The sequence below is a fragment of the Pteronotus mesoamericanus genome, unplaced genomic scaffold (genome assembly GCF_021234165.1).
Source record: "Pteronotus mesoamericanus isolate MK-2021 breed Mesoamerican mustached bat unplaced genomic scaffold, CSHL_Meso_final scaffold_85, whole genome shotgun sequence".
Taxonomy (NCBI): domain Eukaryota; kingdom Metazoa; phylum Chordata; class Mammalia; order Chiroptera; family Mormoopidae; genus Pteronotus; species Pteronotus mesoamericanus.
The window spans coordinates 59,331,201-59,619,558 of record NW_026555329.1 but is presented as its reverse complement, the minus strand read 5'-3'; the positions used below and the strand labels follow the sequence as shown (position 1 = coordinate 59,619,558).

The following is a 288,358-nucleotide window of genomic DNA, read 5'->3' as shown; positions in this document are numbered from 1 at the left end:
AATTATATTCCATCCTTTTTCTTTACAACTAGAATTCCCAAAAGACATCATCTATATTCTCTACATGATCTAGCAATTTCTATCAAACACCGCAACAATTTTGCTTCTGTTTTTATTTGCTTATAATGTTACGGAACAAAAAGACCCATGGTTGGGAGGGTGCCCAGATGCTATTACCGAAACCATGACACCCTCCTCACATGGGACCCCTCGGTTGTGGGTCCTTTGCCCACCACCCTTGGAATTATGGCTCTGAATGGCAGGGTTTGGTGAAAAGGAAAGGAACTATTTATTCAAAATAGTTCTCCGTTTTACAGGTTTGATTAATGGCTAAATGTCACCCTTAAACCTCAAAATCACTTCAAAACAACTACCAGCACATACACTGTCCTGCTTTCCCCTCTTTGCCCAGTTAGGCCAGTCAGGTCAGTCAGGGGGACCGTCCTTCAGAAGAAAAAGAACAGAAGTCCAGGGCTCCCCTAGGCAGGCCTCTCACAGGTCTCAGCACCATCTACCGCGTCGCCCCGATCTCCAGCTCTTAATCCATAACCATGTGGCACCTTCTCCTGGCCCACTAGCAAGAGTCCTTTCTCCCCTCTTTCTTCCCCTGTGGTCTTCACACTGTTCCCCAGAGTCTGGGTCCCTTTCTCTCTCCTGCGGGACCCTGTCTCTCCTCTCTCTCTCAGTTACATTCTGTATTAAGTCTTTTAAACCTTCCTGATAAGCTTTGGTGATATACCAAATAATCCTCTTTGCAAACGAGGAATGAAGCTATCCTGTTATTGACATGCAAACTGACTCTCAATGGCCCTGCTCAAGGCTCCCATCCCCCATGGCAGCCCGCCCTGGGGTGGGGAGAATATATTTTTCTTGGACACCCAAATCTCTGGACCCCGTTACAAAATACCCTTTGACGGGAGGCTGTGCTCCGTTACAATAATTCCACACAAACACACTTTATTATTCTCTTATCATAAGCTATGGTAAATTTTGTAATTTCTATAAAACTTAAGACGTAATTCTACACACCATTTCTTTTGTTAAATCTGGGAAAAATACTATATACATGTGAACACACACACACACCCCTTCTATTTCTTTCCCTGCAGATTTTAGATTTTATGAAGTGCAGATACCTCTCAGAACCTGATGAAGGTAATGGATTATTTATTATTCTTACCATCAAATTTTGCAAATCTCTATGAGGTCATATTGCCTGTTGTCATTTCAAGAAGAATATATCATTTATACTCTATTATTCTACTCATATCTGAAACCACAAATATTCTAATGAATACCTTTTTTTTTCTATAATTTCCTAAGGAGTTACTGTGAATCTCTCTTTCACTATGGTTTTGATTTGTGTCACACCTGATATCCTTCACAACTGCCATTTAAAGATTTTATTTATTTTTAGAGAGAGGGAAATAGAAGGACAAAAAGAGGGAAAGAAACATGGATGTGGGAGAAAAACATCAATCTGTTGCCTCTCGTATGTGCCCCATCCAGGGGCAGAACCCACAACCCAGGCATGTGCTCTGATCAGGAACTGGACTGGCGACATTTAGCTTTTCAATACAATGCCCAACCAACTGAGCCACACCAGTCAGGATCACAATTTCCATTAAAAAAATTATTGTAGAGCTTTGATCATGCTAGAGATACTTTGTCTTTCAAAGTCATACGATTCTATTTGGAGAGGATCTGAGAAACATCCCCAAACTCTTCACTTCCATATTCAGGCTTAAACACATCACAAATGCATTCCAGATATTTGCTAACCTCTATCATTCACTCCTGCATGAATCAATGAAAGTGAATAGTGCTGAATGAACTGAATGTGTGTGTTGCCCCAAATTCACCTGTTGGAATCCTACCCTCCCTGTGTTATGGTATTAGAAGGTGGGGTCTTTGGGAGGTAACTGAGATTAGATGAGGTTATAAAGGTGGAGCCTCATGAATGGGATTAGTGCCTTTATGGGAGTCATGAGAGAGCTTGCTGCTTCTGCTCTGCTCTCTGCCACGTGAAGCTACAAGGAAAAGTCATCAGTCAGCAACCCAGAAGGCTGCCCTTGCCAGAACCTGACCATGTTGGCTCCTTAATCTCAAACTCCCAGACCCTAGAACTATGAGAAATAAATTTCTGTTGTTTATAAGTTATCCTGTTTATGGTATTTTACTATAGCAAAGTAGACCGATTAAGACACAAACTAAAGATTTGAATTTACAGCGTAAAAATAATTTATTTTTACTGCCTTCAACTTGATTCTGGTGGGTATGGCACATACCTATCTATGTGCATGTGCGCACAAGCATGCACGTATGTGTGCAACACACATACACATATCCCTAACTGAATTCTCTGAAGTTTTGTTGAAAGGTGAAGTGATCATTTCAAAAAAATAATTATTTGTAAGAAAGAATCGGTATATGTTATGTAAATTATTGAAGTAATTATTGTTAGGTTTATTTTCACACTCTATGAGCTCATACACATATATGTACATATGCACATATTCACACTATATTAACAATAGCATGTGGATTTAAACATATAATCTCATTTAGGTGAATAGTACATTTGGGTTTAGGAGTAAATATAAGATACATTAATCAATTTCCCTCTATTTAAAAAATTAAGACAATGCTAACATTTATAAATATTCTAGCTCAAATATAATTATTCAAAGTAAGTGGGAAAAATATATTCAATTTATATTTTGGCTTATATTTATTATCACTCTATCAATCATTGGTTAAGTAAGTTAAAAACTAGCAATACTAAGAATTGGTTAAATATTACTTTAGTCTTTTAGAAAAATTTGACATTGAAAAATATCTGATTTATAGCTGTAGATCATAGCTATAATTATTATTTAATACATACTACTGAGACAAATACAATGTGATTTATTAAATAAGATTTATTCTTAGTAAATAACAAATTAACAATGAACACTTCCAAGAGTTGAAAAACATGACATTAACAGTACTAAACACACAGCCTTTTAATTATCTTCAAACTCAAAGTTTTAATTATATAAAAATAAGAAGTCAGTTTTGTAACCTAAAAATATTTACTTATTAAAACTACATTAATACTGTCATAAACTATGCAAAAAGATAATGAGACATACATGAGCAATTATAGAACCACATGTCAGTCATGCCAGATCCCTGCGAGGGAATATCCAAAACAACCTCCTTCATCTGTGAGGACACAATAATTCTCGTTTGAACGTACACATTCATCTGCTTGTCCAGCACGGTCAACCCTCCATTGCTTGATGGTTTCCTTCTGCTATGAACGTGCATGTCTGCTTGTCTGCTTCTTAGAGCATTTTCCTTCCTCATCCACCAGCTCAGGAGGAGGACTGAGACCACACAGATGATATAACCATCCATTCTTTTGAAGGGGGACTGTTTCCTGGGAGCACTCTTCCATCATCATATTAGAACCAGATGAGTTTCCGTAACCTCTTTTGTTTTTCACATCTTACTGAGCCAGATTTTTGAAAAACAAAATATAAATTCAGCTGTCCCCCAGAAGAACCCTCTTACCAAAGATCACCTCCATGGGGACTCACTCCAGCTGTCCAGCACTTGTTCATTCAAGGTGTGAACCGTCCTGCTCCTAGTCCCCTGTCTCTGGAGTGAATTAGCTTATAATTATTTTTAAATTTATTCTTTTCATTATTATCAAATCTTTTATATCTTTCTGTTATTTTTATTTTACTAAAGTGTTTTTTAAGTTCTTCAGATAAGAATTATGTATATCAATCACATGACTATCTTATCTATAAAGTTGAGCAACTAACTGTACAGTGAAAAATGCAACCCAAAAATTTTATTGCTGCACTATCTGAAACTTACCCAAAAATTCAAAATAGACTTTTAGATCTTAAAATATTTAAATATAAAATATAGCTATGATACTGTGATTACTTCTTCAATTCTAATTAACTCAAGAAAGAGTTCAAATTTTTCAGCTTCTTGGGTTTACATTTGGGTAGAAAAAGGAAAAAGAAAAAAAGACTGTTAGGCCTAGCCAAGTAGCCTAGTTGGTTAGAGCATCATCCTGATACATCAAAATTCTGGGTTCAATCCCTAGTCAGGGCACATGCAAGAAACAACAAATCAATGAACAAATAAGTTGAACAACAAATCGATCTCTCTCTCTCTCTCTCTGAAAAAAAAAAATCAATAATTAACAAAAGGGAAAAAAAAACTGTTAGCTTTGAAAATACAGTATCCCTTAAAATAAAAATTCTGAATTTCAGTTTTGAACACTACTCAACACTGTATAAACAACACTACATGACTGGCATGAAACTGCATTCAAAGCTTTCATCTCTATCCTCCACCCCAACTCCCTTCCCAATTGGAACTAAGAAGGAAAAATGGGGCAATGAGGCTAATACTACTGAGTATAAAAATATTAAATAATTTTTCATCAGTGCAGATTGGCATTCAACCTTAGCAGAGCTGATAAAAGCATAGCTGGGGCAATGCCATGGGTTTTGAGGAGAAGTGACAGGATTACTTTCTTATTCAGCTACTTTTCCTTAAATTGCTCTTCTGACAGAGGGTAAAATAATCCTTTCAATTCTTCAGATTTGGGCTCATAACTATTTGCATACAGAGTGCTGCCCCAGGGAACCTGGAGAGTGTTTCCTAGCAGGCCCAGGCTGGGCTGGGGTTCCCCTCCTTCTCCCCAGGGAAACTCAGCTAATGCTGTCTATGCAGGGAACCCAATGACCAGGATCATTCAAGTCTGTGCTCACAACTGACTAGAATCAGTATATTTCTAGTACATGGATATGTTCATCCTAAAACAAGACGTGTCAGTAAATATGAGAAGAGGTGAGGAGGTGGCTCTCTCTCCCCAACAAGGGGTAGAGGAGGATTTCGGCACACTTGTCATCGGAGTTGCCTAGGTCGTCAGGAAGATGGGAGACAGGCCAGCGGTGAGGCCATGAGCACTATTACAGTGGCGTTCCCCTTACTGCTGTTATTTTATCCCACCCATCAGATTGCCAAAGTTTAGGCTCTTCCCCATCTCAATGCTCTTTATGTGCTCGGTTTTGTGCCTCTGTATATCCTCAAAGGAAATGCATGTTTAATGCATGTTCTACAGAATTTTCAAAAGCATAACTGATCTAACAATAAATATTTATCAAACCCATAAACATTCTTGAATTTATTTTTATCAGAAAATTTCTAGGTGTTTAGAAATGTAAAATCATAAAATATTGTGTTATGTATGCATTCCAAAAGAATTTAGATAAAATTACTACTCTTCACTATTTAGCTTTTCAAAGTGACAACCCTGAACAATATTCTATGCTGTAAAAGTATTCACTAGAAACATTGTCTTAAATTTTAACTCTCAATTATTATTATTTTTTTCTTGATAAAGTTGACCATGAAGGAGTTGGAAAACTTTTATTTGGATTATTACTGTTCTCTTTTATCTACTTTTGTCTGTGAAACACACTTTTTATTTATGTTATGTTTTCCATGCTCTTTATTCCTCAAGTCACCAAATTAAAGTGATTTCAATAGTCTGAAACAATTATGTCTCTATAACCTCCAAAGAAACCAGTAAATACTACATGTAAATTTAAAGTGGGATGCAGCCAAACTGTGAGACAAATAACAACCTTCAATATGACTTTCTAAACACCACAATTTGAAAAGGTCATATATGTAAAAGTCTTCAAATTCAGCATGTGAGATAATACATAATTTTACTGATAACGTTTTCAAATGTAGTCACTCATTTTCATGTACTTTTAAAATACTATAATGTTAATAAGCACAAATCATAATCAAATACTTGTTGCTGATATGTATATTATACTGTAGATTTTTCCCGATTAAGCAGTTAGGGAAAAAAGTCCCAAAGACAGCCTATACTCTTCAACATACTTAAGGAAGTGTTATAAATTAGAACAAAAAAGGTCTAACCTCACCTAACTCTATACTTGTAATAGGTAAAAGTAATTTTCTTATTAATTGTCAGGGTTGGGGGACGGTTTACATAAATATCCCACTGAGGACTGATCCCCTTCTCTTTCAGTATTCTATGTGTTAATTGCATTTATTTTTATCTTTTTACCAGAGCATAAATTAACTATATTGATGATGGTTCCTAATAAATTAAAACATATGATTTTATCCAACCATATGCCCTACAGAGTACCAGTGAGTTCTACTATAACTGTCCTTGTTGTTTACTGCATTAAGAAATAAGTTTTCTTTGGGTCCCTTAAGACCCTAGGGGCAGCATGTGCAGACCCAAGAAGATCTTTGATCTCTCTATTTCGTAGCACTTTCCTGGGTGAATATCCAGAGTTTGGGGTTTGGGCCTTCATATTGGTAAGTATGTACCCACTTTGAGGATCTTAATTCTGATTTCCTACTAGGCTCAGACCATTTGAATTGACTGGAATTACAGGGTTGCTCAGCAATACTTGAACACTCACTACCCACCAAATAATCCAGAAGTTTTTGCTGAGTCTCTTCAGAACAATTTTGAAATAAAATAATTTTGGAAGATAGTTTATGTTATCCAAGAGATTCAAAAGCCATACTTCTGGGTCTGGGAGTTCCTAACAGCTAAGGTGCAACTCTGGGGACTGGCACAATGTCTCATGTCGGGTACCCCTTGGGCCTGCTGTCTCCTCACAAATAAAAACTGATGTTTTAATAGCCACATGTCTGACTTAGGCACTGCAGTCATATATAACAGTGCAGAAATTATACTAGTTTACAGAATCTTCTCACTTCATCAAAATAGGCTCCATGAAGGCTACAAAAGTCCAACTGCCAAGATTATCAATACTTTTTTTTTCTGAGTGAACACTTGGAAGTAATATTCATGTGATAACTGAACCAAAGCTCCTGGCTTATTCTGGTTTTGTTTTGGGGCACTGGCAACGTTAATTTTTCCAAAAGAGCATGTTGTAACACCTTAATATTCCATAACACAAAAAAGCGACAGTAATGAATGTTGGCTAGCACGATATTTAATTGTTTGACAGTAAAACCAGTTCCATAGTTTTTTACAAAAGGTAAAACCAATGTGGACTGTAATTTCTTCAATTGTTGAATATATATATATATGGCATACAATGGTACAGGCAGGATAAGGACAAATGTAGAGTGATTTAATGAAGACAATTGTTATATAACTGAAAAGCACACAATAACATAAAACTGTGTTGATTTTTTATTGTTGTTCAATTACAGTTGTCCCCATTCCTCCCCATTACTCTCCCTTGCCCTGCCACACCCCCTCTCCCAGAGCCAATCCCCACCCTGTTGTCCACGTCCATGGGTCCTTTATACATGATCCTTGACTAGACTCTTCCCTGTTATCATTGCTGCCCACTCCCTGGTCACCATCAGTTTGTTCCTTATTTCCGTGTCTCTGGATCTATTTTGCCCATTTGTTTGTTTTGTTGATTAGGTTCCACTTATAGGTGAGATTATACGGTATTTGTCTTTTACCACCTGGCTTCTTTCACTTAGCATAATGCTGTCCAGTTCCATCCATGCTGTTGCAAATGGCAGAAGTTCCTTGTTTTTTTCTGCTGGGTAGTATTCCATTGTGTAAATGTACCACAGTTTTTTCATCCAACTCATTTACTTAGGCTGTTTCCAGCACTTGGCAATTGTAAATAACACTGTTATGAACATTGGGGTGCATAGGTTCTTTTGAGTTGGTGTTTCAGGATTCCAAGAAACCATGTTGATTTAATTCACTGTGCATTTAAATTGAACACATATAATTATCGAGACCCTAAAATGTATCTAAATAATGGCTCTATAACTGTATAATAATTAGCTCTATATTATAGATGAGAAATGAACAGAATTATTTCAGTTATGATGAAATAATTACATTTATGAATTGCATAAAATATTCCCATGTATAGTGTGCACCCACAATTTGGCCCAAACTTTCAGGAAAAATAATATTTCTTTTTAATTTTTTAATTCAATTTTTTATTTATTTATATTTAGAAACAAAACCGATCATCATATTTCAGGGTACTATTTTGCACACAGGTATCACTGCTTTCTAGAGTTACACTTTTAATGCATAAGCATAAATAAAAGAATTAAAAACATTTGTGTGGATATGGAATTAGTACTACTTATGTATGATGCACATCCTTATTTTTCCATAGAAAATTTGGGCAAAAAAGTGAGCATTATATGCAGCAAAATACAGTAATTTCTACAGAGTATTTAAAAAATATATACAATTTCATTTGAATTTGAAAAGGTGTCCTTGACTAATTTAAGTTGTTTATTAATATGAATTTATGTATTTTTTAAAAATAGTAGTTTATAATAATATTTAATGAACACTAGAGTATGATAATACTGTTGTACAAAACAAATATAATTTAATACACAAACAATAACTTAAGCAAATTAACTGACGTTAAATGCACAATTAGACAGATTGAGGTTTGCTTTACAGATATAAATTAGAATATTTGAAATATATGATTGAAAGAATAAGGGCAATTATAAATGACTTCCTTCACTCCTTTTTAATAAACACAGTAAACAATTCACTATTTAGAAAACAATTTATCCAAAATAATATTAGAATGATTTAGTAGGACATATTACAATGTTACTAAGGTAATGAAACAACATGATAAACAGGATAAAGTGGTACTAATAAAAACCATGCAATAAGCAGCAAACACAAAACTGCTTACATCTGTATTAGCCGCATAAATCACACAATTCACAAATTTTGTAGATACCAGCATGCTAAACTACAAGATAGTACTGCTGTCAAAACTCGTACTGTGTTATATTTAACATAGAAGCAGTATTGAACATAATGTAAGTCCAATAACACCTTTAAGATATACGGATTCAAATGCCATGGTAGTCTTTAAGAACAGGAAAAAGAAAAAGTTCTAAGAGAACTAACATTTTCCCTGTAAAAGCAGGAACACCCAAATGTTGGGTGAAGTAATTTTTGATGAAGTGGTTTTTGAAGGAATAACTAAGGAATGATTTATATAAGTTTTTACACTTTGTTTTTAAGAGGCATGTCATAGTGAAACATGAAATCAAATACCATCTTTTGCTAAAATCTCATTACAGTATAAAATGTGTTAAAGGTCTGAGACATTCATGGAGATTAAGTGATGTGTCCACACTAGTGTTTCATTAGTTCAGTAGTGTGCCTATTCTTTAAATAAATAGGAATTAAGTTATAATATTTATTATTTTGTACAAATGTGAATTACTACAAATGATACAAGAATGTTGTACTTTGTTTCAATATAGATTCAGTCTAAAAGAACCACTCAGAAGTCACTTCTGTAGGAAATAGACATTTGATTTATTTTTTCACATGCAGTAAGGAAAAGAAAAATTTAGAAAGTTTAAAATTTTGCTATAGTGTATAGAGTAAGAAAGAACATAATATAAATAACAGTAATTTTTTTGTAAACTATTAAGGAATATTTTTATTTACGGAAATTAGAGTCATATAATAAAACCTAGAGAGTAAAATCAGGTGAATGTATCCAATTCAATTCATATCCTAAAACACAGGATAGGATTAGAGGAGATTTTTATAAGCCATATTTCATCAATTCACATATGATGCTGACCAGCATGGTCAGTGCTGCACTGCTGAAGAAGTCGTCTTCCGGGTGGATCAGCGTGGGGACTTTGGTGAGGGATGACTTTCAGCAGAGGAGCAGGAGACGATACAGCTGAAACCATGGTCAGCTATTTGCTGCTCACCTTTTAATAATACTTAGAGCTCACATTCCATTTAAAAATAAACCTGATTTTGAAAAACAATGCTAAGTGAAAACGATCAGAAATATGGTTATACACAGACCATGAGACAGTTCATAAGAAATATTAAATAATGATATTGCCATCATGATAGTAGTAATATTCATTAGCCATCAATGTTTTTAACCTGAGAAATATTTTGGCAAGTTCCATAGTCTGTGGTTTAAAAAAAACATATAATGTAACATCTAATGATATGACATATATTCTTTAAATGAAAAATTCAACCAGTAAGAACATTATGAAGTTATTAATGAACAAGCTTTTAATGGATCAAAGTCCATGTTGTAGCATATTGACCACAAATGCAAGTCAATGCATGTCAGTTGTTCATACACACATAAAACTGAAACATGCTATTTTTAACATAATTTGTAAGCATTTATTCCCATGAAAAACTTGTAAAAGTTTTAGTGAGTAGCCTCATAATAAGGGTGACCAAAGAATATTTATATTGATATATATATGTATGTTTGAATATATTTATAAATGTGCATAGGTATGATGTACATGTGTGTACATATATACACATACATACATACTTACATTATATATAATTTCATTCTATTCCTTTAAAACTGCTTTTATTAACAAAGAAAGACTTGAATTGTGTAAATGTAGAAATCGTCAAATTATGAGTTAGCAGTATAGCAGTTCACTTAATTATTGCATATGCTTTGAGATCAAAAGATTTTCCCATAATACTCAGGAAAGATGTATGCAAATACATACAATTAGAACCATCTTTTTGTTTTGCTTTTGTTTATTAGTACTGGGAAATCAACTAAGAAGAAAGCACTTCCATTCCCCCAACCAAATTACAAAAACTGGACTAAACTGTATTTTTATTGCTATTCTATTACAATTGTCCCAATTTTCCCCTTTGCCCTCATCCTCCCATCCCACCCCCTGCTCCCACAGTCTATTCCCACACTGTTGTCCATGTCCATGGGTCATTCATACACGTCCTTTGACTAGTCCCTTCCCCTTCTTTCCACCATTATCCTCCTCCTACTTCCCTCCTGGTCACTGTCAGTCTGCTCCGTGTTTCCATGCCTGTGGTTCTATTTTGTTCTTTAGATTATTTTGTTCATTAGATTCCTCTTATAGATGAGATCATATGGTATCTGTTTTTCACCAACTGGCTAATTTCACTTAGTATAATATTCTCAGTTCTATCCATGCTGTCAGAAAGTAGAAGTTCCTTCTTTTTGCTGCACAGTATTCCATTGTGTAAATGTACCACAGTTTTTTCATCCACTCATTTACTGATGGACATTTAGGCTGTTTCCAGCACTTGGCACTTCTATGAACATAGGGGTGCCTAGGTTCTTTTAAATTGGTGTTTCAGGATTCTTAGGGTATATTCCCAGCAGCAGAATTGCAGGGTCAAAAGACAGTTACATTTTTAGTTTTTTTGAGGAAATGCCACACTGATTTTCACAGTGGCTGCACGAGTCTGCATTCCCACCAACAAAATATTGGCAATCTGGAGTCAGGAATGCATTAAAAAGATCATGTGCCATGATCAAGGGGGATTCATGTCAGGGATGCAAGGATAGTACTATAGTCACAAATCATAAAAAGTAATACACCGCATAAATAAAATGAAGGACAAAAATCTTATTATCATATCTATAGATGCTGAAAAAAAAATCTATGAAACCTAGCACCCATTTATGATAAAAACATTCCAGAAAGTGGGAATAGAGGAAATATACCTCAACATAATAAAAGCCATATAAGAGAAACCTACAGCCAACATTATACTTAATGAGCAAAAACTAAAATCTTTCCCCATAAGATCAGGAACAAGAAAGGGGTGTCTGCTTTCACCACTCTTATTGAACACAGTACTGGAGATTCTACTCACAGTGATCAGACAAGAAAAAGAAATAAAAGGCATCCAAATTAGGAAGGAGGAAGTAAAACTGTCATTATTCACAGGCAACCTTATAGAAAACTCTATAGCTTCCACCAAAACAAAACAAAACAAAACAAAAAACCAAAAAAAAACCCAACCCTACTCAACCTAAAAGTGAATTTGGCACAATATTGGTATACAAAGTCAATATTCAGAAATTGATGGTATTTTTATACACCAACAATGAAATACCAGAAAGAGAAACTAGGGGAAAAATCCTGTTTAGTATAGTAACAAAAAAATGAAGTACTTAGGAGTAAATTTAACCAAGGAGGTAAAAGGCCTGTACTTGGAAAACTATAGACCATGGACCTGGACAACATGGTGAGGATTGACTGTTGGAGCAGGGGTTGGGTTGGGTGGAGGAGAGCACAGGGGGAAAAGTTAGGACAACTGTAATAGAACAGTAGTAAAATATTTAATAAAAATGTTTAATAAAAAAGGAAAGTACAAAAAAATTGGAAGCATATACCATGTTCATGGATTGGAAGAATTAACATCATTAAAATATCTATTCTACCTAAGGCAATCTAAAGATTCAATGCAATTCTTATTAAAATACCAATAGCATATTTCACAGATTTAGCACATGTATTTAAAAAATTTATATGGAACAAAAAAGGACCCTGAATAGGCTCAGCAATCTTGAGAAAGAAGAACAAAGTAGGAGGGATCACAGTACCTGATATCAAACTATATTATAAGGCCACTGTAATCAAAACAGTCTGATACTGGCATAAGAACAGATAAATAGATCAACAGAACAGAACAGAGAGCCCAGAAATAAACCCAAGTCCCTAAGGTCAATAAATTTTTGGCAAAGGGGGCATGATCATACAATGTAGTGAAAACACCTCTTCTATAAGTGGCGTTGGGAGAACTGGTCTGGTACATGCAAAAAATGAAAATAGAAGCACCAACTTATACTATATACCAGAATAAACTCAAAATGGATAAAAGACTTAAATATAAGTCCTAGAGGAAAACACAGGCAAGATTAAAATATTTAAGATAAACTGTTGAGATGATTTATTTAAGTATTTGAAAGTACCTCTCATGATCCAAGCATCACATATATACTTACTACAAATGCTTTGGGGCTGACGAAGTAAATAAGCACCAATAATATTAGACATTCGTCCTTAGAAAACTTTTTCTTACTTGTCAATGAGACATATTTATATTTTATTACCACAAAACAGTTTATACAATGTTATGTTGAAAACCTATGAAGAAGTAGGCATTTTTTAGCTTAAAAAAACCTGATTTAGTTTTAGAATGTTTCATTTTAAACTAGAATTTATAAAATTCATAAATGAGTGTAAAAAATTTAAAATTAATATTTTACACAAATAAATGTAGCATTTGCAAGATGCAAAAACCAATATTTCTTTATCTTAACATATATTAGCCAGACAGTAATAGAATTATTATCTGCATATCATTATGAAATCAAAAATAGTATATTCCCACTGATTCCACAACTTTCTCAGTCCATAGTGTCTCTGTTCTGGTCAACTGGATTAAAAAGTTGGTACAAATTTTATCTATTTAGTCCATATGATATTCAACACCACGATAACAGGGACAGTTTTTGTTTAAAGGCGCGTTCCTAGAGCGTGTGGGACTCGAGCTGTCTGTATGCAGACTGCCGCGTCTGACTTGCGGTGGGGGTCTTCCGAGAGCCACACCCAGACGGGCTCTCCTCAGCTAAACCCTCGTCTATGGCCCCCACCTCCCTACCAAGGCAAAGTTTACTACTGGGATGCTCAGGTCACAGAAGGAATCTGTCCTTTATTTTCTTTAGTTCATGTGCGTGGGTCAGGAGGAAGAGCAGGTGGATCTCTCCTGCGGATGACCTGCCTCACGTCCTGAAAGTTCTCTCTCAATCACTTCACATGTGTTATTTGCAAAGTTGATGACAAAAAAAGGACTTTTAAGACCCTACAGTATTTTTCTTGTGCTGGTGTAGTATGATGGGAAAACAACACATGGTGGTGTCAGAGCACTGGGATTCCAGCCCCACCTCTCTCCACAACTGTGAGATCACAGCCAAGGAATTTAACTGCTCTGTGAATCCCTTTATTTGTTAAGAGAAGCCGCGCTGGTGATCTCTAGTTGCTAAGTTCTCCATATGTGTGTACGCTACACTGTTGTTGTTGGCAAAGTCACAGTCTCCTATAATTTAAAACATAAATAAGAACCTATTGTAGTTCACTCTTAGTTTTGGCCTAATTTAGGATAGCTTCTGCTTCCCCTCCTCCCCACTGGAAAACCTCATACAAAGCCTGAAGTAACTGACAGCAACAATATACTTCACTTGCAAGATCTTTCCTTGAAAATTAAACTATGACATTATCAATACAAGAAATGATTGATCCTATAGTTACGAGGTCTTGATAGCCATCTGTTAGAAACTCCTACTTGGTTTGGTGTCCCTCTAACTGCTGGTAAAGAATTGCAAACTTCTCAATCATAGTATCATAAACGACTGGAGGTCGCTCCCATGTAACAGGAAGGCTGGTGTAATTCTCTGGGTCACCTTGAACGTTTTCTGGTTCTAAACTACAAATTGCAGAGAGAAAAAAAATAGTTATTGATACAACTGTCAGCCTTTAGGATTTAACTAGTAAAACATATTCTATGAAAATTTCTGCTCTATTTTATTTCAATAGAAGGTAAAAAGTTGCACTTGCCCACTGTTGAGCTTTAGTTTGTATCCTGTGTGTGAAATACTTCTTCCTTCCCGCCTATGTCTATCTGTTCAGGCCCTACCTCCTCATTCAGGAAAGGGCTCAGTCAAATGCTCTGACCTCTGCTGAAGTGATCTGTGTCATTTTCAATGATCTGTTTTCTTTCACTACTGCTTTTGGATAAACTGTATGTTCTCTCACATTATTTTTTTCTGAAAAAGTCTTAACTTCCCTAGCAGATTATAAACATGAACACCATAGCTGTTTATTTCTAGATTGACTAGGACATTCTGCTGAATATTTAACATTAATTCATTTTTAGAAATAAATGAACAAATGACATCTACAAGTTTATTGTGCCTTTATTTCTCTTTTTAGGTACCTGAAAAATTTCTTTAACTCAGAATGAGAAGAATTTTAATTATAAAAGATAGTCTACTGGACTGTTTGTGCACAGAAAATTCTTGACATAATTTAAAATTTCCAACCTGAGAAAATCATAGGGGAACATGGAAAACTATCATTTCAGTATTTTTAGATCTGCTGACCAAAATCCCACTTTGGCATAATAAATTGATTGAGCAATTAATTTCAGGGAATTAGAAGATTGGTTTGTTTCATCTGAAAAAAAGATACTTTGAAAATCTTTCAGGAACTTAAAATAGAATTTAAGCCTATGCTGGGAATGGTGCCAAAAACTTAGTCCCAACTGAGAGTACTCTGATACTTCCTGAAATACATTCAGAACTGTGAGGATAAAATTATAAAATTTTATGATATTATGTAAATGAAGCAGAGTAATAAATGTGTATCTCTTCGTAGGTTAGATGGATTTGCAAAAGAGGGAGAGAAGTCACTAAAACCAAGGATTAATTAATATGCTCACAGAATCTGGGCTTTGTTTACCAGGGATTCAAAAGTTACAAAGCCACTGAATGACATCAGGCATAGGTCACTCAACTATTTCTGCTACAAAAACTATTTCAAGGTCCAATGAAAATATGCCTCAACAACATCAGAATGTCACCGAAAGACTTTTTCTCTACACTAACCTGTAAGCATCTGATGAGCACAGGAGAGCACCCACAACTAACAACTGGCCTATGAATTGAAACAAATTTTACATCAGTATTTAGTATTAGTAATTTTAGTAAGTGTGTGCTATGTTATCAATGGTATATGAATGAGTTAGAAAGATATAAATATGTATACTTTGTATAAATAAAAGCATGCATAACATGGGTTAAAGACAGGATTTATCATTGTAAAAACTGCATTATTTTATCTTTGGGTTGAGTGTTCCTTTGATAATAAGCAATTTTTTCATTATAAAAAACACATGAATTCAGAATTAGAAAATGTATTCTGTAATAATTTAGGTCCAGACTTTACTCTCTTTTGATACTTCTACTAATGTCCACTAGATGGCAGAAGATCATCAAATCGTCTCAAAATATATGTGAGCTACTCACAGAAAGTGTCATTGTAGGAACACGATTCTCAGTTTTGCTTATAATGATTTTCAAGTCCATTTTGTAAAGTTAAACGTGATTCTGAACAACATTATTAGTAGATTTTTCCCTCAAGAAAAATCCCAGGTTTTAGAGTGCGGGAATGACTTTAAAGTGAACTATTCTCCCCCTCCAAATGAAACTATCTTAAAATTCATTAAAGTTTTATGCATGCACACATAAAGATTATTTGAGAAAAATTTAAAATTATTAGCTGCAAAATACCCCAAACACTATTGACTAAATTGCACAAACTTCTTTGGTCAAATGTCAATTTTTATTTTGACTTAATAGTATAAATCAAAGATGGCTTCATATTTTAAGAATTAACATTAATATAAAGTAGGAGCCTAAAAAGAAAGCTATGTTTGTCATCAGGTTTCATTGCTTTGCTTTCTTATTTATAGCTCTGTAAGAGCTTATTGGTAGTTTTTAAAAGAGTTTTAACTTATATTTTAATTATAAATATATTTTTAAAACACTCCCTTCATTTATCAATAACTTAGTTTATAAACCTGAAGTTAAAACTTGAAATACAGGATTTTGGGGGGAAATTATATATATTTTAGAATATAATGAAGAGATAATCCTATACTTCTCTTTGTAATCTCTGATCTTGCCAAAATATTGCCCTTCATTAATGTAGGACTAGGTCTTTTAAATAATAACCTAGTTAATGCCATATACATTCACTACTTGGTGTTCAAGCAGAAAGCCGAATAATTACCATGAAATGCTATTTTATTTTCCAAGTTTTTCTTATATTTCTTTTTCCCTGTCTTTAAAAAATCATGTATTTAAACACAGAGAATAACGTACAGGTGCATGTGATTGGAAACGGGTCTAGTTTGTCTTCCTAAACAGATTGTAACTCACAGTGGGCAGCAACCACATTTGCAACTACTTCCTATTTCTGTACCCTATAGCATCTTGCTGACTGAAAATCTTCAAATTTGTGGAAACATAATATTTGTCCAGAATTTTGAACTTGTAAACCTTTTAGAAGAATGTTATTAAAAATTTACAATTAAAGCCAGAAAGACCAGGAAATTTACCTAGGTCTTGTGTTCATCTGTGTGGTGGCAGAACAAATATCACACTGCAGGGATATACATTTTTTTGTTTCAGTTTCTATACTTTTTAAAATAATTAAATTTATTGGGATGACTGGTTTCCAATGGGTTTGTCATATATGTCTTTTATTATATTGAAGTATAATCCCTCAATTACCACATTGCTGAGGTTTTTTTATGTTTTTTTTTTTTTTAATCATCAATGGGTGCTGAATTTACCAAATGCCTTTTGGTTTGTGAGATGATGCTCAGCGCACTGAGCAACACCTGTTAAGGCATAGTTCTTTCTTCGTGAGGTCTGCCTGTAGTGCTATGAACTTTCCTCTCAGGACTGCTTTTGCTCTGTCCCATAAATTTTGGGTTGTTGTGTGTTCATTTTCATTTTTTTCCTGGTAATTTTTGATTTCTTCCTTAATCTCATTGATAACATATTCATTATTTAATAACATCTATTCAGCATTCATGTGTTTGATGTTTTTGATTCTTTTCTTGAGGTTGATTTCTAGTTTTGCCATTGTGATCCAAGAAAGTGCTTGATATGATTTCAGTCTTCTTAAATTTGTTAAGACTTTTTTTGTGTCCTAACATGTGGTCTGTCTTTGAGAATGATCCATGGGCCTTTGAGAGCGATGTATATTCTGCTGCTTTGGGTGAAAATGTTCTGTAAATATCAATTAATGTCACTGTTTCCTTGTTAATTTTTTGCCTAGAAGATCATTCCATTGATGACAATGATTTGTTAAAATTCCCAGCTATGACTATTGCTATCGATCTCTTCCTTTAAGTTCACCAAGATTTTTTTTTTAATTGGGCACATATACAGGAACTGTCTGGAAAAAATCCAACCATTGTTAATATAAAAAGAATAGTTTGCATGATATCGATGTAACCTGGCAGCTAAGGAGAATTAACTGGAATTTGCATGCATGAACAATGATGACTTCACTGTACTAGTCAGTGGGGGTGGTAGATGCCAGTGAGTGAGCATTTGCACTATGTGGCTGTCACATTCAATATGACTGAGCAAGTAGAGCAACAAATCTGCATCACATTTTGCATTAAGCTTGAACATTCCTCCACAGAAACTGTTCTGATGGTTCAAAAGGCTGCAGTTATGGGCAACTGGTGATTGGCACCTTCATCATGACTATGTGCCTGCTCATACATCACATCTCATGCAGAGTTTTTTGGCAAACCTCAAATCACCTAGATAACTAAGCCCCACTACAGCCCAGATTTGGTGCCCTGTTACTCCTGGCTTTTCCCAAAACTAAAATCTACATTGGCTTTCTTTCTTTTTCTTTCTTTTTTTCTTTCCTTCCTTCCTTCCTTCCTTCCTTCCTTCCTTCCTTCCTTCCTTCCTTCTTTCCTTCTTTCTTTCTTTCTTTCCTTCTTTCTTTCTTTCTTTCTTTCTTTCTTTCTTTCTTTCTTTCTTTCTTTCTTTCTTTCTTTCTTTCTTTCTTTCTTTCTTTCTTTCTTTCTCTCTCTTTCTTTCTCCTTCCTTCCTTCCAAGATTTTATTTATTTATTGTTAGAGAGGGGAAGGGAGGGGAAATGAGAAGGAGAGAAATAACAATGTGTGGGTGTTTCTTGCATGCTCCCTATTTGGGACCTGCAACTTAAGCATGTGCCGTGATTGGTAATCAAACCGGAGACACTTTGGTTTGCAGGCTGGTACTCAACCCACTGAGCCACATCAGCCAGGGCTAAAAATCACCTTTAAAGGGAAGAGATTTCAGACCATAGATAAGACTCAGGAAAATACGATGAGGCAGCTGACGGCAGATTGGGAGAATTGTGTGAGGTCCAAATGTACCTACTTTGAAGGGGACTGAGGCATCATTCTATGTACAATGTTTCTTGTATCTTGTATCTTATTCAATAAATGTCTATATTTCTCATATTATGTGGCTGGATACCTTCTGAACATACTTCGTATGTTTGATCAATCTCTTTAATGTTATGTAGTAACCTTCTTTGATACCTTCTTTTAGCCTTCGTTTTGAAGTCTATTTTGTCTGATATAACTATTACAATGCCGGCTTTTTACAAAATTTCCATTTGCATGGAATAATTTCCTCCATCCCTTACTTTCAGCCTGTGGAAATCTTTTGTTCTAAGGAGGGTCTCTTGTAGACAGCATATATATGGGTCATGTTTTCTTATCCATTCAGCTACCCTATGTCCTTTGATTGGAGTATTTAACCCATTTACATTTAAGGTTTTTATAGATAGGTACTGATTTGTTTTCATTTTTTTATTGTACCTATATTTTTATTACTCTTTCTTTTTTCTTTTCTTTTTTTTTTTTTTTAGTCCTTTAACTTGTTTGCAATGCTGGTTTGGTGGTAATGAATTCCTTTAGCCTTTTTTTTTTTTTTTTTTTGGTCTGGGAAGCTACTTATCAGGCCTCCAATTTTAAATGATTGCATTGCTGGTAAGGTATTCTTGGTTGTTCTTAGTTTTCATCACTCTGAGTACTTTATGCCAATCTCTTCTGAGAAATCAACTGAAAGCCTTATGGGAACTCCCTTCTTAACTGACTGTCTCCTTCTTGTTGCATTTAAGATTTTTCTCTTTGTCTTAGCCCTTTGCCATTTTAATTATGATGTGTCTTAGTGTGGGTCTTTTTGGATTCATCTTGATTGGGACTCTCTGTGCTTCCTGGACTTGTGTGACTTTTTGATTCATTAGGTTAAGGAAGTTTTTAGCCATTACTTCTTATAGCAGGTTCTTTATCCTTTCTTTCAACTCCTTCTGTATGCTTATGAAGATGTTTTCATGTTTCATATTGTCCCAAACATTCCTTATATTATCCTCCTACTTTTTAATTCTTCCATCATATAGCTGTTCTAACTGGATAAGTTTTTTTACCTTGACATCTTATTTACAGATTTAATCCACTGCTTCATCCATCCTACTGATTATTACTTCCAGTGTATTCTTCATTTCAGATATGTTATTCTTCATTTATGCCTGGTTATTTTTCATGTTTCTATTTTTGTATGCTTTTGAGCATCCTTGTAACCATTACTTTGACCTCTGTATCTGATAAATTGCATACCTCCATTTTATTTAGCACTTTTTCTCCTGAATATTCCTCCTGTTCTTTCATTTGTGGACTATTTCTTTGCTCCCCCACTTTGGCTGTCTCTTTGTTTTTTTCTACATATTGAATAGAACTGCTATGGCCCTCAAGTTTGGTGGGGTGGTCTTCTGTAGTAGGTGCCTTATGGGGCCCAGTGGTGCAGACTCTTTGATCATCTGAGCTGTTTGTCTAGGAACAGAACCTGTGTGAGATTTGTGGGCCCTCCTATTGTAATTGGTTCTTGATTACTGTTGTATATTCATGGAGTAGCTCAGTCCTTAGGCTGGTTGATTGTGGAAGTTAACTCTGAGCATATCACGCAAATTGTTGTACAGGTGCTGACCAAACAAAACAAGACAAAAGTGCAAAGAGCTCAACAACAATTAAAAAAAAAAGAAACACCAAAAACACAGACAGCAGAAAGAATCAGAAAAGAAAAAAAGGCAAAAAACCATAAGGAGTCAAAAAACGTAATAAAAAGAAAATAGAAAAACAGATAATAAATGACAAGAAACAAAAAGAACTGGAGAGCAAAATAGAAAAACAAAATAATATAAAAGAAAGGACAAGCCCTGGCTGGTGTGGCTTAGTGGATTGAGCACTGGCCTGTGAATCAAAGGGTCACTGGTTCAATTTCCAGTTGGCACATGGCTGGGCTGAGGGGCAGGTCCCCAGTAGGAGGTATGTGAGAGGCAATCACACACTGTTATTTCTTTCCCTTTCTTTCTCCCTCCTTTCCCCTCATTCTAAAAATAAATAAAATCTTTTTTAAAAAGAAAAAACAAAAACACAAAATAAAGATAAGAAATTGTAGTAAAATTAATAATAAATATAAAAGGAGAAAAAATAATGTTGAATTGAAATAAAGAGTAGGACAGGAAAAAAGAAGGAAAAATAATAAAAAACAGAAAAGAGAGAAAAAATAGAATGCAAATAGGAAAGAGAGAGTAAGGAATATGAAAAGAAAAAAAAATAAAGTAGAAAAGAAAAAATAAAGCAAAGACTAAGGAGGAAAACAGTGTGGTTTGCTTTCACAGTTTGTTATGCCTGATGTGATCAGTTTCTGGATGTGCTGAATGTGGAGTTTCTTGAATCTTGCTCCAATGTTTTATGAAGTTAACTATTTGTTTTGCAGATCTAGAGGATCCTGAGACATTTTCTGTTGCAAGCCAATGTCAGGTGCTGTCCTCAGCAAGTTTTTCAAGGCAAGTTTCTAGTAAATAAATAGGTATGGCCTCCAGAGACCCGAGGTTGGGTCTGCCCTTGGGTCTCACATTTGGAATGCTCCTGCTCTGAGTTGTTGCCTTTTATCCACAGAAATCTGCTCAGCAAGAGTAGCCAGGACCTGGCAGGGGTGATTCACACAGACCTGATGCATTGTCTTCTCTCTGTAGGAGGCGAGGAGGGGCATTTCTCCTTCCTATGGCTGTGGCCCTGTGAGTTGAACTTGCTAGGGAGCTCAACTCTGCTTCTCTATATTGCAGCTGAAGTGCACAGACCCTGATGATCAGACACCTGGATAGACATCTGCCTGGGAGATGCAGTGGGAAAAACCCAGCTCTTTGTGTTCACTGGCACTTCCATGCCTCACATCCAAGCAGGAGGCGATCACATACATAAGACATCTCTCTGCATGGTCAGTGACTGCAGATCAGGACCAAAAGTCTCAGATCCAACCACTCTATGAATTGTAAAATTGTCACCCTCCCCATGCTATCTAATCAAGCAAAGAGGGTCAAATTTTTAATCGAGCATCACCACAAGCCATTGCTTGGACGGACTCAGTATATTTGCAAGTGGAGGGAGGGTTGCCACCCACATGCTCAATGTGGCAGAGAGCAGTCCTCTTCCACAAGCCTCAAGGCCCTGGTTCTGAGTCTCTGCCCAAAGTCTTTCTGGAGAACAGATGACCCTTTAAATTCACTGCTTGGTGTAGGGAGCAAGCCCTTCCACTGCCCTGAACTACAGCGTGCCATGGCCATACCCCTACCCTGCCCCCCGCAGTCACAGATCAAGGCTAACTTCCCTAGCTAATGTCTAAACAATGTGTAACGGTGGGGACCTATCCCTATGGAAACGGGGGAGGGGTTGCAAAGTTCCAAGGAACTTGCACGTGCTGCATCTGCAGTGCGACTGCCGGACAAGCATGCATTGTCCTGACAAGGACACTGACACAGTTACTTCCATTGGTAGGGCATTCTGGGGTAGCCTTTAGAAAGGAGCACGTAAAAATGCCACGATTTTTTCCTCCCCTCTTTTTGGGCTGCACAGGGCTGGAATTTGGGGCCACAGGACTTGAGGATCCCATGGTCCAGGATGGTTCCTTGAGCCCCTCTTCACATGATCCAGGGCCTGTCTGGAGTGCAGCAGTAATTGGGCCAGTAAGAGGGCTTGGGCAGGCCCTGGAAGCCAGTCTGGTGGTAAGTCCTGTTCCCTTCATGCTAGCATGTTGGAGAAGCCACGGTAACTGCCACAGCTGCTACCCACCACTCCTCCAGCAGGGGTCCAATCAGGGTGATTCCACAGTCACTGCCACTCTGCCTGCTCCAGCCCTGGCAAGCCATTGGACCCACTACCCCAAACAGAAGGATGAGGGCTTAGTAGACCAGCCACTGCTGGTCCAGGAAGCCACAGCAACACTGATGACTGGAGCTGTGCTCTGCAGGTCCTGCCCAGTCAAGCACAGAAATGCACTAGAGGGCAGTGGCCAGAAGAAGAGGACAGTGTGCATGAGCAGGATACCTGGAAGCAGACTCCAAAGGATGCCTGAATCCAGATAGTGACTGGAAACCAGCTAAACCGTCTACATTCCTTAAATGATCTGCCTTTGGGTGGGAGTAGAACCTCCTGCCACAATCTTGAACTGAGCTAGCAGAGAATGGCAGGGTGATTTTCTTCAGGTGTCTTAGAGGAAGTGGGCTTTGAGGAACTCGCCATTACTTCAAACTGTATATTCTTTGAATAAAAGATTTCCTTTCCTTTCCACCAAACTCTGTCTCCAGAGGTTTTGGCCTATGAAAGTGAACTGTAGGACCCCACTGGTTGTTTGGTTACAAATGAATTTGTTCCTTCTCTGGGATGTTGTGCTCAGGGACTCCCAAGTGGACAGACCCCCACTACTTCCCACCACCCAATGCTACTAAGGCTCCTCTTTCTGTATCTTGTTGTTCTGGTTTGGGGACCCCAGGAAAAAGGGGCTCCTCTGCCACAATATCCCCCAGCTTCCCAGTTGTAGCACCTGCCTGTGGGGGTTTACCCTGACCTTCTCTCTTCCCATCTTCTTCTGTGCTCCTGTTTATAAATGTCCAGATCAGCTACACTTCAACTGGTTTTTCAAGGTGAATACTTTCCAGTTTAGGTGCAAATCAAATCCAGGTCTAGTATCAAGTGGATGTAGCTTCCAGCTACTCTGCAGCCATATTGGAACCCTCCCCTGGTAATGTTTTCAATTTTTCCCTCAATTATTTTTGAACTAGTAATAATTTGTCTCATTTAATCCTCATAATAATTTCATAAAGCAGGAGCTACTATTATTATGCTAATTTCACAGAAGAGAACTGGAAGCTTAGGTAAAGAAAATGATGTGTACAATGTCATATCTTTAATAATTAAATGGTGAAGTCCATATTCAAACTTAGTCTATTTGACTCGGACTGTGTACTCTTGGGCACTAATTAGTTTTCATGTTTTATAAAGTTGAAACAACAACACAACATATACTACTTTATATTCTGTTTTTAAAAGCATTAATAACTTAGGATGATCTTTTTTTGTGTAAATCATACAAAGATTAGATTTTTATAAGTAAAATATTCCATCATAATGTATTTAATCATTTCATTTTGTTTTAACTTTTCATTTGTGTAAATAATTCTTTCTACATTTTTTAGCATATCTTTATTTATTCCTTACACTAAATTGTTATAAATTAAAATGGTGGATATTAAGAATGATATATTTAAAGTTCTTGATAAAAACAAGCAAACTGTTTCCCAGAAAGTCTACCAAATTATACTCTATCCAGACATGTAAGAAAATGTTTATTTCAACTCTACTCATTATTTATTATATTTATTTTGCAGATTATAAAACTGAAGAACTTTCTCATTTTATTTTGTGTTTCTTTGATGTCTAGTATATTGATCAAATTACCCCCTTTTTACTACCAAGATATGAAAAAAAATTTCATTCATTCATTTTGTTATTAACATTTATTGATTATGTATAGTTTAGCACTCTGGGTTACTAGATAGTGAAAAAACAAATTTGGGTGTTATTGTGTTAGTCTAGTGAGGAAAACAAATATTAATAAAATAAACTAAACATAACTATATAAATTATAAAATTTGTTAACAAATTAATAAAACTATATGCTAAATAAAATCTCAATGATTTATAAAATAAAATAGTAACCAGCAGAACTAACTTACCTTGAGGGGAAATTTTGTCCCTCTAAACTATGTTCTGATCCAACAGATGACATATTACATTCCCCCCAGTGAAAAGATATCTTGTTTGCTTTAAACGCCATTTCTGAAACACCTCCACTGAGATGGTAGTCATTAGTGAGATTAATTTCCACTACACACACACACACACACACACACATTACATCTAAATTTCTAAAAATCAGAATTATAAATTTTAAGTACATTTTTAAATTAAAGGTACATTAAGTAAGTTATTTATTTGATAAAATTTAAAGTATAAGTTGCCATTTTGGAAGCTGAAATTGTAACTGCACAATATACTTAATGTATCTTTTTTAAAATTTATAAATCATGTTTATTCTATTACAGTTGCCTCAATTTTTACCCCTTTACCTCCCTCCACCCATCTCACCCCCACCCCCTACTCCCACAGTCAATTCCCACTCTGTTGTCCATGTCCATGGGTCATTCATACATGTTCTTTGTCTAGTCCCTTCCCCTTCTTTCCACCATTGTCCTCTTTCCCCATCCCCTCTGCTCCAGTGAAAGTTACATGGAGTAACTTTCAGTCTGCTCCATGTTTCCATGCCTGTGGTTTATTTTGTTCATTAGTCTATTTTGTTGAATAGAGTCCACTTATAGGTGAGATTTCTATGATATTTGTCTTTCATCAACTGGCTTATTTCACTTAGCTTAATATTCTCCAGTTCCATCCATGTTGTTGCAAAAGGTAGGAGGTCCATCTCTCTCTCTTTCTTTTTCTTTCTTTTTTAAATGCAGATGGATTTTATCTGTTTTTTTAAGTGTCAAAGTTAATTATAAAATATTAAAAAATTTAAAACCATTATAAAGTCTCAGCAATTAAACCAACATGACATCAGCACAGAAATAATCAAGTAGATCAATGAAATATAATGAGCATTCTAGAAACAAATGTATATATCGGTCTAACAATGTAATATATGATTAAGTTGATATTTCAAATCAATGGGTAAAATAAGGCTTATTCAACAAATAAGTTGCATGGACAATAATTACTTGAAATAAAACAAATATAGAGTGCCATTTCACACATTATACAATAAATATTCAGGTGAGTTAAAAATCAATATGCAGAATCTAAGGAGTTTTGGGAGAAAATACAAAATTATATTTTTCTTACCCTGAAGTAACATATTCAAACCCAGGAGCTATAAAGTAAAAAGAAAATGACTATCTTAACATTTAAGACTGCACAGTAATACATGTATAAAAAAAAGTTAAAGGATAAGTAGTAGAATAGGAAAGAATTTGTCACACATCTAAAAAAGGGTTAATGGTTTGCTTTTTTTTTAGGGAAAAAAATTCTACAAACATTTAATCAAAAAATGGATAAAGAATACCAAAAAGTCACTTAAAGCTTTTTAAAAATAATAGAAATAGGCAAGAAATTACAAAAACAAGTTTAGTTTCAACAAATAATAAAGGAATAATTAAAATAAGACATCATTGTCACAATCTAATTAATAAGTATTAAAAAAATATTGATAATATCAAGTATTGGTAACTGTGAAAGGAACCGGGTATTCATAGACTCTTTTTCTTCATTTAATTAAAGTTGTCCCGTTAGCATATTTTGCAATGCTGGTTTGGTGGAGGTGTATTTTTTTAGCCTTCTTTTGTCTGGGAAACTCCTTATTTTGCCTTCCGTTTTAATTGAGAGCCTTGCTGGGTAGAGCAGCCTTGGTTGCAGGCTTTTGTTTTTCATGACTTGGAATATTTCTTGCCATTCCCTTCTGGCTTGCAGTGTTTCTGTTGAGAAGTCAGCTGCTAGCTATATCGGGGCTCCCTTATATGTTACTACCTCTTTCTCCCTTGCTGCCTTTAGGATTCTCTGTTTGTCTTTGATATTTGCAATTGTAATGAGGTGTCTTGGAGTGGGTCTCATTGCATTGCTCTTGAATGGGACCCCATGTGCTTCCTGGACTTGTGTGACTTTTTCTCTCCTCCAATTAGGGAAGTTTTCCATCATTACTTTTTCAAACAGGTTCTCTATCCCTTCTTCATCCTCTTCTCCTTCTGGTATCCCTATTATACGGATATTATTACGTTTCCAGTTGTCCTGCATTTCCCTCAGTGCCTCTTCATTTATTATTTTCATTTATTTATTTCATTTATTTGCTCTTTCTGGGAGCTTTTTTCTACCTTGATCTCCAGTTTACTGATTCAGTCCTTGGCTTCATCTAGCCTGTTTTTGATTCCTTCTACTGTGTTATTCAACTCAGAAATTGCATTCTTCATTTTCTCTTGTCTCTTATTGATAGTTTCTATGTCCTTTTTCATGCTGACATAGTTTGAAGTAACTTCCTCATAGTTTACCTGTAGATTTTTGTAGTTTTCTCTGAGATCACTGATCTCATTGAGCTTCCTTAGAACTGTTGTTTGGAACTCAATATCTGATAGTTTACTTGCCTCTATTTCATTTAGTTCTCTTTCTAGGGATTCTTCCTTTCCTTTCGAGTGGGGGATGTTTCTTTGTCTTCTCATTACTTGTGAGACTCTTCTTTTTTGCTTCTGATTCTTAAGTTGATCTGGTTTGATTTCCTGACTTTGTGGTGTGAATTTCTAGGTTGGAGACCGCTGTTTTTACTTTCTGGATCTGCCTCTGATGATGACAGATGTTGTCCCTCTCTAACCTTAGTCAGTCTGTTTGAGTAATCTCAAATAGTAATCTACTGTTTGTGTCTGTCTCCTTCAGCTGTTAATCTAGTCACTCTGCATTCAGCAGGCTGGCTTAGACAGCTCAGGGTGGGGCAGAGTCCCTCTTGGGGATGGGGTTATTGGGTCCTCTCTTGCTGCATCTGTTTAGGGGAGGAGTCAGCCCTGGGATCCCGCTGGCTACTCTCTCCATGCTCTCCCCAAAGCTTCCATCCAGAGTCTCTCTTCAAGTGTTTCCAGACCACTCTGCGCCTCCTTTAGCCAAGGATCTACTGTCTGTGGCTGCCACTCTGCACTCAGAAGGTGGCTTAGACAGCACTGAGTGCGGGGGAATCCCACCTGGGGCAGGACTATTGGGTCCTCCGACATTGGTGCTGCTCAGAGGGAGTGGTCTCAGCCTGAGAAAAATGGCTGCTGCCTCATGGGGGATGAGTCAGCACTGAGATCCTGCCAGCTACTCAGTTCTCTCTCCAAAGCCTCCTTCCCCAGTCCCTCCTCAGGTATATCCAGCCCACTTTTCCCCCACCTTTGCCAGAGACCAGGGTAAGTGGCTGCAAATAAAAATTTTGCCTTGGCCCTTTAAAAGGCTCTTTGCAACTCCAGCTGCCTGTCTCTGGCTGAGAGCAACACCACCGCTTTTCACAGCTGGCTGTTTTCTGTGTACTTTTGGGGCTCTGGTGCTGTGGGCTACAGATCCCCACTTTTTGTTTAGACCCCGCTCTTCTCAGGGGGATCCAATTGGCCGTTTCAATATCTTTCTGGTGCTGCCCCCTTTGGGCGCCCCCTTTGCCTTCTCAGGTCTGTACCTCACTCCTTACCAGCTAGATTGCACTAAAGCCGATTCTTCTGTCTCTGAAGTTACAAGGCTCCTCTCTCACTATTGTTCAGGTGTTTGTTCCAGGTGACTTCTCCACAATTTAGTTGTTATTCCAGGTTGTTCCTGGGAGGAAGTCAGTGTGTCTTCCACTCCTCTGCTATTTTGATTCCTCTCCACAATATACTTACTGTAGCTTAAGCCGTAAATGTAAACTAACCTGAATACCTTACATGCATTGAGATTTTTATAGCAGACGACATCCAGACAGTCCACCTGACCTGTTTGGTGTTCTCAGATGGTCGTTGCCTCAAACTCTCTTTCTCTGAAGCTGGTGAGATGATTGAGTGAAGGGAGAAGGAACAGAAAAGTGGAAAGAAGAAAAGTCACCTTTTGGCAGCGCTCCCCACCTTCTCATTTTCAGCTCATTTCTACTCCCCACCAGGCTGCTCTTCTGTCCCACAACTTTATTCCTCCACACATCACCCCAGGCTTCATTAAGCTCCAGAGCCTCGGTTACAGGCTGTGGCAAGAAAGGCGGAAACCCTTTTCCACTGAAGAGGTTTTAGACATATCTTGTTTGAACCCTCAGTGACAACCTTCAAAATGTTAAAACTCTCCTACTTTGAGTTCCATATCACATATTATCTGACTGTGTTTTAAGAGTCATTGGAAAATTAATGATTTTCTTGAGAACATAATGCAAGATTTTCATGCCTCTCAGTCAGACTTAAATAGCTTTTGTTCCATGAGGCAGAAACTACTGCTGGCATTAGGGACTGAGTCCAAGATACTGGGCAGACAACTAGAGATATAAATTTTCATTAATAATAAAAATAAAAACAACAACACAATAACATTAATGGTCAACATTTATTTATCACTTAGTATGTACCATGTATTACACAAAGTAATTTACATGAATTACACATTTGATTCTCACACAGCATAATAATCTGTACTTTACAGGTAAGGAAATTGAATCAGAGAGAGTAACCTGCTCAAGATTTCATATTGTACTTGAAAAGCCAGCAGTGAACTAAAAAAAAGTGGCTGTAAAGATCAAGTTCTGACTGCAGTCCATTGATAAAGTATAGCAGACAAGACATGCCTCACTGCTATGTTAACGGACCAATGCCAGTAGAAGTAAATTGTCAATATTTGGCATATGTTTTTATGAATCTAATTAATAATATAGTATAACACACATTGTTTTTTAAATTTTTTATTCAACATATATTTATGGAGTACCTAATGTGTATTAGGCACTGATGTAGAAAAATTCCTACCTTAATGGAATTTAAAACTAAATTGCTTCATTCAAATAATTATATTACCAAAATATGGAAAATAGAGAAAAATTTACTAATGAGAAACCTCCTAAACATAGCTACTATTATAATTTTGAATATTTTTTCTAATATTTTCCTATGAGTGTATCTGTTTTTACCTAACTTGATGATATACATACAATTTTGTTTAAAATATATCAGAAAAATAGTTATTCATTTTTGAAAACATATTTGTCTATCATTTACTAGAATTTTTGTGCTGTTATATTTTGCATGTTTAAAAAATAATCTCAAGATAAACACATAGGGAATGCTTCCTAAGAATCATATGTAATTTTAAACTTTTATGTAGAAGGGCTAGTAATCTCTTTCTTAAAATTCAATTATAGACAATTGTTTTTTCTTATCAAATTATTGAATATTATATGAAACAGGGCAGACAAGATCAAACTGTAATACCCAAGAAAAGGAAATCCTGACTAACTAAGTAATTAGCCAGTAATGGAATTATGAGATTACACTAACTGTATTTTACATTATATTTACTGCATCTCCTAGTGGAGGCATCTTTATTGTTAATTATTGGAGAACATGACATAACGACTTTGGTCATTTTGCTTTTTTGAACACATTTTCAAAATGTTGTCTAAATTTAAAATTTTCTATGCTCCATTTGGTTTCTTCTGTATATACTTTCCAGTTCGTAGTACATTATTTAGAGAGAAATCAATTGAAACTAATCCAAACACACTCTAGGTTCAATAAACATGCTAAGGTTACAAACAAAATGCAAACATTTTACCTATTTTGCAAACAGTGTTATGAATGAATTGTATACGGTTGATGTTGAGGAAAATTATAAACAAACACATCCTCTGTACCACCCCAGTCTATGTCATTTACTCCTTGTGATAAAACAATCAGTGAGGATGGAATTCCATACAAATTCTCATAATGTTTCAAAACTAACTTTCCATAACATAATCCAGGAAATAAATAATGATCAGTCATCTCATGAAACTGCCTGCAAAGCCAGGGAAAATTAGGTAGTTCATTTCCTAGTGAGGTATCTACCAAAATTGACAGGTGCTAAATATTTTATTTTAAAAAATTTAACTCTATTTCTAGAATACTTGAGTATCATATGCTTTCAGTATGCACAGTGATGCACATGCCAACTTCTAGGAACAGCTCCAGTGATTTGAGTAATACTATGTTAATTTCACTGCAAAGAATGTTGCTTGAGGATAGGAATACACTGCTGGTTTTATTAATATCAATGCAAGAGAAGCAGAGAGAGAAATTGCAGCATGAGTCAATAAGGCCCTTTGTATTGCTTAAATTTTTAATACAGTGAAATAAATTCCAAAACACTTAGAGTCTCATAGTTGTGGTTCACAGAAACATAAAAATTTAAGTACCTAGTAACAGTGCGTATGATTTATACACCTGTTATTCCCCCTAGTATTTAGTGATTATCTCTATTTGGACTCTACTTTGGTTTATCCAAACTGAAAAATTGATATCAACCCTGAAACCAGCTCCTCCCACGGTCTTTGTCATCCCTAAACTGAGAAGTCATCCTGACGTCTCCCTTTCCTCCTCAGCCAGCCCTTTGGGTCTACCTTCGGATCATGTCCCTCCTCAGACCATTCCTCATCCCCATTGTTACCACCCTCGCCCACCCCACTCTCATCATTGGCCTGTGTGTTGCTCTCCCACAAGCAGAGCCGTCATCACCTAGGAGATTGTTAGGAGAGTCAGGTCGTAGCCTCACTAAGTCAGAGTCTAATTATAGCACAACCCACAGGAGATTCGTATGCACATTAAATTTTGAGAAGTAGTACAGACAGATCTGGTTCCTTCTATCTGGTCTCCAGCTTTATCTTCTACCCCTTTCACAATTCTGTTCTCCATTTACACAGTAAGCAGGATTCTGCAATGACACTCAAAATTCCCACACTTTATGTGGCTAAGAACTACAAGTGACCCCAGGCTGACAAGCAGCAAGAACAAACAATAAGCCAGTCACAAAAAGACAAATACTGTATGATTTCATGTATGTGCAGTATATAAAATCATCAAGTTAATAGAGGCAGAAAGTAGGATGGTGGTTGTCAGGTGATGGGAGAAGGGAGAAAGGGGAAATAGTGTAATGGGTACAGAGTTTAAGATCAGCAAGTGAATACATTTTTAAGATGTTTCACAACAATGTGAGTATACTTAACACCACTGAACTGAACAAATGATTTAGAAGACAGTAAAATTTATGTTATGCATTTGTTCCACAATAGAAAAAATGACTAGGAAGGCAAAAACAAACAACAAAGAAAAAAATTTGGAGACCTGGACCTCAACCTTGACACCACAAAGAAGAGAATTCTGCCAACCACCTGCATAAACTTGAAACAGTGCCCTGCACTTCAAATGGCATCTTGATTTGAGACTCATGAGATGCAGAGCAGAGGATCCAGCTAAATGGTCCTTCTCTGACTCAGGACACATGGAAACTGTGAGATAATAAATACATGTTGTTTAAAGCCCAAAATCTGTAGTAATTTGTAATGCAGAAATCTAATACAATTGGTAGGTAAAGTAATTTTTTAAAATAATATCATATCATATCATCTGTCACTCCTTGGCTTGGTTCCTTCCATAACTTTTTTTTTCCTACAGTAAAATATAAATAAACACCTTACCATGGATGGCAGATGCTGAATAATATCACCACTCACATTCTCTCTGATCTCATTTCCTACCGCTCTGTGGTGATTACTATACTCTAGCCACACCTTCTCCTGTTCTGTGAGAATGGGAAGAAGCCTCAGGGCTTGGCACAAGCTGCCACCTCTTCCTGGAATGCCACCTGAAATGCTCTTCCTCAGACGTCCTCTCTCTCCCCTAGTCTCTGGCTGCAGTGAGGTCCCTGCTGAAAGCCATCTCATTAAGAAACGTTCCCTGGACATCCTGTACAAAGTGCACTTTCCTCCATTGGTCATTCTCAATTCCCTCTCCTTAATTTACTTTTGTTCTCCTAAGATATCAATTATGTGTATTTGTTTCCACACTCTAGAACATGGGACAAAGCACTGGCACATAGCAGGTGTTCAGTAAACATTTGTTGAATGACATACTGGATCAGACAAGTAAAGATTATGATGTCCTCTGTTTTATGAATTTGAATTTATCGAGATCTAACATAAAATACAAAAAAATTCTAAGCTCAACTGTAGGTCATATTTTATTCTTTGTTATATGACAATTTTGTTGAGTACTCCCTACTAAACCTCTGCTGAAGGATATTAAGAAGAACCTGTTGTCTAACCTAAAGTTGTCTGACATTTTATAGCTCAATTGTTCTGAGTAACAAGATTATGTTTGAAGTGAATCAAGTGATTACACTGATTGTGAACCTAGTTTAAAACACTTACTGGATTATGGTGGCAAGTACAGTACAGGAAACCTTCTTAATCTTTGTGATTAAAAGCAAAAATAAAAGAGGAAAAATAGGGAAACTATTTTTTATGAAAAGGTTGTAAAATAGAAAATGTCCGTGAAAAAAAATGTTTTGCAAAAAGTCTGTAAAAACAAAAGTCTACCACTAAGGTCTTTTTTGCAAAGGACTCTAGAAATGAAATTGTTTCAAATTGTCATAAGTAGAAAATCAAGAGAAATAAATGAATACAGGGTTAAAACTGTGCACAAAGATGAAACATAGATCAAAGAAACGTTAAATGTATTTTACCTCTCTAATAATGAAATATTAAATTAATCTTACACTTAAACATCATTTTCAGAATCACCAAATTAGTATTTTTAACAATACATTTTTAGGCACCCAGTATATCAAAAATATTATTTCAACAGTAATCAATACAAAAAATAGTTTTTTATATTGTCTTCAAAATATGATGTGTATTTGACAGCACATTTCAATTCAGACTACCCAGATTTCAAGTGTTCAAGAGCCATGAGTGGCTGTGGCTAGTGGTTACCATATTGGGCAACGCAGATATAGAGAATGAAAGGGGAGCTTCTGTTACTTTATTTTGTAAAATTTTTTTCCTTCCTAAATATTTTAGAATACTTAAACGGTGTTCAAGAGCCTGTCCAAGAACAAGAAGACGAGATGACCCTTGCAGGGACCATCTCTTTGCGGAAGGGCCGGGGCCGGTCTCCAGCCTATGTAGCCCTTCCACTTGGGCCCATGGGCGCTCAGTGAGTTCGAACCACGGAGGTGATGGTTGCGGGCTGCTACAGGGAGGCCACGCCTCCGGAGGATCAGGGACTGACACAGTCGTAGGGCCTCTTTTTGACATCACAACGCTATGCTTTGGGGGTTTCACTCTGGCGAGGCTCCAGACTAAGAGGACTCCCGTTGGTTAAAGATTTTCAATGGGAGAGCTGGGACTCCAGGAGGCAAGGACTAGGTTCCTGCTATGATAGCCACAGCTCCTTGCTTCCAGTCCTGTCCTCTGACCCAGGGAAAGCAGGTGAAAAACAGCGCAACAGGAAAATACCCGCAGTAGGGAAGCACCTGACACTTCCAAGGAGCACCAGCAAGGTGTTCCCGGTAGGCCCCTAACCTCTGCTGATGGGCTTGAGTTTGCCCTTAGGTGACTCAGAATCAGGACCACGGTCTCTGTCCAGACCCCTCCATCCCCCTCCTACTCCTAGCAGAGGAGGCTGAGAGAGGGTTTCCTAGGCAACCATTAAAGGTAGACTGTACACACAGGCCAGGGGCTAGAGAAGGTGTCCTGCCTGCTGTGGGAAGGCAAGGATTTGAGAAGTCGGAATGGACTCTGCTCTGTTTCCATTGATCATGAATCAATCTTCTCTCTGGGATATGGTGTCTGTCACCTGGTGGCCTTTGCTCCCCTCTGTCTAGTCCATCTCCAGCCACACATCAGGAGGAAGACAGGAGAGAAGCATAGTTGAAGTCAAAGAGCCTGGGAATGGTGCAATGGAGATAATACTGAGAGAAAGTGACGTGGCTTTCTCTAGGCCATCAGTGAGCGGAGCAAGGTGTAAGAGGAAAAGGAAAGGGACAGTGGCCCGGAGCCACCTGGGCAGCCTTTACTGCACTGATTACGGTACTGGGCAGAGAGAACCCAGTGCTTCTCCGCCAAACTTGACACTGCCCATCCCCAGCTGCACGGGCATTTGGCCCATCAATGATAATGGATGGATTCTGATCACTTTATACCCAAGGGAGGAAACAGTTTGATCATAGAGAGCTTCTAGTTTGTAGAAAAGAAATTTGATTTTCTCAGAATGACACCCTACCCAGCTCTCATGGCAGACAGAAACATTATTCTTGATGCACTTATTATTATTACCTGATTGGTCATGTACAGTGGGTATTTAATTTATACCATAAAAGACCTTGTGACATGACAATTAATTTAAACCATCCGACAAACTTTTATCAAACACCTTGTGTGTGCCAAACACTGTGATAAGTTCATGTTCCCTGTCTTCATTGAAGAGGTCACCTTGTAGGGAGGAAAGACCTACAAGCAACACAAGTGTGATAGGCTCCATATAAGGGTCATATATGCAGGCTTGATCCAGAGTCACAAGGAAGGGAATAATTACAATATGACCAAAGAGAAAGTCTTCACGTAGAAAGTCTTTTATTTAAATCTTTAAGGAGGTATGAAGTATACCATAAAGTAAGGGGAAAAAGACAAGTTAGAGAAACAGCATAGCCAAAGTATAGAACTATCCCAGCATGTTCAGGAGAAATATAGCTGTGGCCAAAGCTGGGCTGCTGTGGGTAGTTTGTGAATGTTGAGCCTGAGAGGTAAGCAAGAGTAAGAGCACATTGACCATGAAATCCTTCCAAAGGGTGTAGTGTGAGCAGTTTTACTTTTCAGGTGGCTGGCTATTACAGGCATGTTGAAGATAGGTTGGAGGAAGGTGGAACTATAGGGAGGGCATCCAGTTAAGGTGAAATGACAAGGGTCTGAACCAAGGAGGAAGCAATTGGAATGGAGAGGAGGAAAAAATCTGATACACATTTAAGAGGTATATGCAGAAAGGTTTGATGATGTGTTTACATTGGAGGAAGGGTAGAAGAGCGGTGGAGGGAAAGTCCCAGGTTTCTGAATTGGATGATTAGAAGGATGGTTCATGTACGAAGAGAAGACATACATTAGGACAAGCAGGCTGACTGAAAAACATAACAATTGCAGTTTTGAGCATACTGAACTTGAGATGCCTATGACACATTCAGATGGAGCTTTCCATCTGAGTAATCAGATTTGTTGGACAGGGAAGAAAAAGACAATTAGTAATTTTTCACCAATCTTTTCAGTCAAAAGATTATAACTTGGTATTTCTGACCAAGATAAAATTTATAGTTGCATTTAAATATTTGGAATATTTGTTCCAAAAATTAGTAATTTTGTCCAAAGATTAGTAACTTTTCATCAAGAAGAAAACAGTTGATCAGAAAAGTAGGTTTTAAATAATAATATCTTTATACATTTTGGATTTTAACCCCTTATCAGATATATCACTGGTGAATATGTTCTCCCATACAGTGGGTTCCCTTTTCATTTATTGATTGTTTCTTTTGATGTGCAGAAGGCTTTCAGCTTGATTAGTCCCATTTGTTTATTTTTTCCTGTGTTTAATTGTCTTAGGAGGCATACCAGTAAAAATATTGCTCCTGAATGAGTGTTTTAAAATAGCTGGAAAAAGACTGAGTAAATCTTCTACAGAAGAAAAAAAAATCCCACTTTTCTTGGAAACTGAGTAGTAAAGTGTGTCAAAATAAATATTTCCCAAGTATCATTGCCATTGAATCCCTCTCTTTATCTATATTTTATTCCCACATGAACATGGTATATTAATTTCTTTGCAACAGGCTAACACTAGAGCAGCAAATTAATCAAAGATGATATAAAATGTATAGTTCTATTTTGACTTTTTTTGATAAAAAATGACTAAGTAATCATCAACCCAATACTTTGCTCTTGGTTGATTGGTGGGTGCCTATGGTTTAACAGCCACCATCTGTGTATTGTCTCTTCTTAGTTTCTTAAAGACAGCTTCCTTAAGCACCCTATGCATGGAAGAGGTTGAAATCCCAAGCAGATCACAAAGGAGCTCTTTCTGGTTAGAAAGATAAAAATTCTAAGGTCCTAGTAAAATAAAAAAATAGTTGTGAAAGTATTTTATTCAGACATTGGACCTCAAATGCACCTCAAATTTTAAATTAGAATTAGCAAATTATATCATATACATATGCATACTCATGTGTCTACATAACCACATATTAATAAATACATGGTATTACAGAATAATATTTCAGCAATAAAAAATGGTCCATAACCTTAAATCAATACTACGCAGATGGTATCATATTAACATCACTTTTCTTGCCTTTGCACATCCTCTCCATCACTTTTTTGCCCATTTTCCCTCACCCTCCAGCAGTCCACTTTGGCCAGGATAAAGTGGAAGGGGCTGACTGCTGTAGTTGCTAGTAGCAACCAGAGTTCTTTTGTGGGTTCCAGACATGAGAAAGACCTTGTGGATAATAAAATCTCAAAGGAAGAAAACTTAAACAGTAGTCATAGTTTTTTCTACTTTCTAAGCAGAACTTTTTCTGGACTTCTAAGGAAAAAGTTACGCTCTGGTTCACAGGTCAAATTCAGCTTACCACCTGGCTTTGCAAATGAAAAGTTTTATTAGAACTTGTTCGTTTGTTGATTTATTGTCTATGACTTTCATTGCATGGCCCATAAAACCTAATGTATTTTCAATCTGGTCATTTACAAAAAAAAGTTTTCCAACCTTTATTCTAGACTATAGCTACCAAGATTCTGGGACCACCCCCAAGAACTCCTGTATCAGCTTTCCCAATGCAGCTGCCTCACTCCTGCATTCACCCTATAGATATTTATTCACTTCTGTCCAACAAGGATATTTACAGAAAGTAAAATTTTATTGTAAAGGCTCCCAGATACACAAAACACTGAATTTAAAAGCAACTGACTAGCAAGAAAAACAAAGTTTCTTTTGGGAGACTTAGTGGGATTAGCAATATTAATCCTTTCCTCCTTGTGATAAATTTCAGCATTACTGTTGGAATGTAGGCACATTAATTTATGCTGTATGACCAAGTAATAGCAAGTTAATTCCTAGCAGATAGTGGAAGCTCTACTTTACATTTAGCTCCAAGACTCCAAAGTCCCTTTCAACCCTGCGCCCTAGGATATTAATACTATACAGAGATGGGGATAAACTCTGAAACTAAAAACGCAAATTACTGATGGTTACAAATGGCCAAGTGAAAGAACTGATAGGATTTATGGGTTAGGAATCCAGTTCTGTGATATCACTCTTATGCTACCAGTTTCAAGAGGCCCAAACTTAACTCCTCTCACTGAGTCACCACTTAGGCCAGTGAAAAGCCAGAGCTCAGTGCAGGAGAGCAAGTCCATTCTTGGGGCTAAGGGAGTCATCAAGTGGTAGAAGTTGCTGAGGAAATAGGTCTGCAGAGTCGGCCTCCACGTTCTCTCCATCCTCACACACGGTGAAGGGAGAGGGGGTTTGAAACTAGGATTTATCTTCCTGTGTGTAGCCGCAGAACGGGTTCTTTTGCTGGTCCAAACCAAAATTCAAACCTGATCATGTTGGAAGGCATTTCTGCAGAGCAGCAGACAACATGTTATTCTGGGGTCACTCACCCAGGTGAGAAGCTTTACCTCTGGTCCAAAGGCAGGAAATGCATCTCTGTTTATAAGACCCAATATCACAAATCCATTCAAGGCTTTGGCGTATTCCTGGAATGAGAATTATTAAGCAGTATATTAAAAACTTCTCTTCAAAGAAAAAAATTTAAAGTCTTTTTGTAAAGAGACCTGTGTCTAGAAATTGTTTAGAAAACAGGCTGAAAGGTCAATTTGGATTGCATGTGTAGCTAAAACCTCCTTCATGTTCGAAACAAAATCAATAGTGTTACAACAATTCCAGTGGTTTATGTAAGAGATCTTGCGAAACGTGGGTTTTTACTTCTGTTTCTGGGTTCACTGAGTGGTATTTTCTGGCAGCATAACAGCAAATTTCCTTTTGCATCATATGCATTCAGTTCAGCAGAAACATTCAATAGAGCAGTTGTTCTTTCTCATAATGGAAGCAGGAGCTTGTAAGAAGAGCTCTGAAAAGCACAAAACCCAATCTAATGATTAAGAGCCACTGTTCTAATGTATGTAGAGAGCAGGAGAAAAAGGTAGATCAGAAAGATTTTTCTAAAATTTCATAACTCTGATAAAATCAGTCATGAGTTCTTCCTTGGCTATAGGATAAGACTGAAGTCTTTGTCATGTTATATAAAATGCATCCCAATATGCCCCCAACCTGACTCACTAATCATCTCCACCACTTACCATTCTGCAAACATGCTATGTTCTTCCAGAAACCTGGGTCTCTGAGCACACTGCCTTTCTGTCTGGAATGTACAAGCCACAATTCCTCACAGATGAAATGTTTATTCCTCCTGTAAGACACAGCTCAGCATACTTACTGAGTCCCCTGCATGAATGGGTATTCCCTTTTAGTCTGTATTCCTGTATCATTTTGTACATATCTCTGTTTTGGGACTGGGCACAAATTGTAATTGTCTATTCGGCTGCTGGATTGCAAGTATAGAAAGTGTGTGTGTGTGTGTGTGTGTGTGTGTGTGTGTGTGTGTCCTTTGTTATTAACATATAAAAGTTTCTGTAGCCATTGGATAGTTTACCATTTAATATGTGGTCAGCTAGTAATTTTCACATTTCTGAAAGGTTGTATCATTCACACTGTTAAAACATTAACAAGTTAAATAATTCACATTGATTTACTCTAATTCAATGTGAATTTACCTCAAAGAGGAGAAACGAGAAAACAACGCTCTGAGCTTGCTTCTAGAATCTGATAAATGCGAGATCCCTTCATTCAAGACATTAAATACTGAGACATTTCCAAGCTATTTCTTAATCTCAGAAATATATTTTTATGGTGAGCTCAAGAAATAAATTTATTGTATATATTCATTCATCAATAAGCATTTAGCAAATTGCTGTCATGTGTCAGACATGCACAGAGATGTAAAATGTAGTCTTCATCCACAAGGAAACTTCAGGCCTGTAGAAAGGTTAGCTAAGTCAAATGGAAACAAAATACCCGGTACATAGTAGGCAAAGCTACACGGCCACTGTTGACTACACTGTAGTGGAATGTTACAGGCGCTATGAAAGAGATAAACACAGAGCTATGGGAGCTCAGCGGAGGGGACACTCATATAGAAGTAGGGGAGGGGAGTCAGGGAGGAGTTAAAAAGATCCCATGGGAAGGTGATCTCAAGCTGAGTCTACAAGAATAATCAGGTGACAGGCAGGTACAGGAGAGAAACCACGATGTTGCTGTCGCTCATGAATGACAGTGTCTCTAATACTGGAATGAATGGGTTATGAAAGGTTGCTGACATTGCTCAGGATGGTGGCCCTAATGGGTATGAACACTGTGACATCTTCCATCCTTTAGGGTTTTGTCAGGTGGCTCTCAGCCACACACTTGAGCGTTTGGTTTAATTCTTAAGTCTCTTAAAAATTCTCTGTTTCTGGGTCTATAAGATTGTCAAGAGACTCTACATAAAAGTAATAGAACATCCTAATTTTTGTATGCCTTCCCCCTAAAAGTTACTACTTATAGTGTTTGAAAAAAATTGAAGAAACAGAATCAAGAAATGTGCCAGAGCTGGGGCTGGCTTGGCTTCAATTCAGACTAGATTTCTATTGTGCCTGAAGGCTTTGGAACATCATGCTTCCTTAGTTGATTAGTACAGGCATCACAGTTGAATCCTGCACAGTCTGGACATCACATTCATGACAGGACAGGTACCTGCCCTCCAGATGCCTAAGATCTACTTCAGGAGACAAGAAATATGTGCATATAATCTAACTAAAAATGCTGAAAGTAAATGCTAAATGCCAACAAATGCAACAGAGGCTTTAAAGAGTAAGAAATAGAGTGGTTGTCATCTCTTTGAGAGTAAACTGGTGTTTGTCATGGAGAGACGGGCAAACCAGAAGCCAGCCTCCATGTGCTGGCACCGTGGAAATGACCCCTGCTCTTATATTAACGTTCTCAGTTACTCCCTTTCACACACACATGCCTAACCCCACCGATGTTGCCTGTTCCCTTGTGCCCACCTCACCCAGGGAAAGGGACAAGAAATGTCCTACCTGACAGAATTGTGTTTTGAAATGATACGGTATGGAAAGCCTCACAGGCATGGGACAGTTTCTCCCTAAAAGCCTCCAAAAGAACCAACTCTGCCCAAATTTTGATTTCAGTCTTCTGACTTCTTGAATGGTAAGAAAATAAATTTCCGTTGTTTTAAGCCACCCAGTTTGTATTAATTTGCTATAAACACCCTAGAAGGCACTTTCACTGATTGTTTTGATCTGGTCATACTTGTAACTACTGTTTAGTGATTAATAATTGTGTAGTTGACATTTGTATTTATGCTTCTGCAACCTACACCTCATTTTGTGGTAAAAAGATTTTGCTTTGGGAAAAGTGATGCTGACTACATCTTCAGCTTTACGGACAAAAACAGAGGTCAAAGCTGATTGACACATTTTAACCCACTGACTTCAGGGGCTAATGAGAGAAAACTTACATTTTGGGCTATGAGGAAGATGCATTTTTTCATTCTCACTGGATTGGAGCCTAAGTAGTTGGAGATGCTACGACCATCCTGACACCATGAAAGCCTGGGATTGCAGCCACTACTTGAAAGAAGAGCTGGGAAATGAAAAGGGACCCAGTGAGGTCACTTGACCGCGCCCCCCCTCCCCCCAAAATCATTACACCTCTGCCTGCCTCCTCCCTGTTCATGAATCAAAATTCCCTTTTTGCTCAAGGCATTTTGAGTTTGCTCCTCCTAATATCTCCCAATCAAGGGTCCTGAGGAGATAGATTTCAGCCTGACATACTGTCTTAACTCTTTTGATTACTATAAATGAAGTGAACACATCACTTATATTAAAACAAGTCACAGGTTTCATCTAAAATACAGCCATTTACCTTACATCTAACTCAGTGTCTCCCACAACAAAATGTGAGCAGAATGTGAATGCCATAAACCTCATGTTTTGTACCATCTCTGTTAGGATAGCGTTCCTAATTTAATTCAGAGTAATAATGCATGGGACTAACTGCATCAAGAAACAAAACGCCCCCTGCCATGTTAACTGCCTGAGGAACATTGCAAAGGCACACTAGGGTTACAGCCCTCTGTTCCCCTTAGATTTGTCTGTGTTATTTGCATAATAAAAAGATCAAAGTTTTAAAAGACAGCAATAGTGGATTTGAAAAAAAAAACTACAGAAACTACCTTAATCAATATTCCACACTCAACCTGTTCCACTAATACAACAATTTACAAGGTCGTTATGCTCCCAAGCTTTATTTTTTTTTAACTCTTAATTATTTCAACTAAATTTGTTGGGAAGACACTGAATAACAAAATTATAGGTTTCAGCTACATAATTCTATAGCCCATAATCTGTACATCATATTGTGTGTCCACCACTATTTATCCCCCCATGCCCTCCTCCACCTTCCCCACCTTCTCCCCTGGCAAACACCACTCTGTTACCCATGACCATGAGCTCTCTCTCTCTCTCTCTCTCTTGTTTAACCTCTCCAGCCTTCCCTCCCAGCTCACTTCCACTTCAGTTGTCAGTCTGTTCTCTGTATCTATGAGCCTGTCTCTATTTTACTGTTAGTTCATTTTGTTCATTAGACTCCACATGAGTAAAATTATATTACTTGTTTCTCTGCCTTGCTTATTTCACTTAGCATAATGCTTTCTAGGACTATAATACTGTCACAATGTATAAGATTTCCTTCCTTTTTATGGCCAGAATGTATTTCATTGTGTAAATGTACCATGGTGGCTTTACCCACTCATCTTCTGATGGACACCTGGGCTGCTCCCAAATCTTGATTATTGTAAATAACACTGAAATGAACATAGGGGTGCAAATATTTTTTGAAATTAGTGTTTTGAGTTTCTTCAGATAAATTCCCAGAGGTAGAATCACTGAGTCTTTAAGGACTTCCATTTTTAATTGTTCTGGGTAACTCTATATTGTTTTCCCCTGTGGCTACACCCATCTGCATTCTAACCAACAGTACACAAGGCTTCCCATTTCTCCACATCCTTGTTAACATTTGTTGTTTGTTGGTTGACTAATGGTAGCCATTCTGACAGGTGTGAGAGGATATCTCATTGTGGCTTTAATTTGCATTTCTCTGATGATTAGTGACATTGAACATCTTTCATATGTCTATTGGTCATCAGTATGTCTTCCTTGGAGAAGTGTCTATGCAGGCCCTTTGCCCATTGTTTAATTGGATTGTTTGCTTTTTTGGTGTTTATTTTAAAAGCTCTTTATAAATTTTTACTGTTAGCCTCTTATCAGGTGTATCAGTGAGTATCTTCTCCCATTCACTGAGTTGTCTTTTAATTTTGTTGATGATTTTCTTTGCTGTGCAAAAGATTTTTATTTTGATGTAGACTCATTTTTTTTTGTTTGTTTGTTTCTCTTGTCCAAGGAGATATTTCAGGAAAAATATTGCTATAATAAATGTCCAAAATTTTACGGCCTATGTTTTGTTTTAAGATTTATATGCTTTTGAGTCTAACATTTAAGTCTTTAATCCATTTTGAGTTTGTTATTGTATATAGTGTAACAAAGTGGTCTAGTTTCTTTTTAAAACCTGTTTATTCTATTACAGCTGTCTCAATTTTCCCGCTTTGCCCTCCTCCACCCATCTCACCCCACGCCCCACTCCCACAGCCAATTCCCGCTCTGCTGTCCATGTTCATGAGTCATTCATACATGTTCTTTGTTTAGCCCCTTCTCCTTCTTTCCACCATTCTCCTCCTTCCTCATCCCCTCTGGTCACTTTAAGTCTGCTCCATGTTTCCTTGCTTGTGGTTTATTTTGTTTGTTAGTTTATTTTGTTGAAAGATTCCACTTGTAGGTAAGATCACATGGTATTTGTCTTTTACCGACTGGCTTATTTCGCTTAGCACAATATCCTCCAGTTCCATCAGTGTTGTCACAAAAAGTAGGGATTCCTTCTTTCTTTCTTTTCTTTTTAATGCAGATTGATTTTATTTATTTATTTTTAAATGTCAAAATCCATTATAAAATGTTTAAAAATTTAAAACCATTATAAAGTCTCAGCAATTAAAACATGATACCAGCACAGAAATAATCAAATAGATCAATGAAATAAAATGAGCATTCTAGAAACAAACATATATCTAGCAATTTAGTATATGATTAAGTTGATTTTTCAAATCGATGGGGAAAATAAGGCTTATTCAACAAATAAAGAGCATGGCCCACTATTACTTGAAATAAAACAAATATAGAGCCCTATTTCACACATTATACAAAAAACATTGAGGTGAGTTAAAATCAATATGTAAAATCTAAGGAGTTTTGGGAGAAAACTCAAAATAATATTTTTCTTACCCTGAAGTAACATATTCAAACCCAGAAGCTATAATGTAAAATATTAACAATATGCCTATATAAAACATTTAAGATTATACAGTAATATTCATATAAAAAAGTTAAAGGACAAGTAATGGAATAGGAAAATATTTGGAACACATCAATAAAAGGGTTAATAGTGTTTTTAGCAAAAAAATTCTACAAATATTTAATCAAAAAATGGATAAAGAATACCAAAAAGTCATTTAAAGCTTTTCTGAAAATAATAGAAATAGGCATGAAATATACAAAAACAGATTTAGTTTCAACAAATAATAAAGTAACAATTAAAATAACACATCATTGTCACAATCAGATTAATAAGTATTAAAAATATTGGTAATATCAAGTATTGGTGACCATGAAAGGAACTGGGTATTCATAGACTCTTTTTCTTGATCTTCTTAAAGCAGTCCCTTCAGCATACCTTGCAATGCTGGTTTGGTGGAGGTGTATTCTTTTTGCCTTCTTTTGTCTGAGAAACTCCTTACTTCGCCTTCAATTTTAATTGAGAGCCTTGCTGGATACAGCAGTCTTAGTTGCAGGCCTTTGCTTTACATTACCTGGAATATTTCTTGTCATTCCCTTCTGGCTTGCAGTGTTTCTGTTGAGAAGTCAGCTGCTAGCCATACCGGGGCTCTCTTATACGTTACTACCTCTTTCTCCCTTACTGCCTTTAGGATTCTCTGTTTGTCTTTGATATTTGCAATTTTAATGATGACGTGTCTTGGTGTGGGCCTCATTGGGTTCCTCTTGCATGGGACCCTGTATCCTTCCTGGACTTGTGTGACTTTTTCTCTCCTTCAATTAGGGAAGTTTTCCATCATTACTTTTTTCAAACAGGTTCTCTTTCCCTTGCTCCTCTTCTCCTTCTGGTATCTCTATTATGTGGATATTATTAAGTTTCAGGTTGTCCTGCATTTTCCTCAATGCCTCTTCATTCTTTTTGAGTACTTTTTCATTTTCTTGCTCTTTCTGGGAGCTTTTTTCTACTTCATCTTGTAGCTTGCTGATTCGATCCTCTACTTCATCTAGTCTGCTTTTGATTACTTCTACTGTGTTCTTCAGTTCAGAAACTGTATTCTTCATCTCCTCTTGCCTCTTATTGATAGTTTCTATGTAATGCTGATATAGTTTGCAGTAAGTTCCTGGTAGTTTCCCTGTAGTTTTTTGTAATTCTCTCTGAGCTCACTGAGCTTTATTAGAACCATTGTTTTGAACTTAATATCTGATAATTTATGTAACTCTATTTCATTTAGTTCTCTCTGTTGGGATTCCTCCTTTCCCTTTGACTGGGGGGTGTTTCTTTGTCTTCCCATTATTTGTGAGACTCTTTTTATTTTTTTTTTTGCTTTTGCTTCTTAAATTGATCTGTCTTGATTGCTTGACTTTGTGTTGTAAGCTTCTATGATAAGAGACCTCTATTTTTTCTTTCTGCCTCTGATAATGTCAGATATTGACCCTGTCTGACCTCAGGCAGTCTGTTTGAGACTTCCAGGAATCTACTTTCTGTGGCTGTCTCCTTTAGCTGTTAATCTAGTCATGCTGCACTCAGCAGTCAGGCCTAAGGCACCACAGGGTGTGCCAGAGTGCCTCCTGAGGGTAGGGTTATTGGGTCCTTTCACCATGCTGCTGCTGCTCAGGAGAGTGGTCTGCCTGGGCCAGATGGCTGTTGCCATATGGGTGGGGAGTCAGCACTGGGATCTCTCCAGCTACTCTCTCAGTTCTCTCCCCAAAGCCTCCTTCCTCAGTCTTTCCTCAGCCATCTCCAGCCCACTCTGCCCCTGCATTTTCTGGAGACAAGGGTAAGTGGCTGCAAACAAAAATTTATGTAGTGGTCCTTTAAATAGCTCTTTGTGTCTCTAGTTGCCCATCTCTTTCAGAGAGCAACCCTACCCCTTTTCACAGTTGGCTGTTATCTGTATACCTTTTGGGGTCTGGTGCTGTAGGCTGGAGATCCCCACTTATTGTTTAGACCCTGCTTATCTCAGGGGTATCCAACTGGCTGTTTCAGTATTCTTCTGGTGCAGCCGCCCATGGACTCCCTGCCCACCTTCTCAAATCTCTACCATACTTCTTACCAGTTAGGCTGTGCTAAAACTGATTCTTCTGTCTGTCTGAGGTTATGAGGTTCCTCTCTTGCTATTGTTCAGTTGTTTGTTCCAGGTGATTTCTCCACAATTTAGTTGTAATTCCAGGTAAACATGATTTTAAAAAATAAGATAGAATCTATTTAAAAAAATAAGGAGCTTATTAAACTTAAGTCTGTCTACACTCATTTCTATAACCTATGTTAATTCTATAGTTTATTTGTTTGAAAGCTAGGAAATTTTTAAAATATAATTTGCTACTATATTCTAGAAATTTATTAGTCAGAAATAAGTCACATGGTAGTCAGAAATAAATCACATGGTTCTTAAGTCTACAATGAAATCCATGTGAAGAAAACATGGAAAAGTAAGCTGAACAGTAATCGTTCCTTTAGAGAGATTGAAAGCTATTGAAGCAACTTGAAGGAAAAATTACTAAATAATTATTATCATTTGAAGTTAACTCAGTGTTTTATTTCTAGTGGCATATCATAAGGTTCATTAATAAGCACTGTCTTGTTTAATATTTCATTAAATAACTTGAATGAAGACAGATTTATCTATTTGGAAGAAAATAGGCATTTCTTCTGAACTGATAATGTTCACATGTAAAACCCACTCCCAGCAGAAACAGTAGCTCATTACTCACTGCTGTTGTGGGATGCTCTAAGTCCAACACTTATCACCCAACCAATGAGAACTGATTATAAGCTTTATTGTTAAACTAACAAGAAATATAAAACAGGAAATATTAAGACAATCATTTATTCAATGACCACTGTGTGCTTCTGGATGCCTTATAGACATCACTTTAACCCACTTGATAATCCATTTTTCAGAGATGAAAACTGAGGCTAGGTCACCCAGAAGCACATTTTAACCCAGGTGTACCTGACCTCAATATCCATGTATTTCTTTTATACCATATTTACACTCTTAATTGTGCTTATTTCTGGATCAATGTCTTAAGAGGGGTCATATTTGATGGGGTTCAGCATGCTTGAATGTGCCAGTTTTATTTGAAAATTGCATTAATCACATTTGTAGGCACCAGAGAGCAGTAGCAGCTCTGTTTTTTTCAAAAACATTTGTTTTAGTTCACAGACAACTTAATGACAACATTTACAGAAATTGAATTTCCTACAAAGGAGGGGGCATCAAGGTAAACTTGACTTTCAAGCAAACTTGAGAGCTAGGAAATCAGTCTCAAAGCTGTGTTTGCAGAACGAGCACAGCCCTGACTCGGTATTTGCTTAGCTGGCAGTAGCTTAAAAAGATAGGCTAACAGAGGTGACGGTGAAGCTCTGCCACATCATTCCCAGGTGCCACCATTATAGGAAAGTGTCCCATCACTCACAAAGGGAACAGAACTGAAAGAATCCACAATCACTGTCTCCAGAGATGTGGAAGGAAATCAAGTATTATTGGAAACAATTAGAAATTAGAAATAGAACCAGTGGCTGGAAATTACTGCAAGGATGTAGTGCAAGGAGACATGTCCTAATTCATAGGCCACTGCTTAAGTCACTGGAAAAGTTTAAGGCTTCAACTTTAGACAGAGGCCAGAGGTCCCCTGGCTCCCCTTTATGATTCTGTGAGTTAAGTAAGGCCTGCTCCACAGTCACAGGGGGATGGGGGACACGAACACAAAAGAGGCTTCTGGGTTGTGAGACAGACTGATGCACTTGAATTACTGAGTGAACAATACAGCATCTGGAAAATTCTTAGGCACAGACAAAGCATGGGAGTTCAGACAAAAGGATAGTGCATGGGGGCAGGAGTGGTCAGGGAGGGATGCATCCACAAGAGGGAACTTGAGCAGGACCTTGAAAAAAGTATCATTTTAGCAAAGAAAAACATCATGTTTTCTCTTGCTGTCTCCACAGAGTCAGGGCAATGCGTAGAAGCCTTTTTTTTTTTTTTTTTTTTTTTTTTACAAAAGGAGTTTAGGATGAAAGGGGAAAATTTCAACAAATTCATCTTCTGCTGCCTGAATATAAACTTGTGCTTTCCCTGAGCTCTCCTCACCATCAATTTCTTTAGGTCACTAATATTTGCTAGGGACTTATGACATGCCGGACAATGTGCTGTCAAGCGGAGTATAGTCTGTGTGACCTCATGGAGCTCTGAAGCAAGAACCCCGCAAGACTGGCGTTACTGTGTTTCTCTTCACAGAGCCCAAAGCCCGGGGAGATGAAAAGACCGTTCTAGCACCCCCAGACGGCCAGGGCAGAGCTAGAGCACAAAGCCCGGCCAACGGACACCGAATCCCTTGTTCTTTGGGTTGCTCTCTGCTGATCCTTTCATTGTCATCATCTTTATCACTTACATGGCCTCCTGGAAATAAGCATTTTGCCAAAATGAAGCAAAACTTTTTCCTGCATTAATATGTTAGGCCAGTGTCTTTTCCAGGACTGCAGAGGTGAAAGGGGCATCAGGCTGTGGCAGATAAAAGATACGTCCTTGGTAGAACATCAGGCTAAGTTTCTTGCCCAAATCTTCATGATTCGCAGAATTGGAGAACTCGATGGAATATCGATGCTCATTTTACACATCATTGGCCTTTGGTGACATGAGAGAAGTCACCTGTTGGACCAGAACTCGGGCATCCTGTTTCATATCCTGAAACATGTGAGAGTATCTTTCTAGCATCAAATTTAAATGTCTTGTCTGTCATATAGACTCTTAAGTGCAGCTGTGGTCCTCTGGTCACTAAGTCAGTTCTTTTCAAATTCAGCTGCACATTAGAATCACTTGGAGTGGTTTTTAAAGATCTCACAGCTCAGGTGAATCAGAAGCTCTGTGGACAGGGCCCAACACTAAGATTTTGTACTCTGCCTCAGTGATTCAATGTGCTGCAAGGCTGTGAGCCACGCTCTCCAGCCGAGGCTCAGAAGACCATGGCTGGCAACAACACTCACCTGGTTTCCAAAGAAACTTTCACTATTTTCTTTTGTGTATAAAATACATTTAGATTCACAAATACACTGAGAATTTATAATCCTCCTGCCCGAATAATGTTTTTAAGACACACATCTGATCACATGACTCATCTCTCCCTGCAGGGCCAGGACTAGGGTGAGGGGAGGGAAGTGCTTACATCACAAAATGTAAAGAGAATCCCCAGTCTAGTCACCTTTGTTCCCAAGTGCAAAGCTTTCCTTAGACTGAGAGAATAAACTGTGAAGGCAGCCTGACGTGACCTGAACACTGGCTGTGCCATCTGGAACGTCTTTAACTGTGGCTGTAAGCTAAGCTTCTCATGCCTGTTTTCTGCCCTATAAACCAGATGGGGTTGTTGTAAGAATCAAATGAAGTCGCTGCTTAGCAGTCGCGAGTGTCAGTGCACCTGCCCGGCTGGCAACTTCTTATCCTTCAAGGTCGAGCACATCTTCTTTTCTCTGTTAATTTTCTTCTCCCCACCTTCTCACCAAGGTCAAATCAACTGCCCTCTCATCTGTACCGTGTGATACTTCAGCACACTTTGGAACTGCCCTACAGGATAGTAGCTGTCATTCTAGTGTCTGTGTTTCCTGCTATAAGGCAATCAGTAAAGGGGGCAAGAAAGGCTCTGGAGTGGGTTAGTCCATGTTTGAACCCCATCAGAAATTGCTCGCCACAGGATGACCAGTATTTACACATGCAGAGAAGTTGAGAAGTGGGTTTTCCAAATGTGGAAGCTACTTTCAAGAAGAGGAAGAATGAGTACAGGTCATGCTGGGAACAGTGAGGAGACTCAATGGAACAGAAAATACACACTGGGAAACGTCAAAAGAGAAAAAGGATGGAGTGCAAGCAGCGTAGCCAGTATTAAAGGGCCTCGGTATCAGGGAGAAAGAGTCTGAACTTCCTCAGGCAGTTGCTGCAGGTTTGCCTCTAGAGCTGTGGTGGGAATCCTTCACCTTTCCATTCAGCAGGTAGGTGGCGGGCTGCATGATGTTCATCAGAACTCCCACTGGACTCCAACTGAACTTGTATCTCAAAGGATTGTCTGAATGTTCAGGGGCTGGAAGCCCACCACAGTAAGAAATGTAAGATTCAATCTGTAAAATAAGCAATCAATAAATCATGGAGGATTAACAATAAATGAGTGAGAATAATATATCTAAGTAATTAATTGAGTCTAATGACAGGCACAGGGTACACTTGCAACAGTTTTTCCTTTCTAAGGTGTTCCAAAATATGTCCTTAAAGACAAACACCATTGGATTAAACCAGAGTTACACTTTGTGTGCACTAATTTTTAAAAAAATCTTCTAGAGATTGCAACTATCATTTTGTTTAGTTAAAAATGTAACTATCAATTCAATTCTGATCAGTTAGTTCTTCCTGACTTTTGCATTCAAATTGTATGTTGTATTATAATTTTATTATATATTATATGTAATTTTATATATATTCATCAATATATGACATATAGTTAATACAATTATAATTCATTTGAATCTACATTTCATTATGTATTATATACATAAAGCCTAAAACATTTAATTTGATTCATATATTTACATGCCCCATAATTCCTTCTCATATATAAAAGACACTTCATGTAGCAACAGATGAATGATATTGTAAAGAATATTTTTCATTCTTAAAAGTCAGACCTTATTATAGAATCTTATGGCAGTCAAAAATCTTTTTATTCAACCAAAATATTGTAGTAGCATCTATTTCTCTAAAAATTTATTGGTAAGACTTGGCCATGGGTTTACAATGCATGTATTTCTGTAATCACAGAATTTTACTTGAAATTTCTGGTCAAAGTATGAGCTAGAATATAGCAACACCTTCAATCAAAATTATACAAAGTTTATTTCTGAACACAGAAACCTGGACCTTGGAATGGTTTCCTAAGCGGAACTTTGGGTGTCCATGGGGCTCACCGTGGCTCCCACTTCTTTGGCTTTATCTATTGTTTCCATTGCCAGCATATGATCAAGACCAGGGTCCAGTCCCAATTCACCAATGAGAGTGATGCCAGCATCTTCCACACTACAACAGGTGAAAAGAGGAGGAAGGAAAAGTTGGATATAAAATAAAAGTAATGCCGTGGAGCTTCCTGGTTGAAAATGACTGAAACTTACCTCTTTTCTAATTCCTTTAGCGCTGGTGTGATGTAGCTTGCTGTAACCATGTTAACTTTGCTTGTGACGCATGCCTTGGCCACAAGAGGATGCAATACATACGGCAGCAAGCTTTAAAGTACAGAGAGGAGCTAATCAGAACTTTCTTGTCCAATCCTACTTTTCAATGTAGCTTGAACTGCACTGAAGCTGAGACATTGCCCTGATTAATTTATCCTCTCAGAGATGATCGGTGAGTCCTTGAGGACTATACAGTAAGTGCACCCTGTTATCACATTTAAAACTTTCCACAATAACCTTTCCATTTTTCATCCTCAATCTTTTACACAAATCATGTGTGGGAACCAAAGAAGCTATTGTAACTCTCTGCTCCCAGCTTTTACTTTACCACCTCTGAACCTTCAGTGTCCCTGTGACTTCCGCGTGGAATGCTCCCTTCACCCTCCCACCCCAACCGAGGTCATATGCTCCTTAAAAAAGTGTCTGAACAGTTACCACCTCCAAGAAGCTTTCCAGATTTACCTGAAGACAGACTTTCTTCCTCTTCAAACATTCAGCTCTTTCTTTATAACATGTAATGAAATCTATCCCACCCATCCTTACATCTGTATGATTTCCTTGTCTGAGGCCAAACATTATTATTTGCTTAGGCTTGCATTATTTCCTTACCTACTAAAAGGTAAGATTGCTGTCCTTTCATCCTCCACATCACCAAAATAACTATCAGGGAGTAAATGAGGGAATAAATGAGGGAGGGAATAAAACTTAGTGGAGATGGCCTGTGTGCTACATTATAGAGTGAAGACTAGGAAGAGAAACTTCATTTTGCCTTCAGTTTTAAATGGTAGTCTTTCTGGTCAGAGTGGTCTTGGTTGCAGATCGTTGCTTTTCATTACTTTGAATATGCCATGCCAATCTTTTCTGGACTAAAGTATTGCTGTTGAAAAATCAGCTGACTGCATTATGGGGGCTTTTTTGTAGGTAACTATTTTTCTCTTGCTGCCTTTAAGATTCCTTCTCTCCCTTTAATCTTTGTCATTTTAATTATGATGTGTTTAGTGTGGGTCCTTAGGTTTGTGTTGATTTGGACTGTATGTGTTTTCTGCACAACAGTAGCAACAACAACAAAAGAAAAAAGAATCAGAAAATAGCAAAGACAAAAATAATAGTAAAAAAATGCAAGAAGACAAAAGGAAACTGTTATGAGAGGAAAGAGGGAAGAGAAATGATAAGAATAAGAAATAAAAAATTTTAAAAAACCAAAAAGAAGGAAAATAAAAAAGAAGAAAAAATAGAGTAAGAAAAGTAAGGAGAAAAATGAGATACAAAAAAGTAGAGAACAAAAAATAAAAATAGAAGAAAAAAATGAGAAAGCTATGAAAAAGATAAAATAACAAAAATAATGAAAGAGAACCAAGTGAAATTCATCTCTGCAGAGTTTAGTGCCTGACTATTGGGATCTTCCTTTGGATGCATCTCCAATGTTGTCTGAAGCTGGTGTAAGTCAGTGTCAGATGGCGTCCATATCTGGCCTTCAGCTGCTTATTTGAAACAACAAGTAATACACAGCCTGTGGCTGCTTCCACCAAGCTTGGCTGTGAACAGAAGGGGCCAAGCTGCACTCCAAGGTAGGCATTGTTCAGTACAGGGCCCAGGTGCAGGTCAGCAAATGTTCCAAGGTGCCACCTCCACCTCCCTCTATTTGCCAGCTGACTGTCAGACTTAGACAGTAACCAACTGTACATGGTTTCCGGTGGAGTCAGAAGGATGGAACCCGTAGATCTCCCATGAGGGTGAGGTGCTGTTCAGACTTCAGGGAAGACAGTGTGTGTGTTCTCCTGCCCCAGAGCCACATGTCTGAATCTGTTCCAGATGATCTCCCTGAACTTGGCATTGTGGAGCCCCTAGTAGGCAGATAGATGGGGCTTCTGCAGCCCAGAATTTGGATCTGCTGGAAACCAGGAGGGTGTGTAGACCCAGTGTTCCTACTGGCTCTCTCGTCAAGCAGAAGCACCCGTGTGCTTCCTAGGAAAGTGTAGAGAATGGCCACACACCGAAGTCTGTCTCTGGCACCCACCAAGTCTGCCTATGCTGCTCTCTCCTCAGCAGAGGTGAAGATGCAGGATGAAGAGAAAAAGACGCGGGGTGGAGCAAGCGGGATTGCAGAGGGTGGGGTGAGTAGTATCCCAAAAGGTGATGTAAGTGTTCTAACTGGTGTTGATTTCCCCGGAAGGGGCTTGCTTTTTTTCAAGGAAAATGACCACGGCCTTATCAGGGGATGACCCTGTGCAGGGACCCCACAGCTGCCCCACCATGCCCCCCTCCAGTTCTTCCCACTCCAGGCTCTTCTCGGGTGGCTCCAGTTTGCACCACCCTTCCCTCGCTGAAGCCTCCAGGTACTTACTGTAAATGAAACACTTTTCTTTGGCTTTTCAAGAAAAAGAGTTGCTTTGTCTCCAGCAGGCTCCTTCTCTCCCTGGCAGATAGAAACTCTTCTGCTCTTCACTGCTGGATGCTATGTGGGTGGCTGATCTTGGCTCTGGCCTCCATGTTGGGGAGCCAAGTCTGGGGTTCAGGCTTCACTTCTCTCAGGGGGAAGTTTCCACAGCTGAGCTATTCCTCTGAACCCTAAACTTGCCACCTGTGGGAGCTGCAACAGCCCCGTGTGTGACCCTGCCTTTCCTACCAGCCTTGGGATGGTTTCTGCCCATCCTTGGTTAAAAGTCCCTCTTCAGGTAGTCTTTGGTTGGTAATTCTGGGTGACTGTTCCCCCATTTAGTTTTAGTTCCAGTTTGGTTCTGGAAAGAGATGTGAGAAAGATCCTCCTACTGTGCCACTGTCTTGCAACTCCCTTAACATAGTTTTAATCTTTGAAATTCATAAATGTTTAAGTTATTTGAAAAATTAAATTAAATCAAAAGGGATTTAAAAGCCAAAATAAAATGTAATGGTAACACAACAATTAATCCAACTGGATATCACGTTGACAATGGAACCATACAAAAAAGTAATGCAAATAACTTTTATACAAAGCATTCCTTGTGAGATCTATTCTAAAAAAAGTGAAAGAAACACTAAATTCTATTTAATAGGTTTTCATTGAGATATAATTGACATACAACATTATTTTACTTTTAAGTGTACAACATGATTACTAGATGTTTGTGTATATGGTGAAATGATCACTATACTCTCTTACCGTTAATAACTTTATTATTTACTGTAATATTAGCATTGCAATTCCAAAATTATTGTATTCATATTTTGGGATAAAACAATGTACATTCATTTTATAAGAAATTAAAATTTTCACTGCTGAAGACAATTGATGCAAATATAAAGTTTTAAAGTAAAGAAAAACCTGCAATGTTAAATTTTAATTGGAAATATTGGCATTAATTTATGCTTAAATTATGTATGTGTTTGTGTTTGTCTACTTTTTTGCTCTGTCCACTAAAAGGGGCAAGAGCAACAATATCTCAGTAACATAAACACACCTAGCAGAAGATACCAGATCTTGGTTTTTATAAACTAAAAGAAATCTGGGTTCCTTGATGAAGTGGCTTATGGCAGGTGTGGGGCAGAAAAAGCAGAAGATGAAGCTAGGACAGTTTGTTTTTTTCGGGTGACCAGAAATCTCTGAGATGAAAGGATTCATGTCTGAGAGACATAGGAGCTGCTTTTCTTCCCTTGTTTTTTGTATTTTGGGGACGATAATATAACAGTGATTGAAGTAAACACAGTATACTAATCAGGTGGTAATCATAGAATAGTCTGTACCAACACTCTCACAGAAGATTAATGCATTAAAGGTTTCCTCCTTAACCAAGGAATGACCATGACCACAAGCAATTGGGCGAGCTTCAGCAGCTTATGTCAGAACCAGCAGAAATAATGCCTGCAAGCTCTGTTCCCAGATACCAGCACTGAAGCTTGGATGGAGTGATGAAACCACATGAGGAAGCACGCAGGAGATAACATTGAAACCACCCAATAGCAGAGCTAGAACCTGCACATTGCCAGAAATTCATTAGTTCCCCTCTTCCCACAGTCCCCTTTTATAAACTAACCAGGACACCTAAAATACTAAGATGGGCTTTGAGATGAGAGTCCCTTATCTTCTGGGTTGCTGGCACCTGAATAAACCACTTTCCTCCATCAGCACCTGCCTCTCAAGTATTTATTTTCAAAGTGGCAAGCGGCTGGACCTGTGTTTGGTTACAACAACACTGAAATAGCAGAGGGTATTCACTTCCAGATCTTCAAAAATAGAGACCATGTTTTATTTTATTTTTGCTTTTGCTGGAAAACATTCTTATTTTATTAATCTTTATGTCTCAATATATTATTAGTACTAAATACATACTTTGGTCAAAATGAATTTAAATTTCAACTGTCTGTTCTTCTCTTAAGATGACATATATGTACAAATAAGCATTACCTCTGAGTATAATACCTTATTTGGCTCTTATGAAAGTGTGAAAGGAGTAGAAAACATCAAAGCATATCAATGTCAAATAATGAGAAAACATATCTACATATCAGCCAATATCAAATTAAACCACGTATTTAATTATTGAGGAAACAGAGTGATAAGGTGACATACGATGAGGTCATACTGGCATTTAAAGAATGCATTGAAACTTACTGTTTCAGCAATCCTACCAGATATCTGTTCCCAAAAAACAGATGAGTTTTAAAAAAAAATGACATCAGTAAATAACAGATGAGTTAAATTTACTTTACTTTCTTGTACTTTATTCTCTGATTGTCTTGGCAGGAGTTAATGAAGTTAAGCATAAAAATTCGGACCCTGTCCCTAAGTCCAGTTGTGTGTTTAACCTAAAATTAACCCCTTTTCTTTGCAGAGTATTGATTAAGTAATAATTTAGCAGGGGATATTTAAGCGGATATTTTAAAAATGTTCAGGCCTGCAACATTTCATTGACCCTGATATTACTGCTATTATTACTGTAGCAATTAAACTCTAATACCACCTTTAAAATGACAACTACAAATTTATTTTCTTTCAGGTGAAATCTGAGCTAAAGACTTGATAGGACCCTTTGCAAAGGAGATCTATGGACCAATATTGAAGTGAATTATCTATACAACACAGAGCACAATAAAAACTTCACTGAGAATTCTATTTTCTTTTTATCTTCCTTGGTGAAACAGCTCTAAACATTTGTGCTTGCTACAGTGCTATTTTAAAATATAAAACATATGTTTTGATTAATCATTACAGTGGTGTTTTTGAAATGTATATCTTTATTTTCATATGAAAATATTTGGAAAAGGATATGCCAGTAATTAGCAGAGAACTTTAATAACTCTATCATGTATTTTTACATATGTGGAAGAGTGATGATGATTGTGCTATTTGTTAATTTATTGTACAATTGTTTTCCTACAAGAATATATTTTCTTATATTCAGCAGATGGAGTTTCATCTTTTTAGATAAAAAATGTTTCCTCACCACCATCAAAATACAATGGATCAAAGGAGATTATTACAAACAATTGTATGCCAACAAAGTGAAAAACCTAGAAGAAGTAGATAAATTTTTAGAAACATATACCCTTCCAACACTGAATCATGAAGAAATAGAAAATCTAAATAAACCAATTACAAGTTATGAAATTTAATCAGTAACTTAAAATTCCTCAAAAACAAAATACAGAACCAGATGGTTTCCTAGGTGAGTTCTGCCAAACATTTAAGAAGAGTTAATACCTGTCTTTCTCAAACTATTCCAAGTAATTAGAGAGGAAGGAATACTTCCAAATTCACAGGAATAGACTGAGTCCAGAAATAACCCTCGCATTTATGATCAATTGTCTTTTGAAAAGGGTGCTAAGGCAGTTTACTAGAGGAAAATAGTCTTTTCACCAAATGGTGCTGGAACAATTGGATAGCTACATGTGAAGTAATGAAGTTGAACCCTTACCTTGCAGTACACATAAAAATTAAGTCAAACTGAACCAAAAACCTGAATCTAAAAGTAAACACTATAAAACTTCTAGGAAAAATCATAGGTGTAAATCTTCATGACCTTGTTTTTATGGCAATAGTTTCTTCAATAAATGGCACCAACGCAAACAACAAAACAAAATAAATAGATACATTGAACATAATGAGAATTAAAAACGTTTGTGCTTCCAAGTATCAAAAAAGCAAAAAGACAATCTACAGAATGAGAGAAAAATGTTGCAAATCATACACCAAGTAAGGGAGGAATTTGTACTTAGAATACATAAAGAACTTCTATAACCTAATAAAAAGAGAAAGATCCCAATGTAAAGAAATGAACAAAGGATCTGAATTGACAGTTCCTCAAAAAGACAAACAAAAGAGCCAGTAAGCACATAAAATGATGCTCAACATCATTAGCTGCCAGAAAAATGCAAATCAAACTTACAGTGAGGTACCACTTCATAGTCACCAGGACAGTTATAATAAAAAAGATAATAATAGTGCTGCTGAGGATGTAGAGAAACTAGAACCTTCATAGACTGCTGGTGGGAATGTAAAATGGTACAGCTGCTTGGGAAAACAGTTTAGCAAAAAGGCTAAACCTAGTTACAATATTACCCAACAATTCCACTCTTAGTTATACACCCTAGAGAAAGGACAATATTTGTCCATGCAAAAATTTATAAACAAATGTTTGTAACAACATTATTCATAATAGCAAAAAGTGAAAACAATCCAAAGGTCAGTCAACTAATAAGTGCATAAGCAAGATGCAACATATTTTACAATAGAATATTATTTTGTAATAAAAAAGAAATGAAATGATACATGGTACATGGATGAACCTTGAAAACATTATGCTAAATCAAAGAAACCATACAGAAAAGACCACATATATTATTTCATTTGCAGAACTTGATTCCTCTCCTAATCTTGAAGAGTTCCCTGATGGAATGGGAACTAGAAAACTAGCACCTTAGGTGGGAGTGCAAACATGGTGAGATCTTGATATAATTAATTGGTTTGGGCTTTATGATAACATTAAAAAAGAGGATATTATTGAAGAGCTGGTCAAATGTCAACAGTAGAAAATGAAATATCAGTAAGCTTGAGTAAAGACAGATTTAATCAAACTCTACATCAACTTTCAGTAACAAGTTTTTCAGCAGAAATTTCAATAATAAAGATGGTGGTGGTAAGATTTGGAGCTGAATGGACAGGTTATAGTTATAAACATAGAAATCTATCAGGGGTCAGGAAACTTTGATACATATTGTAGTCTTTGAAGGCCAAAGGGTGTCACAACTGCTCATTTCTACCTTAGAAGTATGGACACAGCCATAGACAGTACATAAATAAGTGGACATGACTGTGTTCCCTTAAAACTCTATTTACACTTTTGGCAAAGATGGAGGCATCGGTAGATATACTTTGCTTCCTCACGCAACCAAAAGAAGGATCACAACCAATTTAAAAACAAAAACACAACCACAGCTACCAGAAAATTGAACTTTATGGAAGTCCAACAACCAAGGAGTTAAAGAAACATTCATCTACCCTGGTAGGAGGGGCAGAGATAGGCAGCCACAGTGGAGAGGACATGTGGCAAGGCAGCTGCTAGAGGACCAGGCAGGTGAGATGGGGCTGGCGGATGAGGTAGTCCCACATTCGCATTTGGATAAGCAAGGAGGAACAACTGGGGAGCAAGACAGACTGTGAAGCTCAGGGTTCCAGCATGGGAAACCAAAGTCTCAAGACCTCTGGCTGTAAAAACCTGTAGGGGTTGCGGCAGTGGAAGAAACTGCCAGTCTCACAGGAGAGTATATTGGAGGGGCCCACGGGGTCCTAAAATGTACACAAGCCTACCCACTCAGGAATCAAAACCAGGGCAACACCAAAAAAGGAGCAATTTGCTGGTAGGAAGCAGGCGAAGTGACTGAAGGTGAGAGACTAGCAAGCAGTGTTGTTCCCTCTCTGACCCTTCCCCTATGTACAGTGCCACAGCACAATGAAGTGGGTTGCTCTGCTCTGGCAAATACCTAAGGCTCTACCCCTTACATGTAACAGATGCGCTGAGACAAAGAATGGCCCAAATGAAAGAAGAGACCAAAACTCCAGGAAAAGAACTAAGCAACAAGGAGATAGCCAACCTATTAGATGTAGAGTTCAAAACACTGGTATTCAGGTGCTCACAGAAATGGTTGAGTATGAACACAAAATAAAGGAAGAAGTGAAGTCTATACAAAGTGAAATAAAGGTAAAATATACAGGGAACCAACACTGAGGGGAAGGAAACCAGGACTCAAGTCAATGATTTGGAACAAAAGGAATAAATAAACATTCAATCAGGAGAGAATAAAGAAATGAGAATTTAAAAAAATGAGGGGAAGCTTAGGAACTGCTGGGACCTTTAAACATTCCAACATCCAAATCATAGGGGTGCCAGAAGGAGAAGAGGAAGAGCAAGAAATTGAAAACTTATTTGAAAAAATAATGAAAGAAATCTTTGCCAATCTGGCAGAAGCAATAGACATACAAATCCAGGAATCTCAGAGAATCCCAAACAAATTGGATCCAAAGAGGAGCACACCAAGACACATTATAATGAAACTGCCAAAGATTAAAGATAAGGAGAGAATCTTAAAAGCAGCAAGAGTTCCCTATGAGGAAGTCCCATGAGGCTATTACATCATTTCTCAAACGAAACCTTATAGGCAAGAAGGGGTTGAAAAGAAGTATTAAAAGTCATGAAAAGCAAGTACTTACACCCAAGATTACTCTATTCAGTAAAGCTGTCATTTAGAATGGAAGAGCAGATAAAGTGCTTCACAGGTAAGGTAAAGTAGAAGAAATTCATCATCACCAAGTCCTTATTATATGAAATGTTACAGGGACTTATCTAAGGAAAAGAAGAAGATCAAAACTATGAATAGTAAAATGACAACAAACTAACAACTATCAACAACTGAACCTAAAACAACAACAACAAAAACAAACTAAGCAAACAACTAGAACAGGAACAGAATCACAGAAATGGCGATTAGATACAGGGTTATCAGCAGGGCGAGTGAAGGGAGAGAATGGGGGGAAAGGTACAGGGAATAAGAAGCATAATTGGTAGGTACAAAATAGATAGGGGGAGGTTAAGAATAATATAAGAAATGGAGAAGCCAAAGAACTTATATGTGCAACCCATGGATATGAATTAAGAGGGGGGTGGCTAGAGGGAGTGGGCATGCTGAGTGGAGGGGGATAAAGGGTAGAAAAAAGGTGGGACAACTGTAATATCATAATTAATAAAATATACTTTAAAAACACTTTATTTACAAAAACAGGTGATGGGCTTGGTTTTTGAGCCACAGTTTGTGAACCTTGGTGTAACCATTTTGGTAGACCTAATGTTTACATCTTCCATATCTTTATAGCTATTTCTGTCATTTTTATTGTCCTAGATCCTTGAGATAGTAGACCCTTGGCCTTTGAGAAACATTGTGATTGATTATACAATATGTTAGCCATTTCTTTCTACATAAACAAAAATAACAGTAATTCACAAGATAGTTATTATGCGATAATGTAGAGTAAGGCCTGATACCTAATAGATGTTCAAAAACGGCATTCTCTCTTTAGCAATAACATTTTTACATCTTTTCCTGAAGTTTATGTTAAAGTTAATAATATTTTAGCTTTGATATTCTTCCCAATATTTTAGATATTGTTGGAGAACTAAAACATTCATCCTATTCAAACAAACCATGGATGTATCTGTTCCACAATGAGAATCTTAAAATGGTTGTAGAGTAGAAAGAACCAAAATAATAATTTGGCCAGACCTCTTCTTACTGAAAAGAAAAAAATGTGTCTTAGGAATTTAAATTGCTTGCCTAAGGTGACAAGACTTAATATTGAAATTTGATAATTATTTAAAAACTCAAAATACTTGATAAAATTTAGGATGCACTCTAATTTATGAAACCTCTCTTACATGGGTTGTTAGGACCACCACAAGCTCATTTGATGTTTTTTAATAAAAAAAGCAACACCACCACACAAAAAAAGTGCTCCCACTGAGCTGTGCCCAAACTGCACATTGATGTGCAAAATAAATGACTTGATATAAGAAACTACACTTTTTTTTCTGTATCTATTTCATGTCTTCTTTTAAAATTTATTTATTTATTTTTTCAAATACATTTGTCTCTGCCTTCCCCCCACCACTTTCCCTTGCCCCCTCCCTCCTTCCCTCCCTCCCTCAACTCTTCCCCTTTGGTTGTATCCATGAGTCCTTGCTATATGATCCTTGACTTTCCCCTTCCCTTCCTTTTCCCCTGCCCCTCCCTTCCCTCTTGTCTCTGTTGGTTTCTTTTCCTTTCAGTGTTGCTGGTCATATTTTCCTTGCATCTTTGTATTGTTGATTAGTTTCCACTTATAGGTGACATCATATGGTATTTGTCTTTCGCCCCCTGGCTTATTTCGCTTAGCATAATGCTCTCCAGTTCCATCCATGCTGTCACGAAGTTTAGTAGTTCTTTTTTTCTTTCTGCTGCGTAGTATTCCATTGTGTAAATGTATCATCATTTTTTGATACAATAATCTGCTGATGGGCATATAGGTTGCTTCCAACACTTGGCTATTGTAAATTGTGCAACTATGAACATTGGGGTGCATAGGTTCTTTTGAATTGGCGTTTTGGTGTTCTTAGGGTATAGTCCCAGCAGGGGAATCACTGGATCAAAAGGCAGTTCCATTTTCAGCTTTTTGAGGAAATTTCACACTGCTTTCCACAATGGCTGCACCAAACTGCATTCCCACCAACAGTGGACCAGGGTTCCCTTTTCTCCACAGCCTCGCCAGCACCTGTTGTTTGTTGATCTGTTTATGATGGCCATTCTGACCGGTGTGACGTGGTACCTCATGGTGGTTTTGATCTGCATTTCTCTGATGGCTAGTGATGCTGAGCATCCTTTCAAATGTCTCTGGGCCCTCTGTGTCTCTTCCTTGGAAAAGCGTCTGCCCAGGTCCTTTGCCCATTTTCATTAGTGAATATATTTTCCCATAGGGTTGGCTCCCTTTTCATTTTGCTGATATTTTCTTTCTCCTTGTAGAAGCTTCTTATTTTGATGAGGTCCCACTTGTTTATTCTTTCCTTTATGCCCCTTGCTTTAGGAGACATATCAGTGAAAAAATTGCTGCGTGGGATATCTGAGAGTTTCCTGCCAATGTTCTCCTCTAGGACTTTGATGGTGTTGCGACTTCTATTTAAGTCTTTTATCCATCTTGAGTTTATTTTTGTGTATGGTGTCAGCAGATGACCCAATTTCAATTTTTTGCATGTAGCCGTCCAGCTCTCTCAACATCATTTGTTGAAGAGGCTATTATTGCTCCATTTTATGCTTCTGCCCCCTTTGTCAAATATTAGATGTCCATAGAGACCTGGGCTTATTTCTGGGCTTTCTATTCTGTTCCACTGGTCTATGGGTCTGTTCTTGTGCCAGTACCAGATTGTTTTGAGTACAGTGGCATTGTAGTATAATTTGATGTCCGGTATTGTGATCCCTCCTACTTTGTGTTTCTTTCTCAAAATTGCTGCGGCTATTCAGGGTCGTTTATTGTTCCATATAAATTTTTGAAATGTCTGTTCTATTTCTGTGAAATATGTCATTGTTATCTTAATAGGGATGTGCTGAATCTATAAATTGCTTTGGGTAGTATGGACATTTTGATGATATTAATTCTTCCAATCCATGAGCACGGTATATGCTTACATTTATTTGTGTCTTCCTTAATTTCTTTCTTCGGTGTTGTGTAGTTTTCTGAGTACATGTCTTTTACTTCCTTGGTTAAATTTATTCCTAGGTGCTTTATTTTTCTTCTTGCTATAGCAAATGGGATTTTTCCCCCTGATTTCTGATTTTGATATTTCATTATTGGTGTACAAAACTGCCTTTGATTTCTGAATATTGACTTTGTATCTCATTTTGCCAAATTCACTTATTAGGTCAAGTATTTTTTTGGTGGAGTCCATAGGTTTTTCTATGTACACTATCATGTCATCTGCAAAAAATGGCAGTTTTACTTCCTCCTTTCCAATTTGGATGCTTTTTATTTCTTTTTCTTACCAGTGTGGCTCTGGAAGTGTAGGACTTTCAATAGTATGTTGAATAAAAGTCGTGAAAGTGGACAACTTTGTCTTGTTCCCGATCTTAGTGGAAAAGTTTTTAGTTTTTGCCCGTTGAGTATGATGTTGTCTGTAGGTTTTATATATATGGCCTTTATAATGTTGAGGTATGCCTCCTTTACCTCTACTTTGCTAAGTGTTTTTATCATAAATGGATGCTGTACCTTATCAAATGCTTTTTTTGCATCAACTGATATGATTATGTGATTTTTGTCTTTCCTTTTGTTATGTGATGCATTACATTTATTGATTTGCAAATATTGAACCATCCTTGCACACTTGGGATGAATCCCAGTTAATCATGGTGGGTGATCTTTTAAACGTATTCCTGGATGCAGTTTGCAAATATTTTGTTGAGAATATTAGCATTTATGTTCGTCAACTATATTGGCCTATAGTTTTCTTTCTTTGTTGTGTCTTTATCTGGTTTTAGGATTAGGATGATGCTGACCTCATACATAAAGTTTGGGAGTCTTCATTCTTCTTGGATTTTTTGGAATAGTCTGAGAATAACGGGGGTAGCTTTTCCTTAAATGTTTTGTAAAATTCTCCTGTGAAACTGTCTGGTCCAGTGCTTTTGTGTGCTGGGAGTTTTTTGATTACTGCTTTAATTTTACCAGCTCTTATTGGTCTGTACAGGTTTTCTGCTTTTTCTTCATTCAGTGTTGGAAGGTATATTTTTCTAGAAATTTGTTCATTTCATCGAGGTTTTCAATGCTCTTGGCATATAATTATTCACAGTAATTTCTTACAATCCTTGGTATTTCTATGGCGTCATTTGTATTTTCTCCTCTTGCATTTCTGATAATATTTATTGGGGTCCTCTCCCTTCTTTTCTTGATGAGTCTGCTTAATGGCTTAGTGATTCTGTTTATCTTTTCAAAGAAAGCTCCTCGATTTGTCAATCATTTGAATTGTTCTTTTAGTCTTTATGTCATTCAGTTCTGCTCTGATCTTGATTGTTTCCTTCCTTCTACTCACTCAGGGCTTTGTTTGTTGTTGTTTCTCCAGTTCTTGGACCTCTAGGGATAGCTCGTTTGTTTGAAATGTTTCTATCTTTTTTAGTAGGCCTGTATTGCTATAAACTTCTCTCTCAGGACTGCCTTCGCTGTGTCCCATAGGTTCTGTACTGTTGTGTGTTAGTTTTCATTTGTTTCCAGAAACTTTTTGATTTCTTTTTTGATGTCATTATTGTCCCATTCGTTGTTTAATAGCATACTATTCAGTATCCATGAGTTTTAATGTTTTTTTGAGTTTTTTCCCTGGGGTTGGTTTCTAGTTTCAAGCTCTTGTGGTCCAAGAAAATGCTTATTATGTTTTTTATTCTCCTGAATTTGTTGAGGCTTGTTTTGTGTCCTATCATGTGGTCTATTTTTGAAAATATTCCATGTGCATTTGAAAAGAATGTGTATTTTGATTTTTTGGGATGAAAGGTTCTATGTATGTCAGTAAAGTCCATTTAGTCTAATACGTCATTCAGTTCCACAATATCTTTGTGGATATTTTGTTTGGAAGATCTATCTATTGTTGACAATGGGGTGTTAAAATCCCCTACTATCAGTGTGTTGCTGTCTATATCTTTCTTGAAGTCCTCCAAGATTTTCCTTATATATTTGGGTGTTCCCATGTTGAGTGAACATAGGTTTACAATGTTTATGTCTTATTGATGGAATCTTCGAGTATTATGAAGTGTTCTCCTGTGTCTTTTTATGGCCTTTGTTTTAAAATCTATTTTGTCTGATAGGAATATTGCTACCATGGCTTTTTTCCCCTGTTCATTTGCTTGGAATATTTTTTTCCACCTCTTTACTTTCAATCTGTGTAGATCCTTTATTCTGAGGTTGGTCTCCTGTAGACAGCATATATGTGGGTCACATCTTCTTATCCATTATGCTATCCTATGTTATTTAATCTATTTACATTTAAAGTTATTATTGATACGTACTTATTCATTTTTTCCCTTTGTACCTGTGTTCCTCTCTTTCTCACTCTTTTTCTTCATCTTTTTAAAGTAGTCCCTTTAACATATCTTCCAGTACTGGTTTGGTGGAGGTGCATTCTTTTAGCCTTCTTTTGTCTGGGAAACTCCTTATTTTGCCTTCCATTTTAATTGAGAGCCTTGTTGGGTAGAGCAGTCTTGGTTGCAGGCCTTTGCTTTACATTACCTGGAATATTTCTTGCCATTCCGTTCTGGCTTGTAGTGTTTCTGTTGAGAAGTCAGCTGCTAGCTGTACCGGGGCTCCCTTATATGTTACTACCTCTTTCTCCCTTGTTGACTTTAGGATTCTCTGTTTGTCTTTGATATTTGCCATTTTAATGATGCTGTGTCTTGGAGTGGACCTCATTTCATTCCTCTTGAATGGGACTCTCTTGCTCTCCGGACTTGTGTGATTTTTCTCTCCTCCAATTAGGGAAGTTTCCCATCACTAGTTTTTCAAACAGGGCCTCTATCCATTGCTCCTCTTCTTCTGATATCCCTATTATGCTGATATTATTACATTTCAGGTTGTCTTGCATTTCCCCAAATGCCTCTTTATTCTTACTGAGTCCTTTTTCATTTTCTTATGCTTTCTGGGAGGTTTTTCTACCTTGACCTCCAGCTTGTTGATTTGATCCTCTGCCTCATCAAGCCTGCTTTTGATTGCTTCTACTGTGTTCTTCAATTCAGAAATTGTGTTCTTCATTTCCTCTTGCCTCTTATTGAGAGTTTTTATGTCCTCTTTCATGCTGATATAGTTTGCAGTAAGTTCCTTGTAGTTTTCCATAGTTTTTTATAATTATCTCTGAGTTCACTGAGCTCATTAATCTTCCTTAGAACCATTGTTTTGAACTCAATATCTGATAGTTTACTTGCTTCTATTTCATTTAGTTCTCTTTGTGGGGATTCCTCGTTTCTGTTCAGTTGGGGAGTGTTTCTTTTTCTTCCCATTATTCATGAGACTCTTTTTTTTTTGCTTCTGCTTCTTAATTGATCTGTCTTGACTTCCTGATTTTGTGGTATGAACTTCTATGGTAGGAGACCTGTGAGATCCAGTGGTGCAATCTCCTGTATCTCCTGAACTTGATTCTCTTTGGATACCATTTATGGAATTTATGTTTGCTCTCTGGACCTAATTGGGTTTTGATTGTTGTTTGGTTGTTCTTTGGTGGGTCCTATCCTCCAGCTGGTTGACTGAGTATCACTCTGCCCACCATAGCAGATGTGGTTTATGCAGGTGCTGCCAGAAGAAAACCACAAAGCCCAGGAAACAAACACACATCCACATAAGTAACTCTCCTCTGCAATCCCACTCTCAACAGCAAATGAACCAGTATTAATAAGGCTGTAAAGAGATTAAGAGTATTATAAGAAAGGAGAATAAACTATTAGTATAAAATCTAATGACAATATACACAAACTTGATTGACTCAAATGAACATTAAAAAGCTATGCAGTAAAGAAAATATCACAAATCATGGAAAATACCTCAGTAGATTTCATTTTGATAGTCTCTAGTATTTACTGCTGTTTTTTCTTTCTGGATCTGCCTCTGATGATATTGAATGTTGACCCCATCTGACCTTAGGCAGTCTGTTTGAGACTTTTTGGAATCTATTGTCTGTGGCTCTCTCCTTCAGCTGTTAATCTAGTTATTCTGCACTCAGCAGTTAGGCTTAGGCATCCAAGGGCCAGGATAGAGTCCTTTCTGGGAACAGGCCTATTGTTTCCTTTCATGGTGCTGCTGCTCATGGGAATGGTCTGCCTGAGACAGATGGCTGCTGCCATATTGGGGAAGATGCAGCACTAGGATCCCTCCAGCTACTCTCTCAGTTCTCTCTGCAAAGCCTCCATCTCCAGTCTCTCCTCAATGTCTCTAGTTCAGTGGGAATATTTTGTCTCTGTTCCACACAGTCTCACTTGGGCTGTGTTGGGTAGCAACCCAGGGATCTATTTCAAGACAGCTTCTTCACATATGTGGCAATTTGTTTCTGTGTCTCAGATGGAAGCTCATCTGGGACAGTGGACTAGGACTTTGGTTTTTTCCACATAAGACTTCCCATGTGTGGGTTTTGTCACAGCATGGTGGTCCTGTGTAAGAGTGAACCTCCCAAGGGGACCAAGCAGAAGCTGAATATTATTGCCTTTTATGACTTAGTCTCAGAAATCACATAGCATCACTTTTACTGTAGTTAAATGTCCACCCAGATTCAAGAATGGAGACCATAGTCCCACTTCTCAAAGGGATGTCAGGGTCACTTGTGGAATGAAATTATTTTGGGGCTATTTTTGGAAAATACAATCTGCCACAGAAGGACCCTAGATAGAGGCATGTTGGTGGATAATGTGACTACACAGTAATGACACCAGTTCTCATTTTTTTTCCCTCATTGACCTTAATTATTTTCAAAGCATTTCAGTTTTTTCTCTAAGTGGGGCTTTGAACGATTTTGTGTATCACCATAAGCTTAGAACTGAACAGACCAGAGAGACAAAGTATGGGACATTTTTCATTTACTCTCTAAAAAGCTCACAAAGTGTGGTTTTAACTTCCTGCATCCATTAAAACATTTGAACTAAAGGTAGTATAAAAGACTTTAATATTTTTCATAGGAACCTTAATGCTATAGTTTTCAACACATAGCTTCATTCAACAAGTTAACAGCAAGGAAAAAATTGCTTGTATCCATTTATTTCTTTATTTGTATAATTTAAAATGGAGGCAACTTTCTGAGTATTGAAGCAAGATAATAAGAAATTGGAACACCATAAAAGTCCTAGAGAACATAGGTGGGAAATTCTCAGATATTCCATGCAGCAATATTTTCACTGATACAGACCTGACAGCATGGGACATAAAGATAAGAAAAAACAAATGGGACCTCATCAAAATAAAAATGCACAGTAAAAGAAAACATCAGTAAAATGAAAAGGGAACCAACTCTATGGGAAAATATATTTGCAAATGCTATCATGGACAAGGGTTTCATCTAAATATATAAAGAACTCATGCAACTGCACTCTAGGAAGACAAGCAACTCAATTAAGAAATGGGCAAAGAACTTGAACAGACACTTCTTCAAGGAGGACATACAGAGGGCCCAGAGACATATGAAAGGATGCTCAGCCTCACTAGCAATCAGAGAGATGCAAATGAAAACCACAATGAGATACCACTTCAAGCCAGTTCGAATGGCCATCATAACCATTATTGCCAGTGATGTTTAGATTCTTAAATCTGGTATAATGTGTTTTATTTACATGCCTCAACATTTAATACCACTTACTCATATGCCAATATTGTACTAATGAGAGAGACCTCTAATACCAGAACTTGGCAAGTAACAAGGGGATAATATTCCATCATTTATAATTTTATAATAACAAAAGTGTGTTTTGTTTATTATGACAAATGTGTGGGTTTTTCCACTTTCTCCAAAAAGTTAATTTTAATTTAATATATGCCTAGCATTTTTGATCCAAAGTACTACTTGTGAGTACAATTCAATTCTAGGAAAATGTTTAAAAACATACCTGCTCATAAAGAGATCCAATTTTCCAAGTTTTATATATTAGATTCATGGTCTAAGTCATTTGAAATGTAAGAAATAGAGACTTTTGAATCACAAATATGAAAATTAAGTAAGACTTATGGTATAATAGTAAGTAGAATATGTATGTATTAAATGTATTCATTTTATATGAAGCAGCTGCCATAAATTCTCAGAAGTACAATATAGGAACAAAGATAGAATTTATGGTTCTGGTGCATTTAACTAAATAGATGGACTAGGTTCATCTTTAATATTCTCATGAGGTTGCAAAACTGCTCTATATGATTTAAAATTAGAGATAAAGTCTGTATAGAACAGCTCCTTTTCAACTGGGCTAATTTGTAAAGGTGTTACTGAATAAACTAAGAATAGACATATTTTGTCAAAATTGATGTTTATTATATGTTGAGGAACACTACCCATGGAGTGTCTGGTTTTCTAGAACTATTAAAGAGAGTATTTTTGCTATTGGTAAAAATTAACTCATTCATAATTCATTCATTCTTAATTTATTCCCCTAAAATGCATTGAGTACTTTATTGTTCCAGGTACTATTCTATGTGTGGGCACACAGACATTAAAAAAAGAATAAAAATCCACCTCTGCATGGAGCTTATGTACTAATAGAGGAGAGAGACAAAACAACCAATATAAAACATATCAGGAAACATCATCTGCTACTGAGAAAATTCAAGCTGGAAAAGGAGATGAGGAGGTACTGGAGGCAAAGAGGGTGCAGAAAAGTGGGCTGACATTTAGCTGATACACACAGGACAGGGAGACAATTCACATCTCTTGTGATGATTGGGGCTAAATATTTTGAGTATCTTCCTTGGGAGGCAGGAGTGCTATTTCAGACAGGCTGATCTGGGAATGTTGCTCTGCGGAGGAGATTTCAGAAGAGGCCTCAACCCATGAATGGAACAATAGGACCTTAATATCTTGCCATTGAAAGTGTAAGCTGTATAACTCTTTTGGAAAGTGAGTTTTAAGAAATAAAAATGATAATATGATCTGCTCATCAAATGACAGAGAAATCAGTTGTAAGGAATAATCCTAAACATAGGAAAAGCTGTTTATGTAAAGAAATATTTGTCATAGTGTTGTAGGAAAAATTTAAAAATAACCTCAACAGCTAACATTGGGAGAATGATCACGAGAGCTGTGGTGTACACCTATGAGAGCGGGGTTTCTCCTCCTTGGGATGACCGACTGACTGTGTTGGACCCTTGTTTGCAGTGGGGGCTGTCCTAAGCAATGTAGAATGTTTAGCGGCATTTCTGGCTTCTGCCCAGCAGATACCAGTAGCAACACCCTCCTCACCCCAGTTATGATAATAAAAAATGTCCCCAAACATTGCCAAATGTCCCCTGTAGAGCAATACTGTTCCTGTTTGAAAACCACTATCCCAGATGGAATATTATCTAATGACAATGATAGGTTTATAAATTATATGTAATAAAAATGCCTATGTAACAATATAAAAATAGAATAAAAATACACTCGTTATGTAATAAAACAATGTGTGGATAAAAGCTGCAAATGTGATAAAACAATAAAAGAAATCTAAGTAATGGACATGAGTAATTGAGTAAGACTTACCTGACTTACTTGATATCATTTCTTTTCACCTCTCTCATAGTTGATTATTGTCTCTGAGTTAAGGGTTAAGAGATGAGGAATGATAGCTTATCTGATAGGAATTGTCTTTGTTACAGGTTTCAGGGTATATTAGAATTTGTCCATAAAATGCTTACTTATCATAAATGTTACTTGCATAATCACTTTCCCTTGGAAGAGTTTCTGCAAGACACATCACTAATGAATAACCATGAAGGAAAAAAATTCTTCCCCCCTCAAAGGACATTTATTCCTGGGACAAAGGCTAAGAAAAAATAGACTAATTAAGGTGGCATGTACTTCTGGTTTATATCAGCTTATGATTAGACTTTGTGGGTTATAGGGAAACAAAACTATAAAACAAAAGGACTAGGACTAGGTTAATGTAGCAATCAAGGAATCAGAATTAACCTTGTAGCCTTCCTCTCTGGGAGGGAGAGAAAGAAGCGCATGCGTTTTTTTTTTTCGGTACCCTGCAGACCAGTGCTCACCCATATTTTGTAATGTGTGACTCTCTACTATTTGTTTTTCCTATTTTAGACTTATTCATGACTATTGCTTTAAAAAGTAAGCTTTAAAACAGGAATTGCTTAATTTTGGTTTTATTTTACAGATTTAGTGAAAATCTCCTGATATAATGTTTGAGGTAGCTGGAGGCTCCCTGAATTGCTGCTAAAGAGCAGTGGTTCTCAAACTTGAACCTGCATTAGATTGCTGAACCCCAAACTGGAGATTCTGATATGGTAGATCTGGGATGGGAAATAAGGACTTGCATTTCTAACAGATTCTCAGATTTTTCTGATGTTGTTGGTCTGGGAACCATACTTTGAGAACCACTGGTTTAAACAAATCTTTTCCTGGCCTTCTGATACAGACGCTGAACAGGGCATTCTTGGGGATTGCTTCCCTCCTCAGCAGGCAGTGTTATATAACACTCCTGGCTGAGGCAGAGGAGTTTCCAGTATCAAAGTAGGCTCATTATCCATGACTCCCTGTTGTCCTGCACTTAGGCTCTACATGGCTCGTGGATCCTGACAATTTGCTTTAACACAGGGCTTCTTATCTTTTCTGTTCTGGGACTTATGACCTCCTGGTTCTTCTTTATTTACCTGGCTTCCATACCAGCTTAGCTTGTTCTTGCCTAGAAAATCTAACTTCTAGTTTGGTTCTCAACCAAAATTTCCCAACACTTTTTGGTACATGGTGCTTTTAGTTTTCAGTAACATTTTCATAGCCCTACTGAGCCACAGAAACACACAATGGTTCTATTTATTAAGTAATTATGTCCAAATAATTTAATGGTAATAGTTGTGGAGTATCAGTACATGTTACTGTGTTGTCTTCAAAAATGTAAAATTTTGTTAAATCCCTGTGTGGCTCAGTACAGTTTGGGAATCACAGTTCTGTACACTTTCCCATTCCATTTGCCGCTTTTATTTCTGTCTTCCCAGCAGGACCCATACCTACAATTCGCCATCAGCCAGCACAACATGCCACAGGCAAATGCAATTTGATAGCAACATTTATATTTATTTCAACACCTTGGATAAACCATTTGAACAATGTTGGGTAAGGTGTTATTTTCATAAAAACATCTTCTTTCAAAACAAATGTATTTCTATTTTCCATAAAAGTTAAAATTACATGCTGAAATAGTTAATCACTGAGATAACATGAAACGATACCAGGGGACTTACAGAGCAAGACCAGATAATGAACTATATCATTAAACTAAACAATTACACACGACTAGAAAATTGACTCAGTAGTAAAATATAAAAATCTAGAATTATAAATATAAATTTGGTCCATGGAGATACTAGAACAGTATTTACAGTAAGTATCAGATTATTTACTATTTTAGGTGAATACAGCAGTTGTAAAATGATGACTATCATAGGGAACAGCATTTTATTTACAATCTACTGTATTAAAAGTTATATTTCCAGCAAACCTGATGACTGCTACAAATATAGCTAAAAATTTGACACTAAAAACAAACATGTTCTCTGTAGTTGGAAATTTCTAGTACCTATAAATGGAAAATTTCTGTTAAAATCAATATTTAAAAAACTGCCATAATTCCATTCTTAGAAATACTATAAATTTAATCATTTTAGTTCAAACACAGTAAGTGAATTACAAGAAGTTTTGCACAAAGGCACACATTGTTAATTATATAAATTTGGCAGCAGAATCTTATGTCATGAAAAGTTATGGCCAGGTGATGGAAAAAAAAAAACAGATAACAGAAAAACTGAACTGATTTTCCGGTCTAATTTTAGAAAGAGGAAAACAATTCTCAGATATGGGTTTTTGTCTCTCCTGCCTGTGTTAGACTAAAGACTCTAAGCTCTCGGCTCTATTTCCGTCAGGCAATGCTGTGCCATTACTGTCCAGAGAGGTGGATGGATTCTCTTCCTGCCTTGTGCTCACGAGGCTGAGGACCGCTTTATAGAGGAACTGATACTGCTCCTAGGAAACAGAGAGTGGGAGGTTATAAACAGTAACTCAGTGAAGACATACATTTCTAAACAGAGGAATATTTTTAAATACACTTTGGCACTTTGTGGAAGGGCACTCTATGGGTTCTGTTATATTCAGCAGAGATATGCAATCAATATTAGTGTCTCCTGGTGATTAAATTTAAAGTAGTTTTTTAAATTACCCAACATTCATTGTCCTAGAAAATGGTCCACATACATTTGCTTATGATAAGTACTCCACCCTTATTCATTTACTTCATGGAGTCAGAAGGTGATATGACAGGTTCCATTACTGACTGACATCAACTTGTGTGTAAGCCTTTGGCACTAGGCACCTGTAACCCACTCACAATAAAAAATTACTTATTCTCCTTTCTCCAGTTGTTATGGAAACCATTGGGTTTGTGTATTTATGGGGAGGTCTCCCAAAGGACTGTACATTAGCTGAGGGACTCATGAAGAATGCACTTTTTTTTTTTACAAGATCCACTGTTTACCAGGTATTCTTTACACTCTACTTGCCTGTCTGCCTCCTATGCCCTGCTTTGAGCAAAGGTGAGCCAGCATGTGTCCTGCTGTGGTCTCAGAATAGAGAAGAATAAAGTAGTTTTTCTCTTACAGATGCCAATTTGGTCAGTGGGGGATGGGGGAAAGTAGCTGCAGAGAATGTGACTAACATTGTAGTGGAAAATCATCAGGACCACATGTGAACTGGTGCCTCACTGAATGCATTCATAAAATGGGTGAAAGTTCAACCCCTGGAAAGCAATTTCATACAGGACAAGCTTGATACAACTCAACTTACATTAATAAGATATTTAATAGAGGATCTTCTGAAGTGCAGGTATGCAAGGTTTACCTTGTCCTTTGGTCAGTGGGTTTGGGCTGGAGCTTGAAGGATGGGCCTTTTAAAAGCCCCCAATACATGCACAGACAAGGGAGCTGAAGGCAAGCATACCCTTCCATATCCCTATAAGTTTCTCCCATTGGCCCCTTTGCACTGTTTCCTACTATTTTTTCATCCATATTTCTACAATAATAAAAACTTCCAGATTATTTTCAGTGTTGAGACTTATTTCTCCAGATGCAATATGTCTCTTTTTTTGATTGTCCAAGTTTCCCTTTATTTTAAAAATTACCGTAGAATTAGCCATTTGTTAACTTAAGAAATTAAATTTCATTGAAGAAAAAGTAAAAACTTCAGAAGTTTAAGACTTTGAGGCTTGTTTTCTGATGGTTGTCTGAGCTAAGCAGAACTTGAACTTCAGGAAAATATTATTTTGTTGAATATGTCATAGTAGTTAGTGCTTCTACTAAGAATATTTGCAGAATTACAATAGGCCTTGTAAAAAGGTATACATGTGACTTAACATTTTTATCTATCAATTTTCTAGAAGATAAAATTTAATGTTTATTATTTATAGTTCCAGTCCTGTGGACTGTGGATAACATAACTTGTAATTCAGCTTGAAAACTACATTCCAATGCTTCAGTCAATGTGATTTTTTTTTCCTGATATATGATAAAACGATTTTGGTAGCCTCTAGGAAGTAAGTAGTTCTCTAACAGTGAAAAGTTTGGTTCACTGCTTTATTACTTACAATGTCAGCAAAGACTCCTGGCCTCATCAAATTAATCATCTTGGCTACCTGGTAAACATCCATGGAATTTTCTTTTTCTAGTTGGTGCATAAGGGTTGTCAGAGCACAGAAAGTTCCTGCTGTCACTCCTCCTTGCCTTGAAACAAAGGGAAGGGACAAAGACTCTGTTCAGATGCGTTAAACTTACACATTTGGAAGCCACAGAGTATGTAGCTTTGACAAATTTGCAGTAAGAACACTGAAATTTCTAATGAATTTCCTTCCTTTATTGTGCATAAAACTATGGTTTATAGTTTATAAAACACTCACAAATGTTCATTATATTCATAATGGGATACTTTATGGAAGATTAAGATTTACTTTTACTAGAAGCTGGCAATAAATTTGAATGATCTAAGGTCATAATATATGTTATATTATATGCATTACATATAATATGTATATAACATCTAATTCCAGCACATGCATTTTTTTATTGGCTTATAAGAGAAATTGAAAAGAACTGTTGGATAAAGATTTCTGTTTCTGGTAAATAAAAAAAATATCTATTTTATTCCTATCCCAAGAAGTCAATGGCTAAGAAATGTCTCTGGATAGCACCTGTAAAAATTCAAATGCTAAAGCTGAACCATCACCGAAAGTGTTCTCAGTTACAGTACAAAAGCACATTGCTGTGATCACACACCCATCTCCTGCCTTCAACAGGAGCTCCAAGAGAGGTGAAATAAAAAATTTCTGTGTCAATCTTGTCCATAAAAAGCAGATAATCCACCCTGACTGCATTACCACAATTGGTCCAAAGCAGTAAGTGAGTACAAAGACCATAGAAATATACGTACACCCAAAAGATGTTAAGGCATGAAATAATTTAAAGTGCGGGACTTACTCATCATGAACAATCATGGGTCCATCCCTACTGGCAGCTTCTTCTTTGATAATACTTAGAAGTTCAAAAGTTTTACTAGTGGGGCTATCTGGATTTGGCCATTTCGGACACTGAAAATGTCTTACTTCTAGTACATAATCATCCTATAAGAAGAAAGAAAAATTCATGCTTTTAACAGAATTATATTGGTTACTGAATAGAATTATTGAGGAAAATCAGGAATTAGAGGAAGGTAATCAAAGCAAATGGCAAGCAAGAATGAGCAACAGTAGTGTTAGCCTGGCCTCCATGGAAGGAAGTGCTCTGAGGCCACATCTATCATGTATAGATATCACTCTTTTTATTCTAATGATAAACCTTATTTATGAGAATATGATGCCAATTGAACTATGAAAGTACGTACCAAAAAAAATCTTGGGTATTAAAATTTATTTTAAAAATGGCATATAAATTTTCAAATACCAGCATTACTCAGTTTAATTAAGGGAAGACAGAGAGGGGAAGATGCTGGCAAAGAGGGTGGAGTTCTAGGTTCCAATCTGGTCCCAGTTCTGATTCTTGCTTAAGTGACCAAACAGCCTGTGTGACTTTTTAAGTCCCTTAAAAACAAGCAGCAGAACCTAGATTTTATATGGAAGCATAGAAGTCCAAAATAGCCGAGAGACTGCTAAAGAAGAAAAACAATATAAAGGATTATATCATTAGATATCAAGGATTCTAGTGTCCTATAAGAATAAGTAAGACTATAGTTTTGGCAGAGGGATGAACGAAGAAACCAATGGAATAAATAGAGACCCAGAAACAAGCCCATATGTATACAATATTAATTTGATTTATAGAAGAACTGGTATTGCTGATCAATAAAGGATGCTGAGACAGTGGTTATCCACATGGAAAACAATGAAATTGGATCCTTGTCTCACAAAACAGTAAAACATGTTAATTCCAGGTGCAGTTATAAAATATTAAGAAAAGGGAGTAAAAGGGAAAAAGTTTCAAGTTAACAAGGGATTTTTTTAAAGACATCAGATGATTTCCTTATAAAAATGGGGAAGGAAGCTTAACATATTCATATGGATTAAACATTAGAACTGTTATTCACAAAAGAAAGAAAGAAAGAAAGAAAGAAGAAAGGAAGAAAGAAAGAAAGAGAAAAATCACAACGAAAGAAGTCAAATCACAAACTGGAAAGGAGGTAACATATATAGTTGACAAAAGATTAGTATCCAGACTCTGAAAGGACTTCCAGTTAATCACTAAGAATATGGTAAATAACTTAATAGAACAATGGACAAAAATCATGAACAGAAACTTCACAAAGTGTGACGTAAAGATATCCAACATGATTTTTAAAAAGAGAAAGGCAAATTATATCCACCATGAGATGCCACATCATTCCCATTGTAACACTGGTGTGGAGGTGGAGATTCCAAATCATTTATGCACTCCTGATGGACAGGTGGATGGACTGGCAGACCATCTTTGGACAATATTGGCATTACTTAATGAAGTTGCAGAAAGTTGAAGAAGCTCAAGCCAATGACCCCACGGGGTAATTCCTAGACATTCTCAACAGAAAATTCTGCATGTGTTGAAAAATATTCATGGCCCTGGCTGGGTAGCTCAGTTGGTCAAAGCATTCCCCCAGGCTGGTTAGGAAAATGCTAAGGTTTCTGGTTGGATCCCCAGTCAGAGTACATACAGGAATATAATCTAGGAATACATAAATAAGTAGAACAAGAAATTGAGGTTTCTCTCCCTTCCTCTCTCTCCCTCTTTCTCTCCCTGCTTCTCCCCACTCTCTGATGCCCTTCCTTTCTCTTTAAAGCCCTTCCTTTCTCTCTAAAAATCAATACAAAGAAGAAAAATAAAAATATTTATAACAGTATTGCTTGCAATAGCAAAACAAAATAAACAAATACAAACAGGTAATAACCCAAATGTAGAATAAAAGTATATTTATCAACTGGAATGCTAAACAGTAGAATTAAATGAATTGGAACTGTGCTCAAAACATGGGTTATTCTCAGCAGCATCATATTGAAGAAAAGTGAACAACCTCTACAAAATATACAGAATATGATTTATATGAAGTTCAAAAAGATTCAAAACTAAAGAACACAATGTTAAAGAATACAAAGACAAAAGATCAAATTAGAGAGTAGACCAGGAGACAGATAAACAGGGTTTCAGAATGGCTGCTTCTGATGGGAAGAAAGGATGGAATGGCATGGGGGACTCGTGAGGGACTTCAAATGGAAAGGCTGTGTTATTTTCCTTGAATTCACTTACATTGTCATTTTTATACCTTGTACATATTTTATGGATATTCTTTTTAATCCATTCAATATTTAATAATTTAAAAACTCGTATAACAGATAAGTAAATAAAGGTATACAGCTCTTGATTTGGTAGCTTAACTGCAAACCTCTTGAACACTGAAACAAATTCTGGTCTCTGTAGTATTGACTCTCACTCCTCTACCAACCTCAAAACCTGTGATTATTTTTTGGTGAGTCGGGGGAGTGGGGAAGTGCCTGTAAATGCCTAAGCTATGAACCTGCTCACCTCAGTCTTTCCCTCTTCTTTTACTATTATTTTAGAAATTCTGCCTATCCCTATGTCTGACTCCTGAGTGATCAAAATATTCACAATAGCTAATTTACATATGGGAGACAAACGGAAGTGGGATCATGTTGGGAAATGCCCTGTCTGGTTTCAGGAACTGTAACCCCAGCAACAGGCTGGAGGGCCCAAAGGCTGGAAATAATCAGGGAGGCCTTGGAGAAACAGGCCCCTGAGGAGACATAACCTGTGCCCCCTGATAGAGGTGTAGCTCCTGCCTCTGTGCTTTGCTGTTGATAGTTGGTGATCCATGATGGGTAAGTTATCTCATGCAGAGATGACAACCTAAGACAGATCTTGATCTGATATTGGCAGCAGAAAAGAAATTGGGGGACATGGAGAAAGGGCAAAAAGGCCTGCACCCCTTGGCTCGGCTTGGACATGGCCGCAGTCCTCATTCTATCTGAATGAAGTCTCCTCGTCTCTTGGTGGCTCCCTCCCCATGCCTGGCTCAGGCTCGAAACAATATCAGAGTCAGTCCTAAACCAGATCTGGCGGTTCCTGGGGAAATCAGGCCTAAAAGTAAATTCTTTAAAGTGTGCTTTGTTCTTCCCTCAGAAGCTATAGCCAGCCCATGCTGGGAAGGAAATTTACATTATTCACAGACCCTAATCCTATGTCCTGAGGCACTCATGTTTATTATGCTCTCCTGTTTAGTTGTCTCTCTTGTTTACTAGTCTCCTCTTGGACCCATGTAAATCAGTGTGTTCCTGCCATTTGTTTACTTCAAAACATCACCCATTCTCTGTGAACATTAACATACTGATGTAATGAGATAACCTGTGCATTCCTGTTACCTAGCTCCACTGATAAACTTTTCAATAAAAACCTTTGAACAAAGGGACTCGGGGCCTTCTCCACTAGAGGGATGTGCCATGTCCCCTCTCCTGGCAAACAGGGAAGTGTTTGTGACTACTCGTGTTTATTCTCCCTATCCGTGACAAGCGCAGGACATGTTCTGCGGGATTCAGAGTCCCTGCTCCCATCTAAGCTGGCCCCGGATGGTAACCCTCAGATTCTGGAGCACCGCGCTTCCTGCAATGTGCTCTGTCCCTGACACCTGGATGAGCAGCGACCTGCAGTGGCACTCCCCCCACTCACTGCCATGTTGCAGGATCAATCATGAATGTTTATTTTCTGCATAATGCCATGAGAAAAATTGGCTTATTATCCAAGGCCAACATAGATATTAGACATGATCAGTAATCAGGAAAATGGGTATGACAGGATATGGGTATCTAATGATTGTTACTCTCATAATAAACTTTTTTTGTTTGTGTCATTTTATTTTTTATTTTCTTTAACTTTATTTTTATTGTTGACGTAATAAACTTTTATGGGAGAAGGGCATGAGAGACTACAGATCTGAATGTAGGGTGATTCTGAAGTGTTAATAAATAGTTACAGGTGGAAATTAGCACAGAATGTTAAAGAGCCCTCAGAAGTCTTAGGATTTTTCCGGATTCTGCCCTTCATTTTACAATAAGGAATGTAAGTCACTCCCAAGGCCACACTGCCCATCCAGACCATGATTAACATGTTTCTTTTAGGGGAGATTTTAATCTAGTAGGATACCACTCCATTGCAATGTTTACATTATTAATTTACTTGCATTATCAAATTTATATGTTTTGGTCATTCAAGAGACAAATGTATTTAAAAAGTAAATAAATTAAAAAAATAAAAAAAAATATTCTATAGAATAGTGAATCTTCTTACATACCATATATGGTGTACCAGTTTCAGAAATAGGGTATTGTAAAGTAAAGTATTTAAACCATTTAAAACATGATTTCTGATTGAGAAGGTATTTTGAGACTCTCATGTGCTTTATTCATGATTCCTAGTATCTTTTAGTATTTCTGTATAGCTATACAATAAATAATGTACTTTACTGTAATTATGTAAGTGTTGACATATAATTTAGAATAAGGGCTACAGATAATTGAGAGTTTAATAAAAATAATTGTAGTTCATTGTACTGCACATTTTCAAAGCACTTCTTCACTTATAAACTAGTACTTTGCTGGAGAGCAATGAATTAGTTCAGTAGGTATTATCTTTTCCATTTTACTTAGGGGTATCCAAGGTGAGCATTTGCATTATCACTTAAAAATTAGAATTGATTCCTTTTTTTTTTTTTTTTACTGCACTTACATTCAACTAAAATTCTATCAGGAACTGCTTGAAGTAAAAAGAGAAATCTCTGATTTCCTGTGTGTATAGGAGTCAGGAACCTTGTTGTTTAGTGATTACTAATTATTTAGGAATTCTATCAGATTTTGAAAATGAAAGTGACAAGTAAAATTTATTATTTAATCTGTCTCGATTTGTCAAAAATCAGATTCCTTGTTTTTATTGCTAGAAAAGATCCTTAAATGAGCATATATTTAACAAATTCTTAAGATGAAAATTTGTCACTTAAATTGTATCCATACCTGTGTTGCTTCTAAGATAAAATCTTGAATTAAAAGTTTTTCTTCATTAGACAGGCATTTGTGTTCTTCAGCCATAAGAGTGACCTTAAAGCTCTCACAATTTATAGGCTCATCTTTATTTGGCCAATAAACAAATTCATCTTCTGCCTGGAGAATTAAAAACAAAAGAAAACACTAAATTTTAATAAAATATCTTATTAAACAGGCTGTAACATGAAGTTAACTGGTTCCATAAAAATTCAACTCAAATTTTTCTTTGAATCACAAAATTTAGTCTTTCTTTTCTGGTTTATTTTTTTTAGGATATTTTATTGATTTTAGTATTACGATTGTCCCTTCTTCCTTCTCTTTATCACCCTGTGCCCAGTATACTCATTCCCTCCAGCATTTCCCACCCTTAGTTCATGTCCATGGGTTGGACATATAAGTTTCTTGGCTTCTCCATTTCCTATACTATTCCTAACCTCCCCCTTTCTATCTTGTACCTTCCAATTATGCTTCTTATTCCATGTAATTTCTCCCCCATTCTCCCCTCCCTGCTGATAACCCTCCATGTGCTCTCCATTTCTGTGATCTGTTCCTGTTCTAGTTGTTTGCTTAGTTTTTGATGTTGTTTTTTAGGTTCAGTTGTTGATAATTGTGAGTTTTCATTTTATTGTTCATAGTTTTGATCTTCTTCTTTTCCTTAGATAAGTCCCTGTAACATTTCATATAATAAGGGCTTGGCGATGATGAACTCCTTTAATTTGACCTTATCTGGGAAGCACTTTATCTGTCCTTCCATTCTAAATGATAGCTTTGCTGGATAGAGTAATCTTGGATGTAGGTCTTTGCTTTTTATGACTTTGAATACTTCTTTCCAGCCCCTTGTCTGTAAGGTTTCTTTTCAGAACTCAGCTTACAGTCTTATGGGAACTCCTGTGCAGGTAACTCTCTCTTTTCCTCTTGCTCCTTTTAAGATTCTCTCCTTATCTTTAATCTTTGGCAATTTCATTATGATGTGTCTTGGCATGTTCCTCTTTGGGAGTCTCTGACCTTCCTGGACTTGTATGTCTATTTCCTTCACCAGATTGGGGAAGTTTTTTTTTCAATATTTTTTCAAATAAGTTTTAAATTTCTTGCTCTTCCTCTTCTCATTTGGCACGCCTATGATTCAGATGTTGGAATGTTTAAAGTTGTTCTAGAGGTTCCTCAGCCTCTTCTCATTTATTTTAATTCTTGTTTCTTTATTCTGTTCCAGCTCAATTCTTATTTTTTCCTTTGTTCCAAATCATTGATTTGAGTCTTGGTTTTCTTCTCTTCACTGTTGGTTCCCTGAATATTTTCCTTTATTTCACTTTGTATAGCCTTTGTTTCTTCCTTTATTTTGCAGCCATACTCAATCATTTCTCTGATCATCCTGATTACAGGTGTTTAGAACTCTCCATCTGATAGGTTGGCTATCTCCTCGTTGCTTAGTTATTTTTCTGGAGTTTTGACCTATTCTTTCATTTGGGCCATATTTCTTTTTCTCAATGCACCTGTTATGTTGTAAGGGGCAGAGCCTTAGGCATTTGCCATGTGGGGCAACCCACTTCGCTGGTTGTGGTGCTGTATGTAGGGGAGGTGTCAGAGAGGGAACAATGCTGCTTGCTTGGCTCTTGCCACACTTTCGGTCACTTCCCCTGACCCCCAAGTGAATTGCATCCTTCAAGGTGCTGTCCTGGTGCTTATTCCTGTGTGCATGGGTTTGTGTATATTCTATGATCCACTGGGTACCTCCAATGGTCTCTGCTGTGAGACTGGAAGTTTCTCCCACCATCACAACCCCCACATATTTTTACAGCCTGAGATTTTGAGGCTTTATTTTCCCATGCTGGAACCATGGATTGCATGGTCTGTCTCACTCTCTCGTTGTTTCTTGCGGTTTATCCACATGCAAATGTGGGATTGCCTAGTCTGCCAGCTGCTGCCTTGCCACATGTCCTCTCCACCCTGGTTTTTCTTTAATTCCTTGGTTGTCAGTTTCCCATATGGTTTGATTTTCTGGAAGTTCTCGTTGCTTTTTGTATTTAAATTCATTGTTATCCTTCTTTAGGTTGTGCCAGGAAGTTAAGCCTATCTACCTATGCCTCCATCTTAGCCAGAATTTTATGAATTACAACATTTAGCTTAAAATATTGTCTTAAACCAGATTGATCTAAAGAATAAAACTTAAGTACCTAAACTATTGTATTATTTTGCTTTCTTAGTTTATCAACAATAAAGATTAGTTGTGACTATAATCGACAACAGGGTAGAGAAAAGTTTTAAGAGCTCAGCAATTTGTAGTATCATTTGGAATGGTCAGCATAACGTTATGGACAAGAAATTAATCTCTAGGTATATATGCAAAGCCTAAATGAAATATTATTTTGATTTCATTTTTGGGGTTCTACAAATATACATGAAAAGGAGAAAGGGATTTCCATTATTTTTTTGACACTAAAAATGTCCTTCTGATATGAGGAATTCAGTTTATTCTAACTTGGTTTTTTATAGATCTTCTTAAAGTGAAGGAATCTCTTAATATCCTGTTAGGTTTTATTAAAAAAATTAGAAGCATATGGCTCGACTTCACTCATGATTGTGATTCTAATTTTCTTAGGTAGTATCACAAAATACTTAAAATTAAAGTAATTTTAAACTATCCTTATTTAAAATTGTTGTTTAACAATTTCAGACTGGATTGCATAACCAAACCCAACCCAATAGCAGTCAAGGTGATATTACAATGACAGTAGTTTATTAGTTGACAAATATTATTTGTTTGTTTACTAGACTTCTGACCATTGTGACCTGGTATTTCCCCCGTGAGGAAAGTACTGAAAGTAACCTGAGGGACTTACCATGTTTTGACCATCAGGAAGCATAACCACCAGCTGGGCATTATGGTCCCAGATCATCCTCCAGAAATCTTTGATGGTGTGGAGAAGAGGATGCTGGGTGATGATAAACTCATTGCTCTGATAATAACCCTACGGAATCAAAGAAAAGATAGCTAGAAACCTGCATATGACTTTAAATATTCAGAAAACATTTATCAGCTTATGGTAGTCTTTTTGAAAATATATTTTATTGATTATGCTATTTAGGTTTCTCCCTTTCCCACCCTCCACTCGGTACTCTCATTCCCTCCAGCAATACCCCCCCTCCACTTAGTTCATGTCCAGGGATCATACATGTAAGCTCTTTGGCTACTCCATTTCCTATACTGTTCTTAACATCCTCCTGTCTATTTTGTACCTACCAATTTGTGCTTCTTAATCCCTGCACCTTTTCCCCCATTCTCCCACTTCCTTGTCCCAACTGATAATTCTCCAAATGCTCTCCATGTCTATGATTCTGTTCCTGATTTGCTTGTTTTCTTAGTTTGTTCTTTGGATTCAATTATTGATAGTTGTAATTCTATTGCCATTTAACATTCATCGTTTTTGTCTTCTTTTTCTATATAACTCCCCTTTAGAATTTTATATAATAATATCTTGGTGATGATGAACTTCTTTAGTTTTACCTTGTGTGGGAAGCATTTTATCTACCCTTCCATTCTAAATGATAGCTTCACTGTATAGAGTAGTCTACATTGTAGGGTCTTGCTTTTCATCACTTTGAATACTTCTTATCAGTCTCTTCTACCTTGAAAAGTTTCTTTTGAGAAATTAGCTGACCATCTTATGGGAACTCCTTTGCAGGTAACTCTCCTTTTCTCTTGCTCCTTTTAAGATTCTCTCTTTGTCTTTAACCTTTGGCATTTTAATTATGATGTGTCTTAGTGTGGTCCTGTTTGGGTTCATCTTGTGTGAGACTCTCTTTCCTTCCTGGACTTGTATGTCTATTTCCTTCACCCAATTAGTGAAGTTTTCTTTAATTATTTTTCAAATAACTTTTCAATTTCTTGCTCTTCCTCTTCTTCTGGCACACCTATCATTCAGACATTGTTGGTACCTTTAAAGATGTCCCAGAGGCTCTTTACCTATCTTCCATTTTTTCAATTCTTCTTTCTTCTTGCTGTTTTGATTGAATGATTTTTTTCTTCCTTGTGTTCCAAATCATTGATTTCATTCTTGGCTTCTTCCCTTCCACTGCTGGTTCCCTGTAGATTTTTCTTTATTTCACTTAATGTAACCTTCATTTTTTTCCCTTGGTGCTTTTTATGCTTTTGATGTACCCAATGAGTTTTTAACACTCCATCTGGTAGGTTGCTTGTCTCCATTTCACTTAGTTCTTTTTCTGGAGTTTTGTTCTGTTCTTTCATATGGACCATATTTGTTTGTCTCCTCATTTTGGCAGCTTCCCTGTGTTTATGTGATTTAGGTAGGGCTGCTCTCTTTCTCAGTAGCATGGCCCATATGGATGAATGTGGCTTCTTTAAATCCTTGTAGGTCAGACTTTCATACAACACAATTTTCTGACAATTCTGAGTGATATTTGTTTTATAGTCTAGTTGTAATTTTTGCTATAGTGTGAGGAAGTAAAGCATGTTTACCTATACCTCCATCTTGGCTGGAAGGCCATGGCAGTCTTTTTATTTGCACACCATGTGACTGGTAATATGATACTCTAGTTAATGTTTAGGGGCATTTCCTTTATGTCAGATATAGCACTAACATTCTTCCCCTTAAGTTAGTTATTCCTCCCAGCAGTACCATGGGGTAGAAAATGTGATATCCATTTTACAGACGATAAGTGGAGGTATAAGCAGTTAAGTGTTGTGGCCATATTTACACAGCTTTCAGTGCTACGAGCAGACTTATCAAAATGGCTTGTGGACCCTGTCTCCTACACTCGGTAGGTGGCAATCTGGAGGAGAGTTATATTTCTCACTTTCCAAGAGTCCCGATGGCAGAGTGCCAAATTTCACACCTCTGGCAGCAGGACACTGTTGGTGTTCAGACAGCCTGTCTTTGATGTGTGAGTGTATGTTTTATGTCTATTCATCGTCCCTGAAAGGCATTTGGTTCCTGAACGCACTTATTTGCAGGTGTCTCCAGTCCCATCATGCATAAAAGCCCCAAGCAATGCTGTGATCTGTGGCTGCTGTGGGCCATGGGCCTGACGTCATCAGACCTGACTTCTGTCCTCCAGCGCTGCTGCCCACGTCCACAGCTACTGAGTCAGGCAGCTCACTCTGGTTTCTGTTCTGGTAACACAAGCTGGCAGGCTATCCCCCCAGTGACCTCTCTGACTTACCATGATATAGGAGGCATTAATGTAGTCTGTGCCTTCCCCACTCAGGGATGAAATGCCAACCCTTGACCTTTCCACTGCAACAGAGAACATCCATGGTAAACAAACATGGTCATAGTGCCACACTGCCTCCCTCCCCCTACAATTTGCAAAAAACAGCTGTGTTTCTCAGGCTGAGTATCTGTGATTTTTAAGCTAATTTTACTATGTATTTTGCAGTTTTAGGTGAGACTTCAGGGGTTGAGAGTCCTTTTTGAAACTCACATTGTCTGGCATAATTACTAAAATACGAGTATATTGCTTTTGTCCTAAAATGTACAAATATTATCAAATTACTTAAAAGTCTTCCATTGTAAAAGAAAAAAAGTTCTTTTCTTCAATATTCAACATAGCCTACCAGGAATGATAGAAGAAGTTCTGTTCTTTTCCCTGTTGCATTGCTTCAGTGCTGTAGAATAGTCACTCTGTTGAATATTTGATTGACTCAGGAGCTGAGAAAGAAATCAAGGAAAAATACAGATTATTTCATTAAAGTCACACACACACACACACACACACACACACACACACACACACACACTCATATACACCTACCACCTGACCAAGGTAAGATATTGAGTATAAATATATCTGACTCTGTTCAATAATTCCTTGAACTAAACTTTGTTTTAGGGAACTCCCTGGCACATTTATGTTTTATACCAGGAAAGATGAAAGAAGCAGAGAACACTTGCTGTCTAGCTTGACTTCCAGCTTTGGGAAGATCTTCCTTGTGGCCTCCTCTGTGCACTCCCCATTTATCCCACTTAAATCTGGTACAGTTAGGAGAAAACTGCATGCTTTGTGTGTGCACATAATGGATTTTATTCATTTTTTAGTACTTTCTATTTACCTATTCCTCGATTACTGAATGTTCAGCTTATTTCCAACGTTTTGCTATGTCAAACTTTGTAGCAATGTATATCCCATCTATGTTTCTGTATGTGTACACATGTGAGGGCTCTTACAGAGAATTAAGTTTTGACAGTCTGACAGTTGAAATAATGCTATATCATGGTTTCCATCTGCATTTCATTAATTATTGTGAGATGGGGAATTTTAGTGTCATCAGCAATTTCCATTTCAGCTTTGATGAATGCCTTTTCATATTTCTACTTCACTGTCATTTATTGAATTGTAGGGGGGTTTTATGACCTTTTTTTGTTGTTATTGTTAACTTAATTTTTGGTCATTGCTATTGAGATACATATTTGAAAAAACAGGATTCCTGTCTTTGGAAAACTCATAATAGGTGAAAATATCAACATATTATGGCAAATTATATAAGGAGAAATAGAGGGTATGAGGTATGAGGTATATATAGACACATGAGTAATTCAGTGTACTCATGTTGGGTGAGGTGACATGCTTTCTACGTTATAAGGTAGGTATTTGTAAATTTTGTTTAAGGTAAAGACTGAGGTGTACACACTGGTACAATAGCAGCCAAGATGGGCTGGGCTAAAGTATAGTAACAAGCAATCCCTATTCTCAATAGCTTAAAACAATGAAGGTTTATTTCATGTTCATATACTTGTTCATGATGGCTGCTCTAGGACTCTCTTCTGCATCCCCATGTTCATCATGGAATTCCGGGTAACAGAGTATTCACCACCTGGAATGTTGCTGAGGACTGTGTCAGAAGGAAAAGGAGGCATGGCAAACTGTGTACAGCTCTGGAGGCTTCACTTAGGTATAACATATTAACATGTGCCCACTTTTTCCCCCTTTTTTTGTCCCTTCTGCCCTGTACCTCCCTCTGCCCTCTATCTCCCTCCCTCCAGCATTCCCCTCCCTTAGTTCATGTCCATTGGTCATACATGTAAGTTTTCTGGCTTCTCCATTTCCTATACTATTCTTAACCGCCCTCTGTCTATCTTGTACCTTCCAATTATGCTTCTTATTCTCTGCACCTTTTCCCCAATTCTCTCCCTCTCCCTCTCCTTTGATGACTCTCTATGTGATCTCCATTTCTGTGACTCTGTTCCTGTTTTAGTTGTTTGCTTAGTTTTTGGTTTTTTAAGGTTCAGTTGTTGCTAGTTGTGAGTTTGTTGTCATTTTACTGTTCATAGCTTCTGATCTTTTTCTTAGATAAGTCCCTGTAACATTCCACATAATAAAGTCTTGGTGATGATGAATTCCTTCATCTTTACCTTATCTGGGAATCACTTTATCTGCTCTTCCATTCTAAATGATAGCTTTGCTGGATAGCGTAATCTTGGATGTAGGTCCTTGCCTTTCATGACTTTGAATACTTCTTTCCTGCCCCTTCTTGCCTGTAAGGTTTCTTTGAGAAATCATCTGACAGTCTTAAGGGAACTCTTTTGTAGTTAACTCTCTCCTTTTCTCATTTTAAGATTCTCTCCTTATCTTTAATCTTTGGCAATTTCCTTATGATATATCCTGGTGTTTCTTCCTGGGTCCAACTTCTTTGGGACTCTCTGAGCATCCTGGACTTACATGTCTAATTCCTTCACCAGACTGGGGAAGTTTTCCTCATTATTTTTTCAAATAAGTTTTCAATTTTTTGCTCTTCCTCTTCTCCTTCTGGCACCCCTATGATTTGGATGTTGGAATGTTTAAAGTTATCCCAGAGGTTCCTCAGCCTCTTCTCCTCATTTTTTTTTTTGAATCCTTGTTTCTTCATTCTGTTTCAGTTGGATGTTTATTTCTTCTTTTATTTCCAAATTGTTGATTTGAGTCCTGGTTTTCTTCCCTTCACTGTTGCTTCCCTAAATATTTTCCTTTATTTCACTTTGCATAGCCTTCATTTCTTCCTTTATTTTGTAACCATACTCAATCATTTCTGTGAGCATCCTGATTATCAATGTTTGAACTCTGCATCTAACAGTTTGGCTATATCTTTGTTGCTTAGTTTTTTCCTGGAGTTCTGATCTTCTTTGATTTGGGCCATATTTCTTGGTTCGTGATGCACCAATCTGGATGAATGTTTCTTCTTTAACTCCTTGGTTGTTGGACTTCCATGCAGTTTAATTTTCTGGCAGTTCTTGGGTTTTGTTTTTAAATTGGTTGTTATCCTTCTTTTGGTTGTACAAGGAAGCAAAGCTCATATACTTACACCTCCATGTTGGCAGGAAACTAGGTATTTATATCTTCAATGTAAATCTATAGTCTGTTGCAAATTACTTCATTCTCTTTAATCACACAGACATTTACACCTAGTTTAAGTTGTTCCTTAAGATTTTTGTAAATTTTGTTTTTGTTTAAAAGTCCTTCTCTGCCCTGAAGGGCTTTGAAGATATTTTCCTGTAGTAGTTATAAAACTTTGTTTTCACTCTAAGGTACATACAGTCCATATTGAATAATTTTAGTGTTTCAGGTGCAGTAGGGACCTAATTTTACTTGTTTTCACATTGGAATTGTCCCAATATTATTTATTAATAAGTTCATCTTTTCCTATTCATTTGTAACATCATATCAATCACATAATTTCCACATGGGCATGGTTTCTCTTGATTATTTGTTTTTAAATATTAATAATTATATCTGCATAATGTCTTCTATATGCAGTACAATAAATTTCAATTCCTTATTTTTCAGTATTGCTTTGGGTTTTTTGGTTCTTTTTTTCTATGTTAATTTTAAAATCACTACCAAATACAAAGCCTGGCATGTGATAGGTATCTAATAAGTATTTGGTGAATAAGTAGACATGCAATGTATTTCAAAAAATTTTTATGAACCAAGTTGAGTAAATTCCTTTTCTTACATTTAAGAAAAAGTGTTCACATACACAGAAACACTCCTACATTTTCTTAGTTATCATGTTAACAGGAAACAGAGTCAAATGTTGTTGGGGACCACCTTGTATGATATCAGGAATTGTAGCCCCTAGTGAACTAGACCTTGAAAAAGGCCTTGTATGTTTCGGCCAGAAAACTGGAAATGCTGGGTGGCAGACAGGGCCTGATACTGGCACTGAGGGCACCCTTGGAAATCTGGCCTAAAGAATGCATTGTATTTACTGAAGCTTGCTCTGTTTCGCACTGCCCTGATAAGGAAAAATCAAGTGTTTAGTCTCAAACCAGGAGAAAAGATTCCTGAGCCCCTGAACCTTGGCTTAATAATCATCAGGTGTCAGTATATCTGACAGACCCTAACCCGAGGCTGATCTATGTATTCCTCTTATTGCTATTTATACCTCTCTGATGGGGACGGATAAGCTTTGCATATATGCTGTATATTCCTGAAAATATCATTCCCAGTAAAAGCCATTTCAGAGAAGGGCTCAGGGAATTCCCCACTAGAGGGAATTGCCACCCCCTTTTCTTGGCAGGCAGTTGGTGTCTGGAACAACTCATTATTTCATCCATGGTGAACTGGGGATCTTTGCAGGATGGGGCACCCACAAAATGTGTCTCTTTTTCATTGGAGTCTCACATCATAATTGATATTTGCATTTGATCTTGGGTTATCCAATGTAAGACATGTCAATTCTCTTATGTAATTGTGTGGAGGGTATATCATATTTAAATGGGAACTCTGTTGAAGATGGGCAATACACATTCATTTTTCAATATAGGGAAAAGCTATCCTAACAGCCCAATGTTAATATTTTATATTCCCTTATTATCTTTTCTGGGCCATACTATACATTTCTACTTTCCTTAAAGTGATCCTTTATGACTCACATAAGAATGGCTGAGTAAAACATTTTATGTTTTCCTGACTGCAGCTTCTAAGTTCAGCATTCTCCCCTGGTCTTTCTCTTACTCCTCCAAAATGCAAAGGGTGCTGACTAGGGTGGCAAAAAGTCAGAAACAGTTAATAGTCACAACATCCTCTTTGTTGTAGGCTGGGGAAAAAAAGAGAAAAAACTGATATCTCGAGGTTTGTTAACTAATTCTCCTGGATTTTTCCAAAGTCTTCCTAATTCTCCCTAGATATTCCTTCTTCGTATATTGGCCCTGTTTCTCTAGAAATCCTGGAAAGTAAGAGGTTAGTGCAGAAATAACATGGAGCCTCTGGCAGCCACGACTCTGCAAATGCCCCTCCTCAGCAGGCAGGCCTGGTCACATCTGCTATCTGAATTCTTTGCTGACTGATTTCTGGAAGTTGGGTTGCAGCAGGAATGCTATTGAACAAAATACTCCCCTCTCCCTAGTTCATTGCCTTGTGCCAGGGTGAGTGGGAGAAACAGGGCTGAAGAAGCTCTTGTTGTGGTGTAGCCTATTCTAGTTCAGGCGCTTCAAGTGAGGTAGATTTTTTCTAAAGAGCAGCATGAACAGCCTGAGCCACAGCACTCATGCTTGAGTGGTCTGGGTTTTTCAAAGTAAAAAGAGCACTTGTACAGTCTGTATTATAAGTTCTGTCTGTTCATTCTGTTAGGCTCTGTGCCCTCCTTGCCCAGACCAAGTCTGCATTTACAACTTAGTCTAGGGTTTCTGAGAACATTTCTTCTTACCAGTCAAAATTTAGGCTCTCCTTGAAATTTACCACGTGGCTTGGCCTCATTGTCTGTTGTAAAGAACAGTACAAGCCAACGTGCCAACAGTGCTCTCAACCCATCCACACGGCCTTGGCGACTCAAATGCGAAGATGCAGGCAGACTCAATTCTGCAGTGAAACCCACGAGGCTTCTTAGAAGACTCACCTTGAATTGTTTCTCGAGCTTTGTTTTGCCTGTGGGTCCAGGAATGAGGAGTGCATTGACATAGGCGTGAATGTGACTGTCTGGCACTTCAGTCTCCTTACTAAGTATGGCCTCAACCAGTGCATCATGAATGAAGACATACTGTTCCTGGCAAAACAAAGACAGTAAGGAATATTACTTCAGGTTTTTCTAGTGTGTATTTAGATATAAAAACAGTGCCTTCCATTGACACACAAAATTAGTTTTACGAAGGGGAGAGAGAAACCCATGAAAGATTGCTTATCAGGCCTGGCAAGAAGTCAGGTGGAGGAAAGGAAGCAGAACAGTTTTTCCTAAGTCTTTTCTCTTTATTTCTGGTGGACTGACATTTGTGGGAAGGAGGCAGGAAGGTTTAGGAGGCAAAACAATGCCTTTCTGACCATACTTCAACCTGAGGTGCACATCCACATTGTGCTTGAGGACTTCCAGACGTTTATGCCTCTGATGGGTCTTCCCCTCTGCTCATTCCAGTTCTCCTTTTAGCCAGTCTGTAAAATTTAGCTCGACTATTTGTATAGTTTTTAATAGTTATCTTCTCTTTTACCCACAGGACTCTTCTCTGATCTTATGCAGCTAGAATATCATTTCCTTCATCGAATGAAATGTGGTTTGGCTTTAGTCAGTCATATATTTCTGATTGCTTTCATGCTGCATCTATAATTTTCAATTTACATTCATTTTTATTTAGACATAGTGAAAACAAATACTGATATATAGACTTTGTCCTGTGTCACAGATGAGTAAAAGATATGGGGCAAAAAAGAAAGAGAATTTCAGCATAACTCATTCTTTTTTAAAAACAAAAAGGAATCCATTCATTCACTATGTGCAGGAAAATCTTCAGGATTTTGCTAGCAGAAAGAAGTGTTGATTGAACTTACCCATTTTCTGAATATTCTCAGTCACTGGTGTTATCTTAAAGATATTCTCCATTTGGTCACAAAATAAACAAATTTAGCTGGCCGACTCATGACTTACAGGGAATTATCTGTTATGGGTTGAATTATATCCTCCAGATGATCTGTTGAAGCCCTTAACCACCATTCTCTCAGAATGTGATCTTATTTGTAAATAGAGTCATTGCAGAGAGAATTAGTTAGAATGAGTAGTGACTAGTGTCCTTATAAGAGGAAAATTTGGACACAGACACAGAGGGAAGACAGCCATTTGAAGACAAAGGAGACTAAAATGATGCTGATCCACCCTAGCACCGCATGGGGCTCCAGAAGCGTGAAGAGATAATAAAAAATAGATCTTTCTCTAGAGGTTTCAGAGGCAGCAGGACCCTGCCAACGCCTTGATTTTGCACTTTTTCTGTCCCCTAGAACTATGAGACAATACATATCTGTTGTTTAAACCATCTGGTTTGAAGTACTTTATTATGGTAGCCCTATCAGACTAATTCACCTGGTAATACAAAGTCTGCTCTATCCAACTTTAACATTTTAATGACTTTTTCAACCCTTAGATAAATAAAATTATCTTTTTTATCATACCTCAGTTTGCACCAAATAATTTCTTTGTGAACGAATGTGTTTTAGGAAGCCAAATACATTGACTGTGCCTTCATGTTGAATTTGCTGCAACATACTGTCTAGCACAATATATGTGCCTGTTCTTCCAACTCCAGCACTAAAGAGAGCACAAAGAAAAAACTATTACAATGTCAAGTATAGAATAAATTTGAAAATAGGTCACAACTAGCTGTCTCATAAATTAATTTATTTTCTCAAGCAAATGAGCCCTGTAAGAAATAATTAGCAATCCCAAACCATAAGCAGTTTAGTTGTTAAGCATAATGCTTCATATAGCAAAACTTTTCTGTTTAAAAATGTTTTTGCTACCTGTCAAACTGCAAAACAATCTGACTATTTCTATTGGGGAATTTTTATTTTCAATAATTATATTTATTATTCATTTTATATTATACAGTGAAAATATTATTTATCAGAGGATAGAAAATAGACAATAGCTTTAGAAAAATCAAAGCAGCAGCTTCATCAAATTCTGAAAGAAAAAGGTCTCTGGGTCTGTGTTGTCAGGTAGACATGTTTGTAAAGCATTCTGCATTCATGGGAAAAATAATTTGATAAGGCTTGCAGTGGAAAATATCATTTCAGTGAGATCGTGAGGTAAAAAGAATAACTTCAGTCATTTCTAAAGGGCCATTATCTACTGACTTCTTCAAAGACTCTACCAAAGGGACATAATTCATAGACAGGGATTCTTTTCAGAGGCTCTGACAAGTACAAAGTGCTAGAGTGGAAAATAAGTGCCTGCTCTGCACAATACCCTGTTCCTTCTCCATTTGCTCAGAAACAATTCCTGACCTTCAGGGCTAGTTTTCTTGCATCTTCCTGTTTCTCTCAGCTTATCTTCAGGCTAACAGATTAAAAAACTCAAGATAGGTCTCAAATTTTGTTTGATGATAACTCCTGAGATAAGTAATTAGAATATGTCAGATAAACTGTATATCAAAGGATAATACCTCCTTCTACAAAAACAGATACTGCTTTACAAAAACACTAAACATAGAAATGAATTTGATTTTTGTGGTCATAAAACTTAGCAATGAGTCAACACCTAGTAAACATTTACTGCTACTTTTATGTTAACTGAAAAATATTACCTGAAACCTTCAAAATTATTTCATCTTTTTCTGGTATATCATTGTTTCTTATCATCCACCTACCCTTGGAAATTCAAATACTTGGGCAAGAATTAGTTGTTAGCATATTCAGTAATTAGAAAGAACTCAGGAAAATGAGAAAGGGTTTTAGATCCCAGGTAATGTTATGTTTTTAAACAACATAAAAGCATTTTGTCAAAGTCCTTATACTCTGTGTGCTTTGTTTTCTCTAATGTAAACTGGCACAATAACTCTACAAAGACTGTTAAGTCCCAGGAACAGGAATTGTTTCTCAACCATTTTTATCCCATGCCAATATGCAGGTTGGGAAAAAGTAGGTTCACCATCGTTCATATGGAAAAATAATACAATAATTCATAAATAATAATACAAGAATAAGCTCTCTGTTTTGCATGCTCACAACAGTAAACCTACTTTTGTCGACCCCTGTATTGCAACAAATGTTTAATGACAAAACATTGTACTGCCTGCTTCACATACTTAGTAAGTTGAAACCCAATTAAACAATCAAATAAGATAAACATCATAAAAATACCTGGTGCTCTGAAACAGAGCAAATTCTGAGTCTGTCATATGCATTTCCTAGTGATTAATACTTAAGAAAACAAGCATGTAATATCATTCTCCTCATGAAACCACTTCATGATATCATTCCCATTTTGGCAAAATCTTGGTTCCATTGCTTCCCTTGTTACTTGTATAAGCAATTCCATGCATTAGAAACCTGTCTGTGAAACTCACCTACAGTGGACAACAACAGGCCCCACTGCATAGCGCTTGGCAAGGGCCGCCTTTCTGACAAAGCTCAGCACAGGCAGCGAGTACTCTGGCACTCCCATGTCAGGCCACTGTGTGTAGTGGTACTGCGTGACCACTCGCCCATTGGGTCTTCCTTTTTGGGAGCCCTGAAAGAGACCACATGGCTAATAACAGGAATATAGACACAAAAATACATGGAGGTCTTAAACAGGAACTTAGAATTCAGAGCACAATGAAGCAAAAATGTACATTCACTTGTGATGGTTCATTTCATGTGTCAACTTGGCCAGGCTGTCATGGCCGGTGATTGGTCAAACACCAGTCATACCAGATGTTGCTCTCAAGGTACTTAACCCAGTATACTTTGAGTAAAGCAGATTATGTTCCAAATATGAGTGAGTCTCATCCAATTAGCTTAAGGCCTTAAGAGGAAACTGAGGTTTCTGGGAGAGGAGGGAATTCTCCTCAAGTCTCTAACACAGAAACTCTGCCTTAATTTCCAGCCTGGGGTCAGTGAATCTCAGTCTCTCTCAGCCTCTCTCAGGCTGTCTCTCTATCTTTCTTCCTTTCCCTTCCCCATACCCTCCCTCACTAATACATCATTGTTCTATTTTTTTTCCCTTTCCTTCAAGCTTCACTAATTTTAGCTGAATATGCAGTTCTTAAAAGGGCAGGAATTTTTGTTCATGTATCACATCCACTGCAACCATTGGCGCCATGACCAATCTAGCTCTAAAGCCACAGCTGGCATTTAGGGACTTGGAAGGATCCTGTGGGATTGATGTGTGACTATGATAAGAACTCTTAGTGCCTTTAATTATATGTTTTTACCCTATGTTGGTTATACCATCCACTCACTTGAAAATGGCCCAGATGTGTTACTCGAATGAGGGTGTCTATTGTTTGTGGACTTACCTTTTTTATCTTTGTGTTTCTTAGAGTAAAATTCCTCACAGTATAATAAGCAAGGATTTGAAGACTCTTCTGAGTGACCAGAAAGTTTCCATACTCTTCACTACCATCAGCAGGCCAGTATTGGTCACATTTTCTCTGCAAAAGGGAAAGTAAAGATGTTATTTCTGTATCCAAATGCATTATGTTAGAATAGTCCCTGAAATTTGTGAAGGTCTGAGACTGTGACGGGAATGGCCTCTCTCACTCTTGTCAATATTTCTTTCCTTTCTAAGTAATTGCAGATTGCCTGTAGAGGAGACCAGGGACAGAATCACAGAAGTGAGAGGGACTTGAAACGATCTGGACCAAACTTCCCCCTTTCAGATGTGAAAAGTGTGGTCAGATGTATTGAGTCTCTATAGAGCCAGCACTGGAAGACAGCTCTTCTGAATGAAAATCACTCTCACTCTACATTGCTTTGCAATGAGCCCCATTCACTTTTCTCACAGTATGAAGGATGCATTTCAATAGCAGATAACTTGACTTATAGTGAAACTTTTGACCTATAATGTTAACACTTTTTCTTTAGCTGTCATACTTACTAGAAAGCAATCCTGATGAGTTCTCACAACTTTTTCTGCTTCCTATGCTGATTTTATTAAGGGCAATTTAAAGCACCTCTGATCATTACTTTGGGGATGTCAAAATAGATTACCCACACACCCTTCCTTTCTCCACGAGGTTTGTTATCATGACGATGACTTCCACATTATGCTCCCATATCATTCTCCAAAAGTCTTCGGCTGTCGATTTCAGTGGACCCTGGGCAGCAATGTAAGCTTTTGGTCTGTTGTAACCCTGAAGAAACAAATGGATAAACATTTCTTACTAACTGATTGATATGCTATTTTTAACCATCTAAGACTTAAGTTTTTAAAGTCAGCATATTTTTTTCTATTAAACCATAAAAGTAAACTTGCAAAGCTGGAAAGACTTGATAATACTAACAAATACAGCTACTCTTCTTTAACATAAGTTTTTGTAGAAAAAAAGGTGCACAATTCTTTATACCTTTAGCCCAAGTACATTTCATCCAAGTCTATGCACTATGCTTAATATCTGGTCCCTAACTGTGCTGTTTTGAAACACGGTTCAGGCAGTGGGGCTCAATTGTCTACAATAGGGAACCTCTGGTATTGCCTCCTTACCCTCTCCTTGGTGGAACTGAGCACCACATTAGCTGCATTTATGATTACTAGCTGTCCTTCACATAGCATCCATGGCTGGCCGAGACGTTTTACAAACATTGATCCTAATCCGCAAGCTATATGTAAAATGGAAGCATCACACTGATTTGCAGATGAGGAAACTGATGCTCAGAGGAGTTAGGTGGGGCTTTCCGAGCTCTCACAGCTAGCCAGTGGTGGAGCTGGGACTCAAAGGCACTTCTGACGCCCCGGTCCCTGTTTGATGTGACATACATATTACCTTCTCTGGAAGCATGAAGTGGTTGCCTAGAACAAACCCACTGTGTACTTATATTTGGTGTTCACTTCTTTGAAATCAGCGTCCCACAGAGAATAAAACTGAAGACTGCAAGACTGAGAGGTCACTGTCAGGAAAATAACTGAGTTTCACTAACATTCAATTGACCACAGTGAAAAACCAGTAAGTCAGTGGTCTGCAGCCCCTGGAGTGTTCTAATATGCTCTACAAAGCTGGGTATCCCAAGGGATGCACGAGCTTATAAAGGCTGATAGCTACTTTAGCAGTCATCACTTTTAGCCAGTACCACCTTGGAAATTTTTCAGTCAGGATTTATTGATCCTCTGCTATCTACACAGCATGTACCAGGGACTCTGGGGCAAGCAATGGTCCAGCTTCTCATATTGAAGAGGTTATAAACATCTCTAAATATACCTATATTTCTATCATTTATCTATCTATCTATCTATCCATCATCATCATCATCATCATCTATCTATCTATCTATCATCTATTCTACCTTGAAGATACATCCTCAGTCTAAATTCCTCTCTCATCTAGAAGATAAACCAAATGCATGAGCTTGGCTATTATTTAATCAGAAATCCCTTAGACATGGGATCTCTCTCCACTGATTTGTATTTCTTATTATCTACCATATAACATGCATTAAATACCAGTATATGCTTGACACAGTGGTATAATAAATTCTTAGTATAATTTCCATAATATTTTAGTTAAATCATGCTTACATCAACATAATTGGCATTGATGTAATCAGTCAGTTTGCCATCTTTTTCAGCAAGTTGTGCAAGCTTAACCCTACTGTGATCATCTGTAATAAAAAAAAGAAAATATTTCATTATAGCACAGGCTACTTTTCAGCATAAAGGTCCTTTATATATATGTAATAATTTATCAAGTATAATTAAAATCAATGCAAATATAATTTACTTCAGTAGGCTTTTTGAGGTAGAGATGACAAACATAAAGATAAAATAACAAGAGCTTCTGTCTTCAAGAGGTTTTCTAACATAGAATGTGAGGAAAGACAAATACACAGAAAAGAATGCTCAGGTGTCAAGAGAGAGGTGCAAAGTAGTAGGGCAGCATGAAGGGTGAATCTGTATTGGTTTGGGATGATAATGTATGTTTTTGCTGAGACTGAACTTGAACTTGCCATCTTAGCTGGGAGTCTAAAGGTGGATCCTGGGGCTGTGAACAGCAGAGAGCCCTGGCAGGAGAGCAGTGATGGGCATCTCAAAGAGCTGAGGAGGGGTAGCACGGTATATGCTCTGCAGACAAAGCTGATGGAGCTAAGGAAGCAGAGGGGACCTAGGAAGTTTCTGTTAATGGTTACAGCAAACAATTCTTCCAAGAAAAGAACTTCAAAGAGAAACTATGTCAAAGGTGGACAGATGAAAAGTTACCCAACAACAGACATGGATCCTGCCCTGACAGCATAGGGGATGGAAACTGTGGTAACTTGCACGCTGTGTACTGTGGTAATTAAAATATGTTGAAATGAAGGGTTGGGGTTAACTTAAGTTTTACAGAAAAACTATTTATTTGGAGGAACTACAGAATAAAAAAGGAAAATGTTATAGGAAGGAAACAGTAGTTTCATGAGGCAGACTCTTTGTTCTTTTCAAAGATGAAGACATGAGTACAGACCAAACCATGACAAGTTAAAGAGATATTCAGGGATATTAATGCTTCTGTGACAATAGCCACTCATAAAGGTGCAGGGATAATGCAGAAATTACGTATGGCAATGGAACAAGGGGTGTGAGGCCAGGCTTACCTAATTTTCCATTTTGGTTTTAATATATTTTGATGAATGTTACTGCGTAAGTTTTCTGGGTTGTTTTTCATCACCTCTAAAATTGGGCTATTACTACTTATCCTGACAGCTTGTTTCACGTTTAAACAAAATAATGTCTTTACAATGCCAGGCACGTAAGATGTTTTTAACAAATGATCATCTCCATTCTCTTCTTAGTTACCTGTGGGTACTTTTTTTTTTTTTACTGTTGTTCAAGTACAGCTGTCTCCAGTTTCCCCCCACCTCCCACCCTTAATCCTACCCACATTTGGCTTTGTCCATGGGTCCTTTATATGTGCATTTGGACTACCCTTCCTCTTTGTTCCTTCTTATTCCCCTCTACCCTCCCCTCTGTTCACTTCAGTTTGTTCTTTATTTCACTGTCTCTGGTTCTATTTTGCTTGCTTGTTTGTTTTGTTGATTAGGTTCCACTTTATCAGAAACAGAAATCAGGAAAAAATACCATTTGCAATAGCAAAAGAAAAATAAAATACCTAGGAATAAACCTAAACAACAAGGTAAAACACCTGTATCCAGAAAACTACACAACACTGAAGAAAGAAATTAAGGAAGTCACAATAAATGGAAGCATATACCATGTTCATGGACTAGAAGTATTTTTTATTCAGTTTAACAGCTTCACCCTCTCCAAGAAGCAGATGAGTTTTTATGCTGTGTAGGATAGGTACTTCAGTTGAGGAAGATAAACATGAAGTTCAACCTTCTACTAAAAAAATAAATATTGGCATAAGCCCTGTGGAAAGGAAGGCAGCACCTAACCAAAGTAGAAAATGTGTTAATAAAAGGGAGGAGCGTGCACCTTAATTGGCTTCCAGAATCTAGAATGGAATCAGAATTTAAATAACCAAGCTGGTAATACCATGTTCATATGAATCTAGGGAGGCTCATAAATATATATAAAAAGTAATGTAAGTAGAAGTTTCAGGAAGAGGAAATTAAGATGGACTGTAAGAGATGGGGAAAATATAAATGAAAACAAGAGGGAAGAGATGTAAACAAGAGGTGATATACACAATTGTTGAGTTATCATTCTGTACACATGAAACAAATATAATGTATGTCAATTATACGTCAATGAAAAAAGATGGTGATTTCATAGGAAAAAAAAACATATAAACTTGCATTAAGGAAAAGAGCCAGATAGCTGCTCATTAAAAAGAAAAAAGATAGACACAGCTAAGAAAATAAAGGGAAAGGAGGAATCCAACTAACCCTTTTTAAGACCCCAGGGGAAAGGCAAGAGAGGGAGGAAATGGTGGAAGGAAAAAATAAAGCCTAAAGAAAATATTACTTGGTTAACAGTTTCATATAATAATAAGTAGATCACAAGTGCAAATAGGACAATGGAATATAAATAAGGACAGAAACCATTAAGAACTGTATGGGAAAACATATTTGACAATTATACCTCAGACAAGGGTTTGATCTCCAAAATATAAAAAGAACTATGAATCAACACCAGTAAGACAATCAATCCAATTAAAAAATGGGCAAAGGACCTGAACAGACACTTCTCCAAGGAGGACATACAGGGGGCATATAGATGTATGAAAGACTACTGAACATCACTAGCCATCAGAAAGACACAAATTAAAACCACAATGAGATACCACTTCACATCAGTCAGAATGGACATAACTAACAAATCAACAAGCAACAAATGCTGTTAAGGATGTGGAGAAAAGGGAACCATTGTGCACTGTTGGTGGGAATGAAGACTGGAGCAGCCACTGTGGAAAACAAGATGGAATTTCCCCATAAAACGAAAGATGGACCTGCCTTTTGATCAAGTAACCCCACTGCTGGGATTATACCCCAAGAATCCTGAAACATCCATTCAAAAGAACCTGTGCACCCCAATGTTCATAGCAGCATCATTTACAATAGCTAATTGCTGGAAACAGGCTAAGTGCCCATCAGTGAATGAGTGGATCCAAAAACTGGTATATTTACACAGTGGAAAACTACACAGCAGAAAGAAACCTACCCTTCTCAACAGCATGGATGGAACTGGAGAGTACTACGCTAAGTGAAATAAGCCAGGGAGGGAATGACAAATACCATATGATATCACCTATAATTGGACCTAATGAACAAAACAAATAAGCAAAATAGAATCAGAGACATGGAAATAAGGAATGAACTGACAGTGACCAGAGGGGAGGAGGAGAGGGATAACGGGGGAAAGAAGGAGAAGGGGCTAGTCAAGGAATATGTGTAAAGGACCCATGGTAATGGACAAGAGGGTGTGGACTGACTGAGGCAGTGGAGGTTGGGTGGGGCAGAGGAGAGCAATGGGGGAAAATTGGGACAACTGTCACTGAACAACAATAAAAAACATAAAATAAAATAAAGGAAACGGATGAAATAATTTCAAGTCCATGGGACTTGAAGAAAGGGATAGATTAAAATTTAGTTTGTTTTATTTAAAAGAAACAGCTGTCATTAATTACAGAATATATTTAAACTGGGGTGACACATGTGATGTTATCCAACATAAATCCTATTCCCTGACATAAAGGTCCTGAAACAGCTACAATGAGTCTGCTCTCAGGAGACTTCAGGACATAGTTTAAAGGCATAGCAATGACAATGATAACAAAGTCAGAGCTGAGTTAAGGATGTACTTACAGGCAACAATATTTATATACCGGTTCTTGTGCTTATTGTCTGGGTGATTGGAGCTGTCTGCTGTAATACCTAAATCAACAGTACAGCTCTGCACTTCCTGTAAAGAAATTGCACGTATAACATTTTAACACATATCCTTTCAAATAAAATGCCTTAAAATATAATGAAGACAAAACAAACAAAATAGTCTACCCAAAAATTTTTACATGTTACAACTATTTCTTGGCTAAAAGAAAATGCAGTGAAATAATGCCTTACCTGGTAAAACTCTTTCAGTGTCTAATGAGGGAATGAATGCCAAAAAAGTAAAGAAATCAAATTCCACAGCACACGACAAATGAGAAAAAAAAGTGTTCATATTAGGTTTACAATGGAAAACTATGATCATGCAATAAATATACTTGTCAAATACTAACAAAACAGAATGTCTCAAACAGATACATGCAAATCAAAAATTCAAACAATTTTGGAACTTTAAAATTATGTAAAATGAAAAATAAACATTTTTAAAAAGGACAGGGGGATAATAATACAATGAATTTTTTAAAATGTAGGTGAGAAAAACCATATATTTGATGACACATTTTATCATATTAGTCAGATTTGCTAATATCCCAATATAATGTAATTTGATCACTGTAGCACTACTTGAAACTCTGAAATAGTGATACATAGTTTTGTTCATTTTGAGTAATTTTAAAGAATAAACTAATTCCTATTAGGTGGCTTGTAACAGATTTAGGGCTGACAAATGTTAAAAATCTCCAAAAACTTTTCAATCATACATTCTAGTTCATTTTGAATAAAAATTCAGATAGCATTACTTTCTATATACTTAATTAGTATACCTTTTTAAATTTAAATTTTAATGGGTATGGAAAAGTAAGTTTTGGGAATTATCTTTCAACATGAACTAAAATCTTTTTAGATTTTTTTTAAGTGTATAAATTTGGAACTCACAGTTACTTACTGTTAAAATAATAACATGAAAGCCTTATAATTTTTGAGGAAGTACATAACCCAAATATGAATCTGATTCATTAACAAATGGCTCAGCCTCTTTCCCAATAAGCTTTTGAGGACATTTTTCTTTATTGCGCCAAGTCATCTGATTCTAGATTTAAATGCTGTTTAATATATGAGACACTTAAAAGGTATAGTATTATTTGTTAAGATAATTTATTATTATTATTATTTATTCTATTACAGTTTTCTCAATTTTTCCCCCTTTGCCCCCTCCACACAACCCGCCCCCAACAATGAAAAGTTTTCTTCACTCAGGCTGTGAGTTCAAAGCAACAGAATTAAGAAAACACGTTTTGAGTTTATTTTATTAATTTCATTATTACAATAGCTTGATAATATTCAAATTGATCTTATAGTTGCAAAAGCTATAAATTTGCTTTTGCACAAAGGTTATCAGCAATTTTATTATAAATTGTCTATTTTTCCTTGTGGTTTTTAATATTTGGGAAATTAGACCTATCCTTGACACATTCTCCCACTTTCAATTACAATTTCATTCAATATGAACCTGATAGGCTTTATAAGTTAACATCATGCTACTCAGTAACCTCTCCTAAGGTGAGAAAAATTAATTTGATGTTTTAAATATGTAATTCTTACCAGTATTCTACTGGACTTAGTCATTATCTCATGCTGCTTTTCTTATTGAATATAGCTACAACTTAGCTTTCTTTTGAGATTAAATGAACAATTTTTGATTCAGAAAAATCATATCACATTTCATTTCTATTTCCTGATATTTCTAAAAGCTTTCAAATCTATGCCATCTTCCTTCCCTAAACATACCTTGGTTGGTGTGACTCCTGGGGAGCGGTTGCTGGGAGCTATGGAAAGGTAGAACACCCTCTGATCAGGATCAGAGCTCAAAGTGCTTCAAAGAGGGGGTCCAAGAGTACTTGGGGACTCGGGGGGGGGGCAGACAGAAAAGCAATGTGATACTTCCTAGAGGGGAGGGCTTGGGGAGGGGGGCTGAAGATCCCTAGCTTGCTGGAATGGAAAGGACATGAGCTTTAAAATCACAGACATAGGTTTGATCCCAGCCCTGCTCTTCATTAGTTGTTATTAAACTCTGTAGAAGTTGATTTCATCAGTAATATGAATAGAAATAAAAAGAAAAAACTTCCAGAGTTGGGTGAAGATTAAATGTAGAATCACCTAGTACAATAAATTACCTTATTTTGAAAAATCTGCTAAACTGATAGTTTAGTGGGCATATTTCTCTGTCTTACGTAAGAGTATTTTAAGGGATATTACTAGAAAAATTTTCACATATTGTACAATTTAATTTTTTTTTAGAAAAGTATATTTTCTTAAGAAGAAGATGAGATTTTACTTTGTGTAAATTTATTACACCTGTATAATAAATGTTTCTCTATTTACACTGGTACAATATTTATAATTAAGTTTCTATGTACTTTGAAAAGGATGACATTTTGTAGTTTAGTGTAAATTATATAATTTAGAAATTTAAAGGAATCAGTGTCACTAATGCAGATTATTTTTAAAAAGAATCCTGAAGTTATTGATTTTATGGACCGGTATTGACAATGTTTTTAAATTTTTCCACTAGTACAGCAGGGCTTTTTAAAATGGAAAACCAATTTTCTAAATAATATAACCATAACACATCTCAAATACATAAGTGATTATGGAACAAATATTCTCACAAGAAATGAAAATGATCTCAATGTCATAATGTCAAGAAATAATCTACTGCTGAATCTTTTACATTTGCTATTTTCCACATTACTTAAAATAGATATAGTAAAATCATACCTCAAATTCTTCAGTAAACCCACTACTTGCATGTAAGTCTGCAACATGCTTTGGAAAGTGCTTTATTGGAATTGCTCCGACATCATCTAAGGGAATAAAAAAAATGAGGTTGGAAAGGATAATTCAACATAAATGAATGTGCTCCTCATTTATGAAGATTTATTAGTTCCTTCTTCTGAAACAACTTCAAAGTTTAATTACCCTTATAATCCAAATATCCAATTTTCTTTGTATTTAATATCAATCATAATCTGCATTTTAGAATTCTGATTTGACCAGGAATCTCTTTTCTGTCCCTACTCTAAAGAGAAAAGAGTTAATTTTCAATATTAAATTATAAATACCACCAAAGCTTCACTTTTTATCAGTGAACTGCATTGCTTTATGGGTGACTCTCTAACATGAGTAGGAGTTGCATGTAAATTCTAGAAAAAAATGCAGAAATAATAAGCTATCAATTTTACCATGGAACAACATGATATATAGGACAATTTCAGTTTTATAAAAGTGTATAATGTCTTATAGTTAAATAGTCTGATTTTTATAGTTGAAAACATTTTTCCCTTGCTTTATAAATAATAGAGAACATTTATATATAGATTATTCATTGAAAATTATGTCCAAAACATTTGAGACTTTGAATATTTCAAGAATTTTAACTTGAAAATATGCTACATAAACAAAGTCATTGGACTTGTTAATTAAGTGTGAAGAGGCCAAATTATTTCAACTGGCTCTATTTTTATTCCTGTAAAGACTTTCTCAGATTAAACATATTACTAGTTCACAGTATACGATTTCACAGGTGATTTTTATGACAAGGAAACATCAAACCCGTTTCACTAGAAACAGTTATTTAAATCAACAGATGCTCAGCATCTATGCCATTTAATATTTTAAGCTTCAGTTACCAAGAATTTGTTGATTAAAAAAAATTAGAATCCATCTGTTCTCTCTCTTAGATGTCGGTACCTGAATACTAAAATTGAATTAGCTAGTTAAGCTTAAGAAAGATTAGACAAAGATGCAATTTCACCTTCATACCTACAGAAAGATCTTGCCTGAATGTAGCTTTTATAAATAGATAGCAAACCAGAAATAATTTGTCATGTCAAAATCATTGGTTCTTCTACTATAGGTCCTTCTACCCACCCATACTGTACAGGTAACCTCTTTGCACAAGCAAATTGACTACTTTTTTTTTTTATAGTTAGGTTGTTTTGGTGATTTCTTTAATGAATTGGTCTCAAGTGAGTGAGACCAACGTATCTGTTTATTCTCTGATTTGACGTGAAAATGTGCACATTTGGGGGATTAGGAGTACATTTCTGAGAACTGCAGGTGAAAAGAGCAGATGTCCTTGATCATTATTCTGAAAAGCAGAACAAAGATTTTGGATTTCCTGAACCAGGTCCTGATTTGGGATTATTTTATATATTGTTAATAATAACTTATGTTGCACTTTGGATAATATGATGGTTAACTTGCATTCCAGTGTTGATGGAGTGCGTAGAAGAGGTATGTTTGAAAGTGAAAGGACTCAAAATACAATAGATAACAGAGCTATCAGTCTCAAAATTCCTAATACATTATTAAAGACATAGATTGATGAAAGATGAAAAGAACCAGACATTTCTGATACCTATGTCCATTGAAAATTACAAAGAAAATGGTTTTCTCTTTTTTTCTTCTTCTTTTTTAAATAATGAAATTTCAGAAGATACTATCAGGTAAAATTTGGGTATTTAGCAATAACACATGTAGTACAAAAAAAATTTTAAAAGGGGCTTCAGTAAAATGGTCGGATGGATGATTTTTTCTTGTTCTCCCTGATTTGGTGACCCTTTATATCCTTATCTAATCCTCTATCCATGCCTCTTCCATAGGTCACCCATTTCTGGACAACTTTTTTGTTACCACTTTCATTCTGGAATGTTATACAATGTTAATTAAATAAGCATATCTGAACTCAGTCATAGTGATCTCTAGGGTCAATGGGTGTCTTAATCAAAATGACACTGGCTAATTCTTGCATATTGTTAACCAGGTTAGTTCTGATAAAAAGTAGTTGATGTTTTTTCTAATATAGTTAAGAAACTTTTTTGCACATAAAATCAAATGATCAGATAGGAACAAAACTTTATCCTGACTTTTGTAATCTTGTCCTACCCACCCTACTGCATTGATTTAGTCTGTTTTTGTTGTTTAAGTTTCCATTTAAGTAGCTGAAATGACCAAAACTCAGCATAATTAACTAATATGTTACTACTATAAATGTTTTTTCTTTAACATATTACATCTGAAAATTATAAATTATTTTTCCACATCAAGTGTGTGGTTAAGAATCTTCATAATTTCTGAGAACAATTTACACACCTGGGTGACTGATACATGCTGTAATGTATATTTTGGGTAACACGAATATTTACTAAAGTATATTATAGCCATTTGCAAAGTATTTCAATAAGGACAAACCTTCCAACATTTTGTTTCACACTCAACATCTACCAGCTACTCATGGTCACAGGATAAGTATTACCTGAAATTGGAAAAATAGGGGATGGAGGTGTGGATATTACTCGAGGGGAAGTACTGTCCTCCAAATAAAAGTGTGCTGTCTGGAAGCATTTCCTGGAAAGAAAAGAAAGCAATTTATACTTCTAGATATCACAGATAATAAGATAACTTCTGATCTTCTTTAAAATTATGACATAAATTTTCAGAAACAAACATTAAGTTCAAATCTGTATCTATTTTATAAAATGCAAAGTAATAAAGAAATTTATGGCCTCCAAATTAATCCCAGTTCTACCTGTGCCAAATGCAGAAGAGCAAGCAAATAGATATCAGACATGCTGAAGGCAGAGATGGTACCTGAAATTCTGGTTGGTGCCAAGCAATGCTTTGCTGAGATAGAACAGTTCAACTCCCTAGTCAGTCTTTCACTCTGGCTGTATACCAGCACCCTGCAACCTTGGACAGGACCGCAGTGGGAAAGAAAGTATGTCCAAAGCTATTTTCATTCAATATTTCTGTGACCAGGCCCTTCTAAGCATACACAGCTGCTACAAAAAGGCAGCAAGCTATGATCATGTAGAAATGAAATTCCCACAGTAACATTTTGATAAGAAAAACAGGCACCTTTATTCTGTATGATAATGCACTAATGACAAAAGAAATAATAAGCATATATTTTGTAATATATTTGTTTTCTGCTTATTACGTTTTTTAAGAAGATGGGACCATGTCTTTTGATTTATGTAGACCCAACAGGAGTACAATAGGTGTTAAATGTTGAGTGATGAGATGGATTTTCAGGAGCAAGTAAACCCATCAATCGTAAGTTATCTACAACTGTATTCTTGACTCTCTTGTCCACCTGAGCCTCAAATGAAGTAACTTAAAAATCTCAAAACATTTGGGAGGAGTGCGTGTGTGTGTGTGTGTGTGTGTGTGTGTGTGTGTGTGTAATATATAGACAGAGAAAGGTGAATGAATGGATGGATGAGTGGATGGATGGACAAATAGATAGAGGAAGTATCTGAGAGAATAGGGAGAAGGCAGCATATCAAAATAGAAAAGGTAAAACAAAGCACATTGGTATTGAATTCTAACATGCTGCTAATGTTCACTATAGTAACTGAGTAAATACCAACTCTACTTTTTCCAGCTTTGTAATTGGATATTCTTTGGCTTTAAAAAATCAGTGGTCTGATAATGATGCTTGCATTAACTAGTGAAAAAAGAACCTGATAAATCATACCAAAAAGCTTGAAAGTGTGAGAAATTAAAAGTGCAGGATAAATTCTGGTGGAAGGGTATCCGTATGTTGCAGGTATACTATATAGGACAGTCCCACCTAGGAAGTGACTTTCTACTTAAAAGGCAGCATGGTACTTGCTGGAAGGCTGCTATTCTGGGTTGTTAGCTCCACTCATTTAAATTTAAGATGAAGAGAGAATTTGAAATGCTTTTCTCTCCCCCTTTTACCCCCAGCCAAAACAATGTGTCTATGGACAGTTCTTTTTTACATGGCTTTTGATGGAGTGTTTTGTTGAATATACCTTTGGTACTTGTTTAGATTCTAACTACTAAAAAAACTCTAAAAACTTTACCCTTTGTCTTTAAAAAGAACTTTTTGGAAATATTCCTTATTGAAATAATTTTGCATTAGAAAGTTACAATTTGGCTCATGTAACCATACCTTAAAACACCTGGAAAATTATTTCAAGGCATATTATTGAATGTATGAAAAGATTCAATATCTATAGTCCATCTGTTCTGTATAAGCAGTGAATGTCTTCACGTCTATGTGCTAAGTGTTGATAACTATGTCTCCTGCTAATTATCACTCAGCCATGATGAAAAAAGTGCTGACTGTTTTAAACTTGTAGACACAGGTCCTATCAATCAACATTAAACTGATTATTTAATTTACACCTTTTCATCACAGTAAGCATTTAGAATTGAAAGCCTGGGGTGTGTAATTATTATTCCATTTTTTAGATCCATATACAAATATGAAACAATATTTGTCATGATATATTCATGCCAAAAACCCTAAAAGAGGTCTGATTGAAATCTTTACGATGATCTAGTGAGCCTTCTCTCCGAATGGCAAAAATAGAAAAGTAATTCCTAGGTGGGTCAGTGACATTCCCAAGGCCATACAGCAAATGCCAGGGTTAACTGGGCAAGGGACCCAGATTTTATCACCTCTAATTTGTCTTGTCTTCCTGCTACAACATGCTTTCTCTCAAGGTTTACTCAGAACATAGGGAGACACCTTGAGTTAGGTAAATTAGACAAAAGAGAGGATTTATCATAGCATTATGAGGTTATAGTTTTTCCTAAAGATTAGGCTAGAAAAAATTTTAAATATGTAAACTTGGAAACACTTATAAGTGCCATGTTACCATTAGGACTCTTGTTGGTATGACTTTTAAACCTTTCCACAGGCTGCCATTTCCAGGAAGGCCTAAAATGTTTCCAGATTGGCTAGTGAAATCATTTTGTTTACAAAGGCATCTACACTGGAATTTGGATAATTCACACAAATCTTGAAGAATGCACTAACAATGGTATTTTGTAATTTAGCAAATGATAGCCCTACTGTATTACTGATATCAAAAGTCACATTTCAAAGTGATTTAATCTCAAGTGGTGTGAGTTAAGACAAATATATTAAGTTTTGAAATGAGTAAGAGTGACAAATCTTATCAAAATATTTGATAGTTAGATATAAAATATATATAAAAGCATCAGAGTGCTAATGTATTCAAGATACATAAAGTACTATTTGTGAGAAAAGAGAAATATCTTACTGCTAATGGTTAAATTATATTGTCAAATTTGCAATTTTATCTTTTTTTCCTCTGCATAATACAGATAGAATGGTTCACTAATAGAAAATAAAAAAACTCCAAAATTTAATTTTCCATGAAATATCAAATCATATGGAAGAAGAGTCATTTTCAAATTTGTAGAAAATAAATTTAAAATATTAAGTAACAGGTTAGAAGACTCACTGTAATTATTTCAATGTTATAACTATAAATCACCTGACATCTCTGCTGGAAGTTTATTCTAACACTGTTTAATATGAAGTAGAAATTGGTCCTGTTTTCCATCTTATTTTGAGTTTGTTTAACCCTGATTCCTGCTAACTTCAAAAATTGATCTGGCAGAGAAAATTAGATAGATATAAACTAGTTATCTAAATAAATGTGATGCCAATGTTGGTAAGAAGGTGGGTTAACAAGTCCAGTGGGAAGAAATGCAACATGAAAGCAAACATTTATGAATTCTATATGTGTTCTTGGGACTGTTGAGGATGAAATCTGTGAAAAGAGTCATTGGCAACTACAGAATTACTGAAGGAAGCTTCTTTCTTTGCATCATGTTATGGACAAAATAAACACCTAACCCATGTAGGATAACAAAAGCATGATCTGCTCTCCATAGTCTGCAGTCTATTCTGTTCTGTAGAGGAAGTCAGGTAGGAAAGACAGTTGGCCATGAAAACATCCTGCCTTAGCCAACGAATGTACAACCACCTTCAGCAACATGCTCTAGGTCTCACGGTCTCAGACACACTCAGCTCATCCTGCGTCCCAGTCTTCCCTCCTGCCTGGAAAGCCCTTCTCCTTCATCTGCACTTTCTGAATTCCACCCAGCCTGAGCACTACATTTTACATTTACCCTGTCTCTTCTGGCCTACCAAGATCACTTGGTCTCTTTTACCTTTATATTTTTATCTCTTTTAGAACATTTTTAGCTTTAGAGATTTGACTGCCATGCATCTGTATTTTACAATATTTTAGATACTTTTCATGAAAAATTATTTCTCCTCAAAAAGCATAAATATCTTAAAAGAAGTGACTGTCATTCTTTCATCCATTTTAAAATATTTTCCCATAGTAGTTAACATAGACCTGGGTACATTGAAAACAGTCATTTCACACAGTAAATATTTTGAATGAAATGAGAGAACACATTTTGGGATAACACATAAAGAGTGGTGATATGTACTTATAGAAAGATGTTGCTAACCAAAAAGTAGTTAATTTTAGATCTTTTGAACAAAATTCTCTTTTAAAACAGAAGTATAAGGTACTAAGCTATGCTCTTTCTTAGTTTACAGATATGATTCTTTATATTATCAAAAAGTGATTGTTTTGCAACAGATCCAGTCATAATACTTATACTATTTACATTGTATCCCTATTAAACTTACTAATTTACTGTGTGTTCATCTTGCTGTAGGATGGGAAGCTTATGAGAGGTGCAATTTTCCTTGTCTTTTAAAGATTTTAGTAGATGATTGATGAGAGTGAAGCTAAATTTCATCCTCAAGGCAAAGTATAATAAATTTTAAAATCCCTTGTATCTTAATATAGTCATTAACTTTATTTTCTAATTATATTTATATTTGAGTTGCTTGATATTTAGCTGTGTAGATGGGGTATTATTTTTTGTTATTAGTATGCAATTGATATGCCTTATACAAAATTCTGTTACTAAAAAACAATTTTTACTATATCAATAATTATATTTTCCTGCCCCAATTTGCTGGCTGTTGTTGGAGCATCGTTCTGTATACCACAAAAGGTTGTGGGTTTGATTCCCAGTCAGGGCACATATGTGGGTTATGGATTCAATCCCCAGTTGGGGCACATACAGGAGGCAACTGATTTATATTTCTCTTTCCCTCCCTTTCTCTCTAAAAATTAATAAACATATCCTCGGATAAGTATTAAAGAAAATCATGTTTTCCTAAATGATAACTTTTGAAATTATAACAGTGGGAGCATTGAATCTGAGAAGCTTAGATTCATGTTAAATATTATGACAAGATTTGAATGTTAATTAGATTAATATGAAAGTGCAACTGTCAAAACACTGTATTATATTAACTGAAGCCAAAGGTACTCCATTTTACCTTTAATTGTTTGACTTAAGTGTGAAGAACAATCAAATCTTTCATTATTATGTCTCTGGATTAAAAAAATTCACCTATTCATAGTTACCTGGATATATTAATGGGAGCTCTCAAGTAAAAGGAATTTTTAAAAAAGATTTTATTTATTTATTTTTAAAGAGGGGAAGGGAGGGATAGAAACATTACTGTGTGGTTGCATTTTGTGTACCCCCTGCTGGGGACCTGGCCTGCAACCCAGCCACACGGCCTTACACTGAGAATCGAACTGGTGACCCTTATGGTTTGCAGGCCGGTGCTCAATCCACTGAGCCACACTAGCTAGGGTTCAAGTAAAAGGAATTTTGAATATGCTTTGAGGAACTTTCAGGAAAAAAACAGGCAAAAATCTGAGCTTTACAAAATACATTCCCAAAACAAACAATTGACTTACCTCCAGTAGATGAGAATACCCACAAGAACCACTAGACAGATAAACGTCAGGGCGGACACAATCGCGAGGGGTATAACTGCCTTCTTCTCAGACTCCAGCCCCTCAGCTAGACCAATACGAGACTCATGGCTACTATTACTGGCCTCTGTGTTGGAGAAAATGGAGAGAGTTGATATTTAAACTTCAAGTTACAACATTTTTCAACCAAACAACTGCAATCTTCATCTCTGTTGCCTACCTTTAAAATTTTGACTCTATGATGCAAAGAATGTCTGTGATTATAAGCCAATTTAAGTAAAACAAAATTTAAAAATAAGGCAGGCCATCAGAGCCAAAGACTTAGAACATCCTAACAGAGATTCGCATCCAGGTAGGGGAGCTGTGGCAAGAAATGAACATAACGCTGACTTGAAAAGATTGCTAAAAGGGAAATGGAAGTATTAAAATAAGAAAACTACCCAGTGTTTAAATAAAACAATCAGGAAAACAGAGCTACTTACTGAATCACCATATAAAATCTTGATATTTCAAACTTTTTAAAGGAATTATTTTTACTCCTGCAATCAGGTAAATAATTAGGAGCAGTTAATAATTTCATTGAAAGACAATCTTAGGATAACCCTTCTTATATTAAGATAACCCTTAATTAAGATAACCAGCACACTACTTAAAATTTAAATGTAGGATGCATTATGCTAAATAAGCCATTCAGAGAAATACAAATACCACATGCTTTCACTCATATGTGGAATTTAATGAACAAACTAAACTAACAAGCAAGATAGAGACAGACTCATAGATAGAGAGCAGGTTGACAGCTCTGGGGTGGGGGCAGGGGATAGATTGAGCAAAAAAGGAAAAAGAACTCACGGACATGGACCCAGTGCGGTGATAGCAGAGGGGAGAGGCTGGGTAGAGGTGGAAGAGGAGATCAGGGGATAAATGGTGATGGATGAAAATATAATAAAAAATGAACCATTAAAAATAAAAACAAAAAATAAATGTAGCATGCTTTTAAAATGTTATTTTAAATGTTATCAACTGTTTTTCTCTATCAAAAATAAAAACACTACTGCATGTGAATTGAAGGACTATCTAGATCTAAGAAATTCTTTTCAAATATGCAAATATAAATTATGAAAAAGGCTAAATTCTCTCTTTGGGTTCATTTTAAAAAATTACAAATGACTACTTTTTGTGACCAAGCAGATGTGTTATTTTTCTAGCACTTTCAAAATCACTTTTTCTGGAGCTCTCCTTCCCAGTTGTTAAGAGTTTCACAGCCGCAGGGTGTCAGTGGCCAGCCACCATCTTCTTCTCTGCGGCGGTGTGTGCGGTGAGGAATGAAGGGGCCTGAACAGTAGAACTGTTCTACCACAATGATGCTGACACCACTACCTGTCTACCTGGAGTTTTGAAAGAACTACATTTAAATTCTGTGTGAGAGTCTACATTGCTTCCTACACAAATGGCACATTTGGTGCTATTGTACTAAGTAAATTACTATCAGTGACCTGAGACAAAGGGATTCAACTGAATTTTAAACATTTTGAGAGTCACATAAATTCATAAACAGAGTATTAAAACATATCTAATGCAGAGAACTTAAGATTTAAAACAGTAGCTTCCGTCTGTAACTGTACGATGCAAAAAGGGCCAATAATTTAATCTACTTATCTGGGTCAAAGGCCTGTAAATGACACCCAAATTTCTCAAAATACTTGTTCTTTAACTATGGAAGCATTAGTTAGAAAAATGTAGAATTCAAAGATGTGCCTAAAAAACCATATAACTGAAAAGTGGAAATAGTCTAAGTCAACTGAGACCTGACCTGTAATTAATATTCTTGCAAGAGTAGCCTGAGTTTATTTTCTATCTTGTTTATCATGTGCTCTGATAATTACATATTATGGTGAGGTTCATTTAGAAAACTAATTAGTTTGATGGTGAATGCATTGAAAATTTCTTTATAAAATTTACAAAAGCACCTTGTTTTATACATAATTGTCTTCACATATCTTCTCCTGTAACCATCGTTATCTAAATAGAAAGTCTGTGGGGAATAAATGAAATCATCCATTTAGCAAAGTCCTAGGTACCTTGTAACTAATATCATCATCTGTATCAGTCATTCTTGAATTGCAGTCCCCAGAATAGTGACATTGGCATCACCTGGAACTTGTTAAAAATGCAAACTTTGGGCTTGTCCCACTCAACCAAAGTTACTGAATCAGAAACTCAGTGAGGCCTTGGCCAGGTAGTTCAGTGGGTTGGAGCATCATCCCCATACACCAAGCTTGTGGCTTAGATACCTGGTCAGGGCACATACAAGATTCAACAATGAATGCATAAATAAGTAAAATGAGTCGATGCTTCTCCCTCTCCCTTCCTCTCTCTCTAAAAATCAATAAAAAATTTTTTAAAACAGAAAATCTGTGGGTAAGACCCAGAAATCTGCTTTAACAAGTCCTCCAGGTGATTCTGGTTCACATTCAAGTTTGAGAAAAAATGGTGTACATTAATTTACATACAAAGTGAGCTTACGTAATTACACAGGTCTTCAATGGCTACAAATATTCATAACAATATGTAATGTATATATAAGATACATAAATGTCTCATTTTAGATGTGCATACATATATGTCTGATCATATATGTGCTATAGAACATAATATATGTAACAAATTGCCATGTATACCATATACACACACTATCCATACACTTGTGCACACATATGGTCTTGTATACAGACTTTCCCTTAAGTTTACTGGGATGTTTAATATTAAAATAAACCAGAGACATGGAAATAAAGAACAAACTGACAGTGACCAGAGAGGAGGGGTGAGAGAGAAAATGGGGGAAAGAAGGGGAAGGGTCAAGTCAAGGAACATGTATAAAGGACTTGCAGACAAAGACAACAGGGGGAAGGATTGAATGTGGGAGGCAGGGCAGGGGATAGTATTGGGGGAAAATGGGGACAACTGTAATTGGACAACAATAAAAAATTAAAATAAAATAAAATTTTAAAATCTGGAAAAAATAAAATAAACCCTTCAATTAAGAAGACAGAATGATCAGTCCACAGTAATTACATAATATGAAACCTAGGCATTTTATTCAAGATGGGATACTCTATGAATATGTACACAATCAACCGACTGTTTTGTATATTATAATGACAACTAGTATTGATTTTTATATCCATTAGTTAAGTCTAAAACATTTATTTTTATATGTCTCATTACTATATATGAGTTAAGTAAATGATAAGAATCTACTAATAGACAATTAGAAAATAAAGAACTAAGATTAATATTTTAAAGTATATTTTCAGAATAAAACAGTATAATTTCGGTATTACAAATTAAGTATTATATACATATTTTAATGTTTACAATCTTGAAAGCCTAGTCCTAAGACATAGACACCAAAAACCCAGGCTTCCAGTTTCAGTTTTGTATTAACTCCCTAACTGACCTGGATCAAGTAGTTTAGTAACTTTGTGTCTCAATGTATGCAGTTATATATTGCAGACACTAACATTTGGCTTACCTATGTTATTTGATGAACATGTCTTATAAATTATTCTGTATTTTAGAAATATATAATCAAATTATAAGTTTCAGAATTATTCTATATACATTTGATAAAGTGGCCTATGCAATTATTTGATGACATACGACATATATTTTTACAGATATAAAATTAAAAACAGGCCATAGCTTCCCTAATCTTCTTTTACCTTATTTAATTCATAAATTAAGTTGCTTGATGATGTTGAATGTAATATTCATGTTGTTCTCTCCTCATCAGTGGGAGAAATGATTTAATTATTAATTATCATCTTAATAATTATTAATTATCTTAATAATTAAATCATGTAAGATTTATTGAAGAGAAATTGCTAAACTTTAGTCAATAATTCTAGATTTGGTATTTTTCTATATATATATATAGTCTCCCTATAAAACTATAATCTAGCAAGAACATCTCACTAATGTCACTACCCAGTAAGATAGAAAAATAGGTGGATTCCTAATATTTCCCTTTAAAAGACATCTCATAAAACATTTTTTATAAAGTACTATGATTGTAATGAATATATATATGTATATATAAAATTACCAGTGAACATGGTGACCTATGGGTTCATTATGTATTCTCACACAAATTTTAAATTTTTAAACTAGAACGCAGTGTTAAATAGTATCAAGTCAGAATACTTAGGACAATTTCTCTATTAAAATGTACAAACTTTTACTTGTTACTGAACAAAAAATCTACAATTAATTCAAGGGAAAGAAATCACAAAAGAAAGAAAATATCCTAATAAGATTAGTGTCTATGTTTTGAATTATAAATATTCACTTTTATGCAATAATAGTGCAAGATGTTACTTTAGCCTGTCCTTTAACTTACTGTTAAGATATAAATATTTTCATTTTAATCTTAAAATGCCTTAAAATTTCACTTTAAAAAATTATAAAGTTCTTACAATCAATTTGATGAAATTATCTAGTATTTCATATGCTTAATGCTATTGAATTTCCCTTTTCTTTTTTTTTGGCATTTAAAGCAAACATCTGTATTATATATGCTGTCAGTAATGTGCTCTAGGAAACATCTGGCCATTAAACTAATTTGCATAAAATACACTAATAAATTAAATTCCTTTCTATAGAAAATGTTCTAGTATTTTACATCTTGTCATATAATACCGATCCATACACTGCATATTAATGCCCATTATTTAACTTCTTAGAAAGGTGTATGAGTACAAAGCACACTGTTTTGTTAGTTTACACTGCCCTCTTTAGGCAGCACTAAAGTAATAAAGCACAATTTTTAAAAATTAAAATCTTGTTTAAAAGAAATCTTACCATTAATTCTCCAAACTTAGTAATATAACTATTTTTAAAAGCTTCCCAAGCTACGCAGTACAAATTATGTAATTCCTTTTCATGGGGCAGAGTAAAAAGAGGTGCTTATATCATATAACTCTCAGAATTTATAATTCATTTTATAATTTAATAGAATTAGCTTATAACTTATTTTAGAACATGAGTAAACATGAAAATCAAAATCATCTAAAAGAAGCACACTTCAATCTTTCATTTAAAAAGCAGTATACTAAAAATGTACTAACTACATGTAATTGCTCCCACATATAACAGGCATTTTGTAGAATATGAAAAATTGACAATAAATAAATATCACTTTATCTATTTTGCAGAGAGTTAAAGACCACCGCAAACAGAACAGAAAAGACTCATAGATTCTGAGAACAAACTGATGACTAACAAGAAGAGAGGGAGAGAGAGGTGGATGGGAAAGGTGGAGGGGAATAAGTGGGACAGCCTTCCATTTATAAAATAAATGAAGCATGGGGATATAGCGTACAACATAGGGAATAGAGTCGATAATATTGTAATTACTTTGCACAGTGAAAAATGGTTAATAGACTTGCCATCGTCATCACATTGTAAGGTAAATAAATGTCAAATCACTATGTTGTACACCTGAAACATACAATACAGTATGTCAACAATACTTTAATAAAAAACCAACAAAAAACAATTGATTATTCATTTGAAATAATGAATAAAATCATACTTTAAAATGTAACATGATTTTATGTCTTGATTAAAAAATTAATGTGCCATTTTACCAAATTTCTATCTTTTCATGATTTTTAAATTTTTTGAGAAATAAGATCATCACACTTCAGTCTATTCTTTGATCCATAACTAACCTGCCTGTGAAATGTTGAACACTTCTGAGTGCCTGCCTGTAACAGTTGGTGTGGAGGACTGTGGGGACCCAGGAGTTGTTTCTGAGTCACCTGCTTCCAGCAACCCGTCAACATCTCTTTCATTAACATCTGGAAAACTGAAATCTGTGGAAGTCTCGTTATCATTAAGGCTATCTGAGGTACTTGGCCCTGATCCACTCTCTTCATCACTTGTAAGGACTGCCCATGCTTTAGATTCTGGGGGGAAAGCAAGCAGGACATCGCCAGTCTGAACGTCACTGTCCCGTGTTCCATCATTGTGCTTTCGGGGGAGCACCTTGTTTAATGGTGATTTATGAGGGCTTCTGTCCGTATCAGCCTGACTTTCTGAGGGCACATCTGTGACTTTATTTTCTTCTTCGGATTTCTCAGACAGTGAATATGAGATTGTGTTATCCTGATCCACAAGACTGTTTCTCTGGGGGTCTGAAACATTCATTACCTTTTCCTGGGATTCTTTATAGGAGAAGCATGATGTACACTTGTTTACAGATAAACCATCTCTATCTAGGTCACCATCATCGTCATCATCATCATCATCATCATCATCATCAGTATCACCATTGTCACCACCACCCACTAACTCAGCATCAGATCTGTCACTATGAGTCAGCTCAGAAGTTGTTTTAGGAGGAAACAGCAACTTGGTTGCGGTAACAGAGCCATCTTTGCTGGGAGGAAGAGCTGTAATGGAATCATACACATTTCCTAAAAGAATAGAATGATCAGCAAGTGTATCAAGAACAACTGTTGGAATACCAGCCAGCACCTCCTCAATAATGAAGCCCTTGGTGGAAGTGAAAGCTTCATCAGAATACACAAGCTCATTTTTAGGTGTATTTGGAGGTCCATCCACAGATAAAGCAGGAGTAGCAAATGCCTGCCCTCCTTTTGGGGGAAAGGCATAGTTAACCTCCAAACTAGCAGTTTGGAAAAACTTATCACTACTGAACAATGAAGGCCTCACTTGCTGGGAACCTTTACTTTTAAGCAAAAATGGTTCAAAATATTTCTTATTTACATAAGAAATGGTTAAACCTTGAAGTGAAGCAACAGGCATATAAGAAGCAGGTGAACCATCAAAAACTGGTGCAGGTGTAGAGTGCAGAGTGTTTTCACTTGAAGCAGATTTTGCTGCCATGGGATGCAATATTGTAGGACTAATTCGATCAACCTTGGGGGTTTCAACCAATACTGGATCGCTAGGTACAGCTGGAAGAGCAGTTTTAAGCAATGTGTCAACATCAGAAGACTGAAAGGAAGGGCGCAGCAATAACAATTCAGTGTTAAAAGAAGCTGAGGCCTCATAAAATAAGAGTTGAGTTGAAGGAGATAACATTTCACAAGAGGCAGGGCCAGAGGATGCTGACTCTGAGTTTATGCTAAGTGCATGAATAAGAGAAGTATCACCAGATGCTCGCAATAGTGAGTGTGGAGGTTCAACTGAAAAGTTATTTTCTGGAACTCGACTAATCTCACGATTAAAAACCTCATTGGCCGTATAAGCAAGAGAACCTGGAGGAATATCCTTTGCATTAGGAATGGAAACAGGGGCTCCTTGTAAAGATGCATTCAACCCATTTACATTATTGTACAGGTCGGGCATGGCTGTGCTTTCAGAATGGTAACCCATCTCACTGAAAGAAGGAATGTGCAGTTCAGTCTGATTTCCATCTCTTATGTCACGTTGGGAAAGTGGCTTATGATCATCACCCAACACAGGTGTGGGATATGTAAATTCTGCTACAGAAACAGGTGAAGAAATGTTAAGGACTGTGAGACCACCTGTGTCAGGTAAAAGAAATTCACTATCAGAGGAGGTTCCAGACCACTCCCCATCACCAGAGAGGCCATGAGTGGGCTGCAGCGATGAGGTGGCTGGCGTTATTAATGAAGGCCAAGGCATCGGTATGTGGCTAGGGCTGCTAAATAAGGAACCCTGATGAGACACATTGACAGAATCATGCACAGGTACTGCAGAACTGTAAGAAACAGTGAAGAGATGTTGAGAGACCAGGTTATTAGATAGTGCATAAGAAGGTTCAGGCCCGGAAGAACATGCATGTGCCATGACATCACTGCTGGATGGCTCAACTTGAGAAAGCACACGTGCTCTATGAAGGACACCAACTTCACTACCACCAAATTCCAGTGTCTCTGAAGCAGCATGAGTCGTGGTCTGATGTGACACCACCTCAGAATATTGAGCGAGGCTGGGCTCTAATCGTAAATCACCCCCAGCCACTGGCAGAGAAGCATGCAGGGACACCTTATCACTCTCCACAGCAGAAGTAACTTGTGGAAGGATTTGAGAAACTGTATACAGATGGCGAAATAATTCACTACTGAAGGAAGCAGAGGAAAATGGGAGCAGAGGTGCACCATCATAGGAAGACAGGATGGATTCAAATGACACATCGACACTGGGAAATACAGGCGTAGCATGCAAGGCCGAATCACTACTTGAAGCGGCAGCAGGAGTGTTGAGGATCTGACTGTCAAGCAACAAAGGGGTGACTAGAGGAAAGACTTCACTACTGGAGGAAGGCTGAAGAGGTGTCTCACCATTGTATACTGGTTGAGTTGTCTGTGAGTGTACCACGTTGACAGTGGGGACCGAGCTGTGCTGTCTGGAGGATGGAGTAAAAGCATGAGGTGTTACCTCAGTTGGGAAGTAGGCAAAGGAAGAATAATGTGGCATTTCCATATCTGTGGCTGAGGGACCCTGTGACACCTGTGGGCCTGGAGAAGAGGACTCAGTTGTCTTCTCAGATCCATCACTGTGTATCTCGGTGTGATTGGTCTGGAGAAAGTCCTCTCCACCTGATCCAACATCGGGCTGTGTCCTCACATCTGTAGTGTCAGGAAACCACATTCTTCCATCAATCGAAGGATCCTTTAGAGAGTCTTCTGAACCTGATGAGGCTGAATCTTCTGAAGCATTTCTCATAGATTCTCGTGTGAGGACATCGTATGTGATTGCTTCTGGGTTTTCTGAAGAAAATACATACCCGTGGGATATGGTCTCAGAGATGAAAGGCCCAGCAGTAGTTGTGGGACTGGAGCCTGAAGAATCGTCACCTCCCGTATCGAGCTTAAAGTTGGTCAATAAACTCTCTTCCTCACTGATATCAGTAGATACCTCTGGAGATTCCTTTACAGAAACTGGGCTTAGTGATTCCACAGTCCCAGACAAGTTCACCTGTGGAAATCTGAGAACAGCTTTAGAGGCTGTAGTGCCTTCCAGAGTGTGAGGTGGCAGTTTGGTCACAGTCTGTGAGATCAAAGAAACACCTTTTTTGGGGGCTAATTCAGTGACTGGTTGGGAAGTGGCATCTAAAGATGTGTTGGGAATATCACCCTTTCCAGAGAATTCACTTCCTCTTGTTGGTGATCGGTTAGTCTTGGCCTCATTGTATTGAGTCCCTACGTGATTGTAGTTTGTTGTGGTGGAAACCTGAGGTTCCTTTCTCCTTATTTGGTTTGTGGCACTTTCTCTACCAGGATTCACAATAGTGTCTTCTTCAATGTCTTTTCCATCTTCTTCTTCCTTTGAAAAGGAAACAAGATTTAATGGAACATAAGGAAATTAGAGAAAAACAAAATATTGATAATATCTTATACTGCATTATAATGCTAATCTTCATAAAGCGTCATTCCATAGACGCCATGCCTGTTTCCTATAAACCTTTACCATCCATCCTCTAGAGAATAAGCCTAATGAATACATCCCATTTATGGCTGCCTTTATTTTAATTTTATGAAATGAAGTAATTAAATTAATAGATACCACATCTTTGAATGGAAGACACATTGTAGCTGTATTTAGTTACTGAGAGTCTTATTTAACATGTTATTTTCTTGTTTTTGTGTCTCTCTTCAGTTCATCTGACAACAAGCTAAAAGCTAACTAGTAATTAGCTTATTATAATAGGAAGTGGCAAAGAAAAAACTTATTTCAAAGACAGAAGTAGTGTGTGGTCCCATTTTTGTATATATTTAGATTAAATGACAATTTTTAAGCCATCCTAAGAGGTTTTTATTTTTTGTTTTAAATACTTTCCACTTATAGCTTAGGCAGACATTTTAGAGACAACTTGTCAAAATATATTTCAAGTACTAGTTATTTGTGTTCCTGTTAAAAACACAATCTAGGTGACCCAGCCTTTCATGAATACTTCATCACCATAATGGCCCAGGAATGAGCTGGCTAGAGGTCAACTAAGACCCATACTTTCTGGTACTGATTTGCCTTTTGGGACTTTGGAGGCAGGCAAAGTGGCAATAATAAAATAAGAAAATAATAAAATTTTATACAAAAAAAAATAAAAAAAAAAAAAGAAAGAAGAAAAAAAAAAAATTAAAAAAGGAAGGGAATGGAGGGAAGGATAAAAAAAAAAGAAAAAAAAAAAATTAAAAGAAAAAAAAAAAAAAGGGGGGGGGTAAAAAAACTGTTCAAAGGAAATTATAAAAATTATTTTTAATAGAGGGAGGGGGGGGGGGAAGGGGGGGGGGGGGGGGGGGGGGGGGGGGGGGGGGGGGGGGGGGGGGGGGAAAGAGGGGGGGAAAAAAAAAAAAAAAAAAAAAAAAAAAAAAAAAAAAAAAAAAAAAAAAAAAAAAAAGAAAAAAAAAAAAAAAAAAGGGGGGGGGGGGGGGGGGGGGGGGGGGGGGAAAGGGAAGAAAAGAAGGGGGTTTTATAATATGTCTAATTATGTATTTAGAAAACTAAATTGCCATAGGTATCAAGGTATGATATTTTTAGTCCATATGGGGCATGCCTTTGTAAGAAGATTTATTTATTTTTAGACAAAGGTGAAGGGAGAGAGAGAGGAAGAGAAACATCAGTTGGTTGCCTCTTGTACACACCCCAATCAGATACACAACCCATAACCCAGGTACACAACCCATAATCCAGGCATGTGCCTGACCAGGAATAGAACCAGTGACCTTTTGCTTTGTGGGATGACGCCTAACCAACTGAACCACACTGCTCAGGGCAATATGGGACATGATTTTGTCAGTTTACTAGCCTGTCATCTATTAAGTCTCTTAGGGCCACATCCCTTAAAATAAGAAAAAAGTGACCTAATACAAATTAATCAGTAGAACTTGACCTATACCAATAGATATAATCTAAGTCTTAAACCATGTGTGCTCATAATCATGTGTCTCTTACACATGAAAAACTGGATTATATAAATCAAGTTTCAAGGTTAATTATCTAGAGCTTAAATATTTCATTTGTTTATAATAAAATCCTGATTTAATCTGTAAACTCCAAAACTTCATAAAATGGTAAATAATATTTACTATTTTACTAAATATTTTCTACTATTTACTAAAAATATAGTCAATTACTTGACTTGTTCTCAAGGAAAATTTCTTGGTGCCACGAATTTCCTCTTTCCCCAGAAGTTCTCAAAAATTTGTTTTATAATCTGATGGGAAGTTTTGGTGAGGATCAATGTTAAGCTTAGCAATATGACTTCTGAACTCTTCCCCATTTTTGAAAATATGGATTTATGCCTAGTTTTCTGGTATCACTCCACACCCTTACCCTCTTATCAAGACACTTTCAAACTTCTTTCTCCTCTATTCCAACCTTCATTTTTCTCTCCTCTCCCCTCATTTTAAGCAAATGACCTCACTATTAACAGAGAAAATGGAAGCCATAGGCAAAAACACACCTCCTCTTAAAATTAAAACATCAAAAACAGGGACCAACCAACTTGACCCACTCATCTGGTTGCAATTGAAGAGCTGTTGTTTCACTGCCTTTCTACTTTTTACATCTGTGTTTTAAACACACTCTTTATCATATTCTCAGGAACTGAACACAACTGAGTATTTCCCTCTATTTTGTGTTTTCAATTTTGTTTCTCAAATGGATCATTCTTAGCTTAACAGAAATAAATCTCTTATTTAAAAGAAACATAAGGAAAAATCTCTCATTCAGCTTCTAGTTGTTATTCCTCCCCTTCACAACTATAGTTCTCAAAAGATATCATCTATACTCTTTACATAATCTAACAATTTCTATCAAATCCCATAACAATATTGATTCTCTTTTTCTTTGCTTATATTCTATACACAAACACACTTTATTATCTTCCTACCATTTCAATAAGATTTTTCTAAAAACATAATGCCACACAACTTTTCTTCTGTTAAATGGGAAGAAAATATTATACACACATGAACACACACACACACACACACACACACACACACCCTCTATTTCTTTTGTAGTAGAATTTAGACTTTATGAAGTTTAAATATGTCTTGGAATCTGATGAAGGTAATGCATCATTACTTAATCCTACCCATCAAATCTTGCAAATCTCTATGAGGTCATATTGCCTCTTGTCGACATTTCAAGAATATTTCTCCCATGCTCTATGGTTATTCTATATATATCTGAAACCATAAATATTTTAATGAATATATTTCCTATAAATTCTTTTGGAGTTATTGTGAATCTCTCTTCCACTATATGGTTTTGGTCTGTGTCACTCCTTTTTAAAAACAAATTATTACACTTGATCTTAGCCAAAAGGCCGAGAAGCGATTGGATCAAAAAATTATGGTACATATACACAATGGAATACTACGCAGCAGAAAGAAAAAGAAGAACTACTAAACTTCGCAACAGCATGGATGGAACTGGAGAGCATTATGCTAAGTGAAATAAACCAGGGGGCGAAAGACAAATACCATATGGTCTCACCTATGAGTGGAACCTAACCAACAATACAAAGATGCAAGGAAAATAAGACCAGCAACACTGAAAGGAAATCAACAGAGACAAGAGCGAAGGAGGGAGCGGGGGCAGGGAAAAGGAAGGGAAGGGGAAAGTCAAGGAACATATAGCAAGGACTCATGGACAAAACCAAATGAGAAGAGCTGAGGGAGGGAAGGAGGGACTGGGCAAGGAAAATTTTTGGGGGGTAGGCAGAGACAAATGTATTTGAAAAAATAAATAACATAAAAAAAAAACAAAAAAAATCCCCAAATTATCGTAGAGCCTTGATCAAGCTAGAGATACTTTGTCTTTCAAAGTCATACAATTCTATTTGGAGAGGATCTGAGAAATATCCCCAAACTCTTCACTTCCATATTCAGGCTTAAACCCATCACAAATGCATGCCAGGTATTTGCCAACCTCTTTCATTCACTCCTGCATGAATCAGTGAAAGTGAATACCACTATGAACCGAATGTCTGTATCCCCCCAAATTCACCTGTTGGAATCCTACCCTTCCGGTGTGATGGTTTTAGGAGGTAGGGTCTTTGGGATGTAACTGAGATTAGATGAGGTTATAAGAGTGGAGCTTCATGAATGGGATTAGTGCCTTTATAGGAGTCATGAGAGAGCTTGCTGCTTCTGCTCTGCTCTCTGCCATGTGAAGCTACAAGGAAAAGTCATCAGTCAGCAACCCAGAAAAAGGCCCTGACCAGAACCTGACCGTATTAGCGCCTTAATTTCAGACTCCCAGACCTTAGAACTGTAAGAAATAAATTTCTGTTGTTTATAAGCTATCCTGTTTTATGGTATTTTACTATAGCAAAATAGACAATTAAGACACAAACTAAAGATTTGAATTTACAGTGTAAAAATAATTATTTTCCTTCCTTTGATTTTGGTGATAATTTATAGGTACATACATATCGATGGGCATGTGCACACAAGCATGCCAACACTCACACACAAGAAGAATTCTGTGAACTCTTTTTGAAAGGCAAACTAGTTTTTTTGGTAAAATAATCCTTTGTAAGAAAGAATTGCTATAAGTTATGTAAACTATTGAGGTAATTATATATGTAAAAACATGACCTAAATGCTATTTATTACAAGAAAATAGCATCAGTTATCACACTTTATGAGCTTATACACATATATGTACACAAGGACACATTCACACTTCATTAGCAATAGTGCATGAATTTAAACATATAATCTCAGTTTAGATGAATAGTACCTTTGGGTTTAGGATTAAATACAAGATACATTAGTCAATTTGTCTCTATTTAAAAAATTAAGACAGTGTTAAAATTCATAAATATTCTTTTTTAATTTTTAAAGATTTTATTTATTTTTAGAGAGATGGAAGGGAGGGAGAAAGAGAGGGAGAGATCAATATGTGGTTGCTTCTCACGCGCCCCCTACTGGGGACCTGGCCTGAAACCTAGGCATGTGACCTGATTGGGAATCCAACCAGCAACTCTGGTTTGCAGGCAGGCACTCAATCCACTGAGCCACACCAGCCAGGGCTTTCATAAATATTCTTAACTATCCCTTTACTTGAAGAACATTATGCTGGCAGCAGACACATCATCTGAATAGTCCAAAACAAATATTCTAATTAAGTGGGCAAAAATATATTCAATTTATTATTTTGGATTTTGTTTATCATCAATCTACCAATCATTGGTTAAGCTAATTACAAATAAACTGTATCAGTATTAAGATTGGTTAAAAATTATGTTAGTTTTTTAGAAAAATTTGACTAAAAAATTTCTGATTTATATCTACAGTATAAATCTATACTTATTTTTAAATTCATTTTTTATTATCACCAACACTTTTGTATCTATTATTTTATTATACTAATTAAAGTTTCTTCTAATTTCTTCAGATAGCAATTATGTATTTCAATCACATGGCTATCTAGAAATCTCATCACTAACCCTACAATGAATAATGCAACCCAAACTTTTAGTAACACAATATCTGAAACTTAACCAAAAATCCAAAATAAACTTTTAAATCTCAGAACATTTGAATATGAACTATAGCTATGATACCTTGATTATTTCTTCAGTTCCAATTAATTCAGGAAAAAGGTCAAGTTCTAAAAAATCAAAAATACAATATTTAAAATTTATATTCAGCAAATTCAGTCTTGTGGATATACCTTTGGTTGGAAAAAGGGAAAAAAAGACTGTTAGCTTTGAAAATACAAAATCTTTCAAAATAAAACATTTGAGTATCACTTTTGAACACTACTGAACACTACACAACAGAACATTCCATAAACTGGCATGAAATTGCATCCAAAGCTTTCATTTCTATCTTCCACTCCAAGTCCCTTCCCAAAAAGGGAGGCAGTGAAGCTAATATTACGAGTATTTAAAAAATCAAATAAGTTTTCATCAGTGCAGATTTGCTTTCTCTTAAGCAGAGTTGATAAAAGCATAGCTGGGGCAACGCCAGGGATTTCGAGGAGAAGTGACAGGATTACTTTCTTATTCAGCTACGATTCCTTAAATTGCTCTTCTGACAGAGGGTCAAATAATCCTTTCAATTCTTCAGATTTGGGCTCATAACTATTTGCATACAGAGTGCTGCCCCAGGGAACCTGGAGAGTGTTTCCTAGCAGGCCCAGGCTGGGCTGGGGTTCCCTTCCTTCTCCCCAGGGAAACTCAGCTAATGCTGTCTATACAGAGAACCCAATGACCAGGATCATTCAAGTCTGTGCTCACAACTGACTAGAATCAGTATATTTCTAGTACATGGATATGTTCATCCTAAAACAAGACGTGTCAGTAAATAAGAGAAGAGGTGAGGAGGTGGCTCTCTCTCCCCAACAAGGGGTAGAGGAGGATTTCTGCACACTTGTCATCGGAGCTGCCTAGGTCGTCAGGAAGATGGGAGACAGGCCAGCGGTGAGGCCATGAGCACTATTACAGTGGCGTTCCCCTTACTGCTGTTATTTTATCCCACCCATCAGATTGCCAAAGTTTAGGCTCTTCCCCATCTCAATGCTCTTTATGTTCTCTGTTTTGTGTCTCTGTATATCCTCAAAGGAAATGCATTGTTCTATAGAATTTTCAAAAGCATAACCAATCTAATAATAAATATTTATCAAACCCATAAACATTCTTGAATTTATTTTTATGAGAAAGTTTCTAATTGTTCAGAAATGTAAAATTATAAAATATAGTGATATGTACAAATTCCAAAAGAATTTAGATAAAATTACTACTCTTCACTATTTAGCTATTCAAAGTTACTTACCCTGAACAATTTTCTATGCTGTAAAAATGAAAGAATTCACTGAAAACAATCTCAGTATCTCAGTCTTGAATTTTAAATCTCAATTATTATTTTTTCCTAGATAAAACTGATCGTGAAGTCGTTTGCAAACTTTTATTTGGATTATTACTGTTCTCCTTTTTCAATTGTTGTCTCTACAAAACTTTTTTCCCCAACATGTTTTTCATGCTCTTTATTCCTCAGATTACCAAATTAAAGTGACTTCAATAGTCTGGAACAATTGTGTCTCCATAACCTCCAAGGAAACCAGGAAATTCTATATGTGAATTTAAAAGTGGGATGCAGCAAAACCTGAGAGAGACAAATAACAACCTTGAATATGACTTTTTAAACACCACAATTTGAAAAGGTCATATATGTAAAAGTCTTCAAATTCAGCTTGTGAGACAATACATAAATTTTACTGGTAATGCTTTCAAATGTGATCATTCCTTTTCATGTACTTTTCAAAATACTCATGTTAATAAGCACAAAACATAATCAAATACTTGTTGCTGATATGTATATTATACTGTAGATTTTTCCTTGTTAAGCAGCTAGGGAAAAAGTCTCAAAGACAGCCTATACTCTTCAACAGGCTTAAGAAAGTGTTATAAATTAGAACAAAAAAGGTCTAACCTCACCTAACTCTATACTTGTAATGGGTAAAGGTAATTTTCTTATTAATTGTCAGGGTTGGGGGAGGGTTTACATAAAGATCCCATTGAGGACTGATCCCCTTCTCTTCCAGTATTCTATGTGTTAATTGCGTTTATTTTTATCTTTTTACCAGAGCATAAATTAACTATATTGATGATGGTTCCTAATAAATTAAAACATATGATTTTATGCAAACATATGCCCTACAGAGTACCAGTGAGTTCTACTATAACTGTCCTTGCTGTTTACTGCATTAAGAAATAAGGAGTTTTCTTTGGGTCCCTTTAGACCCTAGGGGCAGCATGTGCAGACCCAAGAAGATCTTTGGTCTTTTGCAGCACTTTCCTGAGTGAATACCCCAAGTTTGAGCCTTCATAACGGTAAGCATATCCCCACTTTGAAGGATGGTAATTCTGGTTTCCTAATAGATTCAGATCACTTGAATTGACTGAAACTGTAGGGCTGTCCAGCAACACTTCAATACTCCCTCTAACCCAGAAGCCTTTTGCTAAGTCTCTTCAGAACAATTTTGAAATGAAATAGTTTTGGTAGGTAGTGTCTATCATCCTAGAGATGAGGAAGTTACTTTTGGGTCTGAGACTTCAGAGCAGCCAAGGTCAAACTCTGGAGATTGACACAAGATCTCATATTGGCTACCCTTTGGCCTGCTGTTTCCTTATAAATAGTTCTTGATGTTTTAGTAGCCACTGGTCTGACTCAGGCACTACAATTATATATCATAGTGCAAGAGTTATAGTATTTTACAAAGCCTTCTAATGTCATCAAAATGGGCTCCATGAAGGCTACGAAAGCCCAGCTGTCAAGACTGTCAATACCTGTTTTTTTGAGTGAACACTTGGAATTCATATTCGTGTAATAACTGAACAAAAGCTCTTGGCTCATTTTGGTTTTGTTTTGGGGCACTTTTAATGCTAATTTTTCTAAAAGAGCATGTTGGTAATACATTAATATTCCATAACACAATAAAACAACACTAATGTAGGTTGGCTAGCAAGACTTATTTAATTGTTTGAAGGTAAGCCAAGTTTCACAGTGCAAAAGGTAAAAGCAATGTCGACTGCAATCTTTTCAAACTGTGATTATGTATATTATATATTAACACCCATGGCATAAGATAGTACAGGCAGGATAAGGACAAATGTTGAGTGATTTAACAAAGACAATTGTTATATAACTGAAAAACACACAATAGCAGAAAATTGTGCTGATTTAATTCATTGTGCATTTAAACTGAAGGCATAATTATCAAGTCCCTAAAACATATACCTAAATAATGTCTTTATAACTGTATAATAATTGGCTCTACATTATAGAGAAGAAATAAATACAACTATATCAGTTAAATGAAATATATTTATGAATTATTTATTCATAAATTTAATTTTCTACGAAGTATTTGAAAAGAATGTACTTTCTGTTCAACATTAAAAAGGTTTCTTTGACAAATCTTAATTGTTTATGAATGTGAATTTATGCATTCATTTTAAAATAGCAGTTCATAACATGTAATGAACTGTTATATATGATGATACTGTTATACACAAAAATATAATTCAATGCACAATGAATAACTTAATAAATGCACAATTTGGATGATTGAGGTTTCCTTCACAGATATTGATTAGAATATTTGAAATCTATGAATGAAAGAATAAGAGCAATTATAAATGACCTCTTTGCAATTCTTTTTAACAAAAGCATTAAACAGTACAACACTTAGAAAACAGTATATCCAAAACAATAATAGAGTAATATAACAGAACATATAACAATGTTACCAAGGTAATGAAAAAATTTGACAAATGAGATGAAATGGTACTGATAGAAACCATGAAATAAGCAGCAGTCATATCTACTTACATCTATACTAGCCACATAAATCACAAAATTCACAAACTTGTAGGTATCATCAAACTCAACCACTAGAGACTACTGCTGACAAGACTTGTACTGTGTTATGTTTACTGTAGAAACAATATTTAATGTGATGTAAGTTCAACAATAAATCAAAAACATATGAATTAAAATGCTTTTGCATTCTTTAAGATCAGAAGGAATTAGTTGTAACAGAAATAATATTTTCTCTATTAAAAAAAACAGGAAGACCTAACTTTAGGTAAATTGACTTTTGAGGACGTAGTTTTTGAAAGAATAATTAAGGAATAATTTATTTAAGATTTTAACCCTTGGCTTTGCAGAGGAATATCATAGTGAAACATCAAATCAAATACCGTATTTCTCTAATAGCATCGTTACATCAAATCAAATACTATCTTTTGCTAACACATCATCACAGTATAAAATATCTTAAATAATTGAGACATTCATTGAGATTAAATTGTGTCCACACTAGCATCTCATTAGTTCTTAGTGTCCTGACCCTTTAAATAAATACAAAACAAGTTATAATATTCATTATTTTGTACAAGTGTAAAAGTGCTACAAATGATACAAGAATGCTGTACTTTGTGCCAATACAGATTCAGTCTAAAAGGATCACTCAGAAATTACTTCTGTAGAAAATAGACATTGATCTATTTTTTTCATATGCAATAAGTTTCTCAAAAAAAGAAGAAAAAACTTGGAAAGTTTAAAATTTTGCTATAGTGGATAGAGTAAGAAAGGACATAATATAAATAGCTAACAATGATTACTTTTTGTAAACTACTAGGGAATTGTTTTATTTACAGACATTAGAGTCATATAATGAAACCTACATAGAAAAATCAAGTGAGTGAATTCAATTTATATCCTAAAACATACGATAGGATTAGAGGAGATTTTTATAAGCCATATTTAATCAATTCACATATGATGCTGACCAGCATGGTCAGTGCTGCACTGCTGAAGAAGTCGTCTTTTGGGTGGATCAGCGAGGGGACTTTGGTGAGGGATGACTTTCAGCAGAGGAGCAGGAGACGGTACAGCTGAAACCATGGTCAGCTATTTGCTGCTCACCTTTTAATAATACTTAGAGCTCACATTCCATTTAAAAATAAACCTGATTTTGAAAAACAATGCTAAGTGAAAACGATCAGAAAGATGGTTATACCCAGACCATGAGGCAGGTCATAACAAATATTAAATAATGATATTGCCATCAGGATAGTAATATTCATTAACTTGTTTCAATGTTTCAGTTTTGGAAATATCTTGGCAAGCTCTGTAGCCTGCGGTTTAAAAAATACATAATGTAACATATAATGCTCTGACATATATTCTTTAAGTGAAAAATTCAACTAGTAAGAACACTATGATGAAGTAATTAATGAACAAGCTCTTAATGGATCAAAGTTCATGCTGTAGTATATGGACAACAAAGAAAAGTCAATGCACATCAGTTGTCCATCCACACATAAAACTGAAACATACTATACTTAATATAATTTGCAACCATTCATTTCCATTAAAAACTTGTACAAATTCAGTGAGTAGCCTCATGATAGGGAAGACCAAAGAAATTTACATTCATGTATGTATATATGTATGTTTGAATATACTTATGAATATGCATATGTATGATGTTCATGTGTATATATACACATATACATATATAAATACAAATATAATTCCATTGAATTACTTTAAAACTGCTTTTACTAACAAAGACTAATTTAATCGTGTAACGGTATAATAGTCAAATTATGACAGTTTGCAATTAATTTAATTATTGAATATGTTCTGAGATCAAAAGATTTTCCTGTAATACTCAGACAAGATGCATGCAAATAAATAGAATTAGAACCAATTTTTTGTTTTGCTTTTATGAAGCTGTACTGGGAAATCAACTAAGAGGAAAGCACTCTCACCCTCAAACCAAATTACAAAATGTGGATAAAAATATTTAAGATAGATATTAGAATATATGAGAGGCTTTGTATAAATATTTTGAAGTATTTCACATGATCCTAGCATTATGTACATACTTACTACAAAATGCTTTGTGTGCTGAAAAAGGAAATAAACACAAATGAAATCAAATCTTCAGTATTCAAAGTTTAAATGTTTATATAGCTATTTTCTTTGATGACCATCAGAGACATTACATAAGATTTTGCTGTTCTTATTTTACAAATAGAAAAGTTCCATATTCAGAAAAAATTTACTGATTGTCCTGTCCCAGACCTGCTGAATGAAAAAATAATTTCCATGTTTCACAAAATTAGTGTGACCCAGACTAAAAAGAAAATCATTTTGCCTTCTGGGCAAAAGGAGATAAAATCAGACTGAGAGTACTGTGCATCCAGTAACTAAACTAGTATCATTGATTTAGATAATACAAAGGCATATTAGGTGGGCACTTACCAAGGTCATTGGAAGGCATGTCAACAATCAGCTGGTCACTGTATTTTCCATATAAGCCATTAGTGCATATGGCTACTATCTGAAGAACATAACTCATATTGGGTAGTAAGTTACTGAGAATAGCACCCTAAAAGAAAGTCATCAATAATTTTACAACTGTGTTATTTTCAAGTAGTACTATCATACTAGACATTTTGTCTTTAGAAAACATTTTCTCATTTGTCAATAAAATATATATTTTCTTTGGTTAATAAAATATAAACCAAAGAAAAAGTTTAGTTAATGTTAAGTTGAAAACCTACTTAAAAACTAGGCATTTTTAGCATTAAAAATCTGATTTAGTTTTAGAACATTTCATTTTTAACTAGAACTCTTAAAATATATAAATGAGCATCAAAAATGCAAATTAATATTTTAACAAATGAACATGTAGCATTTGCAAGAAGCAAGATACAAAAACACAATGAAAAATTAACTTTTCTTTATCTTAACAATATATAAGCCAGTCAGTAATAAAATTGTTGCCTGCATATTATTATAAAATGAAAAATAGCATATTCCCATTAATTCTAAAACTTTCCAAATTCATAGTGTTTCTGTTCTAGTTAACTGAATTAAAAAGTTGGTACAAATTTTATCTATTTAGTCCATATGATATTCAACACCATGATAACAGGAACAGTTTTTGTTTAAAGGCATGTTCCTAGGGCATGTGGGACTCTAGCTGTCTGTATGCAGACTGCCGCGTCTGACTTGTGGTGGGGGTCTTCCGAGACCCTCACCCAGATGGGCTTTTCTCAGCTAAACCCCAGTCTATGGCCCCCACCTCCCTACCAAGGCAAAGTTTACTACTGGGATGCTCAGGTCACAGAAGGAATCTATCCTTTATTTTCTTTAGTTCATGTGCGTGGGTTGGGAGGAAGTGTAGGTGGATCTCTCGCCTGACATCCTGAAAGTTCTCTCTCAATTACTTCACATGTGCTACTTGCAAATTTGATGAATAAAAAAAGGACTTTCAAGGCCCGTAGAGTATTTTTCGTTTTTCTTGTGCTGGTGTAGTATGATGGGGAAACAACACATGGTGGTGTCAGAGCACTGGGATTCCAGGCCCCCTGGAGAGACTGGTGCTAAGTCTAAAGTAACTGACAGCAGCAGTATACAATCACTTGTAAGATCTTTCCTTGAAAATTAAACTATGACATTATCAATACAAGAAATGATTGATCTTATAGTTACCAGATCTTGATAGCCATCTGTTAAAAACTCCTGCTTGGTTTGGTCTTCTCCCTCTAACTGCTGGTAAAGAACTGCAAACTTCTCGATCATGGTATCATAAACGACGCGAGGTCGCTCCCATGTAACAAGAAGGCTGGTGTAATTCTCTGGGTCAGCTTGAACATTTTCTGGTTCTGAACTACAAACTGCAGAGAGAAAAAATACAGTAATAGAGTCACCTGTCAACCTCTAGAATTTAAACATATTCTATGAAAATGCAAAACATATTCTATGAAAACTTCTGCTGTATTTTATTTTAATAGAATGTCAAAAGTTACACTTGCCCACTGTGGAACTTTTGGTTTATGCCACTTCCTGCATGTGAAATACTTCTTCCTTCCCACCTATCTCTATCTGTTCAAGCTTTCTCATTTAGGAAAGGGCTCAGTCAAATGCTCTGACCTCTGCTGAAGTGATCTGTGTCATTTTCAACAGGCTGTTTTGTTTCACTACTGCTTTTGGATAAATTGTATGTTCTCTTATATTATTTTTTTTTCTGAAAAGGTCTTAACTCCTCTAGCAGATTATAAACATAAACACCATAGCTGTTTATTTCTAGATTGACTAGAACGCTGTGTTGAATATTTGGCATTAATTCATTTTTAGAAATAAATGAACAAAGGACATCTACAAGTTTATTGTGTTTTATTTCTTTTGTTAGGTACCTCAAAATTTTGTTTAGCTTAGGATGAGGAGAATTTTAATTATAAAAGATGGCCTACTACTGGACTCTTCACAGAAAATTCTTGACATAATTTAAAATTTCCAACCAGAGAAAACCTTATGGGAACAAGTAAAACTATCATTTCAGTATTTTTTAGATCTGCTGACCAAAATCCCACCTTGGCATAATAAATTGATTAAGCAGTTAATTTCAGGGAATTAGAAGATTGGTTTGTTTCATCTGAAAAAATGATATTTTGAAAATCTTTCAGGGACTTAACATAGAATTTAAGCCTATGCTGGGAATGGTGCCAAAAACTTAGTCCCAACTGAAAGAGTACTCTGATACTTCCTGAAATACATTCATAACTGTGAGGAAAAAATTATAAAATTTTATGATATTATATAAATGAAGCAAAATAATAAATATATCTTCTCATGGGTCAGATGGATTTGCAAAAAAGGGGGAGAGAAAGCTCACTAAAACCAAGGATTAATTAATATGCTCACAGAATCTGGGCTTTGTTTGCCAGGGATTACAAAGTTACAAAGCCACTGAATGACATCATGCATAGGTCACTCAACTGTCACTGCTACAAAAACTATTTCAAGGTCCAATGAAAATATGCCTCAACAGCATCAGAATGTCACCAAAAGACTTATCTCTACACTAGCCTGTAGTTTATCTCATGAGCAGAGGAGGGCACCCAAAACTAACATTTGGCCAATGAATTGAAACAAATTTTACACACAGTATTTAGCATTAAAAATTTTAGTAAATGTATGCTATGCTAGCAATGGTATATGGACTATATATATTATAAATAAATGCATGTATACCTTTATGAGTTAGAAACAGGATTGATCACTATAAACTATGGTGCCTTTTTTGGTTTATCAAAGAATTAGGGTAGGCTGAATCTTTGAAAATGAAAGGACAATTCTGCCATTATAAAAAAAAGAATTTGGAATAAGAAAATGTATTCTAATTATGTCCACACTATATCATCTTTACTTTTATCTAGTGACTCTTCTATTAATGTCCACTAGATGACAGAACACCATCAAATCATCGGAAATATATGTGAGCTATACTCAGAAACTGCTATTGTAGGAACATGATTCCTCAGTTTTGCTTGTAATGATTCACAAGGCCATTTTGAAAGGTTAAAAGTGATTCTGGACAATACCATTTCTAGATTTTTGTCCTTGAAAAACCAATCCCAGGTTTTAGAGTGTGGAAATGATTTAAAGTGAACTATTCTCTTCCCCTCAAATAAATGTATTAAAAAATGTATTAAAGTTTTATGCATGCACACAAAACACGCAAAAATTGCTGGAAATATAAAATTATTAGCTGCAAAATACCCCAATGTCTACTGCCTAAATAGCATAAACTTCTTCAGTCAGATGTTGATGCTTATCTCAACAATAGAAAATCAAAGTTGCTTCATTTTTTTAAAAAATCAGAATTAATATAAAGTTGGATTCTCAAAATTAATATATTTTAAATTACATTTTACTGCCTTGCTTTCTTATATATAAATCTCTAACACCTTACTGGTAATTTTTAAAATAGTTTTCATTTTTATTTTAATTATAAATGTATTTTAAAAAAACACTCTGTTTATTGATAATAACAGTAATAGGTTATAAAGCTACAGCTAAATCTTGCATTTTACATACTGGAATACAAGATTTGATGGGAAAAATACATACTTTGGAATGTATTAAAAAGATAATCTTGTACTTCTGTTTGTAGTCTATGATCTTGCCAAGGGTTGCCCTTCTATCAGGTAAGACTGGATCTTTTAAATAACAATCTAGTTAATTCTATATGCATACACTACATGATATTCAAACATAAAGCAGGTTAATTATCATAAAATAAGTTATTAATTTGCACTAAATTTTCCAGGTTTTCCCTATATTTCTAATTGATTTTAGTTTATCTTGTTAGAAGGACATACATTCTACAAAGCACATCATCTGGATTTAAAATCAAGAAGTTTTCCAGATCAACACACATTCAGACACCAAACACAAGCTATCAAATTAATATAATAAAATAGTAATAAAATGTAATTGACTTGATTATGGAAAGTTCAGAACTATGTTGAGGTCCCATTTCCTCTGCAGGACTGAATTCACTCTCTGATTTTTTTTCCCCACAGGCTACGTTTGACCTGCGTCCTAGTTAATGGTTCTTCAAGGAATGCAGGCCAAGAATGAGAATCTGGTTTCTGCAAATCCTTGACTATGAGCCAGGCTGTGACAAGCCTGTGATCCATATCAAGTCACGTAGAGTACAAGCGCTTTGGTACAAAGGCAAAGAATCCTCACATATATAGAATGAACATGTAGTCTCTTTTTTAGGGTGTAATAAATGCTCACTTAAAAACTTACTTTTAACATTGAATTTTTTTAAATTTATTTTTTTAAATACATTTGTCTCTGCCTTCCCCTCACCACTTTCCCTTGTCCCCTCCTCCCTCCCTCCCTCAATCCTTCCCGTTTGGTTTTGTCCATGAGACCTTGCTATATAACATTCAATTTTCAACCACTTGGTTGCTGGCTCTCTTGACATAAAAATTTCTGATTCTAAGAAGCTTGTTCATATGAAAGCCTCTAACCTTTATATCTAGTAAGCTATACAATATAAGGGATGTTTAAGTTTCTAAGTCATAGACTCCATTCATAGAGGAATAAAAATAAACCTGTAAAAAATATACCATTTAAACCAAATTAGGTTGCACTTTCCAAAACTACATATTTTCTCACTAAAAGTTGTAAAAGCTTCACAGAAAGTCATTTATCCTTTAATTATTTATATAAACTTATATAAAGTGTTCATACTTCATATGTAGGGGTGTGCATGACTTGGAAAAGAAGTATGAAAGATTAATAAGCAAAGCACAAGGTGTCACAAGGAAACAGTAAAAATAGTGGAAAAAGAAAAGGGAGAGGCAAAGTATAAATGAGGAGAACATTTCAACTCTTTGGCTTGACAAATCTCTCACGTAACTATGAAAGCTGATGCAGATGGTCAATGGGAGATATGGGTCTCCTGCTTTGCCTCTCCATATCCCCACAAGGGAAGAAGGGGAGTCTGCCCTGCAGAAGAATGTCTTAGCTCCATGGATCATGAGTAAAAACAAAAACACGGAATGGTGATTCTTGGAAAGTGGCAGAGAAAATGTCACAATTGCCTAAGCTGTCACTAGGCTTCACCCATTTACTTTCCACTAACTTGAAGTTTGGTGCAGTTTAACACAACCCACTACAAAGTACTTTGCACACTGATAAATCCACCACATCTTTTTTTTCCCATTTCCCCTCATTTTACTAATTTTATTAAATGTTCCACTTATGCACATTTTACTTTTTTTTATTGTTGTTCAGTTACATTTGTCCTAATTTTTTCCTTGTAGCTCTCCCCTGCCCCGCCTTCCCCCTCTCCCACAGTCAATCCCCACCCCATTGTCCATGTCCATGGGTCCTTTATACATGTTCTTTGACTTGACCTTTCCCCCTCTTTCCGCTGCTACCTCTCTCACCCCTCCTCTCTGGTTACTGTCAGTTTGTTCTTTATTTCCATGTCTTTGGTTCTATTTTGCTTGCTTGTTTGTTTTGTTCATTAAATTCCACATACAAATGAGATCATATGGTATTTGTCTTTCATTTCACTTAGCATTATACTCTCCAGCTCCATCCATGCTGTTGTGAAGGGTAGGAGTTCCTTCTTTCTTTTTGCTGTGTAGTATTCCACTGTGTAAATGTACCAGTTTTTCAATCCACTCTTTTACTGATGGGTGCTTAGGTTGTTTCCAGTACTTGGCTATTGTAAACTGTGCTGCTACAAACATTGGGGTGCATAGGTTCTTTTGAGATGGTGTTTTAGGATTCTTAGGGTATAATCCCAGTAGTGGAATTACTGGATCAAAAGGCAGTTCCACATTTAGTTTTCTGAGGAAATTCCACACTGCTTTCCACAGTGGCTGCACCAGTCTGCATTCCCACCAACAGTGGACTAGGGTTCCCTTTTCTCCACAACCTCACCAGCACTTGTTTTTTGTTGATTTGCTAATGTTGGCCATTCTGACTGGTGTGAGGTGGTATCTCAGTGTGGTTTTAATTTGCATTTCTTTTCTCATATGTCTAGTGACGTTGAACATCCTTTCATATGTCTATGGGCCCTCAGCATGTCCTCACTGGAGGAGTGTCTGCTCAGGTCCTTTGCCCATTTTTTTAGTTGGATTGTTTGTCTTTCTGGAGAGGAATCATGTGAGTTTTTTATATATTTTGGAGATCAAACCCTTGTCCAAGGTATCACTGGAAAATATGTTTTCCCTTAGGCTGTTTCCAGCACTTGACTATTGTAAGTCATGTTGCTGTGAACTTTGGGGTTTACAGTTTTTAAAAATAATAACTGAAAATAATCCATCACTGTTTTGTACCTCAAATGGTTGCATCATTCACTTTAGAGAAAGAGCCAAAAAGAATCTTGCAAAAGAAGTCTTTCAAATTGTACCTAATTCAGTCGATCTATTCTAGGGGTACACAGTAAATTTGTCAACAGATTGATTTGTAATATATAATCATCTAACAAGTAAATAACCTTCATGCAACTTCTTTTTATATAGTTAGAGCATAGTGTTAATGTATATATGACATTAATGAATGCTATTTACAATTACTGACCTTCAAGAAGGTGAGTCTGCTGATGTATAATTCATCGTGACATTTTCAGGAATTTATTAAAAATATTCCATAGCTCAAATACAACATTGAGGGATAAAGACCCTCTAATGCTATTCTTCTTTGAAAAGCATTTTATATTTTATTTTTTAAAGCTTTCATTAAATATATTACAATGCTATTAAATGAGATTTGAAGTGCATTTATAATTCTATCTAACTAACAAAGGTCTTAAACACATAACATTTGAAAAGCACCACATACTGGCTGTGATAGCTTGCCCCTCATACATAGACATATGTATGCATATACACACATATCTACACAAGTGTATATACCCACACCCATTACAGTATTAGTAGCTATAAGTCTGGAGCGCATTATGTTCAAAAGACTGTTCTATCTTGTAAACCTTAGTTCATTTAAACCTTACAACAACCTAAAAAAGGGCATTTATCTCTCATTGTATAGGTGAAGAAAGTGAGGATTTGATAAATTATGTAAATTGAAAATATTTATAAAATGAGTAAGTATTGGTGCTGGGGTTTGAAACCAAAAAGCCTGCTGGGCTTTAAAGCTCATGCCTTTTCCCATAGTGCTTCATGAGGCTCCTGCTTAAGTGGGAAGTCTTGCTATTGGACTAGGAGGGCAGTGGGAAAACACCTGGCACCTGGAAGATATGGAACAAAGTTGAACTTCACCTACTTTACACTCACTCTCTAGCTGTATGGTTATTCACACTGGTACTTACTATCTATAAAAGACAGCTTATACTAACTCCTTCAATATCCAATGGTTCTACTAAATTCTGTGATTCTCAGAGAAGCCAGAGTGCATTCCATGATGCTGGAAAGGCATGTCTTTCTAATAAATGGCAGCTCTGCATAAAAATGTAAATAGAGGACTAAAGTTCTGATAAAACAAATTCATGCACAAACACTTTCTGTGTTTCTGCTATGAACAAAAGTGAATACAGCTTGAATACAGACCTCACATGGTTTCTGCAATTATTTGCAATGTAGTTTCACAAATATATTTTTCTACAATGAGAAAAGAATTTTGACAATTATCATGTCAACTCTTCTCTATTGGTCAAAATGAGGATGTTAGATATTTATCATGCTTAAATACATAAATTTAGCCTGAATATTCAAACTGAGAAGCTGGTTAAGTAAGTTATGACTATATCATGGAAAACTACATAAAGAAGGGGTATTAACAATATGTTTATATGACTGTATAAAACAAAATCAATAAACAGGTATATATAGTGCCATTTAATTTCTGTAAGAAATAATAATATATTTTTAATTTACAAAAAAGATCTGGAAGGATATTCACCAAAATCTTCATAGCAGTTATATCTCTGGTTGGTGACATTATAGAAAATGTTTATTTTCTTCTGCATGCTTATCTATATTCTTTACTTTTAAAAAATGTTCATGTAATAAAACTTACTGGTGAGAAATGCCCTGTCTAGTTTCAGGAACTGTAGCCCCACCAACAGGCAAGAGGGCCCCAAGGCTGGAAATAATCAAGGAGGCCTTGGGAAAACAGCCACTGAGGAGACAAAATCTGTCTCCCTGGCAGGGGCTGCACCCCTGCCTCCCTCACATCACCCTGCTTGGCCCTGGGAGATGGCTGGTAGTCAATGAGGGTAAGATCCCTCAATGGAAGGGACAACCTTAGACAGGCACAGCTGAGGCCATCAGGGGAAAAACTTGGGGGATATGGAGGAAGGGCTAGAAGACCCGCACCCCTCGGCTTGGTTTAGATATGGCCAGGGTACTAATTCTAACCCAAAGAAATCTCCTTATTTACAAGTTGTCTTGCCCTTCTCCCCACCTGGCTCAGGCTTGAAATAGTACTGGAGACAGCCCTAAACTGGATCTGGCAGTTGCCAGGGGAAATCAGGCCTAGAATCAAATTCTCCAATGCTTGCTTTGTTTCTCCCTCAAAAGCTATGATAGCCAGCTCAGGCTGGGAAGGAAATTTACATTATTTACAGACCCGAACCCTAAACCCTTTGGCGTTCTTATGCTTACTACACTCTCATGTTTACTTGTATCTTCTCAGACCCATGTAAATTGGTGTGTTCCTGCCATTTGTTTTCTTCAAAACATCACCTGTTCTCTGTAAACAGATCACCTGTACATTCTTATTACCTAGCCCCACTGATAACCCTTTCAATAAAAGCTTTTGGACAAAGGGGCTCAGGGCCTCCTCCACTAGAGGGAAGAGCCATGCCCCTCTCCTGGCAGACAGAGTGCGATGACTCATGTTTATTCCCCCATCCATGACAACCCCAGGATGGGCTCTGCGGGATCAGAGCCCACGCTCCCACCTCAGCTGGCCCCAGAAAGTGACCCTCAGATCCAGGAGCCTAAGCATCCCTGCAACAACTTATTTTCAGATTAAATTTAATGAAAAATAAATATTGAACATAAATGCAAACCTCAATTTTTATTCTCAAATTCAGTTGAAGAAAGTAGAAAAGAGATAATGTATCTATTAAGAAAAACCATCAAAGGAATATGCACAGGATGAATTATAATAAGTGCTTGTTGAATGCTTATACTCATGATGTAACAAGCAAAACTTCAGTTGTTCTGGTTTTTGAAAAAGCTAATACCGTATTTGAAAAGTTTCATGTCATTAAGGTCATTGGTTTTTATCATAAAATTATATAAGCAGAAATGATGTTCCCTTATAAATATAAAGCACAGTAGAGAGAGTTTTGGAAGTTTTTAAAATCAAGAAAACCTGGGTTCAGAGACTGAGTCCTTCATAGTTCTGTGAACTTGGACATAGTTAATATCACCCTTTAAATTGTAAAATGGAAATAAGGCCAATGTGTGGCTGAACATATTGATTTATGCAATGCATGACAGCTATTACCGTTTTTGTTAAGATTACTTTTGGATTTGTCACTCAACTATGGAAACAACAATGTTCATATTAAATCATAATGACATATGAATAGACACACTGAATGGTGCAATAGACAGCCATTATGTATAACCTGCCATATTTGCATTATATAGAAATGGATTCTTTTCATCATTTGGTAAATGTCTAGTGAATGAGAGCTGCACTTTAGCTCAGCAATAGAGATAAAGAGGTGAAAAACTTAGTTACTTCCTTCATGGGACTCAGAAGCAGGTGGGGGAGAAAAATTAGTAAGTAGGCAATTATCGTTCTATGTCAATTGCTATGATGTCTGGATGCAGAGAACATAGGCACACCTGGGCACATCACACAACTGAGATGGGCATCACTATCTTGTACTCTATGGGCACAGCACCTTTACCAGACCACAGCCAGGCTTGGTGGGGGCTGAGAGAGAGTAAAAGTGGCTCTCCATTGGATTCAATGACCTACTGAGTCTTGGAGAATGAGGACAGCAATTAATAAAGACAGCAAAGGAGAATATGCTACAGACAGGTAAAAGTGTGTGTAAGAGCAACCTGGGAGATGTGGTCTGCCCTCCTCAGAGATCCCACAGAGTTCAGTGTGAAAGAAGGAAGCAAGCTGGGGAGGAGAACACACTGAGAATAACTAGTTAGTAATACACAGGAAATGTTAAATAAAATATAACAGATAAAAGTACATGATGAGGAGACTGGCCCGATATGCCAAGGTGGTTTTGATTGCCAGTCAGCTCACATACAAAAATCAACCAACAAATGCATAAATAAGTAAAACAACAACAAATCAATGTCTGTCTGTCTGTCTGCCTGTCTCTCACACTCTCTCCCTCCTTTCATCTCTCTCCCTCTCATATCAAAAAATAATAAATTTATTTTAAAAAGGACATGACAGAAAAATCACATTTATTTAATTTGGTATTTGGTCATATGCATTTTAGAAGAGGAGCTTATTAAATCCAGTTTCTTTATTCTAATCAATTGTCTATTATTTACCAGACAGGATGTTATAGTATTTAGTGTTGCTAGTAGAAATACAATTAAATTTCCTCACTTTGCAGCAATTTAATTCAAAACTTAACATTAACATTACGTGCAGCTATTCATCACTCCTGTCTTGTGCTTTATTTTTTTATGGTTCAAAGGTAAACATTGCTCAAAAATATCCCATTAAAACATGCTATTTTAATGCTTAAACTTCAAAAGCAGATGATTATTAAATTAATATTATACATGGACAAAACTCATTGTAGGCTGAGATCAAAGAAGACGATGTACTTGGAAGCGTTTAAGTCCCCAAAGCAAAGGCCACTTCAACTCTTTCTTTCATGAATCGGTCCATTCAAAGGGCAAAATGAAAAGGACATGTCAGTAGATGCAACTGATTGTGTCCTCTGGCATTTTCAAAGGCTCCTGACTGCTGTGCCAGCTTCAAAAGACACAGAATTTACTGCAGAGATGCTTCCCCTGTGTCTGCGCCATTGCCTGACAAGGACAAAGTTACTGCCCCCCCCCCCAAAAAAAGAAGGCAAGGCTCACTTGAGAAAAAGACTCACTTTGTATTCATTAATTATTAAGCACATTTGGTTTCAATCCCTACTAGGTGCTAGCTCTTCTTTGGGAACTGCTAACACAAAGATGAACACTTTAAAACACAATTTATGGTGACAGGAGATCTGACTGAGATTATGTGCTGGTGGGCACATAATGCAATATACAGATAATGTTATCATAGAAATGTACTCTTAAAACCTGTATGGTCTTATTTACCATTGTTGACCCAATAAATTTAATTAATAAATAGTTGTTGAAATAAATGACTTCTCTGCCTCAAAAACAAAGAAAAAACCTCAAACCATATCCCAAGGATCAGCTCAAATGGGGTTCTCTCATTGAGGTGGCCTGATCACTTCAACCAGACGTGATCTCCTCAAGCTCTCAACAACTTGGTCCCTCGTTCATTTCTCTTTTATAGCTCTTAGCACAGGCAAATGCCATAAATGAATTGGGGCGTGTGTATGTGGCTTTGCCATTTATTAGTGTGTGTTTTAGAAAAATCACTTCCTTACCGAATCTCAGTGTTTCTCATCTACAAAATGGGGTTAATCATGTGATTGAAAACAGATATTTTAAGTTGCCATTTTATGATTGTGGTGACTGAGATTAAGAGAAGCTAAATAGTTTGTCTAAAGCTACAAACTGAATAACATCAACGTATTTCTAAAAATGTATGTCTCATATGTTTTCCATTGTAGCACAATGATCTCCTACAATGCTGACTCTGTGATGTGTAGAAAAATTATATTTCAATACATACCTGCTTCATGAATCTCTTCCTTTCCAGTATAAGAGGAAAATACCTGCCTAGAAAACTTGTATTGTTGTTCTCGAAAATTATTTTGTAAGTAGTCCATCAGCATGACGTAACCAGACTGCTGCATTGTAAGAACTTCACAAAAAACAGCCAACTAAAAAGAAGATAATTTAATATATAATTTAACATACCAGTTTCAAGGGCATCAGTAAATACTTTAAAACATATTCTGTAGTAGAGCTTAGATAATCATTTTTTTACAGATGTAAATTCAAATTACTTCATTTGTTTGAATCTCCAAAATTACCTGGTTTTCAGAGATGCTAACTGTATCTTTAAAAACAATCCAGTCAACAGTGTCTGTGCAGGGAGGAGAGGTCAATGAGCCGTTGTAGGTGTAATACTTGTCAGTTGAGTTTGGCAGAAGGTTCAGCAATATGAACGGATCTAATGCGGCCTGTTTCCCTACAAAGTAATAACAGACATCTCAGCTGGAATCCCAACTCTGGAACTTAATGTTCAAAACTTCTGTGAAACAGAGACATATGCTCTTAATTTATGTATTTAATCAGAGATCAAATTTTATTACATATTTAAGCAGAAATGAAGTTATATGTTATGTATTTAACCAGTAATGAAATTCTGGGGATGCTTTAGATATGTTCTAAAAATGGCAATAAAACTGGCATATTCCTTATTTTCTTACATATGTCACTATGTAGTGAGAGATGCTTCATCTTTACAGCAGCATGATGTTAGAAAGATTATTTTACATATAAAAATATTCAGAAATTATATGACTATTTCAATAAATACAGCAAAAGCATTTCATAAGATTTAATATGCTTACTGGAAAACAAAAACAAAATCAAAATCTTATTCTGATGCTTATCTTCAAAAGCCCATAATAAACATATTTAATGATTTATTGAAAGCTTTCCCCTGGAAATCAAAAATAAGACAAGGATGTCCTATTACCACTATTTCTATCTAACGCTGAGCTGTAAGACGGGGACAATGCAATTAAGGAAGAACAAAAATTCATATGGACTGGAAAAAATAAATGATACCATCATAATTGGCAAATAACATGATTGTTCATGTAAATACAAACTATTAGAATAAATACAAACTATTAGAATTAATAACTGTATTTAGTAAAGTCACTGAATACAAGACCAATGTATAAAAATTTATTCTATTTCTATATAATAGCATCAAAGAATAGAAAATAAATTTTAAAACAATGTAACTAATGATAAAAACAGAAAATCAAATACAAGTAAACCTAATGAATGATGTGTATAATATCTATATTTAAAATTATATAATTTTCTTGACAGAGTTATATAAAATCTTTAAAAATATGAAAAATACCATGTTTATGAGTAAGAAGATTTATTATCGTGAAGGTGTTGATTTTCTCCAAATTAATTTATGGAGTCAATGAAATCTTAATTGAAGTCCCAGCAAGGTTTGTCTGCTTACGTTTGTGTGTCTTTATTTGTGCGGTGTGAACTGACATGCTGATCTTAAAATTTAACTGGATACACAAAGAAAAGTTAAGTGAAGAGATTAAGAAGTGCAAATTTGGCGCTGGCTGGTATGGTTCAGTGGATTGAGTGCCAGCCTGTGAATCAAAGTTTGCCGGTTCGATTCTCAGTCAGGGCATATGCCTGGGTTGCAGGCCCCGTCCCCAGTAGGGGGCACCCAAGAGGCAACAACACATTGATGTTTCTTTCTCCCTCCCTTCCCCTCTCTAAAAATAAATAAATAAATAAAATCTTAAAAAAAGAGCAAATTTGTAGTTACAAAGTAGCCATGGAGATGTAAAACATAGCATAGGGAATATAGTAAATAATATTGTAATAACTATGTATCGCGCCAGGTGAGTACTAAATTTATTGAGAGGAACATTTCATAAGTTATATACATCTAACCACTATGCTATACATCTGAAAATAATATAATATTGAATGTTAATTGTAATTGAAAAAAATAAGATACCTGCGAACAATAATAAAGCTGGTGAACTTTCACTACTAGATAGTAAGACCTACTATATGAAGCTGTAGAAATCATGATAGTGAGATCTTTATGGAAAAATAGACAAAGGTCACATGGAAGAGAACAGAGAGTCCAAATCCCCACATATATTGTCACTTGATTTATGATAAAAAATTACTCTGTAGTTGGGGTGGATTGCATTTTCAATAAACAGTGTTATATCAATTGAATATCTTTATGGAAGAAAGCAAATCTTGATTCCCTACTTCACACCAAATACACTGTACAAATAGACCTAAAGATATAAATAGATCATAGATCTAAATGTGAAAGGAATAATAAGACTTTTAGAGAAAAACAGAAGAAATTATCTTTATAACCTCACTGTAGATTAAGATTTCTGAAGTGGCACACAGAAAGCATTATTTATTTTTTTTAAATTTTATTTTAATTTATTTTTTCAAATACATTTGTCTCTGCCAACCTCCCACCACTTTCCCTTGCCCCCTCCCTCCCTCCCTCCCTCCCTCAGCTCTTCCCCTTTGGTTTTGTCCATGAGTCCTTGCTATATGTTCCTTGACAGAAAGCATTATTTACATAGAATAAATGATAAATTCTAATATGTGATAATCAAGATCTATTCATCAATAGTCACTCTTAAGAGCATTAATAGAGTAAAAAGGCAAGACAAAGAGTGGAAAAAATATACACACACATAAATAATAATATAATAATAAATACTGATTTAATCTTGCTATATATACAAGTACAGAATTTAAAACAGAATTCCTACAAAAAAATTGATAGAGCTTTCCTAGGTGTTTCATCTGGCCTTAGAATCCTGAGACAATCTGACTTACCTGACTCCTTAAATAGTCCCATTTTTGTTTTTGCATCTTCCCAGTAGCAAGTCCCAATAGCACTTCCTTGGTCATTTAGCTAATTGTGTGCCAGTCCTCACTCATAATATAAGCAGCATCTGCTTCCCAGTGAGAAATATATGTAACTTGTTCTCCCATCCTCATAACTACCCAGCCCTGTTCATGTCCTCTGCTCTAGATAGTGATTTAGGTCATTAAAAAACGGTCCCCAATGCCAAGTTAATCTAGAATAAGTGAGGAAGCATAATGTAGAGCACCTTATTCGCCCTTCATTTATACCATCTGGGAAGCCTTCAAAAATATACCAATGTCCAAGGTCCCACCTAGACTATTTAAATTCAGATCCTTAGTGTTGGGGGACTGAGAATCTGCATTTAAAAAAATGTTCCAGATTATTCCAAAATGCAGCCAGGGTTGAAAACCCCAAGTGGAATGAAACCTTTGCAAAATTTTAGTCTTGTAAAGCCCCACTTTATTCACTATAAAGTGAAATGACTGGACTAAGTGATCTTAATAGTCTATTCCAGCTCTAAACTCTATGAAAAAAACTAAGTATATCCAGAAAAGAGTAAGAAATATTTCCACTTAAATTATTGAATGTTAATCTTTCTGCAATACAGAGACATTTGAAGGAAGGAAGGATGATGTTAATAAAGCTATTGATAACTGCTTCAAATATGATTTTAAGAGTGAATGTTAGAAATAAAAGTCTATTTGAAAGAACTGGCAGTGTTGGCCAAATACAACCTAAATCTACTTTTAATCCAATAGAAAGTTCTATCTCTGTTTGGTTTATGGATTAATTAGTAACTTCCAAGAGCATGTCTTCCTCCCCACCAATGTCAGGATGACATTATTGATAGTCAGACTCAGATTTAAGTTCTTTGAAACTGAGGAAAATATTTACTTTTGATAAGTGAATATTTTCCATTTTCAGATCTATGTTTTTCATACCTAAAAATCTTGTGATTAAATCATCTCCTTTTTAATTATCATTGGATTTTTTTCCTTTTTCTCTGAAGACAAAATTTATCTTTAAATGCTCTATGGAAATGTGGATGTGAAGCACACTAATTGAGGAAGGAGCCAGAAATTGACTCACTGCTAAATTAGAAGGGAAATGAAATAACACCAGGGGAGATAGAGGCCAGCCAAAAAAAAAAAAAGTAGTAAGATTGAATAGGGATGATATAATAGAGAAATTTCTTGAGATGGGGAAAAAAATTTGAGAACTAAAAAAAGAAAGAATCAGAAGATAGTTTTGATTTTTCCTTCCCCCATCCCAATAGGGAATCTACTCTTCCTTTTTCTTAGCCTCAGTAGCACTTGTTTAGTCTCACTTATGAATGCCTTAACTATTTTGTCCTTTTTTAAAAAATTTATGTTCATGTCCTAGGTTTACGCATCATGGATATCACAAGGCTTTTCCATTGTGATAGTGCTTTTCAATTATACCACCATTTTATGAAAAAATTGAACTAAGGTGGGTTTTTTTTATGGCTTGTAAAAATATGTTTCATCTGAATTACCTCACTATTGTTAACACAAAAGAGAATCACATCTGAGCCAAAGTTGATCTATTTGAGAACAATCATTCATTCACTCAGTCAATACTCCTTTGAACATATATACTGGTGATTAACCAATCAATCAGACCCCTTTTCTGTAGTTGAGGAGGTTGGGAGGTAGGGAGATAAATACTACAACATGGCCAAGCACTTAGGGGAGAACCACTAAGTACTTAAAACCAACTCTTATTACTTAGGACAATGATCTTAAGATGGAGATACATTAACACTGCCTATGAAGATTTTTCAATAAAGATATTCCTGGGCTGAATTTGTGGTTAAGAAAGAACCACAAGACATGTTAATAAAATTCCCATTTGAGAATTACTAATGATGGTATCTGAGGTGTGTCTCTTCCTTGCAATTTCAAAGAGTTCAATTAACACTTCTTCTTTTTTTTTTATGGGCTCTACTTGGAAGATTGTAATGTACTATCTTAGACGGCTGCCACATCACTCTCTTTCTCACCACACCATGGACAGGGCAATGCTTAATGTAGAGCAGGGATGGTGAGAGAAAGAGAAAGAAAGGTGGGGGTAAGGGAAGTGAAGAGAAATGGATTTGTCTCTGATAAAAAAAGAAAATGAGCAACCAGAGAAGGAAAAAGATGGCGGAGGAGTGAAAGGGAGTCACGCTGACCTCCTCCCAAAACCAAACTGGAATTGCAACTAAATAATGGAGTAATCACCTGGAAAGCAGTGGAGCGATAGTGGGAGAGGAGCCTTGGTGCCGCGGACAGTGGATTCGACTCTCACACATCCCAATGGGTGAGAATTGCGGTGGAGGCTCGAGAGGGTGGGCTGGGTGCGCACGGGCACTGGCACCAGAGGGACATTGAAACGGCCAGTTAGCGTCCCCCCGAGAAGAACGGGGTCTGAATCATAAACAGGAACCCCTAACTACAGCAGCTAAAGCCGAGAAAATACAGACAAAACGCAACCCCAAAAAGCTTAGGGGCGCTCTCTGCCAGAGACAGGTGGCTGGGGATGCAAAGAGACATTTAAAGGGCAAACGCAAAAGTTGCAGCGGCAGCCACCCTCCTTGATCGCTGGGTACAGGCGGCAGCAGGGTGGGCTGGTGCCTGGGAAAAGACTGGTGAAGAAAACTTTGTGAAGAGAACTGAGACTGCGGCCGGTGGAGCCCGGGTGATAACGCACTTCCCACTCTCCAGCTACCATCTCGCTCAGGCATAAGGGAATCAATTAACCTGCCTTTTCTGCGCTCCGCACACAGCTTGTACTCCTGTGAGCTGCAGGGCTGAGTGCAGACTGCCTGGGAGAGCCTTGAGGAGAGACTGGAGACGGAGACATTGGGGAAAGAACGGGAGGAGGAACTGGGGAGTCCCGACTCCCTCCCCGTTCGGTAGTCTCCATTGTGGGCTGGAAAGGCGCGACCCCAAAGAGGCAGAAGCAGGGCGCGCATGAACCAGACTGCCTGCGATTGAAACGCAGTCCGCACAGGGGTTGGATCCTCGGCCAAAGGGGTCACAGAACTGCCCAGAGACCCCTAAGGGGAGACTAGAAACGGAGGCACTGGGGAAAGAACGGGAGGAGGAACCGGGGAGTCCTGACTCCTTCTCCTTGCCGAAGTCTCCATTGCGCGGGAAGAGGCCACACCCCCAAAGAGCCAAAAGCCGAAAAGCAAACATAGAAACCCCCAAAACACCCAGAGCAGGCACGCACACTTGCGCCGAGTGACTGGCGAGGATTGGCGAGCGTGTGTGTGACCCACGCGGGCTGGCGAACGCTTGCACCTGCCGGCAAGGCCTCACACAGACTGGCACCCATACGGCCTGCGAGGGATTGCACAGAGCGGCAAGGGCAGGCGTAAATTGACCTACCCGCCGCGATTGCGGAGCAGCCCACAAAATAAGTAGAGCTGCCCAGAGTCCCTGGAGGAGAGACCAGAAACAGGATTAACCGGAGAGTCCTAGAGCTGATTTCCTCCCATTTCCGTAGTCCCCATTTGGCGAGGGCAAGCAACGCACCCAAAGAGCCAAAAGCGGGGAAAACACACAATAGAAGGCCCTAAACTGACCAGTGCCGCGAAGCTCGCGTGCCAGGGAGGCCAGATGAGCACGGGAGGTCGCGAATAAGCCCCCTGGTCTGGGGCAAACACATGCGAGCCCAGGCAGGTGGGGGACCCTGCCGCCCTGGGAACACGCTCAAGGAGCCCGCGTGAGAGCGCAGAGAGATCCCAAAAAATAGCCCAGCCCTGACCGAAGGGCTCACAGAGCTGCTCCAAGCAGGAGTCAGACACAGGCATTAGACTCCTGAAAGGCTCAAACAAACAACCCAAGGCCCTATAGGGTCAACAACTGACATCATCAGAGGCAAGCCCAGAAAGAAAAGTAAAGGACAAAAATACTTAACAGACTCTCACAAAAATGGGAAGAAAAAGAAGTTACCCCCAAATGAGTGGAAAAGGGGACTCCCCACAGAGAGAGCTCAATGAAATAGAGGCAAGGGAACTATCAGATATTGAATTCAAAACAATGGTTCTAAGGAAGCTCAATGAGCTCAGCCAGCTCAAAGAGAACTATGAGAAACTGCAGAGAAACTATCAGGATCTTACAGCAAACTATATCAGCCTGGAAAAGGACATAGAAACTATCAAGAAGACACAAGAGGATATGAAGAATACCATTTCTGAATTGAAGAACACAGTAGAAGGAATCCAAAGCAGGCTGGATGAAGCTGAGGATCGAATCAGTGAGATGGAGGACAAGGTAGAAAAAAGCTCCCAGAAAGAACAAGAAATGGAAAAACGGCTCAAAAAGAATGAAGAAGCATTTAGGGAAATGCAGGACAACCTGAAACGCAATAATATCCGTATAATAGGGATACCAGAAGGAAAAGAAGAGGAGCAAGGAATAGAGAACCTCCTCGAAAAAGTAATGATGGAAAATTTCCCTAATTTGAGGAGAGAAAGGCTCTCATGGATCCAGGAGGCACAGAGGACCCCACTCAAGAAGGACCCAAGGAGGTCCACTCCAAGACACATCATCATTAAAATGGCAAATGTCAAAGACAAAGAGAGAATCCTCAAGGCAGCAAGGGAGAAGGAGAAAGTAACATACAAGGGGGCCCCGATATGCCTAGGAGCTGACTTCTCAACAGAAACACTACAAGCCAGAAAGGAATGGCAACAAATATTCCAAGCCATGAAAAGCAAGGGCCTACAGCCAAGGCTGCTCTACCCAGCTAGGCTCTCCATTAAAATAGAAGGAGAAATACAGAGTTTCCCAGACAAAAGAAAGCTAAAAGAATACATCTCTACCAAACCAGCACTCCAAGATATGCTAAGGGGACTGGTTTAAGCAGATGAAGGAAAAGAATGAGACAGAGAGGAACACAAGTACAAAGAGAAAAGATGAGTAAGTTTCTATCAGTAATATCTCTCAATGTGAATGGATTAAATGCCCCAATCAAAAGACACAGGGTAGCTGAATGGATAAGAAAACATGACCCACACATATGCTGCCTACAAGAGACCCACCTCAGAGCAAAAGACCTACACAGATTGAAAGTAAAGGGATGGAAAATAATATTCCAAGCAAATGGACATGAAAAAAAGGCTGGCGTTGCCATACTTGTATCAGACAAAGTAGATTTCAAAGCAAAGGCCATAAAGAGAGACCCAGAGGGGCACTTTATCATACTTAAAGGAAGAATCTATCAAGAAGACATCAACATTGTAAACTTATATGCTCCCAATATAGGAGCCCCCAAGTTTATAAGGAAATTGTTGGATGACTTCAAAAAAGATATAGACAGCAACACACTGATAGTAGGGGATTTCAACACCCCACTGTCAAAAATCGACAGATCTTCCAAACAAAACATTAATAAACATATCGTGGCGCTGAATGACACACTGAATCAAAGAGACTTAACTGACATATATAGAATCTTACATCCCAAAGAAGAAAAATACACATTCTTTTCAAATGCTCATGGCAGTTTTTCAAAGATAGACCACATGATAGGACACAAAGCAAGCCTCAGCAAATTCAGGAAAATTGAAATAATACCAAACTTTTTCTCAGACCACAAGGCCTTGAAACTCAAAATCAAACTCAAAGAGAAACTTCAAAAACTTGCAAACTCATGGAGACTGAACAGTACACTATTAAACAATGAATGGGTCAATAATGAGATAAGAGAAGAAATCAAAAAATTTCTGGAAACAAATGAAAATGAACAGACAACTGTCCAAAACCTATGGGACACAGCAAAGGCGGTCCTGAGAGGGAAGTTCATAGCAATACAGGCTTACCTTAAAAAAGATAGAAACATTTCAAATAAAAGACCTAACACTACAACTTCAAGAACTGGAGAAACAACAACAAATAAATCCCAGAGCAAGTAGAAGGAAGGAAATAGTCAAGATTAGAGCAGAACTGAATGACATAGAGACAAAAAGAACAATTCAGAGGATCAACCAATCCAGAAGCTGGTTCTTTGAAAAGATTCATAAAGTGGACAAACCTTTAAGCAGACTCATCAAGACAAAAAGGGAGAGGACCCAAATTAATAATATCAGAAATGAAAGAGGAGAAATAACAACTGATACCACAGAAATACAAATGATTATCAGAAACTATTATGAACAATTATATGCCAAGAAATTTGAAAATCTTGATGAAATGGACAAATTTTTAGAAAAGTATAATCTTCCAACACTGAAGGAGGAAGAAACAGAAAGCTTGAACAGACAGATAACAGTTGGGGAAATTGAAGCAGTCATCAAGAAACTCCCAGCACACAAAAGCCCAGGGCCAGACGGTTTCCCAGGAGAATTTTACAAAACATTTAAGGAAGAGCTAACCCCTGTCCTTCTCAGACTATTCCAAAAAATCCAAGAGGAGGGAAGACTGCCAGACTCCTTCTATGAGGCCAGCATCACCCTGATCCCAAAACCAGATAAAGACCCTACAAAGAAAGAAAACTACAGGCCAATTTCGCTGATGAACATGGATGCTAAAATCCTCAACAAAATATTGGCAAACCGCATCCAGCAATACATTCAAAAGATTATCCATCACGATCAAGTGGGAGTCATCCCAGGGATGCAGGGATGGTTCAATATACGCAAATCAGTAAACGTGATACACCACATAAATCAAAGAAAAGACAAAAACCACATGATCATATCGATAGATGCAGAAAAAGCATTTGACAAGGTACAGCACCCATTTATGATCAAAACACTCAGTAAAATGGGAATAAATGGGGCATTCCTCAACGTAATAAAGGCCATATATGAAAAACCTACAGCCAATATCATACTCAACGGGCAAAAACTGAAAGCTTTCCCACTAAGATCGGGGACACGACAAGGATGTCCGCTCTCACCGCTTCTTTTCAACATCGTATTGGAAGTCCTAGCCACAGCGGTCAGACAAGAGAAAGAGATAAAAGGCATCCAAATAGGAAAGGAGGAAGTAAAACTATCATTGTTTGCAGATGACATGATAGTGTACATAGAGAACCCTGTAGACTCTACCAAAAAACTCCTCAACCTAATAAGTGAATTTGGCAAAACAGCAGGATACAAAGTCAACATTCAGAAATCAAAGGCATCTGTACACCAGCAATGCAATAGAAGAAGAAGAAATCAGGAAAAATATACCATTCGATATAGCACGAAAAAAGATAAAGTACCTAGGGATAAATTTAACCAAAGACACAAAAGACCTGTATGCAGAAAACTATGCAACTTTGAAAAAAGAAATTAAGGAAGACACAAATAAATGGAAGCATATACCGTGCACATGGATTGGAAGAATTAATATCCTTAAAATGTCCATACTACCAAAAGGAATTTATAGGTTCAACGCAATCCCTATTAAGATACCAATGACGTATTTCACAGAAATAGAACAGACATTTCAAAAATTTATATGGAACCATAAACGACCCGAATAGCCTCAGCAATTTTGAGAAAGAAACACAAAGTAGGAGGGATCACAATACCGGACATCAAACTCTATTACAAAGCCACTATACTCAAAACAATCTGGTACTGGCACAAGAACAGACCCATAGACCAGTGGAACAGAATAGAAAGCCCAGAAATAAGCCCAGGTCTCTATGGACATCTAATATTTGACAAAGGGGGCAGAAGCATAAAATGGGGCAATAACAGCCTCTTCAACAAATGGTGTTGGGAGAGCTGGATGGCTATAGGCAAAAAATTGAAATTGGATCATCAGCTGACACCATACACAAAAATAAACTCAAGATGGATAAAAGACTTAAATATAAGTCGCAACACCATCAAAGTCCTAGAGGAGAACATTGGCAGGAAACTCTCAGATATCCCACGCAGCAATTTTTTCACTGATATGTCTCCTAAAGCAAGGGACATAAAGGAAAGAATAAACAAGTGGGACCTCATCAAAATAAGAAGCTTCTGCACGGCTAAAGAAAACATCAGCAAAATGAAAAGGGAGCCAACCATTTGGGAAAATATATTTGCTAATGATACATCAGATAGAGGTTTGATCTCCAAGATATACAAAGAACTCACTCGACTTTACTCCAAGAAGACAAACGATCCAATCAAAAAATGGGCAAAGGACCTGGGCAGATGCTTTTCTAAGGAGGAGATACAGAGGGCCCAGAGGCATTTGAAAGGATGCTCAGCATCACTAGCCATCAGAGAAATGCAGATCAAAACCACCATGAGGTATCACCTCACACCGGTCAGAATGGCCATCATAAACAGATCCACAAACAACAGGTGCTGGCGAGGCTGTGGAGAAAAGGGAACTCTAGTCCACTGTTGGTGGGAATGCAGACTGGTGCAGCCACTATGGAAAGCAGTGTGGAATTTCCTCAGAAAGCTGAAAATGGAACTGCCTTTTGATCCAGCGATTCCCCTGCTGGGACTATACCCTAAGAATACCAAAACACCAATACAAAAGAACCTATGCACCCCAATGTTCATAGCAGCACAATTTACAATAACCAAGTGTTGGAAGCAACCTAAATGCCCTTCAGTAGATGACTGGATCAAAAAATTATGGTACATATACACAATGGAATACTACGCAGCAGAAAGAAAAAAGAAGTACTAAACTTTGCGACAGCATGGATGGAACTGGAGAGCATCATGCTAAGCGAAATAAGCCAGGGGGCGAAAGACAAATACCATATGATCTCACCTATAAGCGGAACCTAACCAACAATGCAAAGAAGCAAGGAAAATATGACCAGCAACACTGAAAGGAAAAGAAATCAACAGAGACAAGAGGGAAGGGGGGGGGGCAGGGAAAGGGAAGGGAAGGGGAAAGTCAAGGAACATATATCAAGGACTCATGGACAAAACCAAAGGGGAAGAGCTGAGGGAGGGAAGGTGGGAGGGGGCAAGGGAAAGAGGTGGGGGGAAGGCAGAGACAAATGTATGTAAAAAGTAAATAAATTAATTAAAAAAAAAAGAAAAGAAAATGAGCAACCAGCCACACTATAATAAAATAGATTATATAATATGCATGATGAGTGAAAAATGTTGTGTTTTGGATAACTCACATTATATGGAGAATATGGAGCAGGATTTGGGAGTTAAGTTGCAGTTCCAGAGTCACTGACTAAAGACAAGTGTGGCCTTCAACCCTCCAGGTTCCCAACAGCAATGACTGTGGGCAAATATGCAAAATCATTCAGTTTATTGGACACTGGGAAATAGTCTAGTCTCTAAAGTGGATTTAATCCAAGAACCCTCAAAATGGGAGCACTTAGCTTTAGGGGAGCTTAACTTATTCAGGTCAAACAGATCATATTTAACAACTATTCTAGTAAAATTAAAACATGTTTCCTATGTGTTATGAAACATATACGTAATAGGAATCTTCACATTGTAGTAGAACAAATTAGGTGGACAGACTAGGACCTAAATTCTGGTTTTAGCACTTACCAACTGTAAAAATCAGGAGTGTATTGAAACATTAAGTGTCTAGTGGGTAAGTTGGTAAAAGAGGCGGGAGGAAGTTGGTGCACAAATAGCAGGGTAGAAAGGCAAGACATTAATGGGGAATGGAGGGCAGACTAGTACATGTTCCCAGCCAGTAAGACAAAAAAAAAATATGTATATATATACACACACACACATACACACACACACATATATATACACATACATACACACATATATATGTGTGTTTGTGTATATATATTTCTGCTACTGACACAGACAGAACAATGCTCATAGGGAAGCCATGTTCTCAGGGAGGGTATCACATGGTAGCAGTGGCTCTGATGGAGCACTTCCCTCAATGGCTTGTCAACAGTAGATATTAAAAGTACCCTTTAATCAAAGAACATGAGCAAATTGGATGCTAAGCTCATATGAGCACCCTCCCAGAGTCCCTCAGGATTAATTGAAGAGTCTTTCAGAGAAAGTGGCCTTAGTGGCCCAGTTACACAGTCAGCATTAACAATCCAGTGTCAGCATTGCTCTTGTCCCCATAGGCTGGTGCAAAACCTGGGAACATTCAGAATTCACTTCATACACAATTTTAAGTGTAGAAATTCATACTAGCTGCCTTCTTTCAGTCTTGACAGTATCCACTTTATTACTGAATAAGAAAAAAATTAAGTGTGGCTTATGTCATTCAATGTTGAATTTTGCAATCTGGATAGAGGGAGATAACAGCTTCATCTTGCATTTGTTGCACCTTTCAAAAAAAATTAAAGAAAATGAAAATCGCACTGCAGGAATTCATATACTCCTGACTTCTCAAATATTCAGTCAATTCAGGTCCTCACGTGTAATTGACAAGATAAATCAATCCTAGGCCAGCTTCTACTCTCAGGAATAGGGTTTAAATAAATTTGTGTCTGATTTCAAATTTGCAGCTTCCAAAAGAAGAATAATCATCACTTTATGGATAATTCAGGACAGCGTTAATACTCCATATGTGGGTGATTAATAAAAATAAAATAATAATATGTTTGCTCTCTCTTGCCAGTGTGAAAAGCATTTGTGGTGAAAAATTACAAGAGTCATGAGAGAGCAGAGAGAACACCATCAAAGCATATCGCATCTTGTATGTAAGCAATTACCTTCTTCCAAAACTCTTGTCTTACTAGAATTTATCAAGGCAACTATCAGCGTATAATTTTAACTTAAAAGAAATTCCCCTTTTGACCTTAAATCTTGATTTTTATAAAATTAACTTGCTTCAAGTTATGATTAGAGTCTTTAAAAAATATACAATGAAGAGACAGAATAAACACATTTTTATTGCATCATGGAATTAGATTATTCTCAAGAATAAAATTAGAAAACTTCAGCTTTTTATTTCCATTAATATTTTATGATTTTTATTTGACAAAAATTTAGGGATACATTTTTCTTTAATGTGAAATGCATAAATCATCAAGTGTGAAAATTGAGACTTTGCCCCTTTTTTCTTTTGGGACAACTGATTTTTATAATATTGTTAACATTCATATGAATACAAATCTGGAAAGAGATTTCACCAAATAGCTTACCAAAACGACTAACATTTTCAACGCCATCAATAATTGTTTTGTAATCCACATTTTCTTCTATTCCAACCTGTAAAAATAGGATAAAATATTTGATTAACTATTCAGTTAAATGTAAAGATTAGTGATTTCCATTTTAAGTATTCAAAAGGAATGTTCTCCAAATGCTCACTTTTTTCTCCACAGTGAAATAAAAACAAAACAAAACCTTTTAAATTTTTAAATTTTCTGCTGAGAAAAGTACATTTTAAAATGTCATGATTCATAGTTATGAATCATTAGCTTATACACATACACAAATCAGTACACTCAGGACTGTTTGCCCCATGTGGAAGTGAGGTACCCAATAAATGAATACAAGAGTCCCTTCTCAACTTTCTTACCAAGGGGTTGTTCATTTTGAAAACAACCAACAGTCATCATTCACTTGTGAGCTCTTCTATTTGTTTCAAAATATGTTTTGATATTTCACATCAATACTTCATGTGACTAACAAAGGAATTAAGTTAGTGTGTTAAATCTATGTATAATTATTACCTCAAATAAAATGGATAAAGCTCTTATCTTTCCTTTTCCTTTAACTGCTTCTTCAAAACTTGAAAACTGGTCTGGATCAAAGCAGTAGATTTGCATCTAGAAATGTAAAAATTATGATTTTATTATATAGAAAAGTTGCACAAGAGTTAATAAGAGACAATAAAATAATTTACCAATTCAATTTTATGTGGAAAATTCTATAAACTGCAAAATTCTACATTCTGCTTACTTTGAAAATATTTCACCAATTATATGTATACATAACTGCATTTTTTATCATTTATCACCCTGCAATGAGGAAGGAAACACAATTTAGACATACCTAGAACTGAAGTGATCACTTTGAGAATGACTACAGATGACATTGAAGTAATAATTTATTAGAGAAATTATCAAAAATAATATATGATCAAATGTGTTTTCAACCATTTTGCTGTTATTCTTTCAAATATAGTTTTATTGTTTCTTGCCTGGACATGCCTTTCTTGATAGTTGGAGTAACTCTTTTTGGACATTGAACTGTATTAACAGTAAAACTCTTAAGGACTTTGCTTCTATCTAAAAAAATACCAAGAGTTTTAAGTTCCTTATTATAAGTCTCTTCTCCAGCTGTGAGGCTACACCTTGTTAATTTCTACTTTGGTCTATATACCTGTCGATAACAGCCTCTAGTCTCACTTATAATTTGGTGCTCCTCACATTGTGAGCTTGGAAATGAGGTAACTCAGCTAGTTTAGAAGTGTAATTAAGGGAAGAGCAGACAGCCTCTAAGAAGATTAATGTGCACTTAGAGCTGTGATCAAAGAAAGAACAGGTGTAAGGCAGAAAATGGCAGTGGCTCCTGCCTTGGCTGATCCCCAAGCCTTTCAAAGAGAAAATTTCTAAGCTAAGCCCCCAAAATGAACAACTTAAAAATCTCACAGGTGAAAAAGCAGAAGAGATGATTATGTGTTCCAGTCAGAGGTCTGGCTTGGGAAAGGCCAATAGGCCAGCAAGTAGGAGAAATGTAGAAAATGGAGAGTAATTTGTGCTGTGATTTCAGCTGAGCATATGTGTGACAGAGGGAAGAGATGAGGCTGGAGGAGGAGGCAGGAGCCACAGCAGGTAGGTCTGCAAGGCAGTCCAGGCCTGCAGTTTGGTCTCCAGAGAATGGCAAGTCCTGATGCATTTCAGTTAAAGAGGTAAGGAAAGGGTAGGACTCTGAGAAAGGGTAATGTGGAAGAGATTAAGACTAGGGAAAAGGAGTCCAGTTCAGAAACATTCGATCAGCCAAGTAAGAGCCAAATGTGGTTGGAATTTTTCTCTGACCTCCTACATCATTTAGAGACAAAATGGAGAAGGCTTGATTGTAGAATGTGGACAACCAGAAAAAGAGGGCAAGTCGAGGATGCCCCTCAGTTTTCTTGTTTGCACAGTGACATACAGAGGGTTTAAACAAACAAACAAACAAACAAACAACAAACAAGCAATACCACTGACAGAAGACTTGAGGGCCTTTCTAAATGAATATATATGTAAGTTATAGTGCATAGATTCTGTACCATTTATTTTGCTAGTTCAGGGCTTGTGTTGTTGTCAGGGTTTTTATTAATTTTTAAAAATTATTATATTTACTGGGGTGACATAGTTAATAAATATTATATAGGCTTCAAGTTTACAGTTCTATAATATATCATCTGTGTATTGATTATATTGATATACACCTTTGTTCTAAATAAGTGATATTGTGAGAGCTATACTTTCAGAAATGAGAATGTTATGTGCTAAATAAATGTTATTTATTTTACAATCCAAATTTGATAATTTGTTTTCTTTAAGGACATTTAATGCACTTAAAAATAAGTTATAAGTTCTAAATATGAATGTTTATTCACATTAAAAATGATTTTTAGTCCTTTAAAACATGATTCATTTTATTCTTATTTTTATTATCAATATCAACTTTGTATTATAAACTAATGCAATTTCATTATGGGCAATTTAAAAAGTATAAGGATTTTCAAGTAGAAAGGCACATATATGCCATTACAAAAAGAAAATCACTGTTAATACTTTATTGCCCTAAATTATTTTTATACTAGTAATAATTCATTCTCTCATTTAACCCTCATAATAACTTCATAAGGCAGGAGACACTACCATTATGTCAATTTTGCAGAAAGAACTAGAAGCTTAGGTAAGGTAAATAATTTGTATATTGTCATGACTTAAACAAATAACAAAATTGTGAAGTCCATATTAAAACCTAGTCTCTTTGATTCAAACTCTGTATTCTCAGTCACTAGTTTTCATGTTTTATAAGGTTGATATACTAATACCATATTCAATATTTTATATTCTTTTTTAAAGCATTAATACCTTTAAAAAATAAAAAGCATTATCTTAAACAATATTTGTGTAAATCATTTAAAATGATTTTAGAAGATAATATTCTATCATAATATATTTAATCATTTCATTTTGTTTCAACTTTTTATTACTATCAATAAATCTTTGAACATATATATTTGAGTATGTCCAATTATGTTTTAGACCAAATTGCTACATTGAAATAATGGGTATTGGGACTGAAATATTTCAAGTTCTTGATAAAAACAAGCAAATCACACCCCAGAAAGTCTACCAATTTTACTCCCTCCAGGCATGTAAGAAAATGTTTATTTCACCCTATATTTATTATATATTATAATAATATTTATTTGGAAAATTATAAAGCTGAAAATTTTTCTCATATTTTTGTTTCTTTGATCCTCCAGTACACTTTTTTCCTAGGGGCATATGGAAAAAATTTATTTATTTATTTATTCATCAGCATTGATTGATCATCTATAGTGTGGCACTCTGGGTTACTAGGAAGTGAAAAACAAATTTGGGTGTTAGTGTGCTTAGCCTAGTAAGGAAAACATATTAACAAAGTAAACAAAACATAACTGTGTATTATAAAATTTGACAACAAATTAATAAAATTATATACTAAATAAAATCAAAATGATTTATAAAATGAAGTAGTAACCAGCAGAACTAATGACTTACCTCAAGTGGAAATTTTTGTCCTTCTAAACTATGTTCTGATCCATCAGATGACATATTGCATTTCCCCCAGTGAAAAGTTATTTTGCTTGCTTTGAACACCATTTCAGAAACACCTCCACTGAGACGGTAGTCATTAGTGAGATTAATTTCCACTAAAAACACACACACACATGATAAAATTGCATCTAAATTTCAAAAATCAAAATTACAAGTTTCAACTAAATTTTCTTCTATTATAGGTACATGAAAAAATTGTTTATTTGATAAACTTAAAAAATTAAGTTGACATTTTGGAAGCTGAACTTGTAACTCCGTACAAGATACTTAATGTATTTTATTGCCTAAAATAGAAACTGAAGACCTTAAATGCTGTGGAACCCTTAATAGCAGGAGTTGGCCAGCCAGTCTACCTGATGTATTTGTTTGGTATCCTGAGCAGGCTGTTTCCTCGAAGTTCTGCTTCCCTGAGACATTTGATGGTAGTGAGGGAACAGACTGAGGGAGAAGGAACAGAAGAGTAGGAAGAAGAAAATTCTTCTTGTGGGGTTGCTTCCCACCTTCTCCCTTTTAGCTCATCTGCTCCTTATCAGGCTGCTGCTTCTGTCCCATGTCCTTATTCCTCCACATGTTATTCAGGCTTCATCAAGCTCCATAACCTCTGTTCTAGGCTGTGGCAAGAAAGGTAGAAACCCATTTCCACTGAAAGGGTTTTAGCCATCTCTTGTTTGAACCCTGAATGACAGCTTCTGGAATCTTAAATTCTCCTAAGTTGAGTTCCAAGACAAATATTATCTGAATGTATTTTAAGAGTTGTCTGGGGATTAATAATTCTCTGGAAAGTCTAATGCAAGATTTTAATGTCTCTCAATCACATAAATAGTTTTTGTTCCATGAGACACAAACCTCTGTGGCATAAGAGACCGAATCCAACATATTGGCCAGGCAACTAGAGATATCAACTTCCATTAATAATATATATAACAATACAATAACAATAATCACCAACATTTATTAATCACTTACAATATGCCATGCATTCCACTAAGTAATTTATATGTATTAAATATTTGATACATATCCTATTAAAGAGAGAGTATTTTAATCTGTATTTTACAGATAATGAGATTGAGTCACAGCGAGTACCCTGCTCAAGATTTCACACTATACTTTAAAAGCCAGCATTGAACTCAAAGGTGTGGCTCAAAAGATCAAGTACTGACTGACCTCACTCCACTTAGAAGATACTGTGAAGGTGATATGTCTCACTGCTTTGTAGCAGCCTTCAAAGCTGGCACTGAAAATGTCAAGTTTTGGAACATACATTTTTATGAATCTAATTAATAATATAGTACAATGTGTAATATTGTTCCTAATTTTTCATTCAATACATAATGTATTTCGCTGTGTATAATGCATACCCATGTTTTAGTGTTAATTCCTGTGTATAATATGGGAATTAGTACTAAATGTGCATCCTTATTTTTCCCTCAAATGTTTGGGCAAAAAAGTGTATGTTATACATGGCAAAATACAGTACTTACTGAGCACTTACTATGTCTTAGACACTGATATAGAAAATTCCTACCCTCATGAGATTGAAAACTAAATTGCTACTTTCAAATAATTAATTACCAAACTATGGACAATATTGAAAAAGTTCACTATGATAAACCACACCATCATAGCTATTGTTATAATATTGAATATGTTTTGTAATATTTCCCTATGAGCATATTTTTAAATTAATTCTTGATATACATAGAATTTAAAATATATCAGAAAATAAAAAGTGTTCATTTTTGAAAACTATTTTGTCTACTTATTATTTATTGGAATTTTATGGTATTATATTTTGCATGTTTTAAAAAGAAGAGAGTCTCAAGAAAAAGCACTTAGAGAGTACTTCCTAAAGATCATATAAAATTCTAAACTTTCATATAAAAAGTCTAGCAATTTCTTCTCTTAAAATTCAATTATAGTCAATTGTTTTTTTCTTACCCAATTATTGAATATAGTATGAGGCTGAGCAGATATATCAAACTATAATGCCCAAGAAAAGAAAATCCTGATTGACTGTGATTAACCAGTGATTGAATTATTAGATTACATTAATTATATATCATATTATATTTACCACATCTTCTAGTGAAGGTATCATTATTGCTACAATATTGGAGAACATGAAGTAACAACTTTGGTCACTCTGTTTATTTGTACACATTTCCAAAATGTTGTCTAAGCTTCCAATTATCTATGCTCTGTTGGGTTTCCTCTACATATAGTTTCTACCCAGTTCACAATATATTATTGAAAGAAAAGTCAAATGAAACTAAATATACTCTGGGTAAAATAAACATATTATAGTCACAATCAAAATGTAAGGATTTTACCTGTTTTCCCATTGTTATGAATGACTGTGTTTTCCAAAGATGATTTATCCCAACCCTGAAATTTAAGTTTCTTCAGATTCACATTTACTTGTGTAAGATCTTCATCAATGTTGATAGGAGATTGTTTGGGGCTATTACATGTTGGATATTTCTTTCCCCAATTTTTTTGATTCAGTGCTCCTACGAAAAGAAAAGGGTAAGAATTTAGTTTAATAAATTAACATGCAAAAGCTAAATTTTATGTTATAAAGTAGCTAACCCATTACATTAAAAATATATACAATATATATTGATGTGGTTCTATAGATCACATCAAGTGCAGAGAACAAGACAGCTTTCTTTAGCCATCACACTCTTCAAATCAACAGAAAGCCTAATTACCACACAAGGCAGTCAGCCCTAGCCCAGGGTTCAAGTTCACAGGTGTCCAGATGACAGTACCGACTGCCTTAGCACTCTCCGTGGGGTAGCTCCCTTCAGACCTCCTCGCCTTCCACTTAAATGGTGTGGCTTAACTTCCATCTGCTCAAAGTCTTATTTACAAAAACATAATTACCAGCAAACCCTTGAAATACCTCTTTCCTCCTGCTTTCTTTTTTTTCAGCCATAAAACAAACCAGGCTTTATTGTTTAACATTAATAAAAATGAAATAGGACTTTCTTTAAAGTTTTTGGCTTATGGTGAAGTGACTGCTCACCTGTTCCACAGGATGAACAGTCCAGTAAACCAACACTACCTTCATTTCTCCCCTACCTGAAACCCTGACCATCTCTCATAATCTTATCTCACTGGCATTAAAGAGCAAGCACCCAAGCAGTGGTAAGAACAGCTATACTTTCTTTAAAATTCTATTCAAATATATGAAATGTTGTGAGTTAAAGTCTTAAACTTTTTGCTGGCTGAACTAGCATTGCTGCAGCATCTCATGAAAGAGCAAGGTGGTAGCACAGTTTCCAGCTTATATCCCGTCCAATGTTTTTCTTTCAGAAAAGAAGTTGGGTAATGCCCAGGTTAAACATGGTTGATGCTGAAGGAAATTATATGTAAACACGCCCTCTCTACCACCCTATTCTACAGGGTCTGGCAGAAATAATACCTGCTTGAGTGTTGTTGGTAGGGTAATAATATAGGTGCAATAATCTATAGTTTTAATTTGAACATTTCACCTAAAATGTCATGTGGTATGCTTGAGTGTGATATTGATATGTTGCATAATTACATGCTTATGATTTTGTAATAAAATAGTTTGTAATAAAAAAGGTGGTTTATTTGTGCCAGACCCTATATATGCCATCTACTCCTTGTGATAAAGCAATGATTTTCAATCAGTATGCTGGAAGAATTTTTAAAATATGCAATACCTGACTATTCAGTCAGGAGCACTGACCTGTTTTCCCTAGATTGTCAAATAAAAAATGACAAAAGCCAACAAAACAATAATTGTCCTGTGTGACTGCCCTGTCTTGAACTATAAATGTATGAGAGTTACATTTTATTTGTCACATTGCATAATAAGGATGCCTCCGACTGGTTAAATCTTGGTACCAGATACCTTTATATACAGGTATAGGCACCTGATTCTTTAAAAAAATCACTGGAGCAAAAAGGGTAGGTAATCACTATTTTTTGTTTGTAAATTGATGAATATTATACTTACTTTTTGGTCAGATTGGCAAAAAATAGCTTTCTTGGTGTGCCGCAAAATTTTAGTAATTAGTTTACATTTTCCATCAGATAAAACAAGTTGAAAATCATTGTGATAAAGCAATCAACAGGGGTGTACTTCCATGCAAACTTTCATAATGTAACAAAACTAAATTTGCATTATTTAGCCCAGGAAAGAAATAATAATCAGTCGTACCATAAAACTGCCTATATGGCCAAGGAAAATTAGGTTATTCAGCTCTTAGTGAGGCATCTACCAAAACTGACAGGTACTAAAAATTTTATTTTTAAAAGCCTAACTCTATTCCTAGAGTACTTGAATATTATATGCTTTAAATATGCACAGTGATGCACATGTCAGCTTCTAGGAACATCTCTAATGATTTGAGTAATACTATGTTAATTTCACTGCAAAGAACATTAGCATGAGGACAGGAAAACACTGCTCAGGTTTATTAATGTCAACACAGTAAAGCAGAGAGAGAAATTGTGCTATGAATCAATAAGGCCCTTTGTATTGCTTAAATTTTTAATACAGTGAAATAAATTCCAAAACACTTAGAGAGCCTCATAGTTGTGGTTCACAGAAACATAACAATTTAAGTACCTAGTAACAGTGCGTATGATTTATACACCTGTTATTTCCCATAGTATTTAGTGATCATCTCTATTTGGACTCTACTTTGGTTTATCCAAACTGAAAAATTGATATCAACCCTGAAACCAGCTCCTCCCACAGTCTTTGTCATCCCTAAACTGAGAAGTCATCCTGACGTCTCCCTTTCCTCCTCAGCCAGCCCTTTGGGTCTACCTTCGGATCATGTCCCTCCTCAGACCATTCCTCATCCCCATTGTTACCACCCTCGCCCACCCCACTCTCATCATTGGCCTGTGTGTTGCTCTCCCACAAGCAGAGCCGTCATCACCTAGGAGATTGTTAGGAGAGTCAGGTCGTAGCCTCACTAAGTCAGAGTCTAATTATAGCACAACCCACAGGAGATTCGTATGCACATTAAATTTTAAGAAGCAATGGCTTAGACATCTCTGGTGCCTTTAATCTGGTCTCCAGCTTTACCTTCTGCCCCTTTCACAATTCTGTTCTCCACTAACGTAGTAGGCAGGATTCTGAAATGGCCCCTTCGAACTCCCATACTTTATGTGGCTAGGAACAAGTGACCCCAGGCTGACAAGCAGCAAGAACAAACAATAAGCCAGTCACAAAAAGACAAATACTGTATGATTCCACGTATGTGCGGTATATGAAATCGTCAAACTCATAGAGACTGAAAGCAGAATGGTGATTACCAGGAGACAGGAGGAGGGAGAAAGGGGAAATAGTGTCATGGGTACAGAGTTTCAGATCGGCAAGATGAAAACATTTTAAAGGTGTTTTGCAACAATGTGAGTATACTTAAAACCACTAAACTGTACACTGAACAAATGGTTAAGATGATAAAATGTATGTTATTTTTTCTTTACCACTGTAAAAAAAAAATTATTAGGGTGGATAAAACAAACAACAAACAAACAAAAACTGTGGACCTGGACCTCAATGTTGCAAATGCACGGAAGTGAATTCTGCTAACAATCTGCATAAGCTTGAAACAGCACCCTGCACTTCAAATTGCATCTTGAGTTAAGAATCATGAGATGCTAAGCAGAGAATCCAGCTAAATGGTCCCTCCCTGAGCTTGGACCCATGGAAACTGTAAGATAATAAATATATGTGTTTTAAGCCACAAAATCTGCAGTTATTTGTAGTGAAACATAAACTAAAACAATTAGTAGGTAAAGTAATTTTTAAAAATATGTATTATATCGTGTGTCACTCCTGGATTCAGGTTCCTCCCATAACTTTCCTTTTCCTCACAGTAAAATATAAATAAACACCTTACCATGGATGGCAGATGCTGAATAATATCACCACTCACATTCTCTCTGATCTCATTTCCTACCGCTCTGTGGTGATTACTATACTCTAGCCACACTCTCTCCTGTTCTGTGAGAATGGGAAGAAGCCTCAGGGCTTGGCACAAGCTGCCACCTCTTCCTGGAATGCCACCTGAAATGCTCTTCCTCAGACGTCCTCTCTCTCCCCTAGTCTCTGGCTGCAGTGAGGTCCCTGTTCAAAGGCATCTCGTTAGGAAACTTTCCCTGGACATCCTGTACAAAGTGCACTTTCCTCCATTGGTCATTCTCAATTCCCTCTCCTTAATTTACTTTTGTTCTCCTAAGATATCAATTATGTGTATTTGTTTCTACACTCTAGAACATGGGATAAAGCCCTGGCACATAACAGGTGTTCAGTAAACACTTGTTGAATGACTACTGAATCAGGCAAACAAAGATAACAAGGTCCTTTGTTTTATGAATTTGACTCACAGAAGGCTAACATAAAATACAAAAAAATTTCTAAGCTCAACTGTAGATTATATTTTAATCCTTGTTATATGATAATTTTGTTGAGTACTCCCTATTAAACTTCTGCTGAATTATATCAAAAAAAGACATAAAGTCCAACTTAAAGTTATCTGGCATTTTACAGCACAGTAGTCCTAAGTAGCAAGATTATGTTTGAAGTGAATCAAATGATTACACTGATTGGGGACCTAGTTTAAAACACTTACTAGATCATTGTGTCAAGTACAGTACAGGAAGCTTCCTTAATTTTTATTTTAAAAGACAAAATAAAAGAAGCAGAATAGGGAAAATGACTTTTTATGAAAAAGCAGTAAAATAGAAAAAGCCTAGAAAATTAAAAAAAAATAAAACAACACAAGTCCACTGAAGTTCTTTTTGCACAGTACACTAGAAATTAGGTTGTTTCAAAGCATCATTAAGTAGAATATCAAAGAAAGTAAAATAATAAACTGCTAAAATTGTGCACAAGAATGAAACATAGATAGAAAAAGCATTGTGAGGGGGGATCCAAAAAAATCAGAATTATCTTCGGGAGGGCAGGCCCCTTGCAGTACACGCTCTCCTGCTCGGTCAGTGTTCTAGGATCCTATCTGTTTCAGTGAATCAGCTGGCGTCATTGTGGGGGGCTGCGTTGGGCTTCAGTGAATTTTTTTGAGGACTTTTTCAGCACATTTACCCATTTCATGATGGGTAATTTACGAGCACACCTGCCCACACTGTGCTCAGTGTTCAGCAGTTTTTGACCAAAAAACATCATGATTCGCATGCCCCACCCTCCCTATTTACCTGTTTTCACCCTGTATGCCATTTTTTCTTTAACTGGATGAAAAATTCTGCAAAGGGAAAACATTTTGCCACTGTGGAAGAGGTGAAACAAAAAACAGCAGAAGTGTTTATGCCTTATGATTAAAAGGCATAAAAATCAATGAGAACTAAAACTGTTTTGAGCAGTGGAAAAAAACGTCTCAATAGATGTATTGCATCAGATGGAGAGTACTTTGAAGGGGACTGAAGTTTAAATGTAAGAATAAACATACAACTTTTTTACAAACGAATTCTGTTTTTTGGGGTCCCCTCTCATAAATGTATTTTATATGTCTTTAATAATGAAAATTAATCTTATGATAAAATTGTTTTTAAAATTTTCAAATTAATATTTTTAATGTTATAATTTGAGACCTCTGTCCACATAGTGGTTAAAACCAGGATGATGTGCATGAGAAAGCAGGTGTACCAAATTCATTAGAAATTATTTTATCCACCAGAGTGTTGTTAGCGAATGTGGTGAAGGAAGAAATTAGGACACTCGCTTTAGTTGCAACTCAAAATTATGAGGCTGATTTTATCCATGAGGAGGACTGCAAAGTACTAAATGTCAGCTCTAGAAAATTAAAATAAATTATTCATTCACATAGTCACCCATTCTGCCATCCATTTATTGACTCACTTGAATTAGTACCACTCCTATAAATTTCCTGTGGTTACTTCTATTGCAGAATGCAACAGATTGTATTTTGTTTAACTTTTCTTTTTCACGTGTATCTTATTGTCAAACTCTGAGTGAGGTACATAGAAGAAACAAATTAAATTCTGGTGAAATAGCCTTTGTTCATGAAATAAATGTATTCAACATTTAAATGCTGTGCACTTTGTATTCCATTTGTATTTGAATTGAAAGAAACTTCCCACTTTGTAGGAGATATCCATGAGTTCAGGTTTGTTGACTTGCTTGTTTATTCTTGTGACTTAGACGATTAGGGACAGGCTAAATAAAAGCAAACAAATGTCTAAAGGAATAGAAGAGCTGAAGGTAGATCAACACAGATATCAAAAGCATACATGTGACCACTAAGAAATGGGTAGACTCTTCAAAATCTTCACAGGCAGACAGAGAGCCAAGAACATGTCTGGACGAGCTGTGAACCTGAGTAAACGCCCTGTGGCAGAAAAGTACAGGCAGTACTCAGAGAGAAGTGAGCAATCTGGCTTGGTCTACAGGGCACAAAGTAGATGCCAAGGAATTCTAGAGATGGAGATGGAAAAACAAACTGTGATCAAATCTACCTGGATAAGCCAGTGGGAAGCTCAAAGGCTTTGGAAGAGTAAAAGAGCACATAGCAGTCTTATCAGAGACACCTGGCAGAAATGCAGAAGAGGCAGAAAAAAAGGCTGCATAATTTGTCCACATTTTCACAGGCATCATCTGTTTGTTTTCATTTAATTTTAATTGAATCTCTGCGCAAGGGACTGAATGTGTGTCTCCTCAAAATTCATATATTAAATTCTAATTCCCAATGTGATGGTATTTGAAGGTGACATCTTTGGGAGATGATTAAGTCAGAAGGGCTGAGCCCTTGTTAATGAGATTAGCGCCCCATGAAAGAGACCCCCAAGAAGTCTCTCACCCTCATGTAAGGTTAGAGTGAAAATATAATAGCATAGGAAATGACCTTCTCCAGACACACAATTTGCCAGCGCCTTCATCTTGGAATTCCCAGCCTCCAGAACTGTGAGAAATAAATTTCTGTTGTTTATAAGCTACAAGCCTCTGAAATTTTATTATAGCAGCCTGAATGAGCTAAGATGCCTTATGCTTATTTGAACTACAGTATGTCTGTGTTTTATTCACACTGTAATTTCAGTACCTATCTCAGACCCTTCCACTTAAGAATTAAATAAACATTTTCTAAATCAATAATGCTTCAACAAGATATCTACAGTCACCCACCCTTGTCTGTCTTTGTATTACATGTGTTGTGCAATTACTGTCCTAAACACACACACACACACACACACACACACACACACACACACACACACACATTTTTAAAAGCATTCCATGTGGGGAATCATAACTTCAGTTTCTAACAAAAATGCATTAGCTGAGGAAAATTGAAATTTAAAGTAAAGAGGAAATTAACAAAAAAAAAACCAAAGGAAACCAAAATATTTTTACTATTCAGTGAAAAAAAGTTTAAAAATTATGAAACTGAAATAAAAAATAATTATTTCTCTATATCTTTTGCATTATTCCTGCTAAGTCTTCCCTTTCATTATCAGAAAAAATGGATAAAAATGATAATATTGTGTAAGATATTCAGCAGAGAGCTACTAGAAATTCATGAAAACTTGATAAAAATTCCAATATGATTTCTTTTTAAGTTACCATAAGTTGCTATTAATAAGATTTAATTAACAGTTGACTTAGAACTGATTCTCAAATACCGAGATATTGTTAGAAAAACATACACTACTTTTAATCGTAATGAATTTCTTTTCTAGTTCAGAGTTAAGAAAATGTTTTCATTTCTATATATTTTTATGTAAAAATATTAAAAGCAAATGTAAATGTAATATTGAAGTAAGGTTGTAATAATGATTTTAGCATTGATGACTATTTGCCTTGATTATACTCCAGGATTCCAAACACTATAAATCTCAACTTTATAAATTACTGTGAACTTCTTTTACATATGTTAACAAAGATACTAAAGGCAAAATTGAAAAAAAATCACTTCAGGGATTCCAAGATGGCTGAAGAGTAGGTAGAAGCTACAGTCACCTGCTCCCAGCCCTAAACTGGATTTACACCTAAATTATAGAGTAATCAACCTAAATAACCAACTGAGGAATAACTGAACTGAAACATTTTAACTAAAAGTTAACAGAAGCCACATAGAGACCGGTAAGAAGTGAGGAAACACATAAAGGGCTAGCCTCCCCATTCAGGTGCTGCAGCTGAGAAGCCAATACTGAGGCAGCAAAAATCCCTCCTCCTGGGAGTGCGGGGTCTCAACACCACACCAGGATTCCCTCACCCAGAGCAACAGGAAGATGAGCTTGTATAGCATCTGGTAATGAAAATCAGGGGAGTTAAGTCTGTAAGGTGCCCGCATAACATCTGGTGGTGAAAATCAGTGGGCCATCAGTCCACCTGGCAGACCCAGGTGTCACCTTACCAGAGATAAGCAATCCTACTGTGATAGCACTAGCCTGAGGAGGACACTACTTGGTGTCAAACTGCTGGCGAGGCCACTCTGCTGTACTCAGATGCTGTGGAGGAGTCTGCTGGTTGTATACAGCAGTAACATTGGGGGCGTCTTTTTCTAGGGAGGCTTTTTGGGGTGACTCACACAATGACCAAACTGTGTGGCTTTAAAAAGAGGGATAGTACCTCCCATCTAGAGCACACAGCCCATATCCCTCCACCCCACCTGTTCAATCACTTGGTCAACCAGTCCTGCTGAGTTCAGCTATGAATGGGGACCAGAGTCCCACACAAAGCTGGGACTTTTGGACCCTGTCCCCTGGGGAAGCTTTGTCTGGGAGCCAAAAACCAGGATGCTGGCTTGTGTGACTACATTGTGGGAAGGGGGACATTTCAATCTCTCTAATGAGCTCAGCACACACTACCCCAGAAAGGGAAAAAAGTGCCCACCTCTCTTTCTATGGCTTGTGAGCACCACCCCCAACAAGAGATCTTTTGGAATGGCACTGCCAAGTCCCAATTACCCTGCCTCTCTGGGCACAGTTCTGTGGGGTGGAGTGGGGTGGGGAGGAGAAAGAAAAGCAGCTCAAAGTTAAAATATTCAAAGTGTGAGTCTGTCAGAAGCTATTGTGTGAAACTGGGATGAAGTGCTTAGTCTACTTCTGCAAGCTGGGCAGTCATCACCCCGCAATGAGAGACTCTGGTCTGTTATCCTGAGCCTGGGGCAGGTGAGTTTGCTCCTGCACAGGGGATGGCTCGCTGCACTAAATTTGAAGCTGCAGTGAGCCCCTCCATGGAAAGCTAGAGTTACAGACTCTGGCATAGACTGAGTGGTTTGGCTTTGGAATAGGGTCACTTTCTCCTCATTGAGTACCTTACTGTGTATTCCCCAGGTAGGGGACCCACTAGCTCTGTCATTGCAGAGCTGGTTGCCCTTCCCAACTGAGCTTGCAACTTGTGGAAGGGACTGTTGTGTGAGGCCAGGTAGGGCTCTCTCTATAGTCTTTCTAAAGAAAGCTCTGGAGAAAGACTAGGCAACAACAGGGGGAGCTAGAGAAGCAGACAGGTGGAGTTAGACCTCAGGGACCCTCGATCCTTTTACTGATCTGCCCACCTCTAACCAGGAGTAAGCCAACCCTTATACACAGATTAGCTCCTCACACACACACCCAGGTCCAGGAGATGTACCCACAAACACTGAACATCAAGGTAGCACCAGAAAGCCCAAGGCCAATCACACACAATGTTTGGCATCAACCTATACCTGAACCTGCCCAAGAAGATCCAGAACCAACACAACCAATGGTAAGCTTCAGGCCACACAGGAGCTTGACCCAATTAGCCAAAAAAGTGGCATACCCAAAGGAGGATTCCAGCAGGTACCCAATCCTGCTGGGAAAAAACACTGCTTCAGGGAGTAGTCCCTGCACAGTATCTCATACATGGTGACAAAGTTTACCATTATATTCAGTCCGCCTGAAGAGGAAATTCCACCTAGGAAAGAGTCAAGAACATGCAAGGCTCAGCTACAACAGGAAGGTGCACATAAACCACAAGAAGTCCTGGAGCATGGAGCTCATATGATCAGGAAAATCATGCCACCGAACCCCACAAAACACCTTTTTCATAAAACCATTATAACAAGTTTGGAAGTCATAGCAGATCTACCTAATACATCAAGACCAAATGGGGAGAAAAAGGAATATGCCCCAAATAAAAGAACAAGAGAAATCCCCCCAAAAAGAATTAAATGAAATGAAAGCAATCAAAATACCAAGTGCAAAATTTAAAACAATGGTTATAAAAATGCTAAATGATCTTAGGAAAAGGATGAATTTTCTCAAAGAGAACTTAAACAGAGATTATAAAGCAGTAAAAAAGACATAGAAACCATAAAAAAGAACCAGTCAAAAATGAAGAGTACAACATCTAAACCGAAGATTATACTAGAAGGAATCAAGAGCAGGTAAGTTGAAACAGAGGATCTAATTAGTAATTTAGAGGACAAGATAATAGTAAGCACCCAGGTAGAGCATCAAAGAAAAAAAAAAAGAATAAAAAAAATGTATAAAGTCTAAGGGACCTCTGGAACAACATCAAGTGTAACAACATCTGCATCATAGGAGTACAGGAGATAAGAGTGAACAAAAGATAGAGAACCTATCCAAAAAAACAATGACTAAAACCATCCCTAGCTTGGTGAAGGAAAATGTCACACAAGTTTGGGAGCATGGAGTGTCCCTATCAAGATGAACCCAAAGAGATGCACACCAAGACACATCAAAATCAAATGGCAAAGGTTGAAGACAAAGAGAGAGAATCTTAAGGGCAGCAAGAAAGAGATAGTTAGTTACTTACAAAAGAGTTCCCATAAGGCTTCCAGCTGATTTCTCAACAGAAACACCACAAACCAGAACAGATTGGTATGAAGTATTCAAAGCTATGAAAAGTAAGGACCTACAACCAAGACTACTCTATCCAGCAAGACTATCATTTAAGAAGGCAAAATAAAAAGCTTCCCAGACTCCCCTCCCCACAAAAAGGCTAAAGGAGTTCATTACAACCAAACCAGCAATGCAAAAAATATTAAAGGGGCTACCTGAAGAAAAAAAAGAAACAGAGAGAGGGGAAGATAGATTAAATAATAGCAATAAATAAGTACCTATCAATAACAACCTAAAATGTAGATGGATCAAAGGCTCATCAAAAGACACAGGGTAGAGGAATGGATAAGAAAATATGTCCCATATATACGCTGTCTACAAGAGTCCCACCTCAGAACAATAGGTACACTCAGGCTGGAATGAAAAGATAGAAAAAAAAATATGACATGCAAATGGAAAAAAAAAAGCTGGGGTAGCAACACTTATATCTCACAAAATGACTTCAAAACAAACACCATGACAAGAGACAAAGAAGATCACTGCATAATACTAAAGATATCAATCCAACGAAAGGATGTAACACTTGTAAATATAGATGCACCCAATATAGGAGCACCTAAATATACAAAGAAATTCTTGGTGGACTTTAAAAGACAGACTGACAGCAATATCAACATAGTAGAGTTTTTAACATCCAACTAGCACTAGTGAATATATCCTCCAGACAAAAAAATCAACAAGGAAACAATGACCTTAAACTACATACTAGATTGAATAAATTTAATTGACCATAGTGAACATTTCATTCCAAAGCAGCAGAATGTTGCTGCATTTCTCTCAACTGTACATGAAACATTCTTAAAGATAGAATATATGTTAGAACAGAAAATAAGTCTTACCAAATTCAAAAAGACAAAGGAGGCAAGAACATACAATGGAGTAAAAATAACCTCTTCAATAAATGGTGTTGGGAAAAATGGACAGGTACATGCAAAAAAAAAAAAGAAAGAAAGGAAGGAAGGAAGGAAGGGAGGGAAGGAGGGAAGGAAGGAGGGAGGGAGGGAGGGAGGAAGGAAGGAAGAAAGACAGGAAGGAAAGAAGAAATTGGACCAGCAACTTACATCATACACAAGAATAAAATCACATTGGAAAAAAAAGACTTAAAATGTTATTTATAAAGCCATAAAAATCCTAGAAAACACAAAAAACCAAAATCTTAGCCATCTTTCAAAGCAATGTTTTTGCTGACATATCTACTAGGGCAATGGAAACAAAGGGAAAATAAACAAATAGAACTATGACTAAAAAGTTTTTCATAGCAAAAGAAACCATCAACAAAATGAAAAAGGAACCCACTGTATGGGAGAACACATTTGACAATGATACTTCTGATAAGGAATTTCCAAAATGTATATAGAACTAAATACAACTCAACACCACAGAAACAAACAACCCAATTCAAAAATGGGCAAAATACCTGAATAGACAATTCTCCAAAGAGGACATAGAGATGGTCCATAGACATATGAAAAAATGCTCAACACCATGAATCATCAGAGAGATGCAATTTAAAAGCATGGTGAGATATCACCTCATGCCTGCAAGAATGGCTACCATCAGTAAATCAACAAACAAGTGCTGGCAGGGATGTGGAGAAAAGGGATCCCTCATGCACTGTTGGTAGGAATGCAGACTGGTGCAGCCACCGTGAAAAACAGTATGGAGTTTCCTCAGGTAATTAAAAATGGAACTGCCTTTTGACCCAGTGATTCCACTGCTGGGGATATACCTTAAGAATGCTGAAACCCTAATCAGAGAATACATGCGCACCTATGTTCACAGTAGCATTATTTATAATAGCCAAGATCTGGAAACAGCCCACGTGCCCATCAGTAGATGAGTGGATAAAAAAGTTGTACACTTACACAGTAAAATACTATGTAGTCATAATTCTTTTTTTTTTTAAGAAGGAAATATTACCCTTTGCAACTCATGGATGGACCTGGAGAGCATTATACTAAATGATATAAGCCAGTCAGAAAAAGACAAATACCATATGATCTCACTTATATATGGTATCTAATGAAAAAAATAAACTAACTGACAAACAAAATAGAAACCAACTCGTGGATACATGGAACAGGTTGACAGCTGTCAGAGGGGAGGTAGAAGTGGGGACTGGATGAAAGAAGGTAAAGGGATTAGCCAAAAAGCTTATATATAACACACAGACACAGACAACAGTGTGGTTGCTGATAGCCAATGGGAAAGGGGGATGGTGGGTAGGTGGACATAGGCAAAAGAGAGGGGACAAGGACAAAAAAGACTTTGCTTGGGGTGATGGGCATGCAATGCATTATGCACATGATGTTTTATTGAGCTGTACACTTGAAATCTGCATGATTTTGTGAACCATGTCACCCCAATAAATTCAATTAAAAATAAATAAAAATAATAAACTAAAAATATTCACTTAAATAGTATGAAGCTATTAGCAGTGAATGACTTAAATTCAAACTTCAGTTTATTCAAATATAAAAAAAATTAAGCAAACTGCTATTTTCAATGAAAATGAGCAGAGAATTTAGAACTGCAGCAAAATGGAAAGATTTAAGTAGACACTGTTCAAATTCAGCTGTCAGATGCACATGAAAGGGGGGGTCTTCCCCAAAGATAAGAAACTAAACCCTAAAAATACTGAATAACAATCATAGTAATTCTATGTCACAGCAGTAAATGTTATCGTATAAACTGATTGAAAGCAAATATAAAAGTTGTCTGATGGAAACCAGAATGAGGATGTATTTAAATGAAAAACCCACATGCCTGGTTCTGTTTATGGGGCTAGAAAAAGTTGGTGAATGTAGAGAATGGCTGCTGTTAAAGCTGCTCTGAAACCAGATCAATTGCGAAGAATTTCAGAATGAGAAGCTGTTCAGCTGAGACTGTATTTTCCTTTATTATCTGTTCTAATGGGATACTCACACCAGGAGAGTAGAAAATCTTTGCGAGACTGTATGGCAGATCCAATTGATAGAGGGTTACACATTTCAGGGAAGGTAGTTACTAATTGACTTAGGAAATTACTAGCACAAATGTTCCTTAAGCTTCATGATATTTAAGAAAATTATTCACTGAAATTCAGTAGAAATATAAAGAGATATCAAAGACTTCAAGGTTGTTATTTAAAATTTTAGGACTTTTCAAGTTACAAACATCCAAAAAACAAAAAACCCTAAAGCACAAATAAAAACTGCTGTTCTATAATAAAATAAACAACTTAATTTTGTGAAGGAAAACTGGAAGCAGGGTCATTAGGTGTTGGAGAGAGGCAGGTATGAGAGTGGACTTGAGGACAATAGTGAAGAATGAAACAGCGGACATTTAGGATGGATGGAAAGTCCCGAGGGCTCAGCTGATGTGAGAAGCACCACACAAAAGTGTGTGAGTGAGAGAGAGAGAGAGAGAGAGAGAGAGAGAGAGAGAGAGTGTGTGTGTGTGTGTGCGCGTGCGCGCGCAAGTTGATTGTCCTGGTGGATGAGCAGAGAGACAGGGAGCTGGACCCCTACACTGGACATCAGTAGGACGGATGTGGTGAATGTATAAAAGGTTAGGAAACTGGAGATTCTGTCAAGAAGGTGTTGAAGCTCCTTTTCCCCAGTGACTCCATCTCAAACCCACTGTAGGGAGAAAAAGATAATTTTCTTAAAGCTATTAAACAGTTATAGTCATGTTGCGTTCTGTCATCTTTCAATTTAAGCTATAAAATGATAGCATGATAGAGATAAAGCCCAATGCTGCAGTATTTCTACTGCTGTAGCCTAGTATCAAATATTTAATTAATCAGAACCAGAAAACCACAGCTGAAATTGAAGAAGCCACAGAAACCATGAAGGGTTCTTGTTGCTCTACCCAGCAACTCCAACAAGCCACCAATTCTAGCAAGGAAGAGAAGGCTCAGGTATTAGGTAACTCTGTGATTAATGTTATGACCTTTGTATTTGCGTGATTCCCAATGGGTCCTCTGTATGTGAGTATTCAGGGTTCAGCTGAAGGCAAGCAGGCTAATTCAGGGCAGGACTTTTCCATTATATTTGCTGTTAACTAGCTAAACTGAATGAAAGGCAGGCAAACTGCCTATGAAATGATGAGAGAAAAACAGTAAGATTTCTTTCCTTTGTTGTTGCAGGCTGGCTATTGCTGATGATATAGCAAATACAGAACCAAGAAGTTCTGGAAATAACTCCTTAATTTGAGGAATAAAAACTCTTCTTTTAGAAGAGCTGTGAAAGTGCCTTAGAGTCACTGCAAACTACCCCGTGGTCATCAACTTTCCTCTTCTCCAATAACAGATGAGCCAAGCTCACACAGCAAGGAAGTAATGGCACATTAGATAACGCAGGTTTGTTGACACCATCATGTCTGTCCCTGAAGCTAACTGTCTACATATTTATTATCGACATGAGGTGTGACTCTTGGCTCCGTTTCCTACCTTTGTTAGAAAACCCAGAAATTCAAAGTTTAAGTCTGACACACAGGTATCACCTTATATCTTTCTATTTGTGATGGGACTTCCAATAAATTATTCTACAGTATTTTTGTATTTCTTTAATTAAAGAACATGCTGCCTATCAGGCTAAAGATTCTGGCTTAATTCCTATAGAGAACTATCAGTTTTTCCTTTCTGTGTACACTTATTATGGGATTCTTGCTTAAATCATATCTTCCCCATGCATGCTACTGCTCACATGCAAGGACTAAGCAAGAAGCTGTGGGTAAATACCATAAATCCATTGCTTCACCTGGGAATTCTATATTTTCTATCATCTCTAGAGCCCATCAAAACTTAATTCCAGAATTAAGATGGCAGAGGAGTGAATGGGAGTCATGCTGACCTCCTCCCCACAAGATCAAACTGGAATTGTGACTAAACAGTGGAGTAATCACCTGGAAAACAATGGAACGATAGTGGGAGAGGAGCCTTGGAGCCACAGACAAACAGTGGATTCAACTCTCACACGTCCCAAAGGGTGAGAAGTGCAGTGGATGCTTGAGACGGTGGGCTGGGTGCCCATGGGCACTAGAACCAGAGGGATATTGAAATGGCCAGTTAGCTCCCCCTGAGAAGAATGGGCTCTGAATCAAAAACAGGGACCCCTAAACTACAGCAGCTAAAACCAAGAAAATACAGACAAAATGCAACCCCGAAAAGCTTAGGGGCGCTCTCTGCCAGAGACAGGTGGCTGGGGATGCAAAGAGATATTTAAAGGACCAATGCAAAAATTGCAGTGGCAGCCGCCCTCCTTGATCTCTGGGCAGAGGCAGCAGCAGAGAGGGCAGATGCCTAGGAAAAGACTGGTGAGGAAAACTTTGTGAGGAGAACTGAGATGGCAGCTGGTGGAGCCCTGGTGATAACACACCTCCTGCTCTGCAGCTACCATCTCGCTCAGGCATAAGGGAATCAATTAACCTGCCTTTTGTGCTCTCCGCACACAGCTTGTGCATGTGTGAGCTGTGGGGCTGAGTGCAGACTGGCTGGGAGAGCCTTGAGGAGAGACTGGAGACGGAGGCATTGGGGAAAGAATGGGAGGAAGAACTGGGGAGTCCCGACTCCCTCCCTGTTCTGTAGTCTCCATTGTGGGCTGGAAAGGCGCGCCACCAAAGAGGCAGAAGTGGGGCGCGCATGAACCAGACTGCCTCTATTGAAACTCAGTCTGCACAGGGGGTGGATCCTTGGCTGAAGCGGTCACAGAACTGCCCGGAGACCCCTGAAGAGACTGGAAATGGAAGCGTTGGGGAAAGAACAGGAGGAGGAACCGGGGAGTCCCGACTCCTTCTCCTCTCCGCAGTCTCCATTGTGCCGGAAGACGCCACACGCCCAAAGAGCCAAAAGCCAAAAAGCACACATAGACACCCCAAAACCACCCAGTGCAGTTGCACACACTTGTGCCGAGTGGTCGGCGACGGTTGGCGAGCCTGTGTGTGGACCTGCGCAGGTTGTCAAGGGCTTGCGCAGGCTGGCAAGGCCTCCCACAGGTTGGCACCGATATGGCCTGCAAGGGAGTGCACAGAGTGGCGAGGGCAGGCGTAAATTAACCCGCGTGGCCCGCAATTGCAGAGCGGGTCACAGAGCTGCCCAGAGTCCCTGGAGGAGAGACTGGAGACAGGATTAACCAGAGAGTCCTGGAGCTGACTTCCTCCCATTTCCGTAGTCTCCATTTGGCGAGGGCAGGCAACGCACCCAAAGAGCCAAAAGCGAGGAAAACACACAATAGAAGATCCTAAACTGACCAGCGGGGCCAGACGAGTACGCGAAGTCGCGAATAAGCCCCCTGATCTGGGGCAAGCACTTGAGAGCCCTGGTGGGCGCGGGATCCTGCCGTGCTCAGGAGCACGCTCAAGGAGCCAGCATGAGAGTGCAGAGCGATCCAAAGAAATAGTCCATCCCTGACCAAAGGGGTCACAGAGCTGCCCCAAGCAGGAGTCACACACAGACAGTAGACTCCTGGAAGGCTCAAACAAACAACCCAAGGTAATATAGGGTCAACAACTGACATCATCAGAGGCAGGCCCAGAAAGAAAAGAAAAGGGAAAAATAAATAAATAAATAAATAAAAAGACCCACCTACTACCATAGAAGTTTAATCCACAAAGTCAGGAAATCTAGACAGCCCAATTGAAGCAGAAGCAAAAATAAATAAGTAAATAAGTAAATTACTTAACAGACTCTCACAAAAATGGGAAGAAAAAGAAGTTCCCCCAAAATGAGTAGAAAAGGGGACTCCCCACAGAGAGAGCTAAATGAAACAGAGGCAAGAGAACTATCAGATATTGAATTCAAAACAATGGCTCTAAGGAAGCTCAATGAGCTCATCCAGCTCAAAGAGAACTATGAGAAACTGCAGAGAAACTATCAGGATCTTACAACGAACTATATCAGCCTGGAAAAGGACATAGAAACTACCAAGATGACACAAGAGGATATGAAGAATACCATTTCTGAATTGAAGAACACACTAGAAGGAATCCAAAGCAGGCTGGATGAAGCCGAGAATCAGATCAGTGAGATAAGGATAAGGTAAAAAAAAGCTCCCAGAAAGAGCAAGAAATGGAAAAAAGACTCAAAAAGAATGAAGAGGCATTTCGGGAAATGCAGGACAACCTGAAACACAATACTATCCGTATAATAGGGATACCAGAAGGAGAAGAAGAGGAGCAAGGGATAGAGAACATCCTTGAAAAAGTAATGATGGAAAATTTCCCCAATTTGAGGAGAGAAAGGCTCTCATGGATCCAGGAGGCACAGAGGACCCCACTCAAGAGGGACTCAAGGATGTCCGCTCCAAGACACATCATCATTAAAATGGCAACTATCAAAGACAAAGAGAGAATCCTCAAGGCAGGAAGGGAGAAGGAGAAAGTAACATACAAGGGGGCCCCGATACGCCTAGGAGCTGACTTCTCAACAGAAACACTACAAGCCAGAAGGGAATGGCAACAAATATTCCAAGCCATGAAAAGCAAGGGTCTACAGCCAAGGCCACTCTACCCAGCTAGGCTCTCCATTAAAACAGAAGGGGAAATACAGAGTTTCCCAGACAAGAAGGGCTAAAAGAATAGATCTCTACCAAACCAGCACTCCAAGATATGCTAAGGGGACTGGTTTAAGCAGATGAAGGAAAAGAGTGAGACAGAGAGGAACACAGGGACAAAGAGAAAAGATGAGTAAGTTTCTATCAATAATATCTCTCAATGTGAATGGACTAAATGCCCCAATCAAAAGACACAGGGTAGCTGAATGGATAAGAAAACATGACCCACACATATGCTGCCTACAAGGGACCCATCTCAGAGCAAGAAACCTACACAGATTGAAAGTAAAAGAATGGAAAAAAAATATTCCAAGCAAATGGGCAAGAGAAAAAGGCCGGGGTTGCCATATCAGACAAAGTAGATTTCAAAACAAAGGTCATAAAAAGAGTCCCAGAGGGGCACTTTATAATACTTAAAGGAAGAATTTATCAAGAAGACATCAACATTGTAAACTTATATGCTCCCAATATAGGAGCCCCCACGTATGTACAGAAATTGTTGGACGACTTCGAAAAAGATATAGACAGCAACACACTGATAGTAGGGGATTTCAACACCCCACTGTCAGAAATGGACAGATCTTCCAAACAAAATATCAATAAGGATATTTTGGAGCTCTATGTCACACTGAATCAGAGAGACTTAACTGACATATATAGAACCTTACATCCCAAAGAAGAAAAATACACATTCTTTTCAAATGCTCATGGCAGTTTTTCAAAGATAGACCACATGATAGACAACAAAGCAAACCTCAGCAAATTCAGGAAAATTGAAATAATACCAAACTTTTTCTCGGACCACAAGGGCTTGAAACTGGAAATCAACCTCAAAGAGAAACTTCAAAAACTTGCAAACTCATGGAGACTGAACAGTAGACTCTTAAACAATGAATGGATCAATAATGAGATAAGAGAAGAAATCAAAAAATTTCTGGAAACAAATGAAAATGAACAGACAACAGTCCAAAACCTAGGGGACACAGCAAAGGCAGTCCTGAGAGGGAAGTTCATGGCAATACAGGCTTACCTAAAAAAGATAGAAACATTTCAAATAAAAGACCTAACACTACAACTTCAAGAACTGGAGAAACAACAACAAACAAATCCCAGAGCAAGTAGAAGGAAGGAAATAGTCAAGATTAGAGCAGAACTGAATGACATAGAGAAAAAAAGAACAATTCAAAGGATCAACTAATCCAGAAGCTGGTTCTTTGAAAAGATCAATAAAATTGACAAGCCTTTAAGCAGACTCATCAAGGAAAAAAGGGAGAGGACCCGAATTAATAATATCAGAAATGAAAGAGGAGAAATAACAGCTGATATCACAGAAATACAAAGGATTGTCAGAAACTACTCTGAACAATTATATGCCAAGAAATTTGAAAATCTTGATGAAATGGACAAATTTTTAGAAAAGTATAATCTTCCAACACTGAAAGAGGAAGAAACAGAAAGCTTGAACAGACCGATAACAGCTGGGGAAATTGAAGCAGCCATCAAGAAACTCCCAGCACACAAAAGCCCAGGGCCGGACGGTTTCCCAGGAGAATTTTACAAAACATTTAAGGAAGAGCTAACCCCTGTCCTTCTCAGACTATTCCAAAAATTCCAAGAGGAGGGAAGACTCCCAGACTCCTTTTATGAGGCCAGCATCACCCTGATCCCAAAACCAAAGACCTTACAAAGAAAGAAAACTACAGGCCAATTTCGCTGATGAACAGAGAAGCTAAAATCCTCAACAAAATATTGGCAAACCGCATCCAGCAATACATTCAAAAGATTATCCACCACAAACAAGTGGGATTCATCCCAGGCATGCAGGGATGGTTCAATATATGCATATCAATAAATGTGATACACCACATAAATAAAAGAAAAGACAAAAACCACATGATCATCTCGATAGACGCAGAAAAAGCATTCGATAAGGTACAGCACCCATTTATGATCAAAACACTCAGCAAAATGGGAACAAATGGGGCATTCCTCAACGTAATAAGGCCATATATGAAAAACCTACAGCCAATATCCTACTGAACGGGCAAAAACTGAAAGCTTTCCCACTAAGATCGGGAACACAACAAGGATGTCCGCTTTCACCACTTCTTTTCAACATCATATTGGAAGTTCTAGCCACAGCGATCAGAGGAGAAAAAGAAATACAAGGCATTCAAGTAGGAAAGGAGGAAGTAAAGCTATCACTGTTTGCAGATGACATGGTAGTATACATAGAGAACCCCATAGACTCTACCAAAAAACTCCTCAACCTAATAAGTGAATTTGGCAAAAGAACAGGATACAAAGTCAACATTCAGAAATCAAAGGCATTTTTGCACACCAGCAATGCAATAGAAGAAGAAGAAATCAGAAAAAACATACCATTTGATATAGCAAGAAGAAAATAAACTACCTAGGAATAAATTTAACCAAAGATGTAAAAGACTTGTACGCAGAAAACTATACAACATTGAAGAAAAATATTAAGGAAGACACAAATAAATGGAAGCATATACCGTGCTCATGGGTTGGAAGAATTAATATCATTAAAATGTCCATACTACCCAATGCAATCTATAGATTCAATGCAATCCCTATTAAGATACCAATGACATATTTCACAGAAATAGAACAGACATTTCAAAAATTTATATGGAACCATAAATGACCCCGAATAGCCGCAGCCATTTTGAGAAAGAAAAACAAAGTAGGAGGGATCACAATACCGGACATCAAACTCCACTACAAGCCACTATACTCAAAACACTCTGGTACTGGCACAAGAACAGACCCATAGACCAGTGGAACAGAATAGAAAGCCCAGAAATAAGCCCAGGTCTCTATGGGCTTCTAATATTTGACAAAGGGGACAGAAGCATAAAATGGAGCAATAATAGTCTCTTCAACAAATGGTGTTGGGAGAGCTGGATGGCTATAGGCAAAAAATTGAAATTGGATCATCAGCTGACACCATACACAAAAATAAACTCAAGATGGATCAAAGACTTAAATATAAGTCGCAACACCATAAAAGTCCTAGAGGAGTACATTGGTAGGAAACTCTCAGATATCCCACGCAGCAATTTTTTCACTTATATGTCTCCTAAAGCAAGGGACATAAAGGAAAGAATAAACAAGTGGGACCTCTTCAAAATAAGACGCTTCTGCACGGCGAAAGAAAATATCAGCAAAATGAAAAGGGAGCCAACTGTATGGGAAAGTATATTCGCTAATGATACATCAGATACAGGTCTGATCTCCAAGATATATAAAGAACTCACTCGACTCCACTCCAAGAAGACAAAAGATCCAATCAAAAAATGGGCAAAGGATCTGGATAGACGCTTTTCCAAGGAGGAGATACAGAGGGCCCAGAGACATTTGAAAGGATGCTCAGCATCACTAGCCATCAGAGAAATGCAGATCAAAACCACCATAAGGTACCACCTCACACCGGTCAGAATGGCCATCATAAACAGATCAATAAACAACAGGTGCTGCCGAGGCTGTGGAGAAAAGGGAACCCTCGTCCACTGTTGGTGGGAATGCAGACTGGTGCAGCCACTGTGGAAAGCAGTGTGGAATTTCCTCAAAAAGCTGTAAATGGAACTGCCTTTTGATCCAGTGATTCCCCTGCTGGGACTATACCCTAAGAATACCAAAACGCCAATACAAAAGAACCTATGCACCCCAATGTTCATAGCAGCACAATTGAGACTAGCCAAGTGTTGGAAGCAACCTAAATGCCCATCAGTAGATGATTGGATCAAAAAACCATGGTACATATACACAATGGATTACTACGCAGGAGAAAGAAAAAAAGAAGTACTAAACTTTGCGACAGCATGGATGGAACTGGAGAGCATTATGCTCAGCGAAATAAGCCAGGGAGCGAAAGACAAATACCATATGATCTCACCTATAAGTGGAACCTAACCAACAATACAGAGATGCAAGGAAAATAAGACCAGCAACACTGAAAGGAAAAGAAACCAACAGAGACAAGAGGGAAGGAGGGGGGGCGGGGAAAAGGAAAGGAAGGGGAAAGTCAAGGAACATATATCAAGGACTCATGGACAAAACCAGAGGGGAAGAGCTGAGGGAGGGAAGGAGGGAGTGGGCAAGGGAAATGGTGGGGGGTAGGCAGAGACAAATATATTTGAAAAAATAAATAAAAAATTAAAAATTAAAAAAACCCAAAAAACAAAACAAAAAAACCCACTTAATTCCAATGAATGCAGCTTTCATTTATTCATTTTTTCATGCATTCATCAAATATTTAATGAAGTGCCTAGTATGAGATAGAATATAAATCTGGTGCAAATGATTCAAAGATGAATAGGAAAGCATCTAGAGTCAAAGAACTCATGTCCCCGTGAGGACCCAAGACATATAAACTGTGAATTGTATAATAAAATTTAATAAATATGATAGCAAAGATAGGCATGGTGTAATCTAGGGACATAAAGGAGTCATACCTAATCCAGATGTGACAAGAGACAATGAAGACTTTTGAAAGGCAAGATACCTGAGAAAAGCCTTAAATGATGAGCAGTGATTATACGTTGAAGGTAGGGAAGGACGGCAGGGCTGAAGGTATCTAGAAGGAGAGAAGGGCATGAGAACAGGATGGTTATTTGGGAAAAACAGCAGGAAGTTTTATGTGCTAAAAGCAAGGCAGAGAGAGAAGAGGAATGGGTAGAGGTGAGCAGATTTTGAGGTTTTAAATGCCAAGGGGTTTGAACTTCATTTTATTGAGGTAACAATGATTACAGAGTTGAGAAAAACAAAACTGATGGCAGGTAGATCAGAAGTGTTAGCAAGTTTAGGTGAAGAATAGTAAGTAGGGATCTAAACTGGAGGGACAAAGAAGGAGAGGAAAAGAGATCTGGGAAAGGGAAAGAAATTCAGGACTAGAGTTAATTAGCTTTGAGGATTATGAAGAATGGTAGTGAAGGAGAACTTTCATAACTCTGGTTTGGGTGACTAAGGATGGCGGTGCCACCAGTCAAGAAGTGACAGTTTTATTTCTGCAGGGAATTGGTCACCAAGTTATTCTGTCCCATGTTGTCCTCCACAGTGACCCTGCAACCATACATTAGTTTTGGGAGAGGGAGGGAGAGATGTCATTTTCTATGGTCTACACTAATCTCTTCTCACAGAGCCCTAACAATCTTGAGTAGTAGCATAAAAAAGAACTAACTGAACTCTCCTTTGGGTCAATTCTCTACCATGGGTGTGGCCGGAATGGCAGCATTGGTTCCCAGGACTTCTCAGAGCATGCTGGCTGGTTTCAGAGACTAAAATGATACAAAAAATGTAGTCTGATGGTTCTGTGCATGAGAAAATTGCAAACAAAGAGATAATATAACAGTATTTTCACTAGTAGCAACACAAAGAATAATTTAGTGGCAGCAGATTCCTTAACGTGTATACTGCTGAATAACAATAAGCATTATGTGACATCTCTGATCATTTTTAGTGCAACTTATAACAGAATAAAATCAGATGTTTCCTAAAATAACAACAGACAGTGCTAGAATTATTAAAAAGTCCTCCTAATAATTAAAGACCCGCTTGCATAAATCTGCATTTTCCCTGTTTTTCTATTGTTACCATAGTCCATCCAAACCAAGTGAAAGTTCTATGGACAGACACACATACAGATATTATTTGATGGAAATAGTAACATCTGAAAAATTTTTTCTTTGTGAACAATTTGTCATAAACAGTACAATGAGAGCTAACAGAATTTGTGAAATATAAAATACATGATGAGAAATTATTGCCCCAATTAAAAGCTGAAATGAACCCTGGCCAGTGTGGCTCACTTGGTTGAGGCTTCCTGCCATAAACCAAAAGGTAGAGGGTTTGATTCCCTGTTAGGGCATATTCAGACGTTGCAAGGATGCACTTTGGGCCCTCATTCAAGGTGCCTACAAGAAGCAACCAATTGCTGTTTCTCTCTCCATCAATGCTTCACTCTCCTGCTCACCTCCACCCTTCCCCTCTCTCTAAAAGCAGTAAGCATAGCTTCAGGTGAAGGTACAAAATTTTTTTAAAATTTCAAATGAGAAAATTAAAAGTGTGCGAGTGATAATTAAACAAAACTTTTTTTTCTTTCTTTTTTTTTTTGGCTAGGGCAAAACAAGGTTATTCCTTTTATTTTACGATATTTTTAAAGATAATTCAATCACAATCGTTTACCAATTACACAGTATCATCAACACCAAGGAGTTTTCCTATCTGTGAAGAAGAAGGAAATACTAAGCTTCCCCATTTTTGTGGGAAAAGTAACTGCTTCCTGTAACACACATGTAAAGTGGCTACAGCTAAGCCTGGCACACGGTAAGCATTTTAAGTGTTGCATCAAACTTGAAAACGAGACCTGTCACATGAGCTATCGTGATGCTTTTCTACAAGAGAACCTTTAAGACTTAATGCCTTAAAGTCCTGGCAGCAGGTATCCTCTGGGATCCCCTTCTCCATTTCCTTTTTGTCAGGGACAGCAGGAGCACAGCCAACCTTTCTGAAATGCCCTTTGGACCACACCCTGTGGCCAGGCTCGTCGTTGGGCCCAGGAGCCCATTGGTCATTCATTCCTGTGCAGCTGCCAGGCCAGTTCCTGCCTTTGCTGCCCGGCACTGCCATGCTCACACAGGGGAACCTTGGGGTGGTGGTAAGATCCCCAGATCCTCGATTTGCGCAGGGTTGCTGCCTAGAGAACAAACCTCCAGTAGCTTCTCTGCCCCTCTGAAAAAATGTGCAGCTTCCATCACCGTGAGACTAGAGAAGGGCCAACAACCACAGAAAATCAACTAAATTAAATTCTCTCCTCCCGGCTGCTGCTGCTGCAGATTGTTCCAGCTGTGTTACTATAAAGTTCAGGTTCCTTATTTTCCTATAATTTTATATTAATATTTTTAAAGGGTTAATAAAATTGTCTCAGCTTTGTTTCTGTGGGCGAAGGTTGAACACAAGTTTGTTGGGAGTGGGGGGCAGGTACATTTCACTCTCTCATAGCCCACTGTTCCCTGTTAGAGAGAGTGCTCATGTTGCCAGCCATACGGTAAAAGCCCACACTTTTCTTTAGCAATAGCAAATCTATTACTTAGTTTTTAAAATATTAAAGTTAACTAAAAAATTACAGTTAATTTTTTAAATGTGACATTAAACAGCTTATAAGAATCACACGCTCTATTGCTGTGTTTCTAGCCTTTCTATTTAATCTCCACCTATTTGTTAACTAGTCTAAGTCAGAAAACTTCTATAAACAGAGCAAAAGCCTAAGCACTGGCCCTTTCATTTTTTTCTCTACCTTATTTGTTAGTGATGATGTTTAAATATGTGTTTTAATATAAGTAATTCCAGTGCATGACAATTTATAAATTAGATAAAACAAGTCCTCCAGGCAATCAATTTACATTGCAAAGAGGTTTATTGCAACAGTCCATTAAACTAGCAAATGCTCTCACTCTTTTATGTATATACATAAAAAGGCTACAGGGGCAAGTGGCTTTAAAACTAGAATATTATAAGTCACTGCCAAGGAACTATCAATCCTAAATGAAGATAAAATACTAAAATTGTTATTCAGGTCAACTATATTTTATTATTAATAAATTTATTCTTTAAGGCTTTATCTATTATGCAAAATAGAGGTACACTGAGATGATTTAAATATATCTTAACTGTCTACCTTGTGTTGAACCCAGGGGAAGATTTCATAACAGTTTTTTCAGTAAGAATAGATTTAAATAGATTTTCTTTTTGAATGAGTAGGTTCCCTGCCCTGCATGACTACATAGAGCAGGGAAAATGAAAGTGAAGTAGGAAGCCTTTTGACAAGTTACAGAAATCCTAAAGACCACTTAAGATTTCCACAGGCGACTTTGCTTGAGGGGATGAAGAGGCTGGCTGCCTATTGAACCAACATCATCTAGATCTTTGATAAGTTAGGAAGCCCCAGCTGACTTCTGTTTTAGACATATTAAACTAACTAGTACTGAGGAATGGCCAAAATTAAGAACAAGGTAAAAGTCAATAAGTTCACTTGCGGAAGAGCAAATTCTGTTTGCGGTGGTTTAGTTATGCAATATCCATTCCTTCACAAATACCACTAGTAAATAATAAACACTGCATTCCTAAAAGCGTTCAAGACAAGCACATCAGGAGAACTCTTTAAATACATCACTCATTTTCACTGTCCTAAAATAAAACTTATAAGAGTTATATTAGCAACACCAAAAAATATTGCAAAAAGAAGTATTTTTTCCTTTAGTGGTAAGAAGCCACTGTTATCTTTTGTTTAAGAAATCTATCTAAAACTCTGGGAGTTTCAAAGAGGTTGACCCTAAACTTCATCTCTATAAAAATCAACAAACTGGCTTAGCAAAAACCATGAATTTTCAACTAATTCACTATGATTTGTTTTGGTAGAACTTTAGCACACCAAATGGAGGGAATCTCCCAGGTCTAAAATCTAATCCTATTATAATTCATCATGCCTTCTATTAAGTAGCTTGGATTTTAAAAATCCTCTAAGTTAAAATTATCTTTTATGCATTAGTCTTCTGATTGCATGTTCAAGAAGCACTTTCTAGGACCTTGATGGGTAATTGGAAAGTCAATGCTGATCACATATGTGTTATGTTTCTAAATCCAACTTTGACTTTTTCTGGACCTTAGAGGACTTCTAGTTATTGTCTTAGTTACCTTTTTTTTTTTTTTTTGGTAACATTTCTAGATCTGAAAACACAAATATGAGTTTTCCTTCAGTGAGTCTAGCCTCTGAAAGGAGGAGAAATATGAATAGACAAATCAATGTAATGCAAATTACAGATATTCTAATAAAGATGTGTATATATGATCAGTTCCCTGAGTGTCAGGATTGGTTTTGAAAAGACGATGTTGAGTACACATTCACTGAAACAAGATTATTCCTGCTTTCTAGCCTGGGCCAGATCACAGGTCTTTTTGATAACTAAAGAAGACAATGGGGTTTCAATATTTAATCGCAATCCTCTCGCCTGGATCTTACTTTCCTTCTTCACCTGCGCCTTGCACTTGGGTGGGTTTCTCTGCTGTGCTCTGTCAAGTCTAACTCTCCTGGTTTCTGATCATAGCTTGTCAGTGCTGGGAAAAATCACCCTAGTGATTGAATAAGTGCTTGAATCCTCCACACAAGACTCTTAACAACAGGCTTTTTTTGGTCTTGTTTTGTTTTGTTTCAGCTTAAACACTGCTGTTTTAGAGTCTCTTTATCTCGTTCAGTATAGTTCATTCCAATTTTAGATTTTTTGATGTTAGAAAGTCATTTCCTCTATTAAAGTAAGTTCTTCTGCAAAAGTAATTTCTCTCCTAATATCTATTTGGGGCCATTCAAAATGCTTAGTTATTTTTCCACAGGATAGTTCTGTAAATATATAAATACTGAAACTGTAGCCTCCTGAATCTTATTTTTTCATAATAGGATCACATGTTTTACATATGTCGAGACTCTTTACCAACAGGAGGGAGGGAAGCGGGGAGGACTTCTTTCAAATACTCTCTAAGCTGTCTATATTTTTTGAAAGCTGTGCATCTGGAGCAGGGCACATTTTTTAAAGAATGAAATATGAAAATACAGATGAGCTTTCTAAGCTAAAAACATAACAGAAACTTTAGCATAATAATAACATCAGCACTTTACATTTGTATGGCACTTTCTTTGGGAAATAGCATGAAATAACCTTGAAAGTTCTGAAGTCAAAGAGCTTGGTTGAAAATCCTGTCCCCATGATCAGCTGACTAACCATAGATAAGTCTCTTTACCTATCTCTTCCCCAGTATTTACCACATAAAAATGGAGTATATTAGGATGAACAACAGAAAATTTCTGTGAGGATTAAATGAGCTAATACAGGGAAAACAAGCCAGTGCTTGACACAAAATAAGGGATTAGTACTCTCCCTTTTAGCACACTCCACCCTTTTTCTCTTTCAATCACAACACACTTTTATTGTCTCAATGCCCCTGCTCTCACCATGCTCTTGCCTGAAACACTCGCCCCCCATCCCTCACCTGCTGGCTACTTCTCTTCCTCAGATCTTAGTTAAAATATTCCCCTCTTGAAGTGGCCCTCCACACTTCTGCTAAGCAATCATTTATCACATCATTGTGTTTATTCTTTTCTTTTTTATTGAATTTATTGGGGTAACATTAGTTCACAAAACCACACAGGTTTCAAGTGTACAACTCAATAAAACATCATCTGCACACGGTATCATGTGCCCATCCCCCCAAGCAAAGTCTCTTTCTGTCTGCATTCCCCTGCTTTTCCCACCTCCACTTACCCCCCATCCCCCTTTCCCTCTATCACCACACTCTTTTCTGTGTCTGTGTGTTATGTATTCTTTTCACAGTACTTCTTATGGTCAACAATGATCTTGTTTACTCATTTGTTTTTCTGTCTTTCCCTCAATAATAGAATGTAAACTTAATCAGAGCAGGTGCCTCACCTGCTCTGGATTGTCACACCTGCAGAGACTAGTACTGAATGAATAAATTGATGAGTATTACCTATAATTATTATTGTTATTTATTTACTAGTGTTTATAATTTCTCTTCATTAGCACAAGTGCTCTGATGGGTATAAAATGCATTTTACAGTGTAAGGGGAAACATGGTCACTAAACTGAATAAACCCACTACAACTTCAAACATCTCTAAGCAGCTACAGAAAATTCAGTTCAATGGAGCATGAAACCCCATTTCATGTGTCCCAGTTTGTCATATTTGGATATTTAAGTATGCATATTAAAAGGAAACTCTTATTTAGAGCCTTGAAGGATAATGTTACCATGATTAATCTATTTAACTTAGTCTGGTTTTGGCCTCACAAACAAAATCTTAGAGTTACAAAACAAGTTCTCATTGCAACATCTTGCTTTCATTTATCTTAGTTAGAATTCCCAGAGGACCTGAATAAAAAGAAGGCCACGTTAAATGATGCATTTCTGAGGTCCCTGCATTGTTTTCTAATCCAAATTATTTCATAAAAAAAGCATTAAACTCAATGCAGAATTACTGATTGAAATATCTTTGTTTTTCAATTAAAACCAGAGAGTAATTAAAAAACTGAAACTAGTGTAATTGAATTTCTGCTTTGTTAGGCACATATTTGAGGGCTCTGTGATATAATCTTTCCCTTTTTTTCCTACTAAACAATTAAAATTTGCATGTATTCTCAATGTGAAGAAGCAACACATACAAGAATAGAGTAAAATAATAAATGCTCCATTTTAACTTCCTTCACTTCTACTCTTAAAAGGGAAGCTATAATAACTGGTTGTTGTAACAACCTTTCTTGTGGAAACCATTGTAAACTTACAAAAAAGAGTCAAGTACCAAATAAAGACATTTTTGTCGTCTTGAGCCATTTGAGAGGATGGTGCCTCTGCAGAAATGCTCTCATCTCCATTCTTGGATCTGACACCCACGCAGGGCACCCCTCCTACCTAATGCCCTTCCCCCATGCCCTTGCTCTGACAGCCCGCCCCAAGCTGCTTTCAACGTGGACATGCTCTTCACTTCCTGTGAATAAACTCCCCATAATGAACAGCCACCACTCCGGACGACATCCTTCTTACCTTGGTGGCTCCCAACACCCCACACCAGGCAGTTCTCCGTGGTGGACACTCTCCCGGCATCACTAGCGCTCTGATTCCCTGTGCCAAGGCACCGCCCTGAGGGGATGCCCTCCTCATCCCAGTTAATATCTGACACTGCCCTGGTCAGTCCTCCTCCAGGGGTGCCCTGCCCACTGTGCCTGCACTGCAGCGTGTGGCTCTGGGCCACTAGAGCTCCGTTCCCCTGGCACACCCGTTTACTTTGCTTGGATTCTTCTAATAGCTTTAAGACTAAAATGGCCAGGAAGATTTGAAATGAAAGGGAAATGAAGAGAAGAGGAAGAAAGAAAATGCTCCAATCATTTGTCTATCATTTATATTTGTATATATGTACCTATACCCATAATCTTGTTGTTCTTATTTTTCTACAAAAATGAGATCATTATATATGTTGATATGACTTGTCTATTTTCTCTAATAGTAATGTCTTGAAGATCATTCAATGTCAGCATATGTAATTCTGCCATATTTTTTAAATGGCTGCATGGTATTCCACAGCATGAATATTCTGTACTTTATTATAATTTATGTTACACACACAGACACACACACACACATAGGATAATTATCCACTCCCCTTTTCTTGGACATTAAAGTTGATTCCATTTTTTCTTATTACAACCAAAGCTTCAATTAACATCTTTGTACGTTTATATTTTTAATCTCACTATAGAAATCTCATCATGGTAGAGTGACAAATTTTAGAGAAACTTAATCCGATAATAACTTTGACTTACGATCTCTAGATAGCTGCTAAAGCATGAAATAACAAGCAAAATGTCCAACCTTGTCTGATGAATATGGAAGTATTCTTTAATCTAGTATGATCTGAAGAGCATAAAATGGCTTGCTGACCAAAGTTATCTCCCTCACAAACTGACAAAGTGCCTGAAATTCTTATAAAATTGTTCTTTTTAAGGATTTTACCTATAAAGGTAATCTGAATGGTAAACATCTTTACTGTGAGGGCTGCCATTAACTCATTCCTTCCTATTACTGTAGCAGAGTGGAGTACACTGGGTAAGTAAAATGATACTTGAGAGAAAGTACTGAGAGATGACATTGTCAAGGACAGAGTTAGCTACACATTAGATGTTAGATAAAAGTTTGATAAATGGAAGAGCAGACATTTGGCTAATTCCTGAGAGCAGGGTGCAGTCTGAAGGGCAGTTCCTGTTAAAACAAAAAAGAAGGCACTCGGGCGGTGGCTGGAGGGGGACGGCTGAAGTCTGGGGAGGGAAGAATGCTGTCCAAGGAGCAGATTCAGGTGCTCGCTTTAAATCACTGTGCACATGCTTCATTCATGGTCTCTTAGGGACTAAAGAAAGAAGATAAGTTTAAAAACTAAGGTGGCCCCAAAAGTTGAACTTTGCTTTTATTAGTTAACCACAAATAGTTTACATTTTAAATAATCTCTATCTATTTTCATAATTTTATTATATAAATGTAAGAAACTATGATAGCATATAAAACAAATATAGTTAATTAACCATGGATAAAGTATAATTACAACCCGGTACTCTTCAGCAATTCTACTTGAATGAAAACCCTACGTTATCAGTTTTGTGAGTGCAGTCATCAGCCATTAGCTTTTTAGAAATATTAGGGTTGTGCCACTGTCAGTAGATCATTTAAGGAATTATGTTGTCATATTTAATGAGTGTTGTGATGTAATTCTGTTGAGGTTAGAAGGTAATATATGGTTTTTAATTTTTAATTAAATGAAACTATGCCCTTGACAAGATGATTTTGTTAACTATAAATGTTTATAGAAGAAACATCTCCACTGTTTAAAAATAATTTTACTTAAACTTTTTCACTTCTTTTAATAAGAAAAATTGCATAGAAAAAGAGCAATCATTAATTCTGTTATTTGTAGAATCTAACACCCTTTAAGAACAAGTTAACCAAGGCAATCAGACTATTACATTTGCAGGGCAAAAAAAAATAAAAATAAAAGGATCTTTTTATTCAGGATTCCATCAGCAGATAAGTGGGGCAGAGCATCAGTAAGTAATGATGTTACCAAGACACAGGCAAGTGAGAGGCTAGGAAGAACCTGATGTGTGTGTCAGATTACAGGGACTGGGACAGACACCCACAAAGAGACTAGGGTGAGCAACGATGTACAATTAAACAATTGAATGGGGTTTAAGCAGGTTGGTTTGGGCTTGTCACAATCAATATAATGGAATCATGTGTTTGCGGAGGCTGGTAACAGATTCTTAACGAAGTAAAACTCATACTACCCCTTTGCAGTTACCCCAGCCCCGCCTCCAACACTACCTTTACTGTTCCAGGAAGGACAAAGACAGGGTATATGCAGAGAGCTGGTAAGTGATGTGTCAGGTGTACAAGATGGGCTGGTTTGTGCTGAGGTTGAGGGCTGAGAATGCAGACTGAAAGTACCTGAACCCTTCAAGGGTAATGTTCTTTGCTCACCTAGGTTGTCCTAATCTTTCAAACCTTTATTTCCCAAAATTCATTTGAGATGAAAGATGTGCCTGGTTTTTCCATTTCTTAGAGTTCTTATCTGGGAATTCTAGGGGTTCTGTATGGGAAGTACTGAGGTATTTACTAAAATTTGGGGACTCTTTCATCTTAAAAAGCCTGAGTTCTATGGACCACTAACTACTCTTCATTAGTCACCATTTTATTCTGCTGGGTTGAAAGTCCAAGTGGTCTTTCAAATGTAGCCATTTCACCAATATCCCTACTTTACCAAGGTAATACCCTTAAATATTGGCAGCAACACCATTTCTGAAGGAGGCATCTTAGAACATTTTCTGTACCATTATGAATAGTCTCTTCTCCTAGAAACAAATTAAGCTCCATGGCAGCTGATTTTAGGATTAGGGCAGGAGGTAAATAGCACCTACATTCCACAGGCATCTACCAGAGAGGCTTTGAATTCTCTCTCAGATTTATAATCTCCCTCATCTTGTCCTTTGGGGTAGAGAACATAAGAGCCAGAAGAGGATTCCATTAGAGCTACTATGTCTGGGACCATCACTACATACAGGAATACTTTGGGGCAAGGGAGTAAACATAAAACCCTCCACAATGACGTGCAGTGACTCTATATAGTGGGATAGTTCCTTAGGTATTTGCAGATCCTCTCCTGTCTTTGGTTAGAAGGAAAATTCTTGTTTCAAATTCAGGACACTCAGAAATGATTTCTGTACTCATAATCAGATCAGAATATTCACTTCAGGGTCTTCTGCCACTAGCATCCTAGAGTCCTGACAATTATCTAACAGTATACAGATGTTGGGTGGGGTGCCAAACTTTTAACCAGAGAGAATGTCACAGTCTGGACATGGTGCTTACTGAATTCTACCCTGAAGGTACTAGACTATGCTTAAGGATAAGAATTTGACCAAAATGACAAGCTGCTTTTTTACAAACTTTTGAGAAAAATAATCTTGTCACTAAATCTAAGACTCTTCCCAGGGTTCTAAAAAGAAGTTGTTTTTAACTACAAAGATATCGCATGACTAACAAGGGAGAGAATTTCTTCTCCCTTCACAGGACATAGATTGAGGTGTTAGGCGTGGCATGCAGTCTGCAGGGTGTAGATGAAAGGAGATCTAGAAAGAAAAGGGGAAGTAAATATGCTGATTGCAGAAATAAGTGAGAACTAGGATGTGTTTGGTAGTCTTTCAGGAGTTCCCATGTTGACTGAGTCATTATTAGGCATGCCTTCATTGAAACTTTTCATATAACCTGGAAGAATATATGAATCCTCCCATGGCAAGGAGCAAAATTGAATCAAAAGAAAAAAATTGCAAAACTTTCAATTTTGAAATTTATCAAAATATACTATTTACTTAAAATGCAATAATGGCTTGTTTGCCCTTACAAATTTTGTAGCTGTTTTAATTACTTGTAGTAATGGCTCATTTCCTATAATTTTTGGAATATCTCCAGATGAAAACAGACTAAAGTGACTGTATTCAAAATTCATGAATGAGATGGCACCCTTATGCACTATAGTTTAACAAGTCACCATGAGTCATTTCCTTTACCTGTGGATGTTTGTTCTGTGTTATTTTAGGATACAAGCTCCATGAGGTACACTTAGTCCTTTTTGTTTTCTGCTTTCTGATAGGTAGTATTCAATTAAAATGTGTTGAATAAATGAAGTTATTATCCAACAAATTCAAGCTCCACTATAAGAATTTCAAACAAGTTCTCTGCTGGAATAATGAGATGTGACAGATGGTTTTATTCTCAATTTCTATCAAAACTACTAAAATTTTCAAATATATCCCCCAGGGTTAGAGACTAAATTCCAAAATAATTTGCATATGTAGCAGTAATCTGCCCTGTGATGATAACATTAGCGATTTAGAAAGTGACAATTACACGTTACTTAATTCTAAACACCTACTGAAGAAAAAGAACGTATAACATCCTTTACCAAACAAAAATCAAGAAATATTTCTATTCTATTTTAAAACTTTTGAAGGTAGCACTAAATTACATTATCAAAAGCAAAAAAAAAAAAAATAGGAGGAAATCATTAACAACATTGTTTAGGATGACTAAAACTCTGGAATTTGGAAACTTAAAAAAAAAGTAAAAATGAATCCAAAAAAACTGAAAATGCAATTTTAATATCATCAGGACCCAGGTTCTTTTGGAGTCAGGTCAATAAAAAAATGATTTTAAAAAGGTTATGAAAAAGAATGTTCCTTAGAAATTGCTAGAGATCACTGTCTACAGTAATTCAAGATAAAGACGGTTTGCAGCCAGACTCACTAGTGAGGGAGTCCCACTGGACCCCCGTAGGCCAGAAACTTCCCAATGCAGGTAAAGAGACCTCAGTCTACATGGGCAAATTCCTGCAAGTTGTATGAACAATTGTTTGAAAAGCTTTCTTCTCTTTATAGATGTAGACGGCAAATTTTGGAAGTTACATATAAGGTATTATTATACATTGAAGAGAAGCAGTGATAATATTCATGTCAATTTAACAATCTAGAGAGCTAAAGCATTTTCATATGTATAGAAGAATTAATGCATAATCTTTCTCTTAATTTTTATTTTCATTCATTAATTCATTCCACAAATTAAAACAATATAAGCAGAGACTGATGTAGATTCTGGATAATGCCATATGAAGTTGCCAGAACTAGCAGCCAGATCACGTCAGGATTTGTTAGGTATTAAATTTGCAGCCTCCACCTAGGATTTACTGAATCAGAAATTCTGGGTGTCAGACCTAGCAGTCTCATTTTCATAATTTCCCAGATAATTCTGAGGCGCACTAAAATTTAGGAACAACTAGTCTAAATTATAAACTATTTGAATTAGTGTCTCCTTTATTCTTTACGATTGTAATTACTCCTTTGGCACTTTCATTTTCCAAAAAATTTAAAGTTTTAGAATATTCCAATTAAGACAATGGAATCTCTTGCTAATCCAGTATTCTATTACTCTTAATGTTAAATATGAAGCACTTTAACATAGTCACAGAAAGTTAGTTTTAGTTGATCTATCTTCACATACTGGGAACAATTGTATGCTAAATTATCTGTGATAATGTAGCATAAATCTTAACACAATTAAACAGGTAAGTAATTTTTTCCAGTGATAACCCATAATACACACTCTTCTTAAGGTATGTGCATTTAAACATTTCTAGGAATCTATTCTAATATAGCCCAAATATGGTGAAAAACTTGACATATCTACTTGGCAAAATTTAATATTTATCTGGCTAATGGCTGCTTGTTTAATTGCTTAACATTAGGACATTGGAAAGTGGTGTGAATATGTATTTAAAGCCAAATATTAATTGAGATCAAATAAATATAGTTCCTTAGATCTCTGTGGTATCTAATCTATAAATGTCTTGCAGTGATAACTCATTAATGATTAAATAAAGGCCAGATACATTAGAGGAATTTGCATCATATGCCAGAACTTAATTTTCTACTTCAACTTACTTTTCAAAATGTTAATGACATAAAAACAATCAGTAAGACTTGGAATTTAAATCAAGCCTTTCTTGTGCTTAAGTGTAAACAAGAAATTATCACAAATGAAAATAGAAGTTATTATAATCTACCAAAACATGTGCATTTGAATTTGGTGGATAAATGATAATAATTAAAAGTCATAGAACCTTCTCTCCAAATCTACTCTGAAGCCACATAGACATATCTGAACTGGCTTTCTTCATTATCTCTACAGAAATTAAAGATATAATTATTCTGCTGAAAGGAAACAATAGAGGCTGCTTTCTAAATAGGAACTGTCCTCCTTTCAAAAGAGAATGAACTCTTTCATGTCATCAGAGACCCACTTGGAGAATGGTGAATTGGAATGGGGAATCCTTTATCTAGAGGTCAGCAACACTGTCAATCAATCTTCAGAAGAATCAAAGCTCCAGGGTGGGTGACTGCTCTGCAACACATTTTGGGGGCATTTCAAGGCTCTAGGTGCCTTGCACAATTGTTCGATTTCTTAAAAACCTATACTTTCTGGTAAATGATGTAGAAAATGTGATTGAGCTGGTAGTAATTCAATTGACAATGAGGAATAGTTCTCACTGAGCTGGGATAATGAACCAGATGATGAAATGAATAAAGCGAGCATATTGGGCCAAAGGAGAGAAGAAAGTCAGGGTGCATGATGCCTTCAGTGCCTTCGATGAAACGCTGGCTAGACTTAGTCCGGGTTGAATGCAAATGTATAATTACATGACATTTTTGTAAGAGATTATTCATTTCTACACTAATTATAAATTATCACCTACTCTTTAAGGGTGTAAATGATTAATATAGTATTTCAGACTTTACTGATCAGTTAAAAAAATCCACCTGCTATGGTCAAATATTATCCACTAGACCATTGCTAAGTGAAGAAGTACAAAGAGGCAGAAGACTTTCTGTGATGCAAAACAACTTTGTAATTATCCACAGAATAAAATTAACTTATATTAATTAGATGTTTAAGACCTCTTTTCCCCAACTTGATTATGAAACAAATATGGTTAGTGTAGACAATTTAGAAAGTATGGAAAAGTAAAGAGATTAAAATAAAAGGCACCCACAATCCCCTTTTTCAGAAGTGACTGCTCTTAATACATCCCTTGAAAAAGACACATGCATAGAGCAAAAAAAAAAAAAAATTCAAACACAGACTTTGCAACCAGTATTTTTTTACATCTACACAACATTTCAAGTCTAACAGCTTTATGCCTTATGTTATTACCCACATCACTGAAATAAAAGCATCAGAAGTAGTCTTCAGCATTCTCAGGAAACAGTGTTAGGAATGGAAAACATATTTAATTCAATTGGTCTCTAGAAGCTTTGCAAAGAAGTAAATTAATTTCTTTAAAGAAATAAATTTACCTATGATGTTGTTTAGGTATCAACATAATTCTTCAAGGTATTAAAAATGACTGTCTTTATTTTAAAAGGGGGAAGGTCATTTGCAACTTGACTTGTCAAGAACAGACATAAATTGTAAAAAGCCTCCAAACACAATTTGTGTCCAACTGTTCTTTGTTTGTGTCCACCTAGGTATGTCTATATATGTATATTATAAATATGAGATAATTTTCTAACTCCAGATGACATTGTTAAAATTAATTTAACGGCAAGCATTTGTAAGGATTGAGTATTCTAAGATTCTTAGAAACATAGAAACTCAAATGCTTTTCAAGTTCATGTGATCGAAGGTTAATACTTAGTAAATAAAAGCCAGCTTAAGTGGTTCGTTTAGTAGAGAGCGAGAGACAGACAGACAGAGAGAGACAGCACCGAAAGAACTATGCACTGTTTGTGCATAGACCCACCCATGAAAGCCTGGTCACTCTACAGATGCTGTGTCTATACACAATTAGCCCATTAAAAGGAAGAGTTCTGTCGCTTCCTCTTAAGATAATAGGATATTCACAGTGGTACCTGCATTCGTAAATAATAAACCAAATGGAAAAAGTATTTTCTCCTGACCTCATGAAGCATACCCAGCTGCTTCAAACCCTGGTCTGCTCGCAAACACACAACACTACACTCCATCAGTCAACACATATTGGCCCTTGGTGGTGAAAATTGTAACCCTTTTTCTCCCTAGGTCCTCCATTTTCTGATTCAAGGTTTTGGGAGAATGGAGGATGCATTAAAGCTTGTTTTTCATTTTACTCCTATCTGGTGAATATCTGAGTTCTCTTTAAAGATTTATTGTTTAAAGGAAAACAACATGCTTTTAGTTCTACCTCTAGGAAGTTAGTCGTTAAGAAACTAAACCAGAATAATTCTTATCCTATGAACATGTCTATATGTATCAAATCTTCTACAACAGCTATGTATATTGCTTATTATCCACAGAAAAACTATCCAAACAACAACAGAGTGGTGAATTTTTAAAAGATGGCTTGTGATATTCTTAGCAGTTAAAAGTAAAATAATATACATGTAACCAACCAAACATGTAAAAATTTAACCCTCATGAAAAAGTTCTTGGGGAAAACTTTATCCTGGAATCTGCATTCCCAAACCACTACCAGTGATATCTAAATAAATCTAAAAAAGTTTCCTGTATTAAATAATGCCCAAATGGTGACATCAGTAAATATTTGCCAGAAGAACCAGAGGACTGTTCATTGTGATGTCATCTTCTCTGGTTATAAATACACTCCAAGCATTCAGAGTCTTTCCTAACATGTTTTCCATAATTACTAGTGGGGGGGGGGGCGGTAAAAATGAGCTGCAACTTTTATAAAAGACTAGAATTTTTATTTTGAAGGAAAAGAAAGACAAAATTTTTTATAGTTGTAAATATAAAGTTACAAAGCATACAAAGTTTTGAAAATATAACAATACCATACTTTATTATATTAGTTAATAAATGTACAACCTAGAGCTGTTGTTTACAAATACCTTCTCCAATTTGGTTGGTTGCCTTTTGTTTTTGTTGGCAGTTTCTTATGCTGTGCCAAAGCTTTTTAGTTTGGTATAGTCCAATTCATTTGTTTTTGGCTTGGCTTCCCGTGCCTTTACGGTCAAATTCATAAAATCTTCTCTAGGACCAAAGTCCCTAAGTTTACTATTTATGTTTTCTTCTATGCAGTTTATTCTTTCAGGTTTTATATTTAGGTCTTTGATCTATTTTGAGTTAATTTTTGTATATGGGGATAATCAGTAGTCTAATTTCATTCTTTTGCATGTGGTTTTCCAATTTTCCCAGCACCATTTATTGAAGAAGTTTTTTTTCCTCCATTGTATGTTTTTGGCTCCTTTGTTGAAAATTATTTGCCGATTTACATGTGAGTTTATTTCTGGGCTCTCTGCTCCAACAAGGGGTTAATATCCAAAATATATAAAGAACTCATACAACTCAACACCAAACAAACAATTCAATTAAAAAATTAGCAGGGGACCTAAACAGGCATTTCTCCTAAGAAGACATACAAATTGTCAACAGATATATGAAAATATCCTCAAATTCACTAGTTATTACGAAAATGCAAATCAAAACTATCAATACCATGTTACACCTATTAGAATGGCTACTATCAATTAGATAAGCAATAACAAGTGCTGGAGAGGTTGTGGAGAAAAAGGAATCCACAATCACTGCTGGTTGAAATGTAAACTGGTACAACCACTATGGAAAACAGTATGGAGTTTTCTCAAAAAATTAAGAATAGAGTTACTATATGACCCAGCAACCCCTCTGCTGGGTATCTACTAAAAAAGCTTGAAAACATTTTTCCACAAAGATATGTGCACCTCTATATTCACTGAAGCATTGTATGTGGTGGCCAAGACATGGAAACAACCAAAATGTCTTTCAATAGATGATTGGATAAAGATGTGGGACACATGTACAATGGAATACTGCTGGGCCATATGAAAATATAAAATACTTTCATTTGCAATAACATAGATGGACCCTGAGTATATCATGCTAAGTGAAATAAGATGGAAAAAGTCAACAACCATATGATTTTATTCATATGTGGGATGTAAAAGTGAAAGCAACAAATGAACAAATAAGAAAAACAACAAAAAAAGCTCACAGACAGAGACAACAGTATGGTGTTTACCAGAGAGAAGATATGTAGGTGGGTAATAAAGGATAAAGGGGGTCAAATATGTGGTGATGGAAGATGATCTGACTTTGAGTGGAGGGCACACAACCCAATATACAGATCATGTATCATAGAAATGTATACTTAAAGTGTATATAACCTTATTAACCAATCTCACCCAATAAATTTAATTAAAAAAGAAAAATATAAACTTACAACCCAACTAGTAGTACATATAAAAAAAGACATGAAAATTGTCTTTTAAGTCAGTACATAATTATTACTTTCTATATAAAACCAACTTTCTCTCTGTAAAAATAAATGCAAGTGACATGTATCTTTAAAAAATATAACATGATGCCAAAATAGTTTCAGGAGAAGCATTTTGGCTTTTCTTTATTATAATTAAATTAATTTTAGAGGAATTTCCTAAATAGTTCATTGGAAGTAACAATATTCTCAGGTCATATAATTAAAAATATATTTGAATACTCAAGACTCCAAAATTTTTCAAAAGTATAAAAACATGTTAGCAGTTATTTTCTACAAAATTTTTAACTCTTCCTTTGGATTTATCTTTGTATTTGTTCTTGTATGATGATTGTTTTATTGTTAATAAATTTTAGCCTTAGCCTTAGAATTATTTTAATAAGTTCAGACTAAGGGAAAATATTTTTCCTTTTATGTTTAAATACCTTACTTAAAATTCTAACTTTAAATACAATTTAAAAGTACTTTAAAAGTTACCTTTACCTTTAACTCAAAATAACCTACCTTAAAATCTTTGTTTTATGACCTATGTATATAATAGAGAAAAATTGGTCCAGGGCATGGAATTAAACCCAGAGAAAGTTAGACACAAATTTATTCAAATAGAATAGATCATGTTCAATTTTAATAAAGTGAAATTGTTTAGGATAAACAAATAAATCATCCATTTTTTTTAATACTAGTCATTCATGTCTATCATTTTTATTCACCTCAAGTAGCAGTTACTTATATATCCTTCCAAAGACCTAATTGAGACCCTGTTGTTTGAGGTAATATAAGAAATAAGTAATCATAAAACTACAAATTAAAAATGTTTGTCAATCAAATTGACCAAATTAGAAAATAATATTAGTAAAAAATGTGAGAAAATGAATAAAATAACAAAGTTTTCTGAAATTAACTTGACCACATCTATTAATATTACATCATTTAGGCCCCTTGATATAATGATCATTTTTATTAAAGTCCATGTTTCTGAAAAAAATTGTTCATATAACTACATTTTGAGGATATTTATTTTACTGTGGATGTATTCACAAAACATTAAAAAAACTGAAATTAAATGATTAAAGGTCATATAGAATTATAGATAATTTTTGCTTTTATATATTTCTCAGGATTTGAAATATTAAAAGTAAAAAAAAACAGTACTTCTTAGATATACAATCATAATTATAAATGAATCAATTAAGAACAGGTCCTTCCATATAATATACATATCTATCTCATACCGATCTACTAGCAATTTACAGTATAGATATACCTTAATTTTTCATTTTTCTTGCTTTGATAAATATCCTGATTATTTTCCATATTTTAATTTAACTTATTTCACAGAAATGGTAATACAAATGGTTAATAAAAATTAAAATCTTAAACTTTAGTGGTAATTAAACAAAACAAAGTAAAACAGAATGTCCATTTTTAAAGCCATCAAATTAGTAAAGATTTTAAAAATGACTATTAATCCTGGCTAGTATTTAGGGGGTTAGTCCCTTACTTATATTATATATTAGTATTATCTCTCTGGAAAACAATTAGGCTGTATATATCAAGAGTTTTGAAAGCATTTGTTTGTTTGTTTTTTAACTCAGTAATCGTATATCAAATATTCTTTAAAAAATGATAAAATTACAAATAAAGGCTTATATTAATCTGTCTATTCATCTATTGTTATCTTTATAGTGTTTAAGTATCTATAAATAATGAATGGTTAAAAATAAAACATGATGATCAACAAGAATCATCACTGAAATGAGGAAATGCTCAAAATTAATTTCTGTAGTAAGTTGGATACATAATTCTATGTGTAAAGTATTCAAACATAATAAAAACTGGCCTGAAATGAATATGCAAATTCTTTTTACTGGATATCCTGGAGGTAGTTAAGAGGAATTTTTACATTGTTCTTTGTGCTTGAACATATTTTCTAAAACAATATTTACTACTTTTAAAGGAAGAGTAAAACAGAGACAAGAGGGATGAAGAGAGGGGGGAATGGGGGAAAAGGAAGGGAATGGGAGGGTCGGGGAACGTGTAGCAAGGTCTCATGGACGAAACCAAAGGGGAAGGACTGAGGGAGTGAGGGGGGTATGGGGCAGGGGAAGGTGGTAGGGGGAAGGCAGAGACAAATGTATTTGAAAAAATAAAGAAAATAAATTAAATGAAAAAAAAAGGAAGAGTAAAAAATGTAAAATGCATGCCACAAAACCCGTGGTGCTGCCCTTCATCTATAAAATAAAGTTCAAATTGGCTAGACTCATGTTAAAGCCCTTCTCATCTGATTCCATCTTATCAACCCAATCTTATTTCTTTTTACTTTTTTCCTTTCTATTGAATTTATTGGAGTGACATTGGTTAATAATATAAGTTTCAGGTATACAATTCTATAACGCATCATTGTATATTGTATTGTGCATTCTCCACCCCAAGTCAAGTCTTCCATCACCATTTATCACCACTTTACTCTCTTCTACCTCCCCTACCCTCCTTTCCCTATGGGAGTCACCGCAGCGTTACCTGTGTCTATGAGTTTTTTTTAATTCCTTCCCCTTTTTCACCCAACCCTCCCACCTCTCTCCCCTCCTTTACCATTCAACTATGTCTCAGATGGACGCTGGGCATGTCATGGGCCATCTAGATGCTGCCCATGTTCTTCCAATCAGGCCTGGAGCTTCTCCTCTCCCCCAGGGTTTCTGATCATGATTACTGGTTGTAACCATTTTAAGCCAACTTCAGATATTTATGATACTCTAAGGCAAGCCTGGCAATTCTACAAAACCATTTTAGATCCTAATTTCAATTAATGCAGCACAGTAACTCAAAAGGAAGTCCCTTGTGAAAGCACAAATCCCATCAATATTTGTTAAATGAATTTTAAAAAATCACAACTGTGATCATAATAGCAGCTAATATTTCTTGAGAGCTTTCTGTGTACAAGAAGGCACTGTACCAATTTCATTGATCTCACTTAATGCTTAGAATACTCCTCCATTTCAAAGATGAAAAAAATTAGCCCCAGATAATTTATGCGTATTTCCCAAGGAGATATAGCCACTATGGATCTGAGATTCAAATCCAGCTTTATCTTATATCAATATCTCTACATTAACAAATTTGCTTACAGGAAGTCCACCAGAAATCATTTTGCATATAACACTTTTATTAATCAATCTAAATGAATATCCATATAGTTAAAGAGATGTGTTGAGCTACAAAGTTTCCTTTTATAGATAAAAAGCCAATAAAATATTATTCTGAAACTCATCATACAATAATATATTTACCTGTATAGGACCAGCCAATCTCTTCAACAAGTTTTCTCTGTTGTCTGTAGTATCCATAAGCCCAATCTATAACCAAGAAAAAACAATTGATCAATGTGCAGAAAAACACGTTACACATTTAAAACTGTAAGATGCCCAATCATCCATGCCATGAATGGTTTCTGATTACTCCTTTCCATGTTGCCTTCCTATTGTCTCCTCCCAGCTCTCACTGGGAGGAGACAATATAGACTCCATTATAGACTCCATTATAGACTCCATTGTGCCTTTTTGTAGGTAGTGTAAATTTTAGGGGGCATGTTTACAGAAAGCTGAAGTTCAGGCAGGGAAAAAGTACATATTCTGGGTAAAGCAGAAAAAACTTAGAGGAGAGATTGGGGTCAGAAATGTTAGCTTGTCTTATCTTCAAATTTTTCTTACCATTCCCTAAGTCTGATGCTTAATATCCTATTAATTAGCAATACTTTGGGGTTTATGAAAACTCAAGTTTTATCTGTGAATGTTCTAGGATACCCAGAGGTTATCATGCTTTTAATATTTGCTTCTTTTATAATGCAAAATTAAATTAGGTTACTTGAGGACATGGGAATTTAAAATGTGTGTTTGTTGGTTGGGAGAAAGATTATGTTAATTGGTAAATCTGTCCCTTAGAGAACAAAGATGCCTGAGTCTGGTAATGCAGTGGGAAGCTTAGGGCATCGCAAAAGCTTTGGGATGCCTCATGACTAGAGAGAGAGGTTTTGGATTTAGAACCCTGGAAAGAGTTATAGAAAGTGGGTAGAAGCCTGTGAAATTGTGATTTATAATAAGAAATATAAATTTTCTTGTGGTCCTTTTTTTCTAGCACAGAGCTCCTAAAACCTTGGAATTTCATAGTTGTAGAGTGCCAGGAACATGTGTCTTTTGTTATGTTAATGAGGTGACTTTGGCAGTTGTCAAGGGAACCACATGGTGATTAGAGGGTTGGAACTTTTCAGATTCCTTCTCCCCCATCTTCTGGAGAGTGGAAAGGACCTGGAGGTTGAACCAACTGTCAATGGCCAATGATTTAATCAACCATGTCTATATAATGAAACCTCCATAAAAACTCAAAAGAAGAGGGCTTTGAGAACTTCCAGGTTGAGAATTTCCCTGTTGGTGAACACATGGAGATGTTGGGTGAGTGGCACATCTGGAGAGCGCATGGAAGCTTTGAGCCCTTTCCCCCTACTTGTCCTCTGCATCTCTTCCATCTGGCCATTCTTGGGTCATATCTTTTCATAATAAACTGGTGATCTAGTAAGTAAAATGTTTCTACAAATTCTATGAGCCACTCTAGCAAAGTAATCAACCCGAGGAGAGTCTCTTTGGAACCTCTAATCTAGAGCCAGCTGACCAGAAGCACAGGCGAAAACATGGGTTTGACTACTGGTATCTGGAAGGAGTAGGGACAATCTTGTAGGACTAAGCCTGTAGGATCTGATGCTATCCCATGTAAGTAGTGTCAGAATTAAGTCGAACTGTAGGACACCCAGTTGGTGTCCAAAATTGCTGGTGTAGGAACCCCTCTGCCCCACAAGTAGAAATTGTTTCCAGAATCTTTTAAAGCCAAAGCCTCACTCTGCATAATTACAAATTTTGCCTAGAGCTATGCCTGCACCCAGGAGATGGGAATGTTATGATTCATCTGCCTTCTTGTGCCATTGTCCTTTACACCCAGACAGTCAGTACTAACATTAGTACTCCAGTTCAACTACATCGTGGATAAAATAAATCTTTTGGAGCTAGGTTTGGAATCTGATCAGTGTTGACAAAACTGTTTCTGTAGAAATGGCTACAAATAGTTCATAAATGAACTTATGGAATGTTACTAATAAACTGAGCTTCTGTCCATAGACCCTTCATTGGAATGCAAGGATTTATACTGCACTTTACCACACCACACCACACCATATCTATATCTATATTGATGTTTCTCATCAGTTAAGAACAGAAGCTATTTTTTATTGACAGTTCCCATTTTCAGGGAAGCAAATATCTTAAGGACACTTCAGAAATCATTTTCTTTTCTTCTATGCCATATACTCTCTGATTAGTACAAAATGGTAAAAAAATAACTGCTATAAAAACTGAAAGGCCAGCTACCAGAAATAAATATTTTGAATCCATGGATTAATTAAAACATTTTTGGGGGAAATCAAGGTTTTGGTTTTGTTTTAAAATTTTTATAACCATTAATATTGGAAAATATTCCATTGTGCTACATTGGTCATGTAGCACATTTCAACACACACTTGTTTTTATAACAGCTTTATTAAAATATAATTTACATATCATGCAATTCACCCATTAAAGCATACAATTTAATGGCTTTTAGTATATTCACAGGATTGTGCATTCATCACTACAATTTTAAAATATCTTCATTAGCCTCCTCCCCCCAAAAAACCATACTCTAGCTGCCACTCCAACCTGACCCTGAAAAGCCCCAGGTATAGGCAACCACTAAACTACATTGTCTCTATAGATTTAATATTCTAGACATTTCATATAGACAGAATCACATAATATATAGCCTTTTGTGACTAGCTTCTAGCATAATTAATGTTTTCAAGATTCATTCATGTTGTAGCATTTATCAATACTTCATTCCTTCTCATTGTCTAAAAATACTTAATTATATGGTGACCAAAATGGCCTTAAAGTTTCCCTCAGCTTGAATAAAATTTGGACTGGCTTCTTCTCGACTCTAGGCCCCTGACCTACCTTTTCTTTGAGGTTAGAAAACTTGTAATTGTAAATTCTCTGTGCCAATTTGAGATGTCAGCCTTTTTTCATAGCCACATGGCAGTTTTGCAACCAGAAATGTACCCTCAAGGATATGGGAATTATCTCTTTGAAATGTAATCATCAAAGGAAATAGCATTCTTACCCTTATTTCCCTGTTTCTGTGAAAGGGTGGAGTTGCAAAAACTACCCCCTTGTCAGAGTTATTCACTTATTTTTCCTTTGGATAAAGCCAATTAGAAAACACAGTCTATGATTTTCCCCTTAATGTCCTCCAGTGCTTTTCCACTCCAACCTTTAAAAAATCTTATTTGCTTTACTTCAATGGAGTTTAGTTCAGACTTAATTTTGGCTTCTCTCCCAATTGCAATAGGCTTGCATAAAGTCTTCTTTGCTGTTTAAGCTCATCTGATACACTTTTGTTTTGATAATAGCTATACCATGCTTTATTTATCCATTCATCAATTGATGAATACTTAGGTTGTTTTTTCTTTTGGCTATTGTAAATAATATGATGTTAATGTTCATGCATATATTTGTGTGTTTTTTACTTAAAAATTAAATGTTAGGTTCCTACTTCATTTTTCAAATGGAGTTGTCCCATAATATGGTGGTCATTTATGGTTAAATTCTAGGGACAAGTGTTTCTTCATGATCAAGGAACATATCCAATTAAGTGTTAGAAAGACCTCAAAGGTCATTTGACTCAGACCTTAACAGTCTACAAAATAACAATTCCTATTTTAGAGATAAGGCACTTTATGCCAAAGAAATATAAGTGGTTTGCATAGGTAGTGATAAAAATGAAAAAAAAATAATGGTCGGCTCCTGCCTCTTATTCCACTGTGCCTTCTCCAGCACCAAGGGTTCCTAACGATCCTGAGTTATTTATTACTTGAGGTGTGTTGCTTAAGCAGGAACCCCTATAGCATGTATACCTTCAAGAGAAATGAAATTAAAAAAAATGATAAACCTAGACATTCACCAGCAGGAATTACTTAGATATATGAATTATTAAGAACTGACTGTATACCTGACTTGACCTGGCCATCAGTTGGAATTTTCCTCTGAAACTTTTTGCACTGATCACAGGGAAAAGGGTTTTCATCATTTATTTTATGTTTTAAATATAAATATTTTTAAATGTAAGACTTTCTGTCCTATAAATGCATTTTGATGATTTCAGATCCAACACCACACAAAACTTACATTTAGCAAGTATTGCATTTAAATAGATAAAACAGTAAGTCCTTGTTTTAATGATTCCGCCTAAAAGATGACAGCAAATACCAGCAAATTTTAGTTTCCCTTGTAGAGCTCTAACACTACACAATGAGCATTTGTCCTTGGTTTTTAATTACTTATAGTAAGAAAGCTTTCTTCAATACAAGATTCCCAGGTGTTGGTAGCTCTCTTCAGTTCTTTTCTGTATTGTTCCCTTAATTGTTACTTCAAACAATCTGTTACACATTCATATGCTAATTACATAGTCTTTGGGCGTGAGAGAGTACCCCACTTTTAAAATTCTACTTAGAGGTCTGATAGATGAGATGTGAAAGCTCCAATGAACAAGAAAATAGACGCTAGGTTCACTGTTTTCATTGATTATATACTTTGAAAATCAGTAAATCCTATATAAAACAGAATCTATCAAAATACTTAAACATTTCTAAATCAATTATAATAAAATTAATCATTTTTCCTGTTTCTGTGAATTTTAGTTCTTTTAGTTTTTATATTTTTTCTATCCATTTAAAAGTATTTGCCAGGTCTGTTCTGGTGTGTTTTGCAGTGCTAAAACTAAGAAATAAATTTCAGAAATGACCTTGTACAACATATGATACACAAGAAAATCCACATTTAGAAAATATTTTTAAGGCTAGTCTAAAATATTCTTGAAGTAGTCTTATAATCTCTTAAAAAAATTGAGAGAAATTTGTTTTATTTTATTTCAGGTAACTTTCAGAGTATTTGTTTCAACATATTCCATTTTCTACTTGCCTTGAGCACCTAGATATTTGCAAATATGGACATGTGTGTATGTACTTGTTTATAGATATATTTACATATGTACATATGTATACCTTTATTTTTTTCTTTATACCAAGTTTTGATAACTACCACATGCATATGAAAAATGTAGATAAACAACATTTTTTTTCTCAAGTTTTCCAAACATAAATCAGAGGGCTCATTTCCTACTAAGAATATCATTATAAATATTTCAAATTATAAAAATGCTTCTGATTTTGCCCTTACACTAAAGATAGTCTCTGCTTCATGTTGCTTAACATGTATTCTACTTACCATCTGTATCCTAGTATGTAATCTAGGAGCAGTGTTTTGACAAAATATGCGCTTGCGCTCTCTCTCTGTCTCTCTTGCTCTCTCTCATACACACACACACACACACACACACACACACACACACACACACAGAGTGCTATAAAGTGGCCAAATATGTGACAGGGAGAAGAAATAAAGTGGTCTTCAGAAAAGAAACTTCTGGTAGGAAATAATCAGAGATAGAAGTTTGAAGTCTAGGATTCTAAAACTATGTATTACACCAAATTTCATATCCTTTAAAATAAAATTACCAAGGAACTTCAGAGGAGGGGAAAAGAAGGTCAGCTGATGGGAGATATCTGGAAAGGCAGAGAAGGAGAAATAAAATTAGAGATGCATCTTTAAAGCCCTTGAGTGAGACTGACAAGGGGAGACTGGGAGACAGGGACTGACGTGTTCAGGAAGAGGGAGGGCGTGAGCACTAAGAGGTGGCAAATGTGGCAAAGGCTGAAACCAAAGGTTTAAGAGGTCAGTTGGGCCCTCACGTGGGATCTGCATAGGTCATGAGGGACTATTCTTGGTGACGGCTCACCACAATACAAGAGTAACATTAATTTTCATACTTTTTGTTTTCATCCAATTCTCACCTCTTATCTATACTTCTTTTAAAAATGGGAAGAAGATTTCTGAGTATACTGGAAAGTGTAAATATATTTCATATATTGAGTATGTTCTAAAGGGACATAGTAAAGAAAACTATGCAATAATTAAATATTTCTGATTGAAGTGGAAGAATTTTGGGGGGAGGGGTGAAGAAAGGTAGGTGGCTAGTATCCTCTTGAAGAAGTACTTAGAAACCTTTGGAGACAGTCTAATGTCATCAGAGCAATTATCATGCAGTAAATGACGTGGCAGTCATGCATAAGACTGAAGTGGCAATGTTAAAAAAGGTTGATGGTTACAGAAGTCCTAAGCATCTATTACAAAACAAAATAATAGAAGTCTCCTCTCAGAAAAGAAAAAAAAATCAGAAATGTGAGTTCCTTCAAGAAAAGAATTAGTTCTTCATTAAAGAACACCTGTGAACACATCACCTGATTAAGAAAGTCCTTTATTTCATCAGTATTCTATTGCAATATCTTTGTTTGATAAGAAAGCTGAGTTTATGATCCAAGTGATGTATGTCAAAACCCTGATTAGGTAACTAAGGCAAACTTTCCAAGTAAAATTGAATCTGCCCATGAGTATCGTATAGCATCTATAATATCATACGTGGCAGATTTTTTTCTGGATTTTCCTGTCATTCAATGTTGCTGTCAAATTGTGTATTATATGGTCTTTACCAATCTGGATTATAAATTTATATCCAGTATATATACAAAGACACCTGTGAAACATAATGTAGCTAATTATGGTAATTTGGATAATAGGCTTGTTTAGGATATTGTTACAGTTCAAACATAATACTTACTGTTCAATCTTTGGATTCAAGGGAACTCCCTAAAAATTCTGCTTTTAAAGATTTTATATTTATATATAATTCCCCCCTATATCATTTGTTTTCCAATTTCAGCTACTTTTCAGCATAAGAAGAATCGCATTGGTTTTCTCTTCTCTGTAAAGATTGAAAAATAAAAGTACCATTTACAGTCTCAAAACTTAAATTGCAACTTAATGCCAAATAGGATGGTACTTTAATTCATATTGTTTACAATAGGGAATTCTAGGGAGAAATGAGTTACTAGAGTGCAGGTGACTTCTTCATTTAAAGATAAGGTTAAAAAGGTGAAAAAGTAAATCCTTGAGACACTGTGCTAGAAAATGGTACACTTATCCAGGGAGATGGAAATATTAAATATAATGGATAATGTCAAAGCACAAAGGGAGCCACTTCTTGTTTTGGAAGTCAGAAAGCTAATTTTTCTTCATCTTTGAAATTGAATTTTTTTTCCTAGCCTTTATTTTATTTTTTATATGAATTCAATTTTTATTGTATTTTTTATTACCATTTAGTCCCCTTACACCTTGCCCCCTGCAATCAGCACACTGCAGACAGCTAATTAAATACATATTTTTCATAGTACTAAGGACAAATTTGGAGGTGAGCACTTAGATTTTATTGTTCCATAGACACCGAGTACTGTGTGTGTTTCCCAGAAAGGATTTGTAGGTTGGCAGTTTGTCTACCAAACCTATTGAAAACTTTTCAAAGAAAGCTCAAAATAGTCACAGGCTTCCCTTGGAAAAATAGCCAGTGTGTTTTCTTACACTTAGAAATATAAGTTTAACCTAATGTGATTTATCTATATTCCTAAAAGTCTTTTCTGTCAAAAGCATATTAATAATTTTGATCTGTATTATAAATACATGAGCAATAATACATGCCTGTTCCAGAGAAGTTATAAAAATAAACATAAGCAAAAATAATTTCAAAAATCACCTATAAGTACATCTCTTACCAATAACCACTCTTTATAATGTACATTTTTTCTAGGTATGCTATGCATATGTAATAAATTTATAATTTACATAAATTGAATTACACGATTTCATTATTTGGTGACATGTTTTTTCTACCTAATAATAAATCATTGATATATTCTCAATAAATATGGTTTTACAATCTCACAACAGTTCACTTAAAGCATTCTCTAAATTTTAAATATTAAAATAAAAAGTTGATTTAACTTGGCAAATTTATTCCTTGGGCTTAAATGACATGAGTGATAAAAGTTTCCATTAAGCTAGTTTGAGTTTTATGTATAAAATGAAGTATGAAGGAGATTAAGCACCATTTTTTATTTTCCCTGTCAACTGTCTTCTACCACATGAAGGAAACACTGAAAAGGTACAAACTTATTTTTATCACACAGGGCTATAATTCTCATAGGTATCTAGTATTATGACCATAACTAACAGTGAATTTATTCCACTATAAAAGAAAAACCCAATTGTTGATGAAATAATGGTAATGAGAGCAAAGATAGAGATAACATGTGTGAAATACTTACTAGAAGAAGGAGCTAAAAATTATACTAAAAGTGGGAAGAGAACAAAATCTGTAGAAGACAAAGCATATGAAGGTCAGGAGGAAACAAAGAATTCATCAAAATACAAAAATAATATATTACTGTATTTGCATTATACATTAATATATTAGTATACTATTACATACTATTATATTATTAGATTAATAAGAGTGTGTTATTATTCAGCAATCTGATGTTTCTGCAGTGCAGTCTTACGCTGTGTGCTTTCAATGAAACCAGGAATACAGCAAGAATGCCCGTGTTGCTCTAAGACAAGAGTCACTCACAGGGAGTTTTGGATAACTGGCACACCAAAACATCCAATTCGAGGGTTCAATGGGATTCTACTTGCATATGCCAGGACAAGCATGAAGTACAAAGAAGGTACATAAATAAAGAAAGATATGACCTATTGATAACATAAGAGAAAATGTAAATAAATAGAGAAAACTATGGCATCTTTAAATGGAAACACTGGGTTTGGGTAAGATACCAGTTCTTTCCATATCAATAAAGGTCAGATATCAATGGGGTGTTTCTAATCAGCAAAAGTATTCTAAGTTCAGAAGAAATATAAGTGGAAAATAATAGGTAACAGGAAAGGTAATCAAACAAGTGAAATAATGAGAGCTTAGTTAAGCAATCACTAAAAGACAAATTAACAGATCAATAGAACAAAGCATATAGCACTAAAATTGGACAAGAACAGATGCCAGTTTAATCCATGATAAAGAAAATATTACAGTCAGCTAAGGAAAGTTTGAAAGTTCAACCAGTTCTGGGAACACTGGCTATTTGGAAAAAGTTCAATTGCACTTAAAACCTAACCAAAACAAAGTCCAAGTCGATTGAGAACTGATTTTAAAAGGATTCACAAAAACTATAATAAAAATATAAGAAAATATTTAATCTAGTATAAAATGGGGAAGACCTTTGTACACACAAATAAGTCATACAAATATGCATAGCTTTGATTCCATAACATTCAAAACTTATAAGAAAAAAATTTAGTGAAATGCAAATTACAACCGTTAAGCTACTGATAACTTCTGAAATGCATTCAATAAATGAGCAATATGTTCCAAACATAAATTCTCACAAATCAATAAAGGCAAGTATATGAACAAAGAAAGAAAGAACTGTTAGACTTACTGAGTATCAAAGAAACAAAAAATAATACTGAGAATTTTTTCAGCTATCAAATTATCAAAGGTTTATTATTTTTGTTTTTTGAAATATTGAGTGATACCCAAAATATCCTGAAATGTTCCTTTACATACTGGTGAAAGTATGAACTAGTATAAATTTTCTGGTGAGTAAGCTGGTAAGAGTCATTAAGATTCTTAAGAATCTTTGTATCCTTTGAGACAGTAATTCTATTTTAATAAATACATTTTAAAAGGTTAACAAAGATAAGAACAAAGTGCCATGTACTGAGATGTTTAAAATGCTGAAAGTAACAGTGACCAATTGGAAATGTACAATAAGTGAGGGAATATGCAATTGCTCACAATATGAAATAATGTGAATTTTTTAAATTATACTTATATTTATTGATGTGGAGAAATGCAGAAAATATAAAAGCTTATCAAGAATTGTGTTTAAAAATTTTTACAATATTACATATATTCAGAAATGTAAGTTTGTCTGGCCACATTGGGATTGATTTTTACTTTTTAATATGTTCTTAAGCTTTCTATGCACTTTATGTTTGTATTAAATATTTTAAAATGTAAAGTATATATGAATTTCTGAAAGGGTATCTCTGGTTCTAAAGCCAACTAGATTAGAGGCAAATTTATGTTTTGAAGACTGGATAAAGAAGAACTTGAAACCCATTTTTCATTTCTTAATCAAAGTTTATCCTTATTCACTAGAGACTGCATGCAGTAGCTAGCCTTAACAGCATTTTCGAGTTTAGGAAATCGGCATAACCTACACGTGGTAGGCGATCTGAGCACTTCAGCTACTAAGAAAATTCAAAACAAGAGCATAGCAAAATAAGCAATATGGCAACTCTCAGGTCATCTTATTGGCTGTGATGATCAGACTGATCAAGTGGTTTATTTGGTGGTAAACTTTGAAACAGCCTTATTTCAATTTGTGCCTTTCTTCTAAAACAATACTTTGTGCTTAGATAAAATTAAGCCCAAATGTATATAGCTATCCATTAAGCAGGAAAATCTGGCAACTTTATGAGTTGGCAGCCTGTTATGAAATAGGTGTAAATTATATGTTAAAATAGCTGTGAGTGCTTTGACTGATTCATTATGCAGTTATGTCTGGGCAAGGCAAGAAGGTTTTCTTGACTTCTTTCCAAGGTAGTGACTGAAAATTCTTTTTATCACCTGTTTCATTTAGACTTTATATTCTTACTGGTCTAGAAAAAAAAGTTTTTATTCATAGGAAACATATTCCTATGAATAAAGAGGTTGATAATTACAATAAAAAGGCTGATAATTTTCTAATAGATTTTAATGATTTTAAGTACTTTTGAATTTCTAATATATTTTATAAGCTTTAATAAACCAGATGTTACTGCTCATTAAATATACATAGGCTTGGGCAATATTTCAAAAAGAAATCAGGGTGAGCATGGTATATCTGCCTAATTTAAATTATAAACATATATGAATATTTTATGCCTCTTTCATGAATTTTTATGGTCAGAAATCTAGACCTCCCTTTGAGTGGTGACCATGAGAAGTTGCCCATCTTTGCTGGTACCTTGATAATTATAAAACAGGGGTAAGAATCTCATGTTTACTTACAAGGATACTGTAATAAAAAATAGAGCATATGTTAAATCATTTTGAGCTCTTAAAAATGACGTATCAACACATTATTTCCTAAACTTATTTTTCAAGTGTTTAGTTTTTCCTTTCAAGAGTGAATCGAAAGCCCCCAAAATAACATGACATTTATATCACATGCAGGACATATCCTTGTTCAGTCATACCATTACTTGTTTGTTTACTGTTGTTGTCTGATTTTTAGACTAAAGTATTTTTTTAGTTTTAAAGATAAGTATGGACATTCAATGTACTTGAGAAATACAAATCCCTATAGTCAGATGTTCAAATGAGCCCCACAGAACAATGTGAATAATGAAAAACATAACATTTAATTTTAATTAAAGGAACTATCCTTAACTAATTTCCTAACTACATTTCAAAATGAATACATTATAAAAGTAAGATTTTCAAAACATCTATACTTTCTTTGCTTCAGAGGACTTAAGGCAGCTTAAGATCATTATTTTTTTTAAGTTCATATTGTTTATACTTTAAAGAAGTTCATTTTAGGACCACATTCCCCACTAGCAATTTCAAGAAATCAAATGTTTTGATGACATCCTTAATCAGTTGACTTTCAATTGTTAAGAAGCATTTGCCTGTATTAGTTCCTGATTTTATTCATAACTATATAAAATGATTACATTTATTGCTTTACTGGTATAGATGTTTCATTGCCATTAGACTATCAAGTGATAAATATCATTCATCACCTTACTTTGCTCTGTTACAAAATTTATTTTTAGCAAATCCTACTGATTCAATTGACTGGGATGGTATAGGGAAGTCTTGTCCAGGTAGGAGAATTATTTTGTGTTTCACTTTCTTGTGCTTGATACTACCCTCTTATCATGCAGTTATTCTTTGCAAAGCATCCCACTGTACTCTTTTTATTTTTCTCATGTAGAAATGTGCATTCTCCAAGGAACCTGGTGTCTCCATAATATTCATTGTGTGAACCACCAAAGTCCATTCTAAGAACAGAGGAGTCCGTTCAACCCTCAATCACAACACACTTAACCTCAAGTCTTTTTCACTGGTGACATATCTTGACCAATGCCAGCAATGGGTGTTGCTGGCCCACTGTTGCAATAGTTTTTCCCAACTTTTGCCTGAAACTTGAAAGCTCTCTGCAATGGCACATGTTCAAAGATGTTCATTAGGTTGCTTAGATCAGGGGTCTCCAACCTCTGGTCCGCCAACCGCTAACAGTCCAGACCTGCTAGGAACTGGGCTCCACAGCAGGAGGTGAGCTTGAATGTAGTGCACTTGAATCATCCTGAAACCATCCTCCCAACTCTGGTCTATGGAAAAATTACCTTCCACGAAACTGGTCCCTGGTGCCAAAAATGTTGGGGACCACTGTCCTAGATAACTCAGATTTATTGCACTTAGAGGAATGATATCTAAAAAGCATTCCTGTTCTGTATATAATTAACCTTGAAGAATATAGTCCATTATTTTTTACACTCAATCACAAATGGTTGACTAGGTATTGGGTACTATTTAAGGGGCTGGCCAAAAAGTCTGTTTAGTTTTTTACATAAAAGACACATTTTTCATTTTCACTAATAACTTCATTGATTTGGATATTTTGAGTATGTAAGCTATCTCCCACATGGTAGAACATTGATTGTCTTCAGTTAATATCTTGATTTGATCATTGTTGACTTCAACTGGTCTACCCAACTATGGAGCATCATTGTCCAGTGAGAAATCTCAAACAAAACTTCACAAACCACCTTTGATATGATTGGTCACAACATCTTTTCCATACACAGCAGAAATCTTTTTTTTGCATTTCAGTTGCATTTCCCCCTTTCTTAATAAAGCATGATATGCCAAAAATGTTGTGTATTTTCTTCCATCTTCAATATTAAAATTACTACACAAAAATTCACCAGTTTTGATGTTTTGTTTTAAATGCATGCTGATATGACAGCTGTCACAATACAATCTAAAAAAATTGTTTCAAGTACAGTGAAAGGCAAGTAAGTGCTACTAAAGCCATCTTACCAAATGAACTTTTTGACCAAGCCAATATTTTGGAATACTTAACTCAGCTTAAACAAATATACTTTCTCTCCAGATTTAGTGTTTGTGAGGATGTCAAGAGACTGAACAAGTTACGCAGTGTTTTCAACCTGGACTGCAACCAAGACTGTGTTGGAATTTTGCCCTGGAGTTACTGGGCCACTGGGACACCTCAAGATAATTAACATACTGCTGCAGTGCCTAGTGTGATGATGGTGATGGTTAAATGAAAAACAGCAACTTACAACAAATCTCATGGGAAAAGAAAAGTTGTTTTTTTATGAAGGGATTTAGTCCTCGAAATTTATATACGTCATAAAGACTTAAGATAGTGAAATAGAATTTATGTTTTCATCAACATATTTTTAATATTCTGAGTGATTTTATACTTTTCAGAAGTTTATGCCTTTATTTCATTTTTTTGTTGCAAATGTTTAACTGATAACCTATCATACATCTAATCAAAGACACATTGATTTAACCTGGGAAATAAAATCACATAATATCTATTTTATACTAAAGCAAATGTTATTTTATTGATATCTTGAGTCTTATAATAAAAAACAATGGGGTGACTGAACAGATCTATGATTAAAAAGAAGAGCTACAATCACTACTCCAAGTTTACCTTCAAATATAAAAATGGTAGACCTTAGATTAAAAATAATACTTTTCTCTCATATTTACTCTTTATATGGCCATGCTAACTGAATATAGATAACAGGAAGAAAAGGCAAGGACTAAGTATTAAGTGGTCTTGTGTATTTATATTTAGCACTAACATCTCATTAAATATTTAAAATTCATGTTATCTAGTATACAGCTACTTGTTTCCTACAATGGCTCAACTTCTCCAGTCACTTAGCAAAGTAAAAAACTACTTTTAATTAGTGATATTTTGAAAGGCTATGGATCATAATGGAAAGAGACTAGGACTTTGAAATTCCCGAGCTGTGGACCTCTGGATTGCTGGAAGACTCATTGGCCCACTCAGAGTCTCAGCTCCTCTGTCTGGAACACAAGGGCCTCCTACAATGGTGAGGTAGTTTGGGATCCAACAAGTAATTCATTTGAATGTGTTTATAAAGGATAGGACACTATATTAGCGTAAGCAATAATGTTTACTTCTGGAAAATAAATTGAACCCTAATTACACATTATCCTATAGAACAAATGTTATTTCATATATTGCTATGGCAGGAGTTTTCTCTACTCCTTCTTTTATGTTTTATGTGAGATATTACCAAATTATAACATTTAAAATGGCTCTTATATTGCTTATTATCTCTGTGGGCAAATCAATGTTTGTCTTTAAGTCTCAATTCCAACATCTGTATAGAATGGGAATAATAATTATATCAAGGTATGCTCAGGATAAAGCACACATAGCTATTCGTCCAGATACATATAAATATATTTGATTATTTTATTATGTTTTAATCCTCATCTGAGGATCTGCTTATTGATTTTAGAGAGAGAGGAAGGGAGAGAGAGAGGGTGAGAAGAAACATCGATCACTTGCCTCCCACACATGCCCTGATTGGGGATTGAGCCCACAACATAGGTATATGCCCTGACTGGGAATCAAACCCACAACCTTTTGGCATATGGGACAATGCTCCAACCAAATGATATAGCCAGCCAGGGCTAATATATATATATTTTACATTTAGAATTCATGCTATTGCTTTTTATACACTACAGCAATTTCACTGATTCATTAACTTCTTTGCAAAACAAAAAACGTCATTTTCAAACAGAGTATGGCAAGTCATTTTACATAAAGATACTGTCAGAAACATCACTGAATTCCAATCCATAGAGAAGTATACATTTTTCCCCTTTTTACTATTATTTGTTATTTTTTAGTTGTTGACACTAGTACAGATGTCCCCCATTCTCCCCATTCCCCCTCCACCAAAACCAAGCTCTGGCTCCCCTCATTTCACGATGTTGTCTGTGTCCATGGACTTTGCATATATGCACATACGCTTTTTGGCTAATCTCTTCCAGTCCCAGCCCCCTCCCCCATCCCTCCTCCTCTCTGAGATCTGTTGGTCTGTCCCATGCATTCATGCCTCTGTTTCATTTTGCTCAGAACTGTATTTTGTTCATGATTCCACATATGAGTGACATCACATGGCACTTTTCTCCTTCTGACTGGCTTTTTTTCACCTAGCAAAATACTCTCCAGATCCACCCATGCTCTCACAAACAGTAAGAGTTTATTCTTTTTTACAGCTGTAAGAATTCCACTGTGTAATTGTGCCACAGCTTTTTTTATCAATTTATCTACTGATGGGCACGTGAGCTGTTACCAGATCTTGGCTATTGTAAATAACATTGCTATGCATATAAGGGTGCATATATTCTGTCTGGTTAGTGTTTCAGGATTCTTAATATATATATTCACAGAAGTGGGACTGCTGAATCAAACAGCAGTTCCATTTTTAATTATCTGAGGAAAGTCTATACTCTGACTGCAGCAGTCTGTATTCCTACCAACAGTGCACTAGGGTTCCCTTTCTCCACATCCTCACCAGCACTTGTTGTTTGTTGACAAGTGTAAGGTGATACCTCATTGTCGTCCTAATTTGCATCTCTGATAACTAGTAATTATGAGCTTTTTTTAAATATGCCTACTGGCCATCTATATGCTCTCTTTGGAGAAGTGTCTATTCAGGCTCTTTGCCTATTTTTAAATTGGATTGTTTTCCTGGTATTAAGTTGTGTAAGTTCTTTATATATTTTAGAAATTAACCCCTTACCAGATGTATTATTGGCAAACATGTTCTCCCATACAGTGGACTCCCTTTTCACTTTGAGGATGGTTTCTTTTGCTGTACAGAAGCTTTTTAGTTTAATGTAGTCCAATTTGTTTATTCTTTTCTCTTTATTTCACTTGCCCTAGGAGATGTATTTACAAAGAAATTACTATGAGAAACGTCTGATATTTTACTGCCTGTGTTTTCTTCTAGGATTTTTATGGTTTCACAAATAACATTTCAAGTCTTTTATCAACTTTGAGTTTATCCTTCTGTATGGTGTATGTTGGTGGCACAGTTTCATTTTTTTTTCACCTACCTGTCCAACTTCCCCAACACCATTTATTGAAGAGATTGTCTTTTCTCCATTGCATTCTCTTGCGTCCCTTGTCAAATATTAATTGACCATAAAATCGTGGGTTTATTTCTGGGCACTCTGTTCTGTTCCATCGATCTATATGCCTGTTGTTATGCCAGTACCAGGCTGTTATGATTACAATGGCCTTGTAATATAGTTTGATATCAGGTATTGTGAGACCTCCAACTTTGTTCTTTTTTCTCAAGATTACTGAGGCTGTTTCGGGTCTTTTGGGTTCAACACAAAGTTTTGGAATACTTGTTTTAGATTTATGAAATATGTCATTGGTATTTTAATAGGAATTGTGTTGAATCTACAGATTGCTTTAGATAGTATAGACATTTTAATGATGTTAATTCTTCCAATCCATGAATAGGATATATGCTTCCCCTTATTTGAATTTCCTCAATTTCTTTCTTTAACCCTGTGGAGGATGCTGCTGATCTGGGAGATAAAAACTATTTTCTTAAATATTGTTATATATATCAGGTGCACAGGGTTCAAGGTCATGACTAGCTGTGAGTTTGTATGTTATTAATGTTAGGCCATAACATTTTAAGCCATCGGTTTATCACACTTTTCATAAAGGTGAGTGTTATTTGGTTGTAAATTGTATCTGGGAGATACGATGACCTCCAAAGTCAGTGTTGGTGTAGTTTTTATTATTCACAAACTTTGAAGTCAGTGTGGTGGGTTTTTTTTTCATTAACAGTTGAAATGTCTGGAAAAATATGTCAATTCGATAATCCAAGAGATGTTGAAGAACTTTAGCAAATACTATTCAAGTTGCTTATTAATTATTTTTGCAAGTGTTGTGAAAAGTATTCATGCCTTGAACATAGCAATATGCTTGCAATGACTGTTACAAATGTTTTGCAAAGCCAACTGTTGAAGATTTTGATTAATGTTAAAAGACTTTTTTGTTTATATTCTTTAGCAATATCCATATTTCTGTTCTTTGAAAAGAAAAAAATTTATTCTTTATATTTCTTTAATAATTTCTAGATTGTAACTGAAAATAAATAAAAAATCATGCATTTTATTATATAAATGTAATAAATGCACATTTGCAGTGTTTTTATTTTTTATTTTTTTTGCATTTCAGCACATACTAGTAATAACTGTATCTCTTGGATACACATGACCTACACTGTAATTTTTTTTACTGCAACCTCCACAGATTAATACCCTATAATTTTCTGAGTACTGGACTTTTACCTCCTTGGTTAAATTTATTCAAAGGTACCTTATTTATCTGTTGCAATAGCAAATAGGACTGTTTTCTTATTTTCTCTTTATAATAGTTCATCATTAGTATATAAAAATGCCACCAATTCCAGAATATTAACTTTGTATCCTGCTACTTTGCTGTCATTGATTAGATCTGGTAGTTTTATGGTGGAGTCTTTAGGGTTTTCTATGTACACTAGTGCACATCTGCGAATGATGACAGTTTTACTTCCTCCTTTTCAATGTGGATGCTTTTTATTTCTTCTCTTGTCTGATAGTTGTGGCTAGAACTTCCAGCATTATGTTGAATAACAGTGGCAAAAGTGTACATCCCTGTCTTGTTCCCGATCTTAAAGAAAGCAGTCTTAGTTTTTGTCCATTAAGGATGATGTTGACTGTAGGTTTTTCATAGATGGTCTTTATTATGTTGAGGTATGAGCCCTCTATTCCACTTTGCTAAGAATTTTTATCCTAAATGGGTTCTAGATTTTATCAAAAACTTTCTTGCATCTATTTATGTGATCATGTGATTTTTACATTTTATTTTGTTTATGTGATGTATACATTTATTGATTTGCAAATATTGTACTAACCTTGCATCCTCAGAATAAATCTCATCTCATCATGCTGTATCTTTTTAACATATTGCTGGATCTGATTTGCTAATATTTTGTTGACGATTTTAGTGTCTTTGTTCATCAGGGACACTGGCCTATAACTTCCTTTCTTTGTAGTATCTTGATCTGCTTTTTGGAATTAGGATAACATTGGCCTTGTAAAAAGAGCTTGGAAATGTTCCATTTTCTTGAAGGTTTTGGAATAGTTTGAGAAGGATAGGTGTTAATTCTTCTTTGGATGTTTGGTAAAATTCACCTTTGAAGTCATCTGGTCAAGGACTTTATTTTCTGGGGGCTTTTTGATTGCTGCCTCAATTTCATTAGTTGTAATCAATCTATTCAGGGTTTCTGCTTCTTCCTGATTCAGTTTTGGAAAGTTGCATGTTTCTAAGAATTTGTCCATTTCAAGTAGGTTGTCCAATTTTTTGGCATATAATTGTCCATAGTGTTTTCTTATGATTATTTGTATTTCTGTGATGTCAGTTGTTATTACCTCTCTTTCATTTCTGATTTAATTTATTTGGATCCTCTTTTTTATTAATCAGTTTGGTTAAAGATTAATCAATCTCATTTATCTTTTCAAGTAAACAGCTGTTGGTTTCCTCAATCTTTTGTATTGTTTTATTTTTTTAAGACTCTATGTCATTTATTTCCATTCTGATCTTATTTTCTTCCTTCTACTCACTCTGGGCTTTGCTTGTTATTGTGATTCTAGTTCTTATAGGTGTAGAGTTATATTGTTTATTTGAGATTTTTCTTGCTTCTTGAGGTAGGTCTGTAATGCTATGAACTTCCCTCTCAGGACTGCCTTCACTGTGTCCTACACATCCTAGTTTGTTGTGTATTCATTTTCATTTATTTCCCGGTAATTTTTAAATTTTTTTCTTTTTCCTCGATCTCACCCATAACCCATTCCTTGTTTAATAACATACCATCTAACCTCCATGTTTTGAATGTTTTTGAGTTTTATTATTGTAGTTCTTTTCCCATTTCATGCCATTGTGTTTGGTTAAGATGTTTGATATGATTTCAATCTGCCTAAATCTTTAAGTCCTATTTTGTATCCTAATATGTAGTCTAGCTTTGAGAATGTTCCATGTGCACTTGAGAAGAATGTATATTCTGCTGCTTTGGGAAGGGAATGCTTTGTAAATATCAGTTAAATCCTTCTGTCTAGTGCATCGTTTAAGGTCACTGTTTCCTTTTTAAATTTTCTTTGGTCTGGAAGATATCCATTAATGACAGTGGGGTTTTTAAAATCCTCTACTATGATTGCATTGCTATCAATCTCTCTCTTAAAGTCCATCATTTTTTTTAATATATTTAGGTGCCCCTATATTGGGGGCATATATGTTTATGAGGGTTATATCCTCTTGTTAGATTGATCCTTTTAGTTTTGTGTAGTCACCTTCTTTGTCTCTTGTTATGGCATTTATTTTGCAGTCTATTTTGTCAGATATAAGTATTGCTACCCCATCTCTTTTTTGTTTCCATTTACATTAAATATGTTTTTCTGTCCCTTCACTTTCAACTACGTGTGAATCTTTTGTTTTGAGGTGTGTCTCCTGTAGATCGCATATATATGGGTGATTTTTTTTCTTATCCATTCAGCTACCTTATGTCTTCTTATTGGAGCATTTAATCCATTTACATTTAAAGTTATTAATAGGTATTTATTTATTGCCATTTTTTCCTTTATGTCTATGTTCCTCTCTCTGTTTCTTCTTCTTAAATAATACCCTTTAACATTTCTTTTAATGCTGGTTTGGTTGTAATGAACTCCTTTAACCTGTTTTTGTCAGGAAAACTCTTTACTTTGCCTTCAATTTTAAATGACAGCATTGCTGGTAGAGCATTCTTGGTTGCAGGTCTTTGCTTTTCATCACTTTGAATACTGCATACCATTTCCTCCTGGCCTGGGGTATTTCAGTTGAGAAATTAGGTGATAATCTTATGGGAACTCCCTTGTAGGTAACTAACTGTCTCTCTCTTCCTACCTTTAAGATTCTCTATCTCTATACTTTGAAATTTAAATTATGATGTGTCTTGGTGTGGGTCTTTTTTGGTTCTTCTTGATTGAGACTCTAGGCTTCCTGAACATCTGTGACTTTTCCCTTCACCAGGTTAGGGAAGTGTTATGCCATTATTTTGTCAAACAGTTTTTCTATCCCTTGTTCACTTTCTACTGTTTCTGATACCCCGATGGTACAGATGTTGTTACATTTCATTTTGTCCCAAAGTTTACTTAAACTATCCTTATTCTTTTGAAGTCTTTTTCCTTTTTGCTGCCCTGATTGGGTGTTTTTTTTCTACTTTGTCTTCCAAACTGCTTATACAATCCTCTGCTTCATCCAGCCTACTTTTTATACTTTCCAGTGCATTCCTAATGTTGGATAAGCTGTTTTTCATTTCCAACTGTCCTTTTTCATAGTTTCTATGTCCTTTTTCATGCTGGTGTAATTCTCATTGAGTTCTCTGAGCATCCTCATTACCATTACTTTGAACTCTACATCTGATAAATTGCTTGCCTTCATTTTATTTAGTTCTTTTTCTAGAGATTACTCTTGTTCTTTCATTTTGAGCCTGTTTCTTTGTCTCCTCATTTTGGGTGTCTCTTTGTCCTTGTTTCTATGTATTAGATCTGCTCTGACTTCTAATCTATATTTGTTGCCTTAATGTAGCAAGTATCCTTTGGGACCCAGTGGTGCAGTTTCCTTGGACCACTGAGCTGGGTGTTCTATAAATATCCCTTGTTTGGGTTTTGTGGGCCTTCCTATTGTAATTGAATATTGATTGCTGTTGGTCTGTCCATGCATGGGACTGCTCCTTAGGCTGGCTCACTCTGATGCAGTTACTGTGTGGGTGCTTTGGCAGCTCAGCCACCACCCACGGAAGCAGGACCAATCCCTTTCACTTCTCCACCTTTTCTACCAATATTGATATGCCTTCTCATAAAGCCCCTTGGTTCCAAATTTCCTCTTCAGCCAGTCTTCAGTTGGCCATTCAAGATCATTTTTTCCCAGTTTAGTTGCAGTTCTAATTTGGTTCTGGGAGGAAGTAAACACAAGATCCACCTACTCTATTGCCATCTTGAAAATCCATTGAGAAGTACACATTTTTAAAGATATTTTTACAGTCATATTTACACAATAACATACTTAATCTAACTGAAGAGAACCCAAGAAATCAATAATACTAACTAAATTTAACAAATTCATTTTAAAAGCTGAATAGTTACAGAAGTAGCTTCAAAGCAAATGAGTATATAGAATTATTTTTATATCACCCCAAGTTTAGATTGGCATCTTCAATGTACATATATAATTATCATAAATTCAGAGACAGTTATGAGTCACAAACACTGTCCCACAGTAATGGATCTAAGGTAGGCAACTATGTCTAGTGAAAAAGATAAAATCTGAAGCAAGAAATCCCAATAGTATTAAAAAGTGACAATTGATAGTGGAGGATTTGACTAACAACCATTAAAAATCAGAAAAGAAGGAATCTCAGAAATAGTAATGGACTATTTAATGACAGAAAAAATGACTCTCATTCTCTAATATAATCTTAAAATATTATTACAGATGAGACTACTAATATATGTCATTTAAAAAGTTAAATTATATTAAAAGTATTTTTAATTAAGTACAAAAACCTATTTATATTTTTAAAATATTTTTATCATAAACTGAGATTTTTAAATACATATTTTGGGCTTTGACAGATATATTTTAGTTACTTGCAAATTCAATTCTGTGAACTGCCCAGTTCCATCACAATGGTGCCAAATGGAATGTTCATGTAGAATTCATTTAACAGTTAAGTGGCTTTATATTAAACCATATGCACAAGGGACACACCACTTAAATAAAACGGCTCTCTTCAAGGAGTTCACAAACTAATAACATACTGTCTAATGTTCTTTAACATGTCATTCAAATTCACCGGCAAGCTAAGAAAATAGTGACTACTGAAATACAAATTAAACTATCTTTTTTTACACCTCAGAAAAAACAGCTTACAGAAACTGTCAACTCCTTCCACTTTGAATGATGTCTATATACCTCCAACTAACAGAAATCTTTTGCTTCATATAATATTTAAGTGAAAGAAATGTTTCCTGTGAGGAAGGATTCCCAGAAGCCTCTTGGATATCAGAGCAAAGGGCATTAGAAGGCCAAGTAGTCTGGCATTTCTGAAGGAGATGTCTGCCAGATCCCTTGAGGTTATGCACTCACTTTCTCACTATTACAGTGGCCAGAGACTCACTGTTCCCTCCTGTTAAGGGAGTGTCTGGTGATTTGGGGTGATGTTCCACACCAGGAGAACTCATCATAATACCATCACCCTGACACAGCTTCCCCATCTCCCACAGAGCCCATCAGCCAGCCAGAGTTTGTGCAGTACATTGTGATGCCCTAATAGGCCTTGCTTATTCATCTCACCTCAGAAGGAGAAAGACTACTCCATTTTCCTGGCACATGCAACAAAAATTAATATAACTTTATCAGCCCCCAATATACTGTTGTCCTCAATGCCCAGTCAACCAAATTATTTATGGTAAACCTAGCGGTGCTTTTGGACAGAACAAGAAAACCCTGAGATGATTTCATCTATACAACCAGCACAGTGCCTGGCACATGAGGGAATAAATGAATGAAAACAATATACTTCACATCATGTTCAATTCTATAGTTAGGAGAGGTATAACAAGTATCCAGTAAAAAGTCTTCAAGAAGAAAAGGCATTGGGTATTTTATTGCATGGTCTTCAGCAATCATATTTTTCGTTTTGGTCTTTAAAGTACAACTGACCACCAAGGACTTCTCAGGAAAAGAAAGATTAATAGATGATTTATGATTTTAATGGACTTGTTTCTTTGAATTCAAGGCACGGTTTCAGGATTTTTCCCAAAAACAATTGATCCTTTTCATGGCTAAATGCTGCCGAACTTCCTGCACCAGCCCTGATTGCATGGACGCAGCCCCATGCCTTTCACACCCTGGAACTCCACAAGGTTACATTTGAGTACAAGAGAGAGCAGTGGCATCTTTCCCACGCGCTTATTTGGGACCTTAATATGCACCTTTGTAAGTGATAAAACAAATCATTACCAGTAATTTCTATTATGCTAACACTTATTTTCTACATAAAAAAGTAATACTCCCAATACTCAGATTATACCAAGCAACTAGAAACCAATGATTTAAAACAGTAGTAAACACATGATTTCAGAGGTGTAACAACCTGCAGCTAAGAAAAGCAATGCCAGGTTTCATTTCTCTTAAATAGGAGCTGTATACAGAAGTAAAGAAGATAAGTATTCAACTAAAAAATAAATATAGTCCATGTAGCTGGATAATTCCAGGCAACAATTCCATTTTTTCCCAGCAACCAAGTTGGATTACTTTTGCCTGAATTTTATGAATGATGTCCTGAATTATTTATTTAATTTGTTCGTTTAAATAATTTGAAAATTCCTTTGGTTGAATATTACATAATTTAAAATTACGTTCAATTTTATTTTATTGTCATGATAGCATTCAATATAAAAAGAAATGAGAGAAAGTCTCCACCATACCTATAGTCTAAGGTAAGAATACATGATCTATGTGTTGATTTATAATATTTATAAAATAAGGATATGTTAAGTGCAATAACATTTTATCAAATATGTATTTACTAAATAAAGAAATTAATTCAATCACTGTAAGTATAAGAGATATAAAAGTATCTTGGGATGTGCCAACCTTGGTACGTGAGAAGTGCCAAATTCAAGTATCATCCAGAGATCATCTTCTCCAGGCGTCTTGCTATTGATTCAGATGCAATTGTTTTAGGGCCAGTTCCCCTTATGCAGGGCTCCTCAAACTTTTTCATATCATGACTCATTTAGAAAATGACAATTTCAGCAGTGCCCTGGGCTGACATATAACAGCTGAAGAAATGAATATAAGACCACCTGTCACTGAGTAGGGGTACCTTGGCTCCATAGGTGGGAAGTTCTGCCCTCAAGCAACTTCTTACCTGAGAGCCCTTGCTCAGCCATCCTCTGCCTGGATCTCGCTATTCTCTCTCTTCCTTCTGTGCTTACTTACTGATGCCCAATCTCTCTTGTCCTTCGTATGGTCTTAATGCTACTTTATCAAATGAGTTCTTTCTATTATGACTTTACACAGTTTTTATCACAATTATATTTCAATAACTTATGTAATAATTTTTGATATTTGTTTACTGTGCAAGGCTATGAACCCCATGAAAATTGGAAATATGTCTATTTGTACAGGCATCACCTGACCTAGACACACAATAGGTATTAAATAAATATTCACTGAATGAATAAACTACAAATTTAGGATTTACAATCTCAGAGTAAAGTTCCCTGTCACCTATAATTCATTTGCCTCTCTCTGGTCAGCAACATTTTTCTTACCAGTGACTATGTTAAACCTCTCCGTGTACTATGAGGGGCTGACCCAACATACTGTTATCACCAAGAAAACTTTTAAATTACCTCATATCTTCACTCATAGACTTTGTATTTCATAAAGAAAAGTATCCTACACTTTCCCATTGTCATACCTCCTTCAAAATTTCTTGGGTTTCAATCTCTCTCTTTACTGGCTCGTTTCCTTGGGCTCTTATAACATAGTCAACCCTGGTACCCTAAAAATTACTCTTCCCTTGACCCCTCTTTACCAAATCCACTAGGCATCTTTGTTCCCATACATTATTCTAATGGCAGCTGTTATTCTTCTTTAATAAATATATACCTGTCTCTCTTCTGTCTGAGGTTAACTTTAAGAGCACAGAGTAAGTGCTCAATACATATGTAACACAAAAAGAACCACTGGATATATAATGATGCACAGCAGTGCTAGACACATATCAACTTTATAAAATATATTTCTTATTTTACATTTCCCATACTTGACAGGTCTCAAAGAACAGTAAATAGGGACACAACATTAATAATGAATTAGGTAATCTAGATTTCATTTTTCTTTTGTCTTCCAAATTCTTCTGTTCCAATTGGTGACACCACAGCCTGGTGCCTAGTTGGTATCCTTTAGTTTTCCCTCATTCTGTTTGCCATTTCAGTGGTGGCAACCCAAATTCCATAATCCCCCTATGGGTTTATTCCCTTGTTTTTGGTGGAGTACTGAAGCACATCCTCCAGCAGCTTCTGAGAAAAAGTGCATGAGATGAAAGTTTTGAGAATGTCTATGTCTGAGGTTGTCTTGTTCTATCTTCAAAATTCTGTGTTGAAAATAACTTTGCCCCTAATTTTTCAAGGTATGTATCACTCCTTTATTCCTTAATTTCCAGTGTGGATGCTGAGGAATTTGATGTCTTTTTTTTTGTATTTATATATTATTTTAAAATTATATTTTATTGATTATGCTATTACAGTTGACCTGTTTTTTTTCCCTTTTGTCCTCCTTTTTGCCCAGCACCCCTCACTCCCTCAGACAACCCCCTCAACCATTGTTCATGTCCATGGGTCATGTGTATAAATTCTTTGGCTAAAGTATTTCCTACACTGTACTTTACATCCAGATGGCTATTCTCTAACTACTTATTTGTACTTCTTAATCCCCTCACTTCTTCAGTCATTCCCCCACACTCCCCTCCCATCTGCCAACCACCACAACACTCTCTGTATCCATGATTCTGTCTCTATTATTCTTGTTTGCTTAGTTCGTTTTTTAGATTCAATTGTTGATAGATATGTTTATTGACATTTTATTGTTCATAGTTTTGATCTTCTTTTTCTTAAATAAGCCCCTTTAACACTTCATATAATAATGGTTTAGGGATGATGAACTCCTTTAGTTTTTTCTTGTCTGAGAAGCTCTTTATCTGCCCTTCTATTCTAAATGATAGCTTCTCTGGGTAGAGCAATCTTGGCTGTAGGTCCCTGCTTCATGGGAACTCTCATGTAGGTAACTAACTTCTTTTCTCTTGCTGCTTTTAAGATTCTCTCTTTATCTTTAACCTTTGGCATTTTAATTATGATGTGACTTGAAGTGGGCCCCTTTGCATCCATCTTGTTTGGGACTCTCTGTGTTTTTTGGACTTGCATGTCTATTTCCTTCACCAAATTAGGGAAGTTTTCTTTTACTATTCTTTCAAATAGATTTCCAATTTCTCACTCTTTCTCTTCTCCTTCTGGCAACCTGTGATGTGAATGTTGGATCACTTGAAGTCCCAGAGACTGATTATACTATACTCATTTTTTTGCAGTCCTTTTCCTTGTTGTTCTGATTGGTTGTTTTTTAATTCCTTATGTTTCAAATCATTGATTTGACTCTTGGCTTCAACCACTTTACTGCTGTTTCCCTATAAATTATCCTTTATTTCTACTAGTGTACCCTTTGTTTCTGACCGAATCTTTTTTATGCTGCTGAAGTCCTCCCTAAATTTCTTGAGCAACCTTATGTCCAGTGTTTTGAACTCTGCATCTGACAGGTAGCTTATCTCCATTTTGTTTAGCTCATTCTCTGGAGTTTTCATCTTTTCTTTCATTTGGGCCATGCTTCTTTGTATCCTGTTTTGGTAGCCTCCCTGTGTTTGTTTCTATGTATTTAGGTAGAGCTGCTTTGACTCCGTGTCTTGGTACTGTGGCCTAATGTAGGGTCCGGTGGCACAGCCTCCCCTATCACCCAAGCTGGGTATTCGAGGTGCACCTTTTGTGTGGTCTGAGTGCATCCTCTTCCTGTAGTTGAGCCTTGATTGCTGTTGACAGGTCAATGGGAGGCCTCTACCCAGGCCAGTCAGCTGCAGTGATTGGCTGTGACCACTTGCCATCAGCCTCTGCCCTCTGTGGTGTATCAGCTGTGCAGGAGCAAGGTGGTGGTTCTCTGACGTGGTCTGTAGCTGTAGCACATCCAAGGGTGTGCTGGCTCTGGGGTTTCCCAGGTGGTGCAAGCCAAGATCAGCCTCCACCTGTGTTTTGCCTGGGGTACCCTTCCTGAGCTATAAAGCAATATGAGATGGCTGCTACTTGTGCGGGCTTAGAGATTCCCAGGTGAACCCAAGCTGTGAAACTAGGCTGATTACTGCCAATGCCAGGCCTGGGGCTCACTGAGACCAGCTGTTGCTTGTTTGTTAGGAAGTTGGGAAGCATAAGCCAAGCCCAGCCATTCATATGGAAAAGCAGCTTGGGTGAGCCCATAAATTGGGTGTGGTGGTGTCTCTGGGGATATCCAAGGTGGGCTAAACAATGTTAGCCAGGTTAATGGAGTTTCAGATATGGCACCAGTTTGTTGGCTCTGTTGTGGGAAGGTTTAGAAAAGGAACAATGGCCTCTGCTCACTTTGATTCCAGACACTTCAGTTTCTCCCTGTGTACCACTGGTGCCTTTTCAAGCTGCTACCCTGCTGCTGAAGCTCAGAGGGAGTCACTCTGAGTAGGTTAGTCCATGTGTGGGTTCTTAAAGAGGAACTGCTTGAGGCTCTGGCAGTTTCTCCCAGTCACTCAATCCCCACCAGTTTTTGCATCCAGAAGTTGTGGGGACTTATCTTCCTGTCACTGGCACCCTGGGCTGGGGGTCCTGGTGTGGGACTGGGATTCCTTGCTCCTGAGATATCGCTCCCAAATTTTTATCCACCACTTGTGGGTATAGGACTAGCCTGTTTAGCATCTGGCCCCTCCTATCAGTCTGAATGGATATGGTTTATTTAATTCCATAGTTGTCAGACTTCCATTCAACTCAATTTCTCATGGTTCTGAGTGATGGTTCTATATTTTAGTTGTAATTTTAATGTGGTTCTATGAAGAGGTGAGCCATATCTGCCTATACTGCCATCTTGACTGCAAGTCCCCTGATACCTTTTCTTCCCCTCAGTCCTTTGTGTATTGAATATGTTCTTTTTTTCCCACTTTAAAGTTTCAGAATCTTTATCTCCAGTGTTTTGAATTTTTCATAAGAATCCTTTGGTTTGGACCTTTTTTATGATTGACTATACTGGGTCTATTTTGGCTCTTCCAATTTAGAGAGCCCTGCTCTTCAGTAGGCTATATTTTCTTGATATTTCCTTCCTATAAATTTCTCTTCTTTGTTTCTCTTACTCATTTTTATGGAACTCCTATTAGTTAGATGTTGGATTTTCTGGATTGATAATATACTTTTAATTATTTCCTTCCTTTTATTGCCTACAATGTTTGGATGTCTGATCTACTTCTAGGAAAAATTTTTACCTAATATTTGATAGTTTATTTCAACCATTATTTAATTATTAAATATCTTTATAACAGCTCTCTCTTGTTCTCTTATTATGCCCTTTTAAAAAATATCTCATGCTCATTTTATGAATGCAAAATTTCTCTAACTACATAATTATAGATTTTATAAAATTTCACTTTCTGCTTTGTCTCAGTTTCTTCAGTTTCTCAGGGCTTGTCTTATGCTTCCCAACTTTCTAAATCCTGTCAAACAAGCAACAGTTGGTCTCAGTGAGCCCCAGGCCTGGCACGAGCAGTAGCCAGCCTAGTTTCACAGCTTGGGTTCACCCGGGAATCTCTAAGCCCAGCACAAGTAGCAGCCATCTCAGATTGCTTTCTCAGTTTCTCAGTTTCTTTCTTTGTTATTTGTTTATTTTGATCATTTTCATTCTGGAAGCTTTGTTGAAATATATGGTTATCCTAGACTAACCCTTCTTATTTATGGAAAACATTAAAATACAGAATAGATGTATTTGGTGAGTAAAGTTTGTCAAATGATGTTTCAGTATAGGGTGACCCCAGCATAGACAGATTTTTCATTGTGGAGTTCCAAATATCCATATCTGTTGTCTAAACCCCTTTGGCATTCTGAGACCAGGATGCAGGAATGTGTTACATCTGATGCTCAGACTTTAAGCTAAGTCCCCTCTTCTTACCCCTACAGCTCATCTCTGTCCTCTGCTATGCAAGGGTATCCAAGGCAAAATAGAGAGTTTAATTTGAAAATAGAAAAATTTAATTCAAAACAACCTTAGCACACATACTTAATACATAGAACAAACAGAAATGTCACAAGTACACTAAAGCCTAAACATGTCTACTGATATCTTGCAAATCCTTACAAAATTGCCATGAAAACCTCAGGCAGCAATGACTATTTGATGAAAAATTCAACATTATAGAGTTTCCACTACAAAACTAATTTGCTCAATATTTGCACTTTGCTAATCCTCATCCCAATCTGACATTTATTTCAAAAAGATGAGTAGCACTATCACTAGATGGTCATATATGATGCTATTCCATCCTGAAAACTGCTTATTAAGAAAATTTTTTATTCTAAATGGGTATTTAGTGACCTATTTTAAAGTCTCCGTTTATTAAAGTTTCTAATTTTTAAGAGGAGCTTTCCTAAAGTGTTGTCACTTGTATATAAAGGGTAGGAAAAAAGAGAGAAAGAGAGAGAGAAGGGGGGAACCATTAAAGACACATATGATCCATTTTAGAAGCTGTAAGACTAGAGAGAACATCTGAAGTCCCACAAGAAAGGCTGGATGAAAAATAAATCTGGTGCAGAAACTAAAATATGACACAGACAGAAAGGAGCATTAAGGATGCACCAGTATTTTTAAAAAAGAGCAAATAGAATAAAACTAAGAAATGCATAGCTTATAGTCAATATTCTTTTCCAATACAACTGAAACACACATTTGATAAGAGCAGCTATTAACGATGCACAAATTCAACTATTTCGGAAATGGCTGAATTAGATAGATATGCAGCTGAATACAAACATACAGGAATGATTTTAAGATCTTTTCTGTTTCCACAACTACTAATTATTTTAACAAAATCTATCTTTTTGCAATACTATTTACTTAAAAATAGCTTGTATAACTTTACAGTACATTGCTGCATCCTTATTTTTAGTTTGGTCTTCTCATTTTTGAGTAAATTGTGAATATGACAATGAGATTTCTGGCATGCATAATGTCTTTGTCTGAATTATGGAAGGGAATTCTTAAGTAGTGCTCTCTTTACTGCTTTCATTCTCAAGAAAGAGACACTATTACTCAGAACCTAAGGGCATTTATGGTGGTATCAGAAATAGAGAGTGGGGTATACACCTAGGGACAAATACTACCAAAATCCTACCTTTTCTCTGGGCCTAGACACTTTAATCCAAGCTCTCTTACCTACTAGCTACATGATATTGGGAAAGTTATTTGACTTCTCTATACTTCATATTTTTTAAATGGGAAAAATAAATTTTATAGGGTTGTTTTTACAGTTAAATTACATGAAAAATAGAAAACACTTAGCAATGATTGGCATACAGGTCATGTGCAGGAACCAGTGATCATGGTGCTTAGCATTAGACCTTATAGGGAGGTCTTTCATCACCTTCATTTTATATCCCAAACACTGATTAGAGTGCTTATCAAAAAATACATAGATACCCTGTGTTGGATGGGCATTGTTCCATGGGGCAAGAAGTCATCAGTTGATTCCTGGCCAGGGCATGTGCCTGGGTTGTGGGTTCAGTCCCTAGTCGGAGCACATACTAGAAGCAACCAATGTTTCTCTCTCATACTGATGTTTCTTTCCCTTTGTTTCTTCCCTACTTCCCCTCTCTCTAAAAATAAATAAATAAAATATTTTAAAAATACATAAATACAACTTCTGGCTCCAGGTATGTTCATATATCCCTATACCCTTCAATCAATGCAAAGATTTAGAGCAGGCAGGGAGAGACACTGAATTGACTGGGGCAATGTGACTTAACCTTAACTATATCCCAGGATGAGCCAATATATCACTACTATGTGTTGGTTCTTTCTACAGGCAGACACAGATATTCTGAAGATCTCTTTGCTAATTCAACATCTTTCATGTGCCATGTGGTAAGCTAGTTTCTGGCACCTAGTTCACAGACTAGAATTGAAAAAGAAATGTTTAAACAATTACCATACCATTGGATCTTAGCAATGAGAGGCACATCTGAACACTATGATTTCACAGAAGAGGGAATGACTTTCTCGGGAGAGTGAGAAAGGCACTGGAGATAAAGTGATGTTTGTATTCTGTCCTGAAGGCTGAGAGGTCCTTTCTGGGTTGTACTGGTTTCCAGAGTTGCCAGGGCTTTGACCCAGGTTCACATTTACGACTGTGTCTTTGGCATCTAGTTTCAGCTCACCCTTTCTATTTACCTTCTCCCGGATTATGTTTCTTACTTCCTCCCAGCTCCCAAACTTGACCTTTTAACTCTGAAAACCAAATTCTAGTTCTCGACACCCGTATCTCAGGTTTCAATGGCTGTTCTTGCGTCTTGTTTTGTTGAGTTGGCCAAAAATTCTGTGTGATGGCTCTAGTAGTGCTTAGTTGTCTTTAACTTCATTCGAAACAATTTCATTAGATTGTATTGTGACAGCAATAATGTCAGTATGTGTTTAAAAAAAACATCAAATTTGGTGAATTTTTGTCCAGCCATTTTAATGTTGAAAGTGGAAGAAGATACACAACATTTTTTGTGTTTTATGCTTTATTATCTCAAGAAAAATAAAAACACAACTTGAAATGCAATAAAAAAGAAAAAGATTTGTGCTGTGTATGGAGAAGGTGCTGTAACTGATAGAATGTGTCAAAAGTGGTTTGGGAAAATAGCCGGGGATTAAGATGGCAGAGGAGTGAATGGAAGTCACGCTGACCTCCTCCTCCCAAGACCAAACTGGAATTGCGACTAAATAGTGGAGTAATCACCTGGAAAACAATGGAACGATAGTGGGAGAGGAGCCTTGGAGCCACGGACAGTGGATTCGACTGTCGCACATCCCAAAGGGTGAGAAGTGTGGTGGAGGCTCGAGAGGGTGGGCTGGGTGCCCACGGGCACTAGCACCAGAGGGACATTGAAACGGCCAGTTAGCTTCCCCTGAGAAGAACGGGGTCTGAATCAAAAACAAGGACCCCTAAACTACAGCAGCTAAAACCAAGAAAATACAGACAAAATGCAACCCCAAAAAGCTTAGGGGTGGTCTCTGCCAGAGACAGGTGGCTGGGGATGCAAAGAGACATTTAAAGGGCCAATGCAAAAATTGCAGTGGCAGCCACCCTCCTTGATCTCTGGGCAGAGGTGGCAGCAGGTTGAGCTGGTGCCTGGGAAAAGATGGGTGAGGAAAGCTTTGTTAAGAGAACTGACACGGTAGCGGGTGGAGCCCGGGTAATAATGCACCGCCCACTCTGCAGCTACCATCTGGCTCAGGCATAAGGAAATCAGTTAACCTGCATTTTGTGCTCTCCACACACAGCTTGTGCAAGTGAGCTGGGGGGATGAGTGCAGACTGGCTGGGAGAGCCTTGAGGAGAGACTGGAGACGGAGGCACTGGGGAAAGAACGGGAGGAGGAACCGGGGAGTCCCGACTCCCTCCCCGTTCTGTAGTCTCCATTGTGGGCTGGAAAGGTGCGCCCCCAAAGAGGCAGAAGAGGGGTGCGCACGAACCAGACTGCCCGTGATTGAAACTCAGTCAGCACAGGGGGTGGATCCTTGGAGGAAGGGGTCACAGAACTGCCCAGAGACCCCTGAGGAGAGACTGGAAACAGAGGTGTTGGGGAAAGAATGGGAGGAGGAACTGGGGAGTCCCGACTCCTTCTCCTTGCCCTGGTCTCCATTGTGCGGGAAGAGGCCACACCCCCAAAGAGCCAAAAGCCAAAAGCACACATAGACACCCCAAAACCACCCAGTGCAGGCGCGCACACTTGCGCAGTGACCGGCGAGGGTTGGCGAGCGTGTGTGTGACCCGCACGGGCTGGTGAATGCTTGCACCAGCAGGCAAGGCCTCCCACAGATTGGCAGCGATATGGCCTGCAAGGGAGTGGACCGAGCGGCAAGGGCAGGCGTAAACTGACCCACCCAGTCCGCGATTGCAGAGTGGCCCACAAAATTAGTATATCCTGGGCAGAAGGGATCACAGGGCTGCCCAAGTCCCTGGAAGAGAGACCGGAGACAGGATTAACCAGAGAGTCCTGGAACTGACTTCCTCCCATTTCCGTAGTCTCCATTTGGCGAGGGCAGGCAACGCACCCAAAGAGCCAAACGCGGGGAAAACACACAATAGAAGGCCGTAAACTGACCAGTGCCGGGGAGCTAATTGGCCAGGGGGGCCAGACGAGTACCCGAGGTCGCGAATAAGCCCCCTGGTCTGGGGCAAGCACTCGCGAACCCAGGCAGGCCGGATATCCTGCTGCACCAGGGAGCGCACTCATGGAGCCGGCCTGAGAGTGTAGAGCGATCCCCAAAAAATAGTATAGCCCGGAAGGAAGGGGTCACAGAGCTGCCCCAAGCAGGAGTCACACACAGACAGTAGACTCCTGGAAGGCTCAAACAAACAACCCACGGTCACATAGGGTCAACAACTGACATCATCAGAGGCCGGCCCAGAAAGAAAAGAAAAGGGAAAAATAAATAAATAAATAAATAAATAAACAAACAAACAAACAAACAAACCCACCTACTACCATAGAAGTTTAATCCACAAAGTCAGGAAATCTAGACGGCCCAAATGAAGCAGAAGCAAAAATAAATAAGTAAATTATTTAACAAACTCTCACAAAAATGGGAAGAAAAAGAAGTTCCCCCCAAGTGAGTGGAGAAAGGGACTCCCCACAGAGAGCGAAATGAAATAGAGGCAAGGGAACTATCACATATTGAATTCAAAACAATGGTTCTAAGGAAGCTCAATGAGCTCAGCCAGCTCACAGAGAACTATGAGAAACTGCAGAGAAACTATCAGGATCTTACAAAGAACTATATCAGCCTGGAAAAGGACATAGAAACTATCAAGAAGACACAAGAGGATATGAAGAATACCATTTCTGAATTGAAGAACACACTAGAAGGAATCCGAAGCAGGCTGGATGAAGCCAAGGATCGAATCAGTGAGATGGAGGATAAAGTAGAAAAAAGCTCCCAGAAAGAACAAGAAATGGAAAAAAGACTCAAAAAGACTGAGGAGGCATTTAGGGAAATGCAGGACAACCTGAAACAAAATATCTGTATAATAGAGATACCAGAAGGAGAAGAAGAGGAGCAAGGGATATAGAACCTCCTCGAAAAAGTAATGATGGAAAATTTCCCTAATTTGAGGAGAGAAAGGCTCTCATGGATCCAGGAGGCACAGAGGACCCCGCTCAAGAACGACACAAAGAGGTCCACTCCATACACATCATCATTAAAATGGCAAATGTCAAAGACAAAGAGAGAATCCTCAAGGCAGCAAGGGAGAAGGAGAAAGAAACATACAAGGGGGCCCCGATACACCTAGGAGCTGACTTCTCAACAGAAACACTACAGCCAGAAGGGAATGGCAACAAATATTCCAAGCCATGAAAAGCAAGGGCCTACAGCCAAGGCTGCACTACCCAGCAAAGCTCTCAGTTAAAATAGAAGGGGAAATAAGGAGTGTCCCAGACAAAAGAAGGCTAAAAGAATACATCTCTACCAGACCAGCACTCCAAGATATGCTCAGGGGACTGGTTTAAGAAGATGAAGGAAAAGAATGAGAGAGAGAGGAACACAGGTACAAAGAGAAAAGATGAGTAAGTTTCTATCAGTAATATCTCTCAATGTGAATGGACTAAATGCCCCAATCAAAAGACACAGGGTAGCTGAGTGGATAAGAAAACATGACCCACACATATGCTGCCTACAAGAGATCGACCTCAGAGCAAGAGACCTACACAGATTGAAAGTAAACGGATGGAAAAAAATATTCCAAGCAAATGGGCAAGAGAAAAAGTCCGGGGTTGCCATACTTGTATCAGATAAAGTAGATTTCAAAACAAAGGCCATCAAGAGAGACCCAGAGGGGCACTTTATAATACTTAAAGGAATAATCTATCAAGAAGACATCAACATTGTAAACTTATATGCTCCCAATATAGGAGCCCCCAAGTTTATACGGAAATTGTTAGATGACTTCAAAAAAATATAGCCAGCAACACACTGATAGTAGGGGATTTCAACACCCCACTGTCAGAAATGGACAGATCTTCCAAACAAAACATTAATAAACACATTGTGGCGCTGAATGACACACTGAATGAAATATACTTAACGGACATATATAGAACCTTACATCCCAAAGAAGAAAAATACACATTCTTTTCAAATGCTCATGGCAGTTTTTCAAAGATAGACCACATGATAGACAACAAAGCAAACCTCAGCAAATTCAGGAAAATTGAAATAATACCAAACTTTTTCTCGGACCACAAGGGCTTGAAACTGGAAATCAACCTCAAAGAGAAACTTCAAAAACTTGCAAACTCATGGAGATGGAACAGTAGACTCTTAAACAATGAATGGGTCAATAATGAGATAAGAGAAGAAATCAAAAAATTCTGGAAACAAATGAAAATGAACAGACAACAGTCCAAAACCTAGGGGACACAGCAAAGGCAGTCCTGAGAGGGAAGTTCATAGCAATACAGGCTTACCTAAAAAAGATAGAAACATTTCAAAGAAAAGACCTAACACTACAACTTCAACAACTGGAGAAACAACAACAAATAAATCCCACAGCAAGTAGTAGGAAGGAAATAGTCAAGATTAGAGCAGGACTGAATGACATAGAGACAAAAAGAACAATTAAAAGGATCAACCAATCCAGAAGCTGGTTCTTTGAAAAGATAAATAAAATTGATAAGCCTTTAAACAGACTCATCAAGGAAAAAAGGGAAGGACCCAAATTAATAATATCAGAAACAAAAGAGGAGAAATAACAACTGATACCACAGAAATACAAAGGATTGTCAGAAACTACTCTGAACAATTATATGCCAAGAAATTTGAAAATCTTGATGAAATGGACAAATTTTTAGAAAAGTATAATCTTCCAACACTGAAGGAGGAAGAAACAGAAAGCTTGAACAGACCGATAACAGCTGGGGAAATTGAAGCAGCCATCAAGAAACTCCCAGCACACAAAAGCCCAGGGCCGGACGGTTTCACAGGAGAATTTTATAAAACATTTAAGGAAGAGCTAACCCCTGTCCTTCCCAGACTATTCCAAAAAATCCAAGAGAAGGGAAGACTCCCAGACTCTTTCTATGAGGCCAGCCTCACCCTGATCCCAAAACCAGATAAAGGCCCTACAAAGAAAGAAAACTACAGGCCAATTTCGTTGATGAACAGAGATGCTAAAATCCTCAACAAAATATTGGCAAACCACATCCAGTAATACATTTAAAAGATTATCCACCACAATCAAGTGGGATTCATCCCAGGCATGCAGGGATGGTTCAATATATGCAAATCAGTAAACATGATACGTCACATAAATAAAAGAAAAGACAAAAACCCCATGATTATCTCGATAGATGCAGAAAAAGCATTTGACAAGGTACAGCATCCATTTATGACCAAAACACTCAGCAAAATGGGAATAAATGGGTCATTCCTCAACGTAATAAAAGCCATATATGAAAAACCTACAGCCAATGTCATACTCAAAGGGCAAAAACTGAAAGCTTTCCCACTAAGATCGGGATACGACAAGGATGTCCACTCTCACCGCTTCTTTTCAACATCATATTGGAAGTCCTAGCCACAGCAGTCAGACAAGAGAAAGAGATAAAAGGCATCCAAATAGGAAAGGAGGAAGTAAAGCTATCATTGTTTGCAGATGACATGATAGTGTACATAGAGAACCCTGTAGACTCTACCAAAAAACTCCTCAACCTAATAAGTGAATTTGGCAAAACAGCAGGATACAAAGTCAACATTCAGAAATCAAAGGCATTTTTGTACACCAGCAATGCAATAGAAGAAGGAGAAATCAGAAAAAAAATACCATTTGATATAGCAAGAAGAAAAATAAAGTCCCTAGAATAAATTTAACCAAAGATGTAAAAGACCTGTACGCAGAAAACTATACAACATTGAAAAAAGAAATTAAGGAAGACACAAATAAATGGAAGCATATACCGTGCACATGGATGGGAAGAATTAGTATCATCAAAATGTCCATACTACCCAAAGCAATGTATAGATTCAACGCAATCCCTATTATGATACCAATGACATATTTCACAGAAATAGAACAGACAGTTCACAAATTTATATGGAACCATAAATGACCCCGAATAGCTGCAGCCATTTTGAGAAAGAAACACAAAGTAGGAGGGATCACAATACCGGACATCAAACTCCACTACAAGCCGCTATACTCAAAACACTCTGGTACTGGCACAAGAACAGATCCATAGACCAGTGGAACAGAATAGAAAGCCCAGAAATAAGCCCAGGTCTCTATGGGCTCCTAATATTTGACAAAGGGGGCAGAAGCATAAAATGGAGCAATAATAGCCTCTTCAACAAATGGTGTTGGGAGAGCTGGATGGCTACATGCAAAAAATTGAAATTGGATCATCAGCTGACACCATACACAAAAATAAACTCAAGATGGATAAAAGACTTAAATATAAGTCGCAACACCATAAAAGTCCTAGAGGAGTACATTGGTAGAAAACTCTCAGATATAACCATGCAGCAATTTTTTCACTGATATGTCTCCTAAAGCAAGGGACATAAATGAAAGAATAAACAATTGGGACCTCATCAAAATAAGAAGCTTCTGCACGGCCAAAGAAAACATCAACAAAATGAAAAGGGAGCCCACCTTATGGGAAAATATATTCGTTAATGATACATGAGATAGAGGTTTGATCTGCAAGATATATAAAGAACTCACTCGACTCCACTCCGGGAAGACAAATGATCCAATCCAAAAATGGGCAAAGGACCTGGGCAGACGCTTTTCCAAGGAGGAGATACAGAGGGCCCAGAGACATTTGAAAGGATGCTCAGCATCACTAGCCATCAGAGAAATGCAGATCAAAACCACCATGAGGTACCGCCTCACACCGGTCAGAATGGCCATCATAAACAGATCAACAAACAACAGGTGCTGGCGAGGCTGTGGAGAAAAGGGAACCCTCGTACACTGTTGGTGGGAATGCAGGGACTGGAAGGGGGGGGAAGAAAAGGGGTAAAAAAAAAAAAAAGGAGGGAAAAAAAAAAAAAAAAAAAAAAAAAAAAAAGGGGGGGGGGGGTGCAGCCAGTGTGGAAAGCAGTGTGGAATTTCCTGTTCTGTTCCAAGAGAAATGCTAGCACCAATGTTTACCCACAGAGAGTACATTTGTTACTGCTATTATACAACTAGGTTCCTTGAATCACAAATAGCAGTTTCGGAATTTGCGCGTAATTAAAAGTCTTTTGTCCCAAACCCCAAGCTTTGTCTCCTCAATAATCCATAGAAGGTGCCCTCCATCCAATTACACCATGTAACACTGTTTTAGGGGATGTGTCAAACTCCCATTGAACAGTTCTCCTCTATCCCAGCCCGGCCTGCACAGAGCTATGCAGAGCCTTCCAATCAGATGTGGCCCATGCCCAGGCCTGAAGCACAGGTCTCCTTTTTCCCTAAGTCTACAGCCACCCATTGTCTCCTAGCCTCAGCTTTAACTTCCAAGGGCTCCAGGATCCAAGCTTCCTCAGGAGGGAGAGACAGTCTGAAAGAAACTGGATACAGTTCCTACATGATCAGTCTGTTCAGATGAAATCTGAGCTTTCAGTACTTTAAAGATAAAACAAAACTTCTGATAATGTAAAAAACGAGATAGGAACTTGTACAGATAGCAGAATTAATCTTCCATATATTCAGAGTGTTACATGTAAAATATTAAGAATATAATGATGAAAAAACATAAGAAATGTATTTTGAGAGATCTGGAAGTCATATATGAATATATCTCCAGGCACTGGAAGTTAGAGACATTCTGAGTCATGACTGAAAAAAGAAATGTAATTGATTTGAATTGGGACATGAGCCTCCATGCCTAATAGGATTTGTAAAAAAGAGGAATAGAGATGTTCTTGTGCTACTGTTTTAGCCTAGTATCCTCAGACTTGAATTTTAAGAGAAGCTAAGAAAGAGAGAAAGAGAGAGAAAACAGTGATAGCAGTTTTTTATCAAAGAAAATTTAAAATATAGCCATAATCTGAGGCTTTGTGATAATGAATAAACAGAAGCATCAGACTGATTGGCTTTCCATCTGTGGTTTTACTTCATTTCAGCTCTTCATGCTATCCCATCATTAACCATTCGGTTCCATGCCTTCTTTTATTTCTCACATATACACTCTTCATTAGTCTTCCCCTACCTGAACTACTTAGGAAGAGCTCTCCTGCACTCTTTGGTAGATTATAAGTATTTACATGAAATCTTTCTCTTTGGAGCAAGATGTACTTACATTTAATTACAATCCACCTCATTCCGATGCATTAAGCAGCCAACAAAGCTGTCAGCAGCACTTTTTGGCTAGACTTGTCAGTTTACTCAAAAGAAATACATTCAAGATTACTCCTTTATCTACCTAAAGGAAGTAAAGAAATAAAAACAAATTTGCCACTATTCTTGTAGAGAAGATAATCATTACTTAAAAATAAAAAACAAACAGTAGGAGTTGAGAGCAAACTGCAGCTTCTCATGGTCCAGAAAATACTATGTGAATTTAATAGAGGTTATACCTATTATATTTATACTATAGTTACCCAGAACAACAGTTGAAAGACTTTATAGATATCCTTTGAATAGCAGAGATACCTTCTGAACTATATAAAACAATACCACTTTTTTTTGGATTGGGGGAAGATCTATGTCCCATTTCTTTCAAGTTCTTTTCATACTGACGCAATACATAGAACATGAGAAAAATCCATCCAATATTTCCATGATTAAAAGAGATCTATGAAGGGAATTCACTGACTAGGATGAAATCTATGAGAGCTGCACATATTCTTGGATGCCACCAAGTGCTTATATGGTTTATTGTTTTAGCACCAGAAGGGGCCATACATCTTGCTATACATTTTCAGGTCACTTCCTGCTACTGTAGTATTTAAATAGACTACCAGTGGATGTTACTTTTCTACTTTATTGGGGAAAAAAATCCTTATTTTGTTTTCACTTAAGCTAGGAAAACCAATGGATTCATAAAGTTTTAGGGAAAATATCAAAAAATCTAGTTGAATGATTAAATGAGGAATGGGTACATGAAATGGGTAATTTTGCCTTATATACTATCATGCTACTTTGTATTTCTTGCCACTACAATCACTTAGTGTTTCTTGCAGTAAATGTGTTCACTGCATGTTGCTTGGGGAAAAGGCAGAGAAAGCTGATGGGCAACTCTGGGGATAAATACGGAGAAACAGGCAGCAGACTGTGGCTCAGGTTTCTGTCTCAGTGGGGAAAGTGCACAAGACCTTACTGATAGCTAAAGGGAGGAATCTTGGCGACATATGGCCGTTAAGGCAAGTAGTGAGAGAGCAGTCAGACTAACCAACCAGACAGCTCTGGAAACCAAAGAATGTGCAAAGAGGGTAGGAGAATGAAAGTGATAAATGTCCACGCTCCTTAGAACACCATGGTAGCAGGAAGCTTGAAATCAAAAGTAGCAATGTAAAACACTCAAAACTCTGTTCTTGAAAAAATCATGGTTCATCTTCCCCCCAGAGATTAGTGCTTTGAAATGTACATGCTAACTTATGTCAAACCTTAACTCCTACCACTTTTGTGAGGAAAGCCATTTTTACAGAATAGTACAGGGGTTAAAAACAGAAGCTGTGAAATCAGCAGACTTAGGTTCAAAGCTTCTTCCTTTAAGTCACAGTTACGACTTTAAAGAAGCTAAAAGATGAAAAACAAGAACAATAATGATGAGTTCTATCATAGGATAATAAAGATTATAGGAGCATACAAAGTGTTTGGTACCATGAGTGTCCCAACAAATGGTTATTATAAATAATGAAGAAATTACAAAGCTAGTGTTTCTGCACACAAGCAATGCTGACTACCAGATAAACCCTCTGCCAGTATAGAGATTAAGGTAAAATGTCAATGGAGGGAAAACTGAATGAAGTTGTATGTACTAAGCGGTGGCAAACATCCTGTCCCACAGGGTGTGTTGCCCCAGTCCCTCAAAAATATCTACCCTATACTTATACCAGTTATAGAATCACTAAAATTAATGTGCTTGTCTTTTAAAATGTACCTTTGTCCTTATTAATTTTGGTCATTTACAGACCAGCATGAATTATATGGATCAATCAGTTAAGAAATACACAACTCAGTAGTCAATATAAAGAAATGGAGATTTGATTGGAGAAAGAGACAGAACTGCTGACTAATTTGGGAACCTAGAACACTTGACAAAAAGGAGGATCCAGAAGAGGAGGAGAAAGAGTGATGCTGGCTTTCCAAGCGGAGCCTGACGTATTCTGTATCTGGGGGAGGTGGGAGAAGAATAAACCAGGAAGGACCCTGAGTAACATTCCATTGTATGTATGCACCACAGCTTTTTTATCCACGTCTCTATCAATGGGCACTTGGGTTGCTTTCATATCTTGGCTATTGTAAATAATGCTGCAATGAACATAGGACTGCATGTATTCTTTCAAATTAGTGTTTTGGGTTCCTTTGGATAAACATCCAGGAATGGAATCACTGGGTCAAAAATCAGTTTTAACGCTTTGAGGAACCTCCATACTTTTTTCCACAGTGGCTGCATTCCCCCTAACAGTGTACTGGGGTTCCCTTTTCTCCATATCCTCGACAATACTTGCCATTAGTGGATTTATTGATGATGGCCATTCTGACAGGTGTGTGGTGATATCTCACTGTGGTTTTAATTTGCATCTCTCTGACAATTAGTGATGTTGAGCATCTTTTTATATGTCTATTGGCCATCTGTATGTCCTCTTTGAAGGAATCTCTATTCAGGTCTTCTGCACACTTGTTAATTGATTTGTTGGGGGTTTTTTTGGTGTTGAGTAGTATGAGGAAAGGGGGGTTGAGGGACTGGGTGAAAAAAGTTAAGGGATTATAAAGTACATATTGGTAGTTACGAAACAGTCATGGGGATGTCAAGAAAAACATCAGGAATATAGTCAATAATTTTGCAATAACTAGGTCTGGTACCAGGTGGGTGCTAGAAATACCAGGGGGAATACCTTATAAAGTATGTGATTGTCTAACCACTAGCATGTATACTTGAAACTAATACAAAATAATATTCAAAGTGAACAGTAATTAAAATTTTTAACTGAAAAAGGTGGAAAGATGCTAAGCTAAACCTTTTTTTCTTTGAGACCTGCCTGAGTGTCTGAAAGACTGGGTCCTTTGTATTACTTGAAAAATTTTCTTAAACTGTTTGGGGTATAGGGTGTAGGTTGCCAATTCCTTTTATATCCTTTCCTCTTAAGGCCAATCTGAGTCATCACAATGATTCTCAAGGGATCTTTTAAGTAAAAGGTATCTTTATTCTGAGATTAATAGTGTGTAATGCCAGTGGATTCATCAAAGTGTAACAATGGTTATAGTAAAACAACTTTCTGCACTGAGCCTCTACCATAACCTGGGATGAGAAAGATCTCTATTTTCTCATTTGTTCACATTTCTTTTAAAATGCCACTGTTTTTTATATCTCTCTCAATAGATATGTTTTATAAAAAAGGAGCATTGCTATTTTTGGTGCAAGTGGTCTGCAAGAATTCTAAGCAGCTTATGGGATCAATTCCATCCAATACTTTCAACCTCCTATGTGTCCCCGTTTTCTTAAATGACTAGAATTCAATATCTGTCTCCCAAAAATATATAACTATGCTTATCCTACATCTGCAGGACCTGACTGGGGCAAAACATGACTATAAGAGAAGGGAGGAGAGACAGGTCTTATTTATTTTTCTCATTTAGATCACAGCCAGACTTGTTTGAGGTAAATGCCTATTTTTATGCACCGTAAGCCATGGCTGCATCCTCTATTTTAGAAGAGAAACAACATACCTTTTCTAAACATTTGTATCTCAAAATAGCTAAAGATACTTCAATAAAAGAGATAATTTATAAAAATAGAGAACATATTTCATTACAGTCCTCTAAACTTTAGGAAAGGGATTTTTTTTAAAAATTAGGATGATCCTTTCATGCAAGAGTTAACTACCATGACATTTAGGCTATCTTTTACTTTTAAAATCAATTGACTTTCAGAATGATAAATCCCCAAAATATATCATATAAGAAAATGATGAACATAATGCATTCTCCCACAAATCCAAAAAATTATACCAAAGTCTAAGAACATGGAGGGAAATCTGAAATATATGCACACACACATACATTTGTATATATGTTTAAGAGTTCTAATAATCTCTAAATAAAAGAGAAATATCTCAGTGCAAGGGATTTGTGCAAAATACTATTTATTTATTTTTTTCTTTTTAGTGAGATTTTTAAAATTCATTTTATTGTTGAGGGACTTTTTTTCATTTTAATTATTTTATTATTTATTTATTTATTTTTTCAAATACATTTGTCTCTGCCTACCCCCCACCACTTTCCCTTGCCCCCTCCCTCCCTCCCTCCCTTCCTCCCTCCCTCCCTCCCTCCCTCAACTCTTCCACTTTGGTTTTGTCCATGAGTCCTTGCTATATGTTCCTTGACTTTCCCCTTCCCTTCCTTTTACAACAAAATAAATACAAATAATAATACAGATGCAACTGTTAAAACCCATTATTTATTAATAAATGTAAACTAAATGCAAACTGAAATAAGAGTGGGTTTTTATTATTTTCATTTTTTTTCCTTTGACATATCTAATGGCAAAGGACCCTCCCATACACCATTGACAGGAGCACCCACTGGGATCTGCTTTCCAGATGGGAGTCTGACAAAATGAATCAACAGCCTTATGCATAACTTTGTGGCAGAACCTTTTCTTTCAGTAATTTACTCTAAAATAATAATTAGATAGTAGGAAGTAGGACTTGGAAGTCAGATAGTCCTGGATCTGAATCTTATGTTAACCACCCATTTATTAGGCCTATGAGACAAAGCTATTTTACACTTACTTTTTTTTTAAGAAGAATGTTATTTTATTTTCAAGTTTTTGAGAATTGTTTGTAGAAAAAATAAAATGACAAGAACACACACAATAAATGAAATCTTTCACTGAACTACAAACTCTTAGCAGAGGAAGGGGCTTTTGAAGTATTTCAGACTTGCTCCTTCTTGAGCCACTTCTAAAATGTCTCTCACTTAGGTGACCAGCTTCCTCAAATCTTTCCCAAGTTTTATGTAGTTTATCTCCTAAAAACAACTCATAATTTTTAATCATTTATAAGAAAGAATAAAATAAGGGAGAAAGGCCCTTTGTGTTATATGTTTTTAGAGAAAAGTCACATCCTTGAGGTAGCTTTGTAATATGAAGAGCACAGTACTGGCTTTAAAAAGCAACAACAATAAATTCTGTGCACTTGCATTATTTAAATATGAACAGCTGATGTCATCTTCCTCTATAAAAAGTAGCAAGTTATATTCCTTCAAGTACATTAATTTAATTGTAGTTCATATAGTTTTACACTTAGGATGAGGCTGAAACAAAAACAAAACTACCAGCTAACACAGAGCTGTTAAAAAATCTTTAAAAAATTATCGTGAGAAGCAATAAATGAAAATCAATCTTGGAAAATAAAACACATTTTCAACTACATAAACAAATTCTACTACTTACTGAAAATTCGTACTTGAACAAGAATAAAAAAATCCCACTGTTGGAAAATCCTGATTACAATAAAAAAATACATTAAATAGACATAGTTTAAGTAAATGTGATTATTTGCTCATTTCAGAAGGTCTACTGGTCCTACTGCTAGCCACACTAGCCTCTGAGTTCTCAACAAAGCGTGACCAGTTCTTCCAAAAAGGTAGGGTGAATGACAACCATGTTGTCAAAGTTGGCTTTTGTGGCTCCCATTTTTATTGCAACAGCAAAACCCTGCAGCATTTCATTACATCCAATTCCTTGCATATGGATCCCAACCACCTTCTCCTCTTAGCACAAATCATTTTTATCATATATTTTGTTTTCCTTTTGATAACTGCATGATACATTGAGGTAAAGGTGGTTGAACAGATCTTCACATTTTCTTTTCCATATTTAGAAATGGCCTCATCTTCTGTGAGTCCCACTGTGCCAATAGGGGAGTGGCTGAAGTCCACAGTGGGGATATTTTCATAATCTAATTTGGAATCTTCTTTGCATTCAAAAAGTCTATGGGCAAGTTTTCGGCCAGCAGCTACAGCAACTGGAGTAAGAAAAGCTTTTCCACATACTTCCCCAACTGCGTAGCTGCCTTTAATGTTAGTATTCTGGAATTCACCTATAATGATGTGACCTTTGTTGTCAGTTTGAATCTCTACTTTGTTTAAATTCAGGCCCCTGGAATTTGGGTCCCACCCAGTGGCCCACAGCAGGCAGTCAACATCTGGAATCATGATCCAGGTGTGCTTCCTACCAGGAACTGAAGTAACCAGGGAGAGCTCCAGGCCTGAGGAGGTTTTTTTAACTTCCTTGACCTGCCAGTACTTCAGGACCTCTATGTCAGCAATCTCTAGCTCTTCAGTGCAGTTGGAACTGATTACTGAATCAAAATTTCTAAGTACCTCATTATGCTGTATCTAAGTGATGTCTTAGAGCCCAGGGCAGAAAGGATCCCAGCTATCTCCACAGCAATGACCACCAATGACACTGTGGCTAGGCAATGCTTCCAGTTAAAAAAATTCATTATTGGTTATTCCTAGACCAGCACCTGGGATCTGGCTCTCCTGCGGATTCAAGGGCAAGTCACCTGTTTCATTTAGGATGTGAGGAGCAGTATATTTTTTCCATTGACCTCTACTGAGGGCCTGGGATCACCTGTAAATGCCACACGGCCAGGGATGATTTCTACATGGGCCTTGGTTAGATTATTTTCATAGATGGTGTTCTGACAGCTCACATAGGCATCCTGCTTTTCCTTTATAACCTGACAACTGAATTTACTGTCATAACTTTGAGAGCCATAATCAGCACGATCGCTCATGAATTCAGAGTGGACAGCCGAGTTCCACATTACCTATTCAGGTACATATCCAACATTCACGCAAATGCCACCCAGCTTGTGGCTCTCTGCCACCATGACCCTGGCACCCAGCTTGGCCTGCCAGCAAGCACTGGCTAGCACATCAGAACCACTGCCAATCACCAGGTAGTCCTAGGGCCAGGGGCCAGTGAGGGGCAATGGCTCCTGACAGCGCCCTATTTCATGGGCTACAGCAAGGGCCAGCAGGGGGCAACACTTTCTTATTTAACATTCATAGCCTTCTAAAGAAGTCTTGATTTCTTTGGTCACATCCCTGAATGAGAATCAAGAGGAGTAACTACCTATTAAGATTATTACATTTAGTGGAGAAAAAATATATAAAATATTAGCATACTATGTAGCATCTGATATATATTCAGAAAATTTTGGCCATCCTTAAAGAGCTAATATTTATGAGGGAACAGATGTGGAAGCATGAGGATGTTCATTAATACATTTTGAGTAACAGCAAAAACCTGGCCAGAAGAGAGTTTAATGGAATATTATTTGACAGTGATTAACTTCTCCATTCTCCCCTTCTTCTACAGTAACAAAATGTTTAGCTGGGAACCTGATTATCCAGACTATTCTCTAAATTTTCTAGTTTTTCTTTGAACATGTGCATAATTTCTGGCAAAGTGCTAAGTGCAACTTCAGCATTGTAACTTCAAAGACACGTAAAAACGTAGGCCTTGTCATTTCCCCTTTTACCTTTTCCATTGACATAGTTGTGAGTCATCAGGGACAAACAAGGAAGAAAATAATACCCCAGAGATGGTGGAAAAACGATAAAAGGGCTTCAGGTTCTGACATTTCTGAGTGCAGACTATCACCACTGACTATATAGGAGAGTGCTCTATCAGTCAGGGCAGACAAGCAAAGAGAAAAAACTTGATTTTTACTTGAGACACACAGTCAGTTGCAGTTTCAACATGCAATCAAGCCATAGTCTAACTAAGTCAGCAATTTAAAATCACAGTGTTTCATGACATGGCAAATCATCGCTATATTTTAAATTCAAAAGTTGAATCGCTAAGCCATGCACAGGGCAATCTTTGTTAAAAATGCTTCTCTTTCTCTCTCTCTATTTCCCTTCCTCCCTGCTCTCTCTCCTTCTGTATGCATGTGTGTGTGTACATACTTAGAAAAATGTCAGGAAAGAGATAAACTAAAATGTTAAAGATATTTATCTCTGATGGAATTTTGAGTTTAATTTTCTAAACATCTGCAATGAAAATCTTATAATCATGAAAAATATTTTTCCAAAGAACAAAGAAACACACTTTTAAAGCATTAAAGTATTATTCTTTTGTTTCTTTTTTATTAAAGATTTTTATTTATCTTTCTTTAGAGAGAGGAAGGGAAGGAGGGAGAGAAAAATGGAGAGAAACATCCATGTGCAAGAGAAATATTGACTGGTTGCCTCTTGCATGTCCCCAACCAGGTATCTGGCCTACAACCCAGGCATGTGCCCTAATCAGGAATCAAACCTTTGACCTTTTGCTTTGCAGGATGATGCCCAACCCACTGAGCCAAAACAGTCAGGGCTATTTGCTTTATTTGGAGAATCCCCAAAGCTGTAATCAGAAAGGTTTGACTATTTTCTTGTCACTATATGAAATATATATATACAGACACACACACACACACAAATATACATACACATGCATAAAAATGTGTATATGTATGATACAGAAAACAAGTCACCAAAATCTCCTTTAAACAATTACTTCAAGGGGGAAGCCAAGAATGATAAAATTATGATATATAACAACCAACTATAAGCTCTAAGGCATAAAATGTAATCCAGATGTATCTTAAAGAGCTGGTTGCTGAACTAATTATAAGTGTCCAAAGAAAATGTAAAAAATAGTAACTTAATAGCAATGTTTTATATTTAAAATAGCAGATCCATATTTATAATACTGAGTAACAGTAACAGAGAAGTTGGAGGAAGCCGGTTGGTAAAATGGAAAAGACTGTTGGTGGTGGGTAATGTATTTCAGGTCTGCTATTGCTAAAATCTCAAAGGAACTTCTCTCTTGACGATTAGAGAAAAAAAATTGTAAGCATTATACTTGTTAAAATCAAATAAGAATTAAAAAATATGATCCAGGAAAAGATAAATGCAAAGACTAGATAGTACATAAGGCAAAAACTGGAGAATGTGTAACACAATTAGGATGCATAAATATGAAATTGAATTAACACGAGATGAAGATGTTGAAAAATATACTAAAATTTCAGATAAAGCCAAAAATTGACTATATGATGTTTTCAAGGGCCATTTAATGAAAAGTTACATGACATGTCAAAAATATAAGGCGATCTTAAGACATCTATAAAATGCAAACTAAAGAAAGACACAGTGATATCACCTAAAATAGGAGTCAAGCAAAATCAAACAGAAGGGGAGTATTTTTAGTTATTTATTAATTCAAGAACTATTTACTGAGCACTATTCTGTGCCAGGCACTGTGCTAGGGACTGAGGCTAAATAAATCCACAAACCCTCATGAAACTTAGGTTCTAATGGGGACAAACAGAGAACACCACAATTAAAGATGCATATAAGTGATAAATGATAGGAAAATAAATAGAAGGGGATAAAAGGAATTTGGGGGAGAAATATAGTCACAATTTTACTTTACAACAGCGTATCCAGGAGATTCCACAATAAAAACAGTAACATTGAGCAAAAAACTGGGAGGGGGGGTGAGGGATGGGTCATAAAGAATTATAGAAGAAGGACATTAAACAGAGGGACCAGCAAAACCACAGCCTAGTGGAGAACATGCCTGAGTGATTCAGGAGCAGCAAGGAGGCCAGGGAAGCTAGAACAGAAGAAGTGAGGGCATGAGAGGCGATTAGATAAGTGCTTTTAACCCTTGAACAATGTAGGGGTTAGAGGGGCTGCCTATGCAATTGAAAATTTGCATATAACTTTTGACTCAGAGTTGAATGAACACTGCAGGGATTTTGCCTTTTATTTTGAATGAGACAGGAAATTAAGGGGAGGGCATGATCTAACTTACATTTGAACAAAAATCACCTGGCTGCTTTCTGAGGCAAAGCAGGGAGAACTATGGGAAGCCAGTGCAATAATCCAAGTCAGAGGTGATGAAGGCTCAGACAGAGCATAGCAGCAGTTGCAGATCATAAGAAAATGCAACCTAGGGGAAGCTTGCTGAGAGAGTAAATGTAAATTGTGAGAGAGAAGGAAAAATTGAAGATGGCCTCAAGAACTTTGGCCTGAACAGAAAGAGTAAAGTTATTTACTGAGATAAAGCATAAAGTGGAATTTAGGAATGGAGTTGGAGAAAGAGCCACACCTCAATTTTGGACACCTCAAATTTGAAGTATATTAAATACATAAGTAGGCAGCTACATATACAGCTCTGGAGTTCAAGTAAGAGTCCAGTTTAGAAATAAAAATTTATGAGTTACCCATGTAGAGAATACAGGGATGAGAGAACCATGCAAACAGTGTAGACAGAAAAGAGAAGTGGCCCAAGGAATGAGTCCTGGGGACTCCAATATTTAGAAGTTGGCAGATGAGAAGGAATCAGCAAAAGTGACTGACGTGGAGAGTAAAGTAGGTGTTCAGTGATACAGTCAGGAAAACCAGGCAAGTGTGGTATTCTGAAAGTCACATGAACAAAGCCTCACCAAAAAGGCAGTGATAATTGGCAAAAGCCATTGCAGGTCAATACAATGTGGACCAAGGATGTTGCCTATTGGATGTAGCAATCTTGAGGGCACTGGTGAAATTGATGAAGACAGTTTTTTGGAGTGGTAGAAACAGATCCTGTTTAGAGTGGCAACCAATAGGAGGGCAAATGGAGATGATGATGAGTATAGGACATTTTCCAAGTTTACCTGAAACTAGAAGGCAAAAATGGGTCAGAAGTTTAGAGGATTCTTTTTTTTAATGTTAGAACTAACAGTATTGGAAGAAACATCCATTATCTTAACCACATTCACTGATTAATTTGTATTATCATATATGAAGCTAATAACTTGAAAGAAAACACCAACACTTTAATTATAAATGGTTTTAATGCAAAAATAAAATTCTGTTCTTAAGGATGTAATGTTTAGCTGTGAGCACTCACACAGAGTCTGTTTCAGGATGGGAGGAAGTCCTTCCAAAGTCAATCATAGAACTCTTTTCCACATTTTCCAATATTATATGCTTCCTTCTGTTTTAGCAAAAATAATAGATAGCCCTGGCTGGTGTGGCTTAGTGGATTGAGTGCTGGCCTGGCAACAAAAAGGTAGCCAGTTTGATTCCCAGTCAGGGCACATACCTGGGTTGTGGGACCAGGTCCCCAGGAGGGTGCATGCGAGAGGCAACCACACATTGATGTTTCTCTCCCTCTCTTTCTCCTTCCCTTCCCCTCTCTAAAAATAAATAAAAAAAATCTGTTGTTTCTAAAAAGATAATCTCTTATTAAAAACTTCTGAAGTCATAGTAAGCTTTTCTAAAAACACATGCAATACATAACTTTTATGATTAATGTTACCGCCAAAGGACTGTAACCATAATGGCTGAATTTCATGAGGGGTTACACTGAATGTTTACCTCAGGCCTCATTTAAAATAACTAAAATAACAAAAGCCTTTTTAAACAACAGGATGAAAATATTGTCTCTCTTAAAGCTTAGTTTTTAATTCATCCAATTCTTCTCTGAGTTCATAATTTTAAATCTTTGATAATCTAATTCATTCCCTATATAATTGTTTTAAAATTTGATTTTCCCAAAGTAAGTCACATACAAACCTTAATCACTGCTCACAGATATTTGCCAATTATTGATCAGATCAAATACTAATGTTTCTAGCTATTATATAACAAAATAGCTTTTTAAACTTTTAATAATCTAGTATTCTATCAAGCATCACTATTTCAGTAAGTGCTCTCTTTTTCAGTGTCTTTTAATTAAATATCTGAGTACTGTAATTATTTTCCTCAGATGTTTTGTTTTCTCTTTTTTTTTGTATTCCTTAAATTATGTTTATATTTTGTTCTGGACATGTTAAAACAAAAATTTCAAAATAATTCCTTAAATCATCTATTATTAAATATTAGTATAGTTGGCATTAGTTAAAAATAATGACTTTTTTTTCAGTATGAGTGATTATATCTTTTAGTGGGAACTTTATCCTATTCTAACCAGGACAAGTTTTCCTGAATTCAATTTTCTTATCATTGTTGTTCACAGAACTGGGAAGTTACAGAGGTCTGCAAATAATGTCTATTTGACTGTTAGTCTCATTCATATTTAAACTATTTTTACTGAACAGAACACTAATATTTCTATAATATTTCACAAAACATTTTTCCCATCTTGATAGACTTTTGTTTTTAGCAATTTATTTTTTCATCTTTTCATATCTTACATATCTTATTGTGGGTCTTCTAGCTACACTGTAAACCAGGTCAGCACCCCAAAAAGAAGAAACTCTGATTTTTTGTCATAAAAGTTGGTCTTAAAATGTCCCCCATAGTCCCTCAAGCAAGGCAGGGCATAAACCTGTTAATCTCACATTTTTTGAGACATTAAAGTACCAAGAATACTGGCTCTCCTTTCCAAGGAAAATAGCTTTATCTCTATAAATCTAAAACTTATTCTGCTCAAAATTTTTAAAGCACTGGATACATGATAAAATGCAGACAATACAGCTATTGACAGCAACAGGTAACCAGTGGCTATAAAAGCTACAGTGCTTTCTCCACATTTGAATCGAACAGGATCTTACGTATCTCAGATCTTGTTCTTGGTGGGAAAAAAAAAAAAAGAATAAAAGAACTGAGAGTAATTCTCTTGGCTGGCAACTGGAGAGATGAGGAGGTGTTAACGACAAGGATCCGGTATCTTTTTGTTTTATTAAAACCCTGGCTTGACAGGAAACATAGGGAAAACTTAGCCACAGAAACGGTGCATCCGCTGTGCAGGCCAACAAATAGATTCTCCCACCGCTACTTAGAATAAAGAAACTTATAGTCCTCTTTCTCTCATGTTTCTGGCCACAGTCATCTTTCCTCCCTCCTGCATTCACTATTGTACTCTATTCTAATCACTTAATTTTCCTTCTTAAAAGTCTGAATGCCAAGAGGAAAAGCCCTTAGAAAGTGGTCCATGATAGTACGCCAATTCAGTTCAAAATCTATATAGACTCTTGGGCCTGTTTTAATGAAAATGTGATTTTATTGACCTACTTTTAGTTTACTTTTGAAAATAAGAGGGATTAAGTGACTCTGAGGGTGAACTGAATTCTAATTCTGAAGGCTGGGAATGTGCTCCCAACTTTCTTAGTCTGCTAAAGAGTGAAAAGAAGGAGAAGGGTCAAATCAAGGAACATGCATAAAGGACCCATGGACAAAGCCAAAGTGGGGAAGGATTGAGGGTGGGAGGTGGGAATGGGTGGGGCAGGGGAAAGTGGTGGAAAAATGAAGACAAATATATTTGAACAATAAATAAATGAATGAATGAATGAATGAATAAATAAATAAGCTGAATGAAAGGAGGTGGTGATGATATTTAGCATTTGATTGGACAGGTCCTATTGTATTTTCTGTTTTTAAAGTGACTGCTTTGGAAGGAATTTCATCCCTTGATTTATGTCACAGTATTTAGTGAGCACCTACTATGTGGCTCAAGGGTCTTTAGAGCACAGTGCTTATATGTCTTGAGAGAAGACCCCTTCAAGGGAGAGAGTTATAGATATAACTGAACTATAATGTGAGTGATGTTTTCCTCTCTGTGTCATGGAAAAATGATGTGTGAGGGAAGGTTTCACAGTGGACAGGAAAGACAACTAGGAATGCAAGGAGCCATAAGCCACCAAAGAAAAAGGAAAAGCTTGAGTCAAAGTGAAGGGGCACCAGTATAGAGGGTCAAGTCAAGTTGGACAGGTAGCTTGAATCCAGGTCTGAAGCACCTTGAATGCCCTGGGAAGAACATGATATAAAATGACATCAAGAATTACATGAACACATGGGTCCTCCCCAATAATGAGTAGAAACAACACAAAATCCCATCTAATATTTTCTCAATAGTTTCCATGGGTGAAGACCTTATTCCTCTATTTTGTTTCATCACTGAAGTCCGTTGCTGAAGAATTTCTTTCTGAGAATTACAGAAACACACTACGTAAAAGGAAAGTCCTTCACCTAAAACACAAGTTCCTGACAGCATACCAATATCTGTTGCTACAAACTTGCAAAAACCTTTTTAATATTGGCCACAGACAGGCAATAATTTCTGTTGTGCATAATGACTATAGCATGTTTATTGAACGTTTTACATTATGGCAATAAAACAGGTTAGTTTCCTAGGTTAATAGGGTTTCCTATGTTGATAGAAGGTGCATGTGTTGCTATTTTCATGGCTCGGTGTGTGTGTGCAGGGAGGGGGGTGGTGGTGGTGGTGTCTGGACGTGTGCATGTGACATTTAGTGCAGTGGAACTTTCCAGCTGTGTTTTGATCAACTAATATGTGTGTATTTGGGATTTACTGATGACTGAGCAATAAGATATGTAATATGCAAAAAACACTTCATTATTTATTAATGACTACCATATAAGGATCTTAACTGGGAAAAATGTGAACACATTTTCTCATGGAAACTGCACAGTCTGGCATATTGAACTATAGCAGAATGTAACAAATAAGCATAATTACTTCTGCATAAAAGTCTATATCAATCTTTTCTTGATGACCTATTTTCAAAGAGTTTTCTCCAGTAATGAATCACCCAAACAAATGTCTAGAAGGCTGTGTACCACAGTCTCAAAGCCTTACATTTAAAAAGCCAGCACTCCCCATGTATTCATAAGGGAAAACTCACAGCACTGAGATACACTTTCTCTGTCAGCATTTAAAGACCCAACCTGTCTCAAGGTAAAGGGGCTTATACACCCTTATCGCTACCAGAAAGATTACTTGGCTAAATGTTATCTTCATGTGCCTCATCATATGTGCAAAAAACAAACAGTTGTTTTATTTTTTTCACAATGACAGATGTAGGATTCTAATTTAAAAATGTGGAGGAAGAAGAGGAGCCACTGTGAAAAGTTCCCACTAAACAGGGAACTGAAATATTCTCTTGTTTGTTTGCTTTGTTTGTTTATAGTGGGTGTTTTATCATTTGTGAGGGGGCGAGAAAGGTTATTGTAAAATTTTGAATAAATTACTGAAGAACAAAAAAGCATTTTGTGTTCTCTTGATTTCTTCTGCCAAGAATACTAAATAGCTAAAATGTAATGAATGATTAGGCAAGAGAAAAGCATTATGGGCTACTCTCTTGTGGGATGGATGATACCCAGATTGTGCTGCATATTAAAGTATTTAAAGGCAACATGCACAAGCCATTCTTAGCTAATTAAAAAGTGCTTTTATCCTCCGTGCTTCTTTCTGGGAATCAATACTGCAGACACCACTGAAATCTATGTCTAAAATTCTTGCTCCATTTTGATAAACTTTTAGCTAAGAATCATATGCATATCAACTCACTCTTTAAGATCTTAGCACCATGAGTTTACCCTTGTCACAAAATAGCATCTGCCACCACCAAAAATTAAGCTTCAAATTGGGACAGACATAACTGGAAATTATGTAACATTTTCTTAGCAATAGGTGTTGAACAGAATATACAAGATGAGTGTTTTAACATGTTTTCCCTATATACTTTGTTACTTACATCATTATTTTTACTAAAGATGCAAAACCCAACCAATTTCTGTACTCAAGCTTCCCTTTGAGTGAGTAATCTGAAATGAGTAACATACGCTTATCTTTGTGTTTCTGTATAAAGCAAAAATAAGAGAGAAGGCACAAAAGAAGCTTAAATTATTAAATGAAACAGTAAATGTTCCATGTTCAAAAGGAGAAAGTGCTACTCAGATGCTCACAGAGATATTTTTAAAATGAATTCACATCTTTATTGTGGTTCTCCTCTTTATGACTTTCTATACACAAAATCTCATTCATATAATCTTTTATTTCATTATTCTCTATTCTGGTCTGCTCTCACCAAGGTTCATTTTATATCAGTAACAAAATTAACACCTCAAAAAGAAAAACTATTAAAGTCTAGCATAGTGTTAAGCAAACAGTAGTTGTTCAATGAAGATCTGGTAAAGTGAGTTTCACTGATCTCAACTGAACTCAACCCCTTTAAAGAGGGACAGAGCCATATTCAGGTCACAGAAAGAAACAGACCTTCTTCCTCTCCCTTTTTTATGTTGGAGGCCGGAAAAAGACAGGCTCAAAATATCCAGGATAATTCCTACCATTAATCTTAATAATTTTTTTTCAAGGATATAATCTTATAATGCTTCTGGGAAGCAGAAACCTATAGCCTTATTTATTTACTCTGTGTATGTATATGTATATATGTATGTATATATATAAAACTTATATAAATATATATGTGCATATTACATGTTATTTCCCCACTCTGAAAGACATCAATGTAAACTTTCTCATAACCAAATATTACTCATGAAGAACTTAGTCATACATCTTACATATAAAATTCTTGCACCCGACTCTTTATAGCCCAATATAGCTACATTTCTTCATTACACAAGGAAAAATACACTTGCATTTCTATTCTTGGCAGCTGCTACTTTATCTCTTTCCTAAACTTAACAGTTCATTAATTTGCCACCTTATATATCCTTAATGTGTATTGTGACATACAGTTGAAAAAATCCTATCACATTGCTCATGAATTAGAAGGAAAAATTGCTAAAATCAATTTAAAACAAATTCTAGGAAGCCTATTCTATGGTTTATTTCCAATTGCACTGTTTTTATGCAAAACACAAGTTGCAAAGATACTAGTTTATGCCATGTGAACATGACAGCCATCAAGCAATCTGAAATCATGGATAGCAAGGAAGCCTATACATTGACAGACAGCTGATGGAAATGTCACATTAATACGTGTGCTCCTTTTAAAAAAGACAAAATAATTTAAAGGTGACAAAGTAAATAGTTTTGATAAAACTTGATAAAACTAGCCTGACATTATGACTGTACTCAATCCTTCCCATTTTTAGGGAGGAAAACACTTTTTTAATGTTAAGTTGTGACTATGTTCTCTACTAAAATAAATAAAAATAGATCACTTTAAGCAGTAGCATTTCTTCTTGTTACTTCTCAAGGCACTAAGTGAAACAGTTCCCAGGAAATCAGTTCAGCTTCAATTCCAACATCTTGTGGTAACAAATTTGGAGTTCTACCATTCAATAAGCAAGCAGTCTTCAAGTTATGACCTTTTATTTCTTTCTATCATTTTCTTCCCTTCCAATTATCATCTTCTGTACAAGTGTATGTATTTGCTGCCTCCACTTTTTCTTCCTCGACATTTCTGACACTGTGTGGTCCTTGTTACATCTTCACCTCCACAGGGAAGACATTCCCTGAGGAGCACCAATGACTCTCTCCAGAGGGCTCCAAGTCCTAGCAATTACAGTAATTATACTTATATAAAATGAGGTAATGTATTGGAATACTTGTTAAACATTAAAATATTGTATAAAAAGGATGGCATTTTTATACCTCCAAATAATCTATCAAATTTTTACTCTGACTGCCACAGTGAAATGGACTTTTAACTGATGCCCCTGATCCCCAGCATCACTCTGCTCCAATCCACCTTATACTCTGATACTGGAGTTACTGTTCTAAAATACAGAGATCTACTCAAGTCATTCCACTGCTCAAAACCCTTCAATAGTTCCCCGTTATATACTGGACAAATTCTAAATTCCAAACTCTTCAATTAGCCACTGGAAATCCTATCTGTCATTGTATTTGACATTTTTCCACTAAGATACACCCCTCCCAGTTTTTTCCTTCCTCTGAACACCACACTGTCTTTCCCATTCAATGCTTCTGCATATGTCATCCTTTTTGCAACTGATGTCCTTTCCCCCAACAGTATCCTATCACATTGAAGCCCTACCTGCCCACACTGCAGGGTCTACGTCCAATCCTGTCTTCTCCTAAAAACCTTCCCAGAGGTGAATCCAGCTCACACACCCACATAACTCACACTTTCACATTCTGCAAACCCTGCTATTTATTTTTTTTCTAACGGTGTATCAGTTAACCCTTCTAAACCTAATTACCTCCCAAATTCCCCACCTCCAAATTCCGTCACATCGTGGAATAGGAATTCAACATAGGAATGTTGAGAGGGAGCAAAAACATTCAGTCCATAACATCAGACAATTACAAAGTGTGCCAAGGACTGAGGACCACTGATCTAGGTAAATCATTGTTTAAGAGTTATTTATGCATGGATCTTTCTCTTTTGCAAAAGCTTAGCAAACCACTAGATAAATATTCTCTGTAGGAGGATATTTATCATAAGGCAGATGCTCAATAAAGACTAACTGAATTGATTTGTGCTTGTGTCCACACCATTTATGATTAAGAATATTAACATTGTTATTTGGACCATCTGAAAAAGTTCTCCATTTACTTTTAAATGGAGCTATTAGTACTTTGTAGATATGATAAAAATGAATAGCCTAGACATGATGAATATATGTTATTTTAAGAAACACATATCAATTGCTGAAATAAAATTATAGCTATATCTTATATGTATTACATAACAGAAAACAGTAACTCTGATTCTAACAACTTATGCATGGAGAAAGAAAATAAAAAAGGCAAAGGAATAGCAAAAGTATCTGTCACTGACAAAGCTAAAGATATTTTGTGCCTGTGCCCTGGGAAATGCTCTTGGGACTCCCGTCTCAGAGGCTGATGCAGTCATCCACCCACCTGCTGGTAGACTTGGATCTTTGGATCGACTCCAGGACTGTTTGGCCTCCTGAAGTTCCTCTGGCTTGCAAAGACTATGAGGTCAGCCACTATAGTCCATATTCCTTCTTCTAGGGTTACTCTGACACTGAAACTGCCTTAAGAAGTGGAGACAGGGATGGGAAGTTTTCCAGACCCTTTGTTCTGTGGCACTAGCTTTGTTTTGGGATAGCATAAAACTTGCCAATATCTCTGCTGAAGAAAAATAAACTAAGATTAGGAGAATCACAAAATTAACCTAGATTCATGGTTTTAGACCCTGGCTGTATTTTGCAATCACCTAGGGAATTTTAAGAAAATGTCCATGTCTGGGCCCTGTACCCAAAAATGAATTTGATCCAGGGTACGGCCCAGACATTAGTATGTTTTAAAAGTTCCAAAGGTGTATCAGTTAGCTCAGGCTGCTATAACAAAATACCAGAGACTATATGGCTTAAACAACAGACATTTATTTCTCACAGTTCTGGAGAATGAGAAATCCAAGATTAAGGGAATGGCATATTTGGTTCCGGATGGGGCTGGAGAGGCCTCTTTTCCTGGTTTACAGACAGCTGCCTTCTCACTGTATCCTCACATGGTAGAAGGAAAGAGAGGTCTGATCTCCTTTTCTCTTCTTAGAGGGACACTGATTCCACCATGAGGATCAGTGGAGCCACCCTCATGAACTCCTCTAAATCTAATTACCTCCCAAATTCCCCACCTCCAAATTCCGTCACATCGTGGAATAGGAATTCAACATAGGAATGTTGAGAGGGGGCAAAAACATTCAGTCCATACATCAGACAATTACAAAGTGTGCCGAGGACTGAGAACCACTGATCTAGGTAAATCATTGTCAACCTTTTTTGCAATGAAACAAACATGACAATGATATCACATGTATAATCAGCTCCTGAGGACAGACCAAGATTCTGCACAACTCTGTGTGCCAGGTAAGACACTACCCGTAGATATCTCATTCAAGAAAATGTCTCAGAATGCATGAGGGTAAACTCATCGTTACAGAAATAATTTTTAATTTGATGATGACATAATTTAAAACCACTCAAAAATCTAGAATGTTCCTTATATCTGGCCAGCATTTTGTTATTCTAAGCATACAATCAGGACTCTGGTGGTGACCATGATCTCTTCTAAAAGAGGTCATTTTAAACATCAACATTTTCTTTTTTCCTACTCATGTTCTGAAGTAATCACTTCAGAGAAAAGTTCTGGTATCAATACCCATCTTTAGGTAAAAATGTTGGAGCTTTAGGATTCAAGAAATAAGCAGTCAAGTCAGCGACAGTAAAAGAACAGAAAAATTATGAGTAAATGCTGTCAGAGAGAGCAGAGAAAGTATTAAGTATTATAGAATGATTCTGCAACAGTTGAACAGAAACTGTACTCATTGTTATATTTTAACAGAAATTTTTCTCTAGTAATTAGTAAATTATTCTTTCCCAATATATAAAAAGTATATTTCCAAGGAAAGTTCTAAGAAATCTATCTCCTGTCAATGCTTGTACATAAAATGATTCATTGACTAAAATCAAAAAGTTCACATTAAACAGAATCTTAAATAATTTCATTTAATATCTGTATACAAATATGAAAAGCAAAAAACAAAAGAAAAAAATAAACACAACCTGCCCATTTAACACACTAGAATTTTTTGGCAAAAAGAGATGTTAACCCACCTTTTAAAAATTATGTTAACCACAAAGCTCCCTAAATTATACCACAGTAAAATATTTTTAAATAATGTCATGTAATAGCACCAATATCCTTCCTATTAAAATCTTTATCAAGATACTGAGCTATATTGAGGGTTTTTTAAATCTTAAATTCATGCTTGAAGAGAGTGAAGGTGAAGAGAAATAGCCACCAAAAAAAAAATAAATAAAATAAATAAAAAAGAAGAAGAAGTGGAGTGAAAAGCAAAACTAAAGCAAAGTTCCTATTAGAAGCACTTTTTTCTTTCTTTCTGTTTTTAACACCTGAGAGGATTTCTAGCTCATCTCATGTCCTGTTCTATTTGAATTCAACTCAATTCAAATATTTGTTGAATATCTGCTATGTGCAGGGCTAAGCTAGGTATAATACATCATCTCTGGGATTAATGATAAAACTAGAGACAAATTCCAAAAGCATGCATATCCATGTAATGTAACTGCAGTTCCTGTCAATCATCTGGTTTCCAGAACTGCCTTAGGCTACTACCTTGACTGGAGGAGACTTAAGCCTATATGATGGTTTTTGACTAATTAAAAACACAATCTTCATGGGCTCAACATACTTCATTTTTCATTACTGACCGCCCCTCACCTTTACTGCCCTCTCCTCCCTAATGTGTACATACACGTGCACCTGCACATACAGTGACTGGATGCCCTGCCCCCTGGGGCATAACCAAGCTTCAGCAGTGCCAACTCATATAGCATTTAATCTTCACTCAAAATTCCTGCTGCAACTACACATGCAGTGTCTATCATGGGGGCTCTGTTTTTAAGATACAGGTAGTATCTGAATCTAGGTGATGCTTATGCAGCTTTCGGGGAGAATGAAAGGTTTCATGCTAGAAGTGCATTAAGGATGGTGGCTCAAGGTGAATGGTGGTCTAACTCTTGGGTTGGGATCAGAATCAAAAGAAGGTCAGACAAAATTGGTCCATCTCCACAGCAAAAAGCTTCTACTGCCTAAGAACCTTCAGGGCTCTTTTTCTCTATGACCAGTATATTAAATATTTACTAAGCACCTACTATCAGTGCTAAGGCTAAGAATACTAAGTCCCAGGAGGAATGAAATACAGTCTTTGCTCTCAAGAAGCTAGTCTAGTGAGGAGTACAGGGAGACAAACTGCAGAACAATGCAGTGAATGCTAAAACAAACCATGGATAATGTGCTGAATGAACAGAGCACTCACTGCTGAACTAAGGGCTAATCTCTCCCTTTCAACAAAGTCTACAAAGGCCACGAAGTGGCTGCTGAACTGTCTTCATCCATTAATGCTCTACCTAAGGCCACTAAAATGTCTCTGTGATATTTGTATGGCTGACACAACACAGACCAGTAATAACTGACATACATCAACACTTCAAAAAATTTTAATGACTTTAGAAGTTTTTTCTAGGTGAATTGACAATTTCTCATCCATTCTATCAATCAGTACTATCAAAAGTTGCCCTAGCTGGTGTGGCTCAGTAGGTTGAGCACCGGCCTCCAAACCAAAGGGTCGCCAGTTCAATTCCTAGTATAGGGTACATGCCTGGGTTGCAGGTCAGGTCCCCAGCAGGGGCCACACTAGATGCAACCACACACTGACGTTTCTCTCCCTCTCTTTCTCCCTCCCTTCTCCTCTCTAAAACTAAATAAAATATTTTAAAAAGTTACTAGTGCCCTGGTCAGGTGGCTCAGTTAGTTGGAGCATCAACCCCTACACCAAAAAACAGTTACAGGTTTAATTTCCAATCAGGGCACATACCTAGGTTGTGGGTTTGATCCAGGTCGGGGTGTGTGGAGGAGAGAGCTGATCAACGTTTCTTGCTCACATAGATGTTTTTCTCTCTCTCCTTTCCTCCCTCTCTCTAAAATCAATAAACATACTCTCGAGTGAGGATTTTTTAAAAAGTACTAACAATACTTTATCAGCTGTTTTGACTCTAAAACAGTGCTGTCCAACAGACTTTGTGCAATGATGGAAATTTTCTATATCTGTTGTCCCATATGGTAGCCACCAACCACATGTAGCTACTGAACTCCTAAAATGTGACTGAGGAAGTGAATTAATTTATTTTAATAAATTTAAATTTAAATGGCCACATGGTCTTAGTGGCTATGGTATTGGACAGCACAGTACTAAAATATAAGAGTTTTAGGACCGTGCAATATGATTGAATAATTTTTCCCTTAATGCCTATTCAGTATATTATATATGTCTCTGAACAATTACAGACACAGATGAAAACTGGTTTCCTTTTGTAACCTGAAGTTGCTGCTAGGGATTACTTCCAGTAAGAAAATAAAAGTTAAAGACAATTGAGAGTTAAGGTATTTAACGCACTAAGAAATATTTGGGAAAGACTTGTTTTCAACTAGTTCTAAACAAAGTATCTTAAAAGTGAGGTTTAGTCTTCTGGTCAAGATGGAAGCATGGGTAGGCACACTTTGCCTCCTTGTGCAACCTTAGAAAGAATTACAACCAGATTTCAAAACTAATAACATCCAGAACCATCAGAAAATTGAGCAGTATGAGAGTCTGACAACCAAGGATATAAAGAAGACACATTCATCCAGACAGGAAGGAGGGGTGGAGTCAGAGAGACGGGCAGAGAGGCAGTGTGGCACAGAAAGGTGGCAGCAGAATGGGCAGGAGGGATATGTTCAGAGCAAGTGATCCCAGCCTCAGGCCACAGAGCCCAGGGTTCTGGCACCAGGAAGATAGATCCCCATTACCTCTGGCTGTAAAAACCAGTGGAGGTTGGGGCTATGGAAGAAACTGCCCCACTTTCTCTGCTTAAAAGGGCCAGCACGGTCTTAGAACATATGCAAACTCACCCAGTCTGGGCGTCACAACTGAGGCAGCAGCTGTAAGGGCACCAGTTGCACAGGGGAAGGGGGTGAAGTGACTGGAAACAGGCAGGCACCTATCAAGCCACCAGAAGCCAGGTGGCAGCACTGTCCCCTCTCAGAGCCTTTCACACAGAGCCACAAATCAGAGAAGCCAGTGTTCCACCCTGGCAATTACCTCAGGCTCCACCCATACAATTTACAGGTGCTTTTCTGATGTAGGCCACACTACTAAGAAAGGGAGGAAAAGCAGCTCTACTTAATATACAGATGCAAACACAGGGAGGCTGCTAAATTGAGGAGACAAATATGGCCCAAATGAAAAATCAGAACAAAACACCAGAAAAAGAGCTAAGCAAAATGGAGATAGCTAACCTATCAAATGCTGAATTCAAAACACTGGTTATCAGGATACTCAGAGAAATCCTTGAGTATGACAAAAAAATAAAGGAAGAAATGAAGGTCACACTAAGTGAAATAAAGAATAATTCACAGGAAAGTAACAGAGAAGGGAATGAAGCCGGGATTCAAACCAACAGTTTGGAACATAAGAGGTAAACATTCAGCCAAAAACAAAAAGAAGAAATAAGAATTCAAAAAGAAAAAAGAGACTAGGCTAAGGAGCCTCTGGGATACTGCCAAATGTGCTAACATCTGAATCATAAGGATGACAGAAGGAGAAGAGAAAGAGCAAGAAACTGAAAATTTATTTAAAGAAATAGTGAAAGGAAACTTCCCTTATTTGGTGAAGGAAATAGACATACAAGTCCGGGAAGAATAGAGAGTCCCAAACAAGTTGGACCCAAAGAGGACCACACCAAGACACATCATAATTAAAATGCCAAAATTTAAAGATAAAGAAAGAATCTTAAAAGCAGCAAGGAAAAAGCAGAGTTACCTACAAAGGAGTTCCCATGAGACTAAGCACATTTCTCAAAATAATCTTTGCAGGCAAGAAGAAACTGGCAAGAAGTATTCAAAATGATGAAAAGCAAGGAACTACAACCTAGATTACTCTATCCAGCAAAACTATCATTCAGAATGGAAGGGCAGATGAAGTGCTTCCCAGACAAGGTAAAGCAAAAGAATTTCATCACCGCCAATCCACTATTACAAGAAATGTTAAAGGGACTTATTTTAAGAAAAAGAAGATCAAAACCATGAACATTATAAAGGGAGCAAATTCACAACTATCAACAACTGAATCTAAAAAAAACAAAAAACAAAACAAAACTAAGCAAATAATCAGAAGAGGAACAGAATTATAGATGTGGAGATCATTTGGAGGATTATCAGCTGGGAGGGGTAAGGGAGAGAATGGGAAAGTGGTACAGGGATTAAGAAGCATAATTGGTAGGTACAAAATAGACTAGGGGAATGTTAAGAATAGTATAGGAAATACAAAGAACTTACATGCACAACCCATGGACATGAACTAAGGCGGGGGATTGCTGGAGGGAAGGCGGGTACTGGGCAGAGGGGTGCAAAAGGGAAAAATTGGGACAACTTCAATAGCATAATCAATAAAATATAATAAAAATTATCAAAAAAATTATATTTAAGGAAGGTTTTCAATGTGGAGATTGAGTCAGGTCAGCTGGATTGTAGGCATCATGAGTACTAGGACTCACTATGTTTTTGCACTGCTCAATTATGAGTGGCTCCCAGATGTCCAGCATTTAGTAATCATGTAATAAAAAATAGTTAAAATAGTATGTTTGAGAATGTTCTATATGTGGATCATAGTGGTTGTTACATACCTTAATTTACCAAAAAAAAAGTGGAGGAGTAAAAAAGTAATATGGGAACACATAGGAAATGTCATGAATGGAGATCCACAGAAAGCAACACATGAAGCTGGCTAGCGAATTCTAATAGCAGTCACCTCCTGGGAATGAAAGGAGAAAAGGCTCATGCTTGGGAGTCACCAGGGACATATAGGCTTAGACAGGCTGTGTGATATTAGGTCAGTTATTTGACTTCTCTGTACCTCAGTTTCCCATACCCCGGTTTCCTCTGCTGTAAAATGTGTAAAATGAAAATAACTACTTCAAACAGATTAGAGGAGAATGAAATGAGAAAAAATACACACACACACACACACACACACGCAGATTTCAGTACTGGGTCTGCACCCAGCAAATACCACGTGGGTGGTATATGGAAATAAAACAAAAGCTCATCTTCTTATTCCAGCCCTTCTTTTAAGTCCTCTGGTCTTGAACAAGGGATTCCATTCCCATTCTACAGTCTCAAAAGTTGGCAAATGGCTGAACAACCAAAGTTACCAGGTTGGACATAACTTCAATCTCTTTAAAGTAAGGGGAATGGGGAAACACAGCTCATGCTTCCAGAGAAAACGGAATTTCTTCCAGAAGCAAAATTCCCACAACCTAAAATTTTAAGCAAATTCCCAAATTTCTAGTGTAGATATGAGAGCATAAATGATTTTTTCAATGAAATAGTTTATTTCCCTGAAAAATTTCCCTGGCAAATTTCCCTGAATGGAGCAAGCACAGTCTACATAAATTAAGAGATGAAATTAAAAAAAAAATTGCTACTCTGCAACTCAAAAGTAATTAATTTTTAAGTGGAAACTAGTTATTTTTTTGGGGGGGCGTCATAAATATTTTCTATTTTTCGTTAAAATTTGTTTTTGGAGTTTAAATAGACCAAGCTGGAAGTTACAACATACTTGGTTCAACCAATTCCATATTCAGAATAAACTAAGCAATTAATTCTTGCAGAGGAATTGGTTATAGTTTGAGTTAATGTGACCCTTAAAGCAGTAGGACATGACAAATGTTCAAAATCAAATTCATTACATATTTAACAAGAATATTTAAACATTTGAATTTTGTGCACCTTGCAGGGCTGTAACTCAATTCAAAGATCCTGAGTTCTCAGTAGTTGAAAGAAACTCTCCCTTAAAGCTCTTGAAACAGCTACCTCTCCTCTATGACTCACAGCTAAGCCTTCTTACAGGAAAGCCACTGCAGTTTTTCCCATTACCTGTTTAGTGGGTCAAGATTAAATAATAATTAGAGTCTTACAGTCATCACATTAGTTCTCCACCTAGTAAAAAACCTCTCAATTATTTTAGAGAAGGTTCAAATTCACTTAGGGAATTATCTTGGAGTCATCTTTAATTTCTGACTCTCTTATTAAGAATGTCCTTCAGCTAAATAGCATTAAATGTTGGGTTACTCGTGTAATTTTTAAAAATAATATTAAGTCAGAACACCTTGGAGCTTCTCATTGGCTCCAGGGACACCAAAGGTGAGTAACAACCACATCCACGAATACCAGAGTAGATGTTGAGGGAAAGATAATTGAAGTGGAAGCTAAATTTTTCATTTGCAGATAATGTGCCTCAGTTTCCCAAAATGTGCTACCTAAGATCAAGACATTCGTCCTCTTAGAGGCTGCCAAGGGCACTGTAAAAGGCCAACTTTGTAAAAATGGGGATAGGATAAAAAAGTAGTCACCTGCCAGTCTCAAAAAAAAAAAAAAAAAGGAACAAAAAACCTCCCCACAGAATTTGAGTTCTAATATGTTCGGTGTCATCACATAAACTTGTGATTTGCTTAAACAATTTAATCTTTTACAGTTAAATTTTACATCATCAGAGCATTAATGTCCAATAAACTAAAATCTAAATAACCCAAAACAACAAACTATAAGTAATGCTTTATTGAGATTTTGCAGAATATGACATAGTGGAATGAAATATCATTCAGCCACAGAAAGGAATGAAGTACTGATACAGGCTACAACATGGATGAATCTTGAAGACATTATGCTAAGTGAACAAAGCCAGATACCAAAGGTCACATATTGTATGACTCTATTTATATGAAATGCTCAGGACAGGCAAATCTATAGGGGAAAAAAAAGTACATTAGAGGTTGTCAGGGCTGGGGTCAAGAGGATGAGGATGATTGTTAATGGAGTTTATTTTGGAGGTGATTAAAATGCTCTGTAATTAGTGGTGATAGTTGCACAATTTTGTGAAAACACCAAAGCTACTGAATTGCACACTTTAAAATGATGAATTATATGCTCTGCAAATTATACTTCAATTAAAAAAAAATTCACAATATACTCAGGGCATGTGGTTTGGAAGGCATACAAAGCAGTATTCTCTTATTATTTCCATACTACAGTGAGATTTACTTTAAATAATAACCTAAGTACCAAGGAGATCTGGATTTGTTGTTAGAACAGACCTATAGGCTAGTGTGGTTCAGTGGATTGAGTGCTGGCTTGTGAAATGAAGGGTTGCTGGTTCAATTCCCTGTCTTGGCACATGCCTGGGTTGCCACCTGTGTCCCTGATTCGGGGCGTGCGAGGGGCAGCCACCTGATGTTTCTCTCTCACATCAATGTTTCTCTCCTTCTATGAATAAAATATTTTAAAAAAAAACAGATCTACAGTGGAATGTAAATTCAACAGGTGTGTATCTGATGACGCAACTCTTCTTAAATGTCTTCCCCTCTCCAGAATCAACTGTATGATTTTAGAGAAAATCAGAACCAGAATCCCCTGCAAGTCTTAAATGCCACTGTGTGCATCACATCACCCTTGAGTACTTCCATAAAGCTTTTGAAATTTAAATTATGCCCATATATCTGGGGGGGCTATTGGCAATTATCACCATGTTTGCAATGTAATTCTAATTAGTTAGAATATAAAAATAATTTATTTTTGTAAAGGTTACTATGCCAATAGCAGCATCATCTATGGATAAAAATGTAAGTTAATATCCACTTTATTATGAAAAGGCTAAAAATTATTAAAAACTGTTATCCTCTACCTGAAAAGAGTATGTGTACTCGTAAATGGAGGTACATTTGCTAACTTTCAGGTGTATGCCTCCAAACCTATTATAGTCCATCATAATAGCAAACCTTCCTTTAGGAAAATAAAGACATTTCTTTAATAAAATGCAAAAATCAATCTTAAAATTCTTCTGGAAAATGACCAAAACACTTGAACCTGTGTCCCAGGTAAATATTCGAACTGGTTATTTCTGACTGCAATTTCAGAATTAAAGTATAACCTGAAAGGTGGTGGTTGAAAGATGAATCCATAAATATAAATACATCAACCTGTAGCGCTCCTCTGACTTTGGCATCAGTAGCAGAGCGTTGACAGAAATTTTGATTGAAGTTTTTTTTTGTTTTGTTTTGTTTCTTTAAAGTAACTGCCCAGACTTGAATGTGACTAAATTAAAAATACTAAAAAACGTTGAAAAGTCAGGTTGGTGCTTGTTCCCGTTACCTCCTTTCAGGCGCTGTGTATATATGTGTGCGTGTTATTCGCACCAAACACGTGTATTTTTCGTTCAAGCCGATAATATCGGAAGCATGAACTTAAATGCAAAAACGCGATGTAGTATGTAGACCCACACTATGCTTCCATGGTTGAATTTCTGGTTGTATTTATCTTCTTCTGTGTACTGAACAGGCTCTTTCCAGTCTTTGTAAAAGAGAGAGGAGCTGTGGGGACAGGGACGGCGATTGCCCAACCTCCTGTGCGCGTGGGAGCAAGAATCCCCTCGGGCAGACAGAAGGTGGCGGAGGTGAGAAGTGGGGAGGTGGCGCATTCTCCCATGCAGCTGACACCCATGTGCCGGCGCCGACCCCGCGGAATCCCCTTTTTCCTCCTTGCTAGATGGCGGTGGCGTCAGCAAGTACCTAATGCTGTGAAGTTCCCCCACCCCTGTCCCAAACAATCCCGAGAGGAAACCCCACCGAGGTTTCATCACTCACCCAGTCGGCAAACACAGAGGAGCTGAATGCAAGCGAGGAAGCGCACCAGGATTAACATTTCCAGACGGTCCAGGGTGCCCCCACCACTGTTCAGTTCTCGGGGTGCAGAGGGAGAGAGCGTGAAGGGAATGCTTTCTTCTCCAGTGTATAGATAGATATCTGATTGTGTGTGTGTGTGTGTGTGTGAGAGAGAGAGAGAGAGAGAGAGAGAAAAGAGAGAGAGAGAGAATATTGAGAGAAAGACGCGTAGTGGTGGTCGCGGGAACGGGAGCCACTAGCCTAGGCGCATGTCAGCTGGCAGCCGGGAGTCGTCTGTCCCGTTCGCTGGCTGCTGCGACTGCGGTCTGAGAGCTCCCAGGAAAGCGGCTCCGGTGTGGCGGGTGCGCGCTCTGCCGGCTGGTGCGCGCCCAGGGGCACGATGGGGGCGGGGACTTAGGCGGGGCGGGGGCGGGGCGAGGCACTGCGCGGAGCCGGGGAGAGAGTGCAAGCCACTGGGTTGGCGCGCATTGGGAGCGGAGGGGCAGCTAGGGCTCTGGGTATGATACAGTGATTTGCGTGCTGACAGTCCTCACCCCGGACCTTGCCAGTGGCTTTCTTGTCCTGGAGTTAATGGAACCTACTGGGGTTTAAGATCTTTGCGGATAAATCTCTTCATTAAGGATCCTTCAACCCTTTAGAAGAGAAGAGGCCAGACCTTCATTGTCCCTCACAGCCAGAGACTGACCTTTGGGGTTCACTCTTGGAAATGTTTTTCACTTTATTGTTGTCCTCCCTGCAGAGGATAAATGGATCCAGTCAGAAAGTGGTGGGGAAACCTGGATAAATTGGGTGCCCCTCCCTTTTCTTCCCATTTTCCAAATCACCAAAGACGTTCCAGACCCCGTTAATCCAGATAATCTCCGACCCTGATTGGGTGTCCAGTCAGACCCTGCTCCTTCCCCAAACTCCAATCAAATTGTCCTGCTCTGCACGGTGGCTTGGTGGAACTTTTGACTCTGCAATAGGTTGCAAGGGAAGATTTTATAATTGCTAGATTGAAGGATAACGAAAGAAATACAGCGCACGCCTTCTGCTGTCCCAGAGCTGGAAATGTCACGCTGTACTTTCTAGTTTTTGTCCCTATCTACACTGTGAGCGCCTTGATGGCAGGGAGTTTGCCTTATTTATTGTTATAACCCAGCTCCTCACACACAGGCAGAAAGAGCCAGTGGATGTTACCTGCTTGTTGAATTAACTTGAAGCCTAAATGAAGAGATAATACAATGCCCTGAAAATTCATGCACTTTTCAAAGATTTTCGTTTATATATCTTTTAAACATAAGAACATTTTTTTTCTACTTATGTGAGACCGAATTTGGAGCCTTTTAGAAGTCTGCACCAAGACACAGAAAATCGAGTTCTGGATTGATCACTTGTACTCTTAACAACTTGATGTAGGTTATCTGTACAGTGTGTGCTCCTGTGTCCTGTGCTTGTCTCAAAAATAGTATTTTAGTTTTAAATTTTTAAAGAAAGCTACTGCATACAAAATTGGATTCGTAATGTATTTCGAGTGTTACCACCTGTTCTGAAGCCAAGGCTAAATGTGCAGAGCCAGTGATGCAATTTATTATTGCTTCAGGAATTGATAGCAATCATATAATAAATTTCAAATTGATTTAGAATGTTTATTCAGGAATACATATAAATATTAAGAAATTGACTCTTGATTTTATTCTTCCCATGAATAAAATAGAAATGCTTCAACTTTGAGAAGAATTATAAAGGGGGTTGATTGCTCAGTTTCCACTGAGAAAAAAATTTCTAACACAGCAAGAAGTGTGTATATAAACTAGAAATGCATTGAGAGCTTAGGGGAAGTGTATAATATGGACTGGAGTAGGCAGAGGAAGTTTTCTAAAGATGTATAGTTAATTGAGAAGGACTAGCAGGAAAAACATTGATGTCAAAAAGTGTGGGGACAAGAATGAAAGAAGCAGAGTCACGTGTTATAAAAACAGTGTAAGTTAAACTTGAGGAAATTAAGTGGGTCAGACTATGGGAAACATTGATTTGCTAGCAGAGGTGCTTATGCATGAAACACTAAGCAAGAGGGAACCACAAAAGAAACTTCCAAGAACTTCCACTGTTTAGAAGCTAGTCTTGCTCAGGGGCATGGATAGTGTTCCGTAAGGTCTCAATTGTCAAATCTACCTGACTAGCCTGCCAGGATAATCCAACAATAACAAAAATCATCCTTACTCCCCTCTTACTTGGCCAAAAAGTCACATAACTAGTCACTCTTTGAGTTAGATCACAAAACAATGGCACTGTTGAAATCAAAGTTACCCAGGTAAAAAGCTTAGGTAGATCCTGTAGTCTCTGCTAATTCAGTTCCCAGTTAAAATTGTCATTTTTCTAGGAGGGCATAGAAGCCACTTTGAAGGAGCTGTCCAGTTACTATTGAGATTTGTATGGAGAGGAGGATGGCAACAAATTCTACGTGACTAAGTGACAGCACTGGAAAGCTGACTTGGAGAACCAGACAATGTGAATCTGATGGTCCTGGGGAGGGTGATGGAATGGGAGGCTCAGGTGGTTCGGGTCTTTGAAAAATTACTCATTGAAGCAACCCAGGTGTTGGAGAAGAGAAGGCACCAGAAAGGCAGGAACATCAAAAGCATGTTGTATCTAACATTTCACAATTTTATGGGGGTCATGGTCATTCCCAAGATGTGTTGCAGATTAATATTCATTAGTTATTGTGATTTCAAGTTATAAACTTGTAAAACCACATCAGAATCTGAATCTATCATCTGTCCATCTATATACCTACCTATTTATCCATATATAGATCAAATGATAGTTATCTAGATATAGATCTATATATTATATTTATATATTTATGTTTATAAACCTATTTCTATATCTTGTATATATTCTAGATATATACAATCTATAATATGATATACATATACATATATGAAGTGTGTACTGGTAAAGTTGGTTTCTATAATACTCTATCATGTCAATCACATTTAAGTTCTGGAAGTTCGTATTTACATGCAGAGTTCAGTGCATACTTGGGAGAATACTTCATTTTTTTCAAAAATTAAAAGAAAAAACAGGATACAATTAATATGATAGCTGGGTAGCTTAATGAACACCTTGCTTGTTTGGGGGTTCTCATCCTGGATTTTAGAATGAAATGCAGAGGCTGCCAATGGCAATTATGAAAGAGGCAGAGTCTTTGCTTTTCAACATAAACTCTGTTGAATTCCTAACTATTCCTAGTTCCTTCTAGTGGGTTTTTATCTTGGTTTTCAGCCAGAGCTGTGGTTAAATCAAATGTAAGCAAAGTTTCCGTGGGCATTCAGAGGTCTCAATGCAACAAGAAGCTTATGTCTATTTCCATCCACTACATAGCCACAGCTGTAGCCAAAAGAGAATAACAGCTGTGCTGTTACTCCTACCAGTTGCCAAAGGGGTAGCCCTGGTGGGGCTGGAACTCTGGCTTTGCTCTTTTCTAGTACTGGTAATTGTTATTTTGTTGAGTTATGCTAACAAAATAAGCCATACAGTAAATATCTATGTCCATCCACCTATTTATGTCAGTTTTTTAAAATTCAGCCTTTACATTCATTTTTTTTTTATTCAACAGATTGTGTGTCCATTATATTTCATGAATTTCTTTAGGGGCTGATCATTCTAGTATGAGTCATTCCTTCACTAACATAAAGGAACACACAGTCTAAAAGGAGATAAAAGCATTGCTTTTACCTAGTGTCTCTCTTTGATAAAGATTGCCAGATAAAATAGAGGATGCTTAGTTAAAGTTGAATTTCAGGTAAACAATGAATAATTTTTAGTGCAAAATGATGTCAGTGAAATACAATGCACTGTATTTAATGAATAAACTTAAGGAATAAATTTTTAGTATAATGAATAATTTTTATTTATAAATTAATTTTTAATGCACCCCCATGCAACATTTGTCACATATTTATATTTTTTAAATAAGTTCATTGTTTATCTCAAGTTCAAATTTAACTAGGTGTCCTGTATTTTTATGTGCTAAACCTGGCCATCACACTTTGGTGGGTCTGGGAATTGTCTGATGTCAAGGCTAGTCATTTGTGGTCTCCCATAAGTTTTCTTACTCTGAAAGTTATTTCCAACTTATCTCTAATATGAATAAAGATAGAAGCAGAAAGAAAAAAGAAAAAGAGGGTGTTTTCTCTGCAGAATCTGTGTGGCTTAGAACTACAGAATATTGCATAGTCACTGAATAAAACACGGAATTAAGGGGCATGTAAAATATCTACTTATGGTACTATGGTAGTAGTAAGTTCTTCATGTTTTGCCCACATTAACTATTGCTTATTTTTATCCATTGTCATTGACAAATATACTGAAATCATTAAGTTGGATCAATTTAATGTTTACAGTTCGAGAATGTAATTGTTATTTCTTTAGAAGTAAAATTTGTTTTTGTGATTATAAGACATTTGTAAAAAGCATATCTCATTTTATTGGAAACCAAGTATTTTAGATTCTGAGGATAGATTTATATTGCATTTTGCACCCTACACATTTTGTTCACATACTATTGATACAATGGGATATATTCAATATTTTTTTTAAATCAAGTGTTTTTATTTCTTTTTTTTTTAAATCCTCACCCAAGGATATTCTTTTTCATTACTTTGAGAGAGAGAGAGAGAGAGAGAGAGAGAAAGAGAGAGAGAGATGTGAGAGAGAAACATCGATTCTTCTCCTACACACTCCAACAGACAGGGATCAAACATACAACTTGGGTATGTGCCCTGACCAGAAATTGAATCCATGACCTTTCTGTCTACAGACAGCTCTCCAACCAACTAAACGACATCAGCCAGGGCTATATTCAGTATTCTTGTAGTGAAATTTCAGAAAAGACTTGAATAACATAGTCAAACCTCTTATTTGGATTTGTCCTACTAGTAGGTTTCTATCTAAAAAGCAGATAGGAACCTGCCTGAGTTTTGCATCTTTGTTCCTAATGACCCTTAGGAATGTAGCTAGATGGCGTGTTAGTGCCTTTTCACAATCTCAGACATAAAATAAGTGGGAGGATCCTCACTGATAGGCCCAAAGCTAAGTGTGATGTGGCACTCTGAGTCCATCTGAAGAAGGGATAATTAAGAATAAAATCAGAGCAAGTTACATATTTAGTCTTTTAGTATATTATCATGATTCACTATAAAATAATTTAAACTTATTATATGCAATATATATAACTTAGTAATTAAAACTGTATCAGAGAACACAAAAAGGTAGGACCCATTTTTTCCATGTCAGGAACATTTAGTATAATATGATAGAATAATTCTTCCTCTGTGTTCTAGTAGAATAATATGATTATACATTTTTGTGTTTTTCAATTTAAAACAGTGGTTAAAAAAATTATAAACTTTGAAAATTATTTGTGGATGAATATTGCTTGAATTTTCATTTTTCTCAAAAAAAAGAGAAATATGTCATTGAAACAAGGATCTTAGGCATCTTCTTAAATGGTTGATTTGTTCTAATGCTACCTTGATTTGGAATGCATACCCCTTTGTCTTGTGAATAAGCCCAGTTTTGAATATGTTTAAAATTAAGGGTGTGAAAAGTCATCTTGAACCTCTCTTTATCCTGAACTAAACTTTAAATTTGATTAACTCATTTAAAAATGATTTTGATTTTTTTAATAGGCTTTATCTGTTAGAGCAGTTTTAGGTTCACAGCAAAACTGAGCAGCAGGTAGGGAGAGTTTCCATGTACTTCCTGTCCCCCTAGACATGCACATTACCCTCCACTGTTAATGCCCCACACCCGGAGGTACTTTAGTTACAATTGATGAAATTTCCCTGAACTATAGTTTTCCAATTGTTAAAATTTTAGCTTTATTGTTCTCTCTTTTTTTCTTGTTTCTTCTCTTTCCATATGTATATATCTATGTTTGTATCCACATCTTTTGTATCTATAAACTGAAATGATCTTCTAGGCAAAGTAGTTGTATTGATTTAAACTTCACCAGCCATCTTTCAGGCCATTTTCTTTTGGTGGCTTCTTGAACTTGTCAAAGAAGCTTTGTTGATTCCAGAATATTTAATTAAAAACATATTTATGATCATTTAGAAAAGGAATTAATGATCATTAGGAAAGACTTCATATTATTATATTTAAGAATAATCCATCCTGGATCCAGGTTGTTTTCTTGGAAAAGTTGCTCTTGATTTTTAAAATGTTTATTCTCAGATACAACTCCCTTCTCTCCATCGATCCCCATTCACCCTTTTACTGGCTCTGTCCCTCTTGGAAAGAATATTGTACCTGTTTTCTTACAGAGTATCTTTCTACATTTTAGTCCATATTCAATACGAGAGTAATTTTTCTAAAATAAATATCTAATACAGAGTACACACCAGTAAACAGGAACCAGTAGTAGTGATTGCTTTCTAAAGATTTAAAAGAATTATCTAAAAAGAATTAATTAGCCTCTACAGTGGGACCTTTTATTTGAGGGTCTCATGTAAATCAGTAGTGTGCTATATTGTTCATTGTTGGTTGTAATAAGATAATTTTTAGTTGTATTAAGAGAAGTGTATTCTTTAGAGTGGGAGAGATGATTCCTATTTTACATGGTGCTGGTCAAAGGCTAATGACTGATATTTTAACATCTATACACTTTGCCCCCTTCTGCCCATTCCACCACCATCTCTATTACAAATCGTCATAGTTTTCTTTCCTCCCAATAACCATGATCTCAACTCCATTACTCAGATAAGTTCCAAAGGAACATATCCTCAAATTGTGTTGCATTTTAAAGATTCATATGGCCAAATTTAGTGTTATTACTATTTCCATTTTCTTGCCATTTAAAGGTGAAAATACTCTTTTCCTTCTCTTATCAGAGGCAAGCACAGGATTTAAAGTCTTTTTAAAAGCTTAATTTAAAATCAATATTTACCTGCTCTCTAGGCCCCCCAAAAATATCTAGCATAGTGTTAGAGTGGAAAGTAAATCTGTACAACAAGTTCTGAAAATCAGAGAATCAACATTGGACTGGGTCATTAAAATGAGCCACTGTATTTCAAATGCATGAACATTTCTCATAAATAATCATTTAGCTGATTTTTGCCTGCCTGCATTCAAGAATAACATACTATCATTCTAGATGACCCATTATACTTTGACATTAAAAAATACTATGTTCATCTTTATTTTTTAGCCTAACTATTAATATTATCTCTCTATAATGCCATCCACTTGACTTTAGGGACCCAGAAAAAAAATCTCTCCTTTTTTAATTGTAGAAAGAATTTCTGCTTTCATCCAATCTTAGATAATGTTTTTTGGCTTTTTGTTGTTGTTGTTGTTTCTTTGTTGTTGCTAAATGCTCCTTATTCCAAGCTTGATCTGAACCCACTGAGTCTTCTGAAGTCAATGATCCATCATTTCTTTGAATCTCTCTCTCCCAATTTATTCTTATCACCAAACCTTTAAATATTTTTCCATTAAAAAGTCCTTTTTTGACTGCATATCTCATTATAATTATAGTATCAAGTATGTCTTCAGAATGTCCTTATAAGAATAGATAATAACCATCTCCACTTTCTCACCTTCCAATTTCTATCAAAAAGCTAATGGCAGGTTTCTGCCTTCCTTTTTCCATTAATAGTGGTATTTAAAAGATTTTTAAACCTCCCATCTAATGGTCTTGCAAGTGCAGTGCACCTGAAACCAATCTCATTCTTCCGCCCAAACTGGTGCTTTCTGTAGTCTATAAAACCTGAAGAGTCTCCTTGGCCTCTTCTTTCTCATGAGCATCTAATTAGTCACCAAATCCTACAGTATACTCTTAATTCTACCCTGTATCTGTCATTATTTAGCATATATTCGATGCTTAATAAATATTTAAATATATGAACTAACTGATTGAAAAAGAGCAGCTCTCAAGACAATATGGCTAGCTGCCTTTCTTGCCTGCGTATAATAAGTTTCCTGAGAGGTGCACAATCCATCAGGCTGCAGCCTTGATGTTTCCCTATTAGGTCCTGGACACTAACTTACACCCTCTGACTATGGAGGCATCCCCTTTCCTTGCTTACTGGCTGGTTTTTATAATAATAGACTTAAAGTGCTCATAACACATTTGCCTTGACTTAGAATTTGGTTTTCTTTGTTCTTCAACTGACAGTGTGGCTAGTAGGCCTAGAATATCTCCAGAGCATTCCCAACTATCGTAATCTTATTCTCTCCTATTTCTTCACAGTTAACTCCTCCATTGATTCCATTCAAGCAGAGAACCAGTCAGGCCTGGAGACTTCAATCTTTCCCTGATGTCTCCAGCAGTAGTATTTGACCTTTAGTTATTAAAATTCTGAGACTTAAGAAGCTTCTATATTTTGAGGCTGTTGTGCAACCCTGAAATTTGCCATTGGTCAAAGTCTCTCTAAACATCCACTTTCACTTGCATTGTTTCTAGACAATTTCTCCTGTTCCTTAAGACAGGAATGTAAGCCAAGGAGGTTCCATAGCCCTAGAGGATTCTCTCATTATTCTCACAAGAAAGAATATAACTATGTTGAGAAGCTAGTATAAACCAAAGTTCTAGGAAGCTAATTATTAACTCTCTACTATATCTCCTTCTATTCATAATAGTGATTATAGCCACATTCACATAGTACATATTAGTTTCCAAATATTGTTCTAAAGATGTTGCATGTAATTGTTTAATCCTCCCACAAAACTATGATGTAGGTAACATTGCCATCTTCCCCATATCACAAGAAAACTGGGGCAAAAATGATTTCATCAGTCACACAAATCCTAAGTGACAGCTCTGAGGTGTGATCCATACACTTAATTATTAACCGATACTGTACCTTCCTCAAGACACTTACAAGATCCTACCTTAACTGATCCCCTACCGAACTTAGACCAGGTGCCATACATTGCAGGAAACCTGCTCCTATGTTGATTTCCTGATACATAGTATATTTTACAAAGTTTGTTGCATGCCAAAAGGCAGTAACATGAGCAATGTGTGATGAGAGGAATAAACATCATTCCAGGAATTTAAGCATGCCATCTGCCCAGATAAGATTGCTGTTAGCATGAGGAGAATATTGACCTCTGTTTTTCTTTAGTTACCTGAGTAAATATATTCTGGAGTTATCCCTCAAAGATTTTGGAACTCAGTATAGGATTGTTGAGCAGAAAGACACATGGAGGCTGGAGAACAAAGGGACACAATAAGGGCCCTTGTTTTCTTCCTGGAAGCCTCCAGCACCTGAAAATCTTCAAAGTCTTATCAGGGAAACAGAACATAATAATATAACTTATCCTTTATTGACTACCAACTCTGTGCCAAATGTTTTTACATTGTTATCTTTAATCACACTCAAACCCAAATTACATATATCATCTTCCCATCTTGCAGATGTTTCCCAAGGCAGAAAGAGTTTAGCATTACTCAAGAGTCAATGAACTCGGGGTGGGGAAATCAGAATTAAAAACTGAGTTTCTCTGATCCCAGTATGTATCCTCTTTTCATAAACACACAGTGAATTTTGTTAGCCATAGGAAAGGCTTCTTCTCAAGTAACAGTGGCCCAGTACTTACCCAATCCTGAGTAAGCACCTGTGGTTCAAACTAAATTGATAAAATTCCTGCTGGCTTTATATAGCAATAAAGCTGGTTCTTCTTAGCATTAATGCCTATTCATCTTTACAGATGTATATACTTGGCAAATTGAAAGATGATTGATCAAGCATATTTAATAACATGAAGAAGTACCTAAGCATGAAGGCACATTAAAATAATAAAAAACAAAATGAGAAAAAAATGGTAATGCAAAGTGAATCTAATAATCAAGATGGGCTAGGACCTGGTTACTAGGTTATGCTGCAGTGTAGGGTAAATGGAGGCAGTCTGACTTCCTCACCTTGGTGTCCGAGTAACTAAGGGACACAGTTTCTCACAACCTTGAAGGGGTCTGATAAAGTAGTGTTCTCATAGCCTTGAGATTGGGTCTCATAGCCTTAAGTCTGGGCCCAATAAACTGTTCCCATAGCCTTGAGTGGGCTCGCATATGTAATATGAAGCTTTGTTGCATAAGGTCTGTTGGCACCCTGCCAGCTTCGTTTGTTTCTAGTATTTAAGGGGGTAGAAACTCCTTGCTGGGTGCCACACAGGGAGAATGCAAGGGCTATGGTTGGTGCCACACAGAGGGGACAGGTGACATGCACTGTGACACACAGCTTGCAGTGTATGTGGATTTTCCACCCTTGAATAAAGGCATGCCAGACATCCCAATGGTCTGTGAATATTCTTCCTTATGCACAAATCCCATGAACCTGTCAGGCTTTGAAAGGTTACAACACATGCAGTAACCAAGAAAATTAAAATGTCTGTGACTTGACCACATGAGAAGTTGTTCCTTCCTGATTTGGAGCCTGTTTAGCATTCAAGTGACTTACCAGTGTACCTGCCTTGAATCCAGGCTGTTTTATACTTTTGGCATCTCTTTCTCAACACATACTTTTCACAATTTCAGGGGAAGAGAGTACTGGTGGGTCTTCTACTGTCAACTTAAACATCTCCGCACAGATAGAAAATACATCACTTTCCTTCCAACCCATTGGCTTTTCAATGTGCCTGGAAGGAAAGAAGAAACAAATATGGGTAATAGAGATACCACCTACACACAGTGAAAATTGAAAGAAAGATGAGGGGGAGGGAGAGAGAATGAGAGTATAAAATAAAAAGATGTAAAAAAACTAAAAATCAACACAGTATACTGTTTTATGATTGCATACTGGATTGATTATAGTTTTGCTATTTTTTTTTAGGTTCTGAATGTTGAAAATTATTATAAAGCCTTTTAGGGAAAAACATGTAAATCTCTACTGTCACAATGGAGTCAGATCACAAAATATGAACTCATACCTTCATCAATCTTTGAGCAGTTGCTCTATCGCTGATGGCTTCCGTAGGAGGCTGGAGAGGGTGGATGAATAAGTCTGAAATGACTGAATAGGACAGCAAGTCAATAGTTTGTATTATAAGAGCAAATCATTTCTCTGATTCTTTCCTTCTTCCTTTTACCTAAAAAAATGTTGATTACATTTATATACTTTGAGATCCTGAAGGTGTGAATTCATTGCTTATATTTATAACATACCAGTTATTCCATCACTGCTTAGAAAATGAAAAATAATTTTACCACTTTTAACGTGAGCCACATTTCCTTCATTTTACAGTTAGAATATAGTTTTTAAAAGATTTATTGCTGGAAATAAGTAAAGAGCCTGAAGAAATAGCATGGTTCTTTAGTTCAGCTAAGGGACATTGTGACCCTCTCTCTTGTAGATGCAGAGCTAATGTAATCTAGGTTACATATAAAATTGAATTGGCTTTTGATATTTTCATCTATCCATAGCAGGTTATTGAAGAACTTAGACTCATAGAAGTAAAAATATGAGAAAGTTGAATTTTTCACAGACTTTTCTCAGCAGTTAGTATCTTGTAAACTACTCTTCCCACTTCTTATGGCATCTTGGTTAGAGTCTGAAAATTTTCCAGACACTCCTGTTTACTAAGACTGTAGTCAAGTCTGCAATATCGATATTGTATGGATTCAAAGCTCTTCTTCATCTCCAGGGACAGGTGGACTCAAGTAGCTTAGTGGTGGTGTGTTCTAACAGGATTCCCACTTCCATATCTTACAAAAGCTCTGACTCCTCTAGGCTTGAGGGTAGAGATAGCATAGAATAATGTCAAAGTCTCCTCACTTATTTCTATGATGACAGTCCCATTCTGATTGATCCTTGCTACTTTTCTATCTTTGATTGTCTGTCTATGCCTTTTGGGGGGTTATCAAAGTCTAAGTCTCGATAGTTTGACAAATACATGGATTCTTTGGAGCTTCTTCACTACAAAGTTTTCTGATGTTCTTAAATCCAGAGTTGCCTGCTTTCTCACTTTGAAGCCTACAACCACAGGTCTGCCCCACAGACCCTTGCTGCTTGTTATCCTCTAGTTCATCAGGGAGAATCCTGCCCAGGTGAAGAAATGACAAGAAAACTGAAGGCCAGCTGCCTTCTG

The 288,358-nt window shown here is 36.6% G+C and overlaps 2 protein-coding genes and 1 pseudogene across 3 annotated transcripts; all 3 read right to left on the bottom strand.

The window, feature by feature from the left end:
* Window positions 1-49,830: 49,830 nt before the first annotated feature.
* On the bottom strand, window positions 49,831-51,325 carry LOC129062877 (alpha-aminoadipic semialdehyde synthase, mitochondrial-like). Its single transcript, XM_054563916.1, has 3 exons — window positions 51,118-51,325; window positions 50,917-51,025; window positions 49,831-50,076 (listed from the first exon to the last, which is right to left on the bottom strand). Exons 1-3 carry the CDS (start codon window positions 51,165-51,167, stop codon window positions 49,885-49,887), a joined length of 351 nt encoding a protein of 116 aa, XP_054419891.1. The 5' UTR covers window positions 51,168-51,325; the 3' UTR covers window positions 49,831-49,884.
* Window positions 51,326-72,562: 21,237 nt separating this feature from the next.
* On the bottom strand, window positions 72,563-276,401 carry PTPRZ1 (protein tyrosine phosphatase receptor type Z1). Of its 2 annotated transcripts, none has more exons than XM_054564622.1 (30): window positions 276,245-276,401; window positions 208,227-208,292; window positions 164,899-165,078; window positions 162,509-162,660; window positions 159,476-159,571; window positions 158,942-159,008; window positions 145,293-145,450; window positions 144,989-145,139; window positions 134,345-134,529; window positions 133,109-133,235; window positions 126,892-126,938; window positions 118,049-121,637; window positions 112,296-112,440; window positions 106,964-107,055; window positions 104,425-104,510; window positions 101,881-101,901; window positions 101,623-101,719; window positions 97,898-97,980; window positions 96,384-96,518; window positions 95,682-95,816; window positions 94,749-94,912; window positions 92,854-92,989; window positions 91,319-91,465; window positions 86,063-86,156; window positions 85,669-85,742; window positions 83,328-83,456; window positions 80,461-80,607; window positions 75,398-75,540; window positions 74,512-74,647; window positions 72,563-72,899 (listed from the first exon to the last, which is right to left on the bottom strand). In XM_054564622.1, exons 1-30 carry the CDS (start codon window positions 276,300-276,302, stop codon window positions 72,759-72,761), a joined length of 6,981 nt encoding a protein of 2,326 aa, XP_054420597.1. In that variant the 5' UTR covers window positions 276,303-276,401; the 3' UTR covers window positions 72,563-72,758. The 2 variants fall into 2 exon arrangements, with proteins under 2 accessions (XP_054420597.1, XP_054420596.1); XM_054564621.1 differs by having other exon boundaries at window positions 120,653-121,637.
* LOC129062928 (glutathione reductase, mitochondrial-like) lies at window positions 252,846-254,799 on the bottom strand (annotated as a pseudogene).
* Window positions 276,402-288,358: the final 11,957 nt, after the last annotated feature.

Coding starts and splice junctions, on each gene's coding strand:
- PTPRZ1 (XM_054564622.1), bottom strand. CDS start 276,302: ATGTTAATCCTGGTGCGCTTCCTCGCTTGCATTCAGCTCCTCTGTGTT. Junction 133,236..134,344: donor CAGATGGCTATCAAGATCTG/GTAACTATAAGA, acceptor ACTTTCTTTTAG/GGTGCTATTCTCAGTAACTT. Junction 75,541..80,460: donor TTATCTTAGAAGCAACACAG/GTATGGATACAA, acceptor TTCTTCTTATAG/GATGATTATGTACTAGAAGT.
- LOC129062877 (XM_054563916.1), bottom strand. CDS start 51,167: ATGGTTACAGCAAGCTACATCACACCAGCGCTAAAGGAATTAGAAAAG. Junction 51,026..51,117: donor CTAAAGGAATTAGAAAAGAG/GTAAGTTTCAGT, acceptor CACCTGTTGTAG/TGTGGAAGATGCTGGCATCA. Junction 50,077..50,916: donor CCAAAGAAGTGGGAGCCACG/GTGAGCCCCATG, acceptor CTTATTTTACAG/ATTGAATCTTACATTTCTTA.